This window comes from Sorex araneus, chromosome 5 (genome assembly GCF_027595985.1).
Source record: "Sorex araneus isolate mSorAra2 chromosome 5, mSorAra2.pri, whole genome shotgun sequence".
Lineage (NCBI taxonomy): Eukaryota > Metazoa > Chordata > Mammalia > Eulipotyphla > Soricidae > Sorex > Sorex araneus.
Genome location: NC_073306.1, coordinates 171,197,161 through 171,485,518, shown reverse-complemented (window position 1 = coordinate 171,485,518; position 288,358 = coordinate 171,197,161). Strand labels below are relative to the sequence as shown.

General features: G+C 44.7%; 1 non-coding gene across 1 annotated transcript; it reads right to left on the bottom strand.

Annotated features, from left to right (window-relative positions):
• Positions 1 to 207,736: 207,736 nt before the first annotated feature.
• LOC129405262 (U6 spliceosomal RNA) lies at positions 207,737 to 207,841 on the bottom strand. Its single transcript, XR_008630443.1, has one exon. It is a non-coding gene; the product is annotated as a U6 spliceosomal RNA (small nuclear RNA).
• Positions 207,842 to 288,358: the final 80,517 nt, after the last annotated feature.

Below are 288,358 nucleotides of genomic sequence, written 5' to 3'. Positions count from 1 at the left end.
AAAATTGAATCATTCCTTGTACCTCTCTCCTCCCTGGGCTAACCTGGGCTGCTTTAGATGTCACCAAATTCTACACCAAGAAAGGAATTATGTAAAGCCTTGTGAGACCCAGGCTCTGAGCTCCCCAGCATAGCTTCTTGTACAAAGCATGTCACAAGCCTTGCTTGATTCAAGAAGTGGAGAAATTGTATTTTGATAAAAGAAGAAGCAAAGGCTGAAGAAACAAGATGAAACATTGTGGGCTTTTGGCAGTCTTCACAACCAGTTAGCGTACTTTGGTTGAAGTACCAGAAAATCCGGGTCTACATTGTGGAAACAATAGATACTTTTTCTCAGAAGTAAAACTAAAAGAAGTTTAGTGGAAAAGCAATACAGGATTATTTCAAAATCTTAGCAAAGCACATTCATCATAATCTTAGATTTTCTTTTATTTAAACTTTCATGGCCAGTATGCGGGGGGTTGCCCACATTTCAGTAAGACAGTTTCAGGCTATTCTTTCAGGTGACAAAGTCCAGGGAAGAAACATGGTGGGTTTCTGCCCGTGTCTCCTTTTAGACACGAGAAAAGTCTATCTGGAAGTCCTTGCAATCTTCCTGTTGAGTGCCTTTACATCCGAAACAATTTGTCTGAGGACATATAGATGGAAATGCTCTGCCTTCAACTTCAACCTATAGTTTTTGAGGTGGAAAGGTGAGAATCAGACATGATGAAGTCCACACACATCCCCTTAGGAAACAGCACTGTGGGCGTATTGAATGGACGGTAAGCAGTTCTACCCATTAAGTTGTTTGGGATTTACCCATACACATATTCCTACCATTGACAGTAAGTTCTTTAACAACAACAGTTACAGTAAACATCTGCAAAAACCTAAATTTTATTCAACTCGTAGACGATGATATTTGTGTGTCAAGGAATTACATGTAAACAAGAACATATCATGTTTTAAATCTCCTGTTAGGGAATTTTGGATTTTGGCTACTTATGTCTTTTCCTTGAACCATATCATAGAATATTTCTCCAGATATTAGAGGTCACTAATGAGGTCTGAGTTTCACAATCTTAAACAGTCAAATAAGAATAAAGGGATGAAAAAATAGCCACCAGCTAGGAAGCTCTAAATCTTTTGTTTATTGAGTACACTTATTTTAAATGTAATCAAGACTCACAACATCTACTGGTTCTCTTGTATTTAAATTTTGACCTGGTGTGACATATATGGTGAATGCAAGTATTGTTTTCATAGAAAATCTCAAATAAAACATGCCTCTCCTTTGAACTATCCTCCATACTCCTTTTAACTATCCTCCATAAATAAAGTGTCTTGTAAAAAGGCCATCACCTTAGCAACTGTCAACTGAATCAATCAGCTTTATGAAGACAAAGTAAAATTGCAAGTAAGCCTGCAGAATAGGGCCTGAGTCATTTTATTTTTACCATTAAGGAAAGTGAGATATTTTTAAACAGTGACTTCTGACCATGATTTGCAATAGATTAAACAATATAAATTTAAAGTCAACATGGTTTATATCTTTAAAAAGAAAGAAGTTGCCCTGAAAGGCAAACTTGAAAATTGCATTGTTCTACAACTTCCTTCCATTTATGATGTGTTTGAATATCTATTTTTTCTCCTTGTTAAATTGTTTATACGTCAAAAGTCTTTCCTCTTTCTAAAAGTACTATCATTAAAGAGAATTGGGCCAGTGCAGTGAGTGAACGCCACACTTTGTGTTTTCTTTCATAGCAGCTGTGATTTATTTTGGTGCTAGCTGCGTGCTCCTAGTAGCTTTCGGGTGCACAACTACAGTTTGAATATTGATATGAGGAAGGTGTTTCCTAAGGCAATTGTTGAGCTTGTTTTCAAAATGTGAACTAGATCTTGTAAAATAGTGCAATTGCTGTGGGAAATGACGGTTCCTCAAAAATGTGAAGCAGACTTATCCTATGATTCAGTAATTCTACTTCTGGGTCTATATCCAAAAGAATTCAAAGCAAGAACTCAGACACATATTCACACACATATTCATAGCAACAGTATTTATGAGCACCCAGAGTTTATTGTAAAAGCCAAGAAGAAGCACCCCGAACATCCATTAATGATGAAAGAAGAAAGAAAATATAGCCTGTATATACACTGTAATGTCAGTCAGCCTGAAAAAGCTCTTTCTGTTTCCTTGTTAAGATATGGATGAACCTCAAGGACACCTTAAAGTGAACTACACCTGTCACCAAAGACATCCTGTATGGTAACCTTAATGGGAGGTACTTAGGTGATCAAACTCAGAGACAGAAAGGTGGTGATTGACAAGTGGGGGTGGGGAACAGAGCTGTTTAATGCCACCAAAGTTTTTAAAATTTTTAAAAAATTTTAATGAATCACCGTGAGATAGTTACAGACTTAGAAACTTTCATGATTGTATTTCAGTCAAACAGTGTTCGAGTACCCATCCCTCCACCAGTGCCCATTCTTCAGCACCAATGTTCCCAGTATCCCTCCCCTTAACCCCCCTTCCCTCACCCTGTCTCCACGGCAGGCACATTCCCTCTTACTCTCTCTCTCCTTTGGGGTGGTATGGTTCACAATACAGGTACTAAGTGACCATCATGTTTGGTCCATAGTCTACTTTCAGCCTGCATCTCCCATCCTGAGCGAGCCCTCCAAGCATCCTTTGCTTGGTGGTCCCTTCTCTATCCCAGCTGTCTTTTTGAGCACATGAGATCCACTTCCAAGCTGTGGAGTGATCCTCCTGACCCTTATCTCTACTAACTTTAGGTATTAGTCTCATATTATGTTACTTTATACTCCACAAATGAGTGCAGTCATTCTATATCTATCTCTCTCTTCCTGACTCATTTCACTTAACATGATACTCTCCATGTTGATCCATGTGCATGCCGATTTCTTGATTTCATCTTTTCTAACAGCTGCCTAGTATTACATTGCGTAGATATACCAAAACTTCTTTAACCAGTCATCTGTTCTTGGGCACTTGAATTTTTTCCAGGTTCTGATTATTGTAAATAGTGCTGCCATGAACATATAAATGCAGATGTCATTTCTACTGTACCATTTTGCATCTCCGGGATAGATTCCCAGAAATGGATCAAATTGGAGCTCAATTTCTAGTTTTTTTGAGAAACGTTCATATTGTTTTCCAAAAAGGCTGGACCAGTCGGCATTCCCACCAGCAGTGAAGGAGAGTCCCTCTCTCCCCACATCCACGCCAAAGCTGGTTGCTTTTGTTCTTTTGGATGTGTGCCAGTTTCTGTGGTGTGAGATGATATCTCATTGTTGTTTGGATCTGCATCTCCCTGATGATTAGTGATGAAGAACATTTTTTCATGTGCCTTTTGAATACCACTGAGTTTTAATTCAACAAGATGACAAAAGTTCTGCCTCAAGGTGAAGGAGCTTAATGAACTCTACCCTTAAGCATGGTTAGAATGATGTTATAGGTCATGTATTTAAAAAGAAAGGAAAGACTATTGTCAGGATGTAATCATGACTTCCATGTTTATTAATATACTTCCATGTATATTAATATACTTCCATGTATATTAATTTAGTACACTTCCAAGGCTGTGGTAAAAGTTGATTGGTCCAACTATAGCCTAGATGTTGCTGAGAAAATTTTAGATCCAGTTAGCATTGAAGTCTTTGTTTGTTTTGTTTCTTTCTCTCAGGAAAAGAACTCACCTGTATTTTTCATAAACATAACAGGGAATTTACAAATAATTATAATTTTTTATGAAGCCAGAGCCTTCCTGTCTTTGAGATTCAAGATTATGGGGATCCTAAAAACCCAAAGTTGTCAATCCCAGTAACTCTGGACCAAACCAGAGTCCATGGGAAGGGTGGAGGTTGGAAAAGAATAGGCGAGGAAGTGTGTAGGCTGGGAAAACCCCAAAGATCTTTCCCCTGGGCCTGGAGTTCCCTTCCCTTACGGAGGCCCCTAGAGTATTCTCCATGGAAGAAAAAACTCAAAACAATAGTTGGCATGACAAACACGCCAACAGTGTTTGCCATTTTTATGGTTACTTAGAGAAGACACGCCTTCCCCATTCGCTAGTATTTTCTTCTCCATGATGGAAGATCATTTAGGGGAGATACATTTATTCTCTCTCTTCTCTGCTCACAGAAGACTCAGTCATGGAGGTCAACTGTATACATGGTCACCAGTGGAGTAACCGATCACAACAGAAAACAATTCTTTGTGGACACTGGAAGCCTGAAGTCAAGATATGGACAGGGTTGGCTGCTTTTGGAGGTGCTGAGGATGAGTCTGTGATGAAGCCCCTCTCCAGGGCCTGGTGGCTGCCTGGGGTCCAGTTAGACCCCATCCTTCCACTCTCTGCCTCCATCTTCACTTGCTCCCTTCACACTCATCTACCCTTTTCTTCTAAGGACACTTGGCGTTTGTTTTAGGGACTACTCTCAACTAGAATGATCTCCTCTTAAGATCCTTAAGTATGTAGTTCTACAGAGAATACTTTTCACACATAAGGCCTCATTCACAGATTCTGCGTAGACATAACATATTTTGGGGGGAGAGGAGACACCAGTCCACTACTGCCATATTGAGTCTATGTATTCCAGCCTCTTCCTTCCCTTTTCCTCTTTGGGTAAACCTGCTCACTGGGAAACAGGTTTTTGCTTCTAACCCCCTGAATTCCCCCCTGTGGTGAACTATGTGGGAAGCATTCTCTCTGTTTGAAACCTGGTAAGAACTAAATAATCCTGTGCCCACAAGGAAAATTCTGTCCAATTTTTACCTCTTGGAGCTTATTTACCTGCTTCTGGAAGCCTTGCATTTCATAATCAGCTTTATCTAGTAAAGATGCTAAGTGGGTCTCTCATCTCTCCTCTCTTCTCTTAGTTCTCAATGAGTTTAGAATTCAGGAATGAAAGATAGGTGGCCTTTATCCTAGTTCCCTTGAAAATTCCATTAATGTGACTTCAGCTTCAACTCAAATGTCAGTGACATTCTAAATTCATCCCTACTCTCATGGGAAGTATTAACCATCCCTTTTGGACCTCTGCAGCTCTTTCTATTCCCTTTTCTTTGTACCTTCTCCTTGTTGGACTGTAGTTGTTCAAAGGTTACTGTGGTCAATGAATAATGTTGAGGACATGCAGGAATTTTCTTCTGACAATCCAGATAGTCACCTAAGTAAACTTTATATAGCTCAGGACCAGGAAGATAGTTCAGATGTCAAGGTCACAGGGAATTGAGGTTGATCCCTACCAATGCACAACTTCCTGAGCAGCCCAGCCTCCAGGCATAAGACAGGCATAAGACAAGGTTGTCCACTCCTGTAGCATTTAGGTTAAAAGAAAAAAAAGATATCAAAGCCAGAGTGTGACCACAGAGGCTTCCAAACACCACTGGACTCAAGCAGCACTGATTATTGGCCCTAACCTTCAGTCAGCATTATTGACTGAGTATTACTGGAAGTAGCCTCCAGACTCTCCACTCACTGTTTGGGAGGTTATTCTGCCAGAACAAAATTGAATAAAGAATACTACAGTCCATGATGAGCCACCGTGGTTAGTCACCACATACTCACTGATTCTGTCATGTTTCAGATTTTATTTTAGCTTTGGATTTTCTCTCTATGGGCCATGAATATAAAAGGAATTTTTTTAAAAAAAAATAAGAGGTAGAACTCTATATAAGTATCTTATAGTTTGAGGTAGGCGGGAGGTCAAACCAATGTGTGGACTTTGTCTTCTAAGAAAAGGAGGCCCAAAGCAGACAGAGACACCACCAAAAAAAGAGAACTGCAGGCCCATATCTTTCATGAACACAGAAGCAAAAACCCTCAACCAAATACTAGTAAATAGAATCCACCAATTCATCAAAAAGATCATACACCATGACCAAATAGAATTCATCCTGGAGATGCAAGGGTGTTTTTAACATACACAAGTCAATCAACATAACACACATATCAATAAAAAATAAAAATCATATGAACATATCAGTAGATGCAGAGAAAGCATATGCCATGATCCAGCACTCATTCATGATAAAAAATTCAACAAAATGAGAATTGAAGGAACTTTCCTCAATATAATGAAAGCCATTTATCAGAAGCCCGCAGCAAACATTATACTCAATGGGGAAAAACTAAAAGCCTTCCCTCTAGGACCAGGCACAAGACAAGGTTGTCCACTCCCATAGCATTTAGGAAAAAAAGATACCAAAGACATCCAGAGAGGAAAGGAAGATGTCAAGCTTTCATAATTTGAGGATGATGTGACACTATATGTAGAAAAAAATCCTATATTCTTACAAAAAAGCTTCTAGAAACAATGGATTTGTAGAGTAAAGTGGCAATCTATGAAATAAATATGCCAAAGTTCATGGCATATATACAGATAATGAAAGAGAAGAAAAAGATATTAGAAAAGTAATCTTGTTCACAATTGTGCCTCAGAAAATCAGGTACCTTGGAATCAGCTTAACTTAAAAGGTGTAAGACCTATATGAGGAAAACTACAAAACACTACTTCAAGGAATACAAAAGGACATGAAGAAATGAGAACACATTCCCTGCTCATGGATTGGAAAGATTAATATCATTAAAATGGCAATACTTCTCAAAGTATTATACAGATTCAATGCAGTCCCTATAAAGATAACCATACCACTTTTCAAAGATATAGATCAAACTCCTGAAATTCATACAGAACAATACTTCTTACCAAATAGCTAAAGCAGTCCTTGGGGAAAAGATGAGAGGCATCACTGTCCCAGCTTCAAACTATTGCAATGTGGTAGTAATTTAAATATTATATTATTGGGATAAAGACAGACCCTCAGATCAATGGAATTGACTTGAATATCCTGATGATCCTCTGGTATATGATCAGTTAATCTTTGATAAAGGGGCAAAATATATGAAGTGGAGCAAGGAAAGCCTCTTCAAAAATTGGCGTTGGGGAAACTGCTCAACTACTTGTAAAAAAATGAACTTAGAGCACTAACACCACACACAAAAGTCAAATCAAGATGGATTAAGGACTTCTGTATCAGAGCTGAGTTCATCAGAGCAAGGTACATAGAGGAAAACATAGGCAGAACTCCCCATAACGTTGAAGCTAAAGGCATCTTCAAGGATGAAACACCATTGACTAAGCAAGTGGAAGTAAAGATAAACAAATGGGACTATATTAATCTAAGAAGCTTCTGTGCCTCAAAGGAAATGATGCCTCAGGTTCAAAGACAGAACTATGGAATGGGAAAAATTATTTACTTAACACCCATCTGATCACTGCATCATTGTATCACTGTCAATCCTGTTGCTCATCAATTTGCTCAAGCAGGACCAGTAACGTCTCCATTGTGAGACTTGTTACCGTTTTTTGGCATATCGAATACACTACGTGTAGCTTGCCAGGCTCTGCTGTGACCCATCTGATAAGGGGTTAATCAAGAAAAAAAAATCCAACCCTATCAAAAAATGGGGAGAAGAGATGAACAGACACTTCTTCAAAGGAGAAATACAAATGGCAAAAGTCACATGAAAAAATGCTCCACATCACTAATCACCAGGAAGATACAAATCAAAATAACAATGAGATATCATCTCACGCCACAGAGACTGGCACACAGCCAAAAGAACAAGAACAACCAGGGCTAGGCAGATACGGACAAGGTACCCTAAGTCCGGAGGCTCACCCACATGGCAGTGGGCACTGTGACCAAGCATGAGCGAAGGAATGGAGAAGAGGAACACAGCGGGGATTGGCAGCTCCAGGCAGGAAAGCAGCGCCGCGTGGCACTGAGTCACCGGACCCGCTGAGCACTGGAGCAGCAGTGCCGAAGCAACGTCACGGAAAACAGGTGGCTGGAGGTCTACTCTGTCCCGGAGTGGCGTTCCCGGCTCCACCAAGCAGCTGTTCCGCAGCCTCCCGCACGTCCTCACTTCCTCCTGCTTCCACACAGGGAGCCCCGGGAGCCTAAATCACGGGAGAGCGCGGCTCTGTCCCTGGTAACCTGGAAGGGCTCGTCAGCACCATGCGCTATTCATCTCTGTCTGGCTCAGCTCAGGTGGCACAGCGGGGAGGGGTTCCTCCATGTCAGGACTGCCCCTGACGCCTTTCTCAAGTGTCCTCAGCAGCTGGGACAGTGCATGGACACGAGCAGTGCTCAGGTTGTTTAGTCGAGGAGAATGAATGATGAGGTGAGGAATGTGGGTGTGCCTGGGGCCTGGGCAGCACCACACAGCACGGAGAGCTCCCATAGAAAGGCCTGTGTGTGTGTGTGTGTGTGTGTGTGTGTGTGTGTGTGCGCGCGCGCGTGTGCTCGAGCATGTGCACACACACGTGCACCACTCATGGCTGTACTCAGGGCTTACTTAACTTCCGACTCTAAGCTCAGGGGTCACTCCCAGTGAGGTTCAGGGGACCATATGTGGTACTGGGGATCGAAGCTCTACCCATTGTCCTATGAGAGCATTTTTCTACAAGACATTAAGTCTCAGTGTTTGGTTTCATTTCTTATCAAATGAAGGGCCTACAACATTTTTTTTGTTTTGTTTTTTGGGTCACACCTGGCAATGCACAGGGGTTATTCCTGGCTCTGCACTCAGGAATCACCCCTGGCGGTGCTCAGGGGACCATATGGGATGCTGGGAATTGAACCTGGGTCAGCCACATGCAAGGCAAACGCCCTACCCATTGTGCTATCGCTCCAGCCCCTTTTTCTTCTTTTTGCTCCTAAACATTTTTTTCCCCAAAATTGCTTCTTTATTTTTGGCTTTGAGGGTGATGCTTGGCAGTGCTCAGTGGCTGTTCCTGCCACAGTCCTTGGGGGTTACTCCCAGTAGTGCCAGGGGCAGGACAAGACCTACAGTGCTGAGGTGCAAACCTGGACCTTCTGCATGGCAAAGCACACACTCAACCCACAGAACGTTCTCTCTAGGTCTGAATTTATAACCTTTCATCTCCTGAATTTTGTTTGAAACCATGACTAGGCAGAAATTCCCCTTTAGTTGTGCCGTAAATAAAACATACAAATCATTTTTTTCATCAAGAATCTATTTTTTAAAATTTTATTTTATCTTTATAAAATTTTCACAATAATTCATTACATTTAATATTCAAACGCCAATCCCACTACCATTGCACCTTCCCACCACCATATTTTGAATGTTTCCACCCCGAATCCAAAACATGCCCCCAAAGCAGAACCAAAACCATTAGTTTTGTATTGCCTGTTATGAATAATCTGCTAAAAATGGTCCAATAAAATTTCCTTGGAGGAAAGTATGTAAAGATTGTTGTACTTCATCCTGCAGCCACTGAAGCCCTAGTATAAGAGATTACTAACATGTTTGTTAAAGCCAATCAAGTGTTGTGTGCTACTCTTGGCACAACAGTGGTGTAGACTAGGAGAGGTCATGTGGCCACATTTGCAGCTGCGCTACAGGAATTCTAAAATTTAGAATATGATTATAGAGCAGATTCACTCATGGGTGAGGCCTATGTTGCTCTCTTCTGGGAGCTTTATTTCTGAGGCTTTTGGCTGTCGGGGCTCTGTTGGGGCAGAGAGGGAAACTTAACCCACCCCCCTCTGAGTTGCCCTGGTGAAGACAGCCTGGCATGGGGCCAGGGCGTTCTATCTCAAACATCTATCGACTTTTGTTTTTATATCAGATATATACTAAGCCCTCGGTGTATGCTATACTGAGTTCTGTAGGGAGAAAGTACCGCAGGAGACCCAATCTCTGTATTTAAGGGGCCTTCAGGAAGGAAACACACAATCCAGACTTTGAAACACAAAGTCATGTGCAGTGGCTATGGTGGTTCCAGGTGCCAAGGACCTTTGGTGTTGGAATAGGATGTGAGAAGATACTGGCTAGTTGCAGAGAAAAGAACTTGCAATGAGAGAGAGAGAGAGAGAGAGAGAGAGAGAGAGAGAGAGAGAGAGAGAGAGAGAGAGAGAGAGAGAGAGAGAGAGAGAGAGAGAGAGAGAAAGAGAGAGGACAGAGAGAGACAGAGAGAGAGAGGGAGATAGAGAGAGCGAGAGGGAGCACATTAAGGATTTACTAGAGATTGTGCTGTGCTGGACATCATGGGGAGGAGGTGGAGGTATAATTTCAAAATAAAAAAAGAAATGACCAGAAAGCTTTGATGATATGATCTTTCAGCTTCTCAATTAGCTTATTTTCTGAGTCCCAGAACTACTTCCTGATTTACCTGAGTCAATACAACTTTTTACTCCCACCTTTTTTCATCCCTGATTTGCTTTGTTTTCTGTACTTGCACCAAAAGCAAAACAAACAAAAAACAGAACTAATAGGTACATGGTTATATTTTCTGTAATTTATAACTTAATCAAAAATGCTGAGATCATCAGAGTATGTCTATGTTAATGAAACAGCAGTTCTCATTTAGACATTCAAGCTCCATGGAAAAAAGCAATAGACAATGGTTGAAGTTTGGGAACCTCTATTTCACCTGCACCCCCCAAAGAAGATCCTTTAGAAAAAGTTCTATTGAGTGGGGCCGGAGCGATAGCACAGCGGGTAGGGTGTTTGCCTTGCACACGGCCGACCCGGGTTCGATCCCCGGCATCCCATATGGTTCCCCAAGCACCGCCAGGAGTAATTCCTGAATGCAGAGCCAGGAGTAACCCCTGAGCATCGCTGGGTGTGACCCAAAAAGAAAAAAAAAAAAAGAAAAAGTTCTATTGAAATATAAAAATTGAGCCAGAGAGATAGCTCAGTGGAGATAGCTATCATGTGAGATAGCTATCCCGCATGCGTGCTGGAGGCGTGGGTTCAATTTCTGACACCTCATATGGTCCCCTGAGCACCCACAGGTCTGAGCATCCCCCATCCCTGCCCCACAAGCACAAAGCCAGGAATATCTTTGAGCACCAGAAGATGTGGCTCAAAGCAAGAAAAATAAAAGATGGGGCTGGAGTGATAGCACAGCGGGTAGGGCGTTTGCCTTGCACGCGGCCAACCCGGGTTCGAATCCCAGCATCCCATATGGTCCCCTGAGCACTGCCAGGGGTAATTCCTGAGTGCAGAGCCAGGAGTAACCCCTGTGCATCGCCAGGTGTGACCCAAAAAGCAAAAAAAAAAAAAAAAAAAAGAAAAATAAAAGATATCTAGATAACAGTGACAACAAATCTCACAATGGAGACCTTACTGGTGCCCGCTCAAGCAAATCGATGAGCAACGGGACGACATTGTGACAGTGCGATAGATATAGACATTTTAAATAAATAAATAAATAAATAAATAAACAAACAAACAAAAGAGAATAGAATGATAATACAGTGAGTAGGGCACTTTCCTTACACATAGCTGACCTGGATTCAATCCCTTGCACTCATATGGTTCCTGAGTACTGCCAGGAGTGATCCCTGATCACTGCCAGGTGGGACCCAAAAACCAAAACAAAATCTATGAAAATATAAAACAGGGGGCTGGAGAGATAGCACAGCGGGTAGGGTGTTTGCCTTGCACGCGGCTGACCCGGGTTCAAATCCCAGCATCCCATATGGTCCCCTGAGCATGGCCAGGGGTAATTCCTGAGTGCAGAGCCAGGAGTAACCCCTGTGCATCGCCAGGTGTGACCCAAAAAGAAAAAAAAAAAAAGAAAAAAAGAAAAGAAAATATAAAACAATGCACTGGTGAAAAGATGGGTGTTCGAGCATTATGTAACTGAGACTTAAGCCTGAAAGCTTTGTAATTTTCCACATGGTGATTCAATTAAAAATATCTATCTATCTATCTATCTATCTATCTATCTAGATATAAAACATTTGCAATCCCCAACCTGTAACATAAAATCAAGTGCGTGGATGGCTAGTTCTGACAGTCCAAGGGCAGTATGTCTTGACCTGCCTGCCGGGCCCAGCCCTGGGCTTCCTCCAGGCCCTCTCTGCTCTTCAACACGCTCTCCAGCTGCCTCTGCCCCTGGGCTCTCCCGGGGGCGGGGGGGGGGGAATCAGCTTGGGTGTCCTTCTCAGAACCCCACCCTGGTGAAGCTGTGGGTTTTTGCACTCATTCTTGATGGTTCTGTTAAACAGCACTTCCTCTGTAAAGCCTTTCAGAACCTCCCAGAGGAGAATTAATGGGTTTTCCTTCCTCAGCCAGCACCACCGTCTGACCCAGACAACCGCTGGGGTGGGTAACTGCTTTCCCTCAAGTCTGAAGCATTATGGGCAGCACCTACTCATCCACAAGTGCACACTCCTGCTCCAACTGTCTGGTACCTAGTGGGTGCTCAATGCCTGTCTGTTAACTGAAATGTCGGTGTTGGAGCTAGGGGTGGGGCAGTGGAGGGTGGGAACTTCTACGCTTGTTGACTTGTCCGAATGCTTCAGGCCATTCTCAGAATATACCGGATAGCAGTACTCAGCAGTCACTGAACACAGTTCATGATCCATGCTCCACATTTTAAAAAAGCCCCAGTCCAAGGGGGAATGTTCATTGGCTCTATTTATTGGCCCAAACTAAACTCCTTGCCTTTAATGAGACCTTGAGTCAAATATAGAAATGTTCAGATCAAAGAGGTTCCAAGGACAGGCCGCCTGGTGGACATTCCCATTCATCATCCATTCACGTCTGGACTTAATGGTTGAGTTCAATTTTTTTTTCTTCCTTGTAAGTTTCCATTTCTCACAAGCATGGGAGATGCAGTCAGGGATTTCAAAACACATTTTGCTGTCAGGAGACTCACTTCGTATCCAGCCACACTGGGCGTGCCACCTTCCTAGGGCGTCGCTCATGCCTCCCGTCACCTTCGTCGGGTTCCCTAATTGACTTGCTTGCTTCAGGCCATCTGACCCGGTACTGACTTTCCACGTTGCTCTCCTGGGTAGCTAATGATAGATATTATACAGACGAGAGTTGACCACTCCCGGTTTAGGTCGGACTCGTCGGGCAACATTAAATGCTCTTAAATAGGTCTTCTCTTTTTCCTGATGGATTTTCTTGGGAATCAAACACCCCACCCCACTACTCGCCTATTGAGGAAGAGTTTCTCTGTGAACACTACCCGGTATCACAGCTGAGCCGCCCTCACACATGGCAGAGAAGCCTGGTCTAGTAATGCTCATTCTTTTACCTAGAGACTGGTAATTAGTTGTACTGACCCAGTTCCTACTAAATGATGAGGTTTTCTCTTTGAAAATTGCCCTGAAGAAGGGAGTGATGAGAAAAATGTTTTGGTTTTGGGAATCACCAGGGACCAATCCAGAGCATCAAGACTAAACCCCTCTCTTTGGAACTTGATGTTGCTATCAGTGGGAATAGGGACGGCTGGCAGAGGGGAGACCAGGGCCTCTTTCCCTGGGCAAGCAAATTATGGGTTGGAGAATACTACTTGGGATGCGTGCTAATAAAGCAAAAAAGAGATCTCTGCAGTTGTGTGTGTGTGTGTGTGTGTGTGTGTGTGTGCGCACGCATGCATGTGTGAGTTTCTCTTGGCAGTATCGTGAGTGGAACCCAGGGCCACACACATGCAAGGCTCTACCCCTAATCTCGAGGTTGCTCTTTCGATTTTCTCGTGGCCAATGCCATCTTCAAACATTTTCTTTCTTGATTAATCGCTATTGATTTGGTGGTCTCTTGATCACCCTCTCTGGATTTATTCAGTTGCTCTTGCCTTAGCCGGTAGGGGTAAGGAAACATTATAGGAGTCAGAACCGTAGAGGGAGAGTAGTGCTTGGAGTGAATATGTTTCTATTCTGTGATTGAAATAGAAAAAAATCCAGAAAAAAAATCATCCCCATTATTTGACTTAGATCTTCTGTGTTGTTTTCCTGAAATGTGGAATTTTACTTATTTTGGAATGAAGAAGAAAATAATGAAGAAAACGGAATCCTAAAGAACCACCCTAGGAGTTCCGGGTTGGGATCTAGTCTGGTAGGGGCAGTCAGGCTGTTGTTTAAAAGGCGGGGGTATGGGCCAAGGCTTCACGCCCCATCACTGGCTCCTGCTGGTACCCAAGAATGAGTATGGACCTTTCCAGAGAGTATGTCTGCAGGTATCAGCTTCTTACTAATATTGCTCGTTGTATTATACATGTATGCGCATGTCATGTGCATCTAACATTTGTATACACATATAAAATGTGTGTTTGGGGGGAACTCCCAAGCAGTGCTGGGGGGAGACCCTAGGGCCACTCCTGGCATATTTGACCATCCAGACCAGTGGTTCCATGTGAGGGCCCCAGGATGCGGAGCTGCTCGGGCATTGCTATGCGGAAGCCCCGGGGCTCTGCCGTGGTGCCTGGGGCTTCAGGACCACACCTGGAGATGCTCAGGATTGAAGGAGGGATGGGCACATACAAAGCCCTAACCCCTGGGCTATCTCCTCAGCGCTGGTAGGAATCTTTCTTCCAAGGAAACTAAGCAGAGAGTGCAACTGTTGAAGTCACCGTGCGTGTGTCCGTGGTGCTGGGGTCAAGGTGCGTGCCATGGACGCGGACGTCCCTGCTCTGGACAGACCCCACTCTGAAGTGAGGAGCTGGGGCACGCAGCCCTGGCTTTGCTTCCAAAGCTCCCCCGGCTGCGTTTGGGCCTTGCGGTGGCTGGGCGTTTGCCTGGATCTGCAAAGAAGCTTGGGGTTTGGTGCTGACTGCGAATGGCGGCTGTAGCTCCTGCAGGAGTTCGGAACAAGGGGCTTATTAGCCACCTCGTTCAAAAGGCCCTAGACAGAGAGAAGGGAAAAGAGGAAGTCAAGAGATGTGGGAGTTGGCGGGAGATGAGTGCTCTCTGTATCTGCCTGGCAGCGGGACGCGGAGCACAGGGAACACAAGGGCCACCTTTGTTCACACGAAGGTGGCTGGTGTCTTCGGTTCTCAAGTTTTTGCGTGCTTCGCAGAAACAGGCAGGACACGAGATGCTGCATTCCCTGAACCCGGCCAGTTGTGGGGCCCTCTCATCCCCAGTGCTTTCAGTTCGGGGTGTTCACGCGAGAGGAAAACGCGGAATGTTTTGCAGAGATGGGGGATGTTTTTAAGCCTGCCTATGAAAATGCTGCGAGAAATCTACAGTTTGTGAAAACATTGTGATGCAGTTAACCCAGTAAGCGCATCTTCATCATGTAATTAAAGTCAAGTCGGATACTTTATATCAAAATTAAGTAGTGTGGACTTTCAGCTCTGCCCCCTCTACATTTCAGCAACAGTACTGTAGTCACGGGGCAAAACGTGTAAGGAGAAAGTGCCTCTTGTAGAAGCAGACTGGTGGGGGGAGCCTTGGTGGAGGGAAGGGGACAGTGCTGAAGAGGCCGGTGATGAAACATGATATGCTTGAAACCCAGTTATGAATAACTTTGTAATTTGTAACATAGTAACTAACTAATGGTAATAATAAAATGGGAAATGATGAAGAAAGGTGGTTTTGAGGGTCTGGGTGGTACCACAGATAGAAACAAAAGCATAGATAGAAACATGCAAGCCAGGTCCTCTGCCACTAAGCCTCACCCCTGTACCTGCCGTCCACAAAAGACTTTTGTAACTTATTCATATTTGTGAGGGGGCCCCAAGCAGTGCTCAGAGGTCCTTCGGCACCTTCTTGCAGCTCTCTGCTGAATGGACCTGCAGTTCTCGGAGGTGGCCTGAGCATGCAGAACCGGGGATCACTGGGACCATGTTTGCGGGTGCTCAGAGTACCCTGGGGCCACACCCAGGAATGCTCCGGGCCCGACATGGTACTGAAGCCTGACCTAAAGAGTTCTCAAGACATGTGACATTGAGAGGGGGTTGGAAACCTCAGCTGGGGTGGCGTTGGCAAGGCCTGTGCTTCACCTGTATGACCTCTCCAGCCCCAAGTGCTTTAAAAAAGCTCCCCCGTGCCTTACCATTTCAGGGCAGCTGCCTTTGTATAATCGTGATTATACAGGTGTGGACTTGGCCTCCTTTTGAATGCCAGCTCTACCTTTTCTGAGCGAGCCCCTGAAGCCCACTATTGTGGATTTGGCTAACCTGGGATTATCGTGAGGATTGCATGAATAAAAATCGCTGTATTACTGTATCACTGTCCATCGATTTACTCAAGCGGGCACCAGTAACATCTCCATTTGTCCCAACCCTGAGATTTTACTTATTCGTTTTTCCCAACAATTGAGGCTCTTTTTCAGGGCCAGGGGAATGAGACCTGTTTTTGTTACTGTATTTGGCGTATCAAATATGCCACGGGGAGCTTGCCAGGCTCTTCTGTGCATGAATAAAAATACTCAGCAAAAAGCATGATCTAGTGGAAATCATTTTTTCTCTTCTTATCTTCCTTCCTTTCGTGGTGGACATTGTTGTTGTGACTGGGGGTAGCACACACATGGTTTGGATGCACACACACACTCGGGTGCTTGCATACTTGGTTGCCACGCACCAGAGATTCCACTGGCCAGCTAGATCTCACTGCATGTGAGGCCAAATGGGGACCCACCCGAAGCCTTTAGCCTGCATGATAAGTCCTTTGCCACTGAGCTAGCTCTGGGTGGCCTTTCCTTTTCCATATGCCATCAGTTGATTACCATAAAAGTTCTGTGAGGAAGATAAAACAGCAGTTATTAATGTCTTTGTGGGAATATAAAGCTTGAATGCCAGAGTACTTTCCCTGGGATAATAAGTTTCAGAAATGGAATTTGATTCAACCGTTCTGGCTTTCTACCAGATCTCCCCCAATTTCAGGAAACTTTAAGTCTTTTTCTCTTCTCATTGATTCTCAAGGAATGAATTTATCATAGCAAGTCCCTGAGTGCCATGTCTTCAGTTACATATTTGTTGGGTGAATAGAACCCCTAAGACTAGGGGTTCTATAATAGATATTAGCAGTCTTAAATAATATTTGGTAGATATTCTCTGATGGAGCATTTGGTTCCCTCTACAGGAGTCTTACTTTCCCTTTAGAATAACAAGTGCTGGACTGGAGCGGGTAGGGCCTTTGCCTTGCACGCGGCAGATCCGGGTTTGATCCCTAGCATCCCATATGGTTCCCCAAGCACCACCAGGAGTAATTCCTGAGTGCAGAGCCAGGAGTGACCCCTGAGCATCGCTGGATGAAATTAACAAGTGCTTTGTTATTGCTTTTTAGGTTAGATAAATAAAGACTGGTCCTCAGACCATTGTGATTCTGAAGCCAGCAACCAGGTGTAAACAAGCCTGCATGCTTCAAGACAAAACACAACTTACAAATGATGCCGTCATGGAAGATGAAGTATTTGCACAATCCGAAAGTATGATTAATCTCCCAAGAGATTTATTTCCCTATCTTTTGTCCACCATGTGGCTATCATTCCCTCTCATCAAAACACTGAAGCCTGAATCACTTGGCAGGGTCTGGACAAGAGTGACTGTGACAGGGAACACAGTCTAGGGAGAAAGCCCTTCATTTTGATCCCTGTGTCTACATGGCAGTTCGGGAGCCAGGGAGAAGAGGCGGGCAGTGCAGAGGGAGAGAGTTGGGGGACGCTGCACTGTAGCACTGTCATCCCGTTGTTCATCCATTTGCTCAAGCAGGCACCAGTAACATCTCCATTGTAAAACTTGTTGTTACTGTCTTTGGCATATCAAATATGCCACGCGTAGCTTGCCAGGATCTACCATGCGGATGGGATACTCTCAGTAGCTTGCCGGGCTCTTCTAGAGGGACAGAGGAATCGGACATAGGTCAGCCGTGTACAAGGCAAACGCCCTACCCACTGTGCTATCGCTCCAGTCCGAGGGGCGGGGATGCTGAGGGTGACACAAAAGGGCCAGGTTGAGGAAAGTGCTGTTAGGTAGGTAGGCAGAAGGTGGCTGAGAAAGGCTTCATATTTCTTTTAAATATTTAGAAAGTATTTATTTAGCTACAACCGGCTGTATGCAGGGCTTACTTCTGGCTCTGCACTCAGGGATCACTCCTGGCTGAGCTCAGGGAACCGTATGGGGTATTGGGGGTCAAACTGGGGTAGGCTGTGTGCAAGGCAAGAACCTATCCTGCTCCACTATCTCTCTGCCCTAGAAAATATTTGGAAGTTGAACTCACAAAATTTTATTAATTCAAGGACTTCAGAATGTTGGTACAACTTTTTCACTTTATTGGGTTGTCCAGAAGAAAAATTGTGACCCAAAAGAGTCCATTGTTTCTTGCAATGTCACAATGAAAATCAGGTATAACAAAGTTGAGAGTACGTGGCGTTTTTTTGTTCGTTTTTTCCTCTATGTTTGTTTTGTTTTTGTGGTGCTGAGGATCAAACCCAGAGCCTCGCCCATGCAAGGCAAGTGTTACACCACTGAATTGCATCCTGGCCATCCTTTTTGGACTCAGCTATAAGTTCATAGTGGGGTCCCAAGCCTGGTATACTGATACTCTGTACGTGTTTGCCAAATGAAAGAATGAGAGGGAGAAAGAAAGAATGAATAGTTTGCTCTCCATACGTTATATTTATGGATCATTTTTTGGTATTCCAATTTAAAAATGCAGTGTGTTTTGTTTGTGTTTTGTTGTTGGGCACTCAGAAGGAGAAGGCATTTTCTAGTTCATGTATAAATGCAAACGCATCAGAAAAGAGTCCCACCACTTTTGAATTTTTCCAGTTGCCAAGTGGAATCACTTGATGGAGAAGTGCTTGCTGAGAGGGCCGGGCTCTAAAGTGAGCCACAGGTACCAATCACCGATGACCCAAGCTGCCCTGGAAATCTCGCTGGGGCTCTGCCACATGAAGATTGGCCTGCTGTTTCTTACAGCTTTTCTCTCCATCACTGGGGTATGCAGTGCTTTTTTATTTGGATTTGGGGATCATATACATGAGAAGTATGTGTTATCAACCAAAGGCTTTCCAGTGAATAAAAGGTCGTGGGCCCAGAGACAAACCGGGGACAGATTGGTTCATTATTCATGTCTCATGAGGACATTGGGCAATTGGGGGTCTATGTGGAGGGAACTCCCAAGTAGTACTCAGGAGGGCTCAGTACCCCTTCCTGGCCATTCACAGTCACCTGAGCTCATGGTTCAGTGCTAAGGCCCAAGGATGCAGAGTTCCCGGAGCTCTGTAGTGCCGGGGAATATTGCCTGGCAAGCCTGCTGGTGCACAGGAGACCATGTGGTCCAGGGCTACAATCCACACTGCTCAGGCGGCCCTGTGGTGCTGGGGTCAGCTGCACTGAGGCGTGTGCTTTAATCCCTGCACCATCTTTCTGATAAAAAGCATGAGCCCCTGTTACTCTTTTTCTAAGACCAATATCTGCCCCCGCCCCACTCTTTTCCCCCCTCATAATTGAACTTACAAAAGTTAAATGCATTCAATTTAATATTTGACTCACATGCTTTGCTTCGTCTATAGGGAAGATTAATACTCAAGTACTAATAAAATATCTGAATACTTTAGAATCAAAATATGTATTATGTATTAATGGTATTTACTGTGTGAAGCTGCTCAGCTAAAGATGAAACAGCTAAGCTCTAAACGTTAGGAAATTTGAAGGCCAGGGATGTAGCTCAGCTGTCCCAGCACTTGCCTGCAGGTCTGAGGCAGCCCATATTCAATAGCCATGACCTAAACCAGGTAGACAAACCAACCAACAATAGCCCCTGTAAGAGTTAGGGACGGCTTTTATCTCAGTGGTTGAACATTTGCCTAAATAACTAAATAAAATTAGAAGAAGAAATTACTGGCAATGCTCACTTTTTTTTTCCTGCAGATGGGATTACAAGGTGCCAGAGGCAATTTCTGGGTGTGTCTGCCAAGCTACTGGAAAAAGGGGCATCTGGGTGGAGGAGGCCCCAGTCCTGATTCTAGCACACTTGGAGATCTCAGCCCTGGGTCCTGCATACCTGGCTTCCTTTGCCTGTTCCTTCATACATGAGACTCTCCTGGACGTGGTCGCACGACCTCTTATTGTTTAATTCTCCCTCCTGGAGAGCCCGGCAAGCTACTGAGAATATCCTACCCACATGGAAGAGTCTGGCAAGCTCCTCGTGGCGTATTTGATATGCCAAATACAGTAACAATAACAGGTCTTATTCCCTTGACCCTAAAAGAGCCTCCAATCATTGGGAAAGACAAGTAAGGAGAGGCTGCTAAAAACTCAGGGCTGGGATGAATGAAGACATTACTGGTGCCCGCTCAAGCAAATCAATGAACAATGGAATGACAGTGACAGTGATACAGTGATACAGTCCTGCAGAAGCTTATAAAGGAGGATGTTTGGGAAGAGATATGCCTAGGTAAAGGAGAGTGAATTGTGTATGATTACTGAATCAGAAAAATAAATTTTTTTTCTTTTTTTACATTTTAGGTTCCCTGATTTACAACATTGTTAATGATCGGGTCTCATGCACACAACTTGGAATCAGGAAATCAGCTGCTGCCACTATTGCTCCCTCCCTTCAAAAGCAAAAACAAAAGCCCTGATTGACTCAGACTTCCTCTCTGTGGTGCGCTGGCCCCAGGCCTTTGCGGATCTCACTGCCCCACACTGCCTGTTGGCGGCCCTTCCTGCCTCTCGTTCCTCTCCTTGACCTGCTGGGCTGCTCCCCTCCTGACCCCTGGGGTCCCTCTGGTTTGTGCTGCAGGTTCCCTGCAGACATAGACCCTGCTCTCCGGGAGGCCGGCACAAGTTAGTAAGTGTACTGAAGACGAATCGGGCCTGGAGGCACTCACTCTGAAGGAGGGCTCTGGGTTGAGACACCACGCTGACTTCCTGGAGCAATACCCGGGGAATTCTTTGTGTTTGGGGCCTCTGCAAGGACGATATTTTCCGTTGTTCTTTCTTTGCGAATCGTGGGGAAATGGCTGAAACCATCCAGCACGCACAGGAAGCTTGAGCTCTTGGCCCAGTCAGCCCAATGTCTAAATATTTGGAGGACGAATACTTGGAAGTGCATTGAAACATTTGAAGCATTTTATTTGTTTTTCTAGTAAGTCGCTGTTGTGAGATCCAGCTCTGCAGCAAGACTCTATTTGCTGAAGGCATGAACCTTCCGGACAAGTCCAGGCCCCGGCTCCTCCTCAGGCCTTGGCGGGAAGCCAGAGGGGCATGTCTGTTGGCTAATGTCCACAGCCCTGAAGGGGGTTATTATTACGATCACTCACCGTCAACGCCCACAGTCTAAAGTCATCTTGAGGGTCTGACCCAACTTTGCACTGAAACCAGGAAAGGAGCTTATATACACACAGTTACACACAGTCCTGTGCACATGCATATTCATGCGTGCATACTCACACACACACGCTCATACACCAACCCTCACTCCTGCTCACATGTTCACACATACACAACGCACACACTCATACACTTGCACACGTATGCGCACATGTACACAATACATACATGCACACGGTGCACACATGCACACAGCACACACATACACATATACTCACACATGCACACAGCACTCACATATATGTACTCACTCGTAGGCACACACATGCACCTTATGCACAGGTCCTTTTCTGTACTTGGTGCTGCCATGTTTCTTTTCCTTACTCAGTTCTGGCTCTTTGTTATTCTTGCCAACTTTCAAGTTGACATGGAGGATCTTCTGTGGTCAGTTTGCCTTTTGGGCCCACCAGGTCACATGCCTTTGGGCTGTATCTGCTTAGAGAATACAGCTAATACGAATGTATTTGGTTATGTAAAACATAATTAGAGAAGCAAATTTGCTGTAAAAGCAGCCTATGTGTTTATAGAAGTCAGAAGCAATTATAAGCAATTGGGGGAACATTCATGATCTTTAGGCCCACGGGACATAGGCTGGGGTCTAAATTATACCCAGCGTTTGCCGATCCCAATCAAATGATCTCAATTGCCAGAGAGCTATTTTGTTATGCTAGAGATGGAAATGACCTCTCATTACTGAAATGACGGTGAATGTGGTTGTGCCCCTGGCCAGGTGTCTCAGACAACCTGACCACCAATCACCCCTTCCATACAAATGGGGGAGCAAGAACAACCGTAAAAACATTAAAAGGGTGAGGGTTAATTCAGAGGTCAGGATGCATCCCCAAGACCCAAGTTCAATCTTCAGCATGTCATCACCCCCTCTTGTCCCCTGTGATCCCGCTGACCCCCCACACTGTGGGTCCGAGCCTTCAGCCACCCAGCCTAGCTGGCTGAGCGCCAATAGGAGTGGCCCTTGGGCCCCCCAAGCATTGCTTGGGAGCTCCCAACCACAAATTACATTAAGCTGGGCGCATTGCCCAGTCTACTAGCCTCAAGTATACAAAGTGGAGAAGCATTTCAAGAGGGTATCACGGGGCTCTACAGGCCTGGCCATGCTTACTAGAGGGGGCAGCGCTCTCACCTTCTTGCAAATTCTCCACCCAAAGCTATGGAAAGGCCCCATGTATTAAAAAGCTACTGGAAGGTCGCCAATGGTCCCCTTCCCCAGCCCTCTCCCTTGTGAAAATGTTCAGTAGTGTCTATTGCGCTGTAGTGTTCATCACAGGCACAAGGATCTGGTGAACCTACACACCCAACTCCCAGCCTGCTGGACTGTGCAGAGACACTAGGAGCTGTCCTGGGATGGGGGGACTCTCTCTCTCACAGTGACCATCTGCTGCGGAGGGGCTGGAGGATCTGTCCCGGGTGGCAGGCGACTGTCCCTGCATTGGCCAGCTGGCTGAGTCAATGAGGCTGGACAGAACAAGGGATGCGTCCTGTGGGGAAATGATAAGACCCTCTCCCTTGTGTATCTATATTTGTCCCTGTTTATACACACACATGCACAAACATATGTACTCACACATGTTGGTGTGCAACATCTCACAATCTCAGGCCTAGCTAGGCTTGGATGTAAAAATTGTTTTTCTGTTATTGTTACTGTAACTGACTATGTTTCGGTTTATGTAACTGACTTTGATACTGCTTCCGTTGACTAAGTTAATTTGCATATTCTGCCTATGTGGCTGAATATCACTGGATAGAACATTAAGCTAGTTAATAAAAGGGGCTGAACAGGCCGCTCTGGGTCACAACAGCAGAGATAGTTTGTGATCCCCCGTAAATTCTTTCTTTCGCATGCATATCTCAATGCCTCAGACCGCCTAACCAAACCTTAGTGCAACACACACACACACACACACACGTACATCATGTAGCAGATATGAACGAATGCAACTTAGAACGTGAAGAAAAGGGAAGAACATAGCCACCAGAGGAGAGGTTAAATTTTTATGGTCTTGGGTATGAAATGTGACGTTGAGTTTCCTGTTAGCGTGAGAAGTGGAGGTGGGGGGAACCCAACCTGATAAACCCAACCATAGGATGAATGACTCATGGAATCTGGGAGAAAAACATTCTAAAAGTTTGCTTTGTTTGTTTGTGCCACACCCAGCAGTGCTCTGGGATTGTCCGTGCCAGTACTTGGAGCCCAGGACTGGGACCGCGGCCTCATTTGTAATGTTTGCACTCCAGCCTTTTGTGTAATTTTTCCAGACCCCCAAAAGAAGATTTTGTAAGCAATAAGGTTTTTTATTTTTTCTCCTTTTTGGCGGGGGATGGGGAGCGGCATACCCAGAAATGCTCAGGAGTGATCCCTGGTAGTGTTCGGGGCATCAAACCAGGACTGGCCACAGGCAAAGCAAGTGGTGCCCATTCTACTTCTCCAGCCTGCAAGTCCACAACAAAATGTTTCTTAACAGCTGTTGTGAAATCCACTTTTCTATATTTGATGTGGTTGAGAAAACAAATGGAATTTCTCAGGTTATATTTGACAGATTGTCACACTGCTAGCATGCTTGGTGTATTGACAGAAGGGCCAGAAACATGGATTCCCTCAGAGATTAAAAGGAAGGAAGTCTCGGAGCAGCTCCCTGTATTGGCTGATTTTCCTCTACCCTTTTGAGGGAGAGGGTTGGCCACGCCCGGCTATTCTCAGGACTTATTCAATGACTGTGCTCAGGGATCACTTCTGTGGTGTTCAGAGGACCATCTGTGGTGCTAGGAATTGAACTAGGGGGGCTGCATGTAGGGCAAGGGTCTCACCCTTGTCCAATATCTCTGGCTCCTAAGCCTATCTCAAGAACATTGCAGCACTGTTTACAATAGCCAAAATCTGGAAAATAACAGAATGCCCCAAAACAGATAACTGGTTAAAGAAACTTTGGTACATCTACACAATGGAATACTATGCAGCTGTTAGAAAAGATGAAGTCATGAAATTTGCATATAAATGGATCTACATGGAAAGTGTCATGTTAAGTGAAATGAGTCAGAAAGAGAGAGACAAACATAGGAAGATTGCACTCATCTGTGGAATATAAAATAACAGAGTGGGAGACTAACACCCAAGAGCAGTAGAGATAAAGACCAGGAGGTCTGCCCCACAGCTTGGAAACTGGTCACACAGTTGGGGGAAAAGGCAGCTCAGATAGAGAAGGGAACACCAAGTAGAGGATGTTGGGAGGACCCATTTGGGTTGGAAGATGCGAACTAAAAGTAGACTACAGACCGAACATGAAGGCCACTCAGTACCTCTATTGCAAACTAGAACACCCAAAAGGAGAGAGAACAAAAGGGAATGCCCTGCCGCAGAGATAGGGTGAGGTGATGGGGGATGGGGTGGGGGTGGTGAGAGGGATACTGGGGTCATTGGGGGAGGTGAATGGGCACTGGTGGGGGGATGGGTAAACAATCACTGTATGAGTGAAATGCAAACACAAAAGTTCATAAGTTTGTAACTGTACCTCACGGTGATTCACTAATAAAAAATTTAAACAAAAAAAAACAGAGGATTATGCTATTTTACTTTCCTCTCGTTGCATATCTGTAGTTGACAAATTTTCCCAAAGAACATGTTTGACCTTTCATATAACTGTGCTGGTTCCAAGTCCCTTCACCTGAGGTCCCCCACCCCTTCCTTCCCTGACCCCATGCATGTATCACAGGGGACCTGCAGATTCGGGTTCTTACGCCCATATCAACTGACTCCCAACTGGGTGGGTGGTTTGGCCAACAAGAGGCTCTGGGGGTGTCTGTGAGGAGAGGAAGGGAGCAGTCAGGGTGTTGCTCTCTCCCTTGGAGCAGAACTGCTATCTCTGACAGCTGCTGCCTCTCTTCCTTGGCTCCGGCTCTCACCGGAAACCTGCCACCGTTTCAACTTCCTTTGGGTAATCCCAGGCCCAGGGCTCCGGTAGCATCGCCCCCTCCCTTTGTCCCTCCAGTCTAGGAGTGGCGGTGACTTCCTGCCTTGGCTTGTCTCTGGATTGCCTCACCAGCCCTTGTTTGGCTTCTACGTTTCTTTCATGTCATCGGACTGCCTTTCTTCAGTTCTGAATATTCAGAGTAGTTTCTGGCTTCCTGGCTGGGCCTCGAAACGGAGAAACCAAAACGAATGGGCCAATGAAGGTAGAGAAGCACGAGTCGGAAAGTGGGTGACCTGACACGGATCACTGCCCCGGAGGTCTGCACCGGGGGAAAGGACTTCCCATCACCCAGTGGTCTTTTCAGGCACATTCAAGCACAAATATCCTACTTTTGCTTTGCTTTCTTTTTACTCTTGTTTTTATTGAAGTACCATGCATAATTTTCAACACTGTTCATCATCATTCCGTGCACGTGTTGCTTCAACACCACAAACACCACTTCCCTCCACCACTATCCCAACCCTCTCCAGCCCCCAGCTGCCCCCCAAGTAAACTCTGTTCTGTAGCTCAACTTTCCAGTACTGTTATCTTTGACTATTTGTTGCTCTCTTACTATGTATTTTTTTTTTCCTTTTTGCGTCACACCTGGCGATGCACAGGGGTTACTCCTGGCTCTGCACTCAGGAATTACCCCTGGCCGTGCTCAGGGGACCATATGGGATGCTGGGATTTGAACCCGGATCGACCGCGTGGAAGGCAAACGCCCTACCCGCTGTGCTATCTCTCCAGCCCCTTACTATGTATTTTTATTTTTCAAAGATTCTGCTTTTCAATGCTTTTTAAAATTATTGCTGGTTTTGAGCCACACCCAGTGGTACTCTTGGCTCTGTGCTCAGGGCTCACTCCTGGTGGGCCTCAGGGGACCATCTGGAATGCCAGGGATCCAGCCTTACCATGTGAAAGGTAAGTGCCCTGCCCTCTGTACTATTGTTCTAGTCTGTTTTTTTTCTTTTTTTAATTCAGAAAATCCATATTTGTTTATTTGTTTAATTTTCAAGTGTTTGAGGGTTTACCTTGTTTTTGTGATTAATTTCCATTTTCAAAGCATTGTGCTCTGAGAGGATAGTAGAAATGATTTTTATATTTTCAATTTTGTAGATTTATTCTGTGTCCCAGGATGTGGTCTATCTTGGAGAATCTCTTATTTGCACTGGAAAAAAAATGTATACTCAACTCTTAGGGGACGAAAGGCCCCACATATGTCTACTAGGCCCATCTCTTTCATCTCGTCCATTTCTTCCTTCAGAACTAGTGTTTCCTTGTTGAGCTTTTGCCAAGTTGATCAATTCAGCAGTGACAGAGGAATGTTAAAGTCTCCTATTACTATTGTGTTATTGTCCGTATCTTCATGTTTATAGCTGTAAACATAGTCATTTTATTCAGATTCAAAAGTGAAGAATAACGTATAAGATGTAGGAAATACCCACTCTGTGGGCTTTCTGCCTCTCCCCCCACCCCATGCACATAAAATTTAGAGCCATACTTAGTAAGTCAAGTAGGGTTTATGGGGGGCATTATGGCTGCACCTTTCCTTGCTGTATGGCAGAGCAGCCATGGAGGTTGGCCCAACCAGAGCCAACCCTAACTTCCGGGCTATGGCTTTGATTGACAGGGGCCTTGATTTTCTTGATCACTGGTATGTACCCCCACTATAATCAACATGGCATTCCCTGGGTCAGTGATTCGGTGAAAGTGAAACTTTCATGTTTGATACTTGGAAGAAGAAAAGCATTTTCTTTTCCAGAATTATCTAGTGGATCCTAAAACTTCTTTAGCACTTCCCTAAGAAATGTGGAAAGAGTCTGTAAATAAAGCTGACACAAGTAGAGGGGTTAATTAAAGGCAATCAAAATAAAACTGAGTGGCTGGAGTGATTGTACAGTGGGTAGGGTGTTTGCCTTGCATGCGGCCGACCCCGGTTCGATCCCCAGCATCCCATATGGTCCCCTGAGCACTGCCAGGAGTAATTCCTAAGTGCACAGCCAGGAGTAACCCCTGTGCATGGCCAGGTGTGACCCAAAAAGCCAAAAATAAATAAATAAATAAATAAAACTGAGTTGGTCTCTGATCAATTTCTGCGTGAAGTCCGCCACATGACTGGGCTTTTCCTGTTGTGTGGGTTTATACATTCCCCGGACTCTTGTTTCCAGATGGGTTTTCTGTTACTTGCAACTCAACACAGGCTGGTTGATCTATAGACAAATGGTATTGACAGTGTTCTTGAGTAATGGCTTAGTATTTTTGTTGCTGCTGTTGTTTGTTTATTTTTGGGCCACACCCGGTGGCGCTCGGGGGTTACTCATGACTCTGTGCTCTAGGATCACCCCTGGCAGTACTCAGGAGATCATACGGAGTGCTGGGGATTGAACCTGGATCAGGCGCATGCGCGGCAAGCCTACTGTACTACTTACTGCGCAGGCCCCGTGGCTTCAGGTTTTTGATCCTCAGTTTCCTTATCTATAAAATAAATGATAGTTGTCAGTGGCAACACAGATTTTTGCGTCTAAAGATCAAAAGGGATAATAAAAGAGAAAGCGATCAATAAACAGCAGTTAATTGAAACTTCTGATTATCAGACATAGAAGTTCTTTTGTGTCTCTCCTATATGTAAAGAACTGATTCATTTCCCAGTGTATACAAATCATTATGTTGCTTGTCCGAAACCAGTCTGAAGTTACATGTCAATTATGACTCAAAAGTAAATAAATAAATGCATTCATATCATTCAGCATTCAGCTTTAGAACACCTACTTAATTGCTGTCGGATGAGTGTTCATCAGAATCAATGAGCAATAATAATCATTATTTCACTTGGCTCAGCTCTAATAGTTTTATTTATTTATTTATTTATTTTTACTTTTATTTTTATTTTTTTGCTTTTTGGGTCTCACCCGGCGATGCACAGGGATTACTCCTGGCGGTGCTCAGGGGACCATATGGGATGCTGGGGATCGAACCTGGGTCGGCCACGTGCAAGGCAAACGCCCTACCCGCTGTGCTATCGCTCCAGCCCTCTAATAGTTTTAAAATCCCAAGTGACCACAACCATTTTTTTTGGGGGGGAGGTTTGTTTTAGGCCACAAAACAAACATCTCAGGGGTTTTTCTGGCTCTGTGCCTGATGGGCTCAGAGGACACAGAATGCACAGCAAGTGCCTTACCCTGGTGCTGTCTCTCTGGCCCACCACGACTATCTGGAAAAGATTGATCCCTGGATTTGCAGCCAGGTGGCAATGAGTTCAGAAGCTCAGCATGTACACACACGGCCACTGCCATCTGGTACTGCCTGGGAGAGAGGGCACTGACATTCCTCCCTCTGCACGGAAGTTTGGGTGTGTCCTAGAGGACCAGCTGGCCAGCTTTGCACTTGCATTTGCCTGGAGTGGCTGCCCAGAGGCTGTTTGGTAACCAAGAGAGTGGACGGGCCTGGCCCCTTTCAAAGGGCTGTGTAACTAAGATCCCCCAGGGAAATCGGCTATAGGACTTTTTTTTTTTTCTTTTGGTAATAACAAAATCTGAGGTGTAGTTCATTTATCAGGCCTTATTAGATAAAGTCTCTAACAATGAGGGCAATGGAAATCAAAGCACAAACGAAGTCTGCGCTATCTCTGTTTTTCTTGCAAGGAACTGGCGTATCTCAGGCCAGGACCCGATAGGGGCGCGCTGGGCGCTCAGGTCGGCAGGTCAGGGCAGACAATGGTTGGAGCTGAGCAGCTCTCCTCCCCGGGGCGGGGGCAGCCCAGCGAGTCTCGCCTTGCTCCTTCTCGCCCAGCCTGCTCCGTGCACTACTAGGCGACCTCGGTGCAGATTCCCTGCCATTTCCCAGCCTCTGTCCCCTGCTCTCAGCTCTCTCTCCCTGGCCTTCTGGCCCCCGCCTGTGTTCACCCTCACTCCTGCTGCAGACGCCAGCTCTTAACAACACCTGCTGTTGCCTGCTCCCGCCCACCCACGGAGGGTCCTCAGAGCTCCTCACAGGAAGCACAGAGCCCCTCAGCATGCCACAACATTGCTTCTTCCTCTTCATTGGCTTTTGATTTTTTTGTTTTTGGGGGGCCACACCTGGATGTGCTCAGGGGTTGCTCCTGAATCTCTGGCCAGGAGTGACCCCTGGCAGTACTTAGGGGATCCAATGGAATTTGCTGTGTGCAAGGCAAGAGCGTTAACCCCTGGATCATCTCTCTGGCCCCAACATTGGTTCTTCTTCTATATTTTTTTTCTTTTTGGGTCACACCCAGCGATGCATGGGGGTAATTCCTGGCTCATGCACTCAGGAACTACTCCTGGCGGTGCTCAGGGGACCAGATGGGATGCTGGGAATCGAACCTGGGTCGGTTGTGTGCAAGGCAAACGCCCTACCTGCTCCAGCCCAACATTGGTTCTTCTTGCCACCCAATCCATCTTCCTTCTCACCATGCATTCCCACATTCTCTGTGTTCTTGTCAAAATCAGATTCAAACTGAGAGGTCAGTGGCGTGCACAGAAATGCCTCACTCCCTGTACTGTTGCTCCAGCCCAGTTATCACATACTTTCATGGTCATAAAAAATTTTTTGTGTTTGTTTCGCATACAAATTCCCAGATCATAGGATCACAAGGTTCTAAGCTAGAGGTCCAGGTCTGGGGATGTGACATTTTCACAAGAACTTCTTGCAAAGCTAGGTGCAGAGAGATGGTCTTCAGGCTATTTTTGGAGACGCCGAGGAAGCAAGCTTCTGCAGCACTCCCCTCCTCTCTCGAGATCATGAGCTCCAGCTCCCTGACAGTAAGCACTGGGATCTTGGCAGCTTGATTTTCTAAGGATCGCATGGCGCTCTGCCCACACTATGCTCCGAAGGTGCATGTGTTACGGGAAGCGATGACTCAAGGCAGAGCCAGTGTCTTTATAGCAGGAAGAGTTGCCGAAGTCCAGGCAGTCAAATCAGAAAGCCCAGAGAGCGAAGGTGCGGAACCAAGAAATGCTGCAGAGGAGAGGGTGCTTGGAGTCAGGGAGGGCAGGGGAGTTGCCAGCGAATGCTGGGTACCGGCACAGGTGGAGGATGTCCTGTGGGAGTGAGCGAGGAAGGGGGTGGATAAAACATCCAGGCTGGGACAAGGAGACCATAAGAAGGACCCAAAAGCAATGGGTTGTCTAGGCAAGCAGCATCTGATGTTGAATAGAGGCTGGTGGGGGGGGAGGAGCAATTTTGTCTCCAAATTCTCTTCACCCAGAGCCGAATTTTAGCCTCCCAAATAGCAAACAGAAGTCAGATTTCCGAGCTGCAGCCATGGGTTACTGGAATGAAATCTTGACTGTGCAGGGAATGAATGGGAGTTTGAATTCTTTCTCTTTGGAGTCATGAGACTTAATTTGTATGTGCCATGGATGGCCATGTCTGAGGGCTTGCCCCTCTTCCTCTTCCTGCTGGTTTTACCCAGTGGGTCATTCCATTGCTGTTGCTGCTCTGGCTGCCTTGGGGATCGTACGTGGCTCTGTGAGGTCCTGGGATGAAGCTCAGCACCTCACACTGTACCGCTGGACCCCCAGTCCCAGTGTCCCCTCTCCTGTCAGGGGTTTATTTGTATCTAAAGAATCATATTTGTTGTTGCTTAGTTTCCTTATTTATTTATTTAGCTAAGGGGAAAATGTTTTATTACTATTATTTCTTTGCTTGTCTCTGCATCTCTCTCTGGTGTCTGTAACTTCTACTAGAGGGATATTGGAATTTCCAAGCCTAATTTCTGTGTCTTCCAGCTTTTAGTTTATTAGTTCCATTTCTTTTGCCTTTGACAGGAATACTCAGGAGCAATTTCCCAGCAGGCTCAAATGGGTCTGCGCTGTGTCTTCTCTTTAACTCAACACATCAAAGGAGAGTTTCATCTGGGCAGTGGTGTTATTTGTTTCTAAGATATGATACTTCGTCCAAAGTCTCCTTTTTGGAATTTAAAAAAAAAAAAAGCAAACCATACCGTTTCTTCAGGTGTTGATGCTTAGGTTTATTTTCATGGTGCCTAATTACTGAATGATTCTGAGTTGTGGTCACTTTTCTTGGAGTTCACTATCTTTATTTCTTCTAGATCAGAGTTTTGAACCAAAAAAAAATCAAAATAACAAACCTATCAAGCAAAAATGCCAACAAGGGGCTGGGGAGATAGCACAGAGGATAAAGCTGGGCACATAGCACTGAGGTTAAGGCATTCACTCAGCATGCAGCTGACTCCCGTTCAATCCCTGGCACCAGGTACAGCACATAGTTCTCCCAAGCATCTCTAGGAGCAGCCCGTGAATCCTGACCCTGAAATAGCCACTCTTCCAGGAACGTCACTGTAGCCTTCCCACCCCCAAATGAAAGTCAGTGAATGGTGGCCTGGCGACTGGGGATCGGACTGGGGTCAGCTGCTGCAGAGCAACTGCCTAAACCTCTGTGCTACCTCGCAGCCCGTTGCTCTGTAGATTTGTTATTTTGATTTTCAGTTTTGACTCAAAATGAAACAAAAACTGAGGTCAGCACGTAATGACCCCTGGCCTGAATCTGGCTGCTGCCTGATTATTGATCATTTTCTAGGACTGCTATTGTGCCGTTGGAGGCAGCATTGAGCAGGCCACTGAGTCGAGAACACTAATTCTCGGGCCGCTTAGAGAGGACGTTGACCGGTCTGTGGGATGAAGCCATCATTTCACAGGAAGGACAGTTGGGAGAGGAGCCCAGTGCCCAAGGCGCGGTGTGAGATATTTTCCAACAATGGTTTCCAAAACTGTGGCCCCAAGTGGACCAGTGACAACAGGAGGAATAGTTCACAGACCACGAGAGCAGAGGTGAAAAATCATGGTTTAGGCTCAGGAACGGTGGAATGAAGGGCTGAGTGCGGGCTGCATCCAGGAGACCGGACTCCCTGGGGCAGTGCAGGGCCCCTGAGCACTGCCAGGAGAGACCCCGAGCACGCCAGGAATAGCCCCTGAGCACGGCCAGGTGTGGCCCCCCATTATCGTTTATAGTAGCAGTTTGTGGTTTTGTTTCAAAGTCCAATAGTATAAAAATATTAATCACGTTTCCAATAAAAGTAACTTCCATGGAGGCGCAGGAAATTCCTGTGGATTGTTGGTTGAAAGCCACAGTTTCATAAAACAAAAGACTCCGTTTCTTTGCATGAAAATGACACAAAGGAAAAAAGGAGGGGAGGAGCATGTGAACTAAAAGTCATTTTCGTAGAAATATCTGCCCAGGCCACGTGTAACCCTTGCTGGAGCCTCATGGCAGACGCGCTAAAATCTGGTTCTGCCTGTTTATGGATATTCTGCCTCCAGCGCAGGGGTGAGTCAGAGCCGTGGCAGTGAGTGGGCACCACCAGTCACTCATCCTCTAGGTTATAGGAGCTTCCTGCACCCCCCAAGTGCTGCCAACCACCGGAGGCATTCTCCTGCCTCTCCCCCAAGTGCCCAGAGGGCCCGTGCTAGCCTGGGCCAAGCCACCCTATGGGTGGGGTGTTCGTCTTGAAGTTGTTGGGTGGTGGGCAGGGACCAACCAGCCTGGCGGCCAGAATGGGGAGATCAGACTCTCCAGTGCTCCTTCAGTCCTGCTGTTCCTGCACTCTTTCCCTCCTCCCCCCCTACCCCCACCTGCCTGCGCCCAGCACCCCTCACTGGCACACACTCAGAGCCAGTCTGCTCCTGCTTGGTCAGACTAACCCTCTGGGCTCTCTCTCTTTCAAGGTGATTAACAACTTATTTTATTGTTTGTTTGCTTTGCTTTGTCTTGGGGCCACACCAGCTGTGCCCAGGGTCTACTCCTGACTACGCTCAGGCATCAATTCCTGGTGGTGCTTGGGGGGCCCTAGGGGATGCCAGGGATCGAACAAGCAAGGCAATTGCTGTATTCGCTGTACTATGCCGCTGACCCCTGATTCATCATTTCTGATCTGATCAGGCATGTTACTGGTGTTATTGTGGATGCCTCCTTCCTGCCCGGTCCTCTCCCTCCTAATACCCACAAAATCTCCCAAAAAAATCAGAATTCCTTGTGCATGCCTAGTTGGGATTCCCAAATCTGGCCAGTTAACAGGATAACGGGAGTTTTGGAATTGCAGATGTCCACAAGTTCTGTGAACACTGACAGTTTTATGATACTTCCCAAGTCTCTACTGTCAACAGTCCTTTACTGCTGAGAGACCCCCTGTATTCGGATCACCTCTCTCAGAGCCTTTCCCTACTAATTGCTCTCTGGGCAGATGCTGAAGGCAAATTTAGGCCAGAATGAGACTGGCTTTTTTTTTTTTTTGCCAAGGGTATCGGAAAACATCAGTACTTTCATCTTTATTTACGAAGTGGAGTGTGTGTTTGGCTTCACTAAGGGTTCTTCTGTTCTCTGTGGAAAGCCCAGAGATGAAGGAAGGAAAAGATGGTCAGTCATCTGCCTGCCACGTAGAAGCTTCTGAATCTTGTACTGCATAACAGAGGCACCTCTGAATTTTCTAGTAAAGAGCATCATGAGACCCCAGTTTTATGCTTTAGCTGGATTTGGAGCTAAACCATTGGCCAACTTGAATACTCTTTCTCCATTTCAGAGGGACTGATGTGACAAGGAAAGTTGCTAAGACGAGAATTCAAGCTTTGAAGGCTGATGCTTAGTTGTGAAGTCAGAGGCATGTGGTTAGGTAAGACCAGAACATGGCATTAGACTCAGACAGACCACTGACCCTCACCTGTGCTCATAGTGGACACCACTCACTGGGCACAGGGTTTGCCTCTGGAGGCAACAAACCATCACAACTTTCCTTCTGGATGTTGAGATCTAGGCAGCTGCTGTGATTCGAACTTGTGTGTTTTCTAATCTTGAATTTAAGATCTAAGGACTGAAATGCATTTGTCTAGGAATGGAGTTGGGCTTGAAGGTTAATCCAAGTTGATTTGGGATGCCTTTCTCAGGGACACGTTGAGAGTATTACCTGGTCAACTTATTCTTATTAAAAATGCTGTGAGGGCGAGGATCTAGGTTTGAGTTCTGGCACTGCAAAAAAAAAAAATTGGTTAGGAGAAAAAATCTGGGGGCTGGGCATGTGTCCCAGTGGTTGAGACTTTTGCATATGTGAGAACTTGAGTTCAATTCTCAGAGGTGCCAAAAAAAATTAAAATAACCCAACCCCCAAAACACTGAGTATGAATAATAATAAATGATCGGACTTTATTTGAAATATATTTTAAATACTGTACATATTGTGATAAATTTGGTTCTTTTATCTATATCTTTCTACTAGTATATTTGTAACCCTTAGTTATTGTGGAGATCTTTGCTGTTGGTTCTGAGCCTTGTCAAACACTGCTCTTTTGGGAGTTGTCTGTCTCTCATACACAGAGAAAGCCCAGGAGAACTTAGAGCAGACACAATGGAATACCTTGTGACGGTGAGAGATTTTCCTCCCCCATGTTTCCTTTTGCTAACCATCTTAATTTCCTGTTCTAATCAATCTGAAAAATCAATGAGAACAGTCTATTCTGTGAATTTTCATTTACTTGGCGTTTAAGTTTGACCGAATAAACATGTCCTACTCAAGTGATTCGAGTGCAATTACGCAGAGAATTGGTAGAAGAACTGCAAAACGTCTAGCAAATCAGTCAAGGCAGCCAAAAAATCATTTAAGCTTCTACTGATTTCCAGTCCTCTTTAAAGTCCACTACATTGCTATTAAAGGAAAGCCAATTTCTTTGTTGTTGTAGAAGTAGTAGCTATTTTGTTTTGGGGTTTTAACTGATCCATAGATTATTATTCTTTTTTTTTTTTAGCTTTTTGGGTCACACCTGGTGATGCACAGGGGTTACTCCTGGCTGTGCACTCAGGAATTACTCCTGGCAGTGCTCAGGGGACCATATGGGATGCTGGGATTCGAACCAGGGTCAGCCGCATGCAAGGCAAACGCCCTACCCCCTGTGCTATCGCTCCAGCCCCCATAGATTAAATTTAAGATGTCTGCAGATAAATGTAAAATCCACCCAAAACTATAAAAAATTATGGTACACCAGAAATATCATCATAAAGTGTCCAGTGGTAGGGTTGAAAGTGCTATCACGGGGGCTTGAGTGATAGCACAGTGGGTAGGGCGTTTGCCTTGCACGTGACTGATCAGGGGTCGATTCCAGCATCCCATATGGTCCCCCGAGCACCACCAGGAATAATTCCTGAATGCAGAGCCAGGAGTAACCCCTGTGCATCGCCAGGTGTGACCCAAAAAGTTAAAAAAAAAAAGCTATCACTTTGGCTAATTACAGTAGCTACTATTACTCTTCATTATTAGCCTCAGCTCTGATAGCAAAACTTGCACAGCATTTAGTTATGCCAGACACTGTAACAAGTGTTTTATTTACATTATCACATTTAAGTTCAATCCTAGCAATAGAAAGTATATAGTTTTATTTTACCTATTTTACAAATATGGTACCTGAGATGAAGAGAGGATGATTGGCCCACACTTTACTATAATGATTAGTTTACGAGCCTAAATTTAAACTTACATTTGATTGAACCTAGAAACTATTTAGATAAACTATGACTATAAAGGCTTTTCTACCTATTTATCAGGATGAAATGCAAATAACAGAAAAACTCAAAATAGTCTGTTTTCCCTATTTAAGGGGTCTGGAGAGAGTCCAGAGCAGGTCTATCACTACCAGGTATAGGAACTGAGGCTTTAATTATCTTATTGCTCTACCAATGTGTAGCTTCTATTCCTAAGGTCACCTTATGTCTCAAAGTGGCTGCAAGAACACCAATCATCACATTTGTATTCTAAGAAGTAGAAATTCACATGCCAATTTGTTTTTATGCTGGTCAGAGGGCCACAGCTGGCTTTAAGAAAGGCTGGGCAGTAGCATCTTCATTCTGGGAAGCCAAAACTCAGAAACAATACATTGAGTAGTAGTCTGGGTAATAGTCTGTTTTTAACTACTCTTCCAGTTCATTTTTTTTGTTTATTTGTTTTTATGGTACCAGGGATTAGAATCCAGGGCTTCTTACATGCAAGTGCTCTTATGTTCGATTGCTGATTTACATCCCTGGCTCTACTTTTTCATAATATGTGTGAACATCTTGTTTTGCAATCTAATAATGCTACATCATTGTTTTCTTTTAAAACAATCAATTTAAAACATTGCTTATTATTCACACATTTAAAAAAACACCCAAATTTAACCTGATGTAAAGCAAAAGATTGACATTATAATTTGTCTACCACATGGATAAATTTTGCTGTTAAACTAGCAAGAGAAGGGGGGTTCTCCTCTTAAGTAATGTCCAAACAGCATGCTTTCTTGTAATTATTTTCCTGCTTAACCATTCACTAGAACCCATGAGGTTATGAATAAATTTCTCAGTTGATAACCCTCCCATTTGTAATGTGGCAGGATCTGTGCATTCGATTATTCATTCCATAGAAATTCCCAGGTATGGCCTGGAAATTTTGATAGAATCACTAACACTAATATTACTTCTACTGATTATATAGTGATTATTATTATATTATCTATTATTATAGTGATTATTATAAAATCACTAACACTAATATTACTTCCCTGACAAACATGCACCTGCCTTCATCTCTGGGCAGCCCCTGTTGGCTCACTCTTCACTGGTTGGCACCATTGTTACCCCCCCGCCACAATGAGGCAGTGAACTGTATTCTATGGGACGTGAAAAGAACGCCTGGCTGCCCACCTACGAGATGGTCAGACTTCTTCATCAAGACCCTGAATGAATGGTTTGATGCTCTTCATGTTCCTGGAGTGAGCAGATGCCCTTGGGCTACACTAGCATGCAACAGGGATGGAGACGTTACTGGTGCCCGCTCGAGCAAATCAATGAGCAATGGGATGACAAGTGATACAAGTGAATATTACTTCTATGTTTGTTGTTATTGTTGTTATTGTTGTTGTTGTTATTGTCTAGTCAGAAGTTTTATGTGCCTACCATCTGGATAAATGGCTTTGATTTTCATCTGTGGGAATATAAACGTACTTAATCAAAGGTCCTGGAGTGATGTGGACTTGCCCTCGCCCCACCCCCCTGCCCACCCCAAACAAAGAACATAAGAGCTAGAAAGATTAGTACAGTGGAAGGAAGCTTGCCTTGCATGGAACTGAGTAAGGTTCAATCCCCTGTACCTTGTATCATCCCATGAGCTGCACTAGTGGGACTGATCCCTGAGCTCAGAACCTAAGCATATCTGTGGCCCTCAAAGAAAATGAAACAAAAACTAAACAAAGGACTTACTAAGTTCTCTGTACTAGACACTGGTTAGACACACAGAAAAGAGACCCCATCAACTACTCTTCGATTCTGCCTGAGTTCAGAGACAAAGCAGAGATAAGATAAAGGAGGAGGGCAGAGGAAGAGGAAAATATGATCTTTCCTCTTGATAAAGCCGTGTTAGGATGTGGTCAGCTGTGGGACCCAGCTGGACTTCCTAATTCTGGCCGCTCAAGGTCACAGGCTTTCATCCAGCCCCAAACAATGCCTCAGACCCAGGCTCGTCCACGTGGGCCTGTGGACATGGAGCAGAAGAGCCCCACTGATGAGCTGGGCTGAGAAGGATTGTTAGAGGAAGCCGAGAGGTTCTACACTAAGGAATGCACCTGCCCACAGAGTGGGGACAACCTGGCCCTCAGCCGATTCTGCACCCACCTTCACCCACCTAGAAGCCCAGAGGAGACCGTGAACTCTTCAGAGGTCTTCCGTCTGTGTGCTCTGTCCTCTCACTTGCTGCCATCTCCTCTGAGGGAGGAGTTCTCTCTGCCGCCTTCAGAGTCATCAGCTCTGTGGCTGTCTCTCCCCATTAATGGGTTGACCAACAGAAGTGACCGTGGTGCCCCGCTTTCTATGACAGGCTATTGGGTCTGGACACAGCTATGGAGAGGGTGGTCCTACGGGGGTGGGGTGCCACTTCCAATATAACTGGCAAAGTCTTTCTAAAGGAGAAAAAGGTTTGTGATCTTTGTTCTTCTATCTTCCTGCCTGGATTATGAAGTGGGCCCAGAGGCAAAGTGTGGTCCTGTGATGGGATGGCAGCTCATCAGGAAGAAGAGGAAGGGCACACTTTCAAGAAAGTAGTGACCCAGTGGGTGAGCTTGAATCCTGACAATATTTGGGTATGCCTTTAGAGGACCCAGGGCACAAATCTCCAACAACCCATGTGTGATTGTTGCCATCTTATATGGGCTTGGACGTTTGTGTCCACCTTCTAATGTCTTCTCCAGCTGTCACTGGGAGGACATTAGGAGGTGGAGCCATTGGTCCATGTGGTCATGAGGCTGCAGCCCTCATGAATGGAATCTGCGCCTTGTGAGAGTCCCAAGAATTCCTGCGGCCCTTCTACCTTGGGCAGTCACAGAGAAGGAGCCCTCTGTGAACCAGGACACTAGACCCTGCACCTAGCCTGCACCCTGCCCTCACTTACCCTGCACCCTGCCCTCACTTACCCTGTACTTCAGACTTCCTTGCCTCTCGAATGGGGAGGAATCCATATCTGTTTATAGGTCACTTAGTTTATGGTACTTTGATAGAGTAGCCCAAATGGTCTAATAACCTGCCAAGAAGACCTAGGATGATTGAACGAACACCTATGCTTCGTGTTTATAATATCCTTTTGGAGCAAGTATTTGACTTGCTGTGTTCTAACATCTGAGGCAAATTAGTGCTTTGGGAATTATGTGCTTTATCTTCCCTTCCTCTTGTTTTTGTTTTGTTTTGTTCTTGGGCCACACCTGGTGATATTCAGGGGCCACTCCTAGCTCTGTACTGAGATTTTATTCCTGGCAGTGCTCCAGGCACCATATGGGACTGAACCACATGCAAGGCAAGCACCCTCCTCACTGCACGATCGCTCCAGCCTCTGTCTCCCTTTTCTGAAGCATGTATTAGTTCAACTTTAAAGTTATAGGAGGGCTGAAGAGATGGACTGAGCAAATGCTTTGTATGAGGGAGACGCATGTTCAGTCCCTGGCACCACATGGTCCTCTGAGTATCACTGGAAGTGATCCCTGAGCACAGAGCTGAAAGCAGTTACTGAGCACTGCTGGATGTCATCCCCTCCCCCCTCCAAATGTTGTATTAAGGGTTGGGAGATGCAAAGGTTGGAAGACTGAGAGCAATGTGAAGACTGGACATGTACACCCATAACCTCTTGATTATTTTAATATCTAATATTCAAATAAGAAAGGGGGCACCCAGGCTGGAGCGATAGCACAGCGGGTTGGGCGTTTGCCTTGCATGCGGCTGACCTGGGTTCGATCCCCGGCATCCCATATGGTCTCCCCAGCACTGCCAGGAGTAATTCCTGAGTGCAAAGCCAGGAGTAACCTCTGTGCATCGCTGGGTGTGACCCAAAAAAGCAAAAAAAAAAAAAAAAAAAAAAAAGGGGGGCACCGAGGGACCCAGAGGGACTCAGACCATGTTACAGGGTGTCTCACACTTCTTTGGAGATGTATCAAGGGCTGCCTGTGGGCTATGGTGAAGCTGAGTGCTAGACTCCAGTTTAGACTCTGGATAAACCTGAATGCGGCCATTGCGATCAGGAGAGAAAGGTTTACATTGCCAAACAAAATTTCAAATGACTTGTTTACTCAAAACTAAGACACTACCTTTCCCAACATCCTTATTTTATAAATAAGGAAGCTGACACCAGAAAAGCTCAAATGACTTGATCAAGTGGCAGACAGCCTTTGACTTCCCTAGTCCCTCCCTTCCTGTTCACCAATACATTCAATCTCCACAGACTAGAAAAGGGACACTTTCTTCCACGTGTTCATCTATGTAAGGCTGGGTTTCTTTGGAACTGGTCCGCATCCAGGAGTCCCCGTAATAGGAACCACACAGGGGTATAAACCCCAGTTTCAGAGAACAAGGATACGATGCTAATGAAAACTCCAGAGAGGATAGATTGCAGATGCAGTCTGTTCAAGGTTCTCATTCTGAAAGCACTGCTCTCTTCCACAGGCTAACTCAGTCTGATTCCTTACATGATACTTACATCTCCCTCAGGAGATGGGTTGAGAGTCCTTAAATCATGAAATAATTCTGAAGTTTGCTTTGACTGACCCATCTGTGAACTGTAGCACATTGTTCATTTCTGAGGAACCCTGTCTGACTTAAGAACAATTTACTATATTGAACTAATGTTTTTGTCATCCTGTGTGTGTTTATTAACAGTTATAAGAGCATCTTCTTAGTTATTATCCAGGGTCTAGTGATAAATTTCTTCCCTTCCCTCCTTTTTTCATCAGCTGCTCCTTTCCTGGTGAAGCATCACCTGAAGCATCTTCCTAGTGCTGCATCCACCTTGGGTTTCTAAAGTCATGTTAGTCTTGACTGTGTCACTGACATCATCCAGTCTGAAAATCTGGTGGCATCATTGGCTAAGGATTTGCAGCATTTACCCTCACAGTGGTCCGGAGGATGATCTATTTATCTCTTCTCACTGATGGCACTGAATTTGTGTCACCAAAATGCATTTCTGAAGGATTTGCCTATGGAGAATGACTTTGATGTGTGTCTGGGTTACTGGAAAAGATGAAAAGTACCATAGTGAGCCTCGCTGCTCTGGCAAATGAATAGCAAGAGGCCTCTTTGCCCTTGAACACGCCTTTGCAGCCCCTCATTTTCCCTTGCCAGGAGCAGGGACTCAGGATAAAGACTTGAGAATATTCCAGACTCTGAATCATCTGGAGCTTCCCTGTGCTTTTAATTTTCTGGATTAACTAGCAGCAAATCCCTTAAATCAAAATGACCTGTATCTTAATTCCTAAGAAAAGAATGAAAGTTGGTCTGGGGAAAGGAGTTCTGAAGCTTGTATACATGCATGTGTGTGTGTGTGTGTGTGTGTGTGTGTGTGTGTGTGTGTGTGTGTGTGTGTGTGTATGTAAGGGGGTTGGTAAGAGTAGGATCTCACCGGAGAAATTGAGGATAGAAAACCTGGATTCTAGACAGACCTCCTCTTTCTAAGATCAGTCATGGGAGGATAAGGGAGCCAGTTTGGAGCTCTTTAAGAGATATTTTAGTCAAAACAATATCCAGTTGTAATTTAATTTGCAGAAAGTTAAGGAAGACAAATAAATCAAAAGGAGAGAAATGCCACATGATTGACAACTTTTTATGGCAGAATATATACATATATTATGTATATATGTGTGTGTGTGTGTGTGTGTAAATATCTACTGGGGCTGGAGCAATAACACAGTGGGTAGGGCATTTGCCTTGCATGAGGTCAACTTAGGTTCGATTCCTCTGCCCCTCTTGGAGAGCCCAGCAAGCTACCGAGAGTATCTCACCTACATGGCAGAACCTGGAAAGCTACCCATGGTGTATTTGATATGTCGAAAACAGTAACAAGTCTCAAAATGGAGACATTACTGGTGCCTGCTCGAGCAAATAGATGAGCAATGGGATGACAGTGACAGTGACAGTGATATATATCCGTGTGTGTATGTATGTGTGTGTATCTGTACAAATACAGTATTTGTTATAAAAATGTTACAACCATATTTTGACTACAAAAAACAAATAAACTTTGAAAGCTTAAGGACAGAGATATGATAAAACCAGCCATGCTATCAATATGATATATCGGGTATCATAAGCTACACATTTGAAGACCCTTTTAGAATTGTGTTGACCAATCCTGAAGACTCCCCAAGATTCAACTTAAATTGGTATTTGAGTGCATTAAAATGAAATCACATTTTAAAAAATGTGTCCTTCAGTTACCCGAGCCCCACTTCAAGTGCTCCGGAGCACTCTGCAGCCAGTGGCTATTGTCCGTGTGAAAGCGTCAATAATTTAATCAACCCAGTCGTGAAATGAACTATCAGCACTATTTTAGAAAGCGGGAAAGGTCTTCTCGCTTTTTTACTGTTCAAATGAAACAACAATGACATGAGAGGCCCTCACTCTGATCAGATCACCATCAATTGATGTGGCAGTAAAAATCCGTTCAAAACAAAGGAGCAGTGGCAATGACTGACTCTGGGCAGCAATACAGCAGGTGACTCTGAAAGTTATTGAAAATAGAGAGTCTAGAGCAGAGTTTCCTAATCTTTCCCAACACGGCCACTTCCAACCTTGTGGCTTTGCCTTGGATACTTTCCTCCGCCCAGGCCCTCACTCGAGGTCACGCACACACATGTCCTACCAGTTCATAGTCTTATGCCGTGGCCTCTTATTGACCTGATTTTCACCTGGAATATCCTGGAGACCCGCTGGGAGCCACATGATCTCCAGTTGAGAAACTAGTCCCCAGTTGATCTAGAGTTCAATGACCAACACACAGAATTTTGGAAAATGCTCTTTGGAAAGGTCCCGATAACCAGTGATGGGGCTAGACACAGAGAAGTTATAAAGGTGGTGAAAGACACGGGTGAGTGGGATTCTAACACTCTGTTGCTAAAACTTTCCATATTGTTGTGTGGGACTACTGGCCTCTGGGCACATACTTCTAAGATGCTCTTCTCTTGGGGTTAAAGGAATGGCAGTGCCTGTGTCCTGTGGAGGGCCACAGGGCAGGGCCCTTTCTGATAATCCCAAGGAGGCTGTAGGCCTGCAGAGGCAGGCTGAGGAATCAGGCAGGCAGGGAATTCCTCGGTAGGGCAGGAGTGTGGATCCCAGGGATGAAGGAGGAGAGGGAGCAAGGATTTCTGAGGATGGAGAAGTTGTCTTGTGACCTGATGAGGGATCTGTGCTCCAGACACAAAGGAGATACAAGAGAAGTGACATCTGTTTTTATTAAATGTTAGCGATGACTTTGAAGTGAAACTGCAAACACAGCTGAGAAAAATCCCAGTTCAGTCTGGTTCCTCGGAACCCCACCCCCTTTCTCCCCAAGGCCCCACCCAGCCCCCCCGGCGAGCTCTCTAGTTGCTTCCCAGACATGCTTCCCTTGGCATACGAGTAACTCTCTGCAGCCAGGCATTTCTTCCAGTTCAACTCATTTTCAGGGGTCAGATCAGACAGTGGTACTTCTTGAAAGTCACTTATTCTTGACTATTTTCTCTCTGAATCGATTTTATCTAACTCTTAATCTAAATTATGTCATACTTTTTTTTTAAGGCTGAAGTTATAAACTGTTTCATCCCATTTCCTTCCTTATATACTTTCCTATTAAGCCTCTCATGGAGAAAAGCTTTTATTAAAAAAATCAATATCACCGTTGTGACTATGATCTATAACTACACATTCACATATCTTTGACATCTATCATATATATCCATGGGGGTGGGGGCTTTCTTGCTTGTATTTTTATTGCATGTTTGAACAGAGTAAACCACCAAAGTCTATAAAACCATTCAATAACATAAAAATAGGCACGAGGTGGCATGTATATGTGATCTAATGAGCCTCTTACTATTTATTGTGCCCTGTGGGAGATCAAAGTTGAAAAAGCATAGTCCTGATTGTCGAGAAGTTCATAACCAAATAAGCATATGCTTTAATTATTTCTGGGTAACTCTCAAATTAGAAAAATATTGGGTCCCTAAAGTATGGGTCCCTAGTGTGTATATATATATGTACATATATAGAGAGAGGTATAGATATATATATATGTGTGTATATGTATTTTCTTTTCCTTCTAAAATATATAGTAAAGGCAATGGTTTTGGGTTTGGACCCAGGATGGGATTCGGTAGTAGAACACTTGCTCTGCATGTGTAGATCCTGGGTTCAAGCTCTGCCACTATCAAATTTAACAAATAAATTTAAAAAGGCAATGTTTTTATGTTGTTGTTGTTTAATTGTTTGCTTGCCTTGGGGCCATGTCCAGCGGTATTCAGGGCTTATTCCTGATTCTGTGTTCAGAGATCACTCTTGGTGGTGCTCAGGGAACCCTATTGGGGGCTGGAAATTTAACCGGGGTCAGCTGATGGCAAAGGCAATGGTTTAAATGAGAAAGTTTCCTAAAAATAAAATAAAGCTTTATTTTTTATATATGTAATATATTTTATATTTCTTTTTTATGTTTATAGTTTTCAAATTCAATCCTCCTCAAATGACTTCATGCATAATGCATTCTCATACAACTCTGCTTTGTATCATTTAATTCCACTAACCAACACATTGATCTTATTTCATTATTATATTATTATTATATTCTTTTTGGGGGGTTTCATGCCTGGCAGTGCTGATGCTGGGTTGGGATAGGGGCCTTACTAGTTTACCAACACATTTATTACTTCCACTGTGCAGAACTGTGGCAGCACTGTACTGTAGCACTGTCATCCCATTGCTCATCAATTTGCTCGAGCGGGCACCAGTAACATCTCCATTGTGAGACTTGTTGTTACTGTTTTTGGCATATAGAATACACCACGGATAGCTTGCCAGGCTCTGCCGTGTGGGCAGGATACTCTCTGTAGCTCGCAGGGCTCTCTGAGAGGGATAGAGGAATTGAACCCAGGTCGGTCTGTGTGCAAGGCAAAGGCCCTACCCGCTATACTATCGCTCCAGTCCAACTGTGTGGAACTAGACTACAAAAAATGAGTAAGGTTTAATTTCTTCTCTCAGGAAGCTGATAACTTGGGAGGGAAGGAAAACTACTGCACACTTAATGCCGATAAGCCCATAGAGGACCCAGTAGGTCCAGGAAGCCTGCCCAGAACACCAATTCCCTGTCCATAGCGCATTTTGCCCATGTAGACTCTGGCTTTGAGCAAGAAACAGGAGGCCTAGACTGCATTTGCCTTTCCTACTTCCCATCTGCTTATCGGGCTAAGGAGAGGCGACAGCTCCTGGGGGCGAGACCCAGGGCTCAGAGTAGAGGTTGGGTGACATGTCCAGCAGGATTTCCTGCCAGGGCAACTCCGCAAGCACACTTCCTGTTCCCCTTACTCTTCTTCAGAAATCCAGAAAGAGTCTAGTATTCTTGAACTGACTATGCCACTGATTATTTTCCCTTGGCTGGGCTACTGGGCAGTGAAGAATAGCTTAGGGGAAGGGAACCCATGAAGAGCTTCTCCCTGCTCTGAAGGATAAAACCTTCCAGAGCTAGTCTGCATCAGTTTCCTCATCTGCCCTCAGCCACACCCTGTCATGTTCTCCAGGCTACTCCTTTGCTCCTTGGTAATGCTATACTCTTGCTCCTTTCCCCCGGTCTCTTATTAATACTCTCCATTTTACTACAGGCAAGATGCAACCTCGTCATTCATCAGCTCTCCTTCTACATGTCATTTTCAATGGGAATGGTTTTTGTTTGTTTCTTTTGCTTTGTTTTGTTGCGGGGCCACACCTGGTGATGTTCAGGGGTTAGTCCTTACACCGCACTCAGGAATTACTCCTGCCAGTGCTCCTGGACCACATGAAATGCAGGGGCTCAAACCCAGATCAGCTGTGTGTGAGGCAAATGCCCTTCCCACTGTCCTATCATTCCAGAATTCTTCGCTGATCTGAGGGAGAGGTATTACTCTGATATCTCTGTCCTCATTCCGTTCCTGGATCTTCTCTCTTCCTAATGCCCTGATGCTTTGGAGGCAGAGTCTAAAGCTCACTGTGTCCTTGAAGTATCTCTGAGCTGACCGAGAAGAGGACCCGACTCCACATAGTTCAGTGTGTTTTTCGCTCTTGGAAAATTCAACATCCATGACAGCTATGTCATAGGGGTTGGTCTACGCAAAAGGTAGGAAGCTCCATTCTGGGATGGGGGCTAGGGAATAAAGGGGGAGGTAAAAAAAAAGATTTGGGGTGTTTCGAGACATAGGATGTGACTTCCGTGCTGCGCTGGCAGCAGAGCTCAGGGTGGGAAAGGAGAGCAGGTGGCCCAGGACTGAGAGGTCAAAGGGCAGTACATACTCTAGCTGAGACCAGCCCGCGTGGACAACAGTGAACTTCAGCAAGTATAAGTCAACAATTGGGAGTCAGCTCGCATCCTGGAGTAGTACGTGCAGCACCGAGGTGTGGAATGCCAGGGCTGAATACAGCACAGACCTGCTTGACCCTCTTGGGGAGGGTCAGGGGAGTTGTGCTCCGAAGACCCCCAACACACACGCAGGGTGCACCTTTCCTCCCAGCTCTGGCTGCCTTTCTAACAAAACAGTCCCACTCACCCCAGAGTATCTGAGGCCACTGCCCTCTGAGTCCAAGCAGAAAAGAGGCCAGCGAGGGCTCGCCTGTGGACGGAGCGAATGGGAGCTCTGGCTCAGGCAAGACAAAGGCCAGACAGAGAAGGAAGGGCCTGCAAGTAAGTGTGGTAACCCGAGTAAGTGGAAGAGCAAATTACCAGCAACCTCGTCCTCCTCAACCACACTGGGTTTACTGTAATTCCAGATAAAAACAAAACTTTTGACAAAACTGGTATTTAGACTTGGAGGCAAGGTTGGTTCTATTTATTTTTTCCCCTTGCAGTTTCAATATAATTCAGCACTTTCACTTTGCAGAGATAGACCTGACCTTTAGTGGTCTGCAGAATGCTGATTCAACATGGGGGGAACCAGTGGTGCAATCAGGACTCGAAACAAGACTGGTGGTTGTCGGGGTTTTAAATCTCTCTGCATGGCTCTCTGCAGTAGCGTCTTCACCAGAAAGGAGAGCTTTGCCTTGTTGAACCAAAGGTCTGAGGTTTCACAGAAGTCCCTTTTTAAAAAACGACGTTTTCCTAGTTTGTTATAGAAAGGGCAGAGTAGAATGCTGCTTTTCTGAAGTCTTGAGCCCATTTGCCACAGTAGTACCAATGGCAACAATAGGCAATAGGGCAGATGGAAACAGAAAAGGGGAAGGAAGAGGAGAGAAAAGAGGAAGAAGGTGTGTGTGTGTGTGTGTGTGTGTGTGTGTGTGTATGGGGGGGGTGAGGGGGGAGTACAAGGGCTCACTTAGTTCCTTGGAAATATTCCCTTTGTTTCCAGAGCTCCAACTTAAGTTTCCCTTGGGGTGAAGGAGCTTTAGGTTCTTCCAAATGCCCTTGAATCTGATTTTTATCTGATTTGATTTGAGGGTACTTCTGGAACCCAATTGTGAATGTAATTATTATCCCTCAGGTGGGAAGCCTAAGTGAAAGCCCTAGCCTTCTTTCAATGCAGTATTCCCTTCATCCCTCCCGACCCTACCTCACTTCAAAGCACAAATTCATGTTTTTAATATACCAATCGTAACCCAGATCTGCTGTGTGCACCAGTTAGGAGTGCCCGGAAGCTGGGTGGAACCCATTTGATCCTGCAGCTTTCACTTCCAAGGGTGCTCTTAGAATTGTAAGAGCTACATACCACAGCTTCTAAACCCAATGTGTCTTTTTTTTTTTTTTTTTTTTGCTTTTTGCTTTTTGGGTCATACCCAGCGATGCTCAGGGATAAATTACTCCTGGCTCATGCACTCAGGAATTACTCCTAGCGGGGCTCTGGGGACCATATGGGATGCTGGGAATCGAACCTGGGTTGGCTGCGTGCAAGGCAAACGTCCTACCCGCTGTGCTATTGCTCCAGCCTCAGCCCAATGTGTCTTGACTGTGGACTTTTCAGGAATGTATCTGGCACCTTGAGGGGACACCACAGTCCATGAACCTGTGCCAGCATGTCGCCCAGTGCAACTTGACTGCACGAAAAAGTCTGAGTCCCGGAGAGGTGGAGAAAATTGGAAAGGCAGTGGATGGGGGGATTTTAGGAGGTTTTTTTTTGTTTCTTTGTTTTGTTGGGAGGAGAGGTGGGGCGCTACGCTCAGCAATGCTCGGAGGCTGCTCCTGGGTTGCGCCCCGTGATCACTCTAGAGATGTTCTGGACACCATGCAGTGTCAGGACTCATACCCAGATCTCCTGCAAACAAAATGAGGGCTCAGCCCATTGAGCTTACTCTCCAGCCCGGAATTTGGTTTTCTTAACACTTTTTAAGACCGTTGAATTTTCCCTCCCATCACTAATTTTATTTGAGCATTTGCTTTCAGGGGTGAAAGCTTTCTACCACAATCCTGTCCTGGGGTCACCATCCTCTTCTGTAATGTTATGAGATGATTCTGGTTTCCGTGGAGTCTCACGCTGGACGCAAGATGATTGTTTCCCTGTCCCTGGCGGTCGTCACTAATGTCTTGTTGCTGACTCTCTGTTCTTTGAGGCACTAAACAGCAGGTGGTCTGACAGCACAGGGATTCCTCTTCACTATCTGAATTCTTTTAGGATTAGAAGCTGTGGTGCGTGGGGTACAATTATAAGAGCCCCTGCATGTCTGGGATGCCAGTGGAAGCAGGGCAATAATTCCAAGGAAACTCCAAGCCTCTCGTTCCCCTTGATAATGGGGAGCTCAACTGTGGAGTTTGGGTCTTTGCCTCCTTGCTATGGTTCGATTGTTTTCCTCCCACCCCCAAATCTATTTGATGTTGTAATGCCCAAAGTGATGGTCTCTGAGGGTGAGCCTTTGGGAAATACTTAGGTCATGGAGGTGGAGCCCTCACAAATGGAATTAGTGCCCTTATGCCCTTATTAGAGACCCCCTATGCTCCCTTGTTCCTTCTGTGTGAGAGACTGCCACAAATCAGTCTGCAACCTGGAAGAAGCCCTTTGTCTGACCATGCTGGTACCCTGATCCTGGACGTCCAGCTCCAGAATTGTGAGAAACAGGTTTTTCTCATTTAAAACCATTTACTGTGGATGGTAAACTAGAGAGTAGATGGTCTTAAATGAGAAAAACCTGTTTCTCACAATTTTAGAGTGACTGGAGTGATAGCACAGTGAGTAGGTATTTGCCTTGCACGTGGCCGACCTGGGTTTGATTCCTTCGCCCCTCTCAGAGAGCCCAGAAAACTACCGAGAGTATCCTGCCTTCATGGCAGAGCCTGGCAAGCTACCCGTGGCGCATTCTATATGTCAAAAACAGTAACAACAAGTCTCACAATGGGGACATTACTGGTGCCCGCTTGAGCAAATCAATGAACAACGGGAGGACAGTGCTACTGTCTAGTATGTTCTGAAGCTTCCAAGAAATGTCAGGCTCTTTTGTAAGAAGCTAATGATTGTATTAAATGTTCATTTATAACGCAAAACATCCTAGGATCTTTAAGTATTATGCTAAATTTACTCTGCCTATGCTTTATAAATAGAACAACAAAGCCTGCATGATAGCACATCTATTTATAACATGGTTTCCTGAATGTTTTAATCCCACTGTTGAGGCCTATTGCTCATAAAAAAAAGTGATTCCCTTCCCTGGGTCCCCCAAGAACTCTGATGAAGATGTACAAAAAGATTCACGCTGTTTTCAAGTCTGTGAATCCAAAATCTGTTTTGGAACCCATGGATCAAAGATTAATTTCCACTTTTAAGCTTTATTACTAGAAATACTTTTAGTAAGACTCTACCTGTCACAGACAAGGATTTCTATGATGAGCCTGGGAAAAGATCATAGCAAACTTTCTGAAAAGTATTTGCCATTCTAGCTGCCATTGAGAATATTCATGATTCATGGGAGGGGCTTAAAACATCATCATCACAGAAGTTTGAAAAAGGTTGATTCCAATCCCTAAGGAAGACTTCAAGGGATCAAGACTTTAGTTGGAGGAAGCAGATGTAAAGATAACAAGTGAAGCAGATAGAATTAGATGTGGAACATGAAGATGTGGCAGAGCCATTGCCACCATATGATATAACTTTAATAACCAAGGAGGTACTTCTTGTGGATAAGTGCTTTCTTGAGATGAAATCTACTGCTGGTGAAAATGCTGTGTTGAATGACAAGGTAGGATTTAGAATATTAAACAAACTTAGCTGATAATGCATCAACACGTTTGACAAGATTAGCTGCAAGTTTTTTTTTTTAAAAAAAAACTTTTAAATTCTTTTCCTTTCCTCTATCTTTCCCTAGTTGATGTTGTTTGGTGTGATAATCAGGGGCTTTATTCTGTAGCTTCAGTGTTCCCAGAAATCACTTGCAGTCCCAAGATCACGGATACCTGAAATGCCAGGCACAAACAGCAAAGACTGGTGCATGTGGGAATTGCAGTATGTTGTAGAAGTGTACTTGGTTAATGTTGGGTGTATCAAACTTGTGGCAAATCCAGTGCATTAGCCACTGAATCAACTCTTAATCCTTTGACCCTAATTTTCAAAAAAGCTCTATGGTGTACATAATGCTTTCGAGCAACATCCCATGTTATAGGGACATCTTTCATGAAAGAAAGATTTAAATCGCTGTTGAAAACATCATGATTTTATTTCAAGAAATTTCAACAGTCACTCCAATCTTTAGCTGATGGAATAGGAGTCAGTCTGATCACCCTGATGAGTCAGTAACCATACCACCCCAAGCAAGACCATTCCCCATCAAAAAGATGACAAATCACTGAAGGCTCAGATGAGGGTTAGCATATAGATTTTCTAAAGTGAGAGCCCAAAGGAAGCAAGTACTGAGCCCTTTAGTGTAGGGAGTTACCTAGGTTGCCCCGGCAGTGCTGGGGGACCTCTAGGATTATTCCAGTGCTGCCCGGAGGGACCGTGTGGTGCAAGAAGTAAAATCCAGATTCAGGCACATGCGAGGCATGCTTCCTAACCACTGTACTGTCTCCTGGCCCTTAAAGTATTTTTTTTTCTTTTTGGGTTACACCTGGCAATGCACAGGGGTTACTCCTGGCTCTTCACTCAGGAATTATTCCTGGTGGTACTCAGAGGACCATATGGGATGCTGGGAATCGAACCCAGATTGGGTTGGCCGTGTGCAAGGCAAACACCCTACCCGCTATGCTATCACTCCAGCCCCAAAATATTTTTTTTGTTGTTTTTGGGTTTTGGGTCACACCTGGCGATGCACAGGGGTTACTTCTGGCTCTTCACTCAGGAATTACCCCTGGCAGTGCTCAGGGGACCATATGGGATGCTGGGATTAGAACCCAGGTTGGCCGCGTGCAAGGCAAACGCCCTACCCACTGTGCTATCGCTCCAGCCCCCCAAAATATTTTCTTAATTAAGATACATACCCTATTTTTCAAGACATGATGTTGCTGGTGTAGCACACTAAAAAGACCATAGTACAGAGGCAAGACAACTTTTACATGCATTGCAAAACCCAAACTCCTAGCTTTGCTTTATCATACAATTTGCTTAATTGCTGTCTAGAAGAAAAAATACCTCATAATATCTCTGAGGTATGACAAGAAATGTATGCTAGGACTGTCATAACAAAAATACCACCGACTGAGTGATTTCAACCAGTGGTTTTCAACCACCAGTCTGCGCAAAGGTTATCACCTCAACAGGGGCCAGTAGGTATAAAAGGTTGGCTCAAATAAAACCACTGACAAGAGAAAATAATTGTCTCAGAGTTCTGGAGGCAAGAAGTCTCCAGATCAAGGCTTGGTTCCTTCTGAGGGCTGTACGAAAAGAAGCTGTTCAGGCCTCTTTCTGTGGTTTGTAGATGGCTGTCTCCTCCTCATGGGTCTTCTCTCTGCGCAGACATCTTTATGCCCAAAGTTCTCCCTTTCCATAAAGAAATATAAATCCCACTGGACAGAACCACCCTTATTACCTGACCTTTAGTTCAATGACTTCTGGAAAAAGGTGATCTCTAAAAGTCACATCCTTAGGACATTATCATATTAATTTTGGGGAGAAAAGTTCAATCCATAATAAATCCCAACTATAGGATGGGGGTAAGGGACAAAGGCAAACTCAGAAAATTTTCCAACTAAACTACAGAACGGTGTTAGAACACGGAAACTTGGAAGATAGTACAGAATTGTTATGCAGTTCACTCTTCCGGATCCTCTGCTGTTGATCTCATATATTCTAATGCTGTATTGGCAAAACATTATTTAGGATTATTTATGAACAAATGATCAAATAAACAAATTTGGTGACGAATACCAAAACCCATAATTTATTTTCCTTTGTTTTCCTACCACATCCTTTTTCCTTGCTCCAGAACCCTTTCTGACCCCATGTTCCATATGGAATTCACTTGTTATAACTCTTACAGTTTTAAGAATTACTGAAATATTTGGTAGAATTTTCCTCTAATAGAATTTTTTGATATTTTTTCCTTGTGATTAGACTGGGCTTATAGGCTTGGGGAGGCAAAGTAAATTCTTGCACTGCAGATCAAGGGCATTTACTATAAACACGATTTATCACTGTCAGTGTTGACCTTGAGCTCCTGGTTAGGATTGTGCTTTTTGGGAATGATCACACTGGACAAGATCTGAGGGTTTAAAGTAGGTGAAGGGGGGACTGGAGCAATAGCACAGCGGGTAGGACATTTGCCTTGCATGCGACCGACGCAGGTTCGATTCCCAGCATCTCATATAGTCCCCTGAGCACCGCCAGGAGTAATTCCTGAGTGCAGAGCCAGGAGTAACCCCTGAGCATCGCCGGGTGTGACCCAAAAAGCAAAAAAAAAAAAAAAAAAAAAAAGTAGGTGAAGGGATATTCTTGATAAACTTTCAGTATCAATATTGCCTATTTGCAAATCACAATGCCCAGAAGGGGGGGGGGAAGAGAGAGAGAGAGAGAGAGAGAGAGAGAGAGAGAGAGAGAGAGAGAGAGAGAGAGAGAGAGAGAGAGAGAGAGAGAGGGAGGGAGGGAGAGAGAGAGAGAGAGAAGAAAAGCACCTGCATAGAGATAGGCAAAGGGTGGAAAGAATGGGGGTGATCGAAAAAACCTGGGGACGCTGGTGCTGGGAAATGTACACTGGTAGAGGGACAGGTGTTGGAATCCTGTGTGACTGAATTCTAATCATGAACACCGTTGTAAGGGTCTATCTCACTGTGATTCAATAAAATACTTAAAAAAAATAGTGCTTGTCAGCTTTCTCTACTTTGAATTTATCCCCAGGCCCTTTACCCTGCTGGACTCTTTGGAAAAAGTCCTTACACAAGACTTACACTTAAGGCAAAAATTTATGTTTCATTCTTGAAGGTGATCTGCAGGTTACTTGGAATTATTTTGCATAAGTAATTTGTTTCTTATCTCTATTTATCCCATCATCTACTTTTGTTAATATGGACTCATGGATAATTATTTCATACTTTGGGTTGTAATTTAATGCTACTTTAATTTTTTACTCAAATTATTCCACATCTGATTTTCTGTTGGCTGTTGGGTTGTGACCTTTTGAACCTTTGACCTTTCCCCTGCATGGTAGCTTAAAAAAAATTCTTCCTTGCCTTTTGGAACTATTAGATGCTATTGTGACCACTTGCAGTCTTGACTCTGAGGCCAGTTTTTGGGTTTTTTTTTTTGGGGGGGGAGGTAGGGTGGGAAAAACCAGAAAAGCTAGAAGCTGAAACCCAGGGCCCCAACTAGGTGAGTATCACTGAGTTCCATCCCCCTGAACCCGATTATAATATTTGCACTTGAGACGTGTCCTGACATCTGTTCCTTACCTTCTGTTTTTGTTGTGGAAGCTCAATTATTTTAATTTTAAACTTTATTTAAATACTGTGGCTTACAACATTTTTTATACTACAGCTATTACGGGCATTCAATGTTCCAACACCAGTCCTGCCACCACCAGTGTGACTCTTCTCCTCCATACTAAATGACCGATGGAATTATGAAAATGTAGTTCAGTAAAAAAAGTGTGAAAATTGTTTTATCTCACCATGGGGTCTTTACGTCATTATCTGAAGGTTTACTAAACTGTTTGTTGCAAATCGAGCCTCTGCGTTATTGTTTTTGTTCATTGACATTAGTTGACTTCTACGCTACTTTCCTAGCTAACTGGGTGTGCTCCCACGGACTGCCAGTATTGTGGAATATGGAGTTGCTGTTTCTGTGTGGCCACATATGCGGCCGTGTGCTCCAGTAGCTCCGGGCTCTATAGAACTGGGCTGATGAGTGTATGTAATAGAAGCTGTGGGACGTGGATGTGACTGCTGAGGCTTCTGGATGAACGGGTGGGGGGCCAGGGGAGGCCCACCGTCACTCTGAGAAGACCCCAGAATTTTCAGCATGAAACAGGTCCATTTTCATCTGTTTGGTGTCTCTGCAGAGATGAGTCGTGAAGCTCTGAAGTTGGCACTGGGCACGGTGGTGGCAACTGAGCAGCGTGAAAACAACTGTGAACTGTGAAGTTTCAGCAGGGCGGGCCTTGGCACCCCCCACCCCTCAGGATGGCCCAGAGTTTTCAATCATAAGACTGGTGAATTTTAGAGGCCTGGCTTGCATCTCTTCCAGAATCAGTTGTGAATCTGGGAAGCCAGCTGGATGAATCTCGTGGTGGTGGCTTTGGGATGCAGGTGTGGCTGGCGGGGCTGCCATTAGTCCCGGGGGTGAGGGGCAGGGTGTGGAAAATCAATTCTTGGTTCAGTCCTTTTTTGTTTCCCATATTAAGTTTTATCTCACCCACGGCGGCTGATCCCCTTCCCCAACGGTGCCCCAGCTGCTGCTTTGGCCCCTCAGGTTTCACCTCCTGCCTCTCCCCATTTCTGTGCAGTCTTCATTCTAGCACCCATGCTCCCCCTCTCCAGCCTGAGACCCTTCAGAAGTGAGAGCACATTTCTCACCACCAACCCCTTCAATTATAACCTCTCCTGGATGAGGCCTTTGATTTTCTTCAGCAGGAAACTCTTCACTCTCCTTACCCACGACATTCCAGCGTGGACTCCCCAGGACAATCTGAGAAAGGAGAAGTGCTAGTCAGGTCATCAACATGGTTTCCATCTCGTTCCTAGCCTCAATTCATCGTAAAGTATCAGAGATGTGCTCTGAGTCACGCAACCAGTTTTGTTCAGTTGGTCTGACCGTGGAGTTGTTTTTGCACTGGTGCTGGCATCCCTGGCCATATGCCTGGTTTTCCACAGTGCTTACTTGAGGAAATCTGGGCTTGACTGCCAGGAGACTGTGCAGGACCGTGGGTTAATGCTTGTGATGGAACCAGGGTGGCGCCTCCTGCTAGGCATGTGACAGTGGGTGAGTCACCTAATTTCATCTTCATCTGTAAAACCAGGCTGATCGAATTTTTTCCTTTATAAGGAGAAAAAGATCATCAACGCAAGGTACTTTGAACAGAAACTGGAATTATACTCACCTACTCAGGAATATTTATTATGATTATTTTTCTCACGTTCTTTCAGGACCTGTTTAATAGTCCACAATATCTTCATGGTATTGTTGGCACTAGTGAATACCCCAGAGCAGACCAACCTGTTCAAGCATTTTAGGTTGTTTCCCTATAATTTGTGATTGTATCAGTGCATGTGATAAAGGGCGTTTGCCATATTTCTGTTCACTTCAACAACTTTGGGAGGTTTCCTGCACTTTATTTAGGCACATAAATAGTGCTTCAATTAAAACAAAGTCTCCCTAATGGGTGGGAAAATATCAGCTTGTATCTCTCCCACAAAACAGATGGGAAATGATTCAGAACATGACAGTCTCTAGAGGTACAAATAGTGCCCTTTCTTTTAGTTTAAGAAAAAAACCAAAACCTTCTTTTTGTTCCTATGCCAAAGTCTGGAATAATACTAAATTACTCCTTTCTTATTTACTCTTTCTTATATTATCTTCAATTGTCTGATGCCTCTCAGTGCAGGATCCTTTCTCTACCTGGGGGTTGTAGCTCAAAAGTGTAAAAACATCTCTTAGAAATGAACAAAGCCTCAAAAAAAAATCCATGAAAAAAATTCACCCTATATTTAAGTACAAAGGACCATACCAATAGAATTTTGGTGGGTAGAGGGAAATTAGGCCCCAGCAGACCGTGCTCAGGGCTTATTCCTGACTCTATACTTGGGTCACTCCTGAGGTGCCAGGAGACTATATGTGTGTTGGTGTCTGGGATTGATCTGGGTTGGCCAAAGGCAAGGCAAGTATCTTAGCCCTTGTCCTATCTCTCTAGCCCAATTAATAGTCTCTTATAGACAGATGTCAGTTTTACCTCAGGTCATGTACCAACTTGCAACTTATGTGTGCCCATGCATGTACATGTGTGCACAAACACACACACGTTCGGTTTTACATAAACTGCATGCCTGCTTTTTAATTTAATTATTTTTTAATAAATTATTTTTGGTGGAAAACATTCTTTATTGAGATAATTGGTGTATAAACTTAACTTTTTTTTTTTTGCTTTTTGGGTCACACCCAGTGATGCTCAGGGGTTACTCCTGGCTCTGTGGTCAGGAATTACTCCTGGCGGTGCTGGGGAGACCATATGGGATGCCGGGGATTGAACTTGGGTCGGCCGCATGCAAGTAAATTCCCTACCCGCTGTACTATTGCTCTGGCCCTGAACTTAACTTTTAAGAAATGCATTGAAAACAAATAAAATTGGGACATTTTTTAAAAGAAAGAAAAGCGTATTTCATTCTAATTTTTCTGGTGGTCAATTTTTACTTCTTTGGTCAATTGTTGTTTTTCATTTGTCATGCGCTTCCTCAAAGTCACACACTTTAAGGAGTTCTAGACTTATTTCCTAGGATTCTGTCCACATTAAAAAAGAAAAAAAATAAATTTTGTCCCCCTAGGTGGATTCCTATGACCTGTGTTAACTGACTGGTTCTTTCTTACAGGGATGGAGATACTCCATCCTCTCCAGAAGCATCAGAGACCTTCTTGATCTTTCCACGGATTTAAGGGGAAGTGGCCAGGGACAGTGGCTCCCAATAGAAAACGGCTTTGTTTTCTATAAGATTTGCCCACTCTTTAAGATTTGCCCACTCTAGGCCCCTTGGTCTGGGGTTTCCGCTCAATCCTTTCCTCCAGTAGCTCTTACATGGCCCCTCTGAGATGCAGCAGAATTCAGCTCTATTTGGCCTCACCCATCCTAGGACCCATGTTCCCCTGGAGACTCAGACTTCTCACAAAGCCCGGACTCCGTCTTTCTTAGGCCCTTATTCTGTATCCAGGAAAACAAAAGTTGCTGTCTGTCTATTTTCATCATCTTTTGGTCCTATACTGGTGGCCTTTGAGTTCTCTCTCAGAATTACAGAAGACACAGGACGGAGCGTTACTTCAGGGTGGATGCCAGGAGTGGGGGAGTCAGTCCCATCTGGCTAGACTGGAGGAGGGCGGTGCTCAGACAGGACATCCTGTGCCGTCCTGGAATCTGGACAAGTGGGCAGCAGAAGTCCCTGGGGGGTCATGCACCTAGGAGGAGGGGAGGGGAGGGTGGCTGTGGGCATGGGAGAAGCAAGTGTCCCGTGAACTGGAAGGTGGTGTGGGAAGGGGAGTAAGAAGGCAGGGAGAAGGAGCTGAGCGGGGCGGTTGAGGAGGCAAAGAGCAGGGTAGGAGAGGCAGGCCGGGTGCCTGCAAAGGGCTTCTGGCAAGTTGTCGTCATGGTCTAAGTCACAGAGAACTGGAACATGCCCAGCCTCTCTAGTAACTCATGGCTCAGTCTTGCTCCCTACCAGTGGCGATTCCCAACATCCCTCTTCCTCCACCTGAATTCAATTTACTTATCAGGGAGAATCTGGGAAGCTTTTTGTGTTCTGAAGTCTAATTAATTAACTAATTATGGTTTGGGTGCTACCCGTCCCTCTCGAAGAGCCCAGAAAGCTACCAAGAATATCCCGCCCACATGGCAGAGCCTAGCAAACTCTCCGTGGCGTATTCAATATGCCAAAAACAGTAACAAGTCTCACAATGGAGACGTTACTGGTGCTCGCTCGAGCAAATCGATGAACAATAGGATGACCGTGCCACAGTGCTTTTGGGTGCTACACCTGGCAGTGCCCAGGGGCTACTCCTGGCATGGTGCTCAGAGGTTGTGAGGTTGGGGAACCCTGTGATGCCACAGATCAAACCCAGGGCTCCAGCATGCAAAACATCCACTCTAGCCCTGGGACTGATCTCTCTGGCTCCGGTTTGTTTGTTTATATGTTGTGCTGTAAATACTCCCTGAGGCCAGATTTTCAAAACTGCTTACACAGCAAGGAGCAGTTGCAAAGTGTCTCAAGTCTGTGGTCTGGCGCTGGTGTGTGTGGTCTGACCCAGCCACCACACTGCCAGTGGCATGTTAGAGGGACAGCAGGCTTTCTGCCTAAGAGTCTCGGTGGCTTTGAGATATCATCTGGTTCCTGATACCAGAGCCTCCCATACTGGCCACGGATGGATGTGTTGTGTCCCCACTCCTGAGATGGCCAGCTTGGCCTCCTGCATTTCTGCTGCCAGGTTGGCTGATAGCTCCTGGCTTCTGGGATATTCCTTGTCCTTGTCCTCCCCTCAAGGAGCTATAGACTTGGACAAGGTTTGCTGAAACATCAGCTCTGCCAAAGGACTCCAGGCTCCAGGCAAACCTGCCACCTTGACCGAGGCTGAGAAAGAGAGAAGGCACAGACCAGCCCTTGATTGCTCAAGGATTCTGCTGCTCAAGCACCATTTGTCCTAATATCGATTGAGGTAGTTTATTGAAGAGAATGTCCCGAACACAGTAAATACCCTGACGCTTTTCATGCATGGGAGTTACAAGGAAATAAGAAGGGAGGGGGCAGATAATCAAGATTTCTGCTTGAGCCTTCATTTACATGTGCACTATGAAAGGTCAATCCCACAAACCCTCATTTGCAAAGAGCATGACCAGTCAGATAGCAGAAACAGCAAGGGCCACGCAGATGTAACCCCTAGGAGCTCAGGTTGAAGACTGGAGTGGGATTCCTTGGGGTCGATGCCTTGGGTACAAAGGTCACCGTTGTTGTACTCCTGTCTTCTATGTGAGGTGTAAAATATAGAACAGGGAGAAATCTGCTATTCTCACATGCCATCCACAAGTACCTGAAGTTAGTCAGGTCTACTTCAACACTGGTGTTTGTGGATGACTTTCAAAGTCAGGATTATCTTAGAGTTCCCCTCTGCATGTGAGATAGATTTCTCAGACATTCAGATGAAGGAGCCCTGCTGACTCACTTCTTAGAAGATACTACAATTGGAGCAGAAGCTGGGTCTACCGCCTTAAAGATCCTGTTAACTACAGCTGAAGTATGGCTGACTTCTCAAGAGGCACTTGTTTCATCCCACAAAGTTTGCCAATACATAAAGAATCAGGTGTAAAGCAGGTAGAGTAATGCACATGATGTCAAGAATTTAGTGAAGAAAGGAACAAAGGGATTACAATGCGAGTCCTGTGGTGAGCAATTTATCAAAACTTTCGATGATCCCACAACTCCAATCAATTAATTCCCTCTTCAGCCACCAGCTGCTTGATTTTCCCCTGTCTAAATGCCCAACTCTCTCTCTGGGTCCCATTTTCCAACGTAGGTTCTGTAATCATCTGCTGCAGTGTGTGTAAAAGAGTGCCTCTGAGGCCCATTGGTTGTGCTGTTCAAACCTGGGGACTTTGAGAGTTCTTTTCATATTATTATCTTTTGCTTCTTCTCCCCACATGGTTCCTGTTTCTTCTGAGCTTCTTTTTCATTTGTTCGGTTGGTTGGTTTTAGTTTCTGTGTTTCATGTTACTTTTCTCCAAATGTCTATGATTCTTGGTTGCCTATTGATCTTAAAAATGAGGCACTAACATGTGCCTCAAAACTCAATGTGTTTGTAGAGGATTTGCTGATCTGTGGGCAAAATCAAAGGTGCCTAAGTGGCACCAAAATGGGGGATATCATCAATGACCATTTCCTAAGTGCTTTTAATCAAAAGTTCTGTTTCTCTGGAGAAGAATGATCTAAAGTCATGAGAAATGACAGAAGTTTCACCTTTCAGTGTGAACTTAATTTCCTCAACACCAACAAGAAAATCTCTGCTGTCCCTTTCAGAAATGGGTGAGAGCCTTCTAAGTTGTTTTATTTTCTGGAGGAAAAAAAAAGTCAATATCTGAATAGAAGCTATTCTAACACTTCTGGGTGCAGCTAGGAGTCTGGGTGTCTAACTATACTTCATTCAGCGTTTGAGAGCCATGGATGTGGCTCAGTGGCAGAGCCCTTGTCTTACATGTGCAAGGCAGGCTCTGGATTTGATGCCCAGTACTACACGATCCCTGAGAACTGTCAGGAGTAACCCTTGATTGGGTATGATTTCAAAGCAAAACAAAACAAAACCCTTAGTATCTCCAGCCCTTACTTTCATGACATGATTGTGGAATGGAGTTTCTAGTTCTTTCCAGGATTCTGTGACATGAATGTGTTTTGTTTGAGAGACACTATTTCCTGACTCCAAAAGAATTAGAAGTTAGCTTCCTTCATTTCATCTTTGTTTGTTTGTTTTGGGGCCACACCTGGCAGTGCTAACAGCTTATTCCTGGTACTGTGTTCAGGGATCACTCCTGCCACTGGTTGGGGGATGATATGGGGTGTTGGGGATCCAACCTGGGTTGGCTGTGTGCAAGGCGAGTGGTCTAACCACTGTACTATCTCTCTCTCTCTCTTTTTTTCAATTGGGTATATAGAATTTAAAAACCCTCTCTTTAAGAGGGAAAAGAAAAGTGGTTAGGCAATTCTTAAAAGGAATTGACATTTTTACCAAATCATAAAGAATCAGTTGGATTTAGGCTATTCTAAGACTGGCAAGGATTAGAATGTAAAGAAGAAAACATTAGGTCAAAGAACCACAAGAGCAAATAAGTAGCAAAGCCATCAGGGGTCAGGTTAACTGGCTTCTTTGTAACAGTCCCAGCTTTCCCATCTGTCTTATTTATGCAAAAGACTGCTCACCTCTCTCCGCCTTCCCCCACCTCTTATACTCCGGTCCTTTTCCATTTTCAATCTTTCCAAATATCATAATTGTCAATTCAATGGGGTTTGGAGATAGAAACAAATGCATTTGTTTAACCCAGGATTTCTCGACCTCAATGTTACTGATATTTAAAAATCAGATATATTTTATTTATTTATTTACTTTTGGCTTTGGGGCCATGCCTGAAAAGTACACAGGGGTTACTCCTGGCTCTGCTCAGGGGTTCTTCCCAGCAGTGCTCAGGGGGCCCTGTGGAGCCACGGAAAGACCCTGGGTCTTCTGCCCTCAAAGGCATGTGCTCACTCGGTAAAACTATCTCTCTGGCTCCGTCATTGGCATTTCAATTGAATGGTTCTATGCCGAAGGGAAGGAGCCGCCCTGTGCACCGAGAGATCTTGAGAGCATCTCTGACCTCTATCCACTAGCTCCTGCACCTGGTGTGGCAACCAAAAAAAAAAAAAAATCTCCAGGCATGGCCCAGTGTCTCCTGCTGGAGTGGTAGGTAGATTGTCCAGTCAGAACCACTGGTTTGGGAGCTGGAGAGATAGCACAGTGAGTAGGGCCCTGTCCTCATATACAGCTAACTGAGTTCAGTCTCTGACACCTTATATGTCCCCCCCCCCCACCAAATTCCATCGGGAGTGATGGCTGAATACAGGGCCAGGAGTATGGCCGGAGCAATGCTGAGAGTGGCCCCAAAGCAAAAAACAAAAGCAAACAAAACACACACACAAAACCAACAACCGAAATAACAGAACCACTGGTTTCATCCATATCCTCTGGACTTCTAGAGAAACATGTATCAGTGAATGATGAGTAAGGGAAGAACTGAAACGTTGGATGGTTTATAAGGGAATTCACCAGTTGACAGGGTCTTGAGGGGTCATTTGGATTAGACTTGGGCAAGACTGGCCAATATTAGTGATAGAGACACTAGGGGAATACTCAGGGTGCGATTAGGGATATGGCCCTAAGCGAGAGAAGTACCAGCATGGAATGTCTCCAGGATGGGAGGCTGGGCCTGGGTGGGGCCTGGTAATCTGTATGACTGAGATCTTGGCACCCCCGACCCCCCACAGGATCTCTGCTTCCTCTCTTTCGTTTTTAGTGGCCTGGAGCATACTAAAACGCTCATCCACCCACCTCTGTCAGAAAGGTGTCAAAAGGGCTCTCTCCACAGGCACAGTAGTGGCAGAGGGGTACGGCCTCTCGGGCTGCATGCCAAGCAAGCAGCCACAGTGAACTGGAAGACCCCTTCCCAGTTAAGGTGCCCACATGAGCACCTAGGCCAGAGGGGACTCGTTCGTCTTTAGAAGTGCGCTGCAAGCAGAACCCTAATCCAGGACCCCACCAATGGGGGCCTCTCCCCGAAAGGTACTCTCCACAGAATATCTAATTATTATTATTATTATTATTATTATTATTATTATTACTTGTTTTTGGGTTACACCCGGCAATGCTCAGGGGTTACTCCTGGCTCTATGCTCAGGAATTACTCCTGGCAGTGCTCTGGGGACCATATGGGATGCTGGGATTCGAACCCGGGTCGGCCGCGTGCAAGGCAAATGCCCTATCCGCTGTGCTATCACTCCAGCCCCAGGATATCAAATTATTTATTCCAGAGAGCTGGAATACACTGATTTCTTGTACTAAGAAGCTGAATAGCTATAAATGAGGAGAAAATAATATGACTCTTTGTAGGGCTGGGGAAATAGTACAGTGGATAGGGCATTTGCATTGCATGCAACCAATCCAAGTTCAAACCCCAGCATCCCACATGGGTCCCAGAGCCCTGCCAGGAGTGATTCCTGAGCAAAGCGCCAGAGCTAGAAGGAAGTGCTGAACATAAGGACCACGGGGTGTAGCCCGAAAACAACAAAAATAATCACTGTATCACTGTCATCCTGTTGCTCATCAATGTTTTTATATATAAGGTAAATATTCTTTGAAAAAGAAATATATTGTATATCATGATAAACCGTAACTTCTCTTGTCAAGTGTAATGAAATGGCACCAGGGAAACACTGCTTTAAGTATACAAAATTTCAATTAAAATGTAACTATCACACAAATAATTTATTTGAAGTTCACTTGAAATACATATTCTGTATGTTATAAAATATATTCCTCGGGGGCTGGAGCAATAGCACAGTGGGTAGGGCATTTGCCTTGCACGCGGCCGACCCGGGTTCGATTCCCAGCACTGCCAGGGGTGATTCCTGAGTGCAGAGCCAGGAGTAACCCCGGTGCATTGCCAGGTGTGACCCAAAAAGAAAATAAAAAGTTTAATTATCAGGAAATAAAAAGGTATAAAAGGGGCAGGGTTCCAGCCTTTCTCTGGAATCCTGCTTCAGGAGACCCCTCCCACGAACTTTCACCTTTCCCTCCTCCTCGCCTTTCTCTAAATAAAGTCTTTTACTGACTTTGGCCATTGGTTTTCAATTTTGATGGCTTGAGGATAAGAACCTGAATCTGTGGCTGCTGCAACCTTAGAATAGAGGGAAGGAAATTTGTGGTTAAAGAAACTGCATGAACAAATAGTAACAAATGCTCTGGGTGAGGTGCTGCTCGTCAGTGTAGGACGGCTGGCGTGAGGGGGAAGTCTGCGCAGATGAGTGCTAGTGAAGACACAGAACTTGGGCTCTCTCCTGCAGGAGTGTGCTCACGTCTTTGATTTTGAACAATACCACTGGAGCGATGGCACAGCAGGTAGGGCGTTTGCCTTGTATGTGGCTGACCCAAGGTTCGATTCCTCCATCCCTCTCGGAGAGCCCAGGAAGCAACCGAGAGTATTGCGCCCACACGGCAGAGCCTGGCAAGCTACCTGTGGCGAATTCGATATGCCAAAAACAGTAACAATAAGTCTCACAACGGAAACGTTACTGGTGCCCGCTCAAGCAAATCGATGAGCAACCAGGATGACAGTGACAGTGGCAGTGACCACTTTATTCAAAAAGTGAGGCAGGAGAGCTGGGAAATCAGTTATGTGTCTTATCGAACAGTCTGGGATGAAGAGGCTTGATTGGGGCAAGAGGAATTGGAGCTAGAATTTTCCATGTTTGCATTTCCATGATAATTAATTAAAAATATGAAGGGGAAGCCAGAGCATAAGCTAGTCAATGGAGCTCTGTGACTTGTATTTTGCATAGTCAGTGAAAAAGTCTATCTTCATTCACGGAAAGTACCTGACTGGTGAGCATTGCAGAGACTGGATAGCCACACCCAAGAAACGACAGCCTACTTCATCAGGGTACGGGCAGCCCAGGGTGCAATCACAGAAACTGTCTGTTACAAGTGGTGTTAGTGCTTGAGGTCAGAAAGAGAACTAATACTTCCTAAGGAAGACTTTAAATTTGCATGTGAAGGTGAGGTGAGTGACAGAGGCCAGAGATTCTTTTTCAGAGAGAACATCTCTGCTCTCACCCTGATACCTCAGTTCCTAATCTTAGTCCCTCTGTTCCTAATCTTAGTCAGAGAAACGGAACTGCCCTTTGCCTCAGGTTGGTTTGGAAGATCAAGACAATTTAGTTTTTTGATTGCTATTGCTGTATTTATTATTATTATTATTATTCAGCAGAGCCTGGCAAGCTACTCGTGGCGTATTGGATATGCCAAAAACAGTAACAAGTCTCACAATGGAGATGTTACTGGTGCCCGCTCGAGCAAATCGATGAACAATTAGATGACAGTGCTACAGTGCTACTATTATATCATCATCATCATCCTCCTCATCATCGTCATTTTGGTCTGTGGTACTGGTTGTTGGGATTGGAGATAAAGATGCTCTACCCTTGAACTGCATCCTGGGGCCTAAAGATCTCTCTTAAAACTATTAGTGAGTCCTTTGATTTTACAATGAACAAACTCATGATAAACAGAAGAGGAAAAAAGAGGAATTATTCAGAGACCTTACCTGGGAGGATGTATTAAAGAGAAAATATTGGTAGATAAAGACTTCCTAGAGGTAGAAATGCAAATGAGTCACGAAAATAGCATCTGTCCCTCTAGGGAGATGCTAGGACCATAATTACAATCCCGCAACCCCACCCCCACACCCCATTTCAATTCCTCCTCACTCGCTTCTCTTCACTGGTGAAATGATGGGGAAATTTGGGGGGCAAAGAGAATCCTTCATGATATGAGTAAAATATGAAAAAAGCACAGAAAGGAGATATGGGTTTGAGAGCAAAGGGAAATTGACTGAATGTGAAATCTTCGGTGACTATATTAACTTGGGAGTGTCTTTGCTGAGCCTGTCCTGGTGTTGTCAGTTCTCAGAAACGTGGTGTCAAGGTCTGTGTGCTCAGCAACCGAGAAAACTGTGTCTGATTTCAGGGTCTCAGGGCTGGCTTGCCCCTGGCAGGTGTGCCACACTTTTTTGACTGCTACAGCAATAGAATGATTTCCTGTCAATAGGAAAAATAGCAGTGAGGTTAGAAGATTCTGGAAGTATCAATCATGCTAATATACTGCTTGATCGGATAACACATTAGCTAGCAGAGGGCATGCCATCATTTAGTGTCATAATATCTCCTCCTAGCGAAACAGGATGAGATCAGATACATTTTCACAATTGATTCTCCATCCAAGCCTGGTCTCCTTTCCATGTAAAAGAAGCAGGGCCATTTTAAAATTCAAGATATTTCCTGAAATGTCTTCACCTGGACACTTGATCTTCTGTTTCAACTCAGCAAAAGAGAATTTCTTTTCTGAAGCATAACTGTGGCATCAGAATAGAATTATACCCCGCTGACTGCAGAGGCAGGATACTATGGAAGTGTGTTTCTGCTAAGACACAATGCCCAATATAAATGGGTTATTGGTATAGCAAATATATCTGCTGACGTGTCTGTACTAATGTTAACTTCTCAAGAAGGGCCTATTTCCTGAAAGCTATTCATAAAACAAACAATCAGAACAACCAATCAAAAAAGCAGCAGCAATGCCATATGCCATATATAATTATTTTGACTTGGAAAAAAATATAACAAGTTTTGGGAAGCTTTGTCACAAATTGACAGAAGTCTGTTTCAGTGTTCTTCCAGTTCTGAGAAGTAGCAGCCATGAGCAAAATAATAAGCACAGAAGGGAGAATCTAGATGTCTATAAGGACTTAGCTGTGATTTGCTAAGCACCACTAGGCTTTAGAACCGTGCCTTTGGAACTGGTGATATGGCTGAGTTGTAGATCATGCGCCATACATTTGTGAGGCCCTGGGTGCAACCCCTGGCACAGAGAATGAACCCCATCTTTGATAGGCATGTTGAGAAAAGTAGTGTTGCAGCATGCTCTATTTCTCCTTTTGTTCCTTTAAGATTCTCTGGACATTGACTAAAATCAGTGAACCACCTGAATAGTTTCCTTGTTCTTAGGATACAGAGAGGGGCCCTAGGTATAGTGGGAACTAGATCTTGATTTCTCTCCATCTGAAAACTACTGTTTGAAAGCCTGAAAGTACCTCTCTGGCAGTGTCTGTATATTGTTCTTGGTGAAGACTAGTTGGGAGAGAAACTACTTCATGGGATTACTTGGCAGGTTCAGACACCAATAATAATGATGCCTAACACATATAGAACGCTCAGGTATCCTAGAAAGTATTTGACAGAAGTTGATTGATTGATATACTCCTCTGATGATAATATTCCCACCTTACAGCTGAAAAGACTGAGGCATTGGGATAGAAATTCACAATTCAAAGGTAGTCTGATGTCAGAGTCTGTACTCTCAATGTCATTTTGCCTCTTGAGATCCTGGTCAGGGCAGATAAGTGGGTACGGTCAAATCAAAGAATATGAGCCAGTCTGAATAACTTGTCGAACACAGACTTGGGGACTCTTAGAAATTAGGAGGCAGGGGTGATGCACAGGGAACTTCTCTCTGTTTAAGCAACATGGAAGCTCAGGCACTCTGGGGCTTTAGAAGCTGATGGGAAGAGGGTTCTGGAGTTTCATTTGTTTATAGCTCATCTGAACTGTTAGCTAGTTTGCAGCTGTGATCACATTGTTAGAGAAAAAGTGGATTTTCCTGTGCTGGTGGGTTCTTGAGAATTGTGTGAAGATTTGCATATGAAACTCAAAAGGTTAAGAAGTTAGCGTTTATGGTTCAGTTTAAGTAGATGGGTCCGGGTCCCTCTCCAAATGTCCAGGCATCTGCTTTGCCCATGAATGACGTCACTTATCTTGTTCTTAGTACTGTCCCATCTTGGGTACGACATCCTAGTCCTGTCCTGTCCCTCTTGGTCTACTCGCCTCCGGTGTACTGCAATGGTCAGTTTTCGTGCCTGCGTTGCTCACTACCCTGTGAACATTATCCTGGGCTGAAATCCTGTCGCTGGGCGTTTCCAGGACTGCATCCCGATGGTTCCCTGGCATCTTGTCCTGGCTTTCCTTCGTCTTGTGCTTGTGGGTGAGACCCTCTGCTCTCTGTCTGTGGCTGAAACTCTCTCAGCCGCTCCCCAGCAGGTGCAGTTCCTATCGTCTGCCCTGACATTCCTCATCTGGGCCCCTGCCACAGTGCATGTGGGTGAGACCCCTGTGCTGAGTATCTGTCCCTGCCTGGGTATCCAAGCCCTGCCTGAATCTGAACCTCTCTGAACATCCAGGCCCTGCCTGTATTCTGCCCCTGCCTGGGTCTGTGAGGTCTGCCAGCACTTGGCCGCTTGTGGGTGCATGAATCCTACCTACCTAATCGTATGTGAAGAGAGATAGAAAAGAGGGCTGGGGTCCTCCTTTCATCTGCTGTCATCTCCCACCCCCAGCCATCCATTATCCATTTTGATTGGCTACCTGTTTCGTGGGCGAGGTTTAAAGTGATCGGCTAAATTCACCTGGTGCTCCACTTGTGCTGTATCAATAGGTGCTGAGAGTGATGTAACTTTTCATTCAATTTATCCATTGATCCACTGATCCAAACACGAACTGTCTCTGTCCCTTTGCACCCATCTGTCACACAAAATGGAAATCACGGCACTTTTCTCTGAAGGGGACAAACATTCCCTGATCTTCAAGACTGGGGACTGGGGCTTATTCCTGTGACCTTTCTGTCTGGGAGCCTAAAAACTCTCAGAGGTTTCTGCTCCCTCTTTCTGCTATTCCATGGAATACCCCCAAGAGTTCTAGGTCTGATGACTAGCACCAGTGGTGGGCCACAGCAGAACTGGCAGAGGAGTTAGGGGAACAAATACAAGATCCAGTCGTAGGTGCTATCCTCAAATGAACAGTAGGAATTCTTAATGTCAGGAGGATGTGGAATTCCTCCTTCCAGACTTCAGCCCCTGTTTTGACTCTTGTAAAGCAAAATGTGGTCCCTAAATAAGCGAAAGGAGTCTTGGGGTGAGGCATCTGTAAAATAAAATTTTCCTGGAACATGCAGGAATCCCAGTGGTCTCTCTGAACTGTTTGCAATCATGGTTTCCATGCAGGAGAAAGTTCTTTGGCCCTTGCCTCTGAGCCTCTGATTTTTCTCCAGTATATATTGGAGCTTAGTTGTGAGTGCTTGCCCATCTTCTGCCCTCCTCATCCCTCCCAGGAGTAGCTTTTCTGGGTCCCTTCCTCTGGCCAAATCAGAAAGAATCTGGTCTCTGGAACCCAGCACTCATTGTCTGTGACATCCTGGCCTCCCTTTCCTTATCCCCTTTGCTCCTAGCCTGACAGTACCAGGGAGGGGCATCCTAATCCTAGGTGGTGCCTAGGGCAGAAGCCCCAATTTCCCTCCCCTCCCCTTTTGTGGCATGCAGTCAAGTACAGGCTCTGCCACTTACCTCGCCGTGTTTACCAGTTGTGCAACCTCAGCCAAGTCCCTAATCTCTCAGAGGTACAATAACCGATCTTGCAGGGCTGATGGTGGAATTAAGCAAGATGATACATGCAATGGACCTGGCTCATCATGGATGCTCAGTGAATGATCGTTTTCTGACTTCAATTGGCTCTCTCCTTCCTTCTGGCCTTCCCTTTAACCTTCATGTACCAGAAAAGTCCTCTCCACAGTCCAAACCATTATTTCTCTATTCCACTAGTGTTCACCACCTAGGTAAGTTTTAGATGTGTGTCCTATAATCGCATCTTCTATTTAACTATCAAGTACCTAAATAATTCATAAGCCTGAAAGGATAGGAGAGGTAGTGGTTACAGAAACCCGGGCAGGCTGTAACTATAGCTCTTGGAGGAGGCTGTCTGAGCTATGGCCTTTTGCAGAGGAACTGAGCCATGGCCACCAGCAGCAGAGCAAAGAGCAAACGCTTCCTACTCTCTCCGCCTACACCTGGCCCTCAAGGGGATCTCCCACTGGCTGATGCTGACCTGAAACCGGAGGCACGTGTTTTTTTTATCATAACACCTAGAAATGGACTTGTGGAAGGTAAGAACTGGGCTTTTGATTCAAGCAGAACTGGGCTCCAATTCCAGCCTCACTATAAAGTAAGTTAAGGTATAGGTGGAGATCTAAGATCTAACATCAAAATAACTGCATTCAACACGGAAAAGGTCTTCCTTCCTTCCTTCCTTCCTTCCTTCCTTCCTTCCTTCCTTCCTTCCTTCCTTCCTCCCTCCCTCCCTCCCTCCCTCCCTCCCTCCCTCCCTCCCTCCCTCCCTCCCTCCCTCCCTCCCTTCCTTCCTTCCTTCCTTCCTTCCTTCCTTCCTTCCTTCCTTCCTTCCTTCCTTCCTTCCTTCCTTCTTTTCTCCCTTCCTCCCTTCCTTCTTCCTCCATCCCTCCCTCCCTTCCCAGCCCCATGATAGGAGGTCCCTAAAGAGGACAGCTATCCTACACTCCTACACTGCGAAGTTGTCAGAAACCAAGTTTCTTCACTCTTGTTCTATTTTCATAGTAAGATGCTGTTGTCTTCAGGGCTCAAGACATCTGACTCCATCAAGCATTCCAAACAGACATAGGGGCTAGGGATGCAGGTTGAGTTTCCTCCTTTAGAGGCAAGTTCAGGAAGTTACTCATATAATATCATGTCCCCTCATAGCCCATTGGTCAGGTCTTGGTCTCATGTTGCAAGGGAGGCTGGGAAATGTAGTCTTTATTCTAGCTAAACAGTCTTGTGCCCAAAAATCCAAAGCCGCTGTCTCTGAGGGACCAGCTACAGACTATGATCTAGTTGCTGAATTTCTGAGTCTCAGTTTCTGCCCCTCCAAAATAGAAATGATAAATGACTACCTCACAGAGTTAATGTGATGATTAAAGAAGAATGTATTTAAAGCACTTAGTAAGCACTCAATAAAGATAGTGATGATTAGTATTGGTTTACAGAGGCTGGCACTGGTTATGCTACCACCCACCTCGCTTGCTAGGATCTTGACCTTGCCACTCCTTTTTGGTGTAAATCCAAGTTTAAATCCTCTAAATGCCTTACTGGTTGGGGATTAGGAACCCCCAAATTACCTTGCAACAATGGAAAGCAGAAGGCCCACGCCATGCTACACTCAGGAGTAAAGAAACAGCCCGTGCCCGTGGCCACTTTTTTCCATTTTCCAGCTCCTGAAGGAGCACAGTTAGGGGATGGGAGCTGGAAGTGAGGAGTGAGGTTGGCTTGTCTTTTGTTGCCCAGTCATGCCCACAGCTTACCTTTCATCTCGCAAACTCAACCATCCAGTTTCCAGCCGAAGTTTGCCAGCTCCCCACACAGAAGTGTTGCTACTATTCCCCCACACCCTGGCCCCGGGCCAGCCGACCACAGAGCCAGCCACACTGAGCTTAAAGTTAGCAATGAATTATGATTAGAAAATAATTTTTACAATCTCTCAGGTTGCCTTCTGCTGGCTTAGTTTCACAAGGCTGCGCAATACGGGGCTACAAAGATGAACGCGAGGAAGGAGGCTCTTCTTCCCAGAAGGACTGCTCGGAAACGGGTGGGAGAATGCTAGGGAGTCTGCACTGGAATGTGATGGATGCACTGAAAAGTCCCTTAAATATCTGGGCAAGAGAAGCTCCCCAAGTCTCTCTGAGGGGTGATTTGTCCAGTGGCGTATAAAATACAAGCATTTTTGTTTTCAGAGAACCACAGATTTTGTGGAAAATCCTCAATTCAAAATCAGCAATCAGTTGTGGCAGCCTTACTTGGTGCTGAATCCCCCTACCTCCCCGGGCTATGTGACCAATCTTCTTCTGTGAATGAGCCGGTCTAACCCTCAGGGCAGCTCAGCGCTGGGCTCTGTGGTGATGCCTCCTGCACTGCAGGCTGCACTTTCCTTGCCTCCATTCCTTCGGATGGAAAGAGTGATCTTCAATTCATCACAGCACCTGGCTGCAGCAAAGACAGAGAACCCAAGGCAATTGAAGGGTGCATTTATTTTCAGCCTATAGGGTTGAAAGTTCTCCTATGCTGTAAGTCATCAAAGAATATATCATCTGCAAGGGTTCCCTTGTTAACATACAGAGATACTAAGGAGGATGGTATAAGTTAACAGATTTTTACAAACTTCCTTATCTTTTCTTCCTTCTTTTTATACTCCCCACTCCTTTCTTCCAGCTTTTCCTTCTTTTAATCAAAGCTCCCTTCCCTCTTTCCCTCCCTCCCTCCCTCCCTCCCTCCCTCCCTCCCTCCCTCCCTCCCTCCCTCCTTTCCTTCCTCCCTCCCTCCCTCCCTCCCTCCCTCCATCCCTCCCTCCCTCCCTCCCTCCCTCCCTCCCTTCCTTCCTTCCTTCCTTCCTTCCTTCCTTCCTTCCTTCCTTCCTTCCTTCCTTCCTTCCTTCCTTCCTTCCTTCCTCCCTCCCTCCCTCCCTCCCTCCCTCCCTTCTTTCCTTCCTCCCTCCCTCCCTCCCTCCCTCCCTCCCTCCCTCCCTCCCTCCCTCCCTCCCTTCCTTCCTTCCTTCCTTCCTTCCTTCCTTCCTTCCTCCCTCCCTCCCTCCCTCCCTCCCTCCCTTCCTTCCTTCCTTCCTTCCTTCCTTCCTTCCTTCCTTCCTTCCTTCCTTCCTTCCTTCCCCCACTTCCCTCTCTCCCTCCCTCCCTCCCTTCCTTCCTTCCTTCCTTCCTTCCTTCCTTCCTTCCTTCCTTCCTTCCTTCCTTCCTTCCTTCCTTCCTTCTTTCCTTCCTTCCTTCCTTCCTTCCTTCTTTCCTTCCTTCCTTGCTCCCTTCCTTCCAACTTCCCTTCCTCCTCCCTCCCTTTCTATTTCTTAACTTTTTCTTTGCTTTTCTTCTTTCTTTGGGTGTATATAAATCTCCATGAAAGCAATAAACAACCTAAAGATTTGGGGGGCTTAAGTGAAGTCAGGTTTATGATTCACAGCTAACCACTAGTTTGTTGTCACTACAGTAAACTTACTTGTTGCTTTCTGCCCAGTTGAGGGTACCAAAAACAATTCGACTCCTCACTCTGGTTATCCACAAGTTGCTCCTATCCCTTGATAGGCGGCGCTGACAGTGAAAACTGGTTGTTCAGTTTTATTCAATGTCCCTCAATTCCATCTGGTAAAGAAGTTGGCAGCATAAAACAGAGTCAACCCTGCTTATGCTCAGGATAAGGGTTTATGCTTAGAACATTTATGCTTAGAGTAAGGGCCATGTGTTGGAAAGGAATGGAAACTGCCTTTTTTCAGCAGAGCTGATTCTCAACAACAGTACTGAAAGTCCCAATTTGTGAGGGCAAGGAAACCAGGGGAAAAGGCAGTGAAAATTCTCTCTCACTCCCAAATCCTTTCATCTTCTTCTGTTGATTCTTTGCTTCTTAAACCTAAAGAAATAATGACTAAAATATAATAGTTATGTAGTTCTATAAGCAGTTGCTAGGTGTGGTTTCAAAACAGCTTTTATTCCTAATTTATGTCCTTTGATAATAAAATAACACGACCCATCCAATAATTAGTAATGCTTTTCAACACTCACTCTCACAGAGGAATTGGCATAACTTTGCAAGTATGGTTATGTTTTGTATTAGTATTTGTACATAGATACAGGAAAGATATTATAGACTGGCAGAAATATTATACTTTACAACATAGAAACCAATAAAAGCCCAATTGAAAAGCTTCTCATTCTCTTGTTAGATTCAAAAACAAAAGCCCAGGGATGGACCATTTATTTTTAATGGCTTGCTTATTAAAGAAAAAAATGCATTATATCTTCAAAGAAATAGAAAACAGAACATAAAGATTCTGAATGACTTGAAAGAAAAGCAAAACTTCTCATCTAAACTCAGAAAAATTGGTTTCAACTCTTTCCTTTTGATTCTAGAAAAAAAGAACATTTTCCATAGTGTGGGAAAATAAGCCATAATTATTATTCAAAAATGAGAAGAAACAATTTATCCAAATTGGTTTTAGTATCAAAAAGTTTGCAGGAAATATTCATAATGCAAATTTATGAGCAAGAAGAAAAAATGTAAAATATGATGAGCCTAATTTTATATATAAGATGGAAAGACATATATTAAAAAGATTGAAAATGTATACTGAAACACTAGTGTTTGTTTTCTCTACATACCAAGAATTTTTTTGTTCATATTTTTTGTGGGGGAGCTTTACTCTGGGGTTACTCAGTGGTGCTCTGGGGTTGCTTCTAGCTCTGCACTCAGGAATTATTCCTGACAGTGCTTGAGAAATTGTACAGGATGCTGGGAATTGAACCTGGGTTGGCCGCATGCAAGGCAAGCCCCCTACCTGATGTACTATTGCTTTGGCTCCTCTCTACATATTAAGATTGTTGAATGATGATATTTACCTTCTTCTGTATCCTTTTGTGCCTCTTTCTATAATGTTCCATTTCTACAATAGTCAAATTATATATATATGAGAAAATGACGTTCTTAAAAAACATAAAAATAATGCCAAGCCTTCTCTACCAATGAAATATAATAGGAAAAAATAGAGAAAAGGCGCTCATGCCACAGTGACTGCCTTGTAGGCATAAGGCTGTGAGTTTGTTCCTTGGTACCACCCCAAATGCCAAGTGTAATTCAGGCAGTGCTACCTTTTGAAATTCTTCTGCTGCAACAGAAGTTTATCATCTCAGGACCAGGGAGATGGCTCAAAGGCCTAGAGAGAATGAGCCCTAGGTATGATTCCTGGTGCCACACATTCACAGGAACACTGCTGGATGTAGCCTCCAAACAATGAAAAAATGTGTGATCTTTGGGGTACCATAACAAAGTCTGTGCAACTCCTGGTTTAAAAAAAAACAAAAACAAAACAGCAACAGCTATACTTAGAAGGATGTGTGTGTGTGTGTGTGTGTGTGTGTGTGTGTGTGTGTGTGTATGTGCACCACACTCAGCACTGCTTATTTTTTACTCCTGGCTCTGCACTCAAAAATCACTTTTGGTGGGGCTCAGGGAACCAAATATGGTGCTGGTGACAGAACCTGGGCTGGCTGTGTGCAAGGCAAGTGCCCTACCTGCTGTACTATCACTCCAGTCCCTATAAAAAATTATATATAGAAAATATAGAAAAAATGTTGCCCTGGATCAGTGGGACTCTAGGTGGTTTTTTTCCCCCCTCTCAAGAGTTGGCAACTTTTTTTTTTTTTAACAAAGAGTCAGATAGTCAGATAGTAACTGGGCTGCAGCGATAGCGCAGTGGTTGGGCGTTCGCCTTTCACACAGCCGACTTGAGTTCGATTCCTCTGCCCCTCTCGGAGAACCCGGCAAGCTACCGAGAGTATCAAGCCCGCGCGCCAGAGCCTGGCAAGCTACCCATGGCGTATTGGATATGCCAAACACAGTAACAATAAGTCTCACAATGAGAGACGTTACTGGTGCCCGCTCGAACAAATCGCTGAGCAATGGGATGACAGTGACAGATAGTAACTGTTTTATGCTTTGTGATCACAGCATCTCTATGGCACTCACTCTACACTGTCATTGCAGGTGAATGCAGTCAGAGACATCATATAAATAAATGGGCATAGACAGTTTTCAACTAAATGCCAACAAGATGGAAATTTAAGTGCATGTAATTCGTGTATCATGAAATGTTTTACTCATATCCTCCTCACTTTCTGGCAGTTTAAAAATTTAAAAATCATTCATGGCTTGTTGGTTATATGAAAATATGTGATAGCTAGATTTGGCCTTTATTAGGCCACCCTTGCTGTAGCGGCTAGCATTTCTCACCCTGACACATCTCCCCCAGTCCCCCAGGATACTCCAAGTGGATCACAGGTGAAAAATGCATAAATGGAGGGGAGGGCGCTGATCACAGCATAAGGCTAGGGGCCAGCGGACCACAGGAAAGAAACAAGGTTGGAAAGGGTCCACAATTGGAAAAAGGTTGGGAAACACTGATCTAGCCTATGATTCCATTACTGTATCACTGTCATCCCGTTATTCATCAATTTTCTCGAGCGGGTGCCAGTAACGTCTCTGTTCGTCCTAGCCCTGAGATTTAGCAGCCTCTCTTTACTCACTCTTCCCAATGGTGCTGCATTGGAGGCTCTTTCAGGGTAAGGGAATGAGACCCATCATTGTTACTGTATTTGGCATATCGAATACACCATGCAGAGCTAGGCTCTGCCATGTGGGCAGGATGCTCTCGGTAACTTGCCAGGTTTTCTGAGAGGGAGAAGTAAGCTATAAGAGGTCATATATATATATATATGCATATATATGACCTTATATATATGTATATATATGTGTGTATATATATACATATATATGTATATATATGTATATATATATACATATATATATATGTAAGGCAAGAGACTTCTGCATCGCTCTCTTCCGGGAGTGTTGTTTTGTAGTCTCTGGATCTTGGCTGTTGACAGGATTACGCAGTGTCAGGGGCAGTTTGTGGGTATGGCTGCCAAGCTACTGGAAAATGGGGGATCTGGGTGGAGGAGGCTCAGTCCTGATCCAAGCAGGCTTGTAGATCTCAGCCCTGGGTCCCGCACACCTGGCTTCCTCTGCTGGTTCCTTCATGCATGAGGCTTGTTCAAACATGAGGGGCCTTGAGCACGGCTGTGGCTGGATTCCGGAGGTCTTGGGCTGCCGGGCTCTGCTCGGGGCGGGGAGGGAAACTCAACCCACCCTGCTCTGAGGGGCCCCAGTGAAGACAGCCAGGCATGGGGGGCAAGAGACTTGAGATTGAGCAATAACAGGTCTGAGATGCCCTTAGATGTCCAGAGCTGCACGTACGCGACACTGAATGGCTCAGCATGTGCCTGACTTCTTAGAGGGACAAGTGACGTTCAGCCACCCGAGATTGAGATGATTCCATACCACCCCATAAATAAACATACTGATGCATTTAATTTTCCAGTCTTCTTACTTTAGTAATTTAATTTACTTTTCATTTATTTATTTTTGGCATTGGAGCCACACCCGGAAATGCTCAGAGCATCTGGCTCTGTACTCAGGAATCACTCTTGGCGGGCTCAGGCGACCATATGGGATGCCGGGGATCGAACCCGGGTTCACCTCATGAAACCCCTCTACCTGCTGTCTGATCTCTCTGTACCCATTCCCCTCCTTCCCTTCCCCCAACACTGTTTTGTTGAGGTTGAGCTTACCCTTCTCTTGTGAAGGTGGTTTCTGCGCCTTCGGAAGGAGCGTGGAGGAGAGGCCTGGGGATGGCACCAGGGCCTCCTCCCTGCAAACATGCACATGCTCCAGCACCCAGCTCCACATCTGGCCAAAAACAAACAAAAAGCCTTAAAAAAAAAAAAAACTGAGCTATTTCATTACCTCATTTAGCAGAGAACAGAAGAGACAGCGAGTGTGTGTGTGTGTGTGTGTGTGTGTGTGTGTGTGTGTGTGTGTGTGTGTGCGCGCGCGCATGTGTGTTGGGGGTTAGAATCCAAACCTGAGAGAGAGAGGGTTAGTGCCATGAAGCCAGAAGCAGAGAGAATGGGGTCAGAGCATGTGACTCAACCAAAGAGAAGGCAGCCCCCAGGCCTCTGCGCCCCACGGCCCCCACTGCCCCGTGCAGAGGGTGGCACTCAGGCGGTGTGTGTCTGTGGCTAGCCCAGGGCCCATGGAAAAGTACCGGCAATGGTTTTCCTAACGACTTTATGGTTTCAGGGAGACTCCCAAACCAGCTGGCTCATCCTAACGGGGGCGGGGAGCTCCATCCAGGTGGGCTTTTTGGTGCTAAGGAATTTCCTTTCCTTGGGGGCAGGGAGGACGTGCTTCTGTAAGAGTCCACATTGGGAACAGAAGCAGGTTCGGAGGTTTCCTATTTTATTAGGTCGGGAAGGTCCAGCTGGACACAGCCTTTTCCTTATAAGGATTTGAGTCAAAAGGCAGTTGCCTCTGATTCATTTGCCGGGGGTGGAGTCCCCTCCCCACCTCCCTCGCCCCCCTCCCAGCTCTCACTACCCCCAGGTCTGCAGAATGAGTCCTGGTGCATATCTCTGCAGCCTGTCTTTTGACAGCTGTGGGCGCCCGGTGGTACCTGGAGCAGACACTGAGCTGACCCTGCGTCTGTGCAGGCGACTCCCTGGTGCGGCAGGAACTTTCTCCTCCCAGACACAGCCGCCCCCTCACTCCCGAAGCAACGGGCGAGACCTGCAGACCAGCATTCACCACGGAGAGGCAGGCTTGGGTGCAGGGATCTGGGTGTGGGTGGAGAGGGTGCTTGGCCACCCAAGGGTTCCGGAGCCCTTCAACAGCTCCCTCTCTCTCGCCAGCTGCAGTCCCGCTTACTCCTCTCAGCCGTGAAGGACATGTCAGTGCTGGGCGACTTTGGTCTTTTTTGTTCTTATTTTGAGAGCAAAGCATTTCCTTTCGTTTTATAGCACCTATCTCTGGAGTCACAAATTGGGAAAATTTTACTTATCTCACACAAGTACAGTTTAAAAAAACAATTTTCCAGGGATATGAAATTTTTTTTAATTTTCACTTAAAGCAACATGTATGATATATATGCATGTATACCCATATATAAATATAGGTTTTAAATTTATATGTGTTTGAAATATTAATTTATATATATATATATGCACTTTAAATTTATACATATGTTTGTTGGGGGGGCGACACCTGGTGGTCTCAGGGCTTACTCCTGGCTCTGCACTCAGGGATCATTCCTGATGGACTTGGGGAACCACACGAGGTGCTGTGGATAAACCCAGGTCAGCTGCATGGAAGGCAAGCACCTTACTTGCTCTACTATCTTTCTAGCTGCTATAGTTTATTTGCTGTTATTTGGATTTTTTGTTTTTGTTTTGTTTTTTACCTACTTCATGCTTTCTGGGATTTTTTTTTCTTTTTTTGGTCACACCCACTGATGCTCAGAGGTTACTTCTGGCTCTGCACTCAGGAATTAATTATTCCTGGCGGTGTGCGGGGAACCATATGGGACACTGGGGATCGAACCCAGGTGGGCTGCGTGCAAGGCAAACACCCTACCCACTGTGCTATCACTCCGGCCCCTGGGACTCTTTATTAACTCCAGGAACCAGAATTGGAAAGAGGTGACCAAGGAGATGGATGGGAAAGTGTGGGAATGTTTATGGGAGGAGAGTCACAGATATAGAGGACTTGGAATCAGTTAGGCATAGGTTCGAATCCTAGATTGTGTCAGCACTGAATATCCTAAAAGAATCTGGGGGAAATTAGACACCTATTTTATTTATTATACCCATTTTATTTGAAAAAATGGGTATAATCAAAGCCATCTAGCCCCACCATGCAGAAGATAGGCCCATTTTCATTATCACAATAAAAATTCTGAGAAATGTTAGTGGAATGCATGGCCCACTTCAATGGTCATGTAAGTTCTGCAGCTTTGGATTATTTTCATAATTTGGTTAGTGAATTTTAATGCCTGAGGACTCCAGTTTTAGGACTACAGATTCTGAAATGTGTTATGACCCCATGTCTGAGGGATTGATATGGGAGCACAGACCCTGGGGGTCGGGGACAGAAGTAAGAACTGACTGAAGCCCCAGGCACGCCTGCGCATGCGGTTCTGAAATTGCTCTTTCTCTGTGTCTAACGGGCTGCTGCTTCAGGCCACCTGAGCACTATGAAAGTTACATTCGTTTGCCGAAGTGAGTCAGAAAGAGTGTATGCAGCCTGACCCTTCCTTCCCAGGAGGGAATGGGGGCACCTAGGAAGCCGCTCCAGGGCAGGAGGTGTGGGAGTCTAAACCCAGGAGGTGGGTGGGACCTGGGAGGGAGACTGAGGGAAGGAGGACTTCCCGTGGGATCCAGGTGGGTGTTGAGTGGTAACAAAGGAGCGGAAAGACTGAGACTGGAACTGCAGTGTTCCTGCATCCCGGGGCTGTCTGGGACTGTAGGCAACCTTAGGGCCCCTGGGAGGTGGTTGAGGGGTTGGGGTCAGAGGGTAACAGTGACAAACAGAAACACACACACACACACACACACACACACACACACACACACACACACAGTTGCTGGGGAGTAAAGAGCTCCTCAAGAGTATTTGTTTTCCCCAATCATGAACAACCTTGTAACTGTGTATCTCACTGTGATTCCATTAAAATAATTTTTTTTAAAAAATATAATATTTGTTTTCCAGGGCAGGAAAGATAGCACGAGAGGTAGAGTGTTTGCCTTACAGCAGACCTGAATTTGATCCCAGCCCCCTTATCCTGTTCCATGAGCCCTGCCCGGAGTGAGCTCCCAGTGCAGAGCCAGGAACAAACCCTGAGCACAGCCAGGTGTGGCTCCAAAAACAAAAACCTAAAACAATTGTTTTCCAACCCTGGGAGGTAGCTCCAAGTGATGGAGAGCTCACTCTGAATGTGGGGAGCCCAGCTGGCTCCCGGGCCCCAGTGAGGTACACCAAGCCCGGAGCAGCCTCTGAGTACCCTGGCGTGGCCCCCAACAAACAAGACAAAACATCGACAAAACAAAGACATGAATAGTTGCTTTCAATAGCTGCATTTTATACCTAACTCTGAAACGATAAAATGGACCTTAATTTCCGTAGCAGAGAGGAATTGCTGGGACTTTGTAGAAATACCAGTACCTGGTCCCATTCCACAACAATGGGAGGGATCTGGTGGGGGGATCAGAGACAGAGATTTGGAGGTCATTTTCATAAGGGCCACACCTAGCAGTTCTTGTGAGTCCCTGCGGCCTCTCCGGGAGGAAGTCAGTGCGGTGGCTGGTGGCCTTGGGGCCTTAGGGATCATGGCAAATGCCCAGCCTGTCTGTACTCAGGGGCCAACCTGAGGTGGGGCTCAAATTCCTGGCCTTACGCAAGCTCAGCACCTCCCGTTGGAACTATCTCCTCAGTTCCCCTATGTTTCTTTCAAACCTCTTTTCCCCTATGTATCCAGTGTGGGGAATCGCTGCCCTAAATGTGATAAATTCAACTTTCGCTGGGGGCTGGGGTGGCCGGATGGGAGAGTGGGGGCCACACCCAGCAGAGTTCGGGGGCTACTCCAGATTCTGCTCAGGAGTGATCCTCGGCAGTGCTCGGGGCTCCAGCATTAGAACCTTGGGTCGCGGTTGACACAGCTGCATGCAAACAGACATCCTGCCTCTTGTACTATCTCTCTGGCCCCAATTTAACTCATTTTTTTCCTAACATTAATTTCTTCGGTTTGATTTTGGACTTACTCCTGGCTCTGTGCTCAGAAATCACTCCTGCCAGGGCTCAGGGGATCAAATATGGTGCCTGGGATTGAACCCAGGATGACCACGTGCAGGGCAACCCCCCGCTTGGTATACTATCACTCTGCCCCCCCAATTTAACTTATTTAACTGATCTTCACTTCAGTGGACCACTAAGACTCACAATGGGTTGGTTTTTCTTTTTTTCCTGTTTAAATACTTCCTTCCTCTGAGGTGGCTGGAGCCATCCTATCTCAAGGAGCAGTTTTTGTTTTCTTTGGAGGCCACACCCCGTTCAGAGCTCCAGGGACCATGCAGTAGCCGAGATTGAACACAGGCCTCTGGCATGCAATCCCCGCCCCTTCCTGCCCCCCCCCCCCCGGCACACCCCCCCCCACCCAGCAGCTGTTCTCTCACTAACAGTGTGATGTGGGGCCAGTTGTCATACTTCCCTGTACCTGTGTTCTGTTCGCTAGAGTAAGAGAGGGGCTGGGAGATGGCTCAGTGTCTAGAGCACTCGCCTTGCAAATATGAGGTCACAAGGCCACCCCCATGCTGCGCAAGATCCTGGCATCCCCGCTGTTTGTGATCCGTGATGCCAAAAGCAATTTTCATCCACACCACAGCCAGGTGTGCTTGAGCACTGCGCCAGGAGCGGAACCCCCAGGCAGTGCAAGTAGGAGTGCAGCAACCGGTTCCCCCCCACGGGAGCAGTACAGTCAGAATAGGTGCAAACCCCCAAACAAAGCCTACCCCCACCTCACACCAGCTCCTGAGTCCCGAGATGTGACCCTTGGGAACACCACTACCAACAGTGTACCCCGCCAGCAGCAGCAGGAAGGGGAGAGGGAAAGGAAGGAAGACAGAAACATAAAAGTGCAAAAGCATAATACCCCCAAATTATTCTGGATGTGCTGTCTCCTGTTACAGCCATCACTTGACCTTGTTTGCTCTTCGTGTGCTGATGATTTATCTTCTGAACCACCTCCCGAAGCCCATGGTCCTTTCTCTGTCCTGAGAAGCAGTGGTTAGCCCCCAGACAGATTATAGTATTCCCTTTGATTTTGGGGGTGCTCAGGCGTTCCTGTGGGAGAGTGCAGGTCAAGTGCGGGGCTCCTGCGTGCAGAGCATGAGCTGTGGTCCTTTAAGCTTTCTGCCGGGGCTCACTGCATGTTTTGTATCGCGTGACTATGCCTGTCTACAAACAATGCATTGCTTTGTTCTGGGGTTCTCCCACTGGGATGATATGACTGTCCTTATCTTTTTTTTCCTGAATTTTTGCCTTTTACTTATTTAATCTCAGGGCTGGAGATGAATCCGTGTAGACACATGTGCCTTTGGTTCTGTCTCTACAGTGGCCATTCCAGGAGAACACTATTGGATCTGTCATCCCGTCGCTCTTTGATTTTGCTCGAGCGGGCACCAGTAACTTCTCCATTGTGAGACTTGTTGTTACTGTTTTTGGAATACCGAATACACCATAGGTAGCTTGCCAGGCTCTGCTGTGCAGGCAAGATACTCTCAGTAGCTTGCCGGGCTCTCCGAGAGGGGTGGAGGAATCAAACCTAGGTTGGCTTCATGCAAGGCAGACACTCTACCCACTGCGCTATCGCTCCAGCCCACTATTGAATCTAATCCTGCTAATGAGGATTGTTTACCTGGCTTGGAGCATTTGTTTCATTTTATTTTATTTTTATTGAATCATTGTGAGATAGTTACAAAGCTTTCATGATTGAGTTTCAGTCATACAATGTTCCAACAACCCACATCCCTCTCTCCACCAATGTACATTCCCCACCACCAACATCCCCCATCTCCTTCCTGCCACACCCCCACCCCTGCCAGCCTGCAGGCACTTTTCCTCGCTTTCTTTCTTTCTTTTTTTTTTTTTTTTGCTTTTTGGGTCACACCCAGCAATGCTCAGGGGTTACTCCTGGCTTTGCACTCAGGAATTACTCCTGGCAGTGCTTGGGGGACCCTATGGGATGCCAGGGATCGAACTCGGGTCAGCCGCGTGCAAGGCAAACGCCCTACCCGCTGTGCTATCTCTCCGGCCCCTTCCTCGCTTTCTTGATCTCTCTCTCTCTCTCCCCCTCTCCCCCTCCTCCCTCTCTCTCCCCCCTTTCTCCTCTCTCATTTTGGGCATTATATTTGAAGCGGAACATTTCTAAGGGGTCCTCCGGCTTGAAACGTGTAGGATTTGGCATAAAAATAGTTGAATATTTTTTGTGCGTGTGCCTGAAGTTTTGTCTTGGTTCCTTCGGCTTTTCCTCTTTTCACATAGTCAGGTTTTTGAATGGACTGTTGGGGGCGTGTCTGGGGCATCAGTAGCTGAGCCTGGGTGAGGTGAGTTCAACCTCTGGGGATTTGGAAGAGACCGACGCACTGTGGCTACAGCAAGGATGGAAGAGGGACCCTTTGTGGGGAGACCCTTGTCAGGTATTGATTTGCATCCCAACTTGCTCTCTGGGACTTCTGTGATCTTGGTGAATCTCTTGGCGCCAGAATTTCTTCTTCTGAAAACAAAAAGGGAAATCAATTTCTACCAAGTGCAATTGGAATAAAAATGTAAATGGGGAGGAAATCAGGACGAGCACTCACGTTTTCTGTGTTCGCCAAGGTATTCGATGCTTCCCCTGCACTTTGCAGAGAACTTTAGGCTGCTCTAAAAAGTAGTCACACGTGTGCGGCCTGTCCGTTGCTGGATGACCATGATCCCGTAGGCCAGCTAAACTACTTTTGGTACCAGCAGCTTCTTGCAGAAATGTCTCTAGACTGTAAACTAAGCTGCAGCCCCATGCCACCCCAGGAGGGGAAGGTTTTTCTCTCTCGCCTTTTCCTTGCCGGGGGAGGGGAGGGGAAGGCGTGGCAACCGCCATCTTATAAGAATCACTAAAGAGAAGTACGAGCTTTCAATGATGCAATTTCTGGCAGAAATTTCCCTGGACTTAGTTACTAATGTACTAAAGTACTAGAAATCCAAAACCGCGCGGCCACAATTGCAGCCGTGTGACCTCATATCTCTTCATTGTCAGCAATGGAAAACAAATTATCAAATGTTTCCTTTTCAGGAGGTCTGATTTTGGGGGGAAACTCCAAACAATAATAGTGAGTTTTTTAAATGGAAATATTGAATGTAATCAAAGTAAAGAGAAAGTAAAGTGAAAATTGTCAGCTACAAAGGGGGGGGTGGGCAGTGGGATGGGAGGTATACTGGGGTTCTTGGTGGTGGAATATGTGCACTGGTGAAGGGATGGGTGTTCGACCATTGTATAACTGAGACTTAAGCCTGAAAGCTTTGTAACTTTTCACATGGTGATTCAATAAAAAATAAAAACAAATAAAAACAAAGCAAAACAAAAAAAGTAGTTTTCATTAAAAAAATATCAAGCAAGTATTCAAATTAGAAGTGAGACAGTTGGGGCACAGCTCTGGGATCAATGAACCCATCCTCGTGAGAGCCAGGGACAGAGTGGGGGATGGTTTCTGGTATTTGCAGGGTGACTCTGGGAAGTTGAAAGAATTGTTCTGCCGATGATCTCTTCTGTCCTACCAACCAGTCCCCAGCCAGCCTCCGTGACGCGGCAGGCAAATCAGAACCCCGAGAGCGGGCCAGAGCTCAGAAATGACCTGTGCTTCTGCTGCTCCTGGCCCTGACCGCTCCATCCTGTCTGATGGGCGCCTTCTCGAGACAGCCTGAATGTCCACGTTTACGCCCGCGCCCCAGTCACTTCCTGGCTGGCTCCTTGCAGACAAGGGGCCTCTGTTCACCAAGGGACCAGGGAGGAAACAGCCTCGGACTGTCCCAGCTGGGGCGCAGGACAGCCCAGCCCCGGGACAGGCTGCACATACATAGTTCGGAGCAGTGGACGGGAAGCAAACCAACCGAGGTGCCGGTATCACTGGCCTTTTCCGAAGCAGCACTTTAGCCGCCGGGTTCCCAGGCTCCTGTTGGAGAGAGAAAGAAAGGGTGGGGGGGAGGCCTGTCAGGAATTCCTTTTAAGTGGTTGAGCGGCCAAGGTGTGTCACTGCTAAATAAAGCACTTTTGACCGGGGCTCCGTGCTGAGTGATGGCTGAGTATTGTGCCGCTCTGCTTTCCTTCAAGGCTGTGTTTATATTCTGCTTCGGGCCTTTGCAAACACTACATAGGCAGTTGCGAGCTCACTCGCTTACGTGGCTCCCCTTTGAAAATGAAAGAAAAAGAAAGAAAAGGAGAAAGACAGGGAGAGAAGGACAAGAAAGAAAATCAAGCATTTCTGCTTGGTGAAGAGAATAGTTAAGTGCAGTGTGGCGAGCGAGGGGCGGTGGCTGGTTCCCGGCTTGAATGGAGTCAGATCCTGCCTTAGAATTAGCGTGGGCCTGCCTGGGGAGGGGGGCAGGGGGGTCGAATTGGGGCCTTTTGTGAGGGACTATCCTGAGAGGCACCGAGGAAGTGGAGGAATGGCTAATATTAAAGGCTCGTAGGTGGCTATTGTCTCACACACAAATGAGTGCAGCCAAACTCTTTTCCTCTGTTGAAGAGAGAGCTAGAGAGAGGCAGAGGAAGAGAGGAGAGAGAGAGAGAGAGAGAGAGAGAGAGAGAGAGAGAGAGAGAGAGAGAGAGAGAGGGAGAGAGAGGGAGGGAGGGAGGGAGGGAGAGGGAGAGAGGGAGGGAGGGGGAGAGAGAGGGGGAGAGAGAGGGAGAGAAAGGGAGAGAGAGAGGGAGAGAGAGAGGGAGAGAAAGGGAGAGAGAGAGGGAGAGAGAGAGGGAGAGAAAGGGAGAGAGAGAGGGAGAGAGAGAGGGAGAGAAAGGGAGAGAGAGAGGGAGAGAAAGGGAGAGAGAGAGGGAGAGAGAGAGAGGGAGGGAGGGAGAGAGGGAGGGAGAGAGAGAGGGAGGGAGGGAGAGAGAGAGGGAGGGAGAGAGGGAGAGAGAGGGATAGGGAGGGAGAGAGGGAGGGAGGGAGGGAGAGAGAGGGAGGGCCCGGAGAGAGGAAGAGCATACCCTTGGACAGTGAGACAGGCCCACAGGCCAGGTAGGTCTGACCACCCCTTGCTTTCTGACCCCATGCCTACTTTCTGACCCAGCAAAGGACTATAAAAGACATGCACCGGCTTCTAGAACACTCTGGGGCCAGAGCCCTGCCCAAGCAGAGGCCATTTTCCCGGCGACTCTCACTAATCAGAAGTGATTGAGGCTCTGAGGGGCAGACCGACCTAGCCGGGCCCAGCCTCCATGCTAATGAAGGGAGCAGTGAGGTGGATAATTAAGGGCAGTGAGGTGGATAATTCCAAACTGATAATCCCAAGGTAATGAAATGCATTATGAGTTTTGGGGACAGAAGAGTCCCTCTGCCCGCAGAGCTGTCTGATGATGAAATGAGCTCGCCTTCTCAGAAGCACAGGCCCACTGACTTGGGGAGGAGCTGGCCAGGGGGGCGGGCCAGAGGAGAAACCCACCCTGGACTGAGGAATTCTCACAGCTTTCAAGTAGGAGGTTAGGAACCTGTATACACCCACCAAGGAGATGCTTGTGACAAGGTCCTCCCCGCCCCCCCGCCCACCTTGGATGGGATATGATTTTTAATGGAAAAGTAAGAAAGCAAGCCAAGTGAATATTTTGGTCAACCAGAGCAATATAGGAAACAAAACTCAAAATACCGAACAAAGCTTTAGCTCAAGTTAAAGAAGAAAGGCTGGAAGGAAATGCGCCAGGACATCAACCATGATCCCTTGCAATGCAAGCAAGACACATCCATTATTCTCTCTCTGAATCTTTTTAAACTTGTCTTACATTGACTAAGATTTTTTTTTTTCCGTTTTTGGGCCACACCCAGTGGTGCTCAGGGTTTCTTCCTCCCTCTGTGCTCAGGGATCACTCTTATTGCTGGGAGGTGCTGGAGATTAAACCCGGGCTAGTCAAGGCAGGCATCTTACCTGTGTACGATTGCTCTGGCCTCAACCTGGATTGTTTTTTAATACTGGAAAAAGCCAACACTTTTTTTTTTTTTTTTTTTTTTTTGCTTTTTGGGTCACACCCGGTGATGCATGGGGGTTACTCCTGTCTTTGCACTCAGGAATTACTCCTGGCAGTGCTCAGGGACCATAAGGGATGCTGGGAATCGAACCCGGGTTGGCCTCGTGCAAGGCAAATCCAACTTCAGCCCTCACACTTTTCTTTTTAAAAAGAAGAGATTGACTGGCAGGTCTCTCTCCCAGGACAAACGGTGAAGAGAATCTGTGATATAACATTTAGCTGATGTTCGTAACTGGGCCCAGGGTCTCAGCAGGCTAGATTTACCTGCAAAAGTTGCTAGAGGTCCCAGTAACCCTCATCTGGGGAGAAAAATCTCCTGTCAAGATTTTCCTGGCCTTGTTCCCCTGAGAGTCTAGGAGAGAGATGTAGAGGCGGCCACTTCTCGACTTCCTGTTCTCCTCGGGTCTAACCAACTTCTATCATATTTTGCAGCTTCCTGGACACTTTCTGACTTAATGGTCCTTTCCTACGTCTACTAGTCTTTGAACCAACTCTGAAAATAATGCCATCAAGTTAAACGGAGGAGCTGGGGAGAGAGAGCACAGAGGGCACTACCAGAAGTTTCCCTGTGTGCCAAGTGGGGAGGTTTTCCCAGCCCCAGAACCACTGGGTGTGGCCCCCAAACAAAAATCTAAATGGACCCTCGTGTTTTATTACCTCCTAGGGATAGTCACAGCCCTGGAAGTAGATGTTGGAGAAGATAACTGATTGTAGGAGACTTGGTAATGGCATTTTTATTTCATCAAGAATTTTGAATAATAAGTTCACCCTTCTACCTTCACCTTAATTCCACCTTTAAATATTTGGGTTCTAAAATATAAGCCCCCCCAGGAACCCCCTAGGTATTTGCTCTCACAATTTGCTTTTGGTACTGGTTCCTCCAGATGTTTATGGTGCTGTTGGCCTTGACCTTGTTTCTGGCTCAGTGGGTGTTTAATTGTGCATTGCTAAAGAGTTAAGGTCCTTTGATGCTGACCCTGGCCTCGTCCCTGACACTGCATATGGTCCCCTGAACACTGCCAGGAGTGATGAGCCTGAGAACGGCAGGCTGTGGTCTCAATGCAGACTTAAGGCCCCACTACTTCCTGAGTTGAGTTGCTAGCAGAACTTACTGTATTCTTTGTTATCGTCCTAACTTATGGTTTGTTGCTGGTTTTTGGTTTTTGCACCACACCTGGAGATGCTTAGGGTTAACTCCTGGCTTTGCTCAGAAATCACTTTTAGCAGTGTCCAGGAGACCATATGGGATCCCAGGGATCAAACCTGGGTCAGCTGCATGCAAGGCAAGTACCCCACCTGCTGTACTATTGCTCTGGCCCCTGACATGTCCTGTCCCAGTAGTCCAACAGGCAAATTTAGAATCTTTTCACAGTTCTCAATACTAGCACTCCAAAGATGAGTCCAGCATCCAGCATTTTAAAAGTACTTCAGAGAGGGTCTGGAGCAATAACATAGCAGGTAGGGCGTTTGCCTTGCATGTGGCCAATCTGGGTTTGATTCTCAGCATCCCTTATGGTCCCCTAAGCACTGCCAGGAGTAATTCCTGAGTTCAGAGCCAGGAGTAACCCCTGTGCATTGCTGGGTGTGACTCAAAAAGAAAAAAAAAAGTACTTAAGGGAATGAAATGAAAGTGTGAAGTGATTAGTACAATGTTTGACAAGTTCACAGGGGATCTGCTGAGCATCGCAGTAGCCACTGGAATAGCTCAGGGAATGCTCTGTGGGCCCTACAGTCCTTGGAGCAGGGGATACTTCAGTTCCTTACGAAGTAATTAGACAATAACCAGAACAGAGATCTGTCCTGGTTTTATTTTTGAGAGATGATGATGGCTCAAAACCACATTTATCACAAAGAAGTATAAAACTTCGGGTATGCACAATACACGTTGGAAATTGGCATAAAATTTGGCATAGAAGCTTAAAAGATGGTTGCTGTTTTTATTGGGATGGGAATTCTATTTCCTGTCTTGCCACTTATTCTCCAGGACAGAGTAAAGAGAGCATGAGAACCAGCCTCTAAGGACGTGAAATGGTCATATTCACTTCTTTAGACTTGTTAGGATGCATTCATGTATATAGAATTGCAATGAATTAAGTTAAAAGTTAAGTGCATGTTTTTAAGAAAAGTATTTGAGTATTGAAGAAAATTCTAGTGTCTCCAAAATTGGCTGTGGAAGTGAAAAGTGTCCCATGGTCTATTATTATTGAGGTATCTATGTTTACAAACTGTTCATGTTTATGCTTTAACATGCAGCTAAAGTTTACAAGCTGTTCATATTTATGCTTTAACATGCAGAATTACTGAATTACTATGCCACACCCACCTCAAAATACTTGTGTTTCTCCACCTATGTTCCAATTGTTCCTTACATTGAAGATACTTATATAAATAAAATGAATTGCCATTTTGGTAACAGCTAAAATTAAGTGTTTTACACTAAACAGACTGGAGTGATAGCACAGCGAGTAGGGCATTTGCCTTGCATATAGCCGACCCGGGTTCGATTTCTCTGTCCCTCTCTGAAAGCCTGACAAGCTACCCGTGGCATATTCAATATGCCAAAAAGAGTAACTAGTCTCACAATGGAGACGTTACTGGTGCCTGCTTGAGCAAATCGATGAACAATGGGACAACAGTGCTACAGTGATACACTAGACAGAAGATATGCCTAAGCAACCTGCCCTATTTGTATGGGTGTTCACTGTGTTCGTGTTTATACACTCCACTTCCTAGACAAATGCCCTAATGACATATAAAGTTCTCTGTAGGAACTTGTGTGCTTTGGGTTGATCTACAATCTAAATTTTAAATATGCAATATCAGAGCCTGGGGGTTGGCTCAAGGGCCGTGTGCATGCAGGAGGCCCAGTTTCACCTCCAGTGGTCTTCCAGCACAGCTCTGAGAATCCCCACTCCCGCAGCCTCGCCTGCAGGTCTTCCTCCACTTATGCCAGCTTCTGCCCTGGGAGGAGACTCCCTGGTACCTGTTTCCCAAGCACCGGCCCGCAGTAGGAATCAGGCAGGTAACATCCATGAGAATCAGACTATGTCTCTCCATCCCGTCTCATAGACCCTTACAAAGCTGTTCATGGTTAGGTTTCAGTCACACACAGTGTTCCAACACCCATCCCCCCACCCAGTGTATGCATTCCCAGAACAGTATCTCCAGTTTCCCTCCCATCCCCCCACCTCCATCCTGCCTCTGTAGCAAGTGCTCTTCCCTTTCTCTCTCTCTCTCTCTCTCTCTCTCTCTGTCTCTCTGTCTCTCTCTGTCTCTGTCTCTCTATCTCTCTCTCCTTTTGGGCATTGTGGTTTGCAATACAGATATGATACATATCTGGTATATCCTTTTACCTACTTACCTACCTTAACACTTAGTTCTTGTTCAGTGTGATCATTTCCATCATCAATGCAGTTCTGATGTGACCTTGTGAAGGTTTGCTACTGCAAGAACGGCATCTCGGCAGCGGGCCTCAGTGGCTTACCTTGTCAGGGACTTGTTCTAAGAAAAGAGATGATGGCCACAGTGTCTTATGAAGTGTGTCATAGCCCTGATGTCTGTGTCTCCAATGTCCCTAAATTCATGAAGTGAAATATTTCTTGCTGAGGGAGGGGCTCCTAAGGGGTATTCAGGGCACTGCAGGGCCACCTCTGAGATATACAGCCAATCAGGTTGATAGGTCAAAGTGAAGGTGTGGGAGTGTGGTATCACTCTGGCCTTGTGGGGTCAGAGAACACCAGGACCACCCCTGTGGGGCTTAGAGGGCCTTCAGGGCTGCACCCAATGGTGCACTACCTTTCCGTCCTACCAGATAAGTTCCTGTTACTTACAGGCACTTGGTTTGTGGAGTTTTGTTATACCAGCAACTGAGATAGAAAGGGTTACTCTGTACTTGGTGACAGACTATCTCTAAAGATACCAAAGATATTCAAACACTTGATCTATTCATTTGACTCAATAAAATAAAGTCAAAATACACATGGGGCAAAGGAAAGAGGTCCGTGGCAAGAGCCCTGCCTTGCCAGCAGCTGCCCGTGAGTTCGATCCCCAATACTACCCACGTGTGCCAAGCACAGTCTTGGCAGCTCGACAGTGTGGGAGCCCTGAGGTCACCATAGTGTGACCTCTTGGGTTGCACAGCCAGGTTGGTGTAAGCAACACAACTTGAAAATACCCAGTGTGACCCTTGCAAGCAATCCACTGGTAAGTACCACTAAGTATGTGTCACCCGTCACCCTCCCAGTCACTGCAACAGTCAGGAGAGGGAAAGTGGGGGTGGGTGTGAGGAAGCAAACAAGGTGAATGCTAAATCAAAAGGAATGTTCTCTATCTCTCTCTCCCTCCCCCACCTCTCTCTCTCTCTCTCTCTCTCTCTCTCTCTCTCTCTCTCTCTGTCTCTCTCACTGCCGGCCCCACCTTTGCACTCAAAATTATTCCCGACATAGGGGATGCACAGGTTCAAACCTGGGTCCACGCCTTACCCACTGTACTAATGCTCTACCCCACAATAGATATTTTTGATGCTGCTCCCTAACCTCATTAATACTTTGTGCTATTGTTTTTTCCTGTGCAGTTCATTATTATACGCAGGCAGGCAGTTCCAGACAACTTTTTCTGGAAGGCGACAGAGTATTGATTAGCCTATGGGTTTATACTCCATCTAAGCAGCTCTTACCCAAAGCAGACTGGTTCTAAGACTATAAGCGAAGGTTTTGAATGTTTTATTGTCATTAATAAACAATGGTATGTTATTCCCAAATTGAACTATCAGATAATGTGGCTTGAGCAGGGCTTTGAAAATGTAGATTTGTTTTCTATTTATTTATCTTTCCTGGGGCACAACAACAACAGACCATTTCTGGGTGGGAAATGATGATGTCATCTCCCATATGTTACAGGCTCCTAGTCAGAGAGGACTGAGAGGATTATTGCACCTTATAAAAATGACTGTTTATACACACATGTATAAATGTATATGTGTGCATAAATGTGCATATAAAATATATGTGTGTATGCATATGTATATATATATATATATATAATCAAAATGAGCTCAGTCAGAGAAAGCTCCAAATTCTTTGCTTTTGTTGGTACTATCTTCTGTCCTCTGAGGATTAACGGAGGCACTTGGGTTTTCATTGGCAACATAATTTCCCAACAATCATTTCTTTTGTGCCCCAGAAAAAGCCCAAATTATAGATATAGCTCACGGAATTAAAAATTCCTGCTAGAGCCGAATAACATAAGCCAGCTGTTTTATTTTGGAATGTGCTAGACCTTGTAACATTATTCACAATATCACAGAACTTTGAACAGCTTTGGGAAATCAACGCCGAACTAGACAAGAGAAGTACTGCTCTAAGGGAAGAAGGCAGCTGAACATATTCTCAACAACAAAAAGGTCTCTCTGTTGGGTACTATCTATTTGAGCTATTCTTGAAAAAGAGATGAAAAAAATTAAAGCCAGCAAATGGGGTAGGCAGGTGCGATCATAACTTCCTGTTCTTAGACAAGGAGGGGATATTGCATGCTGGGCTTTCTCCTGTAAGTAAGCCGTCCTTGGTGGCAGCATCCAGGAAGATCGGAGGGGATGGGAGTAATCACATGCACTTGTGCACACACACACACACATACCACAAAGGGCAAAGAGCCTACTGGTCTGAGTTATCTAGGAGCATAATAAACCACATGAGAAGTTAGTGGTAGAGCAAAATAAATCATGCCATTCTAGAAAAAAGTTCAGGAGTCAGTTACCATACTGGCAATGAAACTATTCAAGTTGGGAAGAGTTGGCCTGATATCCCCTGGCACCAGCTGGAGACCGGCTTCAAAAGCAATATGGGTTCTGGTTTCATGTCCAGCTGAGAGGTAGATTGACATCACAGCTTATACATTTTGGTATTTTTTCCAGGAAAGTCTTACATATCCCATGAGGAAGAACATTGAATATGCACAATGGAGGTACATATAATGAACATATGTTACATGTACAGAATATAGTAAAGATGTGTCATTAGGGTTTTTTGTTTGTTTTTTTTAAATTTTTGGTCTGGTCAGGAGAAGCAAGGAGGCTGGAGTCTGAGGCGGCTGTACTGTGCATCTCCACTGGCCAGTGCTATGCTACTATTGGGCCAGGCGAGAGTCCTCATAAAAGCAGAAGTGTTTGGGTCCGGAGCAATAGTACAGCGGATAGGGCATTTGCCTAGTGTGCAGCTGAACCAGGTTTGATCCCATATAGTCCCCTGAATGATCCCTGAGAGCAGATCCAGGAATAAGCTCTGAGCACTGCCAGGTGTGGTCCCAACACAAAGCAAAACAAAAACATAAAAATAAAATCAGAGTGTTCTTAAGGTTCTACTTTGGCCCAATTAGAACCAATAGAATATAATGGGTCAGCTTCTCCAAGAGAGAGGTTGTTACACCCTCTTGCTGCAAGCCTCAGGCCTATTTATTAACTTCTATGAATCCTTCTAAATTTGGGGGGTGGGGAAGGGGCAAAGTTGTAAAAATCTTTGGCAGCTGATATGACTGGTAGGGCATCACTGTCTGTGTAGTCTCTCTGTGGGACAGCTTGAACTTCCTTAAAGCATGGTAGTCTGAGTTATTATTTTCCCCATATGGTTGACTTCTGCCACAGTAGGTATTCCAACAAATCCAGGCAGAAGATGCCAGTCTTGTTAAATACTAGTTCCAAATCTGTCATAGTGTCACTCCTGCTTTTCTATGTTGCTTATTGGTGAGGCACAGGCCAGCCTCTACTGAAGAGGGAAGAAAATGAATAGGAAGAGTGTCAAAGAATTTGTTGCCATTTTTTAAAATCCAACACTGTCATCAAATTGAGCTTCAAAGGCAAAAGAAGAACCAAAATAAAGTAGGAAGAAGCTAAGTGGGATGGTGACTTACCCTTCCCTTTGTACTGTGTGGTACAATATGTAATTGTTGCTTCAGTAATTGGAGAGGGGAACGGGAAGTTTGGAGATGCTGCGGAGAAAAATGGGGCCTACAATGATGATTTAAATGCTTGTAAGCAAAGGGATTACAAGAAGTGGACAGCCTTGGCCTGAGAAGCCAAGGAAGGCTAAAGAATTGCTGGATAATCATCTTCAGATACTTCAGAGCTGTTATGAAACCAGCATGAGGCGCTGAGCTCAAAAGAAGTAGGCTGGAAATATACTAAAGAGTTTCCTTGCATGGAATGAGCATCTCTGGGATCTAAAAAGAAACCCCCCTCCTCAAATTGTTTGAAAGAGAATACACGGCATATGCCAGCAAAAGGGTAAAGAGTCATTGCCCTAAGGATAGGTAGATCAGATCATACTTTTGGGGGGATGCAAAATCCCGTTTTTCAAGTGAGAGTTGACATGTAACAGATAGAGAAGGATGTGATGTTTGTGTTGGGCCTTGTTCTGGTCCTCTTCCCTGTCTATCCAGGTGGCCCAAAGGTGCTTGTATGATGCCCAAGAGAGCATTACAGAGTAATTAAAACAGACAGTTAATTTAACAGATAGTTTTCCATTCTGCAAAACTTGTGGGTATGCAGAGATCTCTTCAAACCAGAATTAGGTTTGAAGGCTGTGTGAAATGCCTGGATTCTTTCAGGGGCTGAAATGAGAGAGACGGTGGTGTTTCTGCACTTTCTTTTTCTCTTTTGGGTTGCACAAAATGGTGCTCAGGAGCAACTTCCAGCATCAACCCAGGCTCCTGCATCCACGCCTGCACACTGACCCTTTGACCCATGTTCCCAGGACCCAGATTCTACACTTTGGTGCATGTTGTCAGGTGGCGCCTTTATATTCAACTTTAGTTGTGACTAAGTGTGCCCAAGTACAAGAAAAGTCATGGTTGAAGTTTTTCATTTGTTGGTAAATGTATTTCATTTGCTTGAATGACGAAGTTCAAGTAAATGAAATTAACAGATTTATTTTATTAATGGCTAATTTTATAGACTAATTAGACTAAATTAAGGATTTACTTTATTAGTTCAAAGAAGAGAAAATCTTTTTACCACCAAGGCTGTCATGCTAATGTTACTATCCTCAGAGGTTTTTTTTTTAATAATCTATTTACTTTGAAATTTTTCTTCCCCTGCCCCCCACAAAACAAAACAAAACAAAATTCTAGTCTATGTGTCATGTTGATAGATATTATTATGACTTTGAGTACTTGACTTTGAATACTTGATAAAGGGTATGCAACATTTTAAATATATAGATTTCATAGTTGACACAACTAGTTTCTGGATGGTAAATTGACCATCTTTCCCTTATTATGTAACCATATAATTGGTAGAAAATGTATCAGAAAACTATACAGACCTACACTGAAAATCATGTATAGTGAGATTGTATTTGTAAAAAGTTATATTTTACTAGGACCGTCAGAAAGCAAAATACAGAAAAGCAGAAAGTACAGAGATGAGAAAATCTTAGCTAACAAAAAATGACTAGACTGTCAGAGCCAATAAAATTCCAAGTGAAAAGTTTGTAAAAAATTTAAGAATGTATTTCATAAGGACAAAACTAACAGTTGATTAAAAATATAGGTTATCGTGAACTTTTATGTAGCTTTCCAATGCTGTGGTCTCTAGACCATGTTTGGGACCATGTTTATTGCATGTAGCGTTGTCTACAACTGCAAAACACAAAATAACACAAATCAGAAAAGAACCTACAAGCCCAATAAATAGACTGTAAATTTAGCTCTATTTACAGCCAACTAAGCTACAAGATGTGAACACGTGGAAATATTTTGCAACAGTTTCAAAGAATGATGTCAATCTATATATTCATATAGCTGGCTCTGGAAAATATGTCACTGAGGGGAAAAAAGCTACTTTGTGGGAAGATTTGGTCAATATAAAACCACTTATGTTTGCCCACACAAAAATGTGGTGAATGTGCTCTGGATTCAGAAGTCTTCATATAAATAAGTGAAAAATCAAGAAACAACACATATGAGGACACAGCTGTGGTTTCTTCTAGGGAGGGAGAAGAGGTGAATAAAGATGAGGTACTTAGTCAGAAAGAACTGGAAACTATCTGAAATGCTTTATTTTTTATAAGGAAAATTAGGGTTTTTTTTTTGTTATCCATGTTATTACATTTTTAAAAGGATTCCATGATTTCAGAAAGTTCTAAAACTCTCATACTTGAGTCAAGTTGGATATATTTGGCTGCATATAATAGAAAACCTAATCTTGCACAATACTCAGGTCTCTAGTTATTGAAAATCTGGTTCATCTTGGGCATTTTTGCAGCTTGATTTAATTCCTCTGCCCCTCTCAGAGAGCCCGGCAAGCTACCGAGAGTATCCCTCCCGCACGGCAGAACCTGGCAAGCTACCCGTGGCATATTCGCTATGCCAAAAACAGTAACAAGTCTCACAATGGAGACATCACTGGTGTCCGCTAGAGCAAATTGATGAGCAATGGGACAACAGTGTTACAGTGAATCTTGCACAAGAAGAGAATTTATCCCACCGAACAGGGTGCTGAGCAGGGTCAAATTGTTTACAAAGTTCAACCAATCTTTTCTTTTTTAAAATTTATTATTTTATCTTATTTTATTTTTTAAATGAATCACCATGAGGTACAGTTACAGATTTGCAAACTTTTGTGCTTACGTTTCAGTCATACAATGTTCGAGTACCAATCCCTCCACCAGTGCCCATTCTCCACCACCGATGATCCCAGTATCAATCAACTCTTTAAGAATCCAAAATTTCTCTTCTGATTCTTGTCCTTATTGTTGTATCCTGGGACAAAGGAGAGCAGGACAGCTGGAGTTGGTGTGCTTTTGTTTTGTTTTGTTTTGTGGGGAGGGGTGCTCACACCCAGCTTTGCACAGGGTTTACTCCTGGCTCTGCACTCAGGAATCACTCCTGGCAGTGCTCGGGGGACCATATAGGATGCTGGGAATCCTATATGCAAAGACTGCATGCAAAGCAAATGCCCTCCCCGCTGTGCTATCGCTCCAGCCCCTTTATTTGTTTTTTGTTTTTTTTCTTTTGGGTCACACCCGGCGATGCTCAGGGGTTACTCCTGGCTTTGCACTCAGGAATCACTCCCAGCGGTGCTCAAGGGACCATATGGGATGCTGGGAATCGAACCCGGGTTGGCCGCATTCAAGGCAAACGCCCTACCCACTGTGCTATCGCTCTGGCCCCCCTTTATTTGTTTTTTTGAACCAAGAATCAGAGCCAGAGCTTCACTGTATAAGGAATATCATCCATATTAAGCTATATATCCCCCCACACCCCTTTTTTCCTCGCAACATGTTTTGAAAAATATGTATTTCAAGATCTCTTTGTATCTTCAAAGTTTTGTTATTCTTCAAGCTGATAGCAAGATGGTGCCAACAGTTTCAAGCATGTAACACCCAGACCAAAACAATAACAGCACTGATTCTGGGTCAGCATCTGACATGGATTAAGTCATCTTTTGTCCTTCTATCTCCTTTTGTAAATGAGAAAAATAGAAAAACTTGAGTGGTACATTCAAATCTAGCTAGTCTAGCATAGAAATATAGTGCTTCAGGTCTGAGTTCTGCACAGAGGAAAAAATTCCTGTTTTTCTTTGTGACATTGACCCCTTTATTATCTTTCTTGTGGTTTTCTCTAAGGTGTGAGAAAACTTTTTCTTGAGCTTTTCCAACAGACAATTGTTCACACATCATTGGTAGATGTCCATTACCAATGGTTACCCTTACTCAAAATAGAGCACCCCGGAACTAAGAGTAGGGGTCGGCTTCCCCAGGGGCACTGCTATGTGGGAAAGCGAATCTACTGGAAACAAGTCAGGGCTCACCTTAGAAGGAAAAGGAAAAGGAGTAAGGTTGATCCCGAGAAGACGATCAACAGTAGCCAGTAATTCCCACTAGTCCTTTGTAGCTCAGTGACTCATTCAACTGAAGCCTGCTATGTTGAACATGCACACACACACACACACACACACACACACACACACACACACACACACACACACTTTAGTGAAACTTTTCACAAAGCATTGCTGGTTTGGATCTTGAGAAGGGTCTAAGCTGGAGAGAGAGAGAGCTGGACGAGAAATAGAGATCCAAATATTGCCAACATGTAGAAGGTAATGGTTTCATGGGGAAGGAGAGAATATTTATAGGAAAGAGACTGATGCTACACTGCTACACAAGATTTAGTATTTCCTTCTTCCATGTGATGTGAAAAAACATTTTCTTATGATTTCTAAAGAACTGTAACTGTACTGTGCATATGTAATGGTTAATAAAATAGCCATGTCAAAAAAGTATAATCGAAACGACATCTGCACATGTATGTTCATTGCAGCACTGTTTACAATAGCCAGAATTTGGAAAAAACCTGAATGCCCTAGAACCGATGACTGGTTGAGGAAACTTTGGTACATCTATACAATGGAATACTATGCGGCTGTTAGAAAAAAGGAGGTCATGAATTTTGTATTTAAGTGGATCGGCATGAAAAGTTTCATGCTGAGTGAAATGAGTCAGAAAGAGAGAGACAGACATAGAAAGATTGCATTCATCTATGGTATATAGAATAACAGAGTGGGAGACTAACACCCAAGAATAGTAGAAATAAGTACTAGGAGGTTGACTCCATGGCTTGGAGGCTGGCGTCACATTCTGGGGAAAGGGCAACTCAGAGAAGGGACCACCAACTATAATGTAGTCGAAGGCCATGCGGGGGAAGGGAGTTGCGGGCTGAATGAGGGCTAGAGACTGAGCACAGTGGCCACTCAACACCTTTATTGCAAACCACAACAGCTAATTAGAGAGAGAGAACAGAAGGGAATGCCATGCCACAGTGGCAGGGTGGGGTGAGGGGAGATGATGGATTGGGGAGGGTGGGAGGGATGCTGGGTTTACTGGTGGTGGAGAATGGGCACTGGTGAAGGGATGGGTTCCTGAACTTTGTATGAGGGAAGCATAAGCACAAAAGTGTGTAAATCTGTAACTGTACCCTCACGGTGATTCACTAATTAAAAATAAATAAATTTAAAATATAAAAAAAAAGAAAAAGAAGAAGAAATAAATAAATAAATAAAATAGCCATGTACTTATTTTTTTGGTTATTATTTACTATCTTCTATCTATATAGATCAGTCATTTTGATGTATCTTAAAGTATTTTTTTTCCCTTTTTTGGTCACTCTCAGCATTGCACAGGGGTTAGTTCTGGCTCATGCACTCAAGAGTTACTCCTGGCAGTGCTTGGGGAACCATATGGGATGCTGGGAATCGAACCTGGGTCGACTGCGTGCAAGGCAATGCCCTACCCGCTGTGCTATCGCTCCAGCCCCAGCAATTTTTTTGTGTGTGTGGTGTCAGGGATAGAACCCAGGGCTTTACACTTGACAAATCAAGTGTTGAAATGCTGAGTACATTCCCCAGACTGGAATTTTAAAACTTAAAGAGAGTCTATATTCTATCTAGTATAGATCTTATTTTATAGGCATATATACATATGTTTAAATATGTCTATATAATGGTGTATTTTTCATAATACATTCAAATATTCTTCATGAAGCATCTTGTTCTTTACTAATCCTAGGATTAAAGGGCCCAATAATTAAATCTTTGACAAAAATAGCCTAAACTTCTCTCTGGTATTGAAAAAATATTTCTATCATGTTAACATTTAATTTGGGCAGGGTGATATGTTTACTCTGTGGTGCTGGGGACCAACCAGGCTATCTGCTGGGGTTTGGGACCTCCAGGGCTGCACTTATGGCTCCTTAGGGACCACGTGGTGCTGGGGAGCCTTCCTGATTTGTTTTGGGGGCATCTATGCAACTGCCTTAACCCCTGTACTATTTCTCTGGTCCTGGCAGATTTAGATTTTAGTTAGAATCCACTGATCTCTCCTCTAATGCTTTACTAGATTTTTTTCCTCTGTATTTCTTAGAGTTCCTACATACAGATCAGTCATTTTTAATGTACCTGAAAGCATTTTTTTTTTCAGTGTAAGGGAGAGAACCCAGGGCCTTACACTTGCCAGAGCAAGTGTTGAAATACCGAGTTACATTCCCCAGACCAGAATTTTAAAACTTAAACTTTGCAACAATGGGATAAATATTCAAAAAGAAAAAGTACACAGAATAACGGATGAATGAAATAAAACCTTGGAAATGAACACGATTATTAGAAACACTTTAAAATTACTATATTAAGGAGGAAGCCAGTGACTTGTATGTCACATTTAATTGTAGAAACGATCAGCTTAATTTTAAAAAAGATTAAGGCAAAAGTGCGTGGAGCCCAAGAATTCTTGATAAAGAATCCTTATACGCCCATCAACTGTCATTGTTAACATTTAAAACATTATCCACCCTGGTGTTCTTGTGATCTGGTATGATTAGGTAAAAAAAACCACACCCAAATGAATGTAGGGGAAATACCCTTGAGCGGTTCAGATATATTGATATTATTTTTTCCATTGTTGTTATTACCCTCGAGATCAACAAGGCGCTTAGGGACACATCAAGCCACAGTTGTTGCAATTAATTGTACCTTGATGGCCTTAGGAGACAAGCCCCGCTCTGGTGGTGGCCAGCTTAGTCCCAGGGAGTGACAGGTCCTAACAGAGACGCTTGGGCGAGGACGCCTTAGACGCCTCCCACATACAATGTGCAGCTTGACGAGGTGGGGCTGGAGCCAAGCCTGCCCGGGGGCAGCAGGAGCCGCGGCCGGCTGGGGCTGGGCGGGGCGGGGCGGGGCGGGGCCGGGCGGGGCTGGGTGGAGTGGTGGCAGGCTTTGAAACGCGGGGTTTTCATTGGCTTGGCGGCTCCCTGCACTCCACGGTTCTGGCTAGGTGACTCTGAGAAACATGAAACGGGCTGGGAAACACAAACAGGGCACCTGGCAATTAGCTATCATTTTGCAAGAGTGGCTCTGAGGAGCCTGCGCATGGCTCAGGAAGGACGATCCTGTCCGAGGGCCGAAGGCAGCTCCTCCTGAGGCCAGGGGTGCGGCTCTGCTGCAAAGGGCCACCGCAGTCCACCTGGAGCCTGATCAACACCTTACGACCCACATGTGTCCTACAAATGGTGTGTAATGTCTTGTGCTTTTATTGTTTTTGTTTGTTTGTTTGTTTTTGGGTCACACCCGGCGATGCACAGGGGTTACTCCTGGCTCTTCACTCAGGAATTACCCCTGGCGGTGCTCAGGGGACCATATGGGATGCTGGGATTAGAACCCGGGTCGGCTGCGTGCAAGGCAAACGTCCTACCCGCTGTGCTATCGCTCCAACCCCTGTCTTGTGCTTTTAAACCCTACTTAAATGCCTGGTCTCATGAAGCCAGCGTTAAGACTCTTCAGTGCGATATGCAAAAGAGTTTGAGGCCGAATTAAATATACTACGGCCATCTGCTTGTCTCTAGGTCTATCCTCCCTGCCATTGTTCTAGCCTCAGTGGGAAAAATTAATTAGGGTGATCCCCTGCCAAGCTAATGCCCAGATGAAGAAGAAGAGTTCATCCTTTTATCACCTGCCTCTTGGTGAGTGTAAACCTTGTTTGCATGTCGCTAAGGACCTGGGGCCTCACAGGAAGTCAGGGAAAGTGGGATGGAGCCTTGAGCAAGCAGCTTGTGCCAGGTCCGGGTGGGCAGCTGGGTCTTCAACACGGTTTCCTTGTGCCCTTTCTTTCAGGATGGCGACTGTCTGCCTTGACTCTTGATGATATGACACAGCCACTCAAACTCTCATGGAACCAGTCGCGGTGCAAAATGAGCAAAAACAGAAGCCGCTCTAGTGGAGAAGGGAGAGGCAGAGCGCCCCGGGGCTGCCTCAAGGAACCTCAGCCCCTCCCAAGTGCTCCCTGACAACTCAGAAATGTCTTTAAGCAAAACCTCTGCAGAGGGAGGACCCTCGAATGGCTCTGGGGTCACTCAACGGAGTAGGCGCTCTGGGGGAGCATCCCAGGGCCTCTCACATGCGAGGCAAGTGCTCCCCTGTCCTGGCCCACTGATCTGGTGCACAGGGGTACAACGGGCGGGAAGGAAAGTTGCCAAAGGTTAAGGGATTATGAGTGGGATCTGGAGTCCCCAGGGTGGAGCTACTCAGAGGTTTTTCTTTTGGGGGTAGTGGGCTGGGGCTGAGGGGGTTGGGTCATGAGTCAGAATTTGGCTGGACTGGCTCTGAGTCACTTATCTGCCATAGATAGCATGGGTGCCTGGGGATAGGGAAGCTACAATCAGCAGAATTCCCAACTTTCAGCATCAGGGTGTTAACTGGTTGTTTTTCCTTTAGCGCCAAATTAGCTGTTCATGTTGTGGATGTTTCAATTGTTGTGGATGTTTCAATTTGGAAAACTTTAAAATCTACTGTTTTAGCAGCCATCAAGGTACTATTTAGCAGGTTAGGTGCTATAAGAAACTCCTCAATTTATGTGTAAGCAGTTTTACAGTGCCTTTTAAAATAGTTCTCACCAAATCACTCAAGATCCTATCAACACTAAATATGTCATCCATATGAATAGACTTGGAGTCTCACCGTGAATAATGAGATTAACAAGCATAATGTGTGGCTGCTTGGCACCTGGGGAGCCTCCTCTACCGACTGCTCAGGTAACTTCCTGGGAGGGAAGGTGTAGACATCTTCCAAAATGACCTTTGACTTGCCCCTGAATTTTCATAGGTGAGATCTATAGTTGAAGCGCTCCCGAGAGGGAGAGTTGAAGGATTCATTTTTTTTTTTAAAGTTTTGATCCACACCTGGTGATGCTCAGTGTTACTCCAGGTTCTGCACTTGGGAATTACTTCTGGTGGTGCTCGAGGGACCATATGGGATGCAGCAGATAGATAGCATCCTCGTTGGTCCTATGCAAGGCAAACACGCTATTCACTGTATTTCTATCTGCCTGTGGCCCATGGAGGATTAAATTTTTTTTATTTTACACACACACACACACACACACACACACTGAACTGAGGTGAACTATCCCTTGAGAAAAGACTCAGGAGCTGAATGACACAGTTTCTAAGAACCAGCCTATTCCTCTCTCCACAGGACAGAGGAAGTTGTTCATGCTGGTAGGACACAATCACCAGCACTGTTTTCTTTAACATTTGGGCTCATTCTCATCAGCCAGCCATTCTGATCCAAGAGAAGGCAAATCCTTGTCCCCTATAAAAATCTGTCAAAACACATTTCACTAAGCAAATGACAACAAACATTCCAATCTCTTCTCATCTTCTCTAGAATGGAAAGAGAATGCAAGCTATAAAGATGGCCACATTCACAAGGACAAAATCCTATATTCTAACACAAATTATGCCTCATTAGTTTGGGTTCCTCTTCTCTTGCCCCACTTACATCCATTCCTTTCCTCTAGAAAATTCTGCTCGCTTTATCACAATGAAAACTTAGGCTCTTATTACTATGGATTTAAAATAGCAATGACAAAATACTTAAAGCAGTAATAATGTGAGATAATTAATAAAATGCTTAGAGATCCTTCTTTGAGAGAAATAAAAGTTACCAGTGTGTGCCTATTTTGTATGATTGGATACAAGTTTTTTACCTCCTGTCATCTTCTTTCACTTCAAAGATATTTTGGTGAAAGCATCACCTTTTGGGTTTTTTGGTTTTTGTTTTTGGTTTTGGGTCTCTCCTGGCTCTGCATTCAGAAATTACTCCTGGTGGTACTTGGGAAACCATATGGATTGCTGAGGATCGAACCCACGTTGGCCACGTGAGACGCAAGTGCCCTGTGCACTGTATTATTTCTCTGGCTCCCACCTTCTGTATTTGAAGTTGACATCACCAAACACTCAAAGATGCAGGGGCTCTGCTGGGTACTCTAGAATCATTTCTTCATTTGATTTAAATCAGCTCTCTGAGACCTGTAAGGTGTATGATTATTTTTGCCATTTTATGGATAGGCAAATAAAGACACTAAACTGTAAGAAAATTTGCCCAGGTGAATTTGCCCAGTTGCTGTGTGGTGGCTGAGGCTTTCAGAGAATCAGCTGTGGTTCGTTCATTGTAGAGTTAGGTTTTGTACCTGTTCTCTCCACCTCACAGTGAATACCTGTGTTCACTCTCAGGTATTGTGAGATGCTGTCAGAGTGTCCACTGAGGACTGAGAACTCAGAGCAGGCTGATGCAGAGCAAGATTGGAAATTCTGATTTTTGTTCTTTATCTTGAACAGCCCCCACTCCTCAACCCAAAGTTCTTCATTAGACTATGTACTTGGCAGGGTATTGTACATAATACAAAGAAGGGGTACCTTGTTCAAAAATTATTTTAAACTTCAAAATGGTCACCATGAAGTCTACTCGATTATATGGGTCGGTTGTTCCTCCCAGTGTTCTGTGTCGAATCCCCAGCTGGGAGGCCTTCCAGGAGAATGGAAGACCTCTCAGCTGCAAGTGGGAACCTATATGGGATGCAGATATTTCTGAGTTCTTATTGCTTGCAGCTCTTGTGGCTTCTGTTTTGGCACCATGTTCATGCTGCCAGGGTCGTGCTGGCAGCAAAGTGGTGCTATCCACATTTACAATCAAACAGGTAATAATATTATTTTTGTTTGTTGTAAGTACATAGTTGATAATATCTAGATTTGGGAGAGAAAATGGAGTAACCTGATGCCTCCTCAATAATTCATACATGTATGTATATAAGTATGTGTAATTCATATGCATGTACTTGTTGTCACTATATTTTGTTTATGCCCCAAAAGCTTGTGTGCATGAAGAAATCACATGTTTGAGGCAATTTCCAGGCTCCTGGTTCTTCTACGAGGACCTGAGGGTGGCTGTTGGCATGCAGAAGCATTTTCACATGCAAAGGCAGAGGCGAGAGTTAGGTTTACCCAAGGAAAGACTCTGGTCAGATAGACCTGGAAAGAGAGTGGACTCTTCTAGACAGGTGGTGCTCTGGGACAGCCGGGCCAGGCTCTCTCCATGCAGGGCAAACTAGTCAGGGGCGGTTGCAGAAGGCTTGAAGAGACATGCATGAAGGCAGACAACACACAGTGTCAGGGTGGGACCTCTAAGGCCTGGAGAGATCAGGCAAGACCTGGGTGGGGTTGGATGTGATGGCGAAGATCTGTGGGCCTCTAGCTAGTAATAATATTTAATACTGATGAAGCTGTTATCTGTGCCAAGCACAGCTCTCGAAGCACTTACCAACTCAGTTGCTCTCCAACTTGAGCATGTATCAGAATCATGGCTTATTAAAATCCAAATTACAGGGTTCCACGCCCAGAGTTTCTGATTCAGTCGCTACTGCTCTGTCTCTCTCCTCTTTCTAAAGTCCAGCCCTTATCCTGCATCCTGCTGGGGTTCCTCTGTTTTCACGGTATCTTCCTGCCCATAACGACTCTGTTATTTCTCCCCTGACTCTTTTGTCTCTGAGTGTATTGGGTAAGGGCATGAACTAGACCTGGTTTGAATCCTAGATCTGCCTCTTACCAGCTCTGTTATTGTGATCCAATGCCTCAAATTTTCTCATGGATAAAATGGAACTTATAACCCACTTCATAGAATGAAACCACTTCATATAACACTTCACAGAAAGCACCCACTTCATAGAATTGTGGGGATTAAATGAGGATATATAAACTCATTTAGCATCAAAACAGGCTAAGAAATGTTATATATACACACATAGGTATGTATATATAATGTGTTACATATAATATGCTATATATATCTAAGCATATACATCTGTAGACATGTGTAAGTATGCATATAATTTTTAACCAAATGAAATTCTATTTTACTTCTTATTTACTTTTCCTCCCTTCTTTTCTCTCTCTGGCCCCTCCTTTATTCATCAACTCATTCACCAAATAGTTCATGAAGTCCTATGTTAAACTGACCAGTGGTTGGGAATATATCCCGAGGATGCAAAAAAGCACAGTAGAAGTGACATCTGTACCTATATATTCATCGCAGCACTGTTCACAATAGCCAAAATCTGGAAACAACCCGAGTGTACTAAAACAGATTGCTGGTAAAGAAACTTTGGTACATCTACACAATGGAATACTACGCAGCTGCTAGGAGAGATGAAGTCAAGAAATTTGCTTATAAATGGATAGACATGGAGAGTCTGGAGAGACAATGGAGAGTATCATGCTAAGTGAAATGAGTCAGAAAGAGAGGGATAGATGTAGAAGAACTGCACTCATTTGTGGAGTATAGAATAACATCACATGAGGCTGACACCCAAGGATGGTAGATACAAGGGCCAGGGGGTTTGCCCCATAGCTGGAAGACTACTTCTGAGTGGAGGGGAGAAGGCAGATGGAAAAGAGAAGGGTTCATCACTAAGAAAATGATGGTTGGAGGAACCAGTTGGGTTGGGAGATGCATGCCGAAGTAGATAATGAAACAAACATGATGACCTCTCAGTGTCTGTGCTGCAAGCCATAATGCCCAAAAGTAGAGAGAGAGTATGGGGAATATTGTCTGCCATAGAGGCAGGGGGAGGGTGGGAAAGGGGGGGTTTACCCGGGATATTGGTGGTGGGGAATGTGCACTGGTGGAGGGATGGGTGTTTGATCACTGTGTGATTGTAACCCAAACATGAAAGCTTGTAACTATCTCACAGTGATTCAATAAAATAAAAAAATTTAAAAAAAGAAAGTAAAAAAATAAATAAAAATAAAAATAAAAAAAGCTGACCTACCATTGAGTGGTAGGATCTGGAGGTGAACAAAGTAGACCCTCAATCCCCTCTCTGATGAAGCCTGCAGTGCCATGGGAAGGACAGATGGATCATTACCAGAGGGTGTGGATAATGGCAGGCAACCAACACAGTGTGGTGGAAGACGGTAGGCAGGGGGCTCTATCAGGGTGAGGAATCATGGACGGTGACCAACATTCTTATTAGCCTCTAACCTAAATTGTGTGTGTAAGTATCTGGATACGTTGGCGTGTAAGTGTTCACTTACCTGGGTGCTTGGGAACCATGACCAGTGCCCAGACACGGATGACTCAGACAAGCTTGCGATTCTTCTTGGGGGCCTGCCACCAGAGTTAGTTTCAAGCTTCACGGAAGATTATTTCTCTTTCTTTTTCCCCTTTCCTTTTGTTTTGAGTCACAGCTAGAGTTCTCAAGAGTTACTTCCAACTTAGAGCTTGCATATTATTTCCAGTGGAGCTTGGAGGTTTGAACCCAGGCCTCTGACATGCAAAGCATATGTTCTAGTCCTTTAAGCTAGATCCTGGTCTCTGACAGTTATCTCTTTATTAATCTATTTCCTTTGCATGTCATAATTATCTCTTTATCCTGATTGATGACACTTCGATGCCCTGAAGGGTAAGAGCTGCCCTTCCCCTGTTTGAATCTCAAGTACTATAACAATGCCCCGCATATAGTAATTGCTCAATAAAAGTGTTATATTCAAATAAGTTGAACAAAGAAAAAAGAATTCCCACATAAAGGTCATTCTATCATCCAGAATTAAAAAAATTTCTGAGGTACAATTTAAACCCTCTGGCTGTCCTGATATCTTTATGACCTCTTGGGAGGAAATAATTCCCACATGCATTATAATCCTTGTCTCATATTTTTCTCAAATTCCAGGATTAATAAAAGAAAGACTATTTAGTTGGGGTTTTACTCCAAGGAATTCTTCTTAATTAAGTAGTGAGGCATTAATTTAAAATTTAATTAATCAAAATAAGCGGCTGCTGTTGTGCTTGCAGAAGAACTATCCCTTAGTCTTTTGTCTGAAATGTTAATCTCTGCACCAGGAGTCCTTCACGCTTTCTAGTTCAGGATTACCTTTTGCAGACTAACATGCAAAAATGGACTTGCCACAGGATAAGAGAGGCTTATACTTGGGGACCCTCACGTGCATAGGCCCTTCCAAGATGTGGTGAACCTCAAAGTATGTTTGACCATATTAAATCCAGGGATCAAACTCAGGGCCTCATAGTTGTACAGCATGCACTCCATCATTGAACTCCATTCCAGTAAACACTCTCACACACACACACACACACACACACACACACACACACAATTTTCGTTGGTAAGATATTTTGGACTTTCTCTATTAAGCAAGTCCCTTTAAGCTTTCAATCAATAAAACTTGGATTTTCCCTACTAAGTTAACTCCTTCAAAAGGCCTAGGGTATGTGGTGGAGCCCAGATGGAATGGCATGAATAGTGAAGATGAAGATCATAATGGTATAGCTATGACTGAGGAGAACAACTGGAGAGAAGAACTGTACATGAGCCAAAGAACTTGTTGGGGAATAATTCAAATCAAAATCAACACAAAGGGGAGACCCGGAATGGAGTAGTAGACTGTATATGAATCTTCGACTATATGTAGCTCTGTCTCCCAGACACTCCTTAAAAAAAAAAGAAGATAAGAGGAAGGTCACAGAGAGTTATTGACCTGGGAACAAACAAACCAGAAGCCAGGGGAAAGTTTCTAAAAGTGTCTGAAAGTCCATTTGCCGAGGTTGGATGGCATCTACTATGCTCAGGGCCAGGGTTCATGAAAGGTTCCAGAGCTCTATGGGTGTCCTAAAGTTGTCTGTAAATTATCCCTCTCTATGCACTTTTTTCCTGGAAAGAAATTCTATTAACAAAATGGGAAACCATGAAGTGGGCATGACTGAAAATGGACTCTCCAGATCACAGTATTCTAAGAAGTAGAACACCTAGTGGTGGGAAGAAATCCAACTTAGAAGCAAAAATGGTCTGTGGAATAAGCCTGGTTCAGTTTTCAGAGTCTTTGGATTGAGTCTATGTCAGGGAGCGGGTGGAGAATGAGAGGCTCAGGCAGCCATTGTCTCTGGGATTCACGGAAGCAAAGAGGGGTCAAACAAAACAGAGCTTCGAGCAGCCTCCCACACCTCTTCGGTTGGAGGAGGCTCACAGCTCTCGAAAGAAGCACAAGGGACCAAGTGAAATGTATCCCCAGAGTTTTTGTTGTGATGTGAAGTGACCAAGGGCTATGAGATTCAGAATCTTAGCCAGATCTCCTCATGTCATGATTGCTTCTTATGCATAAAAGCCAGAACTAGGAATGGAAAAGATGAACTGGGAGAATGTTTATTTAAAAAATTTGTATTTAAAAAAAGTTATAGGTACAAAATAGTACCTATGGCCTGGAGACTCATCTTAACTAAAAGTTAAAAGTTGTAGAATCTGGATACCCAGAACAAAAAAGAACTCTATGAAAATCCTTTTCAGAAATGTTTGATCTTAGACATAGTTGGTGAATTTAGGAAGTATCACTTATATCACTTGTCATTCCATTGATCTTCTATTTGTTCAAGCGGGTGCCAGTAACATCTCCATTCATTCCTGTCGCATGCTAGTGTAGCCCACTGGCATCTGCTTGCTCCAGGAACACAGAGAGCCTCAAACTGTTTGTTCAGGGTTTTGACGAAGAAGTCTGACCATCTCGTAAGTGGGTGGTCACACATCTTTTGACATCCTGTGGAATCCAGTCGGTAACAGCTCTAGTCAAGCGGTCGTCTCTAAATCGCATTATGTGTCTGGCCCATCTGATTTTTGATGCCTTGGCAAACAAGACAGTGTCCCTGATTCGAGATCATCCCTGATTCTTGATCACGGAATTCCGGATTCCTTCTCTCAGTTGAGAGAAACGTGATGTTCCAAGCATAACTCTTTCCATTCCTATTTGGGATACCCGAATAGCGTTCTTGTCCTGTTTCCATAGGGTCTAGGTCTCTGAGGCATATGTTAGTGCAGGAAGAATGGTGGAGTCGAAAAGATGTGCCTGGAGCTGGAAGTTCTTCGTCCTCTTAACCACTTCTTCGATGCTCTTGAAGGCGTTCCATGCTGCTCTCTTCCTCCTGCGCAGTTCTGGTGCTAAGTTGTTCCTCGTGTTGAGTTCTCAACCCAGGTACACATAGCTGCTGCATTCGGAGATGTTCATTTTGTTGAGAGCAAGTGGAACATCAAGAACTAGTTCGCTTTACATGAACATTGTCTTCGTGAGATTCAGTTGCAGTCGGACCTTTCCACACTCATGGTTGAAGTCGGCTAGCATTTGTGCTCCTTGGCTAATGTTTGGTGTTATTAGAATGATGTAATCATGAAGCAGAGGTGGTATAGTTGCCGAGCATCTATCTTTACTCCCATTCCTTCCATTCCTTCCCATTCCAGTCATCGCATGACATTCTCGAGGGTGGCACTGAAGAGTTTCGGTGAAATGGTATCACCCTGCCGAACCCCTCTCTTTACGCCGATGATCACTTCCTTGTAGAATGGTGAGATCCTGGTGGTTAATCCATAATACAGCTCGTTGAGGATCTTGATGTAAAATTTAGGAAGTATGTCCAGGAATTATGGCAAAATAAATCACAAGGTAAAGGGCAGACTGAAGAATGTTCCTTGGAAGAAAGGAACCAGAGTGTGCTTTATTTATGGGGGTCAGGAAGTGGTGTTGGATAAGAACCAGATGTATAGAGAAAAACCAGGTGCCTAATTCCCAGTTACACACCCACTTGTGCCAGGTGCAGCTATGTCCCTGCCTGTACCTGCAAGACTGAGGCTGATGGGCACAGCCTTTGGTCCCACCCCAGTTGTAAGCATATGAGGCGCTTTCTGCCAAGGGCAAACATTTGGCTCTGTATCAAGCTCTTTTGCTGCATTCTCCTTCTCTACCATGGTTGACCAGTTGACCAGTGTGACAAGCTCTTTATTTCTTTGTCTTCTTCTGACCCCTGATCTTAAATCTTCCCCTCCTTCAGCCCATGCTGAGCTTCAATGTTATTCATCACCTTTCCTCTTCCAGCTTTTTGCACTCATCCTGTAATCTTCCCATTGCTTTTTTGCACTTACAAGAAATTTGGTAACCCCAATGCTTTTGCTCAGGTTAAGGGGTGGGTTTGTGTGTGTGTGTGTGTGTGTGTGTGTGTGTGTGTGTGTGTGTAAATAAAGCCTGAGACTCAGTTAATATTAGAAAGTGAAGTTACACTTCTTTTATTCTTCAGTAGTATCACTAACATATTGACTCAAAATCCAAGAAATCATCAAGAGTCATGTATTTTGTCACTTTGGCCCCATTTTTTTCTGACAAAAAAAGAAGCATAATGTCTTTATAATATTGTGAGAGCACCTATTGTAAAGACCCATAACATGCATTATATCTTGCATATTCCTGAAGAGATGTAACTTATAGCAGTAGAACCTATTCTTTCTTTTATGGGGAATGTGTGCTAAATTGGGCAAGGGTTAACCATTTCAAGAGATTATATCAAACTTGGGATTAACTTTTAAACAAGATGCTAGAGGGCATGTCTCAGCCGTCATGTCACATTGTGAATTTAGAGTTTGGGTGTGGAAGCTCTGCCTCCCTTCTTTATAACCTACACAGGTGTGCAGAGAACTTCAAAGCTAGTTCTAGAAGGAAGCAACTGAGAATTACTTCTGGGAAAAGGGAAAAAGGCCACTGAGCAAATGTTGAGAGAAGTGAACTAAATCCTCCTTGAGCAAATGCCTTTACATTCATTTTATGACTAAAATCTTTCTCTTGTGTTCTTGCTCAAGAATGGGTACTTTCCCATTCCAAAGAATGATTTCAAATGTGATAACCTTTATTCTTTTCTGAAAGTGATTCTAATAGTAAGTTTACCCAGGGAAATTCTGATATAACATGAGCTGTGGTATAGAATCCATAACTATCTTTCCAGCACTAAATATCTTCAGACACTACATTTTTCTACTATCATACAACCCATCAACTATAATTTCACCATGAAGAATGGACAACTTAGTCACATTGACATTTTTTCCTCTTCTATAAAAGCAATTAAATAAATGAGCATGGTGTCTTTTTTTTTTAATGAGATGATGCTGCCTTAATTACCTAGTGTTCAAAGGGTATACATTCAAAGTTGTCTCTTCCATCAATAATATTGGGGCTTGATTGTCTTCACCACATTGGGAAAAAATTCTTTGTTTCAATTATCAATATCTGAGTCCTACTTAAAACTGAGGATTTATATATTTAACTTGGAGCATACTTTTATTTTATGGTACTTTAATTTGTTTGTGGCCAATTAATTATAAAAGTGAATACTTAAAAGCTCCAGAAATCACTTGGTAAATTTCACAGTAATAGTTTCTATCTCATTCCTTAGTGGAAAGATTTGTTTTCCCCAATTTGTTAGCCTTTTTAATTTATTGACTTTTTGAAAATTTCCAGATTAAGTCACCTGTCCTATTTTTCTGCCACATCCGGTTGTAGTCAGGGCTTACTCCAGGGTTTGCATTCAGGGATCACTACTGGGCAGGATTAGGGGATCATCTGGGGTGCAGAGGATCAAACCTGAGTCAGCCGCATGCAAGGGAAGTGCTGTACTGTCTCTCCAGCTCCAGAAATATTTCTTTTCAAAATTTGATTTTTGAGAGGAGAAGGGCACCCAGCATCTATACCTGACAGTACTACAGGGACCATACAGCCCTAGGGATTGAATCCCAGGTTCCTACATGCGGAGTCTGCATTCCAGCTCTTTGAGTCATCTCTCTGGTGCCCCAGAAGGAATACTTCTTCCTCTCTTCTTCCTCTCCACCTGCTGTGAAGCCTGGGACTTGGATGTAGCTTTGGAAGGCCCGCTGTGACCATGTAGAGAAGGGCACCGTGTAGGGGAGGAAGAACATTGGCAGACATCTGAGACCCTAGACAGACCATATATCTGCAGGACCACCTCCCTTGCTCCAGACTGGTGTATGAGAGAAACACAGAACTCTCTGTTATTGGAGCAATTGCTTTTTTTGTGATTCTAGTACTAGTGACTGAATCAAGGACATCATATGTGCTGAACCACAGAGTACAGCATCCTTCATCCCAACAATCGTATTTTGATATATTTTATTTATTTATTTTGGGGTTTTGGTCTGTGCCCGTGGTACTTAAGGGCAAAGAGACTCTTGGCTTAGTGTTCAGGGGTTGTTTCCAGAACTGATCAGGAGACCTTGCTGTGTTTGGGATGAACTCGGGCACTCCAGTCCTTGAGCTACCTCTCTGGTCCCGATGGGTTTGTGTTATAGCCACACAACTGATTTCCTGACCCAGCCTAAGACATGCATTAAACAAGAGAAGATACTCTACCCTGGGCAAGTCAGCGTTTATTCAGAACGAAGGGTTCCTATCTGTGAATCACATGATAACAGCCGCAAAGTCAAAGCAGAGGATTCAGAGGAGAACCACAAGAATGGAAAGGGATTCAAAGCTGAAGATGCCGGAGGACTGGTCTCAGAATCAGTGAGTTTTAAGATACCTCAAGAACTGGCCCACAGGAAAATGACTCATCTTGTTTTGCTTGGTTTTGTTGGATAAAAGTAGGGCTCGAGACGATAACACATTTTGTTAGGACAAGGAACATTCCGGGCTGTCAGAGCTGCATGGAGATGAAAGAAAGCTACTCTGAAAACAAATTGAATTCTCCATCCGTGGGGACATCTTGTGTGTTTTGTTTGTATTCCCCCTCTCACGCACTGCCTTTCCTTCACTGTTGTTGCTATGACCGAGGGTTGTATATCAGGTTGTGGGGCTCACACATTTGGCTCAGGTGCTCACCTGGGTGGGCTTTCTTTTAATTGCAGTGTTTGTACGTGTTCAATGGACTGTGTGAGGTGCTCACACATGTGCTTACCAGGGGTCATAATTCTTGGCCCTGACCCTCACACATCTTTTTAGTTGCAGTGCTCACAGTGGGTAAAATCCCTTTGTGGTATAAGCACACACCTGGTTGCTTTATGGTGCTTACACACCTAGTTATAGTGTGGCCAGAAATTGCTTGAAACATCTGGGATCACAGACTGGAGAGCTGCATGTTCGGTGCATGTGGAACTCTGGGAATTTGAATGCATGACCATATACTTTCAAGGCAGCTATTCTAAGCCACTGTGCTGCTAGTCTGTTGGACTCTCTGGTGCCTTTTTTCCTTTTTTTCCCCTGTAGATACAGGGGTTGAATGCAGGATGTCAGACTTGTAAATTTGGCACGCATATACTCTGCTGCTGAGTCACATCCCTGGTCCCCTGGTGACATCTTAACAGAGCTTAGATGACCATTTGGCTGAGTGTCGATGTGATGACTGTGTGTCATGTATGTGCATCAACATTTTTAAAACAAAACTAGCAATGATGTTTTTGCCTTGTTTTTGTTTATTTATTTATTTATTTATTTATTTATTTATTTTGCTTTTTAGGTCACACCGGGCGATGTACAGGGGTTACTCCTGGCTCTGCACTCAGAAATTACTTCTGGCGGTGCTCAGGGGACCATATGGGATGCTGGGAATCTAACCCAGTCGGCCATGTGCAAGGCAAATGCTCTACCACTGTTCTATCGCTCCAGCCCCTATTTTTATTTTTAATTTTCTATTTGACTAGAAAAGGAAGCTAACTCCCAGGTACATCAACATTTGCTAAGTTTTACAGGGGGAGCACCCACACGAACTGCTGTTAAAGTTACTTTGCAAAATGGCTGGCAAACTTTTGCTCCAGATTGGAAATTCTGTGAATCACCCAAATACCCGTGTTTTCTGAATCTTGCCTTGAATTCTGAGATGTCAGAGCCAAATACCTTTTCTGAAGGTTCATGAACCTTCTTTCAAGTGCCAGAGATTGCCATCCTGTCACTGTCCATGACCTGTCTGTCTTGACCCCTATGGAGAGCAGCTTTCTTCAGAGTGGAATAGAGCACTCATGATGAGGCCCTCCCACTTCTGGCCCTGAGAGATGACCCACATTCTTTGTTTTGTAGTTGCTCATTTTCAACACATGGAGAAACCTTGACAGTTGAGCGCTGAAGATGGTGGGGCCTCTCCAATAGATTAAGACATTAACATTGAGTAGAGCCCACAACAATCTCAGACTGCTTTCAACAGTCTAAATGAAGGAGACATAAGCTTTCCCTATTTGATTTATTTTATATTTTTGTGTCTGTTGGTGATAGTGATTTGCCTATTCTCTTGAAGATTCTTTAGTCTTAATCCTTCAAGGCTGAGAATTGTCTGGCTGGATTCTAGGATGATGCACATGTCACTGTGTGTGTGTGTGTGTGTGTGTGTGTGTGTGTGTGTGTGTGTGTGTGTGTGTGTGTGTGTGTGAACAGTTCTGCTAGGTGAAACTTTTTTAAACTTGCAGATCTTTGATTTGTTTGGACTAAAAGTAGAATCTTAATAGAGCTCAACCTAAAATAATAGAAGATAATCCGATTTCTTCTTCATCTCATTCCTTTGAGCCCTAGTCTTCTCTGCCCAGGTGATGCAGGCATGGCCTTCTTAACCCAAGGAAGTCATTTCAAATATAAACTGACTTCTCTTGAGGCAGGTCTCGTCAAATGGTGAGCTATGCTTCACTCATTTGTGCTACCCAATTCATCAGTGGTTTCTTTTTTACCAATTGTTAGTTTAAATATCAGAAAATGTTCATTGAACCAAAATCTAGGTTTCTAGGTAATTTTACATGTGGGAAGTGTCAGCAATGCGCACATCAGAGTCAGCAGGCACTCAGGAATCTTTTTTTTTTCCTTTTTTTTTTTTTTTGGTGGAGGCTGGGGGACACTCCTAAGCTGTGCTTAAGGGCCCAGGGGCAATCCTGGCCATACGTGGTCAACCAGGCTGGATGGCTCAATACCAGGGACTGGCAATGTAGTGCTGCTCAGGCCCATTGGAGCTGGGGGCCTTAAGGCCACCCGGGTTGATGCTCAGAGTGTCACATGGTGCAGTGCATGAACTTGAATCCTTGTGCATGAAAGGCATACGTCCTTACCAATACATTCCCCTTTGATGCATGATAAATGCTACATGGCTTTGAATGATATGGTGATGTGGGTCTTTAATATTTTTTATTTTTAAAATGTTTTATATTTATTATGATTTTATTTTGGGAAAATCTGGCTGTGCTTAGGGCTTACTGCTGACTCTGCGCTCGGGGATCATCACTCCTGGTATACCACGGACAGAATCTGGGTTGACCACACGGAAGGCATGTGTCTTCTCTGCTACACTATTTCTCTGGCCCTGAAATGTTTTGTCTTTATTGAGTGAGGTCCTGTGATTTACAACACTAGGAATGACGGTTTCGCAGGTATATAATTCCAGTACTATACCCATCACCAGTGTACCCCCTTCCTCCTCCAAAGCCCCCAGTGCCCCTACCTTTAACTGGTCCCCCTCAATTCAGTTCTGTGAATCAACTCTGTTGTTCTGTTGCCTTTGGCCCTTTGTTACTGTATTTCTTTAAATTCTACATATGAGAGAGAAAGCCTTATCTATCCATTTCCTTCTGACTGACTTCATTTAGCATGATATCCTATAGCGTCACCCACTTCATGAAAAAATGCATGATTTTGTCCTTTCTTAGAGTTGAATAGTATTCCATTGTGTATATATACCACAACTGCCACATTCATTCATCCATAACTCTGGGGTTGATTCCATATCTTGACTGTTAAGTACTGTAGTGAGCATAGGTGGGTATATATCCTTTCAAATTTGTGTATTTATGCTTGGGTAATGGATTCCAAGAAGTGGCATTGCTGGGTTGTATGGGAGATTGTTTTCCTATTTTTAAACTATTTTTATTGTGACACCAGGACTTTTAATACTGTTAACTATACTTTTCACGCATACATCATTTCAGTAGCCTCATTTCACTCACCACCAGAGTCTTCCCTCCACCAGTGTCCCAAGGACACTCACACACACACACACACACACACACACACACACTCACCACCAGAGTCTTCCCTCCACCAGTGTCCCAAGGACACACACACACACACACACACACACACACACACACACACTTCCATGTAAGCTCAGTTCTGTTGACATAAACTTCAGTTCTGATGATGTTCCCTAACTATGTTTCTTTTCTTTTTATCCCATATTTGGGATTTCTCTTTCTCTCTCCCCCTCTTTATTGTGGAGCTAGTGACATCAACATATACACATAAATAGAGCTAACCTCCTAGAATCCCCAAACTGTAAATCAATGATAAATCGACAAATTAAAAACATTTTTAAAATACTGTATCTTATTTTTACAGTTCTATAAATTTTTTAAATTCATACAAATAATTCTGTGCTAATACATTTTAAGATTTACATGAAATAGATAGATCCTACAAACATAAAAATTAGTAGAAGCAGAAGTAAAAAAGTGTTTAATTGTAAGAAAGGAAATATTGGCTTTATGTTAGGAAATATATTACAGCTACTGCTTAAGTGTTTGAATTAACAGGTAAAGGATTATAATAAAAATTATAACAAAAATCTGTATTCTATTTGTATTTTTTTGTTTTGTTTTTGTTTTTCAGCCACACCTGATGGTGCTAAGGCTCTGAGCTCAGGAATTATTCCTAGCTCTGAAACTAGGCATATAGGGTGCTGGGAATTGAACTCAGGTCAGCTGTGTGCAAGGCAAATGCCCTATATGCTGTGCTATCACTTTTTTTTTTGAGACATCTCCATATTGTTTTCCACAAAGGTTCAACCAGTGGACATTCAATGATTGATGTGGGGTTTTTAATACTAGTCCTATAGGCCACTTGCAAATATATTCCCTGGTCATGCTGAAGTCAAGTCACTGATGAATCAAGAACTACTGTCCTGAAAATGGCTTTTGGAGTAGTTAGAATTCTCTTGGAATACAGTGAACACTTCAAGGCAGTGGTGGGAAGAGTCAGGAAAGGTCTTCTAGTATTACTGGCTGCTGACTTTCCGTGTGGGGGCATCTACCTAGAATATCGACATTTATTATCCTTGATTTCCAACTTCTGAAACACAAAATATAAGCTACAAAGTGAAGTTTGGGGTCCGAGAGATAGCACAGGGGCTAAGGTGCTTTCCTTGTATATGATCAGCCTCTACATTACATATGGTCATTGAGTACTGCCCAGAGTGGTCCCTGAGCAAAGTCAGAAGTAATCCCTGACCACCACTGGGTATGGCTCAGAATTGCCCACCACTCCACAAAAAAAAAAAAACAAAAACAGCCCCCAAAATGCCAAACAAACATGGAGCATTGCAAAAGAAAAGACTAGCATTTCATCTGTTTTTAATTGAAAGTTGGAACTGCAATATTAAGTGGCTTGATTCCACCAGAGTACGGTCATTTCTTGTCCCTCATTACCCAACTTTGTTGAGCTGCAGTTGTCACCATTAGCTCTTGAACAAGTCTGGGTGACACATCCATCATCTGGGAACAGGGTGAGCAGAGAAGCATGGAGCTAAAGCGGAGCAGGGACTCAAGACCCTCATCTTTCCAGTCAGGGTGGGACAGCTGTTCAGGGGGCGCCCAGAATGTGACTCAAAGCGGAATGATGCTTCACTGGAGTGAGGCTTCAAACCTCCAGAGTAAGAGAAGAGTTAGGATTTCTGTAATGCCTGCATGGCTGTCGTATGCCAAGGTTTCATTTTTCCAGAAGCCTAAAGAACAATGAGTACAAAGTGGGTCACAGACCAGAGGCCTCATGGCTATGCTAGAGGAGGGAGTTGGATGCAATACAGCAGTCAAGATGAATACTCATAGATAGTTTCCCAACTGGTGGTGTGGACACAACTGAAGTAAGCATGATGATTTGAGGTGATTTACAGATATACCCTTTAAAATGCCATTTTTGTGGTACTTTATTGTGTATTATAATAAAAAGCAAGCCAACAAGGTCTCTCATCTGTGACTACATTACTATAAAAGCTTATAGTAACATAAAGATGAACACAAGTTAAGATAGGCCTCATAAAGTTAAATATTAGATAAATAAGAATATAGATACATCCACTACCAGGCAAGAAAGACTAACAAGGCAAGGAAGGTAGCTCAGTGGACAGGAGCACATGCGAAGCCCTGGTTCTATCCCTGGCATCACATGATTCCCTGAGTACCATTGAGAGCGATTCCTGAGTACCAACAGGTATGGCCCAAACTCCTCCCTCTGCCAAAAAAACATAGACTAATAGGAATCAGATTCCTATTATTCCTATTGCTTCAAGTAATCCCACTTGAAGCAGCTGAAAAATATTTATATGTGCAAATACAGTCTCAGCATACTGAACAGATGCCAAGTAATGAGGTTCATGATCCCCAAGGGTAAGGAAACCAATGAGGTGATCCCTACAACTTCCTGAGCTCTTACTCCTTGCAGAGAAAGAGAGAGAGAGAGAGAGAGAGAGAGAGAGAGAGAGAGAGAGAGAGAGAGAGAGAGATGTGTGTGCGTGCGTGTGTACACTCACCTGCCTACAAATGCATATATGCACAGGAAGGTAGATATATATATATAATGTATGATAGATATTTATTATTCGATACATCTATATATCTATATTCTGATTGGTTCTGTTTCTCAATAATCTTATGAAGTTTTAACACAGTTCTCAAAGAGGCACTACTTTTCACAGTAAGGGAAAAAGTGACACAAAGTCATTTGTCCTTAGCTCCTACATTTCTGGGATGTAACTCTGAACTCTGGGACCGAATCACTTTGCTTTACCACAGCATTTCTTGGTTGTAGTGGGACTAACACCTTGGCACCAGCCTGACCAGAACCTGGCTTTGACCTGGACTCTTTCCCCCTGTCATGGGGCTCCTGGGAGAAGTTGGCATCTGCCCTGGAGCCTGGCACCCCATTTCGTTCCTTTATGAAATCAGGCGCGCATCTTCTCTTGGCAAACTTGAGCTTTCCCACACACTGAAGGAGAGCAAAGTCTTCACCGACAGATACCACTTTTCACTGTTCTCCTGAGGGTTGGAAGTCCAAGATCAAGGTGCCAGCAGGGTTGGTTTCTCCTGACTTTGTAAGGTGTACCCCCGCGCCCCCCTCACCACACAGTACTCACTTACTGTCAGATGTCCACTGGACAAACTCAAGGCATGTCAGCAAAGCAGCCATCATATTATCAAATCTCACTTCCGTCCGTTGTAGTCTTCCCTCCATCTGTTCATGATTCACAGTAGAGAACAAAGAGATTTCCCAACTCTACCAAAGAAATTTTATCAAAACTGTGTAAAACATAGCTCATTTTTATGTTATTTGAAAACATTTCATTAAGATTATAAAACCAAATTACTACAGAGTAAATCATTTTCAGATTGGATCATTTGAAATTAGGGACACAAAGCATAAAAATGTATAGGGAAAGGGGCGGGAACGATAGCACAGCAGGTAGGGCATTTGCCTTGCACCCGGCCGACCCGGGTTCTAATCCCAGCATCCCATATGGTCCCCTGAGCACCGCCAGGGGTAATTTCTGAGTGAAGAGCCAGGAGTAACCCCTGTGCATCGCTGGGTGTGACCCAAAAACAAACAAACAAAAAAAATGTATAGGGAAAAATTTTTCATAGTCGGAACAGTTGTCTCTAACCTTTTTCTTTTTTTTTCCTTTTTGTTTCAGACATTTTATGTGGAATATAGACTTCTAGAGTTGAACTTAGACCAAGAGTAAAAGGAACAAGTAAGAAATCAATGGGAATCACATCTTAATGAAAGCTTTTCTAAAATAGTCCAAGAATCCATAATGGACTCATTCTGTATTGACTCTCTGAAAGTCGGCAGAAAGAACTGAAGCTTGTAACCCCATGATTGATGCCTGCCACTAGCAGTGTGTCCAATCCTTTCCCCCCTCTAAGGCTCAGACAAATTTTGCCTCATTCAACAAGCTCTCAATCACATTCATGAAGTCAGGACCTCAAATGGGGCATGATTATAACTTTAATAGCTATTCCAGGTAGGACTGATTCGCATGATGTGGGATCTTGGCAGCAGTTTAATTACTTTAGGGTAATGATGTGAATCTCCGCGAGGGGCCCTTTTTGGCATTGCTATTATGTGCAATAATTAATGTGATTAATGTGCTGCTTTATGAACTCTTTTATTCTCTCTGTACTAACTTTAGGGGCTCCTGTTCTTAAACTATTGTTTGGGCAAAGTTTCCATCTCATTTTTTTTTCTTTTTGGGTCACATCCAGCAATGCACAGGGGTTACTCCTGGTTCATGCACTCAGAAATTACTCCTAGCAGTGCTCAGGGGACCATATGGGATGCTGGAAATTGAACCCGGGTTGGCCACGTGCAAGGCAAACGCCCTACCTGCTGTGCTATCACTCCAGCCCTTCCTTCTCATTTTCATCTGTAGGGCAGGATATATTTCTGAGAACACGCATGCTTTTATTGATTGATTAAACAACGCTTCTGGGAAGCTTCCTCTAGAAATAAAGCAAAGAGGGAACTTTTGGGGTCTCTTTATCATTTTTCTCTTGTCTCCTCTTTTCCTTGCATGTGTATTGTTTGTATTTGCTGCCTTTTCCACTTGACATGATTTGATGGCTCTTCAAAATTAATTCATATTTCTAAGCAATGATGCAAAGACTCTAGCTATCATAGTAACAGCTTAAGTTTCTTAATTGCTTTCTGTGTGGCAGGAATTGCTGTACTTGCCTTATTTCATCTCTTCAAAATAACAATACGGTTTCGATTTTAATAATAAAAATGCAATCATTTATATGGATCAGGACTTTTTCTCAAGGTAATTTAACTAGTAAGTGATAACCCAAGGGTTGAACCGGGTATACAATCCCTATGCACAGTGGAAGTTTTCCCCACTTTCTATTGAAACACAGTTCTTGTAAAAGTAACTTACAATCTCTCTCTCTCTCTCTCTCTCTCTCTCTCTCTCTCTCTTTCTCTCTTTCCTTCACCTCTCTCAAAATAAGCCATCTCTACAGTCGATGTCCTGCAATTTATATATGTTGAAGGTTTCCCAAGGGTCAGGGCCCCGTTGGAGGCTCAGGGCACAAGCTATAGTTCTTGTCGGCAAGTGGTTATGTCCTTCTGGAGCAAATTATGATAGCATGAAATAACGACTATGGTGGGAAACCACAGAAAATGTCAAATGTCATTAAAAGCACATTAATGTGGACAGCCAGAGGGATTTGATGTGTGCCTGAAAAATCCCAGATAATCCCACCCACTGGATTATTTCCAGTGAAAGTATAAGAGATATTGCACCGACGGTCCCCTCACTATTATCAGGCATTAGCCACTATGACTATCTCCTGTGGTCAAATTGATAAGCCAAAGGATTTGGGAATCATTTAGACCTAGTTTCAAATTTTGCTGGCTCCCTTTTAGCTGTGTGACTGAGAGCAATTTACTCAAACTCTTAACTCCGTTTCCTCACCTATAAAAAGACGGTAACAAAGTCTATTTCCTCTGGTTCATTAGGCCAGGAGGCAGCAAACTTGCTTCTTTTTCATTTGCAGGTGTGAGGGGGGTGACAATACCCAGCCATGCTCAGGGACTGACTTCTCTCCCTGTGCACAGGGATCACTCCAAGCAGTGTCGAGGGTAGATTCAGGGCTGGCCTGTGCAAGGCAAACAACTTGCCCCCTGTGTTAGCTTTCCTGTCAGCAACATTTTTTCTGGCCAGCAAATAAAATATTTTAGGTTTTGTTGGTCATGCAGTCTCTGCCACAACTGAGATGTTGAATGGAAAAAGAAAAAGAAATCTAACATATGAAGGTCTTTGATAAACTGTAGGTTCTCAGTATTGCCTCTCTCCCTCCCTCCCTCCCTCCCTCCCTCCCTCCCTCCCTCCCTCCCTTCCTTCCTTCCTTCCTTCCTTCCTTCCTTCCTTCCTTCCTTCCTCCCTCCCTCCCTCCCTCCCTCCCTCCCTCCCTTCCTCCCTCCCTCCCTCCCTCCCTCCCTCTCTTCCTCCCTTTCTTTCTGCAGTTTATCCCACTAAACTACTGGGTCACAAAGATGCATGCAAACACTCTTTGTATCTATCTTTTAAGGTTCTCACCATCTCTTTGGAGTAAGACATGGGAAATCTAAAGAGCATACACCCACTACAAGTGCCACATGTGAGAGAAATGGAGTCAATTCTGAAGTTATAAGAAGTGAATAAAGGGAACAACTTCAGCAGGAGAGTTATAATTAGGGCCAAGTGAAGAAAGAAAGAACTTTCTAGTAGGGAGTCTGGTGGAGGATGCTCTACCAGATAACTTTCAGAGGAAGTTAAATGAGACCTTTCATCTAAGATAGGAAGGAGTACATAAGAATAGCCAAATTTAGGTGGGGAGGTGGGGGGGATGTTGAAGGTTGGGTTGAGGGGTTTAGTTATTATTCTACAGATACCAATCAGCTGAAGGGTTTAGAGGCAAAATATTAGACATTCAGCAAATATTCATTGAATGAGTTCATTCTTCTCAAGGGATTTGCACGATGGTAGAACAGAAAACGTACCTGGTGGATCAGGCTTTGAACCAGGGCAGTAGCAGTTCAACTTATCCAGAAAGGACATATAAGAGGGCCCCTGTGAAGATAGAATTGGCATGATCTCATGGCTAAACAACTGGAAAACGGGAGAGTAATTAAATGATCTTTAAATCTGGTTTCAGAGTCACTGGTAGAGGATGCATTTGAATTTAGGGTCCCTGAGACACATTCTGAAATTACATTTGGGCACTGGGTCACCAGTGATGGCACCTGAGAATGGATGATGTCTTGAATCTGGAAGCAATTTGAAGATCAAAATGAACATTTGGTATGGAGCAGGGAAAGAGATGGGAAACTCTCCTCAGAAACCCCAAAGCATCTCTCTTGTTCATCCCAAATATTGAGACTGACAGAAGCTCTGAGAGACTGGCAGGGTCTTGCAACCTAAAACAAGCAAACAAAAATCTAAGAACAAATACAAGGACAAGAAAAGATCCTGGATTTCTGTTGCCTAGAAACTTCTCCCATTCAGTCCTGAAGCAAGACGTGTGTAAATTCCTGAATTATGAAATGCATCCTGATGCATGGACCAGTGCCACCCTGCTTCTCCTAAGGATGAGTTGGTCAACAATACTACAGGTTTGTGACAGTGGACCCCAAAGTCTCCTTGCCTGATAGCACCATTAGTTAACATTGTGGCACTTTATGTCAGCAGCAGCCTCCTATCCGGTGCTTGCCAAGTCTCTTGATAGTATTATTTCCCCTTTTTGGTGCTGTTTTGTTCATTGTAGCATCTCAGCAGCCAAAACCCACTCCTAATGTTCCCAGTAATGGGCCACGTTGAGCATGACTGACTGGAAATGAAATGGAAAGAGACTATAGACTTTCAGAGTAGAAAATCAGTGATGGTCATTCTGAGGCGTGTATCACTCAACCATAGCTCTAGTCTGGAAGAACAAGACCGACGTGATGAAAGCTGTTAAAGGTGTTGCTTCAGTGAAACCAAAGAAACTGAAAAAAAATCTGACAAAGGCTTATCACAGAGATTAAGAAAGTTTTAAGGACCTAGATGGGTTCACACAATTACATAATCACTAATGATGAATTTCTCAGCACTTATGCTGGCATTATAACATGTGACTATTTACACAATAAGTATCACAGGATTTAGTTAATAGTAGACACGGAAGTATGTCTTCAATGATAATGACAAAATAAATCTAACACATTCTCAGCACTTTTCCAATTGGGAATAATTCAATCATTATCTAACAAAGCTACCTTCGGACTGGATCCAAATTTGTTGCTGTTAAATAAATAGAATTTTGTGGCAAATTATGAGCCACTCTCAGTCGATCTCAAGTTGATCTGTTTCTCTTGTCTGATACCTGCTTTTCTTTTCTTGTTACAACTGTGAGAAAGGGAATACTCCTTGATTAGGATGAGAAATGCGGCAAAAGCAAGAGAAATGGATCCTTCTAGGATGGAATTACCATTATAGTTTCTTTCAGTCAAATCAGAAAGTGCTCCCTAGACACCCGCTCTGTATCCAGCTGGCAGGCGTGGGGAACGGCATTGCTCTCTGACATCAGACACAGTTGTAAAGATATTGTTGATTTTCTGCGTTTCTTGACCCACTTCTTGAAGTGGATGACATATATTTTACTTATATCATCACACAACAGGTTTTCTTGGGAAACTATGACATTAAAGAACTGTAGAACTTTAAAGTCTACCTTCAGAGCTGACTGGATTTAACTTATTTAATTATGTAGAGTCTTTGGGCCACCTTGGGGGTGCTCAGGGCTTATCCTGACTCTGTGCTCAGTGGTACCTCCTGGCGGTTCTCCAGGGACCAGATCCAGGACTCTGGATGAGCAAAGCAAGCACTTCATCTCTGGGCTATCTTTTGAGCCCACAACATTAAATTTTTTTTAAGAGAGAAAACTCAAGCAGAGAGATAATACAGAAGTTAGGGAGCAGAGAGAGACACACATACAGAAGGAGAGAGGGAGAGGGCAAGCTAGAGACAGAGGGGGGAGAGAAGAGAGAGACAGAGGGCATAGAGAGATACAGAGACACACACAAGGGAGAGACACACAAGGGAGAGAGACACACAGTGTGGGGAGAGAGAGATAGAGAGGGAGAGAGAAGAGAGAGGGGGGAGAGAGACACACAGAGGGGGAAGAGAGTCACACTCAGAGAGGAGAGACAGAGACAGAGACAGAGAGGCAGAGATAGAGAGATAGAGAAAGAGACAGAGTCAGACACACACAGAGACAGAGAGAGAGGGAGAGAGAGAAGAGAGAGACAGAGGGGGGAGAGAGACACACACAGGGGAGAGACACACACAGGGAGAGACACACACAGGGGAGAGAGACACAAAAACAGAGGGGGGAGAGATATACACAGAGGTGAAAGAGAGAGACAGAGATAGAGACAGAGAAAGAGACAGAGATAGACACACAGAGAGACAGAAAGAGAAGACAGAAAGATAGAGGCAGAGAGGAGACAGAGACACAGAGAGAGTGCGAGTGAGAGAGAGGGGAGAGAGACAGCGAGACAGAGAGGGAGAGAGAGAGAAGGGGAGAGGGGGGGGGAGAGAGAGAGAGAGAGAGAGAAGGAGAGAGAGAGAGAGAGAGAGAGAGAGAGAGAGAGAGAGAGAGAGAGAGAGAGAGAGAGAGAGAGAGAGAGAGAGAGAGGAGAGAGAGCGCTGAGTAAGTGAAATGACTGCGGTAGCATCAGGCAGCCTCCGGCTCCCGAGCGTTCCTTGGGCACATCTTGCCCGAGACTCACTCGCCGGATTCTCGCCCCACGGCGGGGATGGACAAGGGAGGTTTCATGACACTCCCCAGAAACACTCGCTTGTGGATCTCTGCGCAGAGAAGGGAGAGGGCAGGCCCGACCCTAACCGCCCTCTAAATGCTCAGACCTGACCCAGGCGCGTCCAGCAAAGGCACGAAGCTAGGGGGCCCAGGGCAGCCCTTGCACCGGGCACTCAGAGTGCCCATCCCCGAACCCTGATACAGAGGGCAGAGGTCAGCGTTGCCCGAAGGGGCGGGCCCACCATCTGGGCGGGAGGCGGAGCGCGTGGGGGACCCCGCCGCTTTGTCCTAGCTGCCCGCAGGCCTGGAATCCGGATGCCCGGGGGGGGGGGGGGGGGGGGTGTGGGGGGGGTGGGGGGGGGGCGGGCCTGCAGGGGGGGCGGGGCTGAGGCCCAGCCCGGCCCCCTCCAGCACCCGCACCCCTCCAAATGATCCCAGCCGAGGGCCCCTCTCCTGGCCTCATGTCCTCCCCTCCCCGCCCCCCAGGGTCCTGGGGGTTGCCAGAATCATTCCCTCCCTGAAAAGGTGAGCTGCCCCAAGTTAACTCTTTAGAGTCCTTCTCCCAGCACGTGGATTCCTGAACAAATAGTTTGCAGTGAATCCCTCGGTCACATTCTTAACCCTGTTGTTTCAGGTGTCCCAGAGGTCTGGGCTGACCCGCGGGTCAACACCCCCATCCTCTGGGTCCCCTGTTCCTTCGCTCACCGCCCACCTGCCTCCTATTTTGGTCCAGGCCCGGCCCTGTGATCTGCCGACCCCTCTACCCCCGCTTCCGCCTCGCCCCCCCACCCCCCGCCAACCTTTCTTTCTGGGGATGCTGCCTCTGAAGGCTACAAGCCCTGCCCTGGTGCCCTTGGCCTCTTCATGGTTCATTTTTCCTCCAGCCTGTCAGGAAACCTCGGCCCAGAGTGGTTATTTTCCTCTTTTGAAAGTCAACACAGATTGCAGCCTTGGAGATAATCTTTAAAAAAAAAAAAAAAAAAAGTGCATGAGGATGGGGCCCAGGAGAGAGAGGACAGCCTTGCAAGGCTCCCCCAGTTCCATCCCTGGCACCAAGTGTGGTTCCCCCCAGCCTGAGCACTCTGCTGTGGTCCAAAAAGAGAGAGAGGAAAACAAAACATGGACAGCCATAAGGCTGTCCCGCGCACACTCACACAAAGAGTAGTTAGAAAACTGTGCCCGGGACCCACCCACGTTCTTAGAAGCACAGTCCGCGATGAGAGAGCACTTGCCATGCCCTTCGGCAGGACTTGGGCACCAGCACCAGTGCCCGCTTTACAGCTTCTTGCCAGCCCTTGGCTGGGGCTTTACGTTTCTCTGGTCAGTGGGACAGACAGATGTGGAGCAAGAGTCCCTTTGTTCCAGCTGTTTCAGAACTGTGCATTCTGGAGACCTGGTTTTGTCAAGGGTGGCATTATCAGAGAAGGAGGTAATGCTCTGTAATAGTTGCTAACATGGTCCAGTCAAGCAGAAAAGCTTTCAGGACAGTCAGGGTGAAGAAAGGATGAGTGACATTTGAATTCTGGAAAATTCTCTCTCTGATCTTTGCCCCTCTCTTTTATCTGTCTGCTTGAGGTAGGGACTTGAGGATACCCATAGGTGCAGAGAAGAACAAGGGGGACATTGAGGAAAGCGAGGTCTGCCAGCCATAGAGAGGAACATCACCTGGACACAGCTTAAGCTTGACTCTGACTTCCGGAAGTGTGGGAAGCTCTACCTTAGTGCTTTAAGCCTCCCAAAGGCAGCTTTAGCAGATGGACACAAACTTTGATATTTCAAGATACCCTTAGTCTAGAATCTAGGTGGCTTTTCCAATTGATGAGACAATAATCTCTGGGTAGGAAGTGGTTGACTATTCCGTAGGGGTTAGTGGGCATTTCGTCCCTTATTTTAAAAATGTCTTTAATAAAATAACATTGGTACATTGGTTTAGGGTATATGGTGTTATAATTTGACATTTATATGTAGGGCATTTGCCTTGCATGCGGCCCACCCGGGTTCGATTCTTATGTTCCTCTTGGAGAGCCCGGAAAGCTACCAAGAGTATCCTGCCCACACGGCAGAGCCTGACAAGCTACCCGTGGTGTATTTGATATGCCAAAAACAGTAACGGCACGTTACTGGTGCCCGCTTGAACAAATTGATGAGCAGGGGGATAACAGTGACAGTGATATTCTACATTATCATCACTACCAAAATTCTAGTTTCTTCCACCATATATTTGACCCATTTTGCACTGTTTTCCCAATTTCTTTCCTTGTCTTATGAAAATCACCATCTTGATCTTGTAACCTGGAAGGTCTTTATTTTGGTTTGTTTTCCTTATTTATCTTCCACATAAGTGATACTTATCTTTTCCCATCTGACTTATTTCACTTAACATAATGGCATCAGAGTCCCCCTTGTCACGAAAGGCAAGATTTCATTTTTTTTTTCAATAGCTGAATAGCAGCGCTGGGAGGTGGGGCAGCAGATAAGGTAGTGCCTAGCAGGCCCCTGACCTCTATCTGATTCCCAGTACCTCATGGCTCCCTCCTAGCATCTGTGTGCAGACCTAGAGGCCCCTGAGTATCTCTGGGGTGGGGTGGACCATGCAGCATCAGATCTCTACACTGAACCACCATTGGCTAAAAACCCTGGGTGGAGCTGCTGGATTTCCTGCACTCCTCATGGCAGGTGTCATTCCCCCAGTCCTGGTCCCAGTAGCTGAGCAGGATGGGCCACCCCTTTATCCTTTCATCCATCAATGTAGCTTGTTCCCAATTCTCGGTTGTGTCACTTGTATCACTTGTCATCCCTTTGCTCATCACTTTGCTTGAGTGGGCGCCAATAACGTCTCCATTCGTCCCTGTCACATGCTAGTGTAGCCCAAAGGTGTCTTCTCACTACAGGAACATGAAGAGCCTCAAACCATTCATTCGGGGTCTTGACGTAGAAGTCTGACGATCTTGTAGGTGAGCGACCAGGTGTTCTATAGATGTCCTGTGGAATCCAGTTGGTAACAGCTCTAGTCCAGCAGTTGTCTCCAAGTTACATTATATGTCCGGCCCATCTGATTTTTGAAACCTTGGCAAACAAGGCAACGTCTCTGATCCTCGATCATCCACGGAGGTGAGAAGTCCGGATTCCTTCTCTCACTTGAGTGAAATATGATACTCCAAGCATAGCTCTTTCGATTCCTCTTTGGGAGATCCAAATAGTGTCCTCATCCTAGTTTTGTAGGGCCCAGGTCTCTGAGGCTAATGTTAGTGCAGGAAGAATGGTGGAGTCGAAAAGATGTGCCTGAAACCGAAAGTTCTTCATTCTCTTAACAACTTCTTTGACACTCTTAAAGGTGTTCCACGCCACTCTCTTCCTCCTGCACAGCTCATGTGCCAGGTTGTTCATCATGTTGAGTTCTGTACCTAGGTATACATAATTGCTGCATTCAGAGATGTTCATTCTGTTGAGAGTAAATGGAATGTCAGGAACTAGTCCATTTCTCATGAAAATTGTCTTCATGAGATTTAGCTGCAGTCCGATCTTTCCACACTCACAGTCGAAGTCGGCCAGCATTCATGCTGCTTGGCTGATATTTGGTGTTATGAGAATGATGTAATCAGCAAAACAGAGGTGGTGTAGTTGCCGACCATTCCTATCTTCATTCCCATTCCTTCCCATTTCAGACGTCACATGATGTCCTTCCTCAAGGGTGGTGCTGAAGAGTTTGGGTGAAATGGTGTCACCCTGTTGAGCCCCTCTCTTTACGTCGATGATCACTTCCTTGTAGAACAGGGAGATCCTGGTGGTGAATACACAATACAGCTCATGGAGGATCCTGATGTACTGAGTTTGAACGCCCTGTTTGACTAGGGCTTCGATGACCACTTCAGTCTCAACAGAATCAAAGACCTTCTTTAAATCTCTGAACACTAGACAGAGCGGCATCTTGAACTCTCACAAAGCCTCTATGAGTTTGGTTACCATGTGGATATGGTCGATTGTGCTGAATCCTTTTTGGAACCTGGCTTGCTCGCATGGTTGTCCTTCGTCTGGTGTTCTGCCAATCCTATTCAGAATGACTCGAGTGAACAACTTGTAGATGACGGACAACAGGCAGATCGGGTGATAGTTGCTAAGTTGCTGATGTCATGGATGTCTCCGTTCTTGTACAACAGAAGAGTCCTGCTGGTTTTCCATTGGGACGGAAACTTGCATTCAGACAGGTAGTGTGTGAAGAGCTGAGCAAGTGTATTGACGAGCCACCCCTCAATGGTTCACCGCCTCAATTCTTGGTTATTGAAGATAATTGTATGACCGATGATTGTACATATACTTTTAAAATCAGTGCTTTCATAATCTTTAGAGAAAATCCAGTAGTGGAAAAACTGGATCATATGTTATTTCTAATAATTGTGTGTGTGTGTGTGTGTGTATGTATGTGTGTTGGGGGGGTATGGGGAAACACATTCAGGGCTCAGGGCTTATAGTGAACTTTATGCTGAAGTGTCACTACTGGTCATGATTGGGTGACCATTGCCATGCCAGGGATTGAACTGAGATCTGTGACATGCAAGACATGTGACTTATCCCCTGTGTTATTCTTCCAACCCTATACTTAATATTTTTGAGGACCATGTATTCTGTTTTCTGTAGTGATTGTACCAGTTTACATTACTACCAACAGTGTATAAAAGTTTCCTTTTCTCTACCTCCTTGCCAAAATGTGTTATGTCTTATCTTTTTGATAATATCTATTTGCACAGGTGTGAGGTGATAGTGCATAGTTGATTTGATTTGCATTTCTCCTTTAATAAAAGGAGCATCTTTTTTTTGTTTGGCTTTTTGGGTCACACCCGACGATGCACAGGGGTCACTCCTGGCTCATGCACTCAGGAATCACCCCTGGCAGTACTCAGGGGAACATATGGGATGCTGGGATTTGAACCTGGGTCAGCCGCATGCAAGGCAAATGCCCTACCCGCTGTGCTATCACTCCAGCCCCTGTTGAGCATCGTTTTAATGTTCCTCTTGGACAATTGTACACCTTGCTTGGAGAATTGCTTATTCAGTTCTTCTGCCTATTTTAATTTTTTTATCTTAATTGTTCTGCTTATTAGATATAATTTGTTTTATTTTTTTTTAATTTTATTTTTTTATTGAATCACCATGTGGAAAGTTACAAAGCTTTCAGGTTTAAGTCTCAGTTATACAATGCTCAAACACCCATCCCTTCACCAGTGCACATATTCCACCACCAAGAATCATGGTATACCTCCCCCCTCCCCCCACCTCCCCACCTCTGCCTATTTTTAAACCAGATTTTTCTTAAGTTGTACTCATTATATATTTTTATATTAATCCTTTGTCGATGTATGATTTGTGAATATCTTCTTGTATTCCATAGGTTCAGGCACTTAATTTTTATTTGTTCATCAGCAGTAAATATTCATTATGTGTTTATTGGACCACTTTATGCCAGGCACTGCTTGAGGTCAGTAAATAAAGACTCAGAAGTATATTTCTTATCTAGATTTTAGAAGATAATAGCATTTCAAACTGGCAAGGAGTACATGAAGATGAGCAGTCTCTAAGACAATTTCCTCTCTATCACCTAATGAGAACATTGTCATGAAATCTTTCTTCTTTGTTAGTAAACAGATTTTTATAGTCTTAGGTGGAACCCAATGAGATTATGTTTTTATGTAGATCAGAGGAAGTTGAACAAAAGGCAATGTAGTATATAACTTATTGCATCCTGGGGCTGGAAAAATATGACATTATGAGTGAAAAAAATTGAAATCCAAATGAAGTTGTTCAGTTAATAATAATGTAGCCATATTAATTTCTAGTTTAACAAACACACAGTTATATAAAACATTAACATTAAAGGAAATGAAATGAAAATATTAACTCTTTATACAATGTTTTCAATGTATTATAACTCTAAAATTATTCTTAAAGATTTGTTTTAGGAAACTGTCACTGTCACTGTCATCCCATTGCTCATCGATTTGCTCAAGCGGGCACCAGTAACATCTCCATTGTGAGACTTATTACTGTTTTTGGCATAGTGAATACGCCACAGGTAGCTTCCCAGGCTCTGCCATGCAGGCAAGATACTCTCGATAGCTTGCCAGGCTCTCTGAGAGGGTGGAGGAATTGAACCGGGTTGGTCATCTGCAAGGCAAACGCCCTACCCATTGGGCTATCGCTCCAGCCCTTTAGGAAACATTTTTGAATATTTTAATTGGAAATCTTATATGAATTAAAGCAGTGTCTCAATTCCACCCCCACCCCCACTGTGGGTCCCCTTTTCCTACCTTGTTTCCTTCTCATGCCCCACCGCCCACCCTGATGGCTAGCTTCCTAGTCTTCTTTGGTGACCGACCCCCCCAAACTCCCTCATTTATGTAATTTTCACCTGTGGCCTCTTTGACCCTCCTGGAGGCCCACAGGGGGCCACTTGGTCCTCAGTTGAGAAACACTTGCTTAAATTAATAAAGTCCAGAGAACTTGGTTATCAAGCAGTCAGACTCCAGTTACATGGTAGTAGGATTTATGATAGAAATGCAAGTGTGTTTTCACTCTGGGTGTTTAAAAATTTTTTTTTTTTTGCTTTTTGGGTCACACCCAGCAATGCTCAGGGGTTACTCCTGGCTTTGCACTCAGGAATTACTCCTGGCGGTGCTTGGGGGACCATATGGGATGCCGGGGATCGAACCCGGGTCGTCTGCGTGCAAGGCGAACGCCCTACCCGCTGTGCTATCGCTCCGGCCCCTGTTTAAAAATTTTTTGATGAACCATTTGTAATTTGTCAAGCCACTCCCGGGATGTCTGGTCTACCTAGGGAAGTGAGAGAACCAAGTAAGCTGACCTTTGAGGCGAAGGCCTATGGTCATTACCAAGAGATAGTCTTAAGTGAGACTTGCCAGTAGAGCTTCTCGCTTCCCTGATTGTGTAAGTGTATCCAGTTTCTTGAGGATTCTATATTGTTGGAGTGATTGACCCTTTTTGGCAGTCAGTGGGCATTAGATGTGGTGTCAGTGTAGGTGGATGATCACTTTCAGCTTCCCAAGCTGAGGATTTGCCAACCAGGTCAAGAGAGGACTGGACAGTGTTCTGCTCTCTCTGTGTCTCTGTGTCTCTGTCTCTGTCTGTCTGTCTGTCTGTCTCTCTCTCTCTCTCTCTCTTTCTCTCTCTTTCTCTCTCTCTCTCCTTGGAAGGACTCTGAATTCTCATGCAAAATGAGAGCCTGATTCCAATTTTACCTCTAGAACTAGAAAAATGAATCTTTCATCAGACCAAAGACCACATTGCTTTGTTTGGCTGACAAAACTGTTGAGAATGAGTCACTTGACTTTTTTTTCCTTTTGGTTTTGAGCCATACTCAGCAGTGCTCAAGGGCTATTCCTGAGACCGTCTGCTGCTAGGGATTGAACCCAAGCCTCCAGCATGCAAAGCATGTGTATTAGCTGCCTTGTCCCTCTAGAAAGCTTCACGAAAATATCTTGATATCCTGTTTCTCTAGAAGATTCTGAAGTTTTAAATATGAAGGACTTACCTTCTAACATAGAAAATATTAGTTAAAGCTCAATAGTTGCTGTGAAAGTTACTCTTCAAGGTACCCTGTGCTCACCACTTGCCATAGTTCCTACATAGTTCTCTGTATTTATTTATGTTACTTAATAATATTTATTTATGTTATAGTTAAACAGCTTGAATTTGCGAGCTCCAGTCTAGATTCATGCTTTTCAAACTATAGGTCATACCCCTTGTGGGAGACATGAATGTCAGTGTAATACAAAGCCAGCACTAAAAGAAGAAAAAGAAGAAAAAGGATGAAAAGAGAAAGCAGGGGATGAGAAAGAAATAGAATTTATCAGAATATACCACTCTAGGTGAGAACTCTTAGAGATTCTTCTTACTGATTCTCCATTGTATTTGTGGGGCAGTTTCCATTGTAGAATGGATTTCTTCCTGTGATTTGTAATAAAAAAATTTGAAAGCCAAAATTTTAAAACTTAAACTCAACAATTTGTGAGACATTTCATTTGTCACATATGAATACTGTTTCAGTTTTGTTTTCCTTATATTACCTGAGCATAATGGTCACTTTTTATATAAGATAAACACAGGATTTTTACAAATTATTATAAAATGAACCCCCATGGATATTGGTAATAAAGGATTACTTCATCTTGATTTGAAAGAAGAGCTTAATCTTGGCATTTCTAAAACTTTTGATCCTTCAGATTGTAGAATAATTGACGCTCGCTCTTCTAGGTATAGTGAGTTTTGTAGGTTTTTTTTAAAAAAAAAATCTAGATTATCACTGGAGATAAAAAGATTCATGTTCTAAATGTTCAACCCCAGATCAGTTTCCTAATCCCATTGATTTTGGGTTTCTCAAGTTAAAAATTACTTGATCCTGATGATGTGATTTTGAACTCCATGGATTAAAAATAAAAGCAATAATAATTTTAAAATTACAGCTAATAAACAGTAAAATGAGGGTCCTCAAACAGTCACTAATCCCCATAACTTATTAAATGTTTACTATATGAATGAGTTGATGCGGATAAGTTATGAGAAAAGGCAATCTCCTTATGCTGTGAATGTCATTTTGTTCCTATTTTCCTGGTAGAGCAATTTATGGGGGTGCCTTGGAAGAGGCACGGGGTCATCCGTGACTTCTTATGCTCCTAGTCTTGACTGGCAGTATGTGCAGACAAATAATCTTGAAGATTTGGGGTCTCGCTCATCAAGGATTTTACTTTGCAATATGCATTATTGGCCCCGAGCAAGAATGTGACTTTATCTTATCCTGGAAAGCCTTGAAACCTCCCAGGAAGTTGGCCTGCATGTCAGTAATAGTCTTTTTCAGGCTCTGTTTTCAGAACAGAAACATTTTGTCCTTATTGGTGATTTGCTCTAACAAGTCGTTTTCCTTTCTCTCAGTACTGCTAGAGTTTCCAGCTACCTTTCCACCGGGGACCACAGATTCACCACTCTCTTTTCTTTAATCACTTGAACCACTAAGCAGCTTATTCAACATGGTAGTAGGGTTTAGTCTTTTCTTCCGACATTGCACAACGGCTTTTGGTTTGGGTTGGGACCAGGGTCCCAAGAGGGAGGCGGTCTTCCATCTGGAAACATCTCCATATTTGATTCAGGCCCTTCTCGAATTTTGGCTCATCTCCATGCTGTCAGTGAGACAAGCTCTCTGCTAGAGCCTGTCACTGGTTCTTATTTAAGATCACCACTGTGGTGGGATAGAACACGCCCAACTACAGGGCAGCCGCTCTCTCTGCTTTCCCATTTCTGTGGCTCCTTTCTCACTTCTTAAAGTGCGTTCCCAGGTCAGTGGTGGACATGCCTTTCACCAGCAACGTGAAAGACGAACTTTGCCTGCTGCGTGGCCATGGCAAACACAACATCACTGCAAAGGAAGGTGATAAGAGAGACAGCAAGCCTGAGCCATCCGAGGCAGCTGCTGGCCAGGGCTGGAGCACTCCAGATATGCTGTCACTGAGCTCCAGAAACATGGCACCATTGGGGTCTGTGGGGTCAGTCACTGATCAACAGCGCTATGTGGCACGTGCTTATAGGTACCCAGCCCCTAAGCATTTTGTTTATCTTATCCACGAAGTCACTTAACCCGCTGAGGCAGGAGGGACTGCCCATATGAAGAAGCTCCTATTTCTGAGGGGTTCGTGAAGTCACAAGGTCACTGAGGCAGAGTGTATCAGCCCTGTGGGAGTCTGTTTCTCCTGCAGGACGAGAGACACTCTCCATCCTACACTCCAGAGGCTGCAAACTAACTAATTTAGCCCACTGGGCCCTCTTCAGAAAAAAACAATCACTCATGACCTTCCTGGAAATCTAGCTTCTTAAATCAAATAAACATAAAAGGGCCCCCAGTTGCATCTAAAGCTACTGCCAGACCCCCGACACTGTCTAAGCACCCTCCCAGGGAAGAAGGTCCATCACTTTGGAAAACCCTGTGTAATCAATCACTCGGGTTTTTGGAGGCTGGCAATCAGTTGATTTTTCATTAGTACAAGAATGAGTTGATGCGGGTAAGTTACGGGAAAAGGCAATCTCATGATGTGCATGTCATTTTGTTCCCATTTCCCTGGCAGAGCAATTTATGGGACCATTGTTTCCTTGAAAAAAGGCTGCTTGAGAAGAACAATTCATGGCAGTGTGGGACCAAACTGCTCTGTCACTCTGGGCTGCACCCTTCCCACTGGGAACCTTTCCCCTAAAGGCTACATGTGGCTACATTGCAAGTATGGGCAGGTTACGAGGTCACCATGTGCTCTGTGGACACCTAAGCATAGCATTAAAGTTATAGCTAGGGGCTGAAGTGATAGTACATTGGTAGGGTGCTTGCCTTGCACCGCCGAGCCGGGTTCGATTTCCAGCATCCCATATGGTCCCCTGAGCACCATCAGGAGTGATACCTGAGTCAGAGCCAGGAGCACTCCCTAAGTATCATGGGGTGTGACCCAAAAAGCCAATGTGTATATGTGTATATATATATATATATATACATATATATACAAGATATATATATATATATCTTGCTTTGTTGATAACAATGCAAACAGATGAATACTAAACCATTCATTTCTTTTTTTTTTCCAGCTTTTTGGGTCACACCCAGCGATGCTCAGGGGTTACTCCTAGCTCTGCACTCAGGAATTACTCCTGGCAGTGCTTGCGGACCATATGGGATTCCTGGGATCTAACCCGGGTTGGCCGTGTGCAAGGCAAACGCCCTACCTGCTGTGCTATCGCTCCGCCCCCTAAACCATTAATTTCTATGTAAAGCTCTTTTTTCATTTCCTCTTGATTTTTTTCATCTCCCTCTTGATTTTAAAAGCAATGCAACCATTTTCCTGAGCCCGTGGTAGAGTGAATCAAGACACTCTCCCCACGAAGATGGCTCAATCCTCGTGCCCAGAACCTGTGAAGAATTTACCTTCTACAGCCAAAGAAACTTGACAGTTAGGTGTAAGGGGGGTACTTGAGCTGAAAAGATTCTCCTAGAGTATCCACTGGGCCCAGTCAAATCCCAAGGAATCTCAGAGAAGAGTTGGAGATGTGGGCATGATGACTAAGGCCTACTGGAAGCTGAGAGGTACCTGGGAGCAGGGAGCAGCCCTGGGGCAGAAGGTTCAGGACCTAGGCAGGAAGGAGCTGGTAAGGGGTAAATGCTCGAAGGCCCCAAGCCACTAGAAATAAAAGAATAAAGAACACAGTGTGAAAGTGAAAGGCGTTATCCACAGGAAGGAAGGAAAGAAGGGAGGAAAGAAGGAAGGGAAAGAGGGAAGGTGGAAGGAATGAAGAAAGGATGGAAATGAGGGAGGAGGGAAGGAAAGAAGAAAGAAGGAAGAGAGGAAGAAGAGAGGGAGAGGAGGAAGGAATCTGAGACTTAACGTGACTCAGGAGAAAGTACAGTCAAAAGGGACAAGGAGCAAGTCAGTCATGTGCCTACGAGTAAGTTTCTTCTCTTCCCAAAGCTGATATTGGGTCAAGAGCTGGGCTTGATAGAGGAGGCAGCCGCTGGGAACCCTCCCACCAGACGCCACCCTTTGCCCTGGATGTAGTGCTGCCTGGGGCGGGACAGAGGCAGGGGATCAGAGCTCCCCTTTGGGGGTGGGGTGCTATTTCCTCTCTATCTCCCTCTCCCCCTCGGCCCCTCCCCCCTGTACGGAGGCTGCTGTCGCCACCTGGGACCATGATGTGCACTGTGTCAGGTCTGTCTCAGACCTTGTCTGTAAATGCTTGAACCTATTCTCTCTAAGCACCTAGGCCCAGTGCCCAAATGCGCACATGACTTCTGTGTTCTCTAGGGTGTGGGCTAGCCTTTGTTTTTATTACTTATTTTTTCCATGTCTATAGAGATACTGTGATTTACTGTACTGTTAATGATGGTTTCTGCATACATCATCCCAACACCACCCCCACCCCCAGGGTACGCCCTCCTCTGCACCAAGGTGCTGAAGTCCCCCTCTCTCACACACTCCCAACTCAGTGCCAGGTACCCTTTGGCTTAATACCTGTGGCTCTTTGGTTTTAGGGGATCTTTTTACCTCTTAATGTCACTTCATGAAGAACTTAGGACAAGAGCAGTTTTTCCATGTGTGTGTGTATATATATATATATGTCTATATATGTGTGTGTATATATATGTATATATATACATAGGTATATATACATATGTATATATATACTTATGTATATGTATATATATATGTGCAGACATATATTTGTTTTGACTATGAAAGATGATTAGTCAGAAACTATTGCATAGAGAAGTAATTTGTTTATATACCCTCACAATGCTTCCATATTCAAGTTCAGAAACCAGGAACAAAACAGTGAGGGTGTTTTTCAATAATCCCAATTCCTTCTTCCATTTGAATTTTATTTAAAAAAAATTTATTTAGGGGAGAAGCTGCCCTTAAGTGGCCCTGGGGACCATGTCCAGGTATTCTTGGCTTCTTGGCCAACTGAAAAAGTTGACATGATGCTACGACCCGAGGATTGCTTTTTTTTTTTAATTTTACTGAATCACTGTGAGATGGTTACAAGCTTTCATGTTTGAGCTACAATCACACAATGATCAAACACCCATCCCTCCACCAGTGCACATTCCCCACAACCAATATCCCCAGTATAACCCCCCTTTCCCACCCTGCCCCTGCCTCCATGGCAGACAATATTCCCCATACTCTCTCTCTACTTTGGGGCATTATAGCTTGCAACACAGACACTGAGAGGTCATCATGTTTGGTCCATTATCTACTTTTGGCATGCATCTCCCATCCCGACTGATTCCTCCAGCCATCATTTTCTTAGTGATCCCTTCTCTATTCCATCTGCCTTCTCCCCTCCGCTCATGAAACAGGCTTCCAGCTATGGGGCAATCCCCCTGGTCTTTGGACCCCAAGGATTGCTTAGGCCCAGGGATGGTGTCAGGGTCCTGTGCAGGCAGTATGTGCCCCCCCCTAACTCTGGAACGATCAGCCTAGCCCCAGTGGTGTTTCTTTAAAGAGTGCATCTCATCGTGAAATGTGTTTGCTCCGTTTTCCCCTGCTCTAGGTAGTACCTGGACTACCCTCCAATGTGCCCTCTTGTGGTTTTTATTCTGCCCCTTGGGGTTGACGTTTGCACACAAGCTTATTCATTTCAGTAGACTTTACCCAAGACTTGTAAAAAACACATTCGCCTCTGTGGCTTTTACTTGCCTTCCTAGCTTGTGCGTGGTTGGTGGACATTCCCCGCCCCCACCCCACCCCCGCCTCGCGTAGGATTTTGGCTGACTCCTTTCCTCCTTCCTTGGCTGACAGGGGCCCATCCCTCCTTTGGGGCTGTCCTGGAGGGATCACCGATGACTCTGTTTGAGGTTTTCCCCGCAGTTCACGTTTCCATCTCGGCTTGGGCCCTGAGATATCTTTCGTTGTGCTACCAAATTGGCTTGTCATTCCTCAGGGAGGCGGGCATTGAACTTGGTCAGCTGGCCTTTCACACCCGGGCATCAGGCCGGAGCAATTGCTCCAAGGGCTCGTCCCACGTGCTTTGCTCATGGGAGGTCCTGGTTTGGTCTCAGGCAACTCCCAAGCACCAAGCCAGGAATAGTCCTGGGCACTGCAGGGTGTGGCCCAAAAAGCAAAACCTAACAAAAAGAGCTGAGGATGTGGCTTCGTGGTAAAGGGCAGACATTGCACGGGGGAGATCCGGGATCAGTCCCCAGTACCTCCAGACAAGCAAAGAACGCCAGTAGTATCTGCTGCATGAGTAACAGGACAAAGGTCGCTTGATCTCAATCTTAGCTGACCTTGCAAGTCAGAAGCTTTAAATTCAATCCCTCATGTTGCCTATAGGCACCAAGCATGCTCCCTGCGACCGTGCTGTCTGGGACCGGACCCCCCTGGCCCCATAACAGACACAGTGACCTGCAGCCAGGTGTGTGCAAGCACAACTGAAGTGTGTCACCACCAGTGAGCACCACTGTCCAGCACGACGTGTGTGCTGTCATGGCAGCAGCAGAGGGGAGGGGAAAGGACCTTTGTGTGTGTGTGTGTGTGTGTGTGTGTGTGTGTGTGTGTGTGTGTGTGTGTGTGTGTGTGTGAAAGGACATTTTAATTTCCATTTCTCCATTGGAAATCGGAGGACAGAAGAGTTAATATATTTTAGTCTTTTCTTAGATAGTTTATTTATCCAGTACTTAGATCGCGGCCAGCAACTCTATGGCTTTCCAAATAATTGCCTCATTCCGCCCCCCAGGACAACCAGCCGTGGCACTATCACTCCATGTATATTCTGGCCGAGGAGATAGATGGTGAGACAAAGAAAAAACTCACTTGGACAAAGTCACAGTTTGGTAAGCAGGAGGGTCGGGGTTTGAGCCATACTATGAAGTCCCTATCTCAGTCGGGAAGCTTTTACTTTAGGAAAAAACGGGACATTGTTATTTCCTGCTCCAAGTCTTCCCAGGAACAAGCTTAGTGTCTCCAGGCTACGTGGCTATTTTGTATCTGTTTACACTAAACCAAATCTCTTTAACTTTGTTCCAAGCACATTATAGTACAGTGTGGTATCTGCAGCAAGTGCAGAGTTCTGTTTGTACCTTCTCACCTTTTTTTGGTGGTGGTGGGCGTTTTTTGTTTTATTTTGAGGGCCAAGTCAATGAGCTGAGATCCTGGTTCTGCAGAGGCTGAGGGCACCTGGGCCTCCCTCCGCACCACTGGGACGTGCCCACACCTCCTGGTGGTAGGTTTGCCCGGCTGGATTTGTTTTCAGAGCCACACCCTTCGCAACAACCCCCACCCCTCCATGCCATTCAGCAGGGGAAGGTGACCTTTACCCAGGAAAAGAATTTTAATGAATGGTAGGAAGTAATACATATGCGGGGAAATGGTCTTTTGATCTTTCTCTCTCCTTCTCCTTCTCCTTCTCCTTCTCTTCTTCCTCTTCTGTGAATTACTTCCCATGAAGAACAACAAAATCTAAGAAGGGTTTTTAAGTGTGGGGGACTGAGATTCCCAGAATATGAGAGACAAATTCCACCTGGACTGTGATTTACTCCCACTCAGTATATGGGGAGGCTCCGGAAGGGGTAGGGCTCTAGGAGAAATGAATAAATCATGAAAATCTATCTATGGATATTTTGTGGTTTGCCAACTCTGGCCTTGCTCAGTTCAGTTAGTGGACGAAAAGATGAAAGAAAGAAATAGGAAAAAAACAGAAAGATAGAAGAGAAAGATAGAAGTGTAGAGGAGAGGGGCTGGAGCAATAGTATAGTGGGTAGGGCATTTGCCTTGCATGTGGCCGACCGGGGTTCGATTCCCAGCATCCCATATGCCACCCCCCAACCCGAGCACCGCCAGGAGTAATTCCTGAGTGCATGAGCGCCAGGAGTAACCCCTGTGCATCGCAGGGTGTGACCCAAAAAGCCAAAAAAAAAAAAAAAAAGAAAAAAGAGTAGAGGAGAGAAAAGCCCAACAGAATGGTGAAAAGTGTTTTGTGAAATGTTCCTAAAGGAATACCCCAGAATGAGTGTACTAAGTTTCCATATAAGTTCTCTTTCTCTTGATATTTTTTGGGGGTTTGAGGGTGGGCACACTAAACTCTATTTGCGGCTTACCCCTGACTACTCAGGGGTCAATCCTGGTGTACTCAGGTGATCATACACGGTGCTAGGGATTGGATCCAAGTCAGCCACGTGTAAGAAAAGGGCCTCCCCTACTGTAAATTGTATCTCTATCTCTCCAGACTTATAAATTGTATTTCTTATTATGCATTGTGTTCCCCGAAAGCTTAGGGAACTTCAGCAAACTACAAGCAAGTTCTCTGCCTTCTGAGCACTTAAACTGTCACTGTCACTCTCACTGTCATCCCGTTGCTCATTGATTTGCTGAGCGGGCACCAGTAACGTCTCCATTGTGAGACTTATTGTTACTGTGTTTGGCATAAAAAATTCGCCACACTCTGCTGTGCGGGCGGGATACTCTTGGTAGCTTGCCGGGCTCTCCAAGAGGGATGGAGGAATCGAACCCGAGTCAGCCATGTGCAAGGCGAACACCCTACCGGCTGTGCTATCGCTCTAGCCCTTAAAACACTAGGAGAATAAGGGCAATCTCTAAGATTCTAAAGGTACTGGGGGAATGTCAAACAAGTGTTTCTGCAAGGATTCAAGGGGGGTGAGTTGTAGTGAGTGTCCTTCCTGTCACTGGGTGCCCGTCTGAGAAGGAGTCAAAATGGAATTCTGAAGAGAGAGGTTGAGGCTAAGAAGAGAGGAAGTGAGGGTTGCTTTAATCTCATCGTTTGGGAGAAGGCTCAGGGTGCCAATGGCTGATATGTTGCATTGGGGCAATGCTCTTCTGATAGAAGTGAAGGACCTATGGGGAGGCCCGGGAAGGGGTAGGGTAGCAAGATGGAGAGAATAGGGGTGAGGAAAATGGATCCAGCATGGTAAACCAGATGCCTATTGGTCAAGATCGAACCATAGATGGAACTCATCTGCTTCGATGAGTCTAGTTGTTTTTAAAAGTGAGGAAATTGAAACTTCTGGTTCCTCTAGAAAAATCAGTGTGTCTACCCCCCCTTCCCCCTCCCCCCGGCCTCATGCCTGGCAGCCATCTGTTGGTAGCTCCTTCCTGTGCTGTTGCTAGGGTGTTTAATTCTGTTTAGGAGCTGAATATGCACTTTGAGGAACATTTATGTTACCCTACCTGGGGGCAACCAAAGCCCCTATTCCCAGGACACCAGCATTAAGAGTTCTAGGAAGTGGGGCTGGAGCAATAGCACAGCGGGTAGGGTGTTTGCCTTGCACACAGCCGACCCGGGTTCAATTTCCAGCATCCCATATGGTCCCTCGAGCACCGCCAGGAGTAACTCCTGAGTACATGAGCCAGGAGTAACCCCTTTGCATCGCCGGGTGTGACCCAAAAGGCAAAAAAAAAAAAGAGTTCTAAGAAGTAACAAGATTGGTTCAGACGCCTGCTCAACCCTCACCTAGGCTGGGCTGACTCTGCCAAGTGTTCTGTGTCCTTCAAAGACAAACTGGTTCTTTAAACAAGACTTCCTGAAGTGAGGACTGATCATTTTCACGTGGGAACCCAGGAGTGTGTAGGTAGTGAACCTGATAAATAAATGCAGGTTGGGAAAAAATTGCCTTGCTGCCAAAAATAATTGTTGTCAGGATCCCTTTCTATTTTTCATACATTCCCCAGGAAGACCATAAGACAAGTTCATCAAGAGAGAAGAAATAGCATCTAAACCTGCAAAAATACACAGGGCACCTCTCTACCTGCATTGTCCAATGTGAAGGACACTAGAGACACAAATTTATCTAAGTCGCCGGTCCTGTGGTGAAGACCAAAGGCTCCATCCCCAGCACCTTACAGGGATGGGTGGTGGAAGGGGCCGGACCATGGGGTCAGGAAAGGAGACTGATTGCCCCTATAGGTGTCCTTAGTCTTTTGTTGTTACTGATTTTGGGCCACACCCAGAGGTGCTCAGGGCTTACTCTTGGCTCTGTGCTCAGGGATCACTCATGGTGGGTTCCGGGGACTATATGGTATCAAGTCCCAGGTCTTTCAGCATCTCTAAACTTCTGTTATGTGGGTGTTTGGAGGGTTTTAATGAGAACAGTCTCCCTTTAGAAAAACATAAAGTTTTATATCCCTTTATTGAATCTTCAATGGTTACTGCAAAAGCAATCTTCATCCTAAAACAGCAATAGAATTTGGAGTAATGCCACGCTTTGGTGAATCAACAGAAAGCATCACATTTGCACACACAATAGAGGCTAAGTCTAGTAATGAGCTGGAGGCCACTGCTGCTCAAATGATCGCGGGCATAAAAATCACTTTGGGGACTCATAAAATATGGATTTCTGGGTCTCTTCCCAAGAGCTTCTGCAGAAGCTTTGGCGGGGCTGGGAGTGCGGATACACAGAACTGCGTGATTCAGAGTCCAGGAGAAGTTGGAGAAATCTTGGCCCTACGTTTCCAAAGAATAGAAACTACAACTGGTTCACCCAGTGCACCCCGTGCAGAGTAGGGCACTGGGTAAATATTTAGGGACAGACTGACTCTTGCTCCACTCTCACACGTGACGGTCATCACAAGTAACAAAGTGTGCCTTCATTCAATCGCTACAAATCCCTTCCTGGAACATCCAAGACCATGGCACACCATGTCACGTATCAACAATGAAAATTCTTAGCTGATCTGCTCGCCGTTAGATGCTTAGCAGTCAAAATATTTCCTGGGACATGGTTGAATATTTATCGTCGATGGACCTCTATAGTTGTAACAGCTTGAACTTGGTTTCATTTTTTTGAAGAGGAAATCACATGTTCTGAAAGGGCTGCTTTCCCTCCTCGGCTCCTCCCACCTCCCCCACCATCATAGGGGGAGGTTGCTGAGGGGTTCCAGAGAAGTATCTCATCATCTCCTGGAGGATCCTAGAAGAAATGACTCATCCTATCACTTGGAGAGGGCAGAGCATGGGAATCAGATCCTGGTGCTATTCTCCAACTCTCTCCAACTCCCCCATTGTTGCCAGGCCAACGCTGATGGCCTTGCCAGGATCATCCCAGCACCTGCCCTCTCACACACATTGCAAGAGTTACTCCCAATGGACATCACAATGGACCAAGGAGAGACAGCCCAGCCAAAGTGGGGCTGAGACATCCCAATTAAGCAGACTATCTCTTTGTTCCCTCCCTCCCCCTTTTGTTTCGAATCACTGTGAGATACACAGTTTTAACGTTGTTCATGATTAGGTTTCACTCATACAGTGCTCCAACACCCAACCCTTCACCTTCACCAGTGTCTATTTCCCTCCACCAGTGTTACAAATTTCCCTCTCCCCACTATCCTCACAGCCTGCCCCTCTGCCTCTATGGCAGACAATTCTCTCTCTCTCCCTCCTTTTCTCTCTCTCCCTCTCTCTCTCTCTCCCCCTCTCTCTCCCTCTCTCTGTCTCTCTCTCTCTCCCTCTCTCTCTCTCTCTTCCCACCCCACCCCACCCCTTCTTAGGCATCATGGTTTATAATACAGGTATTGAAAGGTCAACATGTTTGTTCCTTTACCTATTTTTTAGCGCACAGTTCTTGTCCAGAATGATCATTTCTAGTTATCAGAGTGGTCCCTTCTCTGTCCTAACTGTACTCCCCCAGCCTCCACTCATGGAAACTTTCAACCATGGATCAGTCGTCCTGGCCCTTCTTTTTACTATATTTGGGTATTAGTCTCCTACTGTGTATATTTTTTAAATCCCACAAATGAGTGCAATCATTGTATGCCTGTCCCTCTCCTCTGAGTCACTTTATTCAGCATGATACTCTCCGTGCCCATCCAAGTATAAGCAAATTTCATTTTTCCTGACAGCTGAGAAGTATTCCATCTTGTAGATGTACTGTGGTTTCTTTATCCAGTCATCTGTTCTTGGACACTCAGGTTGTTTCCAGATTCTGGTCTTGTGAATAGTGCTGCAATAAATGTAAGTGTTGGAGATGGCCTTTCTGCAGTGTGTTTTTGGGTCCTGGGATATATTCCCAGAAGTGGTATTGCTGGGTCATATGGAAACTTAATTTCTAATTTTTTAAGGAGTGGCTGGAGGGATAGCACAGCGGGTAAGGCATTTGCCATGCACGCGGCTGACCTGGGTTCGATTCCCTTGCCTCTCTCGGAAAACCCGGCAAGCTACAAAGAGTATCTCGCCTGCATGCAGAGCCAGACATGCTACCCGTGGGGTATTCAATATGCCAAAAACAGTAACAACATGTCTCACAATGGAGATGTTCCTGGGTGCCCACTCGAGCAAATCGATGAGCAACGGGATGACAGTGACAATGACAGTGACAGCCCATATTGTTTTCCAAAACAAACTGAACCAGTCAGCATTCCCACCAACAGTGAATGACTCTCTCCTCATTGGTTCCACAGATGCACCCCATGCTCTGCGGTCAGTCCTGACAGACCTGCCTGTTGCCTCTGATGCCCTTGGCTTCCTCCTCCATATTCCTGCCACTAGGATGGTGCTTGGTGAAGGGTGAGGAAGGCCAAAGAGAGGGCCGTGTGCAGGCGGACTGGCAGGAAGGAGCAAGTGTGAGAGGGAGATTTAGCTATTGTTCCACACTATCTCTTCTCTTGAGCTTAGAGAATACATCCTCAGAGTGGATGGCTCTGTCTTTCAGCTCTGTTTGCCTTCCTATTATGCCACCGCAGAACACCTTGCTCTTTCCTATCATTGCATATCACGAATTCCAATGATGGGCTTATTAGGTCCCTTTCTTGCCCATCTGCCTAACTGGATGTGCTATATGCAACTCAGGTGTGCTTTATGCTCCATCCAGGATTTTGAAACTATGCACGTGCATTGTCAGTATCTATTTATCCACCGAATGGAACAATGAATGAAACAAATGCTGTTCAATTCCTGAAGTGGACTATGATTCCAGACTCTCTCCCAGCACTCTCTCTCTGCCAGGTCTCATCAGCATGGAACTGCTCTACCAGGTCTGAGCGATAGCTCCTGTGATTCCCTGGGGTCACATACCAACTGCTACAAATTGTGTGTGTACTGGTTGACATGGGCTTGTGACATATGGCACAGCGGCAGCACAGAGATGGAGATGTCTTTCTCTTAATACCTTATCTTTTCATGAATAAATTATAGGGGCTGGAGCAATAGCACAGCAGGTAAGGCGTTTGCCTTGCATTCGGTCGACCCGAGTTCAATTCCCAGCATCCTATACGGTTCCCTGAGCACCACCAGGAGTAATCCTGAGTTCATGAACCAGGAGTAACACCTGTGCATTGCTGGGTGTGACCCAAAATGCAAAAAAAAAAAATTGTAATGGTCCTCCTTTTGAGCATCTACTCTGGACCAAGTACAAATGGATATCCACTCTTTCTGGAGCTTGTGTGCCAATATTTGAAAGCATTATTTTATTTAAGCCTTAAAAAAAACCTCCGGTAGTTACTATTATTATCTTCGCATGACATCTGAAATGGAGAGCACGTCGGTTAGGTCTTTTGCCAAGGCCACTTAAGTGAGAAGTGGTCCAAGAGGATCACTTTCTCTCTGACCCCACATTCGGGGATTCATTCCTTAATGTACTCACCCCAGTCTGCGGGGAGGAGGAGGAAGAAATGCAGTCATCCCCAGATAAACATGGAGCCCTGAGCTGAGGAAGGGAACCTTGAGATAAGGAAAGAAGCACAGGGCAAGACTGTAGCTCTCTTGTATGGAAGGAAGTCTAGGTGGTTCAATGTTGTGGACTGAGCGATGTAAGAGGTGTTCCAGGGAACAGGTCCAGGCCTTCCCATGTTACTCGCTCACATGTGGGTCTACCTGAATGTGACCCCTTGGTCTCACTCAGGCACTTTAGAAGCAACATTGAGCCTTACCCATCTCATCCCTTATATCCTTCCTGATAGGAGCACCCAGCAACGGTGGATCTGGGCAATTCATTCTGCTTGGCAATAAAACCCTAAAATATAATTCTGACTGCCTTTATTCTATAAGTTTGTCTCAGGGAATGCTTCTGTTATCCATAGATGTCTCCAAATAGATAGCCATATAGAAATCCTTATTTAGGGAAAACCATGACGCTGAGACATCTTCTGTTAGTTACAGGGACTATCAATCATTACTTCACAACACCTTCGACATTAAAGGATGAGGATGTTGCATAGCCTTTTTTCTACTCTTTCTTTTCTTCTTCCCTCCATTCTTCTTCATTCCCATTCCTCTTTCCTTCTTTCTACAAAGAAAACAGGAAAAATGAGATGTCATTAGCAGAATAGTTTAACTTTGAACTGTCTCAAATTATTAAACATAGGGGCTGGAGTGAGAGCACAGTGGGTTTGCCTTGCACGCGGCTGACCAGGGATCGATTCTCAGCATCCCATATGGTCCCCTGAGCACCGTCAGGAGTAATTCCTGAGTGCAGAGCCAGGAGTAACCCCTGTGCATCGCCGGGTGTGACCCCCAAAAATTATTTAAAATAATTATGAAATTATTGATTCAATGATGGATTGATACAACATAGAGACTCATAATTTTTTCCTAGAATGTGACTTGTCTAAGGGTCAAGGGAGAGGTCTTATTGTGTCCTGAACTGTTTCCAAGAATTTTCTATGTCCACCAGGTTGCTATAACAGAAGACTGGTGATTGGGTGGTTTATAAATAATGAGCATTTATTTTTCACAATTCTGGAGGCTGGGAAGTTCAATATTGACACTGGCTAATCCAGCATCTAGTGAATGTTCCCTTCCAGGTTCACAGAGGGCTGTAATCTCACAGGGCAGACAGCTCTCAAGGTCTCTTGGATAAAGGCACTAACCCATTCACTAGGGTTCCTCCCTCATGACCGTATCCCCTCCAAAAGGCTCTGCCTCCAAAGGCCATCAGATTGAGGATTAGCTTCCATAATATGAATTTGGGGGCAGCTTTTAATTCATAGCAGGTTCCTTCTTAATAATTTAATTTGTCTTTGTTTTACTCAGAAAGTCTAATTTTTGATCCCTGGTGTGCCTGAGTGCAATCCATGTGGTTCTGTGGCCTAAAGATCCCTGGCACCACAACAGAGGGTGTGATGTTTAATGTATGGTAGCCAAGGGTGGGTGAGCACCACAGCAAAATGTCTGACCCCTGGCAAGCACCAAAAACAAATGTGTGAGCCCAATGACAACAAAGGCAAGAGACGGGAGGAGGGAGGGGAAGAGGGAGGGGGCAGCATGAAACATACCATTACTGTAAGCTCTAGTAATCCACTTCTGGGTATATTTCCAACAGAACTGAAAATAGGGACTTTGACAAATATCCATACATCTTGTTCCTGGCAGCATTATTCACTGCAGCTAAAAGGGGAAGCATCCATTATTGATAGATGAACAAAAAGGACAGAACATTTTGACATACACAGGCTACATGAATGGCAGGAAAATAAGATCCTAAGAAACTCCAATTACAAGGACACAAAATAGGGACTAGTGAAATAGTATAGGAGGTAACATGTTTGCCTAACATGCAGCTAACCCCAGTTTGATCCCCAGCACCACAGATGCTCCAGATGGTCTCTGGATCCTCGACAGGAATTACCCCTGAGCAGAGGCAAGAACAGCTCGTGAATACCACCAGATGTTACCCACCCCTCACCCCTCACCCCTCCAAAAATAAAAAGCAAAGAACACAAAGTACTATATGACCTCACACTTGGGAAGTTCCTAGAGCAGTCAAAGTCAGAGACAGAAAATGAGTGTTTTTCCCCAGAGCTTGGGTGGGCGGGGTGATAATAGAGAGCTATTATTTAATGGGGCAGATATAAAACTGGGTACAGTATTGTTTGGGGAGGGGGAATAGAAAAAAGCTCTGGATATGGTTAGTGATGATAATTCCAACAAAGGAAATGATTTATGCCACTAAGTTTATACTTAAAAACGGTAAACTTGGGGCTAGAGACATAGGACAGCAGGTAATTGTTTATTTTGAGTGTAGCTGACCCTAGTTTGAGCCCAGCACCAGCTATGGTACCTTGGGCACTGCCAGGAGTGATTCCTGAACACAGAGCCAAGAGGAAGGCCTGAGCGCAGCTGGGTGTAGCCCCCAAACCAAACCCAAATCAAACAAACTGAGCAAAACCCAAAATAAGGAAAAACCAAAAAATGCTGAATTTTGTTATGTGTATTCTACCATAGCAACGAGTCTCACAATGGAGACATTACTGGTGCCTTCTCGAGCAAATCCATGAACAAAGGGATGACAGTGCTACAGTGATGGTGTATTCTACTGCAATTAAAAAAAAATAAGAGTGAGCACTCCATAAAAGGATCATCAAGGATAAAGAATAGAATTTAGGAAATCCCATAAAAGTGCACTAAAAAGTAGAAAAGAAAAGTGCATTTAAGGGTCAGGAGATAGTTCAATGAACTGAGCGCATGCTTTGCATAAGGGAGGCCAGAGTTCTACCCCCAGCTCCCCATGTTTCCCCGAACTCTGTCAGTCAGGAGCGGGCGACCCCCAAGCAAGGAGCCTGCAGGAAGTACCACCTAGTATTATGCCTGTGACCCTAAGCCAAAAACAAACAAAATATCGCAGTTAAGTGGGAGAGTTAAATACATTATAGTATTTGGATATAATATAATAAATAATACAATATAAGACATATACATACTATAATACACAATAAATATATTCTTTTATTTTAGCATAAGAATTATATTGGGCATATGGCTCAATGGGAGAGCACTTTCCTTCTGTGGGGAAGTTCGTGGACTTGATTCCTGGCAGTGTTAAAAAATAAAATAAAATGAAGCCAAAGATTTTTCAGAGGTCCCTTCTTCATGTTGACTCATATTCCACAAAAAGTTACTGCTACCAGATAAGGAAGTAGTGGCTAGGAAGTGTGCACTGAACACTAAGCTACATGATTAGAAGTTGAGCTACATATGGCTCATGTACTTAAGGCCCCTTCTGATCCAGAGGTGCCATTATTTTGGGTAATTTACTCAAGGCAGTGGATTGTGCAAATACCAGGGAAGTTGTGACCAGGGGAGAGAGCTTGGGATTACATCAGAGACTTGGTTCTGTCTGGACTGCAGCTTCTCCGCCTTTATACTATCAGGTTTGTCATCTATAAAACTGGATTCATAACTCTTAATCCCTCAATGATTGTAGGGATGCAATGATATATAGGAAAACATTTTTACCATTTCAAGAATGTTATTTATTATATCTCACTTGAAACTGTTCATAATTTATTTTTATGAGTGTCTTCCAGGTACCCAACCCAAGGTCTCACACATGCAAGACCAATAAATTCCCTACTGCTGGCTACAGATAAATTACTTTAAAGAGTTAGGACTTTTAGTAGTATGTAGCAAGCTCTCTCAACTAACTTTCCTGAAGGCAAAACATGTGTAAAAATCTAGAGATGTATGGACAACACCTAGTGGTACACCCCAAAATCAAATCTCTTATTTAGACATTGGCAAAGACTGGAGCTATAGCACAGTGGGTAGGGCATTTGCCTTGCACGCAGTTGACCCGGGTTTGATTACTCTCAGAGAGCCCGGCAAGCTACCGAGAGTATCCTGCCCGCAAGATAGAGCCTGGCAAGCTACAATATGCCAAAAATAGTAACAAGTCTCACAATGGAGATATTACTGGTGCCCACCCGAGCAAATCGATGAACAATGGGACAACAGTGCTACAGTGTTACATCCTTATATGCTGTAGGTATTCAATTACTTTTCAAATTAGGTGGCCCAATTATATGTTTTAGTTTTGCAAGAAGAGCCAAAAGAGGCTTTTTCCCTCTACTATTTCAGAGTGAGGTGCCAACACAATGCCCTGTCACCTTTGATCTTTAAGTGTGATTTTTCTCCACACAGGACATGATCCCACACAATCACAGTGCCTCCATAAAAATCAGAAAATTTGCATTGACACATCCCTATCATCTATTCTTCAAATCCACTCCAGTTTCATCAGTTGTCTCCATAATGCCTTTTATAGAAAAATAATCCAATTCCTGTTCACATGTTGTATTTAATCAAATACATGTCTCTTTAGTATCTTAGAAGTAATATTTTATTGAACACAGTCACGTATACTCATTTACATGTTGTCTGTGTCTGCTTTGTAATACAACAGTGGATTGGAGTTGTTCTGACAGAGACCATATGGTTTTCAAAATCAAAAAAATTTATTACTGAGCCCATTACTGAAAATATTGGCTGATCTCTGTCTTAGACGGTAGTAGTAGAAGACAAGAAAAGCACATGAAAAGAATAAATATTGGAAGAAAAGGATGTGGATATTAATTTACTTTGTTGCTTACACGGAAAGTCCAAAAGAATCTAAAAAGTAACTGCAAACAAAGTAAGTAAATTTAGCAAAGTGGCAGGGTATAAGGCTTTTGGTTAAAAAAACTTCTGCTTTTATGTATTATCAACAAACAATTGGAAACTATTTTTAAAATGTCATTGAAATATCAATAGATATAATAAAATAATTTGAAATTAATGAGGGCTGGAGCGATAGCACAGCGGTTGGGCGTTCGCCTTTCTCACGGCCCACCTGAGTTCGATTCCTCCGGCCCTCTCAGAGAGCCCGGCAAGCTACCGAGAGTGTCGAGCCCTCTCGGCAGAGCCTGGAAAGCTACCTGCGGCATATTGGATATGCCAAAACAGTAACAATAAGTCTCTCAATGAGAGACGTTACTGGTGCCTGCTCGAACAAATCGATGAGCAATGGGATGACAGTGACAGTGACAGTGAAATTAATGAAAGGTGTGAAAAAAATCATTGCTGAAAGAAATTAAAGATCTAAAGACACCATATTCACTTACTAAAAGACTCAGAATTGATAAGATGCTAAGCTTCTCCCAACTGATTAAATATCATCCCAGTGAAGATAATAGCAGGATCACTGTCACTTGCTCATCTATTTGCTCAAACAGCACCAGTAATGTCTCCATGTGAGATTTGTTGCTACTGTTTTTGGTATATCGAATATGCCACGGGTAGCTTGCCAGGCCCTGCCATGCGGGCGAGCTACTCTTGGTAGCTCGCCGGGCTCTCCGAGAGGGATGGACAACTTGAACCCAGGTCAGCCGCGTGCAAGGCAAACGCCCTACCCACTGTGCTATCAAATATATATATATATATATATATATATATGTCATATATATCTCATATATATACATATATATTTAAATAGCAGGATATTTATAATAAATCAATAAGTTCTGACTCTAAGTTTTATATGAAAATGCAAAGGAGATAAACTGAGCAAAATGATCTTACAAAAGAGAAGCTATATGGGGGCTGGAGCAATAGCACAGTGGGAAGGGTGTTTGCCTTGCACGCGACCAACCCAGGTTCAATTCCCAGCATCCCGTATGGTCCCCTGAGCAGTGCCAGGAGTAATTCCTGATTTCAGAGCCAGGAGTAACCCCTGTGCATTGCCGAGTGTGACACAAAAAGCAAAAAAGAGAGAGAGAGAGAGAGAGAGACAGAGACAGAGACAGAGACAGAGACAGAGACAGAGAAGCTATGTTAGACGGTTTACACCCCATGTTCTCGAGATTATGATCTCTCAATTGTAACCTGCCTATAAGATGATCCCCAGTGATCCCTCTTTCTGGTATCCCCTTGAACTTTCCCTTCCCATACAGCAATCCAAATTGACCCATCTGACTAAGAGAAAATAGTAGAAGAGATGGTATGTTGAAAGGTTTATATGTGATACCTTTCATTTTGTCTGTCTTTCTCTTTGGTCACACTCCTTCTGAAGAAAGCCCCACACCATTAAGAATGGTCCTAAGAAAGTTTTACAAGGGCAGGAGCTAAGCCCCTGACCAACAAGAACCAGGAGCTGAGGCTGCAGACAACAGCTTCCTAGAGAGATTGGAAGCAACCCCCCTACCTCAGTCTGTACTTTGGATCACCACAACCCTAGTCAGCAACTTGACTACAACTTCATGAAAGACCCTGGGATCCAACCATCCAGTGAGTTACCCTCAAATTCCTGAATCTCAGAAATAATTTTAGGATAATTTGTTATTATATTAAATAGATATTAAATACACAGATATTAAATATGCAATCTTTTTTTTCATTTTGTCTTTTTTTGGGGGAGGTGGGGTTTGTGCATATCCTGTGTTCAGGGAACTATATGTGATTCCCTGAGCACACATATATAGTTCCCTGAGCACACATCCTGACTGTGTGCTCAGGGAACTATATGTGATTCTGGGCATTGAACCTAAGCTGGCTACATGAAAGGCAAGAGCTCTTCCCAGTGTACAATTGCTCCAGACTCTAAAGACAGTAACTTACAGTTACTTACAGTTACTGTAACTTACAGTAACTTACAGTAACCAAAATAGTGTAGTATTGATGTGAAATTGACTAATATTAGATCAGTGGAAAACAATAGGAAATCCAGAAATAGATCCAAACATAAAACTAATAATTTTGACAAAGGTGTCAATATAATTAAAATAAAATACCATTCACAAAACAAATAAATAAGCAAGCGAACATAGGTGCTGGAAAGCTCTTAGATATATTACACACCAAATGATAGATGTAGGAAATGTCTTAAAAAATAACACAGATTTCTTAGACAGGACACTAACATAACTACGATGGCTAATTTTGTTTGTCAACTTGATTGGACCCAAATGGGATTTATCTCCGAAATTCATGGTTGGTTTAATATTTGAAAAGCAATTAACGTAATATACAATGCCAGTAGATTAAAGGACGCATAGCACACCATAGCCTCAATAGGCAGAACAAGAATTTGGAGAGATTCATTGCTTCTTTATGATAAAAGCAGTCATTAAATTAGGAATAAACTAGAACTTTCTCAACCTGATTTTAAAAAATCTACATAGTAGTGCAACTACTACCACACTAAGTGGTGAAAGACAGATGCTGTCCCTCTCAGCTCAGAAACAGGACAAATACATCCCTGCATGCTTAGCGAATTCAGTATTTTGCTAGAGGGTTTAAACAGGGCAAATGATTCCTACTTGCAAGGTACACAAATGAAATAAAAGTCATTAGATTAGAAAGGAAAAAGTAAAATTTTATCATGTACAGGTAGAACCAAACAAATAAGAAAGATGTTGACAAGGAAACAGTAGAGAGCTATTCTCAGCACATTTGCTTAACAAAAGAGTCACATAAAATAGAGAATTTCAACCACTTAGTCAAAGAGATAAAATAGAGCACCAAAATCCAGGTAAAAGTCTTGAATAGAAACTTTAGAAGAAGATAAACAAACAATAAAAATATCACCAAAAAAAGTGCTGAATATGATCAATCACTCCAGAATGTTCACATTAAGCTCACAATGAGCTGTGATTTTACACTCATGAAAATGGTTTTAGCCGACTATTGGTGAGAATATGAAGCAACTAGAAACAACATGTATGTTGGCTGGGGTATAAAATGGTTACAACAGTTTGGGCAAACGTTGTGACAATTGTCTTCAATACTAAACATAGTCCTTACTATGACCTATTGATGATCCTAAATCTTTTTTCCAAAGAGACTTAAAAACATAAGTCCACAGCTGAATTGAATCCATCTTTAAAAGAAGACAAATAGCGAGCAGGTACATGAAAAGGTACTCTCCATCAGTAATCAGCATGGAAATGCAAGTAAACCTGAACAACAATATATCTGTCAGAATAGTTATTATCAAAAAGACCAGTGGGGGCTGGAGCCATAGCACAGCAGGTAGGGCGTTTGCCTTGCACGCAGCTGACCCGGGTTCAAATCCCAGCATCCCATATGGTCCCCTGAGCACCGCCAGGGGTGATTCCTGAGTGCATGAGCCAGGAGTGACCCCTGTGCATCGCGGGGTGTGACCCAAAAAGCAAAAAAAAAAAAAAAAAAAAAAAAGACCAGTGATTACAGGCGTAAGATAGTCAGTGAAGAGAAGAGGAGCATGGAGCAATGTTGCCGGGAATGTAAGCTGGTGCAGTTATGGAAAACAGTAGTGTTGCTCCTGAGAAAATTAAAAATAGAACCATCACATAATACTGCAATTCCTCCTCTGGCTATGTACTCAAAGAAAACAAAAACAATATCTTGAAGAGATATCTACCTACATTCCCGTCTTTACTGTAGTCTTACTCACAATAGCCAACATCAGGGAAGCTAACTTATTGGCGGATGATCTAATTGCATAAAGAGAACTGTTCATTATGTATTTACAATGGGATATTATTCAGTCATAAGAAAAAAGGAAATCCCATCATTTGTGATATGACCACAATATTGGGTATTCGATAAAGACAAATAGTTTTCTGAAGTGACTTATGTATCAAATTTAAAACAGCTGAACCCAGAGAAATAATGTGGTTCCAGAGATTGAGGAGTAGGGAGAACAGGAACGTGGGCCAAATGACACCTATCTCCAGCTAGCTGATGGGTCAGCACTGGGTTTCCAATGCACAACAGTGTGATTCTAGACACTGAAACTGTCTTCTGTGCTTGAAAGCTGCTAAGAGAGCATGTGTAAAGTATTCTCATCACACGCACAAAAGATATATATGTGAGGGGGTGAACTGCTAATTAATCCACTGTGGTGATCATTTCAAACTGTACACTTTAAATGTACACAATGTTAATATGCTAGTTATGTCTCCCAAATTATATGTCATGTATATCATTTTATGTTTCATCTATTATATCAATTATATAACATAAAAGGCCAGAGAGATAGTGCGGTGGGTAAGGTTCTTACCTTGCATAGGGCCAACTGAGCTTCCAGCACCACAATGGTCTCTAATTCTACCAGGAGTTATCTCTGAGCACAAGGCCAGGAGTAATCCCTGAGCACTGCCAAGTGTGGCCCCAAACTGCACATATACCTATAATATAAACTTGAAAATCAAACCTCACATATGTTCACAAAGACACATATACAAGAATGTTTTATAACTTTATCAAAATGGCCAAACTAAGGAACAAGCCAAATGTCACTCAACATTGAAATTAATAAGCAACATTACAGTATATATATATATTAGTTTTTATTTATAATTTTTATTGAACCATTGTGAGATAGCCCATTGCAAAGCTATTCAGGATTCGGCTTCAATCATACAGTGTTCTAACACCCATCCCTCCACCAGTGTGTGTTTCTCAGCACAAATGTCCCCAGTTTCCCTCCCCCCGACAGTTCACCCTTCACCCTCCACTTCCATGAACCCCACAGGGAGAATTAAGCTTGGAGGGCAGAAATTAGTATAGCAGTTGCCTCAAGGTAAGGGGTAACTGATGAAAGCAGATTACAGAAAACTTCCCCAGGGACAAAAATATTCTCTACATAAACTAGAATTCAGACATTCATCAAAAACTCATCCAACAGGGCACTTAGAATGGGAGCATATTACTGTATGTACATAACCATACGACATAAATTTTAAAATTTCACATGGAGTAATGTACTTTGTAGGTCCTGGCTATTTATAGTGTTGCAGATATGTTGGTTTGTTCCAGTTTTGAGAAGAATAAGATATCAGGGAAATGAGTGTGGCAGAGATTCTTAGGACGGCAAAAAGGAGTAAAGAAGAGAGCCACTTATATGAAAAAGAAATGTAAGAGCCAAAGTTGAATATTCACATATTGGGTCCCACTGTCTTGAACTACTTTCCTTTTTCTTTATGTCTTCATCTCTTGATAGTATGATTTCACGCTCATTTAGAGTGGGGAGGGATCTTATAAGCCTTTGCATTTCCCAAGCCAGGGTCCTACCTTATGCAGATGGAGCTGGGTAACTAACATAGAGAGAGCCAGAGCACCATGATTTAGAATAATTTCCACTAGGTTTTACATTTTTTTTTTTCTAGAATAACTTCAAATTGCAGAAGATTCAGAAAGACTGTCTCCCCAGAGTCCAGTCTAGTGTCTGGCACCTAAAATCATATAGATGTGCTGCTTCACTGAACTACAGGGGGGAGAGAGAGAGAGAGAGAGAGAGAGAAACAATCCCCCCTCAAAGCCCTATTGTCCTGCCCCTTCCCCAAATCCCCAGAGTCTCCCAGCAGTAGAAATCTATAAATATGCTTCTTGTTGTTTTACAACTGTTTGCATTTAAATTGGGCGTGTCACCTTCCCATTTTATTAGCTATTCCTCATACCAGCCCTGTGAGGTGAGCGCTGTTATCTGCGTTTTACAGGCTGAGGGCACCGGGAGGTGAAGCAGCTTTGCTTCAGTCACACAATGAGCTGCCGCGAGCAGGGGGATTGGAGTCCACGCTCCCGCCTCCTCGGGCTGCTGGGCCAGGGCTCAGACCAGGTGGTTTTGAACCTGATAATGAAATGTGAATTTTTCCACACTAGACTTCGAAAATCGTATTAAAAGGCATTAACTCCAGAAGAGAGAGTTCGGATTGTAATTCTTTGGCCTGATTCTTTTTTTTCCTTGAATTTTTTTCCTTTTCCCGAAGACTTAACTGGGCTTCCTAGGTTTAAGAAAGCGCTGCCTGAGCCAGAGGGTCAGCCATTCTGCCCTGCTCAAACTAGAGCCCACGCATATAGCATAACCTTTTTTGGGGGAGGTGGGATCACTCCCGGTAGTGCACAGGGGTCACTCCTGGCTCTGCACGCAGGAATCACCCCTGGTGGTGCTCAGGGGACCATATGGGATGCTGGGAATCGAACCCGGGTCGGCTGTGTGCAAGGCAAATGCCCTACCCGCTGTGCTATCACTCCAGCCCCCTAGCATAGCCTTTAAGCAATAGTCTACATTGGTGTCAAAGAAGTTTATAAAGTTAAAAAGGGGCGTTGGGCCTTTTGTAATTAAAAAGAATGTGATGTCTTTGAACGGCCCTGAATGCTAAATATATGTAAAATTGGGGGCACATATGACTTTTGTTTGTTTGTTTGTTCCTTTCCCAAGAAGTCAGCTTTCAAGAATCTCCCTGAAAGCAGAGGATTTGGAAAATGGGAGCTCAGCAGGTTTAAGGGAATGGTGTGTCATTCAGCCAGGTACAGAGTCCCAGTTCTCCGTTAAGGTGGCCCACTGTTACCGTGGTTCCCAGAACAAGCACCGCGTTTGAGGAGTTACACTCACAAGCTCTTTCACACACTGACCTGATTCTCAGTCACTGGTTGGCCCAAGATGGTTGACTTTTCTGGGGGCAAATGGGAGTTCTAGCACTTCCCAGAATCCCCAGCTCCGATAACTGGGTCCAAGGTAATCAACCACATTGCATCACCCACTCACTCCTGATGTGATAGAGGATGATTCAATTAAGACAAGTGGTTTTCAATTTTGGCTGCACTTTAGATTCACCCAGGGGAACTTTTATAAAACCCTCTCGCCCACTGCCAGGCTCGACCCTGCACCAATTAAATCCAAATCCCTGGAGAAAGGATTCAGTCAAGAGTTGTTCTTAAAGCTCCTCAAGTGATTCCAGTGTGCAGCCAGAATTGAAAACTGCTGAGAGAACAAAAGATCATGTTGATTAGACGCCTATTATAAATTGAGGGCTTGACATCTGCTAGCCTATTTACCCCTCCCTGACTCAGAGAGGTTATTTAACCTTTCTAAAATCACACAGCTAGAAAGTGGCAAAGTCCAGCCTTCAATGCAGGTCATTAAAACTCCCAAAGCATTGCCTCATCATAGGAACAGATGGTTTTCTGAAAGCCATCTGTAAAGCTATGGTGCACGGGCCCGAATAATCTCTGCCTCCATTTCTCAAGCTATTAACTTCTTTAGAATGTTCCACCATGGTTCATGAGCTTCTATGTCATCGAGCCTTTCAGCTGGGGGATTTCATGCTAACCCCAGCAACTCTGTGTATCTAATGGCTTCCTTAGGCACTAATTACAGTTCTTGGCAATTGACTTGTTTGAAAATGATAGATATTAGAAAAGAAGACAGTGGTATTCATAACTGAAAGTAGGGCTTCCCTAGCATGTGCTCTTGCTATTTCCAGATTTCATGCCACCATTATGCCTGTCTCTTTCATCATGGCATGCAGTGATTTTTCCCTTTGGCTGAATGAAAAGTTGACATCAGTGGCATTGCCTACCATGCAGTTGAGGCCTGATGCAAGCACCCATTCATCTGTTTCCATTTTGTTTTTTCTTTTTCTTTATAGGACTAGAACTGCGCTTTAGCAATCTCCTTTCTTCTAGTCAGATCCTAAGGCTTATGAATAATTAAACATTTTTTTCCCCTGCATTTAGTGGTACCAAGTCAAGTAAGGCATAGATGCTGAAGGGGCTTCAAGACAAACTACCATCTCTGGATCACAGTTAGCATCTTCAAGGATCAGGAAGATCCTTGCCCAGAAAGCCTCTATAGGTTGACAGGTACTGAAGTCTATGACTGAAGCAACAGCACTAGGAACAGTGGGGCAAAGTCCTAAGAGCTCATGAGTATACCAGCAACCTAGGTCAAATTTTGTTTGACAAAAGCCAAAAAGTGTGGCAATGAAGTAGCCAGGACTCAGTCTGGATCCAGAGTCTGTTTTGTTTTTTATTTTTTATTTTTATTTATTTTTATTTTTTGCTTTTTGGGTCGCACCTGGCGATGCACAGGGATTACTCCTGGCTCTGCACTTAGGAATCACTCCTGGCGGTGCTCAGGGGATCATATGGGATGCTGGGAATCAAACCTGGGTCGACCTCATGCAAGGCAAACACCCTACCCACTGTGCTATTGCTCCAGCCCCCAGAGTCTGTTTTGAACTAGAATAGATCCCCAGGATATTCCAAGGAGGACATAGGTAAAAGTTACATCAATGGAGGCCAAGTCTCATGGGACCATCTTGTAAGATAGGGGATCCATATGAAGGAAAGACAGTCAGAAGGGGTCCCTGTCTAGAAAATTATTGAGAAATTGTGCCCCGATTCTGTGAATCAAAGAAGAGGTTCTTCAGGGCTTTTTTTTCAATTTTGTGTGTTTGTGAGTGTGTGTGTGTTGTGCTTTTTCCTTTCTTTTGCTTTGTTTCATTTTTCCAAGTTATTGTAGATCGTTTGTGACCAATGTTGTCTTTTTAAAAATTCTCTCTAATTTATTTTTATTTCAGGAATGTTTATGGAGACACTGTGATTTACAAAGTTGTTCATAATAGACTTGCAGCGTTCCAACACCAATCCCATCACAATATTCCCTCCCATCCACCAGTATCCTCAGATTCACTTCCACCCCCAGCACATCCCCTTGGAAGTCATATAACAAATTGATTTCATATTACTTGGTCCAATAAAATTTAAAGGAGTGGCAAATAGAATTATCAGAAAATAAATCAATAAAAGTCAATTTGTGATGCATTGCTCTTTTTTTTTGCATTGCTCTATATTTTTAAACTCTTTTAATCTGTAGAGAACAACTATAATATACCATTAATGAGAGCCACATGATGGGAAGTTTCTCCTGTCCTTTAAAGGAGCTTTTTTAGTGCTTCTTGCAAAACTGGTTTCAAAGCTATGGATTCCCTAAACTGTTGCCTGTCCATGAGGCTCTGTCTAGTTTCTTCAAATCTGAATGATAATCTAACTGTATAGAGTATTCTTGGTGAGATGTTCATTTCATTGAGTTTTTGTACCATATCCTTCCATATTCTTCTGGCTTGTACAGTCTCATTTGGTAAATCTGCTATATATTTAATGTTTTTTGGTTTTGGTGGGTTTTTTTTTTGTATATGTTGTTTTTTAAAATTTACTCTTGTTGCATTCAATATTCTGTCCCTCTCTTTGGATTTTGTCATTTTGAGTATAATTCATCTTTGAGTTTTCCTAGTTGGGTCTGTTTTCACTGGGACCCTTGGGGCCTCTTGCATCTTGGTGCCTGTAATCTCAACTCTGGGAAGTTCTTACTGATGAGAGCTTTAACTACGGTTTCTTCATCACATTTGCCATCCTGTTCTTCAGGGACGATGATGATTCTTAGATTGTTCCTCTTGAGCTCATCCCGTAGTTTTCATGTATGCTCTTCATTTCTTTTTAGGCTCTCTTCATTCAACCCTTTGCTCTTTCCTAGCAGTTTCCTTCTTCTTGTCTTGGAGCTCTCCAAACTTTTGCTCAGCTTCTGTTTTTCTGCTGTTCAGAACTTCTCTTGAAGCTCTATATATCACCTACCACGTTCTTCATTTCTGTCGTTACTGACTGTCGTCGTCTTTGCATTTCGACTTTCACACTTTCTTGTGCTTTGCTGACTACCTGTGTTATCTTTTCTTTGAACTCATTGGACATTCTCATCATGTTGCCACTAAAGATATTGTCTGAAGATTAATGGAAGTTTTTTATGCCTTTAGCGATCTTGCTTTCGCTCATTGAGCTTGGTGGGTTTCTATGTATTTCCCCCACTTGTTTTCTAGTGTTCTGGTGCTGGAGGGGAGTCTCTGTAGTTACTCACCAGCCCCCACCCACTCCCCACTGCTGAAGATCCTGAGGAATAAAGCTGGAGATTACTCCCCGTCTTCTCTGTCTAGCCTCACAGAGTGAAAAAAGAATAACTGTGAGCAGCATGTAATTTGTTGAGTAGTTGTCACATGGCCACATAAACAGCCGCATGCTTCAGGGGCTGTGATGTGGAGGTTAATATAGTGCAGGGCCTTAATATAGTGTAGATCAACCGTGGAGTTTGCTGGAAGCTACCTGATAGGGAGGGGCCCTGCCAAGCAAGCCTCGCTGGAGTGGTGGAGCAACAAGCAGAAGGTACCCAAGGTTTTTCTTCTTTTTTGTTTTGGGACCACACCTGGCAGTGCTTAAGGCTTACTCTGGTCTCTTCACTCAGGGATCACTCCTGGCGGGCTCTGGGAGCCATGTGGGGTGCCAGGGAGTGAGCCCAGCTCGACTGCATGTAAGGCAATGGTCTACTCAATGTACTATTGCTCCGGTTCTCATGTTCAATGTTTCAAGGGCTGAGTTGCCAGTAGAATAAAGAAGTAGAAGTAGAATCTTCTGGATTGATGAACACATAGTGTTAATCATAAGCGTGAAAACAAAAACAAACTCATTTTTTAAAAAATTTATTTATTAGTGAGTCACAGTGAGGGTATAGTTACAGATTTACACATTTTCGTGCTCATGTTTCCCTCATACAAAGTTCGAGAACCCATCCCTTCACCAGTGCCCATTCTCCACCACCAATAAACCCAGCATCCCTCCCACCCCCCCAATCCCATCTCCCCCCACCCCACCCCACCCCCGCCACTGTGGCAGGGCATTCCCTTTTGTTCTTTCTCTCTAATTAGGTAAAAACAAACTCATTTTTATAGACAACCACTATGTTCCAAATGGCACTCACCTCTTTAGTCTGTGATCACAGTTAGTTCTACAGCAGCCTCACTCACTGGTTTCAAAATCTATCAATAGACCCTTGTGGGATGTAGTTCTGCTTCTCCAAGGGCAACAGAGAGCAAGTATGCTCCTTAAACACCCAGTCCACTCCTCCTTCCTTTGTGGAGGTTTCCTTGGCTCCTTCAGTCTCTCTGGTCCTTTCATTGGATTTACTGGGGTCGCCATGCAGAGATCCAAATGTCTCTCCAGCTGCCTGTATTTTGATGGTGGTTATGGTGCTCTGTCAAGGACCTCAGATCCTCTCAGGCAGCCACTCCCTGAGCTACAGGGTCCCTTTAGAGGTCCCTGTGTACATCTCTAGGCCTTTATGACTTTGGCTTCCTGCCACCCAAAATGTCTTGGTGCTGCACCAGTCCTTGAGGATCCCTTTCTCTTCCTAAAGCCTGTACTACTTCCTTTTGTGAACTCTTGTACTTTCTGCCTTGGTGAGTCCTGTCTCCTTTTAGCCAGTTCAGCGGATTCGGCTAGCACTTGAGAATTTAAACATTCCCACAACTTCCTTAAGAAATTAAATCAAAAACAAACCTTTATGACACTGTTTGCTTTACAGTCAGGAAGACCAAGTTAGGAAGCCTCGTTTGATCACTTCCTGGTTGTGTAATCTTTGACAGTTTTCTTAGTTGTGGTTTGTTCATCCATAAAACAAGAGATAGCGGATTTTTTAGGATTAATGGAATAAACTCTGTCAGCTACCTCGCCTAGTATAGGACACATAATAAGCACTTAGTAGAATTAGAAATGGCAATGGATGTCATCAAACTAATCACTCATAACTGAATTATTATATCAATGTATCTCTATATATCATATATATACAAACCCTCATTTAAATATATATTGATATGTATATATACAATGTCTATTGACTGAAGTACATTAAAAAGATAATAAATTACAATGTTGGCAATGATTTGAGAGAAAGGCACACACTGCAAATAAAAGTATGCTGTTGGGTAAAACAAAAGGTCTGGAAGGATCTGTGTCTGAAAAATGCTCATTCTTTCTCTCATGATTAGCAACAGATTTATACATTTTACCTAAGGATATAATCTGGTAATGATGCATGTACAAATATATTCATAATACCATTGCTTGCAACAGTTTAAATTTGGAAATAACAAATGTTGAATAGGAAGTGATTTAAATATACTTTAGAATGTCTAGACAATGACAGGATATTAGATCTAACTGATCTAGAGAGATAGCTATAGCACATTAGTGAGTTTTTGTTTTATATTTAATTTTGAGGGGAGTTTAGGGGGCAATGTCCAGTGGTGCTCAGAGACTATGCCTGGCTCTGTGCTTACTTCCAGAGGCATTAGGAGACCACATGGTGCCAGGGATTAAACTGAGATGAGTAGCATCAAAGTCAGGCACCTGAACCTCTGCACTATCTCTCTGGTTCCAGATAGTGGTAAGAAGGTTGTGGCATGGGCTGGAACGATAGCACAGCGGGGAGGGTGTTTGCTTTGCACGAGACGCGACTGCCCCGGGTTCAATTCCCAGCATCCCATATGGTCCCCTGAGCACCGCTAGGAGTAATTCCTGAGTGCAGAGCCAGGAGTGACCCCTGTGCATCATTGGGTGTGACCCAAAAAGAAAAAAAAAATAAGAAGGATGTGGCATGAAGGAGAATTTCTAGAGCACCATTTCCTCTTTTTCTAATCCAGAAAAGGAAGAAAAAGGAAAGAAATGCATTTATATACAAATATTGATTTTTATTAATTTTATTTATTTCTTTTTTTGGGTCACACCCGGCAATGCTCAGGGCTGACTCCTGGCTCTGCACTCAGGAATCACTCCTGGCGGTGCTCGGGGGACCATATAGGATGCTGGGAATCGAACCCGGGTCAGCCACGTGCAAGGCAAATACCCTATCCGCTGTACTATTACTCCAGCCCCCCCTTTTTTTTATTTTTTATCATTTCTTGATGGTAGAATTATAGATTTTATTCCTCTCCTGCACCCTGCCCCCAACTATGCTCACTCATTTCCCCCACCCCACCCCCGTATATTTTCTGACTTTTCTACAGTGAGTATTGCATAAAACATAGTATAGATAGGATTGACGTGGACGGCAAGTAGCCAAAAGCCTAACTAAAGCAGTTAGTCAGCGGCCGCCCCGCCAGGCCAGGGCCCGTGGCCAAAGTTTTCATGACTTTTCCTTTGTGACCTCAACATGGCACCGAGCCTCCAATCATCGCAGGCATATTTGGAAAAGAAGCAGGGACAGAAAGGACCTGGGCTTCTCCAGGGACAGGAACTTTGCAGGTGCTCCACTCTGGGCCGAATGGTTTTGGCTTCGGGGCCATTGGAAATGGGCGGAAGATGGGGCTTGGAAAAACGGGGTTGAGTCATTACCGTGCAATGTCTGCACCAACCACACACCGCTCTCTACATTCAAAAAATAAAGGTGTTGAAACTCTAGACCATGCTCTGCTTTTCTCGGTGGCCCTCATGCTTCTCTCCCTTGGCCATCCTCCCTTCTCGTCGGGCTGCTTCCGCCAAAAATTGGGTTCTTAGAAACCCAAGTCAAAGTGGTAAAGAAAGATGGTGTCTAAGGGAGCTGCGGCCTCCTGGGCTGGCCCCTGGGTTTGTTTATCCCGCCACCCTCTCCTGTGTCTCTGGTCTGCGTGGCTCTGCGAAGTTACAGCGGAGACCTGTGGCAGCACACCTACGTGGGCATAGAGTGCGCAGAACTGACCCCTGGAGCTTTCTCAAGCTTGCTTTGGTCTACATGGGTCTTTCCAGGTAAGAACAGGCTAGTTCCTGGCTGTGCCCCATACCTTGCTATGACTTTGAACTAGTTGCTTGACTTGTCTATTCCTACTTCCTCCACTTGAACACGGGAATAGTAACAGTCTCCATTTCAGAGGTGGTTGTGAAAGAGGAGATGAGTCAAATACTTAGGATGTGTCTTTTGTACGGTAAGTGCTATTGAAGTAGTTGTTTCTAAAAGAACAAGATAGGAGGAATGGGGAGAAAGCCACGAGCTGTCTGGGACCTATTTGTATGATGTCATATGTGACTTGACATAAATCTGAGGCGTCTCAAGCAACAATGGACAGGAGCATCATTTGTCCCCTCCTGCTGGCCAGCATCAAAGGGATCAGAAAGAATTGTCCACGGAAGCTACGAGCTTGCAGCAACCCCAAGGTGGCTGGGTCTCTTTAGGGCATTTTGCAGAACAAGCAGCTCTTCTAAACCATACTTGGTTTAAAAGGTATTGTCACTGACCCCATTTGATAGATGGAAAACTGAGTTTTAATGGGGCTAAGTCAATTGACCACCTTTGTAAACTTGGAAGATCTGAAGCTGGGATGCAAGTATGCAAGTTCCCATACAAGGGACCCCAAAACTTTTCAGACCCTGAAAGGTAAACTAATATTCCAGCCCCCCACCCCCAGTATATGTACAGCGTTTCTTTTCCATAGGTTCGCCTAACAATTTTTCCATGTAGCTATTTATTTTTATTTACGTGGGCAAGTTTGAATTTTCACCTAGTGGATATTCTCATCATATAGTGCATCTCTGTATGGTAAGATATGGTTCAAAATAACTTCTAGGCCTGGAAACTCAGTAGCCAATAGACTGGCAATAAAAAATATTTTTAATTTTATTTTTTCCTGCCAAGTTCAGATATATTGTCTTAAAGCTCAGGCCATCTGAAATCATCAATAATTAACATCACAGATCTCTTGCAGGTCCAAATTCCTCTGTGAGTCGCCGCAGAATTCCTTCCTGGTCTCCTTTGCTCTGCTTTTTCCGCTGCTACCTTTGCAAGTGCCCAGCTTCAAAAGAGACACCGCCAGGCATTCATTGCATAATGGGTTTTATTCAGGACTCACTCAAGTTCAAGCTGAAAGTGCAGGTTGGAGCCGCCTTCTCTGCTCTTTCCCTTTAAGAGAGAAAAGGCCTAAACCCCACCCAACCTCACCCTTCTGTTCTGAAGTCCTGGAGATTGAGCCAAGATAAAAAGAACTGAAAACAAAAGCCTTTTTTAAAAAAAAAGAAAAAAATCTTTTGTTCCCAGCTTATATACTCTCCCCACCCTACAGTGTCGACTTTGGGGACCTGACCTGGCCTCCAGGGGACCTACCCTAGACCTAGGAAGGAGGCCACCGTGAATGCTCCAGAGGGACAGTCACCCTTCCAGAAGCCTGGTGCTGCTTCCAACGGCCTCATCTTCCTAACTGCCCACTCTTCCCTCCCCCACCTCCACCCCCCCATTTTGTGCTTTTGGTTTCTTAAGAGTTTTCATTCTTTGCCAGGGGTAGGGGTGAGAAGGTGCAAACCGCCTCGAAGCAGCTGCAAGGAAGCTCTGAAGTGCCTATCGGGTGGGTAGGGCTGGTGTGGGCAGGAGAGACTGGGAGAGAGATTAGGTGAAACATTAACCACGGCCTTTTGGATTCAGTCCAGTGTCTTTCAATTATTTCTTTATGTGCTTTTGGTCCTGGGCTTATTTGGCATGGGACAGGCATCCATTAGAAGATTTCACAATGATTTGCCATGTTACATTTCTAAACAGATGTGAACTCGTCACCAAAGGAAATTTATGTTTTACCATCTTTTCCTCCACCTCTCCCTGGGGAGCTTCAGGGAAAAGCACTCCAAGCAAATTCATCAAAATGACGAGGTAATGCTCTAAAAATAATAAACGTTATTATAGTCTGGATCTCTTTCAAGTTTGAGCTCATTTGGGGAGCTTGAAGATCCACACATCAAATCACATGTTTGTATTTTTTTTTTTTTTTATGAGAGCAAAGTAGACGATTGCATAGGGACAGATACATTATTAAGACACATAAAGGCAACTATTCTCCTAACACCAGACTGTATTTTAACTAAGGCCATTAAGCAACCTGGCCAAGGCTGGGCAGAGGACCCGTGCCTTAATGATTTTCCTCACTTGCTTCTGTAAATCGGATAAACAAATCAGGATAGGTGACAAGCTTTGGGGTATAAAATGAAGACAGAGCAGAAATGGAGGTACAATCTTGAAATGGTAACAAAAAGGAAGAATATATATATTGTGTCTCCCCTTAGCTATTAACAAAAAAATCTACTGTTTCAAAGGCAGATAAAGCACTGGAATATTGTGAAAATTGATTCCAAAAATTTAGTGGGTGGTAATGAAGAAACAAGTCACTATTACTGTTATCAAGTTTTCAAAATACTGGCCCAAAAATAAGTTTAGTTCAAAAAAACAAAAATCAGTTCAAAAAAAAATTTTTTGAATGAAAACAAAATGAAACTTATGGCTAGGTCCTGGCTTCTCGGGGTCTCTTGCATGGGTTGGAATGAGGTCAAATAAACCTTGGGGTGAAGTTGGGGAGAGAATTCGTATTGGAAAAAAGGAAAAACGTGAGCCATCAGGGTAGGCCTCTGCTTTTTTTTTTTTTTTTTTTTTTAAATAGAAGCAGTTCTCTGATCTTCAATTGGCCTCTTTCCCTAAGAGCTGCCTCAAATATCTGAGAGCAAGGTGTTTTCAAAAGATCTGGATCCAACCCACTCACAGTCCTCCATGATAATTTATCCATGACAGGCAAGGCCAGTAAGCCAGAGTAACTGTGAGGAAAAAGTAAAATAAAACTGAAACGAAGCAACCTTGCTTTCCCACGCATGGCCTTTGCTTCTCTACCAGAGCCCTGCCGTTATTATTCGGCTGAATCACAAGGATATTTCCAACCTGAGACGTCTCCTCCAGCCTCAGAACGCTTCTTAGATCCTTCCCGCATCTTCATCTCCAAAAAGGGTTGACTGCAGCGTTGCTAATCCCAACTTACTTTAGCCCTCCTCCATTAATCATGGCTGGCAGGAGAGACTCGAGGGTCATGGGTAATTGAATTCCAGCCAATCTTCAAACCTAATTTAAGTCAACCCTTTGACCTCTCTCCTGACCAAATCTGCTGCTGGAGCTAGTAAATAAAAATTGCTTTTAAGTGAGAAGGAACATTTCTTGAGCGCCTACTGTGTGTGAGCTTTGTGAGAGAAGCGGCCATTATCTCCCTTTCTTCTCCCATTCTGTCAACACTCCAACGGGAACCCGGGCAAGGCATGAGCAGATAGTGGAGATGAACGCGCGGGTCATCGTGAGGTCAGTCCTTTGGGGGAACGCAGACACCCTGGCTTCCTATCTCTGAAAGGAGATACATCTTGCACACAGACAGGAAGCCCGGAGCCCCTGGCACGGGGGAAAGAGGAGCCTCCCTTCTGTCAGGGCAGCCAGGTAGGATCTTCAAATTTCAAAGACTTTCTTCCCAGTGTGCCCAGCACTGCACTTGATGGGTAATGTCAGGTGCACTGTTGAATCTTGCTGGGTCTCACCAAGCTTATCTGTGAGGAGAAGCAGGCTGGGAACATGGGGGCTTGGGGAGGAGGCACGAACAGCCTCGCTGAGCCATGCTTCTGTGAGGATTGCAGAGCTGTGATGTGAAGGGGCACTCCTGGTTCATTGTCATTGGTTAAGACTCTCCACACATAGTTGTTGTTGCCAATTATTCCCTTATACCATTAACACAGTCAGCCAACACTGAGGCTGTTACAAGGCAAACAAACAAAGGTAGAGATAAAATGCCCTCACAGACCTGTATAAACCACTAGTATTTTTGTGGGTGTTTTTTTTGGGGGGGGCGGTCTGGGATGGGGAGAGATGGGGATTTTGGACCATGCTCAGTGGACTTACTCTTGGCTCTATTCTCAGGGAGCACTGTTGGCAGAGCTTGGGGAACCATATACAGTGCCAAGGAATGAATCTGGGTTGGCAGCTTGCAAGGGAAGCATGCTTAACCCCCATACTCTCTCTCTCTCTCTCTCTCTCTCTCTCTCTCTCTCTCTCTCTCTCTCTCCAGCCCACCACTTATATTTTTAATATCACAAGCTTAGATGGAATTTCTCTTGTCTTCAACTCCATTTCCTTGGTGAATCTCTGGGTTGCCACCATGTCTGCTGAGAATGTACATGATCTGATTTGGTGGACAACATGGTTTTTGGTCATTTCCAAGAAACCAGTTTACCTGTGACTTTTCATGCCTAACCATCTCCAATCAGAATAAGATCTCAAATCCATAACTCTAGCCTTGAACTGCTACTGATGGCCATGGTACATTCCTTTTAGGAGCCTTGATTCAAAGGGATGGTGAGATTTACTCAGGAAAATAAATGTGTTTGATGGCCAAGGAGATAGTCCAAGGGGTAAAGTCCATGGCATATAGCTAGGCCTTACAAGGCCCTGTGTTTATCTCAGGTACCCCTCCCCACACACTACACACCCTTGAAACACTGAATAACCTTCTTTTCTTGACTGTGACATGAGGTGAGGGCCCGGAGATGCTATCGCAAACATCCAGGGGTCTGATCTGAGCGGGAGCATGCCAGTGAGGCAGGGTAAAAGTACAGATACTAATGGAATTACCGGGTGAGGCCATGGAACTGTGCTGTGAGATAATTACCCAGGCCTTGAAGATAAACACTGAAGCAGAGACCTCAATGTTTATTTTCCACGCTGAAGCATCATCTCCTCTTCTGTTTAACTTCATCAGCATCACTGCTAACTTTCATTGCTTTCTTTCTTTTTTCCAGTTTTATTTATTTATTTATTTTTAAAATGATATTCCATCACTGTGAGATACAGGTTACAACGCTTTCATGTTTGATTCAGCCATACAATGATCATGAACACCCATCCTCCACCAGTGCACATTTTCCATCAACAATGTCCCTAATATCCGTGCCCACCCCCCACACTGCACACACACATTCCAGTCCTCACCCTGCCTCTATGAGGCAATTTCACTCAAGAGAGAGAAATGAAATAACCAGTCACTGTCACTGTCATCCCGCTGCTCATCGATTTGCTCAAGCAGGCACGAGTAACACCTCCACTGTGAGACTTGTTATTGTTTTTGGCATATCAAATACACCACAGGTAACTTGCCAGGCTCTGCCGTGTGGGTGAGATACTCTCAGTAGCTTGCCGGGTTCTCCAAGAGGGGTGGAGGAATCGAACCTGGGTTGGCTGTGTGCAAGGCAAATGCCCTACCCACTGTGCTATTGCTCCAGCCCAGAACACCCCTAAAATTGTCAACAAAGTTCTAGGTGCTATGTGTTGGGAGGGTGGAGTTGCTTCTGTCCAGGGCACACAAATGTCCTGGTTGACCCACTTTCTTTTTGTTGTGATACAAACAGGAGTCACATTGCCCCGTCCTGGCCCATGCCCTGAGCTGGGCCTTTGCTCCGGGAGGCTCTATTTCCTCTCGACGGGGAGGTCTCCCGTGAGCTAAGCACGGGACTGATTGCACTCCCAAGGCAGCAGAGGCACGAGTGGTTCAGCCCCGGCCGAGCAGTTCCAGCTGCTCCCAGCGAGTCGCCGGAACAAGTCTGTTCTCCCATCTCCAGTCTTGCCTCCTGACTGGGGTGAGGAGCGCCGGCAGCCTTATTACCTCTGCAGCTGCCCTTGCTATCTCTCTTGGGCAGGCTGCCAAATCTCCCATCCGGCCCTCCATCCAGTTCTGTATTCCTGTCTCGGTGAGAAAGTATTCACATTCGACCCTGTGTGGTCAAGACTGAGCTTTGGAGCTCATCCCCGAGACCTGCACCTTGGCCCGCTTCCCATCTTCCTCGTCAACCTGCAAGCAATCACTGTCTCCCTCCTCCAGGCCCCGCCCCCCAAAAAACTTATTAGTATGAAAACGACCCACGGGAAACCTAAAAGAGCCTTTCCTCTCACATCTATCTCGCCTCCCCTGCGTTCAGCAATTGTGGACATTTTGCTAGGTTTGATTTCCTAATCAATCAATCTTTCTCTTTTCTTCCCCAAACATTGGAAAGTTCATTTCAGAAGTGACACTTGAGACTTCAATGCGTCATTCAGCAACCCTCTCGAAGAATATAGAGCATTTCCTACATGACCACATTACCAGGCCCGACCTGGGGAAACCATTATTCCTGAATGTTATCTATTATCCAGACCATATTCAAATTTCTTAACCATTCCCCAGCTGTCTTTTATAGCTGCTTAAAAAAAAAAAATCAGGCTTCCTGCATTGTAGTATTGTCTCTTTAGAAACTTGTAATATAAACCAGACAGATCCTGCTCCACCTTGTTTGCTGTTTTGGTATTTTCCCCCCCGTCTACCACATTTAATTTTTGAAGACTCCCTTCTTGTTCTTGGACAATTAGTTGAATTGTTTCCCATTCCTGTGGGGCTCCATTGGTTCCTTATTGGTTCATGACTCTGCCAGTCATGATATGGGAGGGCCTTGAGAGGGGATGTAGCTTGGGTATAAAGAATGGAGGGATGGAACATAGTGATGTTGGTGGTCCCCCAGGGGGAGGGGGGTTATGTGAGTCAGGGAGGAGAGAGACAGTCACTTTCTCCCGATCCGCCTCTGCCACCCTGAGACCCAGCTGGGAAGACTAGGTCTGATCAAGTCTGAGATGAGCCCCTGTTTGGCATGGACCTGAGTCCTGCCAGCCCCACCGGTCGCTGTCACGCCACACCTAGAGCCTGCTCGGTCTTCTCGGCACACGAGTTGTTCCCCACCACCTGATTTCTTGGGCACCCATGGACTCAGACTGGAGCAAGGATTTGCTCTTTGCAGGAAAGGAAAGTCAGTACTAGACCTTACCCAGGGTTACCGAGTTCTTGTCCTGCCTCACAAAAAAAGAATTTTAGGAACAGATGAGCAATGAAGTAAAACCAGATTTTATTGGAGGTTTTTTGAAGGTGAGGAGGGAAGGGAAACCAGAGAGAGTAGCACTCTCAAGGGAGAATGCGGGCTGTTCCAAGCGTGGAGAAAGCCCTATACACATCCCATCATTAGATAGGAAAATGCACAACTCAAGGGGGAGATGTGGGCGCCACATGTGCTCTGGTGCTACATGTGCTTGGCCAGGTGGGCACAAGCAGCACATGGGCTCAGGCAGCAAGTGCATGCCCTCCCTTTGTTCAAGATGGCTTTTATAGGGTTTTCCCAAGCTGCCCCCACGTGGGGCTTTCTAGCTAGATAAGAGTTCATTGCTAAGGTTGTTGCTAAAGAGGTAGAGTTGGGAGTAGTCTTCTTTGAAACTCCTTTTCTTGACCTTTGCTCTTGCTGAAACTTCTCTCAGAGGGTGGGTCTAGCCTTCTCTGGTCTGGGCTAGTCCAGGGCTCCCTTCAGGCCCTTTTTCTGTCCAATCTCCTCAGGGTCAGCTGCTGAAGAAGATCTTATCAGGTCTTGTTTTTTGTATCCACAAGGTGGGTCAGACTTAGGACTAATAGCTTTATTACCTTTCAGAAATTTCATTGTCATAATGTGTGTGTTTGGGTGTGTGTGTGTGGGGGGGGGGGAACTTGTGCATAACAAAAACTAAATGATTGCTACATTCAAGTAGCCCTGCTATAAAAGAGGTGATAAATGGTAACAATGGATGGTACAAACAGGTCAGGCTCAAGATACAGTTTTATAGTTTAAAGTTTGTGACCTTATGGAATACTATGCAGCTGTTAGAAGGAATGAAGTCATAAAATTTGCATATAAGTGGATCGACATGAAGAGTATTATGTTAAGTGAAATGAGTCAGATAGAGAAGGACAGACATAGAAGGACTGCACTCATTTGTGGAATATAAAGTAACATAATGGGAGACTAACGCCCAAGGATAGTAGCGAAAAGGGCCAGGAAGATTCCTCCATGGCTTGGAAGCTGGACTCACATGCTGGGGGAAAAGGCAGCTGAGATAGAGAGGGGACCACCAAGCAAAGGACACTTGGAGGGCTTGCTCGGGATGGGAGATGCATGCTGAAAGTAGACTATAGACTGAACATGATGACCGAACATGATGGCATTGCAAACCATAACACCCCAAAGGAGAGAGAGAGTCAAAGGGAATGTGCCTGCCACAGAGGTTGGGGGAGGGGGGAAGAGGGAGAGGTGGCGGGAGGGATACTGGGAACATTGGTGATGGAGAATGGGCACTAGTGTAGGGATGGGTACTCAACCATTGTATGACTGAAAAGTAAGCCAAAACGTGTGTATGTCTGTAATTGTATCTCACAGTGTTTCATTAAAAAATTTTTTAAAAATGTTTGTGGCCTTGGACAAGTCACCTAACTTCTCTATAACTAAGTTCTGTCATTGAGAAAACGGTGATGGTAAAATAATAATAGACTCTCACTTACAAAGTCGTGTTGAAATGGATAAGCACAAAGCAGCGAGAAGCCTGCTGGAAGAGAACATCAGCTGTCAGTGGTCGCCATTATTGTTATTAATATTCTTCTCTCCTTTGAGCTTCTTCTTCCTTTCCCCCTAACATCCAGGAACTGAAGCATCTCACATTTCTGGCTTCCTGGTATTTGGACCCATTGTCTTTACTTCCTGTTCCCTTTATTCTGAATGACCCCAGGGACTTCTATTTTGCCTTCAAACTTTTCCTTTCTCTAATCCCCTCTGTTTTATTTTTTTTTCCCCAAGCAAATTCTTTTAAAATTATCCATTTGATTCTCCTTTCTTCCTTTATCTTGTAGGTCTAGGAATAAACTTCCTCCCTTTCTGCACTGAGGCATAACTTTATCCATTGATTTAAGATGCAGTTACATCTGTTGCTTTACTCGAGGAACCTTTTTTCCCCTTGCTTAAGTGAACTGAAGTATCTTTGTTCTCATTCATTGTGACAGTCAGTCAATCTACCCTGGGACTTCCAAGAGGATCTGGGTGCTAGATGAGACATGGGGGATGAGCAGTGAATAAAACATGGCCCCGCTATGGAAAAAAAATCCAGTCAGTCACTTAAAGTGAACCTGCGTGTCCTTAGGAATGGGTTGGACCAGGTGATTCTGAAACTTCCTGTGTGAATTCTGTGAGAATAGTTGAGGAGAGATAACGGGTCTCTTTCTCCAAAGGCACATTCTCAACATTATCCTGAGAGTGCTACTATGAGAGCAAGTTGCTTCCTCTTTTCCTAAAAGTCCATTAAACATCTTTAGAATTATTTAAAGCCCTGGCAGTCACTGCTTATTTCCAAAAATGCTATCAAAATAACTGTCATCTAACATAACTTCTGCATCTGAGAAATAATGACAGTGCCCGTCTAATAAGGTGGTATTAGCACTGCCTGAATTAATCTTAGAAAAATGCTTAGGACTCAGCAAGGATTACTAGTTTTGTGTTTTGTTTTTTTTAAATTTTGGGGCCACACACAGCTTGTTCTGGCAGCATGCAAGGCAAACACCGAACCTGCTGTACTATTTCCCTAGCTCCAGAATTACAGGTTTGATAGGTAAATAAAAATATATTAAGGCTGGAGCGATAGCAGAGTGGGTAGGGTGTTTGTCTTGCACGTGGCCCACGCGGGTTTGATTCCCCTCCTTCCATATGGTCCCTTGAGCACCGCAGAGCCAGAAGTAACCCCTGAGCATTGCTGGGTGTGAACCAAAAAGCAATAAATAAGTAAATAAGTAAATTTTATCAAGTGGTCCTAACTGAGTGGAGAGAGAGTAGGATTCAGATCGATAAACACTGGTGGTGGTGGAAGGGGGGGGAAATGTGGTAAGCGTGAGCACCACTCAAGTCACAAAGCAACGAGGAAGTACTTGAAGAAATTGTGGAGAGGTCAGGGGACAAGTCAAAGGTTAGCACTGACTGCTTTATAAATTGCTTAAATGTGGCCTCATGGACTTCCTTCATCTGGGTTCCAGACTCTATAAGAACTGACATCAGAGCCAAGACGTCCTTGTTCAGTGCTGTTAGTATAAGCATTCATTAGGAGAGATGATTCTCTATGTGTCCCTCAACTTCCACACATTTTTTTTAACTTTTGTAAGATTTTTGAATTTTAATTTTATTTCTCACAATATTTGATTACATTTAATATTCGAACACCAATCTCACCACCATTATACCTCCCCATCACCATATTTCAGATATTTCCATTCTGAACCCCATCCCCTGCCCCAAAGCAGAATTGAAATAATTTATTTTGTATTATCTGTTATGAATAAACTGCTGAAAATGATTCAAAAATGTTTCCTTAGAGGAAAGTGTATAAAGATTGTTGTATTTCACCCAGGAATCATTAAGCCCTTCAATAAGAGATTACTAACATGTTGTTAAAGGTTGAGCCTTATGTGCACATATGTATATATGGGTTTACATACACAAATGTGTGTATATATATATATATATACATATATATGTAGCAATATTGCACTGTCGTCCAGTTTTTCATCGATTTGCTTGAGCGAGCACCAGTAACATCTTATTGTGAGACTTGTTACTGTTTTTGGCATATCGAATTTGCCAAGGGTAGCTTGCCAGGCTCTGCCATGCGGGCAAGGTACTCTTGGTAGCTTGCAGGGCTCTCTGAGAGGGATGGAGGAATCGAACCCGGGTTGGCCGTGTGCCAGGCAAATGCCCTACCCACTGTGCTATCGCTCCAGTCCCCCCGCCCCCCCCCACATATCTGTAAAAATATATTTCCCTCTAAGATTGGTAGCCTTCAACTATAAACCCCATCAAACGTGGTGCACTACTCTTGGAATATCAGTGGTGTGAGAGAATTCGGCAACGTGGTCCAGGAATAGGTTCCTTCATGGGTGAGGCTTGGCCTAAGCGAGTAAAGAGCAGCTGTGAGCATGGTGGCGGTTGAATTCTGGAGGTTTTCAGCTTTGGGGGCTGGCTTCGTTGGAGCGGGGAGGGGCCTCACCTGCCCCCTCCGGGTTGCCCTGAGTGAAGCAGCCTGGCACGGGGTCCAGCAGCATGGCTATGATGTGTTGTTTTATGCTCTCTTCCGAGAGATTGATGATGAGTCTCAGTATCATGACCGTTGAGATTATATGGCGCCAGCCAGAGGTGGTTTGTGGGAGTGACTGCCAAGTTGCCAGAAACAGGGGGAGATTGGGGGAGGTCACCCATTCCCAGTTCCGTTGAGCCAACTTCCACATATTTTGTGAGCAGGAACGCTGACTTTGTGAATATCTTCAGGGGGATTTGGCTGTAAAGGGAATGGCCTTGGAAGACAGAGATGGTTTCTCTCTCCAGAGTAAAGAGAAGAATGCTCACTGCCATTGCAAACTATTCAAGCTCACTAGGCCGAGGTTCCTGAATGTAGGAAAATTCCGAGTCTGATTCCTGCACCAGTAAAACTAGTAATCAGAACGTCAGCCCCTATGTTGACCCTCTAGCTGCTGCTGTATCTGAAAGTGACCAGCATTGCTCAGGTCTCATCCTGGGCCCAAGGCTACAATCTGAGTTCTTTCCACTTTCCCAGTCCCTTCCTGGGGTTAGCAGTCCTAGGTGGCTCTTTGAAGGTGGGTTGCCAAGTTTTGTGACACAGGATCTTGCCGATTGGGCAGGAAAGCCCGTGAAGCAAAGGCAGACCACTATAGGCTAGCTCATGCTTCCCAGGCTGCCTACCACACAGGCCTTGTTCTTGGTGGGAATCATGAAGTTCTCAAATCCTCTGTCTCAGGAGTTAAAACCATAGAACCCAGAGATGTTTCCAGTCACTGGAGCAGAAGCAGAAACAAAGCAAGGTTGTATTGACATGGAAGGGACATTGTGAGGCTTCCTTCTAATCCCACAATTGTTGTCTGGTCTTCGTGAGTCCTGGCCTCAAGACTACTCTGCATCTCAGTCTGTTTAGTGGCTGTAACAAAGTACCACACCCAGAGGGACTTATAGACAACAGGAATCTCATTCTCATGGCTCCCTGGAGGCTGGACTCTTAGATCAAAGAGCAGGAGACCTGTGTCTGCCTTGTGAGCTACCTGCTGAGGCTCCGTTCTTTCTCAGAGACGCTGTGGTACCCCTCAGGACACAAAGGCATCTAAGGACCCTCCCTCACAGTTGGTCAATTAATTCCCAAAGGCTCACCTCTAACATTATTACTTTGAGGATTCAGGATATTAATTTCTGGGGTGTGGACTCCTCAAACATTCTGATCTGCTGCCTGATGATATGAGTTATATTTTCCTTTGAGACCTGGAATAGGCTAAGAGTCATCTGTGTTTTGTTTTTTTTATGACCTTGTGTGTCCTTATAACAAATCAGAGGAGACCATCTAACTATCCTAGAATGCCTCTCCTAATTCATCTTTCCCTTCCTCACTCAGACCATGTTAATGCTTAGAAATTATAACTCTTCTTTTCCCTTTTCCTAATTGGCTCCTTGTTCCTTCCTAGTTTGACCTTCAGGACTCACTTCACAAAGAGCAACAGATTGGATGTTGATATCCCGCTGCCCACTTGTGATGACAAATGATTGAAAAAACAAGAGGGCTTCGGTCTCACTAGCATCTTCCCCTTTTGACTTTGCAAAGCCCCCTGTTCCGTGACTTCCCGGTGGTGGCCAGAGGATTAACTTATCATCATTTTTTGTCCTTTTCTTTCCTCTTTTTATCCCCATTACTTTTGTGCCCTTGATCCTTAAATGAACCTGTGGCCAAAAATTATATATCCATAACAAAATTTTATTTTATTTATTTTGGGAGATTTGGGGCCATACCCAGCAATGCTCAGGGTTTGCTCCAATCTCTCTGCTCAGGGATCACTCCTGGTGAGCATTGTGAGTGTAGCACAACTAAAGTGGTACCTCCCCCCATGAGCACTATAGCTAGATGGTACAGGAGCACCACAAAGAATGCAAATGCAACCCCAGTATACACAACCAAGTATAGTTGTGTCCCTCGGACACAGCAACAAGAAAGGGAAGGCGAGGAGAAACAGATAAAGCAGTACAAGAATACTTGGTCAGAAAAATAAGTATCAGAGGCGTGTGTGTATGTATGTATATATACGCACATATACATACATACATATGTATATATACATATATACACATATGTGTATGTATATGTATACATGCATGTGCATATATATGTATGTATATATATAATTACTATATTTGAAAGGGCCACAAACACAATCATTTAAAACAACATGTATTTGGTAACTCATAGTGTATGTAAATCAGAAGACTGGCCATGTGGGGTTGGAGAGGTAGGTAGGGCATTTGCCTTGCATACAGTTGACCTAGATCTGACCCCTGGCATCCCATATGGTTCCCCAAGCACTGCCAAGAGTAATTCCTGAGAGAGTAATTCCTGAGCATAGAGCTAGGAGTAACCCCTGAGCAACATTGGATGTGACCCCAAAACAAAAACAAAAATTAAAGAAAGAAACGGAAATCTGCGTCTTCTCAAAGATTCCCACCAAAGTATCCACCAGGGCTTGGTTCTCATTTGGAAGCTCAACAGGGAAAAGGTGTGCTTCTAAGCTCAATGCCTATTTTCTTGCAGTTGTTAAATTTGTAGAAGTTTTATTCTTTGAAATCAGCAAGGAGTGCCTGACTACAGTGCCTATACTAACAGGACAGCCATCTGTAAGGTAATCATGGGAGTGACAGACCTTCTCTAAGTTTGGCTACCTAATGTAATTTAATTAGGAAATTGGTGCTCCACCACTTTGTCATGCTCTGTTAGTGAGAGACGAGTCACTGCAGGTGGGGGTGGAGGAGACTTGGAAATTAAGCAAGGGCGTGAATATCAGGAGTCAGAGATCCTGAGAGCCACGTACAGTCTGCACATCACAGGAAGTAACAGTCTTCCGGTTCACATGAGTGATTAAGGAAACCAAAGTCTTGGGAAATTGCAAAATCTATACCTCACTGACCTGGGAATATTCATTCTATGTCTCTCATTTCAACTGGAGATGGGTAACTATAAGCATTCTATAAACAATATTTGGCCCAAGATAAATGTGGCATCTTCAAAGGTGGACCCTGGAGCACATGTTCTATGTTTTCCTGGAAATTCAGTTTGACATCCCTATGACTAAGTTATTTTCTCCCAATTTTGTCTTGTGGAATGAGGTGGCTTAGTCCCAAACCCTTGTCAGGACGACCACAGCTGAGACATTTTCCATGTGAAATTGTGCTAGCTATTCTTATGTCTTTAATTACTACGTCTCCCCCAAGACCTAGCCAGGAGTCTCCACAGCCCTTTAAAAACTTTTAGAAAATACAAAAGGAGGCAGGCAGTGAAAAAATATTCTTAAAATAATTTTAAAGGAACATGAATCACATTGTTAAAAATGAGCACTAAAGGAGTTCTCTGTCGAGGTCCACATTTTCCTCTTCCTTTTGAAACCTCCAAGGAGAGTTCATGATCTGTACTTCATGCTTACTGTTTTCTCCGTTTAATTATTGCCTTAATAAAGCAGCTGTGAGACAACACTTTCATGGGAAAACATGGGGGCATTTAATGTACCTTCTTATCATTGCTTATAATGCACATCATTCGAGATTGCAACAAAAGTTCGGAAGTGAGGCAAGGAGGGGAAGACGATTCCTCTTAAAGTACTTGATCCTTGGTATTTCCTCCCATGGTGCCTTCTGAGACTTCAATTTCAAACCAACCAAGTGTATGTAGTAGCTCCTGGGGGAGAAGACCATTCCGCAGAAGGAGCCCTAGTGCCTGTGCTTCCATGGATGCCTCTGAGGCTCACGTGACCCCATCCGTGTGAAGACAAGCTCGTCTGTGCTGTGGAACCAGGGACCATTCTATTGGAGATGGAATAGAAGCACAGCATGGTGGGCATGGAGAGCCCATCCCTCTCCCAGCCCCCGTTCTTGCCCCACCTCCAGCCTCTGATGATGAAAGGGAAAAACTTGACAGTCAGCATCACTAGAGAAAAGCTGGACAAGAAGAAGATTCCCTAGAGGGCTGGGGGGGTGGAGGGGGTGGGGGGGTGGATGGAGCCCGGAACTGTGTTGTGGGAATGGAGCTCTTTCCTGACCTGCGAGATAAAAGAGGAACGAAGGAGAGAAACAGAATGTCCTGGAATAAAAGGGGTGAGGGTGGGGGTCAGGAAGCGGACAGTAGTGAAGCTAGAGAAAAGAGCCAGGCAGAACTTCTTGGCTTGTATTTGGACCTTCAGTGTTGGGGAAAATTAATTGCTCATGGAAACACACACCCCATCTAGGCTGTGTTCCTTTAAGGGTGACTGCAGCTTTCCTCCCCAGAAACAGGCTGTCCTTCCAGTCAAGTGTGCCTTTTATTGGGCAGGGGAGGAGAGGGGGACTTCCCAAGCGGTGGTAGGGGGAACCAGGGGCCATTACCAGTCAGCCACTAACCCAGCGACTATTCTAATTGGGTCTGTGGCTCACTGTTAGGACTCAAGAATGCAGTGCTCCCTGGGCACTGCAGTGCAAGAGATCCCAGGACCACCCCTGGAGTGCTGGGGGTCTCCAGGGCCACTCCAGTAGTGCACAGGAGGCCCCGTGGTGCGGGATCAAATCCCAGTACTAAGTCCTAGTTCCAAGCATGTATTATTATTATCACACAAGCTTGTGCATCCTGAAACCACCGTAGCAGAGGGCGGCCTAGAACTACAGAAATGCCGTCCTCACCGTTGGTATGTGCTTGCTCGTCTCTTCTCCACGCCCTTTCCTTCTGCCCTGCTCCCACCTCCTGCTTCTCCCATCTCTTAATCTTTTTTTTTCTTAGTGAATTACCATGAAATAGACCCTTACAAAGCTGTTCATGATTGGGTTTCAGTCATACAATGTCCCAACACTCATTCCCTCACTGGTGTAATTACCCAGCACCAACATCCCCAGTTTCCCTCCCACCCCCACCCCCAAATCCCATGCACCCCAGCCTCCCTCTATGGCAGGCACCTCTCTTTTCTCTCTCTCTCTCTCTCTCTCTCTCTCTCTCTCTCTCTCATTTTAGGCATTATCTCTTCTCTTCTTACTATAGCCACCAGTCACTTTGGTTTAGGAAGGACTAGCCCACTGTCACCCCATCTTAATGAACACATCTTCACAAACCCTAGTTGCAAATAACCCATTCTGCGTTTCCAGAAGAGGTAGGGATTTTGAGGAACACTATTCAACTCAAGTCCAAAGCAGAGCACAGACACACACACACACACACACACACACACACACAATTTCTAGCCAATTAAGTTTAATCTTTAGGCTCCAGTGAATTACACTTGAAAAACAAAGCCAATAAAATAATTACTGGGGAAGAAATTAATCACGACCCTTGAACTACTTCTAACCTTGACCAAACTATTAGATCTCACTTTTTGGCATATACTGTATCTTTCTGCAGACCTTATTCTCCAAACCACCCCTTTCCTATATTACACATACACACACACAGAGCAGAAGATGCATGTCTCAGTGGATTTCTACGCTTGCTACCTGCAAGCAGCAGAGCAGATGTCTGTTGCTCCCTCCCACTGACTCCATCAATGGCCTGCATCCGGCAGAGGTAGCATCTCTGATGTGTAGGTATCTCTGGGTTGGCCTGAAGCAGCACTGGATTACTGGAAGACGAGAATCATGGGGATATCTTTCTGTGGGGCATGGGAGGATGGAAAGGATACAGTGATATTCCAGTACTACTTCAGTAGATGATGCTCTACTTCTAACTTAGCAGGAGAAGTCTTACAACAACCTCCTCCATCACACACCCAAAAATATCTTGGACTGTAATTTTGCTCAAACAGAGTATCCATGTGATTCAGGATGGGCAGAGTCCAGTGTCAGTCTCCCCTAAAGTAGAGAATCCATTGCTACACTGGCTCACTCGACTTTCTGAACCACAGGAAAGGGCAGAGACTGTAGAGAGAGTAAAGGTAGAAAAACAAATGGGAAGAAAACAGAATCTCAAGAGAAAAACCTGTGCCCCCAGCCCACTCCCAATATTACTGTTAGAAAACATGGTCCATAATAGTGGGAATGGACTGGGGGAAAGTGTGGCAATAAAAAGATAAATCAGAAATTAAACCCTAGATCAGTATTCTTGGAGAAATAGAACATTCTTTAATGAGAATCTATTCTGCATTTATATTCTCTACTGTGATGGCCACTAGCCATGTGTGACTACTGAACACTAAAAATTTAACTGACATCACTAAATATCTGAATGCTAAAGTTAATTGAACTTAAAGTAATTTAAAGCTGAATTTTAGCAACCACATTTAAGTTAGTGGCTGCCATATTAGATAATCCAACTCTATACCTTAATTTTTTATGTGTTCTAAACACTTTTGGCAAACTGGTAAATTCCATAGACCCCTTCATAGATGAATGTGTTAATTCTTAGAATTGAAATTTTATATTTACTACTAATAGTTGATTTTAAATAGCACAGTGGGTAGGGCATTTGCCTTACATGTGGCCAACCTGGATTCTATTCCTCCAACCCTCTCGGAGAGCCCAGCAAGCTACCAAGAGTATCTCACCTGCATGGCAGAGCTTGGCAAGCTACCTGTGGCATATTCGATATGCCAAAAACGGTAACAACAAGTCTCACAATGGAGACGCTACTGGTGTCCGCTCAAGCAAATCGATGAGCAATGGGATGACAGTGATACAGTGATACAGTTGATTTTAGAAAATTATATTTTTGATTTAAAAGTTCTTAAAATTAAAATAAAATCAATTTTTAATATTTATTATTTATTAATTTTAAAAATGAGGTCTTTGTGTATTTATTTGGATTTTAGAGCCACACCCAACTGTGCTCAAGGCTTACTCCTGGCTCTATGCTCAGGGGACCATATGTGGTGTCAGGGATTCAATCAAGGTCAGCTGCATGTAAGGCAAGAGCCTTATTTCCTGTATTATTGCTCTAGCCCCTAACGGTATATTTTAAATACTTCTTGACTCATCCTTCACTCATCCATATCAATCTGGAAGCTAGCCTCAGCATTTTTGTCATTATTTTTGGAAGTGCTAATGAACATAAGCAAGATTTTGAGACATATGCTTCAATGTTTATGTGATACAAAAGCATCTATGATTTATGCTGGTGATAAAGTCACGTCTGTTGCTCATGATATTGTAATTTGGGTTCAATTAGAAATTGGTGAAAATAAGTACATTAATTTTCCCCATTCAAGTTCACAGAAAAGGAATTCTCTTGACAGAGAGAAAGAAGAACATGGACTCAGGTTAAAAATCTTTTCCTCAATTTAAGTAAACAAGACAGAATGCTGAATAAGGTCAACGAGGCATTCAAAAAACATTAATGAAATGCCTATGCTATGCCAGGCACAATTTGGATATTTGGGTTGTAAATGTGACAAAGAAGGATTTTTCAAAAAGTTTATATTTCAGCAGAGGAGAAAGACAATAAAGCAAAACCCAGATTATTCCAGATGGTACTATATGATAGGAAGAAAATATAGCAGAATAATCAGAAAGTGATTTGGGAAAAGTATGGCTATGTAAATTGAACTACCAGTGAGAAAGAAACATTTGGATTGAGACTCAAATGGAAGGCTTCAGCCCGGCCAAATCTATAGGCAGTACTTTCTGAGTGTGGGGAAGATTGGGTATAAAGGGCTAGAGGCCCAAAGGCTTGGGCATGATTAAAGAAATAGACTCAGCGATGAGAGCCCAATGGCAGAACAGAGGGCAGAGATGGTCCGTAGCAGTGTTGGAGTTGGTGAGTCACCATCAAAGATGGAAGGGAATTTAGATTTTGTTCTCAGTCCAGAGGGAACAGTGGAGCCCTCTTGGTAAGGAGTGGATTGAACAGAGATTCAAAGCAGTAAGCTCCTGCAGGTAGTTGTTGGACTAGTATGAGGCGATAGCGGCCAGTGACAGTGGAGGTTGCAGAGCAGCTAGAGAAAAGGAGGTGAGCTTAGGCTTGCATGAGGTGATGGTGGAGCTGAGAAACTGAGAGTCAGGTGCGTGGAGGAGGGAAATGGAGAATCTGTCGCAGAATGACTCAGGGTACTGTGATTTACTTGGGTGGAAGACTGGGGTGGAGGCAGATCGGGGTGGAAAGATAAAAATTTTTTATTTCGGGTTTTAGTATTTCAAAGTAGATTTTCTTCATAAATCTGAAACCTGGCGAGGAGGTTTCGGACTGTGGTACGAATGCGGGATTCACCACAGAGACAGCATTCACACTGCAGGATGCAGTAAGATCAACCAAGAATGGGGCAGGTGGGGCTGGAGCAATAGCACAGCGGGAAGGGCATTTGCCTTGCAAGCGGCTGACCCAGGTTCGATTCCCAGTGTCCTAAATGGTCCCCTGAGCACCGCCAGGAGTAATTCCTAAGTGCAGAGCCAGGAATAACCCCTGTGCATCGCCGGGTGTGACTCAAAAAGAAAAAAAAAAAAAAAAGAATGGTGCTTGTACAGAAAAGAAAGAGCTGATTAGCCATGAGAGCATTGGTTCTACGTTCTGGAGAAGTTTATTTAGTATCTTAGTATTTTTTCATTGTGCATTCTTGTTTGCTATATCCTTCCAGGTTATGTACTTTAAATAGGAGTAAAAACCTCCCAACTCAAACAGGTCCTCCACTGGTCTGGAAATCATTCTCTAGGCTCAAACAAATATACATAAAGGTCAAATCCAATGCCACTATTTGCAAAGACCCATTGCCATACATCCTCCTACTAACCTCACAACGCAGCTTCCACTGGGACACTTGCCATTTAGCTTTGGTAGGACGTTCTAATTCTTACATTGGAAGATTTTCTTACTTTGGGTCCCCCTTTTCTCTCTGGATTTTCCAGGATGTGAGTTCTCGGGCCTCTGGCAATCACAGAACTCACCCTAGTCTTCGAGCAGGAAGCTAGAGGGGCAAAAGTAATAGAGGTCAAGCTTATTTCCAATTGGAAAGAAAACTAAAAACACAATCATTTCAAAGTCCCAAGTGACAGGCATGTCCTGTGTCCTGGCAATGCAGCAACTGGCAGGGTCGGGGGGAGCAGAAGCGTTTTCACCAACACGATCTAGAGAGTCCCCTAGAGCTTGCTTTCATTGAACACATTCTCCACACCTGACTTGCGCCTCTTCCTGGAAATGCTCTGGGCTACCCATTATTCTTTAATCAATTCTTCTTCCACTGAAACCAGGCTGATAGTTGGGCTTCCCAGGAAATAGATTTGAATACAGGAGAGTTCTCCGAGAAGCAAATTCAGGACCAACAGCTGTGAAAGTTGAGGGGGAGCAGAAGAGGGCAGAATAAGAACTGAAAGTGTGATTTGTTGATAGCAGAACCTTCATCTTATCTCCTAGGTCCACTAGAGTTAGACCCCTCAGATTTGGCCCCAGGCCGGAGCAATAGCACAGCGGGTAGAGCGTGCCGGGAATTGATTTGATTCCCAGCATTGCATATGGTCCCCGGAGCACCGCAAGGAGTGATTCCTGAGTACAGAGCCAGGTGTAACCCCTGAGCATTGCCGGGTGTGACCCAAAAAGCCAAAAAGAAAAAAAAAAAAGATTTGGCTCAGCATTTTCTACTGTCCTTCTGCCCATTGATCATTTAGTGGACACGGTGGCCTGCAGAGTCGGTATGGCCCTGGGAAGGTGACTGTGCCAGGGAGAACCATGCCAGGCCTGGGGCCCGGTGGACACACTCAGGCTCCTGCACTCCCACTTCTGCTATGAGCACCCAGCTTGAGCATCTCTCCATCATTCCCCTAGAATCAAAAGAAAATCTGTTTATCTTCTTTAGCGTCCAGGTGAGAAACGGAGACATGTTAAGTAAAGAGAGGGAAGAGGTACCAGTGAAGCCCCCACTCCGCTCTTAAGATCCCCAGTTCTGGTTCTTTGTTTGCATCAAATCGAAGATAGCAGAGGCTAGGTGCATGGCCCCTGGTGAACTTGAAGCTCTTCCAGGGAAAGGCACATGCTTGTTATTTGGAAGGCAGAAAGACAGACAGAGACTATTTCCATCTGGGCCTTGCACCAGCAAGCATGGACAAAAGTGAACAGTGGCCTGGTTGGATTCCACATTCCACTGCCTGGTCACTGGTGCAAGAACAGAGCAGATTCCTGACCTTTACCTTGTAGCTTCCATGGTTGGACTTGAACCCCAAAGTTCAGGAGCTGTCCTTTGATCTTTCCTCCCCCGTTTCTTCCCCAAACATTTGTAGACACCTATCTCCTGTTGCTTAAGCTAAACTACAACTGAACCTGATGTAGTACCCAAGCATGAAGCCAGCTGCTGACTTTCCATGCTGACCCTTGTCACACGATTGGGGAAAAACATTCTGCACCAGGGAAACCACACACTAACGGAGAATGAAGCAAATCCCTAAGAGCAGGATGAGTCTTCCAGAAAAACCAGTAACAAAGGGCCAAGGGAAGAGTGCTTCCTGGAACAGCCAGACTTGGCATTGCAATTCTCAACTTTCCCAGCAGTGGGGCTCAATGCCAGCAAAAGCCAACACATCCATCTTTTTGGCCAAGAGCTATGGAGAGGCAAGGCATGAAATTGTACCACACCAAGATTGGGATGCTTCCTGGTGCTCTATGTTGGCGAAATCTCTCACTCAGAAAGCAAATGTGCAGGAACTCATCACTGTTGGCAGCTAGCCAAGTATCAGCTAAAATCAGAGGCACCCAAAGCAGAGAGACCAAGAAGATTTCAATGGGCCCAGGAATTTCTTCTTCAGGAAAATGGAAAAGGCGGTGAACCTTGGAAGGGAAGACTTGCTTAGATTTGTGGACCAGTGCAAAAAGATTCTCAAGCAAGATGTTAAAAAAAAAAAAAAACATTATTTTTTTGAGAACAGAACCAAAACTGTGATGTGGCCTTAGCTTCAGAAATGCAGACATGGGATGGATATTAAGACCTACCTGCAAATGCAGAGTTGGGCAACACAGACAAGGCTGTGAACTATTGGTTGAATGCTACACAACGGAAGAAGATATTAAGGTCATGTACAGGCACCTTCAGTATTGAACTAAAATCACTAAAATGCCCAGTTCCTACTTCACAAGGCCATTTCCATGTTTCAGGCAACAGCTGGTACCACTTTAATGCTGTGGGCACAATGGGTTCTAGTGAATCCTGTGTAATGATGTATTCATATGCTCTATCCTTTTAAGAATCTTCTTAATTAGGGTGCTGTCCTTTTAAGCAAGCATTTATATCGTTACTTTATTGCATTTGAATACAGTATTAGCGTCAATAGACTTAATATAATTTTATGGGTTTCAATGCTTTACAATGAGAGGAATTTATTTTATCACAAGGAAGTAGTTGTTCCCATGGATATTTCAAAATCTTTGGTACAAATGAATCTATGCTGAGAGGGAAAAAAATTCCCTAAAGCTATAGTAGGTAAAGCGATTGACTTTATTCTAAGAGCATCAATTTTCTTTTCTACAAAATGAGATTAATATCTTCATTGCCAACCTCACAGAGCAATGGTGAGCACCCAATAAAATATGGTACAAAAAAAAGGGCTTTATAAAGCATCCTGAGTTTTGTGCATTTCCAGGGCGCTGATTCTCCCCACTGAAGTCCTCCACGTGGAGTTGGCAAGCCTAGAGTTTCAGGAGAGGGGAGAGAGAATGGAGAGTGTCTGGGTTGGTTAGGAAAGATGATGGTAAGGAAGCTGAGCTGACAGTTATAGGCATCATGCAAGTGAGGGGCAGAGTCAGATGAAGGGTTGATTGGGTGTTCTCTACTCGGACCCACTGAGTTTCACACAGCTGTGTGTGCCTCCTCCCCATTATCCTAAGTGGTCGTGCAGACCCCCAACATATCCAGCCTAATTTACAACCTCAGTCTTACTTATATCAGAGTTCAAGCAAATAATTCTTATTTAACCAAGTGAAGGTACTAGGAAATCCTCCTTGGCCTACAATACTGGGTTTTTGAGAGTTTTCATTTATTAGGGTCAGATGTCCTAATCCTCCTTCAAATGCTGAGAAAATGGAACTTGGCCAACACCAAGTAGCCACTCTGCATGCACACACGGTATATCCTCAGCAGTGTAATTTTCAAATATGAGAACAGGGATTTATGAAGTAGTAATATATACTTAATAACTTTTAAATAATACTGTACACCAGTATTCCGACATCAATCTGTATCATTATTTCTTTATTATTATGCATCACAGAACCAAAAGAATATTAGTTACCTTTTTACTCATGAAATGAAATACATTGTGTCATCAATATATACAATATGAAAATTCAATTATCCCAAGCCCAGCTGTTAATCATTTTGTTTTTCAAACTTATCAACATTCCCAGGTGATCTCAAGTTTGAAGGCAGTGGTAGCAGAGTAAAAAGATTACTGTGCTTGGAACAAAAAGAGCCTGAACCCATAGGTAGGATTGTGGCTCAGTGGTAGAGCACTATTTTGCATGTGTGAGGTCCTGGGTTCTATTCGTGGCACCACATGGTACCCAAACACCACCTGGTGTGGCCCAAGTCCTCCTATCAACACTCCCCACACATACCACCCCACACTCCACACACAAAGAAATCTTAAGTTTGATTCTGAGTCTGAAGCATAATATTTGATAGTCTGAGCAAGTTACCTTCTTCCTTTTGGACTTGGCTTGCCAAGCTTTTAAGTGAGGGTGATAACATCTACCACAGGGCAAAGATCCAATGAGAAAATATGGATGAATGAGTTTTGAAAACTATCAGTGTGAGGCCCATTCTCATTATATTTTATATTCAGGGACAGATGTTCACATTGATTGGTGTCTCATTGATAATAAAGAATCTCAAACATACTCTTATCTCAGACACTGATTTGAAGACTACTTAGCTACAGATTCAGGCAGTTGGGAGCTATCTTTCCCTCTTGGCTTCCCTTGCCTCCTGACTAGTTTTAATAATTAATTTTAATTGTGGCCACGCACTCTTGGCTGAACTCTCAGTTAAAGATCAAAGCCCAGAGTCTCATTGCCAACTTCAAGTTCATCTAACTGTGATTGAAAAAATATATAAACTTCTATATGCTCCAAATACCAGCCTGGAATTTTAAGCTACAAGACTGGAGTGATAGCACAGCGGGTAGGGTGTTTGCCTTGCATGCAGCCGACCTGGGTTTGATTCCTCCATCTCTCTCGGAGAGCCCAGCAAGCTACTGAGAGTATCCTGCCCACATGGCAGAGTCTGGCAAGCTACCCATGGTGTATTCAATAAGTCAAATACAGTAACAAGTCTCACAATGGAGACGTTACTGGTGCCCGCTCGAGCAAATTGATGAACAACGGGACGTCAGTGCTACAGTGCTACAGGATGAGTCAAGGAAAATATACAAAAATGCTGAGCCTCATTCTGAGTGAAGGAAGAGTGAGATACAAGCGTTCACACAAAATGTTAAGACCCAGTGATTTTTTCACAGCAAAGTCTTGCTGATTTGGAGGCTCCATGTGTCTTTATATACCTAAAACTAAATTCCAAGCTCGCTCTTCCCTCTTTCCCTCCTTTCATTTCTCCCTGCTTCCCTTCCTGCCCTCCTCCCTTCCTTGCTCTTCCCTCTCTTTCTGTTTTCCTTCCTCCCCTCCTCTCTTTCTCTCCTCCCTCCCTTCCTTTTTCCCTCCCTCCCTCCCTCCCTCCCTCCCTTCCTCCCTTCCTCCTTCCTTCCCTTCCTCCATCCCTCCTTCTCTCCCTCCTTCTTTCCTTCATTCCCTTTCTTTCCCAAGTTGTTCTCAGGAGGCTCCAGAGGTTCCACCAACGATTCTTGGCCATCTTGGCTGCTGGGTCAGTGCAGGGACCAGTGACTTGGTGATTCTCCAGCCTGGTAGTGCCAAAGATTACTTGGGTAATCCTTCTGTCCCCAGTACTGCAGAGCCCAAGAAATACCATAGCACTCTCAGAACCATGCATTGAACTAGTTGGCTGAGATTGCCTGGGAATGGCCCCTGGACCTGCTGAGTATGGGAGACCCCCTCCCCCATCCTCATTGAAAGAAACAAATGCTTGGGCCTCCCTTCAAACTCGCCCTGAGAAAGAATAAGAGATGGAGGGAGAGAAGAGAAAACCCAAGAGTTTTATGCTAGTAGGTGTCCTTCCGCATAAACAGAACCATTAACAACAGGAAAGAAATGTTCTTTTATAACAGATCAATCTTTTCTTCAACCTGAAAGTAAATTCCTATAAGAGGCGTTAACTCTGAAATCCACAATATGGTGCAATTGTGCCTTTTTTAAGATGATGACTCGGATAAAAACATCCATATTTTAGGGATACTTAGATATTGCAAAATATTTCACTGTCATATGTTTCATCTCTTTTTTTTAGTGTTTTCTCCTCTAGGCAATCTACCCTCTAAATTATAAAATCATTCATCAATCTGAGTCTAGTAAGACAATAGTTAAAGAGCAGTTGGAAATCGAGGGATTGAGCAATGGCTGGTTTCCAGATCAGAGAGTCAACACTATGAAACACATTGCGAGATGGCATTTAATTTTCCCATCGCAGTCTGGATAACTTCGTAGTGTTCCTGACTCTCCTGGCAGAAGCCCTGTTGAATTCAGGAAAACCATATGAAACCCATCCTCGGGCGTGCCAAAATAAATTGTTCATCATATCATAGGGGGGAAGCAAAGAGAGCTCCATCAGAGTCAATTTTCTGTTTTGTAATGGTTCCCCTTGGCTTCATTTGGGATCTGCCAAGAGGAAAGGAAGCCCATATTGTACATGCCACATCTTGTTATCTGTCGGGGAGAGAGGACAGTGAAGAGTGCCCCTGGGGCCAGGGTGAGGGTACTTCTAGTGCTAGCCAGAGGTGTCTATTACACTGCAATTTCAAATACAGCTTTGCACACAGAAAGAGTGTGGGATCCTCTGCTTGGTTCATTATAGCTTTGTGAGTAGGAGAATCTCATGGAGGTTCAATTTTCAATTTTCACAGAGTGGGAATGATGAACAGGATTTGTGCCTCCATGTTTTGAAAATGACTTCTTTTAGTACAATGGCAAAAAACCCACAAAAACCAAAAACCTCACTTCTTTCCACTCTCTTGTTCAATTTAATAAACCAGGCTCACACGGGAACCAAAGTTATCAGCACTGTCTCAATTGTAAGAGAAGGAAAGGAGCAAATGATAACTACAGCATAAGAAATTCATACTTTTTGCTGGGGCTGGAGCTATAGCACAGGGGTAGTGCGTTTGCCTTGCACGCAGCCGACCTGGGTTCGATTCCCAGCATCCCATATGGTCCCCTGAGCACTGCCAGGGGTGATTCCTGAGTGCAGAGCCAGGAGTAACCTCTGTGCATAGCCGGGTGTGACCCAAAAAGCAAAAAAAAAAAAAAAAAAAAAGAAATTCATACTTTTTTAGTGGAGCAAAAGCAAATTAGATAAGAATTTCTTAAACTGTTTCCACCTGTGACCCCTTTTCACCAAAGAGATAATTTTGTTATATTTATTTATTATTTGATTATAATTTAGGTTTCCATGTTTATAATGGTGCTAACATTTATGGTTTTGATCTACACCACTTCCTTACCTCACTACCGCCAAAGTTCCCCGGACCTTCCACCAATGAACCTACCACTTCCTCTCCCCTTTATCTTTGCTCCCCGATCCACACACAAGCCCTTTTCTTGGCTTTCTCAGTTCTATATTCCATTTGCTTCAAGAGTTTGTCTGCAACCCCTCATATACAACATTTACCAATAATAATAATTTAGCACTGCCATAGCACTGTCGTCCTGTTGTTCATCGATTTGCTCGAGTGGGCACCAGTAACGTCTCCATTGTGAAACTTGTTACTGTTTTTTGACATATCGAATATGCCACGGGGAGCTTGCCAGGCTCTGCCGTGCGAGCGGGATACTCTCGGTAGCTTGCCAGTCTCTCCGAGAGGGACACAGGAATCGAACCCAGGTCAGCCACGTGCGAGGCAAATGCCCTACCCTCTGTGCTATCGCTCCAGACTCCCACATTCAATTCTAGCACATCATAGGCAATTGCCATCACAGGTTACGAAACTCGGGAATAGACCAGCAGTGATCAAAGCCTGTCCTTTGGGTAGGTCCCATGATACACCAGCCTAGACATAGAAGACCTTTTGGGGAAAAGATTGAATTTCTCTGGGGTGGATCTAAACACCTATTGGAGTTACAAATGAGCATGTGGCCAGGCTTTGGGAGGCCTTTGCATTTCTCAAGGTAAGAAAATGGACTATGGTTCACATCAGACAAGGGGGGTGGAGAGTTAGTGCCGGGGTTAAGGCACTTGTCTTACACGTGGCTGAGCGTGGTTCCTTCCTGGCATTGTATATATTCCCCAGAGCCCTCTCAGGGATGATTCCTGAGCCAGGAGAAAGTCCTGCGCAGTGCTGGGTGTGGTCCAGCCTTCAATGCCTCCTGCCCCCACCACCCCAAAGAGAAAGATGAGAATTTTGTCCAGTCTCATACACAGACCAACAAATCCAGCTTCCCTCCTTGGACCTTCATTTAACCAAAATACAATTGTTTGGTAAAATGAAACACAAAAATTGCGATGCTGTCATTCTTAAAGCATGCCAGTTCTGGTGGTTTTCATCATACCTACTTCTAGAACTAAAATTGATTTCAGTCTCAAATTCCATTCACTAGTCTGCCTTTTCCATGACTCACTGTGATTTTATGCCTACTGATTTGTTCCAGTTTAGGCCTCATGCTGCTCTTCAAAATTTGGAGCTGCATCTTACCTGAGCAGGAATTCTAAGTCATGTCTAAGAATTGTCCTGTTAGAGAATTGCTGATGCAATTGGTAAACCCAGGGCCTGGAGATGGAACATCTGGAGATGGTTAGCGGTTGCTTGAGGAGAAATTTGTTTAGCAGAGTCTAAAGGAAAATGCTCCCCAGCAAGGAAATGTGGACAGAAACCACTTTGCTGAACTTTCACAATGAAAGTGTCCCTTATCTGAAATTTCCATACATCAGCTCAGGATCTGTGTGCGTGTGTGTGTGCATGTGTGTGCATGCGCGTGTGCATGTGTGTGTTTATGGCAGGTGGAAAGACAGGTGGAAAACTTGTTGTAGAAAAGTTAAAAACACTAATAAAGGCAATATAGAGATGTGCTACTTTTTATTATCAATATGTATTGGACAATTCTCCAAAATATCAGGGATAAAATACTTTTCCTCAGAAGTACCTTTTATTGATCAAAGTTCTATTTTATTGCTACTGTTACTTTGAGTTTAATGACATACAAGGAAGCCTCAAGTTAGCATCTCCTGTTATTTGCCCTTTAATACATGTTGATTCCTATGTGGAAATTGATTTGTAAGATTTCTGGTGATCGTGTGGTCTGTGCTATACCAGCTACTGTTAAATCTACTGTGAATTTTGAAAGAAACTTCCCAAGGGTTTGAATCTGTTCTAAGTCACTGAATGTAGCTCTTTCTCTGGCTCTTGTAGTCAAAGTTCACTAAAAGGAAAACTCCTACATTTGTATTTTTCTCCTGGCAATTATTATTCATTTTATTGCAGGATTATTTATGAAGACAATTCTGTCACATGAGAAGAAGAGTGAGACTTTGGCTTGCTCTGGGTATCAAATACATCAGTACTGCTGAGTTCTACGCAAAATACTCAATGTCCCTTTTTTCTAAAAGTGCTAAGTGTGGTCAAGAGAAAACAAGGAGTTATTTGTGGATTAACATATGAATGAAAAAGCCTGCTTTATTTGACGAAAATTGAGGTAGTTTTGAAGAGATGCCACTGAGAAGAGCAAAATGCAAGTAGAACATTGAAACTATAGGAGATAAAATTAGAATAAGAACACAGATGAAAGCCGAGAAGATAAGAAAATATATACATGCTGTCTGTCTGCTATTACTGCTAAAGTCAAACTTGCCTTTGGTTCTAAGCTTCCTAGTGGCCAAAGAAAATTTGCCAGGGTAACATCGCAGCTCCACCCGCTGAGATGAATGTAAAGTGACAGAAGCAGAAAGAGCTGCAAGTACTCAGCCCGCAGAGTGTTCCTTGAGGTCCTAATCTTTATAAGGTCTGTGATCCCAGTTAGGGATAATAACAGACAAATTAATGAATAGTTACAATGCAATGTGATAAATGCTGCTAGTGGTTCAGACAGAATGGTTGACTAGCCACAGGGTTTGCACACCTGAAGGAATGAGAAGAAACTACAGGGCTTGCAAACAAAGGGTGTAGATTGTGCAATGGTGCAGAGGAATAAAAGAGTTGGGAAGAATAAAAAGTGCAAGCACTTCAGGGTGTTGGATAAGGGTTAAGAGTTCAGGGTGCAGTCAGACTGAAAAGAAGGAGGCAGCACCAGCTTTTGAAGGACAACATGAAAGGCAAACTTGGTTCTTGGGCCAAATCTGCACACACACCTTACTTTTAAAAAAATGAAACAAAACAATAAAGTTTTATTGAACCACCACTGTAATCATTACTTTACATATTGTTTTCCCTCTCAGAGAGCCCAGCAAGCTACCGAGAGTATCTCACCCACACCGCAGAGCCTGGCAAGCTACCCGTGGCGTATTCAATATGCCAAAAACAGTAACAAGTCTCACAATGGAGACATTTCTGGTGCCTGCTTAAGCAAATTAATGAACAATGGACCAACAGTGCTACAGTGCTACATATTGTTTATCAATTGTGCTTTCTTATTGATTACTGTGGAAAAGTTAGTGGTGGACTGAGACTCCATGAACATTTTAATATATTTACCATTTGTTCTTTACAAAAAATCTTGCCACTGTCTGGTGTCCAACATGCTAAGGTGTTTTTATTTTGTCCTGTAGCTTAAAGGAAAACAGTGAAAGATTTTCCAAAATTAGGAAAATTAGCAGTCATTTGCATACCATCAGTCCTAGTTCTTTAGAGGAAAAAAAACGATTTGCTGCGTCTTAGAACCCACACTCCTCAGGGGAGACACCGCCTGGCAGCCCAGGCAGGGTTGGGAGTGAGAAGAAACTGTACCAAGTCTGCTTCAGGTCATGACATATTTAGCCACTGACTTCCCCAGTGGGGATTTTAGAACTGCTAAAATCCCAGATGCTCTAATTTGGAGCCAATTGCCTCCCAGGCTCAGCTGAGGTGATTTCCAGGCAACTAGGTGAAAAATGGGTCAAGAGTGAGGAGAGCAGCTGAGGCATTTTTACTTGCTTAAAACAATCTATCCACGCGGCCCCTCTCCCCAGCCCTGCTCCCTGTTTATAGGACAGGAAGCACAGTGGTTAGGACGATCTCTGGATCCAGCTGCCCATCAAACCTGGCTATGGACATTTGGCCACCAAGTGTCATTGGAAACTAGGGCCCAGTTTTCTCAACTGCTGAGTGTGGAAACAATAGGAAGAGCCCTGGAATAAGCTTCTGACCAAGATGAATGAACTTCCTGCCGTGCTCCTGCTCTCGGTCAGCGTCCACCATTCCCGTTACTAGAAGCATGTCAATGGCAGCGAATCCTGACTTGAGACGGGTCATTACCTCGCACTGATTCCCATCCCGTGTCAGCACAGGGTCTGTGCAACAGAAAGTGCAATGGCAGCTACAGAAACTAGGAAGTGGCTGCAACCCCCCTCCCTACCCTTATGAGAATGCGGGAGATGACTAATCTTTGACAATACATGATTAATTGGGGGGATCCAGGATTTGATAACTCTTGCATTTGTTTCCCAGAGTTTCTGTAAAAGCTACTCCGCCCAGTCAGTTTAAAGCAATAGAAACATCTTCTTGCAGAGTTCGGGTGCCAGCAGTTGGAAACTTAGGGTTGTGTATGTGTAGGGGGCAGGAAGGAAGGGGTCCTACTCCCTCTAAAGGCTTGACGGGAGAATACTCCTTTGCTTTTGGTGTGTTCTGCTGGTGCCCACCCAACTTTGGCTTTCCTCAGCTTGCAGCTCTATTACTCCCATCTTGTTGTCTGTTGTCTGTGGGTCTTCCCCCCCACCTCTGTGTGTGTGTGTGTGTGTGTGTGTGTCTGTCTGTCTGTCTGTCTGTCTGTTTGTGTGTCTATCCTGAGAACATCAGTGTTCAGGTTCAGGTTCACACTGACCTAGTATGAGCTCATCTCAACTTAATGAACGGTGAATTCAGATAAGGTAACAGTCTGAAACTCTGGATGGTCAGGAATTTGAGGGGCCATGAACTCTATATTTATTCCCACTGTCCCATCTATGACTTCAGGCCATGGACCTCTCTCTCTTTAAAAAAAAAATGGGGATGGGGGATGTCTTGGTGCCATACCCAGTGGTGCTAAGGGCTTATTCCTGGCTCTGCATTCAGGATCATTCCTGGCAGGCACTGGACAACATGTGGTGGTAGGGACCAAATCCGAGTCGGCTGCATGCAGGGCAAGTGCCTGACCACTCCAGCCTCCTGCTACCAGTGCTCTGATCTTGGCAATCCTTGATGGCTCCCTTGCTCCTGCCCACACCTCCAATCCTCACTTCCTTTGCCGGGAGAGGCTCACAGGCTGAATTCCTCTTCAGTCTCACCTCTTTTTGGCAAAGGAGAACAGGTTTGGATGATTCTTTGCCCTGGGGCTGTGCTCTGCCATTTAGAGCACTTTCCATGAGAAAATACAGCATTTTCTCTTAGGCAATAGATTTTAGGTTGCAGACAGTCCTTTTACAAGCTATATTTAGAAATGCCATCAGCTCACTGTTGGGGGATGCCTACATTGCTAATGAGACATCACACACAGTTTGGACTGTCATCAGAGCCACAGCAGGAACCCAGCTTTGTGGCAATTCCCTCCGGATAATACAGCCCAGGATATTTTTAAGAAATGAGTATCATTATCAAATGCAAACACTTTATTTTGGACAGACTCACGAAATCAGTCCATTTATTATACAAAATTCTAACTTACATGCAAAGGATTTAGATATAATATTTCATAGTGTGGGACCAGAGGAAGTGTGCAACAGGCTGAGTGAGTCTTTGCATGCAGAAGGCCTGGGCTCCATTCTTAGCTGCATCGTCCGCCCAACCCAAGCACCACTGGGAGTGACTCTGGGGAGAGATTTGGATAGTCACTGAGCACGGCTGGATGGGTGCACTACAAAGCCAAAAGTTAAGAATGAAAGAAAGATTTATTAGTTTGGGTTCTTCCCAAATCAGAGCCTGGAACAAGGTCTTGGGTCCCAGTCATACATTTTGGGGGTATCCTGGGAAGCAGGAATGAGGTAATTAGGAGATCGAGTGAACTGGGGTCTTCCCTAATGTGACCTAAGTAAGGTGGCTTTGAGAGCTCCAATACAAAGCCTGAGTTCAACCAAAGAGGTGCTCTAGAGCCCAGTGGGAACTTATCCGGTAGGACTGCTAGAAATACTTGTGTTCTAGGTACCCCAATTGTAGAGCACATCATTTAAGCTCTGGGGAGGAGCACAGGGGGTAAGACAGGTAAGGAAAAAGCATCATTCCAAATGGCGGCCATCTTTACCTGCATATGGATGTACTTATTATACAAATGTGTACTTCTAATATACATACACGTGCGCACACGCGCGCACGCGCACACACACACACACACACACACACAGAACTTCTGAGTTACAACCATTTGATGGCATCTGGGAAGGAACTCACCATATTCATCAATCAGATGGCTCTCCCCGAGTCTTAGAAGCCAGTTCTAGAGAACAAAGCATAAAAGATGCTACAATCTGTTAATTAAGCCACAGCCTAGCATGAGCCACCAGTGTTATGTGCTGATGTTAACAAGTTGAAAGAGATCAATTATATTTCTGCTTTTGTTTTCTTTGTCAATGAAGTAGTATTCTTGGAGGGTCCTCAATGTAATTTATGGAGGTAGGTTTGATAACAGGGTCTTTAATCCATTTTGAATTGGCCTTTGTGTATAATGTGAGATAGGGTCTAAGTGTAATTTTTCACATGTGGCTAACAAGTTTCCTCAACACTATTTGTTGAAGAGGCTCTTCTTGCTTAATTTATGCACTCTGACTTTTGTGGTAAATTAACTTTCCACATATCTAGAGTTTATCTCTGGATACTCAATTCTAGTCCACTGATCTGAGAGTCTATCTTGGTTCCAATACCATAGCAAAGTTAAGAGTTTCTATACCATTAAAGAAATAAAACCCAGGAGCTGGAGCAATAGCACAGCGGGTAGGGCGTTTGCCTTGCATGCGGCCAACCCGGGTTCGATTCCCAGCATCCCATATGGTCCCCTGAGCACCGCTGGGAGTGATTCCTGAGTGCAGAGCCAGGAGTAACCCCTATGCATCACCAGGTGTGACCCAAAAAGCAAAAAAAAAGAAAAAAGAGAAAAGAAAAAAAAAAGAAATAAAACCCAAAATAAAGACACCCTACCAATTGAAAGAAAACATTTGCACACCATATATCAGACAAAGGCCTAGTACATAGATACATAAAGCACTATAAAAGCTCAACATCACCAACACAAACACTTCATCAAAAAATGGGCTGAGGAAATGAACAGACACTTTCTTAAAGAACGCATAAAGATGAACAAACACCACATGAAGAATATTTTCATCATCACTGACTTAAGGGAAATGCAAATAAAATGACAATGAAATAGCAACTTATAACAGCAAAAAGGGTCTATATGAAAAAGATTGGAAATAAGTGTTGGGGAAATGTGCTGAAAATGGAACTCTCATTCACTATGGGTGCGACTGTTACATAGCTCAGTTTCTCAGGAAAATGGTTTGGAGATTTCTCAAAACATTACAAATGGAACTTCCACAAGACCCTATGATTCCATTTCTGGAAATCTGCCCCAAGAACACAAAACACAAAAACATCAAACACACACACACACACACACACACATATATGTACGTATATACATATATACCTTTGTTCAACAGAGCACTACTTACAATAGACAAGATCTGGAAAGCATCTAAATGCCCAACATCATAGGAGGGGATAAAAAGTTGTGGTGTATAGACACAATGCAATACTATTTAGCTATGATAAAAGATGCAATCTTGTGGTTTGTTTGCAATCTGCATGGAATTGGAGGGTATCATGATAAATAACATGATTCAGAAAGTAAAAGATAAATACCAGAAGAGTCCACCTATATACAAAGTATAAAGAAGAGAAGAAAGATATTAGATAGTCCCCAAAGCAAAAAAAAAAAAAAAACCTGGAAAGATGATCAATAGAACTGGAAACTGACAAGATTGTGGGGGAGGGAGAAGGGACTATGGGATAATGTTGGAATGATCTTGAGACATTAGTGATATAATTATCACTAGTGAAAGATTGAATGGACTGGAGTGATAGCACAGTGGATAGGGCATTTGTCTTGCACGCAGCCAACCCGGGTTTGATTCCTCCACTCCTCTCAGAGAGCCTGGCAAGCTACCAAGAGTGTCCCACACTCATGGCGGAGCCTGGCAAGCTACCCGTGGTGTATTTGATATGCTAAAAACAGTAACAACGAGTCTCACAATGGAGACGTTACTGGTGCCCACTCGGGCAAATTGACGAACAATGGTGCTAGAACAATGAACGACAGTGATAGATTGATATCATAGCTCTGCAACTATAAAATAACAACTTCATTGTTATTGTAAACTATGATATTTCAATAAAATTTTTAAAAAGGTATGGACTGTTAGCAAGAAGGAAGGCAGTCAATGTGCATCTCATAATGTGATACAAGTGCCTAGCACTCTTGCAAAATATTCTTGCAAAACTATGAAACTGATGCTTATCAATCCCTAGATCTAACTTCCAATTTACAGGAATTGTAAATTATAGGTAACTCCCAAATAAAGTCTAAAGAAATAAGGTAAATGATACTACAAGGGGGGAAACCAGAAAATGTAAGATAAAGGATGTACCATGGGGCAAACAATCTAGTTTTTCTAATACACCAATAGCATGATGGAGTAAAAAGAGTGAGAGAAACTGAACAGAAAAGAGATGAAGACACATGACAATCAGGTAAACGTTTTAAAATTCCAGTTCAAGCAAGTCACCACAAAATAGCATACTTGAGAAAGCCAAGTCCCCAAAGTTTCAGAGCACAGATTATATGTTGGTCAACTCAAATCAAATGGTCAACTTCTTAGGGAAGAGCGTCTCTTATTATTCCTTTCCGCCCTCCCTCCCCCTTGATGTCTGTCAATGTCCCGCAGTGCCTATATGGAAGAGGAACCCAGCAAATGTGAATATGAAGTGATGGTACTCAAATGCAATCTAGTGTTCTGGAAAGCTTGCGTCCTCTTAAATCATCATTAGTACTTGCAGCCATGGAGAATGAGTAGGAGTGGATGCCTCTAAAGGAGTAGAGGAAGGGGCCCCGTTGGAGGTCACTGGCCCCGAGAGCATTTTGACATCCTAAACATATTAGGCTGCATCCATTACCACCTTCCCACCTCCTACTTTTGGAAAGCTGATTTTTAACATTGTTACTGACTTTATTGCCCTCATTCATTCATTCATTCATTCATCATCCATGACTCCTTTCATTACACCCATCTTCCATGTGCAGTCCAGCAGCCGTCCTGGTTGAATCAGTGCAGAATTACATTGATGAAATTCAATGAGGTATCTTTCATCACCACTGATGATATAGCTAGCATTCTTACAGGAATCAGATTTGTCAGGAGATATCATGATGTTACAATGTCTCTTTGATAGTCTTTGCCATCATCAAGAAGGGAGAAAGGGTTCAAAAAAAATGACTTACACATTCTTCAATGGGTGGTCCTTTCAGATGCCATTAGCTTCTGGCAGTATTCATCTGTTCCAGCATTTGCTGGAAGAGAGAGTGGCCTATTAGTCCATCTTGTCTCCCTCCCTCTACCTTTCAAATCACAGGGAGTGTTTTAGCAGGGAAAAAAAGCCCCCATACTCCCTCCTATAAATTGTGTAATTGGAAAGCAATAAATTTTAGGGTCTAAATGGAACAGAATAAAGAAAGTGTCGAACAATGACTTACTCTAATTAATAACCATTTATGTTTCACATTTGGTAAAGTGCTTTGCAAATGCAAGCACCTTTTTAGTTTATAGCACATTCATTTTGAAAGTAGAGTATAATTTCATTTGTGAGAATGAAAATTAAATACGGCTTTTAATCAACCTTGAGCTATTTCATATTAGGAGCTGTTTAGCAATTGAGGAACTTTAAAAATTATAGTAAGACTATGAAGAGTTCATAGTTATGATAGTTAAAAAATCTAATCTCACTGTAGAAGCTTTTTCCTTATTGCTAATTAGTAAGAAATCAAACTTGGAGGGCAAAAGAATATACACAGACAGTGTTAGAGATCTGCTATGGTATTTAAAATTTTCAAGTATTAGCACAATTTTTAAAAGTTATGTCTCTATTTATGGCTTTCTTTTTTCATAACTTATTGTTTAAGTAACAAAGCTGTTCTTATTTAGCCAGCTACACAATTTTCAGCCCCAGAAATTTTCTAAATATATTGCTAACATTAATGATTTTACATAAAGACGCTAAATATTTAGTATTTGTCATACCAGGGACAGATGTTGTTTTCTAAATACCTGATCTCTCCAAAATTTCAGACTAGCTTGGAGAGGCCTTTGAAGTTTTTTTTATAAGTGGCATATTATGTGGAGGAATTAGGAAGATGTGTCAGACTGGAGCAGTAATATATGGAGAGGTATTTTTTTTCTTTTCTTTTTTGGGTCACACCCGGTGATGCACAGGGTTTACTCCTGGCTCATGCACTCGGGAATGACTCCTGGCGGTGCTCAGGGGACCATATGGGATGCTGGGAATCGAACCCGGGTTGGCCGCATGCAAGGAAAACACCCTACCCGCTGTGCTATTGCTCCAGTCCCCTGGAAAGGTCTTTGTAAGTTTTGAGTTTAAAAGAGTTTTACAGTAAATACCAGACAACCACTTCAGAGTATGCAATATGATATATTTTATATATATCTGCTTCACTACGTAACTATCAATCTGTTCACCTTCTAGCCTTTTGTAAGTTCAGCTTATCTATTTTTAATTTATATTTTAGGACCCCAGCCCTTGGTACTCAGGGCAGGCCTCTACAATCAGGACTTTCGTACCCAGTAGGAGCTATTTCCCTAGGTTCCTGGTGTTATTTTTCAATAAAAATCTAAGAAAGCTGCAAACATTAGTAACTCTTTTCTAAATACTTTAGCATGCATATAATTATCTAGAGTTCTATGTTTATTTATAGTTCTTAGGGGGTTTTGGGTGAAAATTATGTACATTGAAATATACAAACCGTAAGTATTTTACTTGTAAGTTTTCACAGGCACCTCTATTTGTGTACCCAAATCATTATCAAAGTATAAAACATTTGCATTATTCTAGAAAGTTCCCCCTTTTCCTTTTCCAGGAGAAGGGGTTCCCCCTTCTCCTTCTCCTTAATTCTTACCAGTTATAGAACTTTATTTAAATGGAATTTAAATAAAGTTTAAATAGAATATTTAAATAAAATTTAAATAGAATAATCTAGTGCATTCTTTATCTTTTTATCTTTTTTATATGGCTTATTCAGATTTCTACATCTTTGGTAGTTTTCTTTTTGTTATGTTGCAGTATTTCTATACTACCGGTATTTTCTGTTCTACTATTAATGAATATTTAGATTTTTCCATTTTTGTATTATTATGAATAAAGTATAGATAAGATTTTTGTTGTGTAATTATTATAGAAATATGCTTATATTTTTTATTTAGTTTTTTGAGACTCAGAAGGAAATATAGTTTTGTTCTTTAATTCCTGGCATCCATGCGACTCACAGAACTAAAAAATCTGTGAGATCCACAGAGCTTAAAGGATCTTTTAGACAATCAGTGTGGTTGTAAGTCAGCAAAGTTGAGTTGATCTGCGGTAGTAGTCTTAGAAAACTAAGACACTGGGAAGTAGAGAAGCTGCTGTAACAAATGTCTAAATATATGGAAGTGGCTTTGGAATTGGGCAGTGGAAAGAGGCTGGGAAAAAAAGTTGAGTTTCATGACAAAAACCTAGATTACTTTAACAGACTGCTAATAGAAATATGGGTCTTAAAGATTCTACCAGTGAGGTTCATAGGAAATGAGAATGATGGTAGAGCAAATGTGAATTGCCTTGTGAAGATTTAGATTGTCACAAAGAGATTGCTACAGGAATCTGGACTTCTATGACACTGTGGATGAGGACTCTGGAAAATGCGTTATTTGAAACGAGAGGAAAGGGGATCTTTGCTATATATGGCGGAAATTCCATCCTACTCTTCTACGACAAGCAGAACTAGTAAAGGAGAAAATTCTATTTTACCTGAGGAGCTCTCCACGCAAGCATTGGAGGGGCAACTTGTTTTTTTTAATTAGTAAAATAATATGATTAGTATCGCTGTATCACTGTTAACCCGTCATTCATCGATTCGCTAGAGCAGGCACCAGTAATGTCTCCATTCATCCTAGCCCTGAGATTTTAGCAGCCTCTCTTTACTTGTCGTTTCTAATGGTGCATTGGAGGCTCTTTTAGGGCCAGGGGAATGAGACCCATCATTGTTACTGGTTTTGGCATATCGAATACGCCACGGGGAGCTTGTCAGTAAAATAATGGCAAGTACTTGATTAGTAAAATAGTATAAAAAGACATAAAGTAAAAAAAAAGATATTTTGTAGTAGCAAAATAATACAAAATATTTTGTAATTGTAAAATAATACAAAAAAGACATAATTTTTTTAAGAAAACATAATTTGGTGATTTAGGAACTTCTTGACCTACCCAGACTATAAGTGATGAGAGGGAAAGGCAGAGAAAGAGAGAGAGAGACAGACAGAGAAAGGGAAAGAGAGAAACAGAGACAGACAGACAGAGATTCACAATCAAGAAAGCAAGCTCTGGAGTTAAAATGGAGTGTGGAAGAATGGACCAAGACAACTTTTGCTAATGAAAAGAAGTCTGAAGAAGAGATGACTGCAAATCAAATAAATGTTTAATTTATGTGAGACTAAGTGGGTGAAGGGGCTGAGCTATAGCACATCGGGTAGGGCATTTGCCTTGCTTGCGGCAACCTGGGTTTGATTCCTCCACCCCTCTCAGAGAGCCCGGCAAGCTACCGAGAGTATCTCACCCTCACGGCAGAGCCTGGCAAGCTACCCGTGGTGTGTTCAATATGCCAAAAACAGTACCAACAAGTCTCACATGGAGATGTTACTGGTGCCGCTCTATCAAATCAATGAGCAACGGGATGACAGTGCTATAGTGAAGTGGGTGAATCACAAATTTTTTCAACCATATCACCAAAAATCAAGAATAGGAATGGGTATCAGACAATATAGTGGAGGATGCTCTTTCCTAACGGAGTTAATTCCTGTGACATGCAAAAGAGACCCACTAAGCTTTTAAGGAAACCATATGAGCATTCACAGAGAACGGTAGGACTTTGACAATTCTATCTGCAAGAAACAAACGTGCCATATTTTATGAAGAGTATGACTCAAAGTGTCAAGGCTGGTTCACAGAGGGCAGAGCCAAGGATAATTCTAAGACTTTGAAAGATAAAGCACTTTGCTCCATTGTATTTCTAAATTGCTTCAGATCCTTCTTTTCCTTTTCCCTGTACCTGAAGTCAATGTCATGGGGTATCCTGCCTCTTTCCTTCCATGTTTTATGGATTTGGTCTCACATCAAGGTCTTTAATCCATTTTTTGAGTAAACATTTATGTATGGTATGAATTAGTAGTATAATTTCTTTCTTTTAACGTGGATAATCAGTTTTTATCATATGTTGACGAGACTTTCCTTTTTCCATTTTAGATTCTTGCTTTCTTTGTTATGAATTAACAGTCCATATACCTACCGGTTATTTCTGGGCTATTGATTCTATTCCATTGGTCTGAATGTCTGCATTTATTTGAGTACCACAATGCTTTGATTACAGTAGTTTACATTATAGTTTAAATAATGTCCCCTATCTTCTTTTTGTATGTCTTGTATAGTAATGTCTCCTATCTTCTTTTTTCCTTAGTACTGCTTTAGCTATTCAGGGGTTTTGTGTGTCCATACAACTTTTAGCTGTATTACTCTATGTTTTGAATAATACCATTTTATTTTAATATGGATCACAGTGATCTTTATACTACTCACTTTAACAATGCTAATTCTTTCCATCTGTAACCACATAATTTTTTTCCATTTATTTGTGTTATCTATTTCTTTAATAGTCACATACAGTCATTGAAATATTTTACTAGTATTGTGTTTCTGTCCAAGTCTCGCATGGGTTACTCTTGATCCCTTCATTGACCTTCTACTGTTTACAAGAGATCCACTTGAGCTGGTGATTCCAGCAGAGCAAACTAAAAGTGTTTATGTGGTTATCCCTCCCTGCTCTTATTGTGCAGATGCAAATAACTGGTCAAATCAATTGGAACAGGAATTAAATTGTAAAGGAATTACCTTGACTATAATTATTTGGTAGAATTAAGGTAAAATTGGAGAGAAAAATATGTTTTAGCATCATTTTCATAGACATCAGATAATCTAGTTCTTTTTTAGTTTTGAGGCTTTGGTTTTTTACTTATGAATTTGACTGGATTTCTAATTTTTCTTACATCTGACTAGAAGCTTCCCAGCAAGTGTATCCAGTTATTTTCTCTATCTTGCTGCCATGAGTTAGTAGAAAAGTGAGACTGTAATTTTTCTGAAGCCATACAAGCCAGAGATGGTGAACTCCACAAAAAGATCTCACTAAAACAACCATGTGCAGAGACATGTACTGGTGTTGTTGGGGTTTGTTTGTTTGTTTGTTTGTTTGTTTTTGCTTTTTGGGTCATACGCAGCGATGCTCAGGGGTTACTCCTGGCTCTGCACTCAGGAATTACTCATGGCGGTGCTTGGGGGACCATATGGGATGCCAGGATCAAACCCGAGTCTGCTATGTGCAAGGTAAACGCACTACTCGCCGTGCTACGGCTCTGGCCCCTGGTGTTGTTTTCTGAATACCTGATGTTGTCAGAGAAAACACAGGAGAATCTGGCAGCTGAAAGTGCTTCCATCTCAATAGCTAACAAGCTTCTCCACAAGTTGGCTATAGAATTTCTTCTTGGAGTTCTGGTTTGCTTCTATCTTTAACCTTTGGTTTTCTTTCATTTATATAGAGATACCTACCACTTTATTATTTGTCTAATAAAATAGGTTTGCTTTTGGGATCTATCTTCAGATCACTGCCAGACATTGGATACAACAATTTAATTAGACTGATTCTATTGTTAAGTGAGAGACAGATTCTATAACATAGTTAAACAAATGTACTACAGCGATAGCACAGTGAGTAGGGTGTTTGTTTGCCTTGCACACGGCTGACCTGGGTTTGATTCCTCCGTCCCTTTCAGAGAGCTCAGCAAGCTACCGAGAGTATCCTGCCGGCACGGCAGAGCCTGGCAAGCTACCCGTGGCATGTTCAATATTCCAAAAACAGTAACAACAAGTCTCACAATGGAGACATTACTGGTGCCCGCTGGAGCAAATTGATGAACTCAAGGACAGTGCAATAGTGCTACAGTTAAACAAATCAACTTCTGGGATTGTGGAATTTCTTGAGAAGTTCCAAAGGTGAGACTGTAGGGGGGCAAAGATGTACCACCCAGAATATGTCTTTGGAGAAGGATGATTTAATGAGAGAGGAGTATGAAGGCTAGATAGAAATTGCCTTTGGAAAAAAAAAAAAAGCACATGTAAAGGAAGTACTGACTCTTAAGGGGTCCTCCTCTGTAGCAGGGAAACCTGATCTCCTTATCTCTCTCCGTGGGAAAGGCAGAACCTGAAATTGCAGACCTTTGTTTACTTGCCTTCCCTGATAAGGTTCCTAACTAACCTCTCTACTTCCCAAATTCCTATTCTTAGCTGAGCAATTTAAGGATGGCACCTGAAGTCATCTGGGTGAGTTACTCAGTTTTATACTCACAAATGTACACAGAAGTTTATATGTGATTAATAAGCTTCCTTTTTACCTTTTCTCTTATCCATTTATATGATGCTTATCTGATTATTTGTCCAGCCTCTGAAGAATGCAGAGTGCTATGACTTGATTCCCTTATGCCTAAAGGCACCCTTCTTCTGACTGAAAAAGTTCTCTTCTATTTCCTATTTTCCAAAAATTTTAATTAAGCATCAGTGTGATCTTTGTCAAATTAATTTTTCTGCCTCTTTTAAAGTTTTTTTTTCTCTTGCTAATAAAGTAAATTGCTTTGATTTTTAAATGCTAAACTAATCTTGCTTTGTTAGAATAAACTCTTACCTGGTTTGTGACAGCTAATTTTATGTGTCAACTCAACTGAACTAAGGGATGCCCAGAGAGCGGTAAATGTTATTTCTGCCTGTGTCAGTGAGATATTCCTGGAAGAGATTAGCATTTGAATTGATGATGGGCCTCTCCTATGTGGGTGGATATTGTGATTCTGTGAATTATAATTAGAAATATACATTTGGTCTCAGTCTCCTTTCTCAGAATAAATCCCCTAAAATCCTTGGAATTTCTACTGAGAAAGATAACTTTGTCTTTTGTTATGTTAATAAGGTGACATTTGAAACCCACCTAGAGATGGGATTTGATTGCCAGTAAACCAGCCCTTTGGTTGATTAGAAGATTAGGATTTTCAGTCCCCCTTTAGACCTCTGAGGCATGGAGAGGTTTACAAAGGTGGAACACTCACCAGTGATTTAACCAATCATGCCTGTGCACTGTGTCGTAGGGAAAGGACAACCAACTAGGGAAGAGGGCAATGAAACAATTTTCATTGGGAGGGATATCCACCTGCAAAAACTGGACAAAGTCTTCAAAGAAAGAGAAGGGTCTGGTTTCATGTACTGCAGAGAAAGAGAAAGGAGAGAGAAAGAGAAGAGAGAGTGGTAGCACTGTCGCACTGTAGCACTGTCTTCCTGTTGTTCATCTATTTGCTTGAGCGGGCACCAGTAATGTTTCCATTGTGATACTTGTTGTTACTGTCTTTGGCATATTGAATACGCACAGGTAGCTTTCCAGGCTCTGCCATGCGGGTGGGATACTCTGGGTAGCTTGCTGGACTCTTCGAGAGAGATGGAGGAATCAAACATGGGTCGGCTGTGTGCAAGGCAAATGTCCTATCGCTCCAATCCAAAAATATGGAATGCTTCGTGAATTTGCATGTCACTCTTGCGCAGGGGCCATGCTAATATTCTCTGTATCATTCCAATTTTAGCATATGTGCTGCCGAATATCTTATATATAGTCTAGACTTTCAAAAAGGAAACTCCTATATTCAAGAGGGAGAACTCAAATATGCACAATTATAGAACATATAATATACTTACATCACATGTACAGAAAATGGTGAGAAATGTCATCAAAGCTGTGTGTTTCACTCTAGTAATCAAGTCCACAGGAGCTCGGAATCCAGCAGGTTCTACTGCCTATTTGGGACTTGTGCTTTTTAAGCAGAAGTTGTTCTTAAGGTTCTGCTTTGACCCCATTAGAAGCAACCTCTCCTGGGACAGGTTTTCATACCCTCCAAACTGCAGGCCTTGGGCCAGTCTATTTCAGCACTTCCCAACTCCACAGAATCCTTCTACATTTTCAGGGGACAGAAAGGAGAGAAGGGGCAAAATTGTTTTGTTTTTTAAAGCAAAACGAAACAAAACAAATAAAAAATGTAGATAGCCATCATAAAACTCCCAAAGCTCCCGGGTCGGTGAGCACTCAGAGAAGACCTGGACACCCCAGCTCTTTCCCCAGGTCTTTTCTTGTTGAGTTCTTCTATCTGACTACTTCTGAGTCCTATCCTTTTATATAAGTTGGCAATAATTGGGTCAATCAAATATATCTGAGTTCGACGAGACACTGTCACAAGTGAATCAAACAAGATCAATAAAAATGGGGCTTGTCAGGGGGCTGGAACCATAGTATAGTGGGTAGGGCATTTACCTTGCACGCGGCTGACCTGGGTTCAATTCCCAGCATCCTTATGGTCCCCACAAACAATTCCAGGAGTAATTCCTGAGTGCAAAGCCAGGAGTAACCCCTGAGCATTGCTGGCTGTGACCCAAAAAAAGCAAAAAAAAAATTTTTTTTAATTAGGACTTGTCAAAAGCACAGATTAGCAACTGGCCTTTTAATTGGGGGAGGAAGAAGCAGTCTCCTATAACTAACCTTCATTTGTAAAATCTCATGCTATCTTTACTCAGAAGTGTGTTAAAAATGAGTTGAATTTTATTCAAGGACCTTCCCAGTTGGTACCTGAGAATGGCTTGGGGGGAGGGGATTTATTTGATATCAAAATTGTAGGCATAATTTAATTTATTGAATATGGAATATAACAACAATACAATATAAATGCCCTTTGCTCTCAGATCTTAAACTTATGCCATCAGCCTCTCAATTTTAAGCCTTTGGATTCAAACTGATTGTAATCTTGGCTTTTCCTTATTCTCCAATTTATAGGGGGCAGATTATAAAGTATCTCTGCCTCTATCATGATGTGACTTAATTCCCACAACATATATCAGAATATGTTGTATTGGTTTTGTTTCTCTGAAGAACTTTCTTATGTGTAGACATAATGTATTAGCCCTTCTTAGGTATTGCTGAATTGTCAATATTTTGCTAAGAATGTTTTTGAAGTGAGTTGGTCAATTTTACCTTATTTCTAATGTTTATATCAGGTTTTGGTCTCATAAATAGTTTTTGTTAAGGGTTGAGAACTGATGTTATTTGTTTCTTAAATATTTAGCAGAAATCACCAGCAAAGTATTGGCCTTAAATATATATGTATATATATATATATACACATACATACATGATATATATACTTATACAAATATATACATATGTTTGTATATATACTTATACAAACATATGTATATATTTGTATAAGTATATATATATATATCATCATCATCATCATCCCGTTGATCGTCGAATTTCTCAAGCGGTCTCAGTAATGTCTCCATTTGTCCTAGCCCTGAGATTTTAGAAGCCTCTCTCTACTTGTCCTTCCAATGATGCTGTACTGGAGCGTCTTTCAGGGTCAGGGGAATGAGACCCTCAAATATATATATATATATTTATATTTACATATTTATATAATATAAAAATACATATTTTTACATATAATATATATATATTTGAAGGGATGGGTTGTGTATCCCTCCCTGCCCCAAGTTCTCCCTCTTGGAGAACCTGGCAAGCTACAGAGAGTCTATTGCCCGCTTGGGAGAGCCTGGCAAGCTCCCCGTGGCATATTCATGTCCCAAATACAATAGCAGATATATACATACCTCTCAGAGAGCCCGGCAAGGTACTGAGAGTATCCCGCCCACATGGTAGAGCCTGGCAAGCTATCGGTGGTGTATTCGATATGCCAAAAACAGTAACCATAGGTCTCATTCCCCTAACCCTGAAAGAGCCTCCAATGTTGGGAAAGACAAGTAAGGAGAGGCTGCTAAAATTTCAGGGCTGAGTGTAATAGAAACATTACTGGTGCCCGCTCGAGTAAATCGATGAACAACGGGATGACAGTGATACAGTGATATTTGTACAAGGGACTCCATACCAGGCTGTTTTCACTCGGGGCACCCCAGATGGGGGCAAGTGAGAGCCCTCCCTGCCCCAAGGGACCCAGCCCCGGCAATCGACCTCCACAACCCAACTGCTACCACGTTCCAGGCCACTTTCCACACACTCGGACCGAGACACACATATGAGTGAATATATTCCTGGACTGTGTGGCCACTTAAGACACTCCCTACTCATTTTCCATAATTACCATACCATATTTGATGGGATTCAGACAGTAGAAACAAATCATAGAGGGAAATATATATATATATATATATACATATATATATCATCATCATCATCATCATTATCATCATCATCATCATCCCGTTTATCATCGAATTTCTCAAGCGGTCTCAGTAACGTCTCCCTTTGTCCTAGCCCTGAGATTTTAGAAGCCTCTCTCTACTCGTCCTCCCCAGTGATGCCGTGTTGGAGGCTCTTTCAGGGTCAGAGGAATGAGACCCAGCTTGTTAGTGGTTTTGGCATATTAATACACCATGGGAACCTTGTGAGGCTCTCCCATGTAGGCAGGAAACCACCAGTAGTTTGCCAGAATCTCCCAGAGGGAGAAGTAGGCTATAAGATATCGAGTGGCCTCAAAGCGGCTGCGCACTTCCAGGAGCTTGCTTTTAAGTCTCTGGATGCTGGCCGATGATGGGATTACATGGAGCCGGGGGCAGTCCCTGGGTGTATACATATATATATATATATATACACACACATATATATATATATGCCTAACTGGGAACATCTGTAAAGGCGATTAGAGGCTGCCCCCAAAGCCTCCATCCCTCTTGTAGAGCCCCACAAGCTACCAAGAGTATCCCACCCGCACAGCAGAGCCTGGTAAGCCACCTGTGGTATACTTGATATGCCAAAAACAGTAACAGTGATGGTCCTCATTCCCCTGACCCCAAAAGAGCCCCCAATATGCCATCAGGCTACACTAGCACGCGACAGGGAGGAATGGAGATGTTACCAATGCCCGCTTGAATGAATCGATGAACAACAGGATGACAGTGATATATTTGTACAAGGGAAAATTTAAGTTCTTTAACAGATACAAGGCACTCAGATTTTCTATTTTATCTTGTGTTAGTTTGGAAAAGCTGTATCTCTAAAAACTCTTTATTTTAAATGCCAATTTATTGCAAAAATTTCCCAATAATGTCCCCTTTTCTTGGTTTTATATCTGTAGACGTTTGCTGATATGATTTTAAGTTTCCGATATTATAGTTATATACTTTCTCTTTTGTTGTTTTTGATTTACTTATTTACGGTTTTAACAATTGTCTGCTAAGAGAACAGCTGAGGCATAATTCAGAGAACTTGGGCTTATATGTGGGCTACAAACTGATACATAGATTGCAGAGCTGTCTTATTGTCTAGAGCCCATGTTTTTAGGGCCCAGACTTGATCACTGACTCTACATTGTCCTCCAAGCATTGCCAGGAGTGAGTGACCCCTGAGCAGTGAGCTGGGAGGAACTTCTGAATGTAGCTCCCAAACCAAACAACAACACAAAGAACTAGCATAGGTCGCTTTTTAAAACATTAAGTATAGACTCATGTGTTCAAAACTTTTGGCTCTTTTTCAAATATTATTGCTATCACTTATCACTAGCCTGATCAAGTTGAAGCTTAAACTCTGTGTGTTTGTGTGTGTGTGTGTGTGTGTGTGTTATTCCTGCTGCATTGTCTCAAGAGTTTTACTTCCTGTCCTAAACTTTGTACACTGCTGCTCAGCACTATTTGACCAGTTATTGTGGCGATTGTAAATTATCTCCAGAGAAAGTTTGACGTGAAAGGGAGTGTTCCTTGATTGACCGATTGATTTCTGTGCCATTCTGATTTGCATAGTACTTTGCAATTCTTTGGGGATGAAGGGGCATAGCCAAGGCTCATTTCCATGTGTTTTTGAACATTATATAAGTCCAAAAAAAAAAAAGACATTAAAATATAACCATAAGCAAACAGGAAACTGACTTTTTCTTTTGGGAACTAAGTCAAAAGCCAACTTTTTGTGGTTTATGGGCAGGTTCCTCCCACAGAGTTCAGAAATTCATTTTACATTTGCAGTCTCTTATTTTCCTGTTTTCCCAAGTTCTGCAAAGAGAGCCCCCCTCTTCCACCTTGCACAAGCTTATTCCCAAGACACCTGCGCAGGTTTTTAAATGCCTCTCTCCCTCTCAAACAAAGCTGCTCCCCCACCCCCTCCGTTCTAAGATGAAGACAATCTCATAGAAATACCAGACAGCCACATGGCTTTGGGCAACTATAAATAATTTCCCCATCCACAACCAAATACAAGGACCTGCTGTGCTGTTTATAGAGCCTATTAATCATTATTTAGTCAAGAGAAAAGTGAAGTAATGGACAAGCCTGGGCAGAAGATGCGTCTTCGTGGAGACGATCTTTTGGCTTATTCCATAGCCACTCATATATTATATAACCTTTATGGTTTAGGATAAAACTGTTGAGCTATCCCTCAAATTTATTGTAATTTTTTTAACTTTTTTTTTTTAAAAAAAGTAGCCTATGTAAGCAACTTTATTTGGAAGAAAAGAGATTTTAATGAGCATGTTCCTCAACTTGTCTTCCTCATTGCATGTTTTATTATCATCTTTAAAAATACCTATCCATTGGCTGGGGAGATTGTACAGCTGGTACGGCAGGCGCTGACCCTGTTTCAATCCCCATCACCGCATGATCTCCTGAGCATCACCAGGACTGCTGCCAGAGCACAGGGCTGGCTGTGCCCCAAACTGCCCTAAAGACCACAATAAGAAATAAATATGCCCATTCAAGGACCAGAAATATGGCTCAGGTGGCAGCACGTGTGAGGCCTCAAACCCAGGACCATGTGACCCCTGAGCCTTCGAGGCAAAGGCCCTACTCCGTAAGCCCATATTCCTAGACTTTCTTGTGACCAGAGCCCAGAAAGGTATGTCACCTTGTCCTGTGCTCTTCATGAGCCACATTTCCTATACACATTTCATGTAATAATGACAGTGACCCCTTTGCCATACGGCTAAAAATCATTGTGTACTGCTAAGATAATTGAGGATGTTGCGCTATCTCAGAGGATCTGGATTATTTCTAATCTGGGATCTACTTAAAAAAACATTCAGCAGATGAGGTTTTTGCTATCTAAATGATCTCCCTCCTTTTTAGGCAACTTCCTTTGTATTATGAACAGTTCTATGTATCATAAAAATGGGGCTTTTTTTAGAATAACACTTTACTCTGAATTAATTCTTTATAATTTAATTTTACTTCAAATATTTGAGCAATGGTTTCTTCTTATAACTATGCTCCTTACTGTGTTTTGTTTCCCACCCCCCCAGCCCCCATCATAAAATTAGAATGAAAACTTTGGAAATAACTCATTCAGTAATATTTATTGCACACATACTAATTACAAAAGATATCATGCCAATTTAAGGCCATTTCCTACCTTTTTTCCGAGGATGAGAGCTATGATTTTGTTTATTATTTCAAAAAATGATTTTGTTATATTTTAGGCATGAATGTAATAATAGTGTTAAATTATATGGTATTGATGCCCAAAGTTACTACCTGCATCATCATCATGGTACTCACAATCCTCCTCCATCGTCCCTCCATCACCTCTAGCCTGGTCTTCTTCTATAAATGAGGAAAGTGATACCTAGAACAGAAACTCTGGAGCTGATACTAAGACTTGGGTTTTACATGTGATGTACCAGAAATCACCCCATTATATCATCTCAGTGGCCCCAGAAGAGAAAGATAGACGCTCTTTTCTTATCTATACTTTTGCTTAAGATAAGGCACATAAACCCAGACTATATCCAAGCTAAACCTGGTTAAGCCCAGATACAACTTTATTTCGTAACTTTAATTTTTGGAGGGGCCTTCCAAGAGGTGCCCAAGAGGTCTGGGGGCCCCACCAGTGACTCTCAGCCAACTGGGCTGTCAGTGCAGCGAAATGGCCCACAAAAGCCAGATTGCTCCAGTCCTCTAGTGCCAGGATACCCGGACCACCCCACCAGTGCTAGGGCCTCTAGGCCTGCACCCAGCAGTGCTAAAGGCAGGATATGGCGGGGAGGGGTTTTCATGCAGTGCTGGGAATTGAACCTTCATCAGGTAAATACTCAAGAGAAGCCCGAACCATTGTATTATCTCCTGGCTCCAAAGCCCGAAAGGTAAACCCATTTACATACAGCAACCTACACCGCATGCTCCTTTTAAAACTCGTGTATAAATGCTTAGTCTCCTCAGAATAGGACTTTATCATTTTAAAATACCTGATCATGAAAAGCATCATTTCCTAGTAGATGAGTGTGTAAAGGTAGCATTTAAAACTTTATTTCAAAAACTATTTGTTGGATGCCTTCCCACTGTCAGCCCTCCCCCAGCACCAGACATTCAGCCATGAGCAGAGTGAACACAGTCCTGCTTGGTGGCCAAAAGATACTGAATTATAATAGCCACCACATTAACGATCAGAGAAAAAGCAAAAGGGAAAGAGCAACACGATCCTTTTACGATTATTAAATAGTCCTTAAAACAAAAAGAGAACATGCTGAATGCTTGTAGCGTGAATGGAATCGATACTTTCACACACTGCAAGAGGAACTGTGGCATCAGAATCCCCTTCTGGGGAAAAGTTTTGCAACATACAGTGTTGTAGCAATGTCTATACTTTTTTGTGTGTTGGGAGGGGGTGGGGGGGTGGAGGGGGCACGCCCTGCAGTGCTCAGGACTTATTCCTGGCTCTGTGTTCTGGGATCACCTCCTTTGATGCTTGGGAGGCCATAAGCAGCTCTGGGCATTGAACAGGGATTGGTCCTGTGAGACAGGCGCCTTCATCCCTGTACCATCTCTCTGGTTCCTATCTGTCTTCATTTAAAAGTCTCACTTTTAGGGGCCAGAGAGGTGGTACAGTGGGCAGAGCTCTTGGCTTGCACACAATAGACCCAGGTTTAATCCCTGGCACGCCATATGGTCCCGTGAGCTGGAGTGATTCCCTGAGTTCAGAGATAAAAGTAAACCCCTGAGTACAGATGGGTATGACAAAAATTTTAAAAGATTCACTTTTAGAAATCTTTCCTCTCTGTGTGTGTGGTGGGGACGGGAGGGAGGTGGACAGGGTGGGAACAAGATGTTCATTTCAAAGTTCTTTATAATAGCTTCCTTTTCACTTTCTATAGAAGAATGACTGTGGCAATAGTGAAGAAAAATAAGGTATTCATGCAGTAGGATAAAGTGTAGGTTGTCAACTATGATATTTATGGTTTTTATGGTTTCATAGAAGTCAAAAGAGTGTAAGATGTGATCACTTACATTGTGATCTCTAAGGAGAAATACCAAAATGATACTGAAATTATGGGTTGTTTTTCTCCATCGAATACATAGTAGTTTCAAACTTTTTATAAAAAAGATTTAATTTTGACAATTAGGGAAAAAGACGTTATTCCCCTTTACCTCCTTTAATGTGTTTTTCCCAGATGTGTGTCTTCATGGTTACACAACAGGGAAACGTCAGTAGGAGGAAAAGCAGAGCAGAGGCTGTGTGGGAAACGTGTTTCCTTGGCTTGTCATCCTGTCTTCATGTAACTCTGAACAAGTCCTTTTCTTTCCTCTTCTTTTCTTTCCTTCCTTTCTTTTCTTTTCATGCTGGACTTAGGTATTACGAGTTTCCCAAAGGATGATTTACAAATCAATGTCAGATTCAGACTGGGGAGATAGCTCTTGGGGTTGGAGCATGTTTTACATGTAGGAGGCCTGTGTTTGATCCCCTGCACTGCATGATCTACTGAATAGCACCAGGAGTGACCCCTGAGCACTGAGCTGAGAGTAGCACCTAGGCACTGTTGCATGTGGCCTTCAAATCAGAATTAATGAATCACGGTCTATGTCAGATGAGCGTTCTATTCTCTTGCCTCCCAGACTGAATCAGAACCCACATTTGTTAAGTAAGTTCTAGGCTGCATTTTGCTTTGGTTTCTGAGCCACACCTGGTAGTGCCTATGGGCCACTCTGGGCTCATTGCTCCGAGTGGGGCAGTCCAGGTGAGTGCTCAGGGGACCAGGCAGGGCCGGGGGGTTCACCTGGGCCTCCTACAGACAAAGCCCGTGCTCTGCTCTGTGTGCTCTTTCTCTGGCCTTCTTCTGCATCCTCGTAGGGGGTGCACATTCTAATACACACGTGCAACTAGAATTACTCCCTCTTCTGTGTCCGCCAGCACACAGTCTCCTACAAATATATCACCCAAGGGCGACAGCACTGGAGCCATGCAGAGAGTCTGGTGAACCGACCAGAGGCAAAAGAGAGAATGTCCTGAGATCCCGCCTTCTCGCCACGACTGTTCCATGAATAGCCCGTGGATTTGTCGAGACAGAACACTCTGTGCTTGCAGTGACAAGGTCAGCTCCAGGGTTAAATTTGGCCAGGTCAGGCGAGTGAGAAATGGGGTTGGGGCGGGCAGAGGGTCAGGGGGTGGGGGACCGGGCTGCTGACCAGCTGTTCTCCGGGCCTTGAGACACTTCCGATGACCTGACCCTCCTCTCCTCCAGTTGCTCCTGCTTGTCTCGATGCCAGATGCCAGGCGGTTGCTAGGAACTCGGATTTAAATTAAACGGAACAGTGGGGTGAGCCCCGGCTACCCACAGGACTAGCGCCGAGTCTCAGAGTCCTGGCTGACCCCAAGCCCAGTCCTGAAAGACCCTCAGAGAACCACATTCTATTCAGAATTGACGTTTCCTTGGAAATAGTACTAGGAAAGCCTGGCTCTGAAGACTGCATAGATAGATATGCATACAGATACACACAATATATTCGCTTGTGTGTTATGATTATATTATACTTGTACAGGAAGATGCATGCAGTTAAAATCATATTTTTAAAAATACTACTATATTCTATAAGATGTTATGTTATATTGGGGCTGGAGCGATAGCACAGCGGGTAGGGCGTTTGCCTTGCACGCGGCCGACCCGGGTTCGAATCCCAGCATCCCATATGGTCCCCTGAGCACGGCCAGGGGTGATTCCTGAGTGCAGAGCCAGGAGTAACCCCTGTGCATCGCCAGGTGTGACCCAAAAAGCAAAAAAAAATAAATAAATAAAAAATAAAAGATGTTATGTTATAATAAAAACGTCTCCCAACTCTCAAGGTGACACTAGTCCAGCACGTCCAACTACTCCTTTTTGTGCAGTTTGGTTTGGTTTGGGGGCCACACCCAGCTCTGCTCGAGGTTTACTCCTGGCTCTGTGCTCAAGGATCACTCCAGCCAGGGCTCAGGGGACCACGAGGGGTGCCAGGGCTCAAACCCAGATCGGCTGCATGCGTGGCCAGCGGCCTACCCGCTGTACGATCACTCTGTGTCCCGAGTACTTCTCGCGCGGAGCAGAACACTGACCACGCCGAAAGCTCAGCGCCTCTAGTCCTGCTGAAATGTTTGCAATCAATTCAGAGAGTGGTGGGGACAGCGGGGGCTGGAACCCGGAGCCAGGGTTGGAGTGCTTGCCGGCATTCACAGTGTCTGGGTTTGATTCCTGGCGCCACATGACCTGCTGAGCACCTGCAGCGTCAGAGCAGGTGACCTCCAGCACCACCAGCAAACACCCTCCTGTGCCCCCCACCCGCCCCCCCCGCAAGCGGCAGCCTTCAATCCCATGTGCCTGTCCTCTGCATTTCTGAGTTTCAATCCTTGCAACCTCTTCCCTTCATTGCCTCGGCCTGGGGTCAGTAGCTGCTTCCTGCACCGACTGCCTTCTGTCCCCTCACCCCAAATCCCCGTCCACCCTTAGCTGCTGTGTGACCCTTAAAGGGAATTTGCTCTGGGTGGGGACTCTCCCGGCATAGACCGAGCTGCCCTGTAGACTAGGATAAAATGGAGCCTGCTCTGGCCACCCCCACTCCTGGACTTGAATTCTGGCTTTTGGAATCTGCTGACCGGTTGTGGACAGTGACTTTGCTTCTCCCACGCTTGGTTTTCTGGTCATCAAGATGGAGTTTCCAGCTGTCTCAAGGAAAACTAAAGTAATAGATTCATCTGTTAATCTTGGAACGGATGAATGGCCACGATGATGAATGATTTCTAAGGCCGAGGTCTTAAGTTTTTCTCTATCTTCTTTTTTCCAGATCTTTTTACACCTTCTATGCTGAATGAGGGTCTAGCCTATGCATACATATACACACAATATATTCGCTTGTGTGTTATGATTATATTATACTTGTACAGGAAGATGCATGCAGTTAAAATCATATTTTTAAAAATACTACTATATTCTATAAGATGCTATGTTATAATAAAAACGTCTCCCAACTCTCAAGGTGACACTAGTCCAGCACGTCCAACTACTCCTTTTTGTGCAGTTTGGTTTGGTTTGGGGGCCACACCCAGCTCTGCTCGAGGTTTACTCCTGGCTCTGTGCTCAAGGATCACTCCAGGCAGGGCTCAGGGGACCACGAGGGGTGCCAGGGCTCGAACCCAGATCGGCTGCACGGGGGTTGGGGGGCTCTCTATAACTGCAGCTCAGTGCAACAACAAACTTGATGTGACCTAATATAAATAAATACTTTGTGGTGATCAGATTTTTTTTCCCTTGAGGTAATAATGGGTTTTATTTGTTTTGGAAGAAAGGAGTTTGGGTCACACCTGACAGTGCTCGGAGGCTGTTCCAACTCTGTGCTCAGGAGTGACCCCGGCAAGTGTCCAGGGACCGTACGTGGTACCCGGGATTCTAAGCGGATCAGCCACATGCAAGGCAAGCACCTTGCCTCCTGTACTATCTCTCTGGCCCTGAGGTTATAGTTATAAGCATGCTTCGCAGTTTATTTTAATCCCGGGCGGATGTCCCACGCAGTGCTCAGGAAGCCAGAAGGCCACTCCTAGTGACATTGGACTAACCAGGCCCGACGGTTCCATGCTAGGGGCTGAGGGCACAGGGCTGCTTGGGTCCTGCTGTGCCAGGGAGCACCAGGGTCACCCCTGGCGACAATGGGGATCAAACTTAGATCACTGAATTATCTCTGACTGCCGAGAAATCTCTCTGGCCCCTTGGTTGTTATTCAAAATGAAAAAGCAATATTGGGGGCCTGGAGAGATAGCACAGCGGGTAGGGCGTTTGTTTGCCTTGCACGAGGCCGACCCAGGTTCAATTCCAGCATCCCATATGGTCCCCCGAGCACCGCCAGGGATAATTCCTGAGTGCATGAGCCAGGAGTAACCCCTGTGCATCGCTGGGTGTGACCCAAAAAGGAAAAAAAAAAAAATACTGGTTCACCTGGTGAAAGGAAAAGAAGGCCTTCTCCTAGCCAGGAGACCCCTCCAGGGTGGGCGGAGTACAGCACGCTGCTGCCCTGTCCCTTCCAGAGAGAAGTGACCTCTGACTGGTGGGGGACGCAGTGGTGGTTCTGCCCAGGTACCCAGCAGACACTGAGGGCTTTTGTCTACTGGTGACCGCCAGAGAGAGGAAAGAGCGCCGTTGCTCCAACAGCCGGAGGCTTCACTCCTGAGTGTTGAATTCAGGACTCGAATGTAAACCTGCAAGGAACAAGGTCCCCAAGGAGGGTTCCGGGCCCTCACAAGTCCGGGCAGATCAAAGTCGCTGCAACACCCAGGGAGGGACAAAGCGTCTTTCTTTGCAGCTCCACAGATAGTGTGGCTCTGGGCAGTGCAGCTGGCCCCGGAGCCGGAAGGCCTGAGGCGCGGGGCTGACCGAGGGATTCGTGTCCAAATCTGGAAGGCGGACGAGCCGCACCAAGGCTTCCCTGGGCCGCGGCTGAGGAGGACTGTGGCGACTGGGCTTACTCCTGGGCATTTCCTGCCCACCAAAGCCCGACTCTTTACCTCAGAAGAACGGCTACATCAGATTCTACTTTTTCCCCATAAAAAAAAAAAAAAGGTTCCTTTATTTAGGCACCACTGTGATCTATAAAGTTTTTACTAACCAAATCAATGTTCCAACTCCATGCCTCGGATTCTAAATCTTGTGTTTCTCAAGCCAGCCCCTGTAACAGGAGTGGGGTGCGGGGTGGGGGTGGGGGATACTCCTGGGAGGAGAAACACCCCCCTCCCCCCCTCAGAGCAGCTGCCTCGCCCCCCCGTGGAGAAGTCACTGTCTCTGTGGGAGTGCGAGACTCCCACGACAAGATGCACATGTGCAGGAGAAGCCAGAGCTGGATGGCTCAGGAGACCCTCAGGACTCCGCCACTTTCTGAGGAGAGTTTTCTGGATGGGCTCCGCGCTCTAAAGCTAGAGACGGACAGATGGACAGCGAGTCACATTCCAGAGGACGTGCACACCCAAGGGCTTCTCTGCTGGAGATACATGCACACAGCGTGAGAGAGAGAGAGAGAGAGAGAGAGAGAGAGAGAGAGAGAGAGAGAGAGAGAGAGAGAGAGAGAGAGAGAGAGAGAAGAAGAAGAAGGTGGGAGAGAGGCAACAGTGGGAGAAAAGGGAGAGCAAGAGAGGTGAAGGAAGGAAATGGGGTAGGAGGAAGAAGAGGAAGGGAAGACGGAAAGAAAAAGAGAGGGAAGGAAGGAGGGAAGAAAAAAAGGGGTAAGGAGGAGGAGATGGAAAGATATAAAGAGAGTGAACTGGAGAGAATGAGGGGGGAGGAAGAGGGAGAGGGAGAGAGAAGGACAGAGAGAGAGACAGAGAGAGAGAGATAGAGAGAGAGAGAGAGAGAGAGAGAGAGAGAGAGAGAGAGAGAGAGAGAGGACAAGGCTTTGTAGTTATGTAAGAGCTGGGCTTCCATGGCAATCATTGTTGCTACCTGAACCAAAATAATCTGTCCCTGGTTAATCTTTCTCCAGGTGGAGGCGGAGCTGGTGCATCACCTGTCTGAAGCACCTGGGGAGGAGGAAGTCTGACTAAGCTGGGGGCTGGGGGTACTGGGAGAGGCGGTACGCTAGGACCCCGGGCTTAGATGAACGGGCCAGCTGGCAGCATTCAGGAGGCCAGGGCCTGGGCACAGAATAGCAGCGATGAGAGGCCCAGATCCTGCCTAGGTCATAACCCAGGACCTCCTCAATAGCATGTTGTCAGCCAACTCGAGGACAACTGATTAGAGGCCAGGTAAGGCCAGGCAGCCTGTGTGCCCTGTAAGAGAACCCGCACACCCTCTGTGTGCCAGGGCCCTACCAACTCCAAGTGAGGGCTTAGCGGCCTCTGGACAAGTACTCTGGGCTCGCGTTAGCAGCTGCTCATTCCCTCGTGCCCCGGCTTCCTCTGTGGTTTCCTAGCCATGCTTTCCATGCAAATGTTAACTCTCCACTGAATCGAGGTATAAGAGCAGTCCCACATATTAGCTAAGACGGCAGAGAGGAAAACACCCGCACAGGCAGGAGTGAAGGGACAGAACAGTTCTTCACTTGTTCTGTATCTCACAGACTCGGGAGTCAGCTGGGCACTAGTCAGTTATGGATTAAACAACTATTTCACAACGAGTAACTATTATATGAATTAATCTGATTTATTATTATAGATCGCTCCAGCCAGGGCTGGAGCGATAGCACAGCAGTAGGGCGTTCACCTTTCATGAGGCCGACCGGGGTTCGATTCCTCCGCTCCTCTCGGAGAGCCCGGCAGGCTACCAAGAGTATCGTGCCCGCACGGCAGAGCCTGGCAAGCTACCTGTGGCATATTGGATGTGCAAAAAACAGTAACAATAAGTCTTACAATGGGAGACGTTACTGGTGCCCACTCGAACAAATCAATGAGCAATGGGATGACAGTGACGATGATTATTATAGATTATAGATCAAATCCATTACAGATCTAAATCTACTTAAATATCCTCTGTCTAAAGGACCCTCTTTCTTTTCTAATAATAGATTTTTATCTGGACGTGTGACAGACTAAAATTAAAAGTTTTGAAAACATCTTTATCTAATTGTTTCATTTGATTAATGGCATTATAAGTTACACGTGGAAAGAGGCGGTCAAGGTCCTTAAGTTAAAAGGGAAATGCCTTCTTATCCTCTTTTTTTTTTTTTTTTTTGCTCATTAAACTGTGGACATGATGATGGCTAGAATTCAAACAGCCCTTTTGGTCCATGAAGCTTCCAACTAAAAATGGTAAAAGAACAAGAACAAGGAGCCTGGATTGTGGTGAAGTTTGGGAGAATCAGGATTCATCCTTTCAAAGGCCTAGCTCTGGTTCACCCTAAGAGAGAGTCAACTAAGGACTGAAAAAAAAAAAACCATCTATTTTAAGGGAGTTTTCAGTTATTCAACACGGAAGGAAGAATCTAATGGGGGCTCTATAACATGTTGCGTATTGGACATTATGTAGGTACAATGTTATTGAGGTTTCTCTGCTTTTTAAGGTCATACAACATGAGGAATCTCAGGAGCACAACTTTAGTCAGAGGGATCAAGTAGGTCAAAAACAAATGATTGGCCCATCACCTCCATGGCTCATCACCTCCATGGCCCATCACCTCCAAGAGTAGAGCCTCAGCTCTACTCTTAGAGGGCCACATCAGTGAGATAGCAAATACAGTCTTTTCTGAGAGGGCTATGGGCCATCCGGTCAGGAGGGAGCACTGAGCCTTCTGACCTCCCATGATTTCCCTAAGTGTCTTCTGCAAGCGTCAAGGTGGTCTGGAGAAAAGGGGAAAAGCACACACACACAAAAAAAAAACAAACCCTAAGAAATAGGCAAACCTCGGAGGGCAGGTTGACCCTCTGGCTACTCTATCTCATAGCTGTGTCTTTGGGCTTATTTAATCATCTCTGAGTCCCATCTGCTCATGATAGAATGAAACATGGGAAGAGAAAGACCCACAGGGTAAGACAAACAAGGAGAGATCCGTGAAGGTCTGGATGCAGTGTCTGACATGTGTCTGGCCACTGTTCAGAAATGACCGTTGGCCGTTGTTTGCCATTCTCACCCCGAGCCTGGCTTCCCCAGACCACTTTATGCCCTGCCCCCGGATGAACTCTGCTTCCCCGGAGCTTGGCCTCCCCTCTCCAAATCTCCACCTACAGTAGCATGACTATTTTCTGTCTCTTTATCTTTCACAAAGAAGTTTAAGGCCTCCTTGAATTCCAGGCCTGGAATCTCTCTTCTTCTCCCCTGAACAGTGCCAGCATTTGATGTTCAACCACTCATGAACATTTACTGCCTTGTATTGATATTTAATCACCGAGGGCACGTCTTGTCTCGCCCACCGCGCCGTGCGCTCTGCAAGGGTGTGGCTCAAGCCCTTCCCACCCTGAAATCCTTCCTGTCCTTAACGCTCAGCCTTTGCTGAACAAGGAAACCAAATCCCATTATCCAGAACCCCCCTCTCTAATTAGTGCTTCAGAATTCTTTTTGAACCCACGTGCCTCTTGCTTTCCTATGTTCTGCAGAGTTCAAAGCACTTGGACAATGGCACATTCCTAGAATATCAGCCGGGGCTTGGTTAATTTCCTGCAGCATCAGACTTAGGGCCAGCAGCAGAGCTTGTGTTCTTGACCGGGGTCAGTCTTTGGGCATAAAGGGAAAAGGCAAGAAAGGACTTCATGGAAGAGAAACCCTTTATTCCAACCAAGAAAAACAATCCAAAAAAAAAAAATGCTTTCTGGATGGTAAATTGATCCTACTCTTTGGAATCTGGGAGCACGTTTGTCTTTTGAAAGAGGACTGTTGCACTGTAATCCAACACTCTTGTTTTGAATAGGAGAATGCACCTCATTTGTCTTTTTGAACAGATATGTTGGACTTGTTTTATAAGCATGTGCTTTATTTCCAGGCTGCCCTCCAAGGCTTCAAGGAAATGAACAGAACAGCAATTGCGCTGATCTGGTAGATGCTAGAAGTGGGCGTTCTCCCTGGGGAGAAGATGCCTGATTCATGCAAGCTAGACAGAACCACAGCACCGCGTGAGTTCATTCCAAGTTGCATCATGAGTCGGAAACATTACAAAGGAAAATGTCAGTGCCACTGCTCTCACTCTGTAGGTAGTCGGAGACTCACTTGGGGATGCTTATGAAAAACATTAATGGGGCCGAGGGAGATAATACAAAGGTTAGGGGGTTTGCCTTGCATGTGGCTGACCCCAGTGTGATTCTCGCATGGTTCCCTGAGTCCCGCCAGAGCGATCGGAGGAACAAAGCCAGGAGCAGTAGGCCTGAGTACCCCTGGGTGTGACTCAGCTCCGCTCCTCCCCAATACATACATTCCCTAGTGTCTAACTCTCACCGAACCGCGGTGATTCTATGACTTTTATGGGAGGACCCAAGGATATATTTTTCCTCTAAAGCTTCGAGCCATTTGCATGCAGGAGATGAGGTGCAGAGAGAAGCGCTCCCTGGGGCATCAGTGGCCAGTGTGGCTGTGAGAGAGGCTTTGGGAAACACAGCGATCCCCACAGGAACGACTCCTCCCATCTTCCTCCTTGCAATCGTCCTACTTCAAATGTGGCGATGCTAGAATGATGGCGAGTTACTAATCGGAGCTGAACTGTTGACGAAGCGGTCGTGCAAGGTCCCATTTAGGAGCAGCAGAGGCTCCTAGGGGTCCTGGAGGAGTGAGAGGTGGGCTCTGCTCCGAGTCTGCACAAGAAAAAAAGGGCAAACGTGTGTGTGGCGTGGGGAGGGCTGTGGGAGGGGCGGGGAGGGAGGAGGGCCTGGAAGTACTCCCGGACTGGGAGGAGAGAAGGGCATCGGCTCCCAGTTGTGCTGGGAGAGTGACTCAGCAGCCCATGTGGCGGGAACAGCCACAGGAATGCCTCCCTGGGCTGTGGTCCCCGCATTCCAGAGGGCACGCAGAACCCCTGCGGGGGAGCCGGCGGTGTTGTCAGTTGCCTTGGCCAGAAAGGAGGGAGAGAGGGGGCAGAGGCAGCTTTCCGAGAGACCACAGAGCACTGTTTACTCACTGGCGTTTGAAGCCTCTCTGCCATCCCCTTGCCTCCGTCTCCTCCTCCTCCTCCTTCTCCTCTTGCTCCTCCTCCTCTTGCTGCTCCTTGTCCTCCTCCTCATCCTCCCTAACTCCAGTTGCTGAACGGGATCAGTTCTCTCTTTCATGTCTTCTCCACATGTGCCACAGCCCTGACTTTGTCTCCACACTGCCGCTTTCCATCTCCCCTCCCTGGTCCACCCCCAGATGAGACTGGTCCCTCCCCCCGCACGCTGTTCCCATCTTTCTGTCTCCCATCCACCCGCCACTGTTCTCTCCAGAACTGAACCCCTAACCATGGCCTTCCCTTATGTAGAAGGCTTCTCTGGGGGCCAGAACAACCTGAGCCTTGTTCAACTCCTTGAGGGGTCCGACCTGGCATCCCCCAGCCCCCACCGAGCCTGCTGGATTCCCCACTCTTCTGGGGCCCCCTTGGAACCTCCTCCACCTCCTGCCCCCAACCCTCACCCATGTGAAGTGCCATCCACGGCGTGTCCTGTGGAACCCTCACAGAGGACCCCCCCCCCCCACCGCCACCCCTGCCCAGGACGGCACATCCATGTACCCCTGCAGGTTGGCCTTGTTTGGCCGCACTTTGCAGACACTTTGTGCTTTTCCACCAGGGGAGGTTTGTGGTCACCTGGTACAATGGGTCTATGGACTCCAGTTTTCATCGTGTCTCTGCGCCTCTGAGCCATATATCTTTTTTTTTTTTTTCTTTTTGGGTCACACCTGGCGATGCACAGGGGTTACTCCTGGCTTTGCACTCAGGAATTACCCCTGGCGGTGCTCAGGGAACCATATGGGATGCTGGGATTCGAACTCGGGTCGGCCGCGTGCAAGGCAAATGCCTACCCACTGTGCTATTGCTCCAGTCCCTATATCTTTTTTTTTAAATAAAAAAAAAAAAACTCTTAAAAGTATTTACTTGGTTTGGAGGCCACACCCCACACCCGGGAGTGCTCAGGGCTTACTCTTGGCTCTGCACTCAGGGATTATTCCTGGTGGGTTCTAGGGATCAGAGGGGATGCCGGAATCTAACTGGGTCGGCTGCATGCAGGTCAACACCGGACACCCTGCACACCCCAGAGTCCAGCACAGGGAATTTCTAAACGAAGATCTGTACATTGTGTTCTCAGGCACCCCACGACTGCACTTTATAGCCTCCAGTGAGGTGTAAAGGCAATTTTTACATGCATGAGAAGCCAAAGACTTGTGTGACTCACTTTATCATGAGAGCCACTTTATTGAGGATGCTGCATTGTGGGCTAGCCCGTCCAGAGGTGCTGAAGTCAGGACCCGGATTCAGAAGCTTGTTTCCAGCACCCTGCCAGTGGGAGAGTCTAGACTCAACGCTGAGAGGCAGATGCCTGGCCGGAGAGCTGGATTCTTCTGAGTCCCTCCTTCTCCAAGTGAAATCGCACCTGGCTTCCTCCATGCTCCAGAATGTTCTTCCACCCCTCACCATCCAGGTGGAACATGCAGGCTCCAAGAAGGCAAGGCAGTATGATATTCACTGTTTCCTGTTGCAAACACACAGGGGTCACTGAGTGGAGGGGGCTAAGTATGTGGATTACCCGAGCTATAGTGTTTGCTCTTGTAAAGTACAAGTTCTCCGAGGGGTTTCGGGACGTGGAAAATGAGAAATACTCCAGGAGATCAGGTATCACTGTCTATTAGATATACACAAATATCCATTTGCGGAGAAATAAAAGTGCTACATGGTTACCACTTCTATATTATGGGAAAATCCTATAAGGAATGGAAAGCCAAGCTATCCTGTCTTAGTGGACAAAGACTCGATACCACAATGGACCACAACTCAACTATAAGAAAAAGTGAAACCTTGGGTTTGGCTTTTTTTCTACCACATGGATAGAAATAAAAATTGTCATGCTAAGCAAAATCATTAGAAAGGGAAACAGAAATACTGAATGATTTCACTCATATGCGGAATCACTGTATCACTGTCATCCCGTTTCTCATCGATTGCTCAAGTGGGGGCCAGTAACGTCTCCATTTGTCCCTGTCGCGTGCTAGTGTAGCTCAATGGCATCTGCTTGCTCCAGGAACATGAAGAGCATGTTATTGTTACTGTTTTTGGTATATCGAATACGTCATGGGTAGCTTGCCACGCTCTGCTGTGCAGGTGGGATATCCTCGGTAGCTTGCCAGGACCTCCGAGAAACGGAGAATGGAAAATGAGTAGGGAGTGTCCGAGCATGTGGGAAGCGACCAAGAGCCCTAGAGCATGGCGGCGATTGGGTTGTGGAGGTCAGCTGCCAGGGCTGGGTCCCTTGGGGCAGGGTGGGCTCTCACCGGCATCCCTCTGGGGTGCCCCAAGTGAAAACAGCCTGGTGCGGAGTCCGGTGGCATGGTTATGGTTATGGGGGTCTCATTTTATATGTGGGATATAAAACAATAAGTCAAAGGCATAGACAGTGGCCAATGAAAACAAACCCGTAGATGCTGATGACAGAATTGAGCATATCAAACAGGGGCAGGGGTCAGGGGGGGAACCTAGGGACAGTGGTGGAGGGATACTGGCACTTTAGTAATTGGTGTAACACTGTACCCCAAAGTAAAGGCATTAACACTACTGTATATCGATTCCCACAATATTTTTTTTTTTTTTTTTTTGCTTTTTGGGTCACACTTGGCGATGCACAGGGGTCACTCCTGGCTCTGCACTCAGGAATTACTCCTGGCGGTGCTCAGGGGACCATATGGGATGCTGGGAATTGAACCCGGGTCGGCCGCATGCAAGGCAAACGCCCTACCGCTGTGCTATTGCTCCAGCCCCTAATTTTTTAATTAAAAGAAATTAAAGGATTAGAGAGAGAGTACAGCAGGTAAGGTGCTTTGCTGGCACGAGGCTGACCCTCGTTGGATCCCCAACACCACATATGGTCTCCTGCACACAGAGCTGGGAGTGGCCAGAGCACTGCAGGGTGTAGCTTCCCAAACCAAATAAATAAATAAATAAATAAGAAGGGAAAAAATAACAAACCAGCTATTAACCCCAAGCATCACAAAAATCACCTACTTTTAGTGGTGACTATTCTCTCCATTTCCATACTGATTGTGTCTTTTTTTCACCTATCCCCAGCACAGGTGGTGGGGGGGCGGGATAGGGGGTTGCCCTAGAAGCACGAGAAGACAGAGAGAGGCACACCATAGTTTTACAGGGAACTGTGGTGTACATTTTTTCTACTGATCTAGGAAAGAACCCCAAGGAGGACAACATTTAAAGCGAGGGTAAACGAGTGTATTTGCTTTAGCACTTTAGCACGTAGATTTCATGTGTCTTTGGAACCCAAACCCAAACATTGTTTTCTATAAATAATCCCCATTAAGAAGAGAAAAGAAACCAATGACCACCTACAGACTAACCCAAAGAGTAAGCAAACATGGAAGGCTGCTGCTGGGGCTAAGCGACAGTTCAGTGCCTTGCACGCAGCCCATCCTGGTTCGATTCCCGGCATCCCATATGGTCCCCTGAGCACCGCCCGGAGTAATTCCTGAGTGCAGAGTCAGGAGTAACCCCTGTGCGTTGCTGGGTGTGACCCAAAAAGCAAAAACAGAAAAGACCAAAAAAGAAATGCTGCTGCTTCTCTCTCCCACCCTGAGGGGCATCGCTGCCAGCGAGACCTTCCCGTACTCCCGGGGGGAGGCCATTTTCCTTTTTCGGGGTAAGAAATTACAGTTTGGGTCTAGAGAAGGAAATGGGGGCAGGCGACACCCCGGAGGAAAAGTTGCCTGTCAGCACACAGCGTCCTTCCGGATCCTGGGCATGCTTGGATGCTTTTCCCCAGTTACTCTGGTTCAGGGTCAGGCAGTGCCGGAGGAATTTGTCGCTCCTCCCTCCAACAGCAAAAGACCTGGTCAAGACACAGCCTGAGTTAGCAACTTCTGGTAATCTGAGCTCCTTTGGGGGGCGCCTGGGGAGCGCAGCCAGTGCCCCACGCGCACGGTGGCAGATGGGGGCCACTCTCGTTCCCTTGCTACCAACTCCACGAATTCCTGTCTTCGAAGGCAGGTTGCAAGAAGCCCAGACCCCATTCTGGGCTCCATTGTCTGATCTGGTGGGTCTACACACACACACACACACACACACACACACACACACACACACACACACACACACACACACACACGAAGCCCAGACCCCATTCTGGGGTCCATTGTCTGATCCAGTGGGTCTACACACACACACACACACACACACACACACACACACACACACACACACACACAGAGGAAGCCCAGACCCATTCTGGGCTCCATTGTCTGATCCAGCAAGTCTGCACACACACACACACACACACACACACACACACACACAGAGTTTCTCTGAGTGTTCCAGAAAGCCGGTGTGGACGCTGCTTTCACTTTCTTTGACCCAGAGGCCCTGGGGACCGCCACATGACTATTTCCCCCCATCCTTCAAGTCAGTAAGCGCCCATCTTTACAGAAGACCCTGGAGCCCTAAGCAACAGCCAGGAAATTCAGACACCTACCAGGAGAAAGAAGAAAAGAAAGGAAGGAAAAGAAAAGAAAAGAAGTTTCTTGGCCAGCGCCTGCGAAGGCTCCACGGCCTCAGACTGCTCCTGCCTGGAGCATCCCTCCTCTTGCGCACATGCGCCCCCTGCTGCCCAGTGCTAACAACACACCTCCTGTGCCGCCCGGGTCTGGCGTGGCGCGGGCAGAGCCTGGGCGGGGCTGCGGAGCGGCGCGCCCAGGGTGAAACAGTAACTCCTACAGAGTTCTTTGCTCTGGCAAAGGAGCCCAATCTGAACTTTTTTTTTTTTTACATTTCAGGAATGAACGCTAATAAAACTAGACTGACTAAATAAATCTTCCGTGAATAGAGTCTAACCAAAGAGATCCATCAAAATTTAGACTCCCCGGGGCAAAGTGAAATAGATGAAAAGAACTGTAGATGGAGGTTCAAAAATCAGGGACTCAGAGACCGCTTTGGCTCCTTGTTGTGCTGCGTGGGCTTGGATCCTTGACCCTCTGTAGCCTCCGTGCCTTCAACTGAGAAGGCAAGCCTGAATTTTGCTCTTCCTCTGGGCTTGTGAGAAGGGAGTGTAAGACTGTAAAGGTCTAGCCCGGGAAACCAGTATCTACAGTACTGTAAGCCACAAAATCTCAATCAATAGTTGTTTTTTAAAGCGTTCTCCCCATGAAGGACCAAACATGATGATCTCTCAGTATCTGTACTGCAAACCATAATACCCCATAGTCGAGAGAGAGTGTGTGTGGGGAAACTGTCTGCCATGGAGGCAGGGGAGGGTGGGTGGGAAACGGGGGTGTATACTGGGGACATTGGTGGTGGGGAACGTGCACTGGCGGAGAGGTGGGTGTTTGATCATTGTACGATTGAAACTCAAACACAGATGCTTGTAACTGTATCCCATGGTGATTCAATTTTTTTTAAAGTAAATAATAATAATAATGTGTTCTCCCCCAAAGAATGCAAATGTCTGAGAAGTGTTTTGTAGTATAAAAATGGGTGCCATTTCTTTCCAGTCCAACACACACACACACACACACACACACACACACACACACACACACACCTCTTTCTATACATCATTCCCATATGGGACCCTGGAAAATCATGGAGCACTTAAACCCCCCAAAAGGAAGTAGGGCAAGGAAAAAAAATAGTTGGGGGGGGGGTAGGGAGCTGGGGGGCCGGGCCAGGGGTGGGGTGGGGGTGGAGGGTAAGGGGAAAAAGAAAAGAAAGCCCACACCAGTCCTTGGTTACACTTTTCTAAAGAGCAACTCCAGTTAGATTTCTTTAACCCTTTGGAGCCTTGCCTGGCGGGCTCGACCCCCCCACCCCCACCCCCCGCCGCGAGTTAGGGGCTTTTTGGGGTGCTTAAGGAACTCTTTTGACCCAGAGTTGACCTTCCCGCGGGGAAGCGTCCCCGGGCACCTAAGGATCCTGCTGCAGTCGGGAGGTTCCTGGCCCGGCCAGGGTCGGGCTCTCCGCCCTCTCCCCGGTGGCCAGAGGCGGGTGGCGCGCGGGGCGGGCGGGCCGGGGCGGGCCGAGCCGGGGCGGGGTGGGGCAGGGCCGGGCCTGCTTGGCCGGGTTCCCGCCGCGCGCGCCGCCTTTGTGGGCTGCTCCGGGCAAGGCCAGAAACGCAGCACAAAGGCCAGAAACACCGCACACTTCTGGGGCCCGTCCGATCTGCCTTCCGAATTCCCGTCCAGAAGAGACCAAATCCTAGATATTTGCGGGGGGTTGAGGGGGGCAGTAGGGACTGAGGGGAAACGTATGGGCGTGGCAGGACACATTGTGCAGTTTATTCTCTGTGCCCCTGTTTGCACCCCCCTCAAAAGGCCCTTTCCCCAGTGTCTGCCTTCTGTGTGTCTGAGATAAGAAAGAAGGGCGTTGGAAGTTTGGAGATCACTCGTGAAACTAGCAGAGTGTTAAGTCACCAGGTACCCGCTTTGCAGAGTCCCAAAGTTATTTTTCTGGTCCTGGTGAGGAAAACTCCCTCACAAGCGTTATTAGCAATTTACCGCCGCCCCCCAGCCTTTGGTGGGATTCTGGTCAATTGTAGACATTGCCTTGGAGGCAAATACAAATGCTCAAAAGGCAGCTTCCATCTCAGGCCCACCTTTGTTTTGCCATGGCTGCCAACTTCCAAGGGTCTCCACATAGCCTTGTTCCAAGGCACGGGCCCGCTGTGAGGGTGCTGGTTAAGGTGCTTTGAAGACCTGGTTTCACAGTCCTGGGAACACAAAGGAGAGGTGGGGTTAAGCGTCCAGGGAGATGGCACAGGGGCGTCAGGGTGCTTACCTTGCAGGTTCAGTCGCTGGCACCAACCGGGCCCCCTGAGCATCTCCGGGGTGGCCCTGAGGCCCTGGGCACTCTGGGGCTGGAGCATTCAAACGCCCGCCCAGCTGTGGGAGAGTTGCAGAGTGGACCCTGCCCAGTCCCCAGCGCTGTTTGGGAGTTCCTGGCCACCCCTCAAAAGTGAGATTAACTTGAGGTGCCAGTGGCGACCAGAGGAGCAGAGAGGTAAAGCGAGGACCCCAAGGTCACTCCACTCTTCCTTGTGAAGCCCAGGCAAGAAGCCTGAGGGCTTGCAGTTGTACCCCTAAGGCCCCTCTGGCATTATTGCCACCAAGAGTCACAAACTCAATAGGCAATACGCTTCCTTTTTTTCCCCCATTTTTGTTTGTTTGCTTGGAGCTACACCCAGACGAGAGCCAGTGCTTGCTTCCTCCTGGCTCTGTGCTCTCAGGGTTTGATCTGGGGTTTGTTTGGCTGTGTACAGGACAAGTGTCCTACCTGCTGTACTACCTCGCCTGTCCTAAGGTACTTTTACTATACTTTTTAAAACAATTTTATAGGCAAAAGTGGACTCAGGACTCCGTGACCTTTTAATTTTTATTTATTTATTTATTTATTGCTTTTCGGGTCACACCCCGAGTTGCACAGGGGTTTCTCCTCGCTCATGCACTCAGGAATAACTCCTGGCGGTGCTCGGGGGATCATCTGGGATGCAAGAATCGAACCCAGGTTGGCCACGTGCAAGGCAAATGCCCTACTCGCTGTGCTATCACTCCAGCCTCTTAATTTTTTTTTATTAAAAAGTTTTTATAGGGGTTGGAGCGATAGCACAGTGGGTAGGGCATTTGCCTTGCATGTGGCCAACCCGGGTTTGATTTTCGGCATCCTGTATGGTCCCCTGAGCACTGCCAGGGGAGTAATTGCTGAGTGCAGAGCAGGAGTAACCCCTGTGCAACACTGGGTGTGACCCAAAAAGCCAAAAAAAGAAAAAGTTTTTATAGGGCCACTCCTGGCAGAGATTGACTTGGTCACAGGCTTGAGCACGTGGTCCTGGGGACGGCCTCCGAGGCTGGGGCAGGGGGCGGGCATGCAGTGCTTGCAGTCAAACTCAGGCCTCGCATGTGCTAAGCATGATCTCTCTCACTTGAATCATCTCCCCAGCTTGACATCTTATTTTAATGGATTATTTGTGACATGATTCAAAAGTCAGACTCTAAAGCATAGAAACCCTGGAAAATCTTACTGCCACTGCCCTCCCCTGCATCCCATTTCTCCAATTCCTTCTCTCCTATACTGGGTGACTCTGACCTTTAATTTTCATTCTACTTGTGTACCTCTTTGTGAAAATGAAAACAAATACAGATTTTTTTTTTTTTTGGTTTTTGGGTCACACCCAGCGATGCACAGGGGTTACTCCTGGCTCATGCATTCAGGAATTACTCCTGGCGGTGCTCGGGGGACCATATAGGATGCTGGGATTCGAACCCGGGTCGGCCGCGTGCAAGGCAAACGCCCTACCCGCTCTGCTATTGCTCCAGCCCCAAAATACAGATTTATTTGTCATCTTGTAGTACTGCACTGTAGCACTGTCATCCCATTGTTCATCGATTTGCTCGAATGGGCACCAGTAACATCTTCTTTGTGAGACTTGTTGTTACTGTTTTTGGCATATTCAATTCGATTGTAATCTTGTGAAAAGAAGAAGAAGGAGGAGGAGGAGGAGGAGGAAGAAGAAGAAGGAGGAGAAGGAGAAGGAGAAGGAGAAGGAGAAGGAGAAGGAAGAAGAAGGAGGAGGAGAAGGAGAAGGAGAAGGAGGAGAAGGAGAAGGAGAAGAAGAAGAAGAAGAAGAAGAAGAAGAAGAAGAAGAAGAAGAAGAAGAAGAAGAAGAAGAAGAAGAAGAAGAACAACAACAACAACAACAACAACAACAACAACAACAACAACAACAACATCAATGACAACAACAACAGCAACGACAACAACAACTCTGGAGCATTTGGTATTGGCCCTCCAGGAGGGGTACTGGATTGGCTGCACCTGCCCATCCCTCTTCAGGAAGCCCAGGGTCAGAGGTGCTGATGTGCAAACCGCCAACATGACCGGTGAGTCCAAGCACAGGAGCCTTCCACTGCACAGGTGTGCCTGAGCATCTAGGCACCTCAGGGCACCAGAACCAGCCTTGGCCAAGGCAAGTGGAGCAGGATTCTGTGACAACCCTGGCTGTAGCCGATTCCCCAGGAGAGAGCTGCCTGGCTGCCCAGCCAACCCACAGAGACAGTAACACCATGAGCTGTAACTGTGACTACTTCAAGGGGGGTGACTGACACCTCCCAGCTCAGCTCCGATGTGATCTCCAGGTCAGAGTCTACTCACATCCTTCCCCTTGTCGCCGCTCGCTGGAAGCCAAGGATCAAAGGAAATCAACTGGCACACCACCTGCTCGGGCACCTGCCGGGAGATAAGAGACAGGAGTAGAGCGCAGGGGTTAGGATACTTGCCTCACATGCTGCTGGCCCGAGTTCCACCCCCAGCATCCCATATGGCACCCCGCGCACCGCCAGGACTGATTCCTGAGCACAGAGCCAGGAGTAACTCAGGACCATCGCTGAGTATGGCCCCAAAAGCTAATTAATAAATGAGTGAGGGGGGAGAGAGAGAGAGAGAGAGAGAGAGAGAGAGAGAGAGAGAGAGAGAGAGAGAGAGAGAGAGAGAGAGAGAGAGAGAGAGAGAGCTCAGGACTGGAACGCAAGCTGCAGATGCAGGAGTTGTCATGGGTTCCATCCCAAATGGTCCCCTGGGTACTCCATACTCCCTGAGCAGGGAGCCAGAAGTAACCCCAGTGCAGTGCTGGGAGTGGCCCCCAAACCAAAATAATCGAAGGAAAAAAGAAACAGGAGTGCATTGTGGGCAAGACCACCTGGCACACAGCTGCTCGGGCCCTGGGAGGGGCAGAGCTCAGACCCACATTCAGGGAAAAGGGGCCCCACCCCACCGGTTGTGGGTTCACATGCTGCCTCAGCCCCGGCCCTCCAGGTTCCCCACCCCTTTGACAAGTATGTCCGGGGATGACAGCTGAGGGCTGTGTCACAGAATCCCCTGTTGTCCCTGAGATGAATGATTCATGCTGCCAGAAGGAGAAATGCAGGCTCGGGGGTGCGGTGGGGGGCTTCAAGCGCGGGAAGGAGGCAAGGAAGTCTAGAGGGAGGAACACAGGGCGGGTCCTGCCAGCACTGTGGGGTGGGGTGGGGGGTGTTCTAGGCCTTTCTGCTCCACTGGCAGCTGCTCGTCCTCTCCCCATGTCTCTTCAGCCCTGAGTCCAAATCTCCCCCGCCCACTTTTTGGCTTGTGGACCACACCCGTGGTGCTCTGTGCTCAGGAATCACTCCGGGAGGCGTTGGGAGATCATTTGCAGTGCCGGGGATCAAACTGGCACAAGCTATGAGCACAGTAAATTCTTTAAACCCTGCACTTTCTCTCGGGCTGTCATCTGACTCTAGTCTGCCTTTTGGGGGAGGGGGGTTGTTACTGTTGTTTGCTTTTGGTTTGGGGACCACACCCAGCAGTGCTCAGGCTGACTCCTGGCTCTGCACTCAGGGACCACACCTGGAAGGAAGGGCTCAGGGGACCATATAGTTCAATCTCTGAACAGCCACGTGTCAGTCTGCCTTTTTTGAAGGGACTTAGTGCCACGCATGCAAAAATCTCCCACATGTTTGCCTTATCCTGTTTTCAGTAGCCTCGAATTCGCCTTCTGATCTTCACAGCAAAGCCATCAAGCAGTGTGACTGTGTTCCCTGGATGTAGTGTGCAAAGTGGGAAGCATTTTGAGATCCTTTGCTTCATAACTTTATATATGCACACATAAAAATTACATAGAAAATACATATACATGCCTTATATAAACACTCATACGTATATGTGTATATATGTATATACAAAAACACACACAAATATGTATGTGCTAAATGAAACAGAATTCTCATTAGGAGGAGGAGGGTCTCATCATTATCAACAAAGTCATTTTCTGTTTTTATGCCTCTCTTTTTTTCCAAGACACAAGTGAAAATTCCCTCCAAGTGTCAGGCTTGGAAGCCACGCCCCCCCTCGCCTCCCTCTTCTGCCCCTGCCCCACTCTGACCATGGCCATGAAGATGCTGATGGCTCTTTTGAGGAGTAGGACTGTTTTTTTAGCGGCACTGGAAGATATACTCAGATTCACAGGTATTTCAGTCTCTGTAGCTGAGTCTTTGCAGTGGTAAGTTCCATCTTTTTTTTTTTTTTTCGTTCATTCTAGGCCGATACTCTGGCTTGAAAGCTGGGACAAAAAACTTTGGACCTAGGACGTGGCATGAACGGGTGTGGCTGAGCCCGCCCCAGGCCGGGCAGATGGAAACTGCCATGCTTGGTTCAAACATGCTCCAGGGATTCTTCCCTGGAAATCCCTACAAAGGGAATTCCAGATCTTTTTCAACACCCAGGAGAGGGAGTGACAGGGCCAAGGGCACTTCCCACTTCCCTTGGCTGCAATTCTAGGGTGGTAGGTGGGGGGGGCACAGGGTGGGCCAGAGGGTACACCAAGGAATGTGGGGTCTCCCTCAGGAAGTTCGTCTGAGGCCTTGGAGAATCCTGTGTACAACCATGTACCCACAGCCCCAAGGGGTTGTACTTGAAGTTGGGTGACTCCCCCTCCCTCCCCCAGCCCGTGGGTGTTGACCTACACCCCTCACTGGATGCAGGCTAAGGACCTGTTTTCCACAGAGAGACATAAAGACCTGTTTTCCCGAGCTTTTGCCTTTATGGTTCTGATTTCTTTGGGGGATCCCCTCATTCTTGTCTCTCACATTTCTTGGGTTCCATCCTTGTTTTCCATGTTTCTGGGGCTCCCTCCAGTGCTGAGTAATGAGTCAGAACCAGAAGCTTTTGAGGACTTAAGCTGCCACTTTGAAGAAGACAGCAACGCAGGGCTCCAGGCACCGCGCTCCAGGGACCCGCCACCCGCTCCCGGCTGCAGCTGTGGAAGGGAGGAGTTGGGTGGGGCTTGATTGGGTTGATTCATTTTCTTTGGCAAGACTGGGGAGAAGCCAGGGTGCTTTTAGCTAAACCTCCGTTTCTCCTCTTCCTGGGGCAGGCGTCCTGTCCTCTTTCTCCACACGCATGTGACACCCCACGCTCCTCTTCCTGTCTCCACCCCCTCATCTCCCACCTGGTGTTCAGATTCCAAGGGCTGAGTTCTAAGCTGCCTGGAGGGAAAGGAAAGAGCCGAAAGCAAGAAGGTGTAACAAAGGGATTTATTTCCCTGGCACTCCGATGATGTTGAATACACGCACTGGGACACCAGGCGGGCCCCCCCTCCTGATGGGTGGGCCCCAGGTCCGGGATACTCATTCAAAGGGGCGAGGTGGGGTGGATAGAAGTCAGCTCTCCAAGTGCTCTGGGCAGAAAGAGGGCGGTGAGGAAGACAGGCACAGTGGCCAACTTTGCTGAATTCCTCCTGTGTTTCATATGTGGTTCCACTGACCTCACACAATCCTCCCAGGGGGTGCAAGGTCCATGCTTGTGGCACCAATGAGTTCCATAATTAACCCAGGGCACAGCCAGGACATGAATCAGCTCAGGAGGCACTTTGGATTCCAGTCTCTATGACCAAAACATGAGTATTGGGGGGCAGAATGTGGCTTACGTGTTCAAGTACATGCCTCATACCTGCAAGACCCCAAGTTCAATCCTCAGCATGGTACAGTGCCCAAAACACAGCCAGAGGTGGCCGTAGTGGCTCCTAACACCAGCAGGTGTGGCGCCTCTCCCTCTTCCGAAGACAGGGAGCTTGAGGAGGCAACTGGAGTCCTACTCATCCTTCCCCACCCCAAGCTCACATCCATCCTAAAGCGTGGAGCTCTTGTTTCAGGTGGCAGGAAGGGAAGAGAAAAATAGCCCAGGGGTGAGTGAGCAGGTGAGGAACTCAAGGGTCAGTGGCACCTGCTCTCAGCTCTGACACCACAGGTGGTGCAAGGGGCCAAAGTCCCGGGCAGCAGAAGGAGGGAGGGCTCAGAGAAAGTCAGTGGCCAGGAAAGAGATTGTGGAGCCCTAGAAAAAATGCAGAGGGCTCAGAGGTGGTCAGAACTAAGTTACTATTTGATACACTTTCAGCTGGACAGAAGAAGCACTAAGACTCACTTGTCCAACCCTCTATTTTTTATTTTGTGGGCTTTTGGGGTCACACTCAGCGATGCTCGGGGCTACTCTAGGCTCTGTACTCAGGAACCATTCCTGGCAGTGCTTGGGGGACCATATCGGATCAAACTCAAGTCGGCTGCCTGCAAGGCAAGTACTCTCCCCACTGTGCTACGGCTCTGGTCCCCTCTTCTTATTACCAAGTGGCATCCACTCATTCGTCGTTGGGCATTTGGGTTGTTTCCAGATCTTGACTATTGTACTGAGCGCAGCAATGACCAGCGGTGTGCATCTATCCTTTCAAATAAATGTTTTTGTATTGGGGGGATATATGCCAAAAGGTGGCATCAGTGGGTCATGAGGTCTTTGGGAGAGGAAGGGAGGTACACTGGTGATAGGCGTTGTGCTGGAATTATGTGCATGAGAAATCATTACTAGTCATACTGTAAACCCCAACATGTCCATCATAAAAATGTTTTAAAAGAAAAAGTGTGGGGGCTGGAGCGATAGCACAGCAGGTAGGGCATTTGCCTTGCACACGGCCGACCCAGGTTCGATTCCCAGCATCCCATATGGTCCCCCGAGCACCACCAGGAGTAATTCCTGAGTGTAGAGCCAGGAGTGACCTCTGTGTATCACCAGATGTTACCCAAAAAAAAGGAAAAAAAAGAAAAAGTGTGAGCATGAGGTGGCACCCCAATATACAAGGCACTGTGCCCGACACTCTCCTTACACCCCTCAACTTAGGAGGCAGCTGCTATTTTTGTCTTAGTGGAAAAATGGAATCAAATACGAATTGGCCCGCTGAGCGATACGTCTCAGTGTTTTCCTCTCCAAAGCCTGCACTCTTTTCTACTCTTAACTTGTGATGGGACATTCCAAACATACACCAAATTTGGGAAAATCTTATAACAAACCCTCCCAAATCCACTAACCAGGGGCTAGAGGGATAGAAGAGAGATTAAGTCACTTCTTTGCATGTAACCAAGCCCAGCCAGGAATGATCCCTGAGCACAGAGCCACAAGTAAGCCCTGAGCACCATTGGCTGTGGCCCAAAAATCAAAACCAAAATCACACCAATCAAACAAATAACGCCCACTGACCAGTTACAATCATTATCAATATAGACTTTGGGAGGTGGGGGAACTCAGGGTGGTTCAAAATCTATTTTCATTCACTCTTCCACTGCCAGGTTATTACTGTTTTTGTTGTTGTTGTTTTTGAGGGACACACCCAGGAATGCTCAGGGCTTATTCCTGGTTCTGTGCTCAGCCTGGAGGACCCAGGGGACCATAAGGGATCATAGGATTTGTACCTGGTTTGGCCATGGGGAAGACAAGTGCCCTACCTGCTGTAACATAGCCCCAATGCCAGGTTATTTTTGAAGTAAAATCCCATATTATTTCTGAATGTTCTCTTGTTATTCTCTCTGTGCATCTCTTTAATCAATATCCCAAATAAAGAACTTTCCTAATGTAACTATGATGTTGATGTAAAGTTGAAAGAACAATAATATCTTAGCATCATCAAATATCCTAACATCATTCAAATACCTCAGACGCTAACAATATTTAATGGCAACAAGCCAGCAAGCTGAAAGATGGTGGATTCATATCCCCAAAGCAACCATCTTTGATTTTCTCATATTTTGGATTTTATTGATAACATCTCTGTGGTGTCATTTACCATGTTTCTCTGTCCCCCATAACCACCAAATTGGTAGCTAAATACAGTGGTTTAATGAGATTCACATTTAGTTGTGTGACAAAGATATCAAGATAGGCAGCACCCAAGCAAAGCTTTGCTTGTGTCCCCAGAAGACAAAGGATCTCCCCAAGTTTCACACTTCTTGAGCCAATTTACCTTGAGCTAATGCAAGGGAGCCCTGGACACACTAATGCAAGAGACCCGTGTACACACTAACTAATGCAAGAAAGCCCTGTGCTCCCTAACTAATGCAAGAGAGACCAGGAGCGCTGAAGCTAGAGCTCAGAACCCCTTTTCTTCCCTCTGTTTTCCAATGTTAGTAACTATTAAGTCAGAAGAAGCCGACCATCCTCTCTTGACTGGAGGGAAAGAGATAAAGACAACTAACAGGTCAGCTAACATAACCGTATGGTTAGGTCCAGAAATTTCCTTGGCAGAACAGGAAAGGAATAGTTAATGAAGTAAATTCAGAAGTGAGCATGGTTCCTTCCTTCCTCCCTCCCTCCCTCCCTCCCTTCCTTTCTTCCTTTCCTCCCCCCTCCATCCCTTTCTGTCTTCCTCCTTCCCATCTTTCCTTCCTTCCCTCCCTCCCTCCCTCCCTCCCTCTTTCCCTCCCTCCTTCCTTTTTTCTTTTCTTTTCCTCTCCCTTTTTTCTTTTCTTTTCTTTTCTTTTCTTTTCTTTTCCTTTCCTTTCTTTCCCTTTCTCCCACCATTCCTGTAGGCAAATTTCAGGACCAAGACTGTATAAGACAAGTAAACAGAAATATTCCCATTGTAGGATAAAGAAACCCATCCTACATCAAAACTTGGAATAAAGAGGGAAGAAAAATGTCTCTAATGCACCCAAACATTGTGAGCTCACATTTCTGAAACAATTGCAACTTGTCACAAATTTTATACTCACCTCATTGAGTCCTCACTACCACCCGCCAAGGAAGAAAGCTGGTGAGCTGATTGCCTGGGTCTGCAGATGGTGAGAGCAAGAGAGCACACAGATATGATAAGGGAAGACAGTTCTTGGCTACCTTTTTCTCCTTTAGTGTCTGTATGTTAATCATTCCATTGCAAGGAGCTAAATTAAGATTGTCACTTCACACAAACAGCAATACAGGAGGTAGACATCTTGGCAGGGCTTAGGAGTGTCTCTGGTAATACACACCAGGGTCCCCAGCCTGTAGGGACCAGTCACCTTGCGCTTGAACACAAACCTCTGAAATCTGTGGTGTAGGCAAATTTCAGGACCAAGACTGTTGGACCAAGACACGCATGGAGGGATGGGACAGTTCCACCAGGAATGGACAGTGGTGACACAGCTCGTAAGCACCCTCCTGCCCACTTTCCACCCAATGCAAGGATCCTGAAGGAGCGTCAGGTTCACGTCCCACAGGCACAAAGCATTGGCTGTGAAGTGAACAGTGATGCCTTATCCAGGTGGAAGCACAGCGCAGGCATGCCCCACCCCTCCGCCCCCCGTGGGGTCTCTGATGCAATGGTAGAGGGGCTCTGCTCTGGGGAGGTTTGTGGAGGGTCAGGTTCCAGCCTTCCATCCCCAGCCCTGACACTCCGCAGCAGACAGGGAGGACGGCAAAGCGCCAGCAAGCGCCATGCTCCTGCATCACCCAGCAGGCTTTGCAGGGGGCTGGGCTACCCTGCCTGCTCTGAGCATCTTTTTGTGGATATTTCACATGACTACAGTCTCTTGTCAGCTCAGAAAGGGACAGAACCAGTGACTAGACTACTCAGAATGCTGGCTTGCTTTCTGTCTTTCTGCCCCCAACCCCACCACATTCAAGGCCACCAAATCTCCCCCACCCTCACTGGTCTGACTCACCAGGTCAGGCTGACATTCCTGTTGGTGGAACGTTTGGAGACAGGGTGCATGTTATTCGGTCTCTTTTCAATAGTACCAATCAGCTTCAGTGGTTTGCTTTGGTCGTGGGAGTTTGTAAGGAAGCTTGAAAAAGGGTTGGCTTGTTGCCAATTAAACATTGGCCAAGTTTAAAAAATTCAAGGCGGGGCTGGAGCAATAGCACAGCCGGTAGAGCGTTTGCCTTGTATGTGGCCGAAGCGGGTTCAATTCCCAGCATCCCATATTTGTCCCCAAGCATCGCCAGGAGTAATTCCTGAGTGCAGAGCCTGGAGTAAGCTCTGAGCATCGCCAGGTGGGACCCAAAAAAGCAAAAAAATAAAAAATAAAAATGTAGTGATGAGTCTGTTCTAGACCACGGAGAAATCACTGGATCCTAACTTATACACTCATTTTCCATTTGGAAACTTCAAGAAAAGAAATAACGCTACAACAAGAGAAAAAAAAATCTTCACTTTCCAATGATGTCTGTGACTGTCTGGCTTATGATGGGGCTGCGGGGAGGGATTTGGGGATCACCTACTCCTACTGGGAGTGCATTCGTGTTGGAAAGCGTGAAACACATAGCGTGAAACAGCTTGACGCCATTGTCAGAACTTGCACGTGTTGGATTAGATAAAATCCCTATTATGAGAAAAATATCAGGAAGCAAATATCAAGCATGACCACAGCTGTGTCAGACATGCTTAGAACACTTCAGGAAGTTCATCTATTACAGACAGTCTTATCGGGCCCCATGGTCATGATGGAGAGATGTTGAGTTTTCAGTCTGGGATCCATGCCACAGGACATGGACCGATCTCAACAGAAATCATTCTGATTCCTGTTTTACAGAAGAAAGAACAGAATCAGAGCAAGGACTGGGCTTAAAAATAGTAGAGCAAGTAGGGCACTTGCCTTGCTTGTAATTTTGATCCCCAATACCGCATACCACCTCCTCCGTCCTGGCAGGCACAGAGCCAGGAGTAAGCCCCAAGCACTGCTGAGTATAGCACAAACAGACAAAAAAAAAATCAGGCTGATATATCCAAGGCCTTTTTTATTTTTATTTTTTGGAGGTGTGAAGTGGGGGAGGGTGCCCAGTGGTTACACACTGAGGTGTTAGGTGCTTCTCCCAGCTTCGTTCCTAGGGATTGTCTTCTATGGTACTTAGGGGCTCTTGCAAAGCACATAGTCCAGCCTACTGGACTAACTCTACAAAAGGCAATTTCTAACCCCTGATAATAATTTGGGGAAAAGGCATAGATGGATCATTCCTGGATAGTGGAAACACATTGGAAGTATTCATGCTGCAAACCAAACTCTAAATTAGTCTGCACTTCTGGGTGGGATTCCAATTTTTAGGAAGTGCAAAAAAAAAAAAAATAACACCATGACACCTTGGGGAATAAAATCAGCAGGTGAGAAAACCCAGGGAACACAGGACCAACCTTCACCACACATTCTTCACACACATACGTTTTAAGAAAAGGGCGGGACCGACCTTGCAGGTTAAGAGACAAATCGCAACATCCCATTTGTATGTTATGTGGAGGAAGATCTTTCAATGTATTTGTTGACAATCAGGGAAATTAAAATTCTCTCTGGATATTTGGCTGTGTTACGGGATAATTGTTTATTTTTCCAGTTGCAATGATGCTATGTACTTACATGTTTGAAATATCCTAGAGGCTAGAAGATAGTGGAAGATAGGGTATCTGTCTAGCATGAGCCTAGTCTGGGTACCACTAGCATCAGTGGTTCCCTGAGCACTGCTAGGGTAGCTCAGGTCTTTCCAGCACTGCAGTGTCCAAACAACCTCACATCCTCAGGCCCTTATGCTGAACAGACAGTGTAGTTGGCAGAGAGCCATCAGTGGGGCCCCAGACATCCTGAGCAGCACCTGGAAGCTACCCCCGATAAATAATATATAAAATAAAGTAGTATTTAGAGATGCATTCTGAAATATTTATGGGTGAAAACAAGATTTCTAGAATTTACCTTAATGTATTCGAAGAGCAAGAGGGGAAGTGATGAAGATAGGGTAACTAAAGCTCCGTCTTAAATTGATTATCACAGATGCTGAATGACGAGTTCACCAAACTCGTCTCCCTACTTTTATACAGGATTTAATATTTCCATAATAAAACTATGTCATGGCACAACCATCCTTGAGTTTGTTCTTTCTTTAAATTGTTAAATACCTTGCTGTAAAATTGAGGACTAGTGTAAAGCTGAAATCTCAGACTAAGATCGTCAACATCTGAAACTCCCTTTCTCTCACTCCCTTAGAGTTGAGCTGGTAGATAATTTCGAGTAAGGAACTTTATGCCACTGCACCTCAGCTTCTTCATTTGTAAAATGGGGATAGCAATACAATCTATGTACTACTTCACTGAAATGCTGTAAGAACAAGATGAGGGACAGAGCAATAGTACAGCTGGTAGGGCACTTGCCTTGCATGTAGCTGATCCAGGTTTGACCCCGGTACCCTATGTAGTCCCTCAAGCCCTGCCAAGAGTGATCTCTAAGCAAGGAGCTAGAAGCAAGCCCTGAGCACCACTGGGTATGGCCCCAAAACAAAAATAAACAAACCAATAAGATGAGCATAATTTCTTCAGTGCTGAGACAGTCCATGACACACCTTAAACACTAGAAGAACTTGAAATTTTTTATAAGTTGCTTAGTTTTGTTTTGGGTTTTGGTCTTTGGACATAAATCTCCTGAAAAGAATATCTCTACTCATCTTGCATTTTGTCCCCAACTACTAAGTCTCTCATCTTTTAATGTACCAATTACAACTTTCAGGTTTCTTTAAAGAAAACAAGAATGTAAAGACACTTAAGAGGGAGTCTCAGGGAAAATCCTGCTACATTTTGGAAATTGACTATTGAATTTCCTCTTGTCATTATTGGGTTGGGCGTTGGCCTTTCACGTGGCCGACCCGAGTTCGATTCCTCTGCCCCTCTTGGAGAGCCCGGCAAGCTACCGAGAGTATCGAGCCTTCGTGGCAGAGCCTGGCAAGCTACCCGTGTGTATTGTATATGCCAAAAACAGTAACAATAAGTCTCTCAATGAGAGACGTTACTGGTGCCTGCTCGAACAAATCGATGAGCAACGGGATGACAGTGACAGTGTCATCATTACTTTTTTGTTATTGTTTTTATTTTTTAAAAAAATCATCACAGTGCCAGGGCTTGATCCGGGTCTTATGCATGAAGGCATGCAGTTGACCACAGAGCCACGGTCTGTTTTCTTGTTGAGGTTGTTATGGCCCGTGGTTGGATGCAGGTTGGCTACTGTTGAGCGCTCGCATATTTTTTCAGCAATGGGGTGGGGCAAGGCAGGGGGTTGCATATCAGGTTGTGGTGCCTGCACCCCTGGTCATGGTTCTCACCAAGATTTACACCCCTTTACTGAAGCCCTGGCACCTGTGCTCACTTTCAGTTGAGACACACAAGTCACAGGTGTGGAGCTCGCAGCACTCACCACCGAGCTCACACACGTGCTGGCCAGAGGTCACACTTCCCGACCTTGCCACTTTTCAGTTGCACTGCTCACTGCACACTGATTTCGTGGTGCTCACGCACCTCTAGCCATGATGCAGTCAGAAGTTGCTTGCAGACAGCAGAACTGCCAGGATGAAACTCAGTGCCTGTGGAACACGGGGGGTTTGACTCGTGACCCTGTGCTTGCAAGAGCGGGCCTCTAAGCCCCTGCCCGGGTCCTCTGGGCCCTTCTGCTCAGCTCAAACACTTTCTTCTCGGTCTTTTTTTATTGCTTCTCCCTACCTAATCTGGCAGCATCAGTGTTGGGGCGGTTTGGTTTGTTTTATTTTGGTGTATCTCACCTTTACCAAATCCTTTTGCTGGTGGTGGTGGTGAAGGTGGGAGGTGCCCACAAGATGGTACTCAGGGGCTACTCAAGAATGACTCTTTGTGGTGCTCAGGTGGGGGCCTTATAAGATGCCAGGGGTTGAATCCCGGTTGCCGTGTGCAAGGTAAATGAGCTACCCATTATACTATCACTGGTCCCACCTTTATCAAATCTTGTCAAAGCCGACTGGGCCTTGTAAGAGCATTCTTTGTGCATTGCGTTTTCATCCATTTACGTTGTCCCCCCGTTACTTGGTCTATGACCCATCATTTGCCTAATATAAGCACCTGATGAAATGGACATTAAAACCCATGAGAATGTAACATGTATCAACCACTTCTTAGTAAAACTCAGGAAAGAGATGACAATTAGACAAATGTGCTTCTGGTAGATGATTTTCTAAAGATGATTGCGATCCGCTCTCTGCAAAGGCATCTGTGTTGACAACTTTGCTGCCCCTCTGTTTAAGAGGGGTGAAGAATTTCCTCTTCTTTGGTCCTGAGAATGTTTAGTGGTAGAAGATAACTATGCACTCATTAAAAAAAAATGCATTCTTCAGCTTAGTCAGTTGCTGAATAAATAGCAGTACTCCTACATTTTTTAAAAAAATGTACTTTTTCTTTAAAATTATGTTTTATTTTATTTGGGTTGGGGGCTGAACAATACTCAGTGGTTCTCAGGGGTAACTCTTAGTTCTATACTCCTAGTGGATGCTCCCAGTGGTGTTTGAGGACCATATGGTGCTGGGGTATGGGCTGGAGCGATAGCACAGCGGTAGGGCATCCACCTTTCAGCCTTTCACGAGGCCGACCCGTGTTTGATTCCTCTACCCCTCGAGGAGAGCCTGCCAAGCTACCGTGAGTATTGAGCCCACACGGCAGAGCCTGGCAAACTACCCATGGTGTATTGGATATGCCAAAAACAGTAACAATAAGTCTCACAATGAGAGACATTACTGGTGTCTGCTCGAACAAATCGATGAGCAACGGGATGACAGTGACAGTGACAGTGACATGGTGCTGGGGAACAAACTGGGATCAATCTCATGTGAGGCAAGTGCCTTAACCACTGTTGATCACTCGGGTTCAAGAATAAGAATTTTTTTAAAAAAGAAAGGAAAAAGGGAGAGCAAAAACATTATCACTGTGTTTTAATAAAAATTTAATAAAATAAAATAATATAAAGTAAGCAATATTTCATACCTCTGTAAGCCAGGAAAAACAGGGGGGGAAGCAAAAATGAAACTAAGCTTTATTTTATAATCTTGTATCCAAAGTCCCAAAGCCTCCCATATTCTATTGGTCTCATAGAATAAATTCAATCCAGCATGGGATGGAGAAAGATCACATAAGGACATGGCTAGCAGGAGGTTAAGACCACTGGGGATATCTTGAAGACTGGCTACCAAATTATGCACATTTATCTATTTGAATATATTAATTGTGATGAACTGTTACCTCTTGTTTTTTTTTTTCTTTTTGGGGTCATACCCAGTGTCAGGGGTTATTCCTGGCTCTGTACTCAGGATTACTCATTACTCCTGGCGGTGCTCAGGGGACCACATGGGATGCTGGGAATCGAATCCAGATAGGCCTCATGCAAGGCAAACACCCTACCCGCTGTGCTATTGCTCCAGCCCCAAACTGTTACCTCTTAAACTAAGAGTTATTGGGTATCTTCCACATACACTGTTGATAACAGTGAGAGTATACTGGTCTCCAAAACCTAGCCCAAAGAGTGCAGTTTCACAGAGAAACATACAACCACCAAGACAAATGGTAACCTGCAAGGAAGGAATGTCAAAGCAGGTCAAGGGTGTTGGGACTACAAGTGGTGAGATAAAAAAAAAAAATAGAACTATAAAGAGAAGAATTTGGGAAATTTTCATGGAGAAGGTGAGATTTGACCGAACACTGGAGGCAATGAGGATGTGGTACCTGGGGGGAAGGTTTCCAGGATAAGCAGATAGAACATGCAGAGGCGTGGGGGTGGCAGCATCTTTAGGTCGTTGGGTTAAGAATAGGGCTTGGGTCTGGAGCAAAGTGAGCAGGCAGTGAGAGAGTTAGGAATGAGGCTAGAGATTGGTGGGGGAGGAGGGCCTTAGCTACTTGAAGAGACTTTGGCTTTGGGGCTGAGTGATTTGGAAGGTTTTGAGCAAGTAAGTGATTTGATTCGACTTAGACTCCTCTGGCTGCGAGGCTGTGAGGCGACTAAAGGAGACAAGAGACAGAGAGTCCTGCAATTAGGCCACAGCAATGATGGAGAGTGGTAGAGGGGACAGAGGTGTGCGGGCCATCAGTATCAAGTGGCTCATGCAGTTAATAGTTATCCTATGAGGCTTATTCCACACACTGCCATTATGGACTCAGTGCATGAACGTCTTCTTGCATTCTTCCGTACCCCCAACCAAACCAGAGAAGCAGCAGCGACACTAAAGGGAGGGGGCTCAGTTAAATATAAAAAGAAGGGTCGGAGCTGGAAGAATAGCACAGCGGGTAGGGCATTTGCCTTGCCCGTGGCCGATCCGGGTTTGATTCCCAGCATCCCATAAGGTCCTCCGAGCACCGCCAGGAGTGATTCCTGAGTGCAGAGCCAGGAGTAACCCCTGAGCATCGACGGGTGTGACCCAAAAAGCAAAAAAAAAAAAAAAAGAAGGGTCAGTGAGATTTGTGGGTGGGCTCCACAGGAAGTAGAAGGAAAGAAGTAAAAAGGTCAGTTGTGAGTTTGCAGTTTGGTGTTGGCCAAGGAGAACAAAGGAATTGCTTTCACTGAGATGGGGAAAACAGGAGTGATAGGTTGGGAGAAAACTGTAAATGAAGAGCTTTGTCTCGGCCAAATTCAGTCTATTAAGTAAATGCTCAGGATATCGTCCATAGATGGGGCAATTGAATATCAATCGAGAATTGGGAGGAACAAGTGAAACTAGAGATGAAATCCAAAGATACATCCAAATCATTCCAATACTAAGAGGTTTAGCAAAAGAGGGGAAATAAATAAATAAATAACCCATGGTTGTGCTGAGAGGAAGAAAAAAGAGCAAACCTAATACAATGTTCTGGAAGCAAAATGAAGGGAGGCGTCAGTCTTGTCAAATGGTCCACTGATAAGTCCTGTCAAGTGGAAACTGACTGCTCTTCTTACCCCTAGAATAAGTGCGTAGCAAAATAATTGCTTGAGTAACTGGGGAGTGGGGGATGGTTATGTTACTCCATGTATAACTATGTTTATATTTCAGTTAAATTCTATGTGTGGTTATAAAGCAAACATAAGTAAATACATCACACATGTCCAGACATATAATTATTTGTAAATACTTCCTCAGCCCAGTCAATGAACCTAAACCATAAGCTGAAAAGTCTTTCTCAACTAGAAACCCCAGCCCAGCCTCACCATCTCCCATCCCTAAAGCGATTGAAATTTATAACATCCTTGGAAAGAATAAAATAATTATCTCGAGGGCACCATCAGGAAATGAATCAATAATGTACCATCCATAGGAAGGCAAGTTAAGGATGTGGCTGAGAAAGTTCAAGGCATCGTTTTGCTGGAATAGTTGGAGGGTCTTAAATCACCAACAAGGCACCTTAAGTGGCAGGCACAAGGGCCAGGAGACTCTCGTGAACCAAGTCCATAATGACAATGAGTGGAATAGCCTTATAGGATAACTATTAACTTAGAATATGAGCCACTTGATACTGATTGTTCACAAAGTACAACTGCTAACTCCTAAGGTTAAATTCATAAGGTTAAAAAAAACTGACATAGTTACAAGAGTTTTCCCCACTCAAGAGAAATATCATTCACTGATTTTGCAGTGGAGATTTAGCAACTGGCATCGCAGACGTGCAGCCAATCAAAAGAAATGACCAATAAAAGTGACTGCCCAACCAATTAGAACAATAGGGGGTTATTAGAAGTTTGTGTACCCTACCTATTTGGGGACAATCTGGCTAAGACCTTCACTATCATTGTAGAGAGAGCTTTCTGGAAACTTCTTCATCTGGTGCCTTAAAGGCATTTAGGATTCATATCAAGAGGTGAGTCAGGGGCTGGAGCGATAGCACAGCAGGCAGGGTGTTTGCTTTGCACGCAGCCGACCTGAGTTCCATTCCCAGCATCCCGTATGGTCCCCTGAGCACCGCCAGGAGTAATTTCTGAGTGAAGAGCCAGGAGTAACCCCTGTGCATCGCTGGGTGTAAAGCCCCTCCCCCCCCCAAAAAAAGAGATGAGTCAGGTTATGTATTATAGTATGTGATCTTTTTTTATTCTGATAGAAAATCCCAATTTGATCATAAACACAGTTCACAGAACTGGCTAGAAGCAGTCAAATTTCCTTCAAATGCACTCAAAGAAAGGCTCGTGCTCATTGTCTCTAAGCCTGGAAGAGAGGTTTCAGCTGTGAAGAGATTCTGATAGTCTGTCCTTCTTTGGACTCCCTCCGTCCCACCTGACCAGAGGCAAAGGGAGAGGAAGCAAATTTGAGGGGTCAAGTGGGTGAGGAGCAGCAATAAGCAAATGTTCTGGGAGTGACTCACACAAATGGGAAGATAAAGCCAAACAATTTGAAGTTTGAGAACTATTGAGTCCATGCAGTCTACGTTGAAAGAGGAATTAGAAAGGACATGAGTATTGACGGTGGCAGATGGGGCTGGACACTTGGCACAGTATACAGAGAGCCAATGCAGAGAGTTCCTTAGGGGTCTCCTCCAGAACACCAAGTGTCTTTCCTTTCAGTTCTTAGACGCTGCCTACAGCCTTCAGAGAATCTCATTATAAACTTGACATGATCCAACAATGCTTTACAAACAGCTTATGAAAAGAGAAAGCAAGGATGGAACATTTTAAGCAATTTTTTTCAGGGAACATAAAAGTATTACATAACATCACTTCTTTAGTTTAGCTTTTATTATTATTGTTGTTGTTATTGTTGTTACTATGATTATGATTAACCTGCAACATAAAGAGGACTGCCCCAAAAATGGACTTGAAGTCAAATTACAGAAATGCCCCCTCCCTCGCTCAAGATATCACCTGATTAATATAAAAAAACAAGATAAACTGCTTTTTTATTTAAAAAAGCTGTCTGCTCACACAGAGAACACCAGGCAGGAGATGGAAAGTCAAGTTTTGAGCGCGCTGTGATAATCCTACAGATATACCACACATGGGTGGACCATAGCCCTGTTCTATTTCTAACTCCTTCACGTTTCAATGTTAAACCATACATCCAGTGAAATGGTATCTGGAGACATTCGGGAAGCCACTAGGTCATGTGGGTGAGCCTTGTGGGTAGTATTAGTGCCCTTCTAGAGATCTCAGTGAACTCTGTTGTTCCTTGTTCTAAGTAAGGATGGAGCAACAAGATGCCCATCTATAAACCGTGAAGTGGGCCCTCACCACTTACCAGATCTCCTAGCACCCTACTCCTAGGCTCACCAGACCCTCAAACTGTGAGAAATCAATGCTTTCCTTTATGGAATTGGGTTTTAGCTAACCAAAAGACATTCAGCGATGCTCAGGGCTTGCTTCTGGCTCTGTGCTCAGTGTTCTCTCCTGGTAGTGCTTAGGAGAACATTTACAGTGCCAAGGATTCAACTGGGTCAGTCATGTGCAGGGCAAGTGCTTTAGCCCCTGTACTATCTCTCTGGGCTCAAGAGACTCTAGTCTTAAGAAAACTATAGGGGCTGGAGCAATAGCACAGGGGGTAGGACATTTGCTTTGCACGCAGCTGACCCGGGTTCGATTCCCAGCATCCCATATGGTCCCCTGAGCACCGCCAGGGGTAATTCCTGAGTGCAGAGCCAGGAATGACCGTTGTGCATCACCAGGTGTGACCCAAAAAAAAGCAAAAAAATAAAAATAAAAACTATAACCTGACTCTGTACAAACTTAAAACCTTATGAAAATGGTATTTTAGGAATAAAGAGTAGAGGCCTAAAAGAAAAATGTGGGGGAAAGGGAGAGAGAGAAGAAGAAGAAAAGAATCTGTCATAGAGGCTGTCTAGTGGTGGAATGGGGTGGCAGGAGGGAAACTGGGCAGATTGATGGCAGGGAAATGTACACTGGTGAAGGGGTAAGTGTTGGACGAAAGGGGTATTGCTGGACGAAAACTCAATCATGAACAACTTTGTCAATGTGTAACAGTGTGTCTCAGGGTAATTCAATTAAAAAAAAATTTTAGTATCTATAAAACCAAAGAGTAGAGACCTGTGCCAAACAATAGTATATGGGACAGGGTACTTGCCTTGCATGTGGTTGATCCAGGTTCAATCCTTGGCACCACATTTGGTCCCCAAAACCCTACCTGGAGTGATCCCTGATTGCAGAATAAGGAGAAAGCCCTGAGCACCACTGGGTGTGGCCTCAAAATAAAACAAACCAAAAATTGTAGAGACCTATAGAAGACCTCTAAGAAGTTTTCAGAGGCCTGTGTCACTTCAATTTTGAAGATTTTAAAGTATTTTTTAAATAAATGATTTAAATGCTGTAGCAAATCTGCAGAAATTTTGACACATTTTAAATATACATAAGTAAAACTTTAACTCAACAATAAAGACAAAATAAAGTAAATGCTGTCATGTAATTATTCATACAATAATTACTTCTTAAAGCATTCCTGTATAAGGTATTAAAACTAGCATGGTATATTTACATAGTAACAGGAAACAAGCTGAAAGTTACATGAAAGACAACTCTAAATCTGTCAATGTGTTGCTTTGACTATATGCTATCACCTCATTGACGGATAAAAAATGAACTCTAAAGAAGGGAACACGAACTAAAGTGTGGTTGGAGGACCCGCTCTGGATGGGAGAGGCGTGCTCAAAGTAGACTATAGTATTGCAAACCACAACACCCAAAAGGAGAGAGAGGACAAAAGGGAATGCCCTGCCACAGAGGCGGGGTGGGGTGGGGGAGATGGAATGGGGGGGTGGGAAGGATACTGGAGTGGAGGAGAATGGGCACTGGTGGAGGGATTGTATGACTGAAACACAAGCACAAAAATATGTAAATCTGTAACTGTACCCTCACAGTGATTAATTAATAATAAATAAATAGATAAATAGATAGATAAATAAATAAATAAATAAATGAATGAATGAATGAACTCTAGAGCAGAGGCCTTTGAGAAACCGAGGTCTGATCCAAATCCCCCAGCCTTGCTGCTCAATGAGCTTCATGATGAGTTCTCTGGGCTGGGTGGGTGTTTGGAACAGAAAATTCAAGTGTGACCTCGAACAGTTCATTTATGGTCTATTACCTGCATTTTCAACTCCATAAAGTGAGAAAAGGTGATGACCAAGGTTCCTTCCAGCTCTCTGCATCTATTGTATTTTCCTCTATTCTAGTCTATTTACTCTTCATTTCTATAATACCTCTCCTCTACAAGAAGGGTAAGTTGATAGAATTTCCTTGGTGCCAGTCGGCTGTGTAAAAGCCTGCTTCTTCCATTTATTATGCTTCAATTCAGTCCCTTGCTCCTGCTTCCTTTCTTTACCAGGGGACCAGCTCTTTAATAAACATGTCACGAACTGTCCCCATAATTAACAACTAATTAAGAAGAGGGCCATGCTGCTAGGGGTTTGTGCTTTCCAAAAGAAATGAGCAGAAAACTTGCTGAGCTTTCTGTATTCAGCAGGTCTTGCCATTGTCATTGTAATAAACTGGACATGGTGGTTCCTGCATAGTGTGAACAATCTCATTCGAATCGCTACTGAAATAATCAATTCCCTGGCAGAGGACCAAATTGGCCCTCAAGAACTGTCAATGAGTCCCATGCTGCTTAGGGGGTGGCATGGGAGGAGGAGGACAACCAACCAGAAGTGGGCTTTGGTTTGGGCTATTTCATTCGCTGAGAAACACATGGGCATCCGATGGCCTCTGGGTGGTTGTCTCTGTCGCTCTTGCAGGTTGAAAATATGGACGAGGGGTTTCTTTTGACTTCTAAAATTCCTTTTATAGATACACCAAGCCCCATGCCAAAGCCCCGGTCAGTGACTCCCTCCCCTCCTGAGATGCTTCTCTTGTCCATTGTGGCTCCTACTTGTTCAGGGTGCAATCCTGATCTTCCACGACCATGCTCAGACGTTGACTGGTCACATGTTGGGCAGTGCCCAACCAAAACATACATCCCTCCTGTGACCGAAGACACGCGGGAGCACAGCAACTCTACCTGCTGCAGTCATGAATATACTCTGCTGATCAGCATTTGGGATGAGAGAGATGGAATATGAATTAGGTGGGAGCAACAGAAGCCAGAGAAGAAGATGCCAAGTCCCCACAGAGAACCACTAAACTCGGTGGCAATAACTGTGAGCCGGGGCTGGAGCAATAGCACAGCGGGGCGGACGTTTGCCTTGCACGCAGCCGACCTGGGTTCGATTCCCAGCATCCCATCTGGTCCCCTGAGCACCGCCAGGAGTAATTCCTGAGTGCAGAGCCAGGAGTAACCCCTGAGCATCACCGGGTGTGACCCAAAAAGCAAAAAATAAAATTGCTGTAAGCCCGGTAATGGTTGCTTGGGCTGCACTGTGTCCGGTGAGGGCTCCCTGGCAGTGCCAGGGGTGAACAGGCGTGAACCTTTCCTGGCTGCTTCATGCTTACGGTAACCTACTCACGCTGCTGCAGGCGTGACCACTGTAGGGAGAGTCAGCGCCAAGGCAAACTTGGCCCTCTTGCAGTTTTGAGGATGAATCACTCCGAGTTTCAATTTTGTAATAATGATACTAAAAATAGGTTACACCTATCCACAGAGATAAACTCTTGGATTTGCTTTATTCAACTGAACATAGGGTGCTATTTGGGGAGGAAAAAAAAAGTTGAAGACTGCGTAATTTCTTTGGAACTGGTTGAGAAGCTCGAAAGAAGAATAACAATGAATGTGATTCTTAGCTTCTGGAAATAGGGGTCCTTGGACACGTTGCTGCTTGGGTGTACAGGGAGCTGAAAGGCAGGTGGGGAATACAGCTGACTTTCCGTATTAGGCTCTCGTCTCTCCTATCTGTGGGGTTTGGAAAACAACAGGCATTTTAAGGGAGGAAATTATCCATGTCTGTTTAAAAGAGCAGGAAGCTATGAAATAGCGTAACTGTACCTCCTGAAAACAATAAAATAAGCTGTGGTCCATCCATCTGTAGGTTGCCACACATCACTTCCAAAAAGTAAAGTTGAGTTATAGGAACTGACCTGGAATGATTTACAAACTGTATTGTCAAAACAAAGATTATTGTTATTATTATAAAGTCACTTTCAATTAAAGTAAAAGAAAACAGTACACATGTACCTTCATGGTATATGTTATACATAATGTATGTAAACATAGTTGATGGGGAAGATATTTCTCAACAGCTAATGCTGGGTAAAATAATCAGGAGAGGACAATGTGTTGGTGGGAGGGGGTATTCGGTAAGACAGAGTGTTTCTTTTTTACGACATATTTTTGTGTTGTTGGATAGTTGTAGCAAGGACGCATTTTTACATTTCTTATTTGATACAACAGTATTTTAAAAATTTATTTATGCACAATCTCTCACCCAATTCTGCCATGGGCATCGATTTGTTTCAAGATAGCTTCAGGCTATCACAGCAGAAATTTAAAAGAAAAAATACAACTTTCAACAATAAAATATTTTCCATATATAATGACTGATCTAATGGCCAAAATATAAGGATTATACAACAATATTGAAAGTGAGTTGAAATTCCCGTAACTCCAGTGAATCAGCTTCAAACCTGGGAGGCTCTACTATAGTTTTGTCCCCAATGTGGAGAAAATAATCCCATCCACTTATGAGTCAGGTTCACAAGTGGATGGGATAAAAAGTGGATGAGGACAAAAGAAGACCTGCAGACCAGAGTGAGGGCTCAGCAGACTGGGCACACGCTGTGACCCCAAGCACAATAGTGGAAACAGTCCCTGGGGACCCACTAGGTGTGGTTCCAAAACAAATCAAACAAAAAGGAAAGAAGTCAGAGTCAACAGTTCAAAACAGAAAACTCAAGACAAGGATCCAGATACTCTGGATGTGTCATGAGATACTCTGGATGTGTCATGAGACACATCCAGAGTATCTTGGCCAGGTGGTGGCTCAAAGGGTTGGAGTGCATGCCTTGTATGCTGGAGTCTCCTATTCCATTCCTGTCTTTGCATGGTCCCCTGAGCATTGCCAGAAGTGAACCCTGAGTTGGGAGAAGGCCCCCCGCATCCCTGACCCGCATTGTTCAATGTGGCCTTAAAAGCCAAAATAAGAAACGTTCAAACCTTTTTGGGAAACCAAGAGACGTAGCAGGAGACAGTCACTCCTGGCCCGTTTCAGGAGGAGCCGGCCTCACCTTGGCTTGTGTGTGGAAACACAGAACTGCTGAGAATGACAGACAGCAGCTCATCACCATGAGTCCACGTGCCACTCCTCAAGACCAGGGGTGCCTTGGACCAGAGAGAGGACCTACAGATTCCAGGAACCCCAGGGACATGGAGAGGTCTCAGTTGGAAGTAGGTGAAAGCGCCACATTCACCCATCACGTTCTGGGTTCCAGCAGGAGGGCCACCTCTGCAGAACAGGAGGGAGGAGCCAGTAGAGCCCCACCCAGCCGTCAACAGCGGGGGGCTGTGAGAATTGCCGTGAACAGACTGAGCCCTCCGCTCTCTGGAATGGTATTTAGTCACTGTGCAAAGCTCAGAATAGACGGAGTGCATGGAAAGAGGCCACTAAAACCAGAAGAGATAAGGATTATACTTATTGGAAGATATGGATTTTCCTGGATTCTGTAAGGAACAAAACATAAGATAAACTCGAAATACTTTTGAAGAAAAATAAGGCTGGGGACATAGCGGAGGGGATTGGCAGTGTGTCTCACATAGGCCTGGCCAGGGTTCAGGCCCCACTACCTCGTGCTCCTCAAAGCTCTAGCACTGACCTGCTGTCCCACTGGCCAAACACCTTCTGCAGGGATATTGCCCCAGTTCCTCAGAGCACTGGCTTAGGAGACCCCATCTCCTAAGTCTGCATTTCCTTTTTATATTCTATTTGTAGTAGGAGAATTTTGGGTTCATTCCATATGCTTTTATAGCCATGCTTTGGAGGCTAGCCTAATTGGTACACTTATTTATTTACTTTATTCATTCATTATTTATTCACTTAGCATTCTGATTCTGTGTATCTCTGTCTCGATACTCTAAAGTGATGGGTCAGAGAGCTAGCACAGGGTTGAAGGCACTTGCCTTGCACGCTGACCCCAGTTTGACCTCTGGTACTGCACATAGTCCTTCAAAGTGAGCCCTGAACACAGAGGCAGGAGCAAGTCCTCAGTACCATCCAGTGTGGCCCCAAAACTACTCCAGAATAAATAAATAAAATTAGATTTCTTGGGGCTGGAGTGATAGCACAGTGGGTAGGGCATTTGTCTTGCACGCGGCCGACCCAGGTTCGAATCCCAGCATCCCATATGGTCCCCTGAGCACCACCAGGGGTAATTCCTGAGTGTAGGACCAGGAGTAACCCCTGTGCATTGCCGGGTGTGACCCAAAAAGCAAAAAAAAAAAAAAAAAAAAAAAATTAGATTTCTTATAATGCTTGTCTTTCAATTGTCTAGATATTTTTTCCTCTTCTATTTGTGTTTGTCTAGGAAGAGGTCACTTATCTTTATTGGAAAACTTCCTAGACAATAAGTAATAGAAACCTCAAATCTCATAAAACTTAATTCCATTATAAAAACTCAAAAACAATTGCTACAGTATACTAAAATTTAAGTCTATTTTTTAAAGATAACCGGGCTGCCTGATAACTTGTAAAGGTTACATATGCACATATGCTCCTATCCATACAGATTTCTGATGATTCTGTTATCAAAAAATGTTAAGCTATAATAAAATTAATATGGTAGAGTTGAAGTTTAAAATATTTCTTAGAGGACCAGTGAGACAATGCAGAGGGCTGAGTTAATGCAAGAGGTTCAGTCTCTAGCCCCCGGCAAGCACAAGGCCAGGAGTAACCCCCAAGCACCATTGGGTGTGACCTAAAAAGAAAAATAAAAACAAACTAAGACAAACAAAAACACTTCCTTAAGAGCAATAGATATTCTGCAAGGAAAACAGATAAGCATTAAAAAAAGAAGAAGAAGAAAGAAAGAAAGATGGCCCAAGAGCAATAAGACAGAGTCCTTGTTGTATGCCTGGGAACATGAAGCGGTTAAAAGGCTCTTGTCTTGAGTCATGAGACATGTTCAAACGTTTTTCCCTCTAAACATTAGGAGTACATTGAGCTAATCATTAGACCTCCCAAAGTTTCCATTTCCTCACCAGAAAATAGAGATAAGAGCATGTAATCTACTGTCCCACGCAATTGTTACCACTAAGCCGAACACGAAATCTGTGTGTGAACAGCGTGAAGGGTGAGATGCTGATGGGCTTCATCATCACCTGAGACACTGACTCCAGCCCAGAGAGTGTCTGAGGGACCGGCCGGTGTGCGGCCCGGTGTGATGCCTTTGCAGCTCCATGTTTTCCTTTCAAATGTTTGCAATTACTCTCTCGCACCAAACAATTTCAGAACCTGATAAGAGGGTGCCAAGAGAGTCAGTGAATCAATCCGATGACTAGTGGAGTCAGCTACTTCTGCTATTTTTCACCAGGTTGACTCATAAGTTGTTTTCATCGACCAACTAGAAGAGTCAGGAGGACAGAGTTAGTTTCACCTGATAGCTTGTTAGGTGCAAGGTCCTTAACAGACAGATTTTGTTTACCATTTACAGTGAGATGGTTGTCCTCTCCATGCTGAAGATGGGCTTCAAGACTCAGTTGAGAACCCAGGGATAGTGAGAACAGATGCCACCATTCACGCCCAAAGCATCTCTCTAATCACAAAACCACTCACTGGGCCAGGGAGATGGCTTAAGGGGTTTGACATATGTTTTGTATGCTGGAGGCCCAAGTTTGATCCCCAGCAGTGCTCCCTTGAGCACTGTTAGGAGTGAGCCCCAAGCAGCACCTGAGCACCTCTAAGTGTGACACCCAAAACAACCCAAACAAAACAATTTATATCTGTTCTGCCTGGGGCAAAGAAGGAAGAGGCACCACATTATTTGCCAGGAAGTGAGGTGACAAAATTGGAAGATCTTAAATCAGGTTACATAATAGGTTTGTATTCTGAGGCAACTCCTTACTTCCCAAATACTCTCCAAAAGATTTCATGAGGGGCTGGAGCAATAGCCCAGCGGGTAGGACATTTGCGTTGCACACGGCCGACCCAGGTTCAATTCCCAGCATCCCATTTGGTCCCCTGAGCACTGCCGGGAGTAATTCCTGAGTGCAGAGCCAGGAGTAACCCTTGCGCATCGCCAGGTGTGATACAAAAAGAAAAAAAAAATTCATGAGAGTGGAGCCTCATCATCAAAGGCCACTGAAATCAAATTGAAGTCAGAAAGAGCCAATTGAATAATGAATGAAGAATAAAACCAGTGGTGGGCAGAGACGATGGGAGGAAGCATAGACTTTCTGCATCTGCTTTCACGACAGTTTTGAGACAGGTACTGGTGAGGTATGCAAAGTCATCAGAGGTGATAGTGGCCACATCCATTATGGTCCTTCTTGGTGCCTGCCGTGGAAGAAGATGATGCTGTGAAGAGTAAGAAGGACTGGCAGAGATTGAAGAAGAAGGAGATGAGGGTGAGGAAGGTAAAGATAAAGATGCAGGTGAAGAAGGAGAGGAGGAGGAAGGAAAAGACCAACAGAAGACAATGGAGAGGAATCTTTTCACATTCCCTCCAGCCCCCAGGAGTGTGTAGCAATCTTTCCTCCTTTCAGGCACCCCCACCCTGCCCCTTCTACCCAGTCACCCTATTTCTAAGCCTCTTTCTCTCCTTCACACCATGGATTCCAATTTAATTTCAGAAAGAACTGTACATAGAATCCAGTGGGAAAGAATTTCTACTCCTTCCTCTCTAAATGCTTCTTTTTTGGGGGGGTAGGGGGCGGGGGTACACATCTGTCAGTGCTCAGGGCTTACTCCTGGCTCTGTGCTCAGGGATTGCTCCAGACAGGGATCACTCAGGAGACCGTATGTGGTGCTGAGGATCGAACCCAGGTCAACTGCATGCAAAGCAAGAGCCTCCCCCCTCTGCATTCTCTCTCCAGCTCTCCAAATCAATTCTTACCCCCCACCATCTCCACAAAGACTTTATGGAACCCACACCCCCGTGGTCTGTGAGAGAAAGAAAAACCTTCTGCATCCTTAGCCCCACTGGAAGCTGGAGGGTGGCCACGCTGGACAGGACAGCATAGAGCTCTAGTGATTTCTCTCCTCTCTGTGTATGCTGGGCTCAGAGATTTCGCTGCGTCTCCATGCAGGCGTGGGCAGCTCACCGTTACCAACATGGATCTGTCTTCTTTCCTTTCAAAAAGAAGAAGCGATGGAAGTCTAGAAGGCGGGTTGAGATGTCTGGATGGACTCCGTGAGCCTTTTGACACCCGGCTTCTCACAGGGCATGCTTAATTTGGGATGTCTAACCAGTGTGTGGCTGTTACAGATGACGCTTTTAAAACAAAATTCTCTCCTAACGATGACTTGAGCCTGACCTCTTCTTCCTGGGAGAATCAGCAGAACTTGTAGGATCTTATTCGGAATTGATTGACTTTCTCTATTGTAATTTTGTTCCTGTCTATTTTTAACTCTTCTCCTTTTATCCATCAGAAAGGAGAGATGCTCAGTGTTTCAGTATTAAGAGTTCAACTTAGGACCAGAGAGATAGGTAAGGTGCTTGCCTTGCACACTGCTGTCCCAGGTTCGATCCTGGCATCCCATCGGGTCCCCTAAGAACCCTAAGAAAGTCAAATCCACTATAGCCGTGATTTCTCATGGGGAAGAATAGGGGGTGTTATGCTATGAGGCTGGGGGCCTAGCAGGTGCTAAGCTCAAGCACTGAAAGAAGACTGGGGGAAGGGCCCTGGTAGGTGGGGGTGATATTTAAGCTGAGAGCTGCAGGTTGGGGGGGTCTTAGAGGGCAAGTCAGCAGGTTGGCAAGTTTCCAGGGAATCTTGGAACCTTGGGCCTGTACCAGGAAGGCAAACTTGACAGAGAGAGGAAGACAGAGGCAGAGACAGAGCACAGTGAGTCAGGTCCCAAGCAGGAACCTAAAACACAGGCTCTCTGGGGCAAGGGTGAGGAGCAAGGGGAAGGAGTGAGGAGGGGAACGTCAAGGGGAAGGGGTCGGAGCGGAGCCCCCACAACAGGCCTCCTCCATAATGATCGTTCTGCCTGTGCCTCATTCAGGACTAAAGGTCAGCAAGAGAAGACTGATGGGTTGGGAGAGATAGCACAGCAAGTAGGGCATCCCCAGCAGCCCCTCTGCCTGAGCATCACCAGCAGTGATCCCTGAGCACGGAGCCAGGAGTAAGCTCTGAGCACTGCTAGGTGCGGCCCCAAAACAACAACAGGGCTAGAGCGATAGCACAGCAGGTAGGGCATTTGCCTTGCACGCGGCCAACCTGGGTTCGATTCCCAGCATCCCATATGGTCCCCTGAGCACCACCAGGGGTGAATCCTGAGTGCAGAGCCAGGAGTAACCCCTGTGCATTGCCGGGTGTGACCCAAAATAAGCAACAACAACAACAACAACAAAGAAGAAGAAAGAATAAAGCTGAAACCACAACTCAGGAACTCAGGAACTCACAGGCCACCAGGAAGGCAGTCAGAAGCAAGGGGGGGTTACGCAAACCAATCCAGGGCACTCCACACACCGGGCCCGGTCCAATCTCATACTTGGCAGGAGTGGGGCTAGAAGCCTGCTCACTGGCATTTCAAATAAGTATCCAGGGGGTACTGATGTTCTCGGTCTTGGGGGCATTTTGAGAGTGAATCCAGTTATATGCATAAAATTCCTTCTGCTAGGTGGGAAGGCGGGATTTTTGGGAAAATGCCTCGGTGTGAAGAAAAGCAAAAACAAAGATATCAGATGTGCTTAGAGAGCCTAAGAAACCAAAGTGGGAAACCAAACAAAACAATTTTTGTCTGCTCTGCTTGGGGCGAAGGAGGAAGAGGCACCACATTATTTGCCAAGAGGTGAGGTGACAAAATTGGGAGATCTTAAATCAGCACATTTCCGAGTCTGACGTGCAACCAAAGGATGGTGGGGAAGGAAGCTGCTATCCTGAAGGAAATCTCTGACTGTGCTAACCTGACCGATAGGTGACCTCTGTGGGGAGGGCCCCGGGCCCCTCACCCTCACCCCAGCAGGGCCTGGGTCGCTCCTGCTCCATTGCTCGGGGCGTGATGCCGCTTGCACGCTCAGAACAAGTTACAAGCCTCTTTCCTCTCCTTGGCTTTGCCGAGACGCACGGAAGAAACCTCTGCATTGACCAGGCCCCCTGACTCTGCCAGCCTGGAAGAAATGAGGTCAGCTTCGTGACCCCTGATGTCAGGGAAGCAGCTCTTTAATGAGCGCCCCGACTGCAGGCGGGGCCGGGAGGAGCACTGAGGCGGCTGTGGAGGCAGGGCACCAAGGCCGCCAGCGAAAGCTTGAGAAAAAAGGCCTTTGAAGTGTCCTCGGCGGCGGGGTTTTACGACCACACGTGGGGAGGGAGTTGCACCTGCCCACTGCACTCTGCCCTCGCTGGCACGGGGTGGTGGAATTCACACGCCTCACATCTGACAAGAGATAAGTGCAGGGATCAGAGAGCAACCAGGAGAGGGAATCGGCCTGACTCGGACCTTTTCATGGGGCTCCGTGGCCCCGAGCCACAGGTCTCCCTGTTCTCCTGGCCTTTGTCCGCTGATGTTAAGTGAAGGGGCTGTGGTGGCACCAGGTGGGAGAGGAAATCTCTCTCGTTCCCATCAGGCCGCTGGGTCCAAGGCCACTAGAAAAGCCGGCCGTGCGGAGGGTTGACAAAGAGCTGTTTGACTTGTGGTTTCAAGCAGTGGTTTCCAAACACCTGTGCACAGACCAACTGCCTCGGTTGGAGCCGGGTCCAGCTCAAGGCGCGGGTTCCTGATTCCGTAGGCCAGAGAGTGGAGAAGTCACTGCCGACCCACCAGACCCTGAAAGCTCTCGCCTGGAGGGCTGAAGGAAGAAGGGACCTGGGGTGAGGGGGTCATCTCCCTGGAATGGGCATCCACAGCCTAGGGCCCCGGACCCGTCAGATACCCTCAGATACCACCATCTGGCGGCAGCGGGGAGCCAGAGAGCTTAGCACAGGGGTGAAGAGACTTGTCTTGCACATAGCTGATGTTAGCTGCATCCCCAGCCCTGCGCAGGACCACCCAGAGGAACCCTGAGCTCAGAGGTAGTAGGAAGCCCTGCACACCGCTGGGTGTGGCCCCGAAACAAACAAAAAAAAAACACAAGAGGGAACAAATGCAGAAGAGCGGTCTTTGGAGGCAGCTTCTACCTTTGTTACTCTCCCTGTTACTTTGTTTCGGTTTGGGCCACGGGGTGCTCAGGGCTTACTCCTGGGCTCTGGGCTCAGGGATCACTCCTGGTGGCTTTTGGAGACCCTATATGCCACTGAGCATTGAACAAGGGTCTGAGTGATGCAACGAGAATGCTTATTACTCACTCTACTCTCTCTCTCTCTCTCTCTCTCTCTCTCTCTCTCTCTCTCTCTCTCTCTCTCTCTCTCTCTCTCTCTGACCCCTTCTGACTTCTCTTTGAGCCATTCCCTTCCACAGTGGCTGTTGTGCTGACTACAGGGATGTGTATGCTGGACGATGGTGACCCCTGGCAGTGGAACTCAGCTGTGCTCACACATTCTGGCTGGAGTGCTCCCTAGGATGAGCGTGATACTCACACACATGTGCACAGGGGTTGTGCTCCTGGCTACAGTGCTCACACATCGTTAAATTAGGATGCTCTTCATTTTCTTTTTTATTTTGTTTCTCTCTCTTTTTTTTTTTTTTTTTGCTTTTTGGGTTACACTGGCGATGCACAGGGGTTACTCCTGTGCTCTGCACTCAGGAATCACCTCTGGCAGTGCTCAGGGGACCATATGGGATGCTGGGATTCTAACCTGGGTCCGCCGCATGCAAGGCAAACGCCCTACCCACTGTGCTATTCCTCCAGCCCCATTTGTTTTGTTTCTTAATTATTTTTTTTTATTTTAAATCACTGTGAGATACAGTTACAAAGCTTTCCTGATCAGATTTCAGTCCCACCACCAATATTCCCCCCATATCCTATCTGCCACCACGGCCCCCTACGCATACACACACCCCAGCCTCTAAGGCAGGTAGGCAGGTTTCTTCTCTCTGTGTGTATTATTGTGTAAAACACAAAAATAAAAACAAAAGCGCGGGCGAGGGAAGGGACGGAGCCAAGATGGTTGGTCTCACCGCAGTTTATTCCAAACTTCTTTCTCCATTCTCCTCTGATTCTCCTCCTCTTCTTCCTCCCCCATCCTACTTCATTCTCCTTCCTGCTTCCACTCGACTCGCCCCAGCCCCCTCATACAGCTTAAATCTCCCTCGTCCGCCCCGGATGCCGCAGCGGGGTAAAGTTCTATCCCTTTCACTAGGACAGAATCTCTCTCAGCGGGACATCCGCCCAAGAGCGGAATTCCATGGGTGTGTTTCTCCTCTCTTTGTCCAACTAATATAAGTATTCATATTATAAATCATTTTGTAAGGACATAGCAAGAGACGCATTAAGCTTATAGAATTGCTCTCCGGGGGTCACCTCGATCTCAGAATACAGCACTCAGGCCAGATTAGTCTTTCCTAGCCCTAGCAGGGCCTAGTCTCGTCGTTGCTTTTGGATCATGACATGACAGCCCATGACCAAGCTCTTAACATATAGTTAAGCACTAGGCGCTTTGGCCAGGCCCATCTTGATGCCAGGGTAGCACATAACTCACTGCTTGCCCTGGGTCCATCTTGTCCCCTGTTGGGACCCTGCTTTTGAGGAAGTAAGGCCAGCTGAGGCTTAAGTCAAGAAAGCAGATGCCCGGGAATGAATAATATTTGAAGCCAATTAAATCCCATGTTACCAAAGCATATTAATAAATGTCTTTCTTTGTCCATACAAAAAGGATATTGTTTTAAGGTAAACTATTCAAAAGACATAAGAGAGGAGAAAGACAATATTAACGTACAGTACACTTGTCCTAGCAAGGTCTGACCTTACGAATTAACAGAGTTTGATTAGAGGAAGAACAGATAAACTGGTAAAAGTGGTTACAGATAAACAAAGGAATGGGAGTGACTCGGGAGCACTTTGATGGGTGTGACTGATATACCTAAGCTCCTTGTGGCAAGGGGAGCAGGACAAACCAATGATATCCAACATATTATGGTTTGCAATACAGATACTGAGAGGCCACCATGTTTGGGCCTTTACCCACTTGCAAGCACACATCTCCCATCCCGAGAGAACCCTCCAACCATCATTGTCATCGTGATCCCTTCTGTATCCCAACTGCCCTCTCCCCTAGTGTGTAAAAACACAAAAGAGAAAAAAGATTAAGTCCCAAGTTACAAAAGCATAATATTGTCTTCCTGTGTCCATACAGAAAGGCCATTGCTCTAAGATAAACTAAGTTCCCTGTGGCAAGGCTAAAAGGATGAACCCCATGTTATCCTACACCCCAGCCCTTGAGGCAGGCTTCCAACCATGGACCATTTGCCCTGGCCCTTGTTTCTGCTGTCCTTGGGTGTTAGTCTCATACTATGTTTGTTTGTTCATTGTTTTATCTGGAATGCCCTTTGGAGGGAAACATACGCTTTGATTTTGGTGCTTATGCACACCGGACTGTGTGTCAGAGATGACACGCTCTACCGTGACATGAGGAGTCCTGGGCAGCAGAGCCGCAGGACCCTGGGGATCTGATTCATGGCCTCAAACTCACAAAAGACACAGTTCAGAATCGGAACCATCCCCCAGGCCCCAGAATCTACATTTTTTAATATAATTTGGAGAGGTTTGGGTTACACCTGGCAGTGCTTAGGGCTTACTTCTGTCTCTGCACTCAGTGATCACTCCTGGTGGGCTGGAGGGACCATAGGAGGTGCTGGGGATCAAAACAGGGTCTGCCATGTGTCAGGAAAACGCTCTGCCTGCTGGTCGCTCTGGACCCAGGATCTGATTTGTTTTTGAGTAAGTTGCTCAGGTGATGTCACGGGTCTCCATCCAATACCAGGGCGCCTCTATGGCTGGGAGGCTTTCAAGGGGTTTGTTGATTCAGTCGCCCAGAAACCTGATTTTTTAAAATAAGGTTTCACTGGGCACTGGCTTTTTTAGCTTGAAGTAGGACATTTGTATCGATCAAAATCTATTATCCAATCTCCTGAAGAGGCTATTTTTCCAGCTAAGATTCTGTCCCCTGGGCCAGGCCATGCTTCTGTCACTTTGAACAAGAGTGTGTGTGTGTGTGTGTGTGTGTGTGTGTGTGTGTGTGTGTGTGTGTGTGTGTGTGTGTGTGTGTTTTCCTGGACTATATTTCTAATAGAGGAAATGTCTCAGGTCAAAGTATGCTGTTGGGTCAGAGTTCTCTCGAGTCATGTACACAGGAGGTCTTGCTAAGTGCAAGGTCTTATTCAACGGGGCCCGGAGGGGACTTTAGTGGCCTTCCCCAGCGTATTCCTGGCCATGCTGCTCTGGCAGTTTGCAGTCCACACTGCTGAGTCATAGCTAAGACCTGAGTCTCAACCCTCCACTATGTGAGCACGAAGTTCCTGAACCTCTAAGGTCTGGTTCCCCCACAGGTAAACAGTGGCAGCACCTCTCTAGTGGGGCTGGATGGTCCTGTATTTGTTTCTTAAAATGGCTGTGGCACAAATTCACACAACTTTAAATTTGCCCAAATCAAATTTAAATTTGAGTTACAGCAGATTTATTCTTCAGAAGTCAGAAGTCAAAAAATGGGTCTATCAGGGGGCCTGGGAGATAGGTCAAAGGGTCATAGCACACACCTTGTGTGCTCAAGACCATGAGTTCAATGCTCAGCACTGCACAGCACCACCAAGTGCCTCTGGGTATGATCCTGGTGGCCCCCTGGCACTGCTAGGTCTGAGCAGTACCACACTATGGGGGTCAAGCATTGAACCATTCATTCTCAATAATCAAGTATCTCCAGGAGTGGCCCTAGGGTCACCTGAACATTGCTTAGGAGGTCCACCTGAAAGAAAACGGGTCTAGTGGGATAGAATAAAGTTGTGTATGAACTGTGCTCCCTCTAGAAACTTTGGGTTGGGGGGCGTGGGGAACTGACTTCCTTGTCTTCAGCTTCTATAGAGTGCCTGGATCCTTTGGCTTATAGCCCCTGCCTCGTTCCCTGAAGTGGCAGCTTGGTGCAATCATAGCTTCTTCGTGGCCACACTTTTATCATCACTTTGCCTCTGAATCTGATTCCCTGCTTCCTCTTACAAAGACCCTTTGTGATACTGTTGCATGTACCTAGATGACTCAAGGCAATCTCCCCATCTCAAGATCCCTAGCCAGTCACATCAGCAAAGTGTCTGTTACGGTATGACTTCACAGCATCACAGGGATTAGGATATGAGAGCTTTCAAAGGGCCATGATGCTGCCTTCAAGTCACGTAAAGCAACGTAAGTGGTGGCAAGCCACCAGTAACACACACATAAGCTCTTAATAAATGTTTACCTGCCAGCTTTCCTCCCTGGTCCAAAGCAGATGTTCTAGAATTTCACTTATATCACCAAGTCCCTCATCTGCTATACCAAAGTCTGAGTCTGTAAGTTTAAGGAGAGGCCTGCAGACATTTCTATCACGCCACCACATGATGCTGATGCTGCTAAGATAACAGTTTGAGAAACTCTTTGTTTCTCAGACTCATTGGTCTTCCATGTGAGACCAACCAGGGTTTGAAACCCATACCACCATCTGAGAAACTACCTAAGAATTCTAGGATTTGCTGGTTTTTTTTTTTCTTTCTTTGAAAAGGTTCTTATAGATGTATATGATTCTAAGTTATCTCTATGGTTTAATAGATTGCAGAGATATAGGTTCTGAATTTCATTGCCCTCACTGGGCTTAAATGCTGTCATGTGGCACAGGCTTGCAGTGGACAAGGAGGCTCTGTCCTAGGTTGAATTGTGTCCCGCCATATGTTGAAACCCATATGTTGAAATCCTAACCCCAGTACCTTGGGACGGTATCTTCTTTGGAAATAAGATCACTGGAAATGAAATTGGATCATTGAACTGTAACCCAGTGAAAAAAGATCTCTATGAAAAAGGGAAATTTGAGCCCAGAGCCATGAACAGAGAAGGCAACATGAAGATCCATCTTCAAACCAAGACAAAGAACCACTGGGAGAAAATCTTGGAACTCTTCCATTCCTAGTGTCTCGAGAGAGGACATGAGCTTTGGTGTTAAACTTCCTGCCCCACAAAAAGGACCACAAATAGCTATCATTGAAGTGGATCATACTTTGCTACAGAAGCCCTAGGAAAATTTAAAAGTTACCATCAATGTCATTCTTTGTTTCATCATGACTTATGGGCAAATCCTTGAGGATTGGACCCTTGGAGAGTCTAGAACAGAGGGGACCTGCTCTGTGAAATGAGCAAACACGCAGTGTCCACCCTTCCGGCAAGGCCACCATTTTCCCATGGCTGCCACGGATATTGTTGTTTTGCTCCATGCATGGCTGTGGACAAATGACTAAAGGGGTGGGTCAGAATGGGTGCTGCTGGGTGCCATCAGCTCGGAGGCTTGTCTGGCTCTTGCACTCAAAAGGCACGCTGGTCTAGGGAGCCAGAGAGAAGACAAGGTCCCACCAGGCTGGACAGGACGTGTTCTGAAAGAGTATGTTTAACCCCAGGGATTGAAACAGGGAAGAGCCAGTTAAATAGTTTAGTTTGGGCCAACCGTCAGTCTCTGCCACAATTACTCAGCCTTGCTACTTCAGCACAAGAATGATTCTGAACGATACGAAAAGCACACAGCATGTCTGTTCTCTAATAAAGCCTCAGGGACTGGAGAGATAGTACAGTGGGCAGGGTGCTTACCTTGCATGCAGTCGACCTGAGTTCAATCCTTGGCACTACATATGGTCCCCCGAGTAATGCCAGGAGTGATACCCTCAGATGTGGCCCAAACAACCCCCCTTAAAGAAAAAAAAAACCAATAAATCATAAGTCACCTACTTTTGCCAGCAACAGCAAAAGTATAATCCATGAGAGAACAGTTCAGATGGCAAGCTTCATTAAATCAAAATCTTCTACTTTGTGAAAGACAGTATCAAGAGAATAATCAAGCCCTAGACTGGGGGAAAGCATGTGCAAAACACACATCTGGTTAAAGAGTAATCGTCTACAATATGCAAAGAACTTATAAAACTCAACAATAAAAATACAAGCCAATTGTTTGTTTTGTTCTTGAATCACACCCAGCAATACTCAGGACCTACTTCTGATTCTGTGCTCAGGGATCACTCCTGGCAGGCCAGAAGAGGGCTTGGTGGGCCACAGGGAATGCTAGGAATCAAACCCAGGTCAGCTGTGTGCAAGGCAAGCACCCTACCTGCTGTATTATGACTCTGGCCCCACATAATCCAACTTTTTTAATGGGGTTAGAGATGTGGCTCAGTGGCAAAGCAATTGTCTTGAATATGTGAGACTCTGAGTGTGAATGCTAGCACCAAGAACAAACAAAACATTTCAATTATTAAAATTATCAAAAGCAGATGCTAGTCACAGAAGTTATATAGACAGGAAGTAAGCAGATGGAAGGTCGTGTCACATCGTGTTATTAGGGAATTAGAAATTAAAACAACAAACTACCTCAACATATTAGTTTCAGTGGCCCAAATCCAAACCACCAAATACTATCAGATGTTAAGAAAGATGCAAAGCAACAAGAACTCCCTCTATTGCGGGTGAGAATACAAAATGGTGCGGCACTTTGAAAATCATTTGGTGGATGACTTACAGTTGCCCAAAGAAGCTGAACAGCCATATACGCATAAAACTTCACCTACATTTATTGATAGCAGTTCTGCTCAATTGTTCAAAATATGAAAGTGAACTAAGATGGTCTTCTAAGGGTACATGAAAAAGACTAGGATAGAGCCAGACAATGAAATACAATTCAGTGTGGAAATATATATGGCTTGTTGAGCTGAGGAAACAACTCATAATGTACATACTTTGCATGCAAGAGACCTGGGGTCAACCCCTAGTACCACATGATCCCCTGAGCATCGCCAGAAGCAACTCCCAGCAATGTGATGGGAATAGCCCCTGAGCACTAGTAGGTGTGGTTCCCCAAAGACAAACAAACAAAAGATCAGAATCATTAACCCATAAAAGGATATAGATAATTTTATGTATATATTACTCAGTAAAAAATAAACAAACAAACAAACAAAAGCCTAATTTAAAAAACTATATACTGTATGAGCCCAACTGCATGACACTCTGGGAAAAAAACCAAAATAAAGAGACAATAAAAGTATTAGCGGTTACCAGAAGGTGAGAGGAGGAAAGGCTGAATGGGTGGAACACAGATGACTTTTAAAGCAGTACAAATTTTCTACTTGACACCACAATGACAAATGGGTGTTATTGTATACTATCCAAGTCCATAGGACATCCAGTCACGAGGAGAAATCCTGCATACAAACTAAATGTGGACTTTAGCTGAGAGTTTTATGTAGTAATGTGGGCTCATTGATTCTCTCAAAATTTATTTGGGGCTGGAGTAATAGCACAGCAGGTGTGGCATTTGCCTTATATGCGACCGGTTCGAGTCCCAGCATCCCATATGGTTCCCTGAGCACCGCCAGGGATAATTCCTGAATGCAGAGCCAGGAGTGACCCCTGTGCATCTCCAGGTGTGACACAAAAGCAAAATATCTATTTTGCTACAGGATAAGAAGCGGGGGAGGGGAAGGAGGTATATGAGAAATCTCTGTATGTTCTGCTCAACAAAAAAATCCCTATATCTCCCAAACAAAAAGCATATATTTTAGAAAACAGAAAACCAGGCAGCAAGCCTTGGTCTGTGAGCCATAGTTTGCCACCCTTGTTTCATCATGTCACAGAGCTGCATGGCAGGGCCCGTGGGTTTGCTTTCGATCCCAGAGCCCCTTCCACACCAGGCTATGGCAACTGGAGCTGGTCCCAAGGTCAGAGTGGCCAGACAAGGGGGCTGTTGAACAGCATCAGAAGCGCTTTGCCTCCTAGAAGCCAGGGTTCCCGAACTGTAGGACAGAAGCTCCAAGTCACCCTTTTGTCTGCAGAGAAAAATCTTGGCCCTCAACTGCTAGGATTCTGGGTGTGGAGCACCCAGCCCAGGGCAGCCGTTGTCGCCGAGCTAGCGAGGAATGTGTTAACAGCCCGCCCCGAACTGAAGTTTTAGCTCCAGTGCACCTTTAGAATAACAACCTGGGTGGGGATTAACATTCGAGAAAATAACCCCTGGGGAAAGTGTTCTGTAATAAAAGGATCCTATTTCCACTCCACCCTCCACCTTCTTTTTTTTTTTTTTTTTTAAGTAAAGTCTGAAACCAGCTCGGAGGCTGTCAAGCCCCGAGTGAGTGATGAGTCAGACATTTCACCAAACAAGTTTGCTCTGGTGCTACCTGACACCTGCATCAGGCCGGGGCAGTGAGGTGGGGCTGGCCGGAGGCAGCAGGGAGTGCAGGAGGCCCAGCGCACAGAGGCCTGCATTCATCCCCAGGGAAGAGCCGCCCACAGCTTTGGCACTTCAGGGCCTCAGCCTTCTGAGCTCTGCCTTGAGCTGCTGACCGGCCTTAAAGGGACTGCTCCCCTGGGGAAGTGCTCAGTGCCCCCAACCAGAAGTGGAGACGGGACCTAGCCCTGATGGCCCCCGCCCCCAGCCCTTGAGATGCCTTGAGAGGTCTGGGGATACATGTGGGCAAACGAGGACTTAGTGAACCCCCCAAGGCCCCTGTCGGCTAGAAGCTGTCCTCAGCTACTAAAGCGGGCAATGAAGGAAAGGGGATGTAGGTACTCTGATATTAAATTTTATTACATGTTCTCCTTAGTTTTGCTCTAAAATACAGGCATTAATCTTTGCATTGTACAGCTGACAAAGCTGAACCAGAGGCTCCTTAAAATAGTTAAAATGGAAATTCCATGGGATTCAGTTATATTTCCTTGCTGAGCATATATATATATATATATTTAATCACAGTACCACTGTATCACTGTCATCCCGTTGATAATCGATTTGCTTGAGTGGGTGCCAGTAGCTTCTCCATTTGTCCTAGCCCTGAGATTTTAGCAGTCTCTCTTTACTCTTTCTTTCCAGCAGTGCCGCATTGGAGGATCTTTCAGGGTCAGGGGAATGAGACCCATCATTGTTACTGTATTTGGCATATCGCATATGCCACGGAGAGCTTGCCAGACTCTACCGTGCAGACAGGATGCTCTCGGTACCTTGCCAGGTCCTCTGAGAGGGAGAATTAGGCTATCAGAGGTCATGTATATGTGTGTGTGTGTGTGTGTATGTGTGTGTGTGTGTGTAATTATATATACATATATATATACAGGACTGGAGTGATAGCACAGCGGGTAGGGCGTTTGCCTTGCACATGGCCGACCCAGGTTCAATTCCTCCACCCCTCTCAGAGAGCCCAGCAAGCTACCGAGAGTATCCCGCCCGCACAGCAGGCGGGATACTATATGCCAAACACAGTAACAACAAGTCTCACAATGGATACGTTACCAGTGTCTGCTTGAGCAAATCAATAAACAATGGGACAACAGTGCTGTGACAGTGCTATGACATATATACACATAATATGCATATATAATTTATAAATTCTATACATATATAGAAATTATACACACATATATAAAAACTCATTTGAAGAGATAGAAGTACTCCCATATTTCTCATAGCAATATTGCAGTAATAAATAATAATCAACTGATGATCAGATAAAGAACTAATCATCAGCAGATGAGAGCATGCAGCTATCAGAGAAGATAAAGTCCTGCCTTTGCAGGGTGTCATGGATCAGGGTGGGGCATTAAGGTTGGTGAGATAAGCCAGACAAACACGGTATGATTTCACTCCGATGTGGTGAACATTTGGCATGTAGAGAAACCAATTAAATGGCTGAACTAAATAACACAAACTTTTGGACTGTGAGATCAATTTGTGGTTTCCTGATGGGAAGGCAGCTGGGAGAACTGAGTAAAAGGGATCTGTGTGATGGTGAGAAATAAAATTGGGATTGTAATGCTGATGTAATGTACTATATGTATGAATATTTATGCATGTTAATAAGTAGACCCCATATTTTATATATGCATATATAACATATGTATACACACATATATACTGATTTTAATGATGCATACATGAAACTAATTTAATCCTACAATGCAATGTTAGTTCAATAAGAAAGAGTAAAAAGAACTAAATTCTGCATAATAGTGATTGTCCAGTGACTCAAGTCCCATTAGAGAAGGACTAGAACGTCTTTCCTCTGATTGTCTTTTCAGGAAACTGTTCCTTTTACTGCATCAACTGGTTAATACTCATTACAACTGATCTGGTGCAGCTAATGAAAACACAGATTTCTGTGGAGTTGGAGGGAACATTGATTTGTGGATACATTCTGGAATATCTCCAGACTAACTCTGTGTATAGATCCAAATCAAGCCCCTGGACTCATCTGACCCACTCATCTGTCTGTTCTCCTAGCGTGGACTCAAAGGAATCCAAGAAAGAGTCCTCAGCCCCTCATGGACAAACCAGATCATATTTGTTGAGCTGTAGAGGTGAAGCTCTATCTCCCAGGTTCTTACGCCAAATAAAGCTCCAAATGCATTCCCACTAGCATTCCTTTGTTGTTGTTTTGCTGTTTTAGGCCACACCCAGAAGCTTTCAGGGCTTACTCATGACTCTACACTTAGGGATCACTCCTGCAGGGGCTCAGGAACCATAGGAGATGCCAGAGATTGAACCTGGGTTGGCTGCTCGCAAGGCAAGCACCCTGTTGCTCAGACCCCGCACATTTTGTTCTTGATAACTGCTTAGGATTCATGGCCAGACAAAAATGCAGGATTGCTGAAATACCCAGCCCGAGCTCCAGTCATAGGAGAGGAACAGGAGAAATGCACGAACACAGAACAAGTTTGTAAAGCTCAACATCCTTGCACAAAAACCTGCAGATGGTTTGCAAAACTTGACCCAATGTTCTGCCTATTTTTTGCTCCTGTGTCCTTTACAGTGTGGTCTAACAACTGCTCTCACCAGGACTGCGGTCTGTTTCCTGCTCCCTGAAGCTGGGCTGGCCTGGCTACTTCTTCACGTAGGCGTGACAGGGCACCCATTTCAAAGCCTTGCCCATTGTCTGCTGGCTCTGTTGGAACACTGTCCAGCCATCACGTGACAGACCAGGGCCAGCCTGCTGGAGATGAGATGCCGGGGAGCACAGACCTGCTATCCTGACCAAGGCCGTCTTCGAGAAGTTGTTCCCCCACTGCATCTAGCAGCTTCAGAGACGTGGTTCAGGCCAGTCCAGATCATAAGAACTGCGAGATGAAGCCAAGCCCTAAACGCTGATCCCAGAACCATGAATTCAAATGGTGGTTGTTTTTAGTTATGACATTTTCTACCAGGGCAGAGTCTCACTGGGAGTGGTCCTGTGCCCAAGGTTCTTCTATTAGAAGCAAAAATAAGGGGCTGGAGCAATAGCACAGCGGGTAGAGCTTTTGCCTTGCACGCGGTTGACCCAGGTCAACCCCAGGTTCAATTCCCAGCATCCCATATGGTCCCCTGAGCACTGCCAGGGATAATTCCTGAGTGCAGAGCCAGGAGTAACCTCTGTGCATTGCCAGGTGTGACCCAAAAACAAAAAAAATTCCAAAAATAAAATAAAATAGGAGAGAACTAAGATTAGAGGTTATGTTTCAAAAAGAAATCCATAGTCCTGGAATTGAATCATAAATATTAATATGAACTTTGGACTTTTTTCTTTTTAATTGAAAAATTGTTTCTTAGGCTTGCTTTTAAGCCCATGCTCTCCCTTGAGCACACACCTCATTTGCTTGTCTCTATGTCTCTTTGCTTGCATTTTTCCACATCGGAGAAGCCCGTGTTCTCTCTTGAGCACTCTTTCCCTCCCTCCCCTCACATATTTCTAAATAAGTTTTGTTCAATAAAAACTATCTTGCTTCACACACACAATATTTTATTTATTTTTAAAATTTTTAAATTTTATAAAGTAGTTCACAATCTTTGATTACATTTAATATTCAAACACCAATCCCACCACCATACACCTTCCCACCACCATATTCAGGTGTTTCCATCCTGAACCCCAATCCCTGCCCCAAAGCAGAACTGAAATAATACAGTATTTCCCTCTAAGGTTGGTTGCCTCCTACATTTTTTGTTTGTTTTGCTTTTTTGGGTCACACCCGGCAATGCACAGGGGTTATTCTGGCTCTGCACTCAGGAATTACCTCTGGCAGTGCTCAGGGGACCATATGGGATCCTGGGATTCGAACCCGGGTTGGCCGCGTGCAAGGTAAATGCCCTACCTGCCATGCCATCGCTCCAGCCCCGCTTGCCTCCTACTTTGAATCCCATCAAATGTGGTGTGGGACTCTTGGAGAACGGGTAGGGTGTGTCCTACGAAGCGGCTGCGGCTGCGCAGTCCAGGACTAGGTTCACTCATGGGTGAGGCTCGGTCCAAGCCTTTGGAGAGCGGCCTTGAGCATGGTGGTGGTTGAGTTCTAGAGGATTTTGGCTGCCAGGGCTGGATCCCTTGGGGCGGAGAGGGCTCTCACCCGCCTCCCTCTGGGGCACCAGGACTGAAACAGCCTGGCTTGGGGTCTGGCAGCAAGGTTAGAGTGAGCGTCATTCTCTCTGGGAGAGAAGGACGTGTGATCTGACACACACAGTTTCTTAAACTGACTGTTCAGATGTTAAGAATTCCTTAAAAATAGTAATTGTTCAGTAGCACTGAGCACCCTTTGAACCCAGATTGTGGTCTCTAAATACTACTTTGTACTAAAAGAACTCTTTGAAAAAAATGACTAATTCTAGGTTTGAGATAAATCACTGTCACTGTCATCCCGTTGCTCATCGATTTTCTTGAGTGGGCACCCAGTAACATCTCCATTGTGAGACTTGTTGTTACTGTTTTTGGCATATTGAATACACCACAGGTAGCATGTCTGGCTCTGCATGCAGGCGAGATACTCTTTGTAGCTTGCCGGGCTTTCTGAGAGAGGCGGGGGAATCGAACCCGGGTCAGCAGCGTGCAAGGCAAACGCCCTACCCGCTGTGCTATTGCTCCAGCCCTTTGAGATAAATATTTGAGGTAAATCTAAACAAGCTTCTCAAGACAGAACAATATGTGCCACGTCACTAGACAGGAGACAATCTACGGAGGATTCCCACTTGTCAAAGGTAAAACCTGAAGATCAGTAAGGGCTTTATTGCAAGTGAAAGAAACTAAATTAATTTTAGCTTGCAATGATAATTTTTGAAAATTTTTGTTCTATAGCAAAGAGTAGAAAACCAATTAAATTAAAAACAATCGGTAGGGTACAGAGAGACAGTTAAGGGTTGAGGTGCTTGCCCTACGTGCCACCAACTCTGATTCGACACCTGGCACCACGTATGGTCTCCCAAGCACTGTTGGGAGTGATCCTTGAGCCCAGAGTAGAAGTAATCCTTTAGCACTATCAGCTATGCAAAGGGACTTTAGGGTACAAAGGGACTTTTCTAGTTGAAAAAATTAATAATAAAATTATTTAAGCTTATATATGAAAATAATTACCATATAATTATTCTTCATCATCTATTAAATAAATTTGTATAGGCAAAGTTATGTAGACAATGAGAGACAACTAGACCTCATAAGCTTCTTTCCGAAAGTTCGCACCCTCATCTAGGAAACACTCTTTTAAAAGAATTAGATTTTGGGCTGGGGAGAGGGCATGGAATACAGGCTAGTACATGCATGACGGCCCTGGTTCTATTCCCAGCACTACATGGTCCCTGTGCACCGCTAGGAGAGATCTGGGAGAAGAACCTGAGCACCACAGATGCAACCCAGCCCCACCTCCCAACAATGAAATCTGAATCAAATAGAACCTCTAGCTCTAATTATTAACTTAGAGAAGATATGAGGACATATCTAATGAGACAACAGTGGGGCAATCAGAGAACTAATCAGCAGGACGACTGATCTGGTAACTTAAACAGATCAAGTTGCAAAGAAAAATAAATAGAAAAGATGAAGGGTTAAGTCTATTCAGATGAAGAGGGCTCGGAGAGGTAGCACAGCAGGCAGGGCACTTGTCTTGCATGTGGCACACCTGGGTTCAATCTCCAGCATCCCATATGGTCCCCTGAGCCTACCAGGAGTTATCTCTGAGCACAGCCAAGAGTAAATCCAGAGAACCACCAGATGTGACCAACCCTTCACGCCCCCGCCAACATTTAAGATTAAGAGAGTCTTTAAAAACTTATGAAGTTCAGTAATAATAAATATGACACTGAGGCCAGAGTGCTAATACAGAGGTAGGGGGCTTGCCTTGCATGCAGCCAACCTCGATTTCCCCCTGGCATTTTGTATGGTTGTCTGAGCATCATCAGGAGTGATTCCTAAATGCAGAGCCAGGAATATCCCCCGAAGCATCGCTGGGTGTGATGAGAGCTCCCCATCTCGGGCTCTATCCTTAACATAACCCAATCCTTTGGGAAAAAAAAAGTCAAAGAATTATGAAACAATTAGGAAAATGTGGATCCTGGACAGTAAAAAATTATTATCAGATTACTATTATCATTTAAAGAGAGGAGTAAGGCAAGTTGTTTCTTATTGGGAACACAGTATGTATGTGTTCAGTACCATGCAAAGCACCATTTCACATGGTGCTTAATTCTTATAGCAAACCCATACACAGAAAGACTCTGTTCAGATGATTGGTCTTATTTTAGTCTCTGAGACAGGAAATTCTTTTCCTAGGACCAGTCAGTCACCAAACTTTTGCTCACACTCATTTAACTTATTAGCTATGATAGCAAAGCTCTGACAAAAGCCAAAATGCTGAACAGTCATGGAAACATTTGGTAAATTATGGCAGCGTGTCTCAGGGAAATACTGTGGAATAATTATGAATACTTGGCAGCAATTTAGAAGTATGTTTATGATGAAGCAATCACAAAATTACACATGTTCTCTCATTATAATTACACTTAAAAGATACATAGAACCAAATATTGAATGGAAACCTGTCAAATGACAGACCCACTCCCTTAGGATGAGATCTGGGTACACTTTGGAGGGGGCCAGACAAGGTACTGCCCAGGATTTGGGCACCACATGTAGAAGCAGGGAATGTACCCCAGTCAGCCGTGTGCAAGCAGGCGCCTTAACCTCTGTTCGTGTGGGGTTCTCTCTGGCCCCTAGGTAAATTTTATTTTATCTTTGCAGTTTATTCTTTAGTGTTATAATTACTGTTACAATTCATAAACATACAGAAAATGTTTTTTTTTGTCTCAGGTTTTATTTCTAGGGCTTTATTTTCTATTAAAGTAGATTGTTTTCCTACTTTCGCAAATAACATACAGTTAGGACTGGAGCGATAGTATAGTGGGTAGGGCATTTGCCTTGCACGCGGCTGACCCAGGTTTGATTCCTCCATCCCTCTAGGAGACGGTAGCCTGACAAGCTACCGAGAGTATCCCGCCCGCATGGCAGAGCCTGGCAAGCTACCCATGGCATATTGGATATGCCAAAAACAGTAACAATAAGTCTCACAATGGAGACGTTACTGGTGCCTGCTCGAGCAAATCGATGAACAAGGGGATGACAGTGATACAGTGCTACAGTACCAGGTCAGAGATCTAAAGTAAGATTCAGTGAGCCAAAAATCAAGGCTAAAAGGGCTGAATTCCTATAAACTCTAGATAGGACTTGAGAATTTGCTCCCTTGACTTCCATGTCCCAGAGGTTGCCCACATCCCGTGATTTATGACTCTGTCCTCCAGCTCCAAAGCCAGTAGCATTGGACTGGAGAGATAGTGAGAAAAGTAAGGTGCTTGCCTTGCACGCAGCCCACCCCAGTTCAGTCCTTAACACCATACATGGTCCACTGAGTCCCACCAGGAGGGACCCCTGATTATGGAACCAGAAGTATTCCCAGGATCATCTCATTGTGTCCCAAGACACCGCCCCTCCCCTGCCCACCCTTTCACACCAAATAAATAAATAAAACAGTCAGTAGTGCAAATTATAGCCCTTCACTGCCATCATTGCCTCTCCTCTGATTTGGACACTGCTGCCCCACCTCTTCTAATATCCTCTTGAGTCCAGCTAGGTAAGTCCAGATAATCTCCCCATCTCGGGCTCTATCCTTAACATACCCCAATCCGTCAACTCCTTTTTTGCCACAACAGGCAATAGTATCATCAGGCCTGGTATTGGACATGGATATGTTGAACATTCACCAGCCCAGGATAGATCATTCCAGCGTATTCTGTGCTCCCAAGTTATAGGGTATGGTGTATTGCTTCTCACCCTGGGGTCACCTTCAGGGCCGATCCCTCTTCCTGGGAAGCAGGAGGAGCCCTGAACTGGGAGGGGAGGTGTCTGTGGAGAGGAGACTTACAGCTGGCAGGTGTGCAGGAGCCCTGCCCGGGTCAGCTGAGGCTGAGCAATTAAGAAGAGGAAAACCTTCCTGCAACTGCAGCGGTTACAACAGCCTGGGTTCTTGGAGTGAGGGTGAAAAACACAAGAAGTGGGGTTTTTCTTGCAGTGACACAGCATTTGACGGGGAATATATAAAGAAAGCCCCCAGGTGACCAGAAGCCTGGAATGGGGGGTCCTGGGAACTAGGAGCTCCTCAGGGACAGTCAAACCACGGTTCTGAGATAACTGAGAGAGATATAGCCATCCCCCAGTGGCACAGCAAGAATTTGGCCATCTGGGAAGCTGATCCAATAATTCAACCCTATCTCCCCTCCTCTGTGCAGTGGAAGAATCCTTGCATCTCAAATCCTCTGAGTATTCTTGGGATTACAAAGGGGTCTCTGGCTCTCTTCATTCTCCCCATGGAATCTCTGAGCTTGCTTCCTCTGAATTGGTCTAGCACGTGAGCCATCTTGCTCGTGTCCCCAGACCAGCCCCCATCTTGGATTAAAGGGACCATCTCTTCTCTTTTTTTTTCTTTTTGGGTCACACCGAGCAATGCACAGGGGTTACTCCTGGCTCTGCACTCAGGAATTACTCCTGGCAGTGCTCGGGGGACCATATGGGATGCTGGGAATCGAATCCAGATCGGCCACGTGCAAGGCAAACACCCTACCTGTTGTGCTATAGCTCCAGCCCCTCATATCTCCTCTTAACACCACTCACAGGAAGCTGAAACTTGCATCTCTGAAGAGAATAGCAGCAAAACAAACCATCTTCAAGTTGGACAGTCAACCTTCCTCGTATTGGCAACCCTCCCAGCATGGCCCTGGTATGTGTCTCAGTCTGCTCATCTTTTTCCTTCCTCATTCTCCATCACCCCCCTCACCACGCTGTGGCATCTCCTCAGCCCAAACGTCATGCCCTCGTGCTTTTATGCAAATGAATTCATCTCTCCTTTCCTGGGTACATCCACATGCTGTACAACTAAGGGATCATGACCTTGCCCAACAAACTATAGGTGTTTCAGAGGCCTTACTCTTAACAGCAACAAAGGGCCAGAAATAGACCTTGAAATGTGACGTTTCTAGCTCCTCCTTGTCCCTGCAAGAAAATGGGAGGAGCCCTATGGAGGAAGATTCCCTATCTGAATTTATTCAGCATCCCTTGGCTGCTTTGGGTTTTAAATAGTGATTCTGCTCACTCTATGCAAGTCTACTCACCATCCAACAAGGGAGCCAAATGTGATGCAGGATTGTACCAAGTTGGCAACATGCAAGGCAAATGCCTTTTCCCTATACTACCTCAGTGACTTAGATGATTCCTTGACATCAGACATATGCTGAATGCCTACTGAGTTCAAGCATTGTATGTACTAGAACTGTACGGGATGGGAGGAGAAAAGAAACTAGAAGTGTTGGTCCCTCTCTCAGAGACCTAGCACAAGGGTAATGCACTTGCCTTTCATGCAGTTTAATCCCCAGCACACATATGGCTCCTTGAGCATTGCTAGGAATAATAATCCCTGAGCACAGAGTCAGGAGTAGCCCCTGAGCACAGCCAAGTGTGACCCAACCTCCCGCCCCTGGAAAAGAAAAAAGAGAAGCAAAATTTAAACTCTCAACATTTGAACCCAAACGTACAGTGAGGGGGGAACTATGGTTGTTGCAGACTGTGGAGCTGTCTAATGAAGGCATAAAGGAGAAACTTGACATTTTGTTTAATGTTGAGGGTAGGTTTGTGTCTGTGTGAGTGTAAGTGCATGCCTGCTTGCCTGTCTTCATGCATGCAAAAAAAAAAAATATGGACAAATTTAGAAACGTCATAGAGTAAGGAAAGGAGTTTGGGTTTCAGAGCAAGCTCTGGGTTTATTAGCATGACCCTGGGGAAGTGATTTAATCTTTCTATACTTCCCTCCGTCGGAAAATAAAACAAATTAAAACATATGTTTGTGAGCACTGTGTGCAGAAGGCAAGACTTTCAAAGAATTTTTGCCAATTAAAAGAAAGAAAAAGGCGGCCTGCAGAATTTATCTCTTTGAGATGCTGCCAGAGAGGGTACATGAGAGAATTGGAAAAACCTTCCAAGTGTGCACAGAAAGGTGATGCCATTCATTCTGTTGCCCTCGGAGTTAGAACTAAACTGAGAGCAGTGCAGAGGGTGCTCTCCTGTCTGAAATGATTTCTAGAAACGTAGTTCCCCGACACACCTTCCAGAGACACTCACCCTTGCTCTTCAGCTCTTGCATTCAAGGACAGCACAGCTTTGTTTCAGCACAGATTTGTCTGCGACTGCAGTTCTGTGGCTCCCCAGCCTACACCCAGTTCTAATTCGCCAAGACCGTGTACGTTTTCTTCACGCCGAGCTCTGCTTAGAAGGCATTCTGCATTTCTGTGGAAGTCGGATTTTGTACCACCTTTCCCCGGACTCCGAGAAAGAGTCGTGTAGGTACCAGACTGAAAATAAACTTGGTGTAGATTCTGGGGTGCCTTAATCCCAAGGAAACGTTTAAAATCAGCTAAAGAACTGACTGCCTTATTTATAAGAGTTGGAAAACCTCCAAAGCCCATGCATGCATCTTCCACAACCGTGTGTGTGTGTGTGTGTGTGTGTGTGTGTGTGTATGAGACATTTGCAACTATTTGCTTCCTGCAGGATAGAATCCTGAGACAGCCTATGACTGCAAATACTGTCCTGCCCAGAGCTCCAAACATTGCTTCAAAAGAGGCAACAATTCATCCCCGCGCCACAGCATGGCTTACTTGGCAGCAGAGGACTGCGCCATTCTATAAGCTGGCAAAAGACGGAGGGAGGGCTGGCAAGAAGGGCTTCCTTGTTTGTTTCCCAGGGCTGTGCCCTGCAGACCATGGTAATAGGAAGCCGGGTGGGGCGCCTGGACTGAAGATGATAGGAAAGGTACTGCCCTAATTACTGGATTTTATTGGGATGATACTCAAGGTGTGGTTATTACCATCTGCTGAAGTTCATTCATGATCTCACAAATGGCAGGCTAGGGCTCTAAAGGGCAATGGGAATGTTCCAGACTGCCCCAAGACCTTGGCATGGATACCATTCTAAGGCAGGTTCTGAGGGTCTTCTTCCATAAAGAGGCTGGTGGAAAATGGGCCCCTCTGAGAGGCTAACATTCTCCAGCGTAACCTACAACCAGGGCAGCAGGAAAGACGCAGGGAGAAATCTGTTCTCTGAATTCATTGCCATTATCTACTGAAGTGCTTGCATATTTTGCTGTTCTGTAAAAATGTTCCCATTTCTGTGCTCAGGGATCACTCCTGGTGGGATCAGAGACCGTATGGGATGCCGGGGATTCCACCCCGGGTTGGTCACATGCAAGGTAAGCATCCTACCTGCTGTGCTAAATGCTCCAGCAAATGGCACCATTTCTGTGATCAGGAACATGCAGGGGTGCTTGGAAATCACATGACAAGGACAACCAACGATATTGGGGGTGGTCCTGGGCAGCTTCTCCAAAGTGGTGATATCTCAGACAGGATCCAGGACAGGACAAGAATGGCTCCACACCTCTTCCTGCAGGCCCACTGGGATAATGCTTCTCAGGCATGAATGAGGATCCAGCATGAGGGAACCTAATTCAAATGCAGTCTGAAACAGTAGCATGTGGGGGCTCTGGGTGTCAGCATTCCTAAAAAGATCCCAGCTAAGGTTCCATGACCCTCTGAACTACTTAGGTCCTCTCGGTCTTCACATTTTCATCTGTCAAGTGAACTCTGATGGACCGGAGAGATGTGATTAGGAAGTCACCTATAGAATACTCTGACCTTATCAAACACTCATGATCAAATGAGTCAGAAAGCTAGCTAGGAGGAAAAGGCACTTGCCTTGTGCACCCAACTGACCCTGGTTTAATCTCTGCCGCTGCATATGGTCCTCCAAGCACCACCAGGGGTGTTCCCTGGCACGCAGCCAGGAGTGAGCCCTGAGAATTGCCGGGCGTGGCCCTCCCACCAAAAAGCCCAAATACTTAATAACTTATTTGTATATGTAATAACTGTGTGATATTTGTATAATGTAAGTGTGTACGTAATGCTTTATATCCTATCAGTACTTTCTTCACCTAGTCAAAAAAAGAAATAAAAATGAAGTCTTTTCCTGCTCTAGGTTTTGTACTATTATTAGCTAGATGACAACTCCTAAAGTGACGATATTTTACAACGAAACTGAAATATTTAAAATGCTAAAGTACTTCAGCCACACATTCAAAAGCTGTTGGTGCCTTTTTCATTTTGGAGATTAACTGATTTACTGATAAGAGGCAATAATCTTCAGCACAGGCAGGCCCTATGAAGGCTAATTTGATCCCTAAGTGACATGCATTTGCTATCATACAGCCTTCTTGCTATAATTAGCTTTCAGGTTAAACAGCATATCATTCATCTCAAAATTGCGAAAATTTATACTTGCAATTAAACAGATGCTAAATTCGGGCACTTCGTGACTAACCGAGAAATTCACTGATTGTACCCTGACACCTTAGATTTCCATGGCATCTTGCTGAGAACCTGAGTCAGGGTAGGAAGGGAATATGGGAGCAAGCACCTGGAGCTCAGGAAAGCCAGAAGATGGGCTGGGTGTGTCTTCGATATCAAAGCGAACAAAGCACACACTGAGTAGAGGTTAAGCAAACTGGGTCTCTTTTTAATTCTTCCAGTGGTGCTCAGGACTTACTCCTCACTTTGCACTCAGGGATCACTCCTGGCAAGAATCAGAAGAACATCTGGGGTGCCAAGGAGAGTACCTAGATCAGCCACGTGGAAGGCAAGGGCGCCCTACCTGCTGTACCTATTCTGGCCCTACCGTGCTTCTTAAAGGGGAATTCTATACTGCATGGATGGGCTCCCCATGCAAGACCTGCAATACTATATCTCTGGCTGCTGCTGGGTGTGGCTGTGGTTTACCCTACCCCCTATTCTTGGATCTCAAAGCCATTTTGTTGTAGGAAGTTTACGAAGCTTTGACTGCAGAGCCAGAGAAGCTAAAGAGAGGCATGATAGAACAATAAAAATGACCAATTTGCCAGGGAGAATGAACAATCTTTCATGTGTTTGCATTTAACCACACAGCTTCATACACAGCAAATAGTAACGGAAAAGAACGGAGAAAAAGATAAATCTTCAATTATTTTTAGAGATTTCAGTACTCCTCTCCCAGTTATCAACAGAATAAGCAGACAGAAAATTCTTAAGTCTGGAGAATAATGTTATTAGCCAGCTTGACTTGGTTCTTAGAGAAGATTCCAAAACGTCAGAGTACACATTCTTTTCAAGTACACGCGGGACATTCATCAAGGTAAAAATTATTCTTGGCCAGCGAATATTTTTCAACAACCTTTTCATTGGAATCATACATATGATTTCTAAAAGTACCACAGTATTAAATTAGAAAAATCAGAAATACAGCAAGAAAACTCCCAAATATTTGGAATTTAAGCAATAAATTTCCAAATAACTCAAGACTTTGAAAAGCTATAGTTGTTGATACAGAATAGTACTGGCATCAAAATAGATAAATAGACCAATAGAGTTGTAATGGTACCCAGAAAGACACACACACACAAACACAACACACACACACAGAGGAAAGATAGACTTTGACAAAGGTGTACAAATAATTCAGTTGAAGAGGCATCTTTTATTGAACAAATGCCTGGGTGTTGGCACACCCAGTGATCCATTTAAGAAAAAGGACTACAAACTAAGTTCCAAATACAGAGACTGGAATCTACAGGCATTCTAAGGAAACACCTCCATCTTTGAACATTTATTGTGTTGTTCTGTGTAGGCTATTTTCCTGATTACATTTATAAGTTTGTGGGTTATATTTATAAATATCAGATTTATAAATATAACTCAAGATCATAGGTTATATTTTCTAAATATTATTATTTATAATAATGTATAATTTATAAATATTATATTGTAATATTTATTATATATGGGCTGGAGAGATAGCACAGTGGGTAGGGCGTTTGCCTTGCATGCAGCCGACCTGAGTTCAATTCCTCTGTCTCTCTCGGAGAGCCCAGCAAGCTACTGAGAGTATCTCGCCTGCAGGGCAGAGCCTGGCAAGCTACCTGTATAGTATTCAATATGCCAAAAACAATAACAACAAGTCTCACAATAGAGACGTTACTGGTGCCCGCTTGAGCAAATCAATGAGCAATGGGATGACAGTGATACAGTGACAGTGATTATATAATAAATATTATAAAATATATAAATATAATACATATTATATATAATAAATATTATATTATAATATTTATAAATTATAAATATAATCCATCTTGGTTATACTTATAGGACCATGAGGAAGACAGTTATCATGTGCATTTATTTTCTTCTTCTTCTTCTTCTTCTTCTTCTTCTTCTTCTTCTTCTTCTTCTTCTTCTTCTTCTTCTTCTTCTTCTTCTTCTTCTTCTTCTTCTTCTTCTTCTTCTTCTTTTTCTTCTTTTGCTTTTTGGGTCACACCCGGTGATGCTCAGGGGTTACTCCTGGCTCTTCTCTCAGGAATTACTCCTGGCGGTGCTTGGGGGACCATATGGGATGCTGGAACTCAAACCCCCATCGACCACATGCAAGGCAAATGCCCTACCCGCTGTGCTATTGCTCCAGCCCTTATATTTATTTTCTATCCTATAACTCCTTTATTACTTTTATCCTCAAAATCTATTCCTTTAAAAATAATAATAATAATTTGTTGGAGGGGAGGAAAGTAGAAATAGTCTTTATACCAAAAAAGAGGGGCCGGAGCAATAGCACAGCGTGTTGGGCATTTGCCTTACACGCGGCCGACCTGGGTTCAATTCCCAGCATCCCATATGGTCCCCCAAGCACCACCAGGAGTAATTCCTGAGTGCAGAGCCAGGAGTAACCCCTGTGCATCGCCAGGTATGACCCAAAATGATCATAGACCTAAATATTAAACTTAAAGCTATAAAAATTATGTTTTAAAAAATCCCTCTGAACATAGTAATGTTAGCAAACATTTCTTAGTTACAACAAAGGCATAATTTTTAACAGAAAAAAATGACAAATTGAACTTCATTAAAATGTCAAATTTCTGCTCTTCAAAAGAAATGATCATATTAAGGGAAGGAAAAGACAAATCAGACTGGAACAAAGTATTTGAAAAATGCATAGTTATAAAAGATTTAAATCTAGAACGTGTGGCTAATTCTCAAAACGTTACCAAGAAAACAAAAGCCCAATTTTTTAAAAAATGGACAGTGATTTGAATTTTACCTAAAGGATCTATATGTGGCCAATAAGCACACAAACACACCAAAAAATGCTCAGCATCATTAGTTAACAGGGAAGTGAGAATTAAAATCATGTAGAGATGCACTTCACTTTCCTTACAATGGAAAAAAATAAAATAACTCTGAAAGTAAGAGAAATGAGAATTAAAATCATAATGAGATACCACTTCACAGCCCTTAGAATGGAGAAAATAAAATAGATCTGAAAATAAAATGTCAAGTGCTAGGGAGGATTAAGAGGAAGCAGAACACTCATGCAGAAACGGAAAATGCTATAGCCCCTTAGAAAAGAGTTTGACGGTTATTTTCTTTATTTTGGTTTCTGGATCATACCTGATGGTACCCATGGACTACTTCCAGTGTGTCACTCGGGGGTCACTCCTGCCCGTGTTCAGGTCATGCAGAGCATCAAATAAATAAGGCCTCTCTGGGCCTCCCCTATTCAAAGTATGTGCTCCAACCTGTGGAACTATGTCTCTGATCCTGTATGTGTAATTCTTCAGAGTTACTTTTATCTGCCAGCCATTAGTCCTAGGAATTTTCCTCATAGTTTTTAAAATCACAGAAAAGAAACAAGTTGGGAAAGCATCTGAATATTCACTAATGCTCTATTTTTAATCATTTTCCCATAAGCCAGTTCCTAGTGCATGATTCAACACTTCGTGACACAGCCACTCCATGGAGAACTTTTCATCTGCAAAGAGAGGGACTCCGGAAACATTGACGGACGTGAGTGAGTCTGAAGTGCCGTATGCCGCCAAGGCCAGATTCAAGAAGCATCACCACCTATTTTCCATGTATTCATGCGGCCTATACACAATGTTTCTTGAATCCGTATGTTAGATCCTGGTCTCCAGTGTGCTGGTACCTGGAGCTGGAACTGGAGGATCTGTATCTCTCACGAATGAGATGAATGCCCTTATAAAGAAGACCCTGGGAACTCACTGTTTTTCCTTTCAAGTGAGGACTCAGCAAGATAAAGACTCGTGGTGAACCCAGAAGCTGGTTATTACCAGACGCAAACTATGTTGTGAGTTCCTTGTCTCTTCAACTGTGAAAAATAAATTTCTAAATTAAAAAAATATTTTTTTTCATTGGGGGCAGTGGCTTTGACCACACCCAGTGGTGCTCAGGGGCTACTCCTGACTCTGTGCTCTGTGACCCTTGGCAGTGTTTAGGGGATCCTATGTGACACCCTGGGATCAAAGCAGGATCAGCCATGTGCAAGGCAAATGCCTTGACCCAGGCACTATCTCTCAAACCCCTATTTCTGATTTCTTTAATTCTTCCATTTTGGTCATTGGGTGATTTGTTCCAACTGGCGTGAACAGACAGATAGGATATACAGGGAAATCAAAACAAAGCAAAATGTTACAGGGATGGAAAGCAGTTTAGTGATTGCTGGGATAGAACAGGGATTGGAAAAAAAAAAAAAAGAATAGGGATTGACTCCAAAAGGGCATGAAGGCATTCATATGAGCAATGGAATTGTTCTAGAAGTCTCTGTGGTGGTTCCCTAACCATAAGCTCTTGTCACTACTAATGGAAGTGGAACAAAGGTGGGTGGGGCAAGGCCAGATTCAACCCCTGCTTCCCACATTCCAGGTACCTGCACAGGCTCCGTGGGTCTGTGTAAAACCCACCTGGGGAACTCTCCAGAGAGCCATACCCCTTCTGTGTCCTTCAGCATGACTCTTCGAGAGCAACAGAGCACTGGGACCCCAGGATCAACTCTGCTCTGCACAGCTAAGCCACCCTGGATACATTTCCTCTACCCTCTGTCCCGGTTTCCCACCCATGAAACTTCTCACGGGGCTTTCAACATCAAACTTAGCCCAGTCCTAAATGAGCCATGTTCCCCAAGACAAGAGTGGCCATTCAATTCCAATCTGTCAAGCTTGGAAGCTTCAGAGTTGCAAGTGTAAGCTTTAGAGGGCACATTGGCCTTCACAAAATCCTGAGAGGTAGTTAATTACTTTTTTATTCTTTTTTTTTGCTTTTTGGGTCACACCT